Genomic DNA, 288,358 nt, shown 5'->3' with positions numbered 1-288,358 from the left:
GCTTGATTTTAGATGAATCTCCAAGGTCTTATGGTTGTCACCGCAAGTACCTGTTTTTGGAACTTGGTCAACACAAACAACTATAACTTTGGAAATTAAATTTTTTTTTTGAAATTTTCGTGACTTCAAGTCAACACATTCTATAATAATGCCATATTACTACTTTTGTAAAATAACACGATTTAATAGCAAAAAACAAATACTGAAAATTCTCATTTTTTCGTGCCTCTGACTACCCCTAACTCCTTAAGTAGCGCACCTGGTGTGAAATTTAACAAAAAAACAATATTTTTTCATATTTCGATACTTTAAAAATTATACACAATTTTAAATCGATATATGAAAATATTTTTGAGTCCAAAGGGCAGTCGCTCAGTTCAAGCAGTTTACTTTTAAGCACGTTTTTTTCAACATTTTTTAAATTCGCATGAGTGATTACGCTGGCAACATATACGATCATTATCACATTTTTTTCTGAAAGTTCTTCATACAGTAGCATGGTAATCGATCTAATCGTAAATCGAATTTTGACAAACCAAAAATTATGAAAACTTTGTGTAAAATTCAACTTCTATTATAAACACCCGAGAGGTGTCACTCAGGGTAAAGTCGATTATTTTAATAAAATAATGAAATTTAATGAATATATTTGGTAACTTAAAAAAATTTAAATAAAGATACTAGCAGCAATGGTTGACTCTATTATAGTAGAATATCTTACCAAGAAAATACGCTGTAGTGAAACGGCGAACCAGCAGGACACTACAGAAAATCAGAATTCGGAAGCATGAACAACGGAGGACTCTACTAAATACAATGATTCAGTAAACACAACACTAAAACTATGTGAGAGAGAAATCCAGGGTACAATTTAAAGTTCAATAATAAATTTAGTAACATTAAGATTCGTTCTGTACAACTCCTGGTCGCAAAATAAATATAAATGTTTATGTTATACAAAACAAATTCGCAATCTCTATTAGAAACTGTAAACAACCCGCTCTACGCACGAACTAACCTCAAAATATGCCAACATGTGTGCACACATAACTACCCAACTGTTAATACTACCGCACTAAATATTATACAACCCATAACAACACCAAAAAACACATACCACACACAAATACATACATGCAGAGCATTGGGCGCAGTATTGCAAAAATGTTTGCATTTGCCACTTAGTTAATTTCGCCAAAAAAGCTGTGCATTATGTCTATCATTAACACTAAGTGCCGATAATTTTGTTGTTTATTTTTATTGATGTTGTTATTTTAGTTTTTGTTGTAATTTTTGCTGCGCTTGCTTACTTTTATTATGTTTGGTGTTTGAAATTTTAGTAACTTTTAATTTAATATATATTTCTTTTTAAAAATTTTATTAGCAAATTTTCAAGTTTCGCTTTTTAAAAACATTAAGCAATGTCATTTGGGCAAAATTAAAAAATACTTACTATTTAACACACGAGTGCGCTTTAATGCAATTAACACTTGTCGGACGAAATCCAGCATTTAATCACAAAAATTAAAAACATTTGAAATTTAAAGTATTTTTTAGCCCAGAACAGCTTTTAGCGCACCGGTTTTGAGTGTACTTATTTTTATGCTTGACGCGAGTTTCTTGTGAATCCCATGCTGTCAAACCGCACTCACACCGGCACTTCCCGTTTCTCACCTCAATTAAAAACGGATAGCCGCAAGCCTCTTCCACTCCTCATAGAAGTTGACTGACTCCATCTTCGCTACTGCGATCTTTCTCCTACTGCTCTATTGAGCCAGCCCGTTTAGTGATTTCTTACCGAGGAAGGGCTCTCCCTCATACGACCTCTCTCGCTTAACCGTAGGTCGGGACTCATTGAATATTCCGCCACCGTAACGAGCTATTATTTTATGTGCTATGCTGCCATGCGACTTCAACTTCCTAGCTGCCGTCGCCTGCTTTCTACCGGGCCTTTAACATTGCCTATGGCTCCCAAACTGAGAATGAACCTAGCAGAGGTTCCTTTGCAGGAACTGGCGATTCTTACTCACACCTTCGCCATACCTACGTGTCCAGCCGCCAAGCTTCTGCTGAGTGATTTACCATCCCTAATCGGTATTCGACCTTTCAAAAGCGAGTTTTCTTGCAGCCTTTCGTAGAGAACAATTCCGTCACCCCAAGCAGTGACACAGCCATGACGCTATCCAATTTTGAGGTCAGCTCTTACTTTAACTACATCTGTTTCTGTATTTTTATAACATTGCTCATGTCTGTTGGGCAGAGCAGCTATCCAACTCCCGGAAGAGAGACGCCTTTAATGGATCTAAGGTTATATCTATTTAGAGGCCAAGGGCAGGGTTGACGCACGTCCATGGGAGACAATATGTTCTGAGCCGTCCAGGGCAAAAAAGAAGTCCTCTACAACCCCATCAACTTAATAATGATGAATGAGGGAGAGGAACGTACTACGAAGCTTGGCAGCCTTTCAACAGGGCGAGGTAGTCTAGGCATTAATCCACCCGCCATTTCTTTAAGGTGCCCTCTCACATATTCAGGTGCCCTCTCACAGCAGCCAAAAGTTTAACCAAATCCAAGAGCTTCAATCCTAAAAACATAGTGCGAATCGAACCCGAGGTCAAGTGCGTTGGCAGTTCTCACAGGCCGTGAAGGCCGCAGGCCATTAAGCATTGCCTAGGATGCACCGAGCGGAGACGACCTACCTAACATCCCTAAAAATCGAAATTATTTGCAAACATAGTACTCCTTTGATCATAAGTGGTCATATATATAATTTTAAAATATCAAAATGACCGGTCCAGCCATTTCGGAGAAATTTTCCTCACCGACTTCACTAAATTGAAATTGTTAATACGCCGAAAATATTTGCCGAGTCAACTTCAAATTTTTGAAAATAATCTCAAATATATGTTGGTACATTCATACATAGATTCGATATTTACGTAAGAAAATATTTTTTTTTTAATTAGATACAACCTCTTAAATAAAATTATTTATGTATTTATGTAAGAACATTTGATTGTAGTATCATTTAAATCTCAAAAAACCAAAAACATTGCCAAAAATGCAGTATTAAATCAGTAAAGGAGATGGAAACAAAAAGTTAACAAAACATACAAATTATATTTAATAGTCTCAAAAACAAGCTAAAAACCGAGACGTAACTCTCCGAAAAAGATTTGCAATCAGAAAAAAAACTTAAAATTAAACAAACAAAATTTAATAGCAGCGTATAATTTAATTAAAAATAATATGATCGATAAGCAAACAAACCATGCAAGTTCATTAGGAAATTACGTGCAACAACGTATTTAAAATGTTTATTTAATTAATTAGAATAAATAAAAGTAATGTGCAAACCGGAAGCACATCTACAAGCAATTAGCTAATATATACACAATATATATAAATACATATGTGTAAATGATGTATTTATACACATAAATAGCTTAGCAAATATATGAAAGAAAAGTTGTTGTATTACTCATAATCACACCATTTGATCGAACCACTTGATTCTAGGCTCGGACCGTAAGGTGAACATGTTAACTAGCGGAAACTTAGCTTCTGATAAAAATCCTCTCTAATTACCAAAAGTTGATCGCTTCTGAACGGCTACTACCTTCATACAGTCCAATTGTTGACAGTATGTGTGGTTATCAGTAAAATTGTGATCTTATGCGAAATAAGCCGTGGCTTTTTGCTTTTAGGCACTATACTTGTAGTATAAAACTCCATAAGGCAATCTCAACCGGTGACATTTATGTTCCGATTACCTAGAAGTGTTATCTTAGCTGACAAAGATGCAGGTAGCCTAAACCTTAATAGCAAATCATAATTCATCTGAACAACAATGCAGTTTTTTTCTTCACCATTAGTTGCTCTCAATATATTTGAGATCTTCTGAATCTCTGCTATCACCTACAGCGATCTCCCAACTTTTTGAAAACATTGTCATTATACAATATTTCTTTTGTTTCAAAATAAATCTTGGTCTCATTGCCTTATTGGTACTAAATTAATTTCCACCGATTATTCGTTTGAGCTCTGTTAATCAAGAAAAAGGTGCTGGGTTCACATTCCGCACATACATATAGTGAATGCGTCAGCAATTTTGACATCATTTATTATCATCATCTATTACTGATTTGTATTATGTGGATTTGATTTAATGAAACACTATATTATTCTTATTCCAAACATTTTTCTACGATTTCGTCCTTTAAAGCACCGTTAACATAATTATCGCTAGGTTTTTCTTATCCAAAACAGCTGTGAATGTGCTGTCTAACATATAGTCGACTTAACATAGTTTTATCAGGGCAATTTTTTTTTATTAAAACGTAGTAAAATTAGGGTAAACTAACAAGCAATTTTTTCTCATTTTTTTTTTTTTTTTGACAATAAAAGTAAATAAATTAAAAACTTTTTCCAAAAAACTACCTTTGTTTTAAAAACTAAATATTATTTTACTTATTTGTTATTTTCTTAGAAGGTCATGAAATGTGGGTTTTTTTAGTTTAGTTTAATTAGTTGTCGGGCTTACCGTTTACATGATTTTGAGACTTTGTCGCATGTTTCGATGCCGTTTCACGAATCACTTCCCGAACCACTTTGCATCCAGCATCATCCCAAGATATTTCGTCGAGATGGAGTACAGAATTACTTCTTAAGGAGATATACGTAGCAGTTTTCTTAGTGAAGTTTATATGGATAGACTTTAACTCGTAGAAAGTATTGTATCATTGCTGTGTCCATTCTTCAATTTGATTGATTGAAGCTTCGACGACTCTGCTTCACTTTTGCCGGTCGTAATGATGCAGTTATCATCTGCGATGTGGCGATTGTGCAGTTTGGCGGCGTAGGTATGTCGCTGGTAAACAAAATGTAGAGAACTCTTCCTTGGGGTACATTAGTTTTTATTGGCTGTAACCTAGTATTTGATTGTCCCTCTTTCATTCTGAAGTGGCGGTTGCTCAAGTAAGAGGCAACTAACTAAGTCAGTTAGATACTGTGAAAAGAGAAGTCTTAATTTATTAAGTAAGCTTTGGTCTCATACTCTATCGAACGCCTGGAATACGTCAAGAAAAACAGCTGTACAATTGTGCTTTTTTCCATCGCATCTTTTATTATGCTTGTTATTCCATGAACTTGTTCGATTGTGGAATGTTGAGATCTAAATTCAAATTGATGATTTTGCATAAGACCCTTTTCTTCAATTATGTTCTGAAGTCTTCTTATAATTGCAGCTTCAAGTAGCTGGGACAAAATAGGCAACAGTGAGATTGGACGATATGACGAGGCCTCATGTGCGATTTTGTCAGCTTTTAGTACCATTATGGTTTCAAATACCTTCCATGACTTTATCGATGTGCATAAGCTTAGCTTATGCTTTTCGCGTTAGGTTTTTAGTACATCAGCAGTCACCAAGTCAAGGCGTGGAGCCTTTTGTTTAAATCTAGTTTTAATGATATTTTTCACTTCTTTATTTGCTGCTGGTTAAATTTCAGCTACGTATTGTGATCCTTTCAGCTATGGTAAAGTAACCATACTCAGGTGACTGTTGCATCTGCATCCTATTCGGATAGATTATGTATCTTTTGAAGGTTAATAATATATTACATTAGGATTAAATTTTAGTGTCAGGTTCCCATAGAAATAATATGGCTTTATCTAGTTATAATATCTAAGGTTATAATAGGAGACATACGAAGCTTTACTAGTTCACTGAGACAGAACTTCACTTCTCTAAGCTTGTTTGTCCAGGCTCATTTCTACACAAAACATTTTCAGAGCCCGCATAGAGCTACATGACAATATAATTTGTTCTGTTTACACTCTAACCTAGGAAATACCTGCTAGATAAAATCTCCAATTAATTAAAATGAAGTTAACTCAAATTTTTCTTCTCAGCTATTACCATTTTTCTGCACAACTTGAGAACTTGCAAGAAATATCAGCATTCGCCGCCAATAAATCGAGCCTCAGCTATTTTTGCCAATTTCGTGCGCCACTGTCACTGCTGCTTTCGTTGTTCACTTTCCACCCATTTCTTCTAAAGCCGTTTGTTGCTATTGTTATTATTAATTATGCGCGCCAGCCAACTTTGACAGCTTTCTAACTCGTTACTGTCATCGGAGATTACCGCCTCTGCCGGCCATACAAGACTGCGGGCCAAAGACTTTGACCTTCAAAAAATGCGCTTAGAACACAAAATGTTGGAGTTACCGTTATTTGCGATGAATTAATAATAACTTGAATTCATCATTTCTACTCACACACTTTTGCAGACAGACAAATAAAGGGTGTTTGCTAACGTCAGATTGTAGAAAATATCATGTTGTCAACAGCAGGAAGCAAATGGTTTTTGAGATTTTTATTCAACTCAAATAACACTGCATAAGTTTTGTCTGCTTTGTTAATGTTTTTGTTGCTAATAATGCTTTGTTATAAATCAGAGATGATGGAAATATTAAGTCGGCCAACATGTTTCACACAAACACGCCGGACACTTTATTGACAAGCTACATTTGTGCTACACACGTGTGTTTGTGTGTGTGTATGCGTATGCATATGTAAATGTTAACCAGTCGTAGTGGACCAGCGTTAACACGCATGCGTCAATGTCAGCCACTGTTATTAAGCTGAAAGAATTGTGATTTCTTATTTCATTTTTTTGTGATAATTCCATTGTGCATCTGTTTCATGCGTGATGCGATTTGATTTAATGATCAATCAGCTGCTGTTTTGATTGAGTTGCAATGAAGATGTCATTGAATTTCGGTGGCTTATTCAAAATGGGCAAACAAAAACCTAAAAAAGCGGCATTAAATGACATTATACGCTTATAAATATGTGATAAGCATTGATATGCCTGCTTATGCACGCACATATATGTATGTATATTCACATGGCTTTTTCCAAAATTCGAGCATAACTATTTACTAATCTGAAGCTATAACATTTTCCCATTTTTCTGGCAATTTTCTGAGATGGAGTCAAAAGAAATGTGCCGTCTTAGAAGACAAAAACGAATCAAGTCATCTTACAATACGACGGGAACCAATAGTAATCACAAAGAGCAAGGTTTTGTCTATAAAGTTGGGTGTTGCAAAACTTCCAAGCCGCTGTTTTCCAATAACTTTTAACCGGACCTGCAACGTGAGGCCGAGCCGAATTCTTGTCGGTAACGTTCCCATCACTTTCACTCCAAAACTAGTAAGGCCGTCCCATCAGATGTTGTCATCGTACATGCCTCTGCACCATCTACCATGGCGGGGATGATGAGTGACATGTAGAATTTGGTCTTTGTCCGTCGAGAGAGGACTTTACCTCACAAATGCCTCTTAGTCCGAAGTAGCACCTTTTGGCAAGAGTTATTCTGCGTTGGATTTCGACCCTGACGTTGTTGTTGTTGTTAATACTGGTTCCAAGATAGACGACATTATTTACGACTTCGAAGTTATAACTGTCAACAGTGATCTCGGAGCCAAGTCGCGAGTGCGATGACTGTTTTTCGATGACAGGAGATATTTCATCTTGCTCTCGTTCACTACCAAACCCATTTGCTTCGCTTCATTGCCCAACCTGGAGAAATCAGTACTAACGGCGCGATTGTTGAGACCAATTATGTATATCAATAAGGACAGTAGCTTTCCAACGCTTCTTCGGAATATTGGAACAATGAACAAGTTATTGCCAAATCGCAGGAATATACACAATTATAGACCCAGTATTTATATGTATATGTAGACGTAGGCATTACTAGGCAACAACCCATGAACGTCGCCTGAAAAAAAGAGATATCTTCTTAAACTTCTAATATCAAGCTGCGAAGAAAGCATTTTTTCCTCAACAGCAATAATTAATTATGCTTTATTTTAAATTTTATTATATTTCTACGCCAATTCCATGTAGGCGAATTGCAAATCAGTAGAAATTTCTTCGCTAAGAACGAAACGAAAAACAGTTTTTAATCATTAGTCAATTAGCAAGAACGCTAATTTGTCTGCCCACCAGCCCTACCTCCATTTCTAAAGCCTCTTAAATTATCTTGGCAATATTTTGATCCAACCGCCTTTTTTAATAATTTTATTTTGCTTTCTTTCGGCAATAATTTCTTAATTTCTCCGTGTGCCTTCATTAGCTGCGCTGTTATGAAATTTTGTCATAAAAAATGCTTAAATCAAAATCTTAAATTAATGCGCCAGCTTTTAGTAGGTTTAATAGAGTTCAATGCTGCGGTTATCTTTCGTCTTTTTTTTCTTTTGTTAATATTAATTTTTCATATTTTGTTTTTAATTTTTTTTGTTAATGTTGTGACTGGCGCCGCTTAATGAATTTCATGTTTGTTTACGGTAAATTTTGGGCCTACGCTTATTTGGTTACAATATTTTACTTTTATGCTGACATATATTAATAATAAAGTGATTTTGATTTTGCTGACGGAGTTCAATGGACTGTGGCTAACTATGCTTAAATTTTATTGAAAAAAAAGAGTTTTCGAAAAAAATATCAAAGACTTTTCAAAATACTGTATATTTTTATAAAAAATGCTAAAGCACTAATAAAAATGAATATATGTCCAAGGTCTGAATCGAAATGAACCAGAAATTGCCCTCATTGCTGAACAAAATTTGTTTCGAAAACGTTGGATCTTCTTGGAACTCTTCAAGAGTCCATAAAGCGAATCGATTTCGCAATAAATGAATATTAAGGTTGGAGTTAATTGATAAATCAAGTTCAGAATAAACTTTCATCTCGAATATCCAATAATGCTTCTTAACCACGGCAATTTTTTCTTAGACTATGTTCTTCAGCTGCGGATTTGAAAATAATATTACTCAAGATCAGTACAAATCCCTAAACAAGACGATATTTTTTATTTGAATTACCTTTGGTCTAGATCCCCATTACAGGAAAGAGCCCAGAGCTAAATATGAGTATATATGTACATATGTATGTATAAAAGCTATCTGAGAAATCTACTGAAAGTGTTTTTAAATTAAAACCCATGAAAAAATTTGAATTTTAGTTATCAGTTTGTTAGGCAGTTAAAGTAGTCCAAAAACGACGTTTCCGACAAATGAGCAGCTTTTTGGAAAAAAACAGAAGTGTGCAAAATTTCGCATATATACAGACAGACAGGTGAACAGACTTAGGCATATATACAGACAGACTGGCGGACAGACTGACGAACATGGTTAAATCGACTCACTTCGTCATGCTCTCCAACGTTTCCGGTTATCTGTTATAAACTTCGTGGCAAACTTTTTACACTTCATTCAGGGTATAAATATGCTTTATTACCAACTTAAAGATAGTTTAACTTTTTTACCACTGTGCCGCCCCAAAAATTTGAGTGGGCGTTTCTACAAGCATTGTACTAAAAATTACATCGAATCAATCACCATTTATTAGACACCTGCGTACATAGGTAAGCTCTCGTTGAAGACACTCTGACAAATATTTATGACAAGTGCGGCGCTAGGCATTAGTAATGTGTGGGAATATTTAGGAAAGTGTTCAAGCGGTAATTAATTACACAAAACAATTGAACAAGGAATGGTAATGGATAGTTTCGCAACAAATTTGTTTTTGGAAATATGAAAATACGTATCGTTACCTACCAATAAAAAACAGCATATTATAAAAAATTCGAAATTGAGTTTTTCATTAATTCCGACTGACTACATCATGTTACACAATATATAGTACGTATATGTACAAAATTTATGATTTTGTTATCAGATATAAACAAAATTTAATATGAAAAATTTCTGTTTGTAAACTTAGGAGAAGTGATCTTAGCTGAGGATGTGTAGCTGTTAAATCAACCAATCTCTTGTTTTTATAATACTGTAAAGTGCTGCTTCAACAATTTTCCGGACTTAGAGGTACATATGTACACTCAATAAAATTTTTTGGACGTACAAGTCGCATGCATATAAATTTATCATTCCCACCAAAACGTCAATTTTTAGTACTAACGTGTTTTTCAATAAGAGAAAAACAGTCATATCAATGAAGTTCTTTATTCCTCTCAAAGTACATTCGATGCCATTATGTATGGAACTATGGACACGATTGCAGAAGCCCAAATATTGAACCCATAACTTTCGCTGTGTGGCTTGTGGCGCCAGCCTGTTAGAACCACATATTGTCCAAGTCCACATCATCCAATTCGGGCCGAAAATATTCGATTATCATTGAGCGGTAGCGATTTCCATTCACAGTAACGTGCCGGTCTTGATCATCACGGCAGATGTACGGCCCTTATACCGCACCAAACTGTAATTTTTTCGGAATGCAATGGTGACTCTTGGAGTGCGTGAGAGTTGTTGCCTGACCAATAACGCATATTTTGCTTATTGATGAAGCCATTCAGCCAGAAGTGAGCTTCATCGCTGAAGATAAGTTTTTTGATGAAAATCCAGATAATTTTCAAATTGTTGCTCAGCCCAAATCACGAGCATACGACGCTTCTGATGGTCAAGCGGCTTCAGTTCTTAGATCACTTTGATCTTGTTAGGATGTAGGCAACGATATTTTCGAAAATTTTCTACGCTGACGTCACAGAGATGCCCAAAGCTGGAGAACAACGTGTGTGAGACTTCTTGTACTATCCATCCTCAAATTGACATGCCATACCTTGCTTTTTCCAATGACCCATAGATGTCTATTAAGTTTTTGAAAGTTTTTCATGCGTTAATATATTTTTATTCTTAAAATTTCTAACTCAGTAAAAATTAACAATTTCTCTGATGGAACTATAAAAACGTTAAAGCGGCATATAAGGTTAACAACTCTATTGCAAAATGTATATAATGAAAATTGTTTGTTGATTTTTTTCTTCTTAAGTTGGCGTATTATTTATAATATTTTTTCTTTTGAATAAAAAAATACTCGATATGAGGTTAGTCCAATATGACTCAGTATGACTCAATTCAATCCCGCAAATTCAGTTCTAGCAAATTTTTAGAACAGAAAATCGACAGAATATTGTAATAATATTCTAGAAATTCTCTAACGCTTTGTGCCTTAATATATTTTTGCATAAGCAGTAGGCAACTTTCTCATTTGTGTTGAGTGATATCTATGTGAAACTATTCGAAATAACATTTACCACAAATGAGTATTACTTCAACAGAATAAAATGCGTTTTAAAATGAAAAATAATTTCAAAGAATTAACAGCAGACACATCTCTAAGCGCCGGTATGAAAATTATCATATTATATATGTACGTCTGTATATATATTCACGAGTAACACAAAGCCAAAGCACAGAATTAGAAACTATGAGACATTTCAGCCATTTCGCGAATCATAAAAATGCGACATTATTGCCAGTAAGTGCTGAAAGCCATAAAAAATATATTAACTGTTAATTAGAACGACTTTTAGTTGCTATAATCTGCCAAAATAATTTGCATTTAGCACAGACTTCATAAACACATATGTATTTTTTGAGTTTGCTAATAAAACCATTTAAACATTAATAAAATCGCAGTCGCACATATACATATATTTATATGCATTTCTTTGCAAAAAGAATAATACCTGTTTTTATTAATAATAAACTTAAAGATGTTTTCATAAATTTTTGTGAATTTTGAAAGAATTCTAGGTTTATTTAAAGGAAACTAGAAAGTGTTAAGTTTGAAATCGAAGTTTAAGGTAAGAGTAAATAATATTTTATGTTCTAAATTACCGCAATTTGGTCTCAATTACCACAGCCATTATTGGAAAATGCTTGAGACTAGAGCTAAAATTAAAATTAAATTATTTATCAGGGTAATAAATACGTTAGGTTATGCAAACAGGCAACTACTACACTCTCAGCAGGTAACTCTCTTAACATCATCTGAGTACCATGTCATGTGGAAATAGAAGGAAATGAAGGAGACATACTACTTTTTGTACTGTTAAGGTTTAATTTTATTAGCCTTTTCATTAATAATAATAATATTAATTCACTTAAGCTGCCCCAGGCTCTATTCAGCTCCTTCAAAGGTTGTTTAAAGCAATGAGCCCTATAGCCGGATGAGAAGGGACATATTCCACGGCTCCCAATGCCACTGCTTAAGAAATATTGGCAGCTCTGATCGAAAAGAATCATTTTTTTTACCAACTCCACTGAGTTGCTGAATAAGGATTAATTTGGTTACTACCAATATACGCAGATAAGTATAAATTATTTTGTGTACAAAAATTCTATAAATCCCTACAGGTATTGTAATTAGTTTTAATTTAATTTTAATGAATTTTAATGTAAAACGTAAAACCATTACCATTTTTCTCTATAATTTTCAACTAGGTAAACTTTTTGATTCTCTTTTATTTTTTTTATTCCGAACTAAATGGTGTCCTTTGTCATGCGCTACTTTTCTTACGGCGCCATATGTAACTAAATATAATATATATAAAATCATTTAAATCTTGTTCTCGTTTTCTGTGTTTGTTTTCCCGACTTAAACCCTTCTCTGTCATTTTGGATTTGCAAAGATATTGCTTTTAAGAAACTTTAAACAGATCTTTGCAATATTTATAAGTTTTGCAAGTACTTTGTAATATTGCCAGGCTATTAACGTTCCCCGAAGAATATTTCCTAACGCCGTTTAAAATTTTTGAGCCCTTGGTACCAAAAAACATTTACCGCTAATCCTTCTATTTAACCTTCGCAATTTTAGCAATTTTCAGGGGCTTTGTGGTTTTACGTACTTATGTATTAAATACTCTATCAAACTTCTAATTTTAACCAAAGTTTATTGCATATTTTTGCCATTTTCAGATTAATTAATTCATACATAATATATTGCCATTTAGAGTTAGGTCAAATATAGCTTATTTTTTAGCAGAGTTGACAAATATTTTAAATCGAAATCGTTCACCAAAAATTCTAAATTGTAATAAAATAAAATATTAAATTTTTTTTTCATGAAATATATTGTGGAGTGTATGCATTAAGGGGTTGAATGGGTTTACGGGTTTCAAAAAATCGATTTTTTTATTGTCTTATTAAATTTTACAATACCTCCAGAATACTGTTCTAAATTTTCAAACTGATACGAGTAATGGTTTCGGAGAGTTTTGCGTTTTTCTCGAAACTGTCGAAGTCGGTTGGCAAGATTTCTCGAGAATAACTCTACCGATATTCTTAAAATTTTAGACAGGTCTTTGTATACAATTCTTGAAGACTTGGACGGAGGATTTTCTAAGGTTATAAGTTAAGGTTTTGACTAAAACACGTATTTTTTCACTTTAGATTTTCCCGTCAGGAGTTATTCTGCCAACACGGGCGCATCTTTTTTCTGAGCGGTCTCCGGAAATGCGCGATGGCCGAGTTTCAAAGATTTTTTTTCCAAAAATTTCAGAATTTCTTTGCCAATAGTGTATTTTTGTAGCAATAAAAAATTCTAATAAAATATTTCGTGTTTTATGTGGGAAAGAAATTGTTGAAAAAACTGTTTTTACCCGAGGAAACCTATATAACACCTTAGCAAATTTTTAGAAAATAGTATAGTTGTCATAATTTCGTTCAAAAATCTTACATCATATATCATCAGTCTAAACTGACAATTTTAAACAACTATTTATATGTCTAATCATAAAAACATTCTATACTTGCCAAAAACTTATTTAAAATTTTATTAAAAATTTATTTAGTAAACATTTAAAAATAAAAAAAATGTTTAACTATTTCTATATCCACTGCGATATTTAATTTTTTATTTCTTTTGCATCAAACCGTATTAATTTTGTGTGACTAAAATCGTCCCAGAATTTAATTTTTCCTCACACTTATGTCTTTGCATTTACTAACTTACTATTTCCCTTTATTTATTATGTTTATTCATACTTACTTACATATTTGTCTAGTTTACACGCGTTAATGGCATTTGCACGGTGACGTTTATATTTGCGCTGCGCGTGCACAAACAAAAGGCTTGAGCAACGAACGTGCAAGGCGTGTGAACGGCAGACACCGGTGGCAGCCACGCTGACACAGCACACGGGCACACAAACAGACAGACTTGTGCCGAATTGACGCAATATGTATGAGCAGCGCTGATATTGTTGTTGTTTTTGCTATTTTTAAGATTTTTTATTATTTTTCAGTTACATTTGCATTTGCTTCCTTTCAAACAAATGCTCAGGTTTGCATTACTTTTGTTAGGTGCTTTTTTTTAATTGTTTTAATTTTTTTTTATACCCTCAACAGGGTATATTAAGTTAGTAAAAACCAAAAGATATCGTCGCTGATATTATAAAAAATATATGAATATCTTGGATAGTCGAATAAGTCTTTCGTATTTTGCCAATAGATGTCTTTGCAGTCGTATATCTCCAGTGCTACCAATCACATTGTATCCTAACATATAGTGTTGGTAAGGTGAGATTTTAAGCTACATTTAACCAAAAAAAAACTTAAATTCGAGGAAGTTGAAAAAAGTTACAGCTATAAAACAAATAAGTTGAAGTTTGATTAGAAATACGAAAAAACTTTTTCGACTACCAATATTTATATATAATGATCAGCATGACGAGCTGCGCCGACGTAATTATGCCCGTCTGTCTGTATGTCTATATATATGCGAAGTACTCTCTCAAGTTATTGCGCGTTTAAGCTTTAAGAAATGCAATTATGTAGGGTATTAAAGCTTCACTTTACATTTACGTGTTTCCTTTTATTACTATTAATATTTTTTATTTTTATTTTTTTTGCTTTGTTTCCGAAGTGCGCAATGTCTGGCGAATTCTTGCTGATTTGCTAAATTTGAAATGTTAATTTTCTGCTCTTTTGATTTTCATTACAAAGTGCACATATTCTCAAGCCATTGTGGCGGTGCAAATAAGTTTTTTTTATTTTCAAATATGTTGTTATTATTTTTGCTATTTGACTGCGCGGTTTGTGTGTTGCGGAAATCTCAATTTCGTTTGCATTTCCATTTTGATTTTCATCATTACGCAGTCGCGCGTATTTTATTCTCAGTCGTCAGCCGTCAGCTGAGTTACCAACTAAATAACAACTAACTAGCAGGCCCACCCGAGACCCAAAGGTGTGTGTGTTTGAGAGTGTGTATGTGTGTGCGTGTTTGTGTGATTTTCATTTTCGTTTGCCATGCGATCGTTTTCATTTTCATTACAAAATTCATTTCCACATCGTCGGCATTGTGAGGCGGCTGCTGTGAATTTGCCACAGTTTATTTTGTTTTTGCAATTTTTGCGCGTTTTTATTTTTATTTATTTTTTTTTTACTCCTTCTTGCATTAGTTGGCATTAAATTTTTTTCTAATCAAATTGTATATGGCAAGCGGCTGCTCCACTGACACAAACCACATGTTGGCTTGTGTTTATAATTGTTGTTATTATTGCTTTTGCTGTTGTTGTTGTTGGTAGGGGTGCTTGTAGCCGCAACAGCTTGCCACATGTTGCGAATTCAAAACAGCACAGCAGTCGCAGGCGATGTGACGGCATGACATTCGCTTGCTACAGCGCCAGCCTATCCAACAACCACCTTCCTACCCGCCATGGCCAAGTTGACTGGTGGCAGGGCAGCTGTCAAAGCCAGCTGCGTCTGTTTGACTGACTGACTGACTAACCGAGTGGATGCGTGAAAGACTACTGTCTGCCGCTGCTACTGCCTCTGCGTAATATGCTCATCAGTTCGCATTTATTTGGTCGCTTGGCTTGTGCGAATTCAATTACTTGCATTCTATTTTTAAACGCGTCAGGGAGTAACATAAAAAATATAGAGATTTTTTTATTTATTTTTATTTTCTATTTTATTTTGGAAGCACAATTTTTTTACGTTTTATTTGCTAGCTGTTTTTTGAATTTTTTCTAACAACGTAAACTTATATTCTGAATACAAAAATGCGGCAGGAAAGTGAGACTTTCGATAAAAAAAAGTTGGATTAAATAAAATATAGAATACATAAAATAGTGATAACGTTCATTTTAAGAAATTAGTCTATGACTTATGAGCCTCATTTCTTCAAAGCATATACGCCAATTTATGGCTCTTCTATTAAAGTAATTCTCAATAAGGGGCTCGCTGTACTTATCATAACTGCTCTCGATAATACTCGTAATATACATATAAGTTATTTAACTAACAATTATATCCAAATATTAATTAAATATTTATAGGCATACTTTGAATAAAAAATATTTTTAAAAGTTTTCAAATTTGAAGGATTTTCATTTAAAAAGTTCAAATACCGCGAAATCAAAAGGAAGTGCAAATTTTCATCTTTGCTTCATATAACTAATAATAAAGGGTGTTGAAGGAGTACCAAAGTTAAATCAACTGCATCTTTTCATTTACTCATTCATACGACACTTAACAAAAAGGCAATAACTCTTTGAATGGAATCGTAGAAAGAGAAACATCACATCCCATAGACAATGTGTTGGCTCAAATGATGAATAAATCTTTCAATACCATATATTAAAAAATAGATGGTAATAAAATTGTAACCTTATTATCGATTTTGAGATTTTTTAATGAATCGACTCCCAAAACTTTATAATCGTTTTTATCAAAACGCTATTTTCATAGTCGGCGAGGAAATTTTCTGGGCGGATCAACTTGAAATTTTCACACGACCTTCATAGATATGTTTTCCACGTAATGATCGAAGGAATAAAATTTGTGATTATAATTTCTACACCTTTAAGGATTCTTTAGCTATCTGTTCCGATTCCATTACGCTCTTAGTCCGTATTGTCCCACGTGTACAGAGTGCATAGAAGACCTAACTTTTATCATTACTATTAAAAACTTCACTTGCCGGTTGCTTTTCGGTGGAAAAGCACTCATGTGTCGGTGCTCTGGTAAATGGAGAGCTGTCAACGAAGCGTCAGTTCTAAGTATGACAAAACTAATCATAAGTCAGTCAGTTTGTACCACAGATGAGACTTTAAGTCTTTCTCTCCCGTGAAGTACGTTAGGTTTAGCGGATTAAAGTTCGGCCTCCGGCTTTGGATGCTTCTTCCTACCATATAAAAAACAAAAAAAAAAGATTTAAGCAATGCTTTTGGATTTTTAATTCAGTTTCACCCGAAGAGGCGCTATCAAAAAACTGATACCGAATATTGACCCGGTAGCTTCAAAGAATGTCATCCCATTATTTTCTCCTTATTTCTAGAAAAAAACAGTCAAAATTTTACCTTTATTGACAGTTCTAGATTAGCACAGATGGAGAGACGACAGTAGAACTTGTATCGGAACTTAGCGAATACATTAACTAAAGACTTACGTAACGAACCCATTGGGAGAATATGAAAACCGTACCAAAAGACTTAAGCGACGAACTTGAATCCGAATTTATAGAGCAAATGAAGAGTTGAAGTCATGCCAATAGATAGAAGTTGATATTATGAAAATTTTTATAACCTTTCATTGAACAAATAAATCAAATTCATGTTGCCCTATATTATAAAACTGGCTGTGATATACATATAAATGGAAAGTCTGTAAATTCTTGGTCGTAGCTGAGTGAATTTTACACACCAAATATACTGCTTGGTGAGTCGTAAGCTCATCACCCCACAAATAAAACTGTTATAAGCCAACAGCAATTCATTGCGCGCTCATCACAACAGAAAAGCCCATAAAGTGTACAGTGCGCAGGTGCGCAAGTACTTGAAATTCCACGCATGCCATGTAATTCTGCGCGTTATAGCATTCGCTCGTTCCACCGCTCAGCAATGGTTCATTGATTCATTGCTACATATGTATGCACGCACACACACATATATACACATGCACATCATGTAAATGCCAGCCAAGCCGTGGTTATGTGGCTGCGAACGACGAAAATTTTCCACATAAATATGCAATCGAAGCGGTGGTTAAAAATGCGTTAAGTTGCGGTCTTCTGGCATGCTAAGAGTTACTTAAATGCGCAAAAATGTTGTTGCGGCGCGCTGAGCCCATGCGAGTCGATTGGCGCACGCGCAAAGCTATATTTTAGTTCATTTGGTAATCAATGAGCGAGCGAATTGCTTGTAATGTGCATACATGTGTGTGTGCGCATTGTATTAGTTAATTTTTGGAAATTGCATGCAAGCGATTATATAATGAAGAGAAAAGTGTTGGATGCTCACGAATGGCAAATTATAGTGATTTGCTATTATTTCTTGGCAGTAAAATATGTTAATAATTTTGAGCAGATTTCAAAATTTGCAAGCTCTAGTATTTTTGAACAGGAAATTAAGTTTACTTTAACTCCCATTTAATGACTTTTTTATTTGTTTATTAATATTTTATTAAGTTTTTTAAAGTTTTTTATCTTTAATTATTTTATCTATTTTTTTTTTAATTCGCTTAATTTTTTTCTTTAAAAAATATCAAAAATATTGAATTTTCTTATTTGTTTTTTGTTGGAGAGAACGAAGAAATTTAATTGCAACCCTGTGAAGAATCCATAGCACTGTAACTTAAGTTAAGCTGTCATACAATATCTGTAACTAAACTCACTCACTTCCGTTAAACTGATTGAAATAAACGCATGTAAAACAACATTTTTTTATTATTATTATTTTTTAGTTTTTTATCTTTAATAATTTTATTTATATATTTTTTTAATTTCTTTTAATTTTTTATTTATAAAATATCAGCAATATTTTTTTTATTTCGTTTTATTTTTTTATTATTAATTTTTTTAAGTTTTTTTGTCCTTAAAAATATCAGCATATTGATTTTTTTATTTGTTTTTTATTTTTTAGTTTTATAATTTTATTTACATATTTTTTAATTTCTTTTAATTTTTTATTTTAAATATATATATATATATATATATATTTAATATATAGTTTTATTTTTTCTTATATTTATTATATTATAAATTTTTTTTATTAAAAATTTTTTTAAAGTTTTTGTCTTTAATTATTCAAATTTTTTTAATTTCTTTTCAGTTTTTTCTTTAAAAACTATCAACAATATTGAGTTTTTCTATTTTGTTTAGTTTTTTTATTATTATTAATTTTTTTATTTTTATTTTTCTTATTAATATTTTATTATATTTTAGATTTTTTATCTTTAATTATTTTATTTATTTTTTTTAAATCGTTTAATTGTTTTCCTTAGAAAATATCAGCGATTTTCAATTTTTTTAATTGTTTTTTTTATTTTTATTATTTTTTCAGTTTCTTATCTTTAATAATCGTCATTTATATATCCTTTTAATTTCTTTTATTTTTTTATTTATAAAACATCAGCAATATTTTTTTATTTTGTCTTATTTTTTTACTACAAAACTTTTTTTAAGTTTTTTTGTCTTTAATTATTTAATTTATCTTTTTTTAATTCCTTCTAAGTTTCTTCTTTAAAAACTATCCACAATATTTATTTTTTTTATTTTATTTTTTTTTTTATTAATCTTTTTTTTAGTTTTTGATTTTTAATTATTTTATTTATTAAATTTTTTTTAATTTCTTTAAAAAATATCAACAATATTGACTTTTTATTTGTTTTTTTTTTTATTATTATTAATTTTCTGTTAAGTTTTTTATCTTTAATTTTTTTATTTATTATTTTTGTTTTTTAATGTCTTTCATCTTTTCTTTAAAAAAGATCAGCAATATTTATAAACCCTTATATATACATAAAGTATATTAAAACTTAATATTGTTTAACCTTTATTTTTGGGTAATTAAATATATTAATAATTTCTAGCGAGTTTCGAAATTACCAAGCCGTGATTTTTTTTAACTGAAAATGATAACTTTTTTAAATAAAACGCATAACGCTGGTGGAATCATTGGACCGTATTTTTTCAAAGATGCTGTTGGACGCAACGTTACGGTGAATGGCGATCGCTATCGTTCGATGCTAACAAACTTTTTGTTGCCAAAAATGGAAGAACTGAACTTGGTTGACATGTGGTTTCAACAAGATGGCGCTGCATGCCACACAGCTCGCGATTCTATGGCCATTTTGAGGGAAAACTTCGGAGAACAATTCATCTCAAGAAATGGACCCGTAAGTTGGCCACCAAGATCATGCGATTTAACGCCTTTAGACTATTTTTTGTGGGGCTACGTCAAGTCTAAAGTCTACAGAAATAAGCCAGCAACTATTCCAGCTTTGGAAGACAACATTTCCGAAGAAATTCGGGCTATTCCGGCCGAAATGCTCGAAAAAGTTGCCCAAAATTGGACTTTCCGAATGGACCACCTAAGACGCAGCCGCGGTCAACATTTAAATGAAATTATCTTCAAAAAGTAAATGTCATGAACCAATCTAACGTTTCAAATAAAGAACCGATGAGATTTTGCAAATTTATGCGTTTTTTTTTAAAAAAAAGTTATCAATGTAAAAAATCACCCGATATATGCTTACCTGTTTATTAAGCTTTTTATTTAATTTAAATATATTTCCATTTTTATTTTTTGTCTTAGCTTTCTTAACACTTTTTAAATTTTTTTTTTGTACTTTTATTTAATTTTTTTTTTAAATAAATTTTTTTTTAAGAAGTATCAAGCACAGTTTTATTTTCTTTCAAATGTTGTGTTTTTTTTGTTCCTTAGTTTATTTTTTATTTCATTGTTTTTTAACTTTTTTAATAAATTATCATTTATTCGCCTTTATGCCAAATAGCACTTTAAAGCATATTAAAACTCACTTAATCACTACCTTTGCATGCATAAATAATTTTTCAAACCGAATTGGTAGAGATATACAATATCAACAACACCCACACAAAGCGCCGAACTCCACTTAAGCCGCCTGAAGCTATTGTCCACACGGCAAAGCTGTTGTCACCAAATATTAATGGCTAACGCACCGCCAACATCGAATTTAACCATTTATCAGCGCTTAACTTCATTCGTACAAAACATATGTACACCAAACATAGTTGAAGAAAATATTATAAATTAATAAAAAGTAAATAATTATACAAAAAAATTACAAAAACTAAAAAAAATATTTCCCCAAACTACATACACTTGTCAAAGACAAAACCAGGCACAATTTGTAAATAATGAAGCAACAATGGACAAATGTCGTCATTTAGCTGCTACACATCAGCACAAAAAAGCGCACACACTCACAAATAAATATTTTAAATACAATTCTAGTAAAAAATATCAGACAATGATGCTGTGAAAATTTGCTCCAATTCTTTTTTCGCTTACTCAGAAACATTTTACACATTTGATTCACACTTCTCATTTGAAAGATATACATTTTTTGTTGTATTTGTCTTGACCTTGCGCATATTTAATGCGTTGGTTAATACGTTTGTGTGTGTTGGCAAGCTCACCAAGGTATACCAAAATGGGTAAGTCATTAAGTGGAAATGAAAATTATATGCCTTGCTGAGATATTTGTCGCTGTAATGCGCTTATTTTAGCTGGAATTGACCCAAAACTAATTTCGGCTTGTAATTGCTTATTAACACTCATTTATGGTGAATTGGTAGAGGTTAAATGTCAGAAATATTTTATAACCGGAAGACAGAAAAATAACACAATATAAAGTATGCATTAAACAAGAAAAAACTTAAAAACAAACTTAATATGGGATTTGTGAAGCGGATTACGAAGATCTTAGCGAAATTTCTAAACCAAAATATGTAACATACACAAAGGAAAGACTTAAGTAACGAACTTCACGCTGAATTGAAAATAACGGTTAATACATAGTAAAAAAAAAAAAATTAGCAAAAAAAAACGATCCCGAATTTATAAAGTACATGGCTGATGTCTCTGCCTAAATAAGGGTAATGATTCAGAGTGGCTTAGAAAATCAAAATTATTATCAAAAATTTTATTTCTTCCACCATTACCTGAAAAATATAGTTAAGAGCGTCGCGTGAAAATTTTAAGACAATCAGTCCTTTTCAGAGAACTTTCCTGACCGACTCTGAAACATTTACAGTTTTGAAACCCAATTACACTAAGTTAGAGATTTTTTTACAAATATGCTCACATCTTCGAAACTATTATGATAATAATAACTTCAAAATTTCAAAAAATATCACGTTGTTTGTCCGCGTTGGACTCCTAAACTACTGAACCAATTTTATTAAATTTAACACACTGTCCAGTTCGAACCAACTTAACAGATAGGATAGTATAAACAATTCATAAATAAAAAAATTCAGTTAAAATGATATTATATGGTCGCTCCATTAAGCGAACCACTCTATTAACTGGACAGAAAGGCTGGTAACCAGACATTGAGAAAGCAACCTTAAATTCGCTATTTTTTCCAATGAAATTTATTTGTATGAACACATTCAAAACTAAACCTCAAATACAATCCTTTGGATTCATATACCGACAAAAACCTGTTCGCCTTTATTCGTAAATAAAATTTTCACTGTATTGAATAGTTTATTATATGAATAATGGTATAAAATTTAAACCACAACAACGCGTGGCCGAATCCATTAGTATACATATATATATTCGTTATATGTATATATGTGCACAAAAAATATTTTTTTTTTTAATTCAAAAGTGTATACAATCTTTTGGGCAAAGAATTTGATTGCAAAAATCTTTAGCGAATAATCTTTACTGCAATTTATAGCAGATATGTGCATAACACTTAAGCAACGAACCTGATGTTGGCGAACCTAACTCTAAAAGACTTAAGCAACGAACTTGAACAAAAATATAAAATATAAACGAGTTGTCGTCTTTAGGTGCTATTTGCAGCTAGTACCCTGACGTATTAACATAAACTTATATAAAAATATTAGCTTTATATTGCTGTTGTATTGAGTCTTTTAGATAAAATTTTTATGTCTCCAAAAGCCAATCGATTAACTAAATGTGTTATTTGTATTTAACTTGTCATTGAAAGACCATTTCATGTTCTTTTGTATTATATTGGTATGTGAACTCAAAAACCGTAAAAAATTTTAAATATGATGATGTTTAAAGTAATTTACCTTAAATTGTGGTATTTTCTTCATGCCAAAAAGCTGAAAGCTTCTAATGTCTACTCCCTCAATTCAATCATCTTCGTAAATTTTGAAAGGTGAATTTAGGGGAGAGCCTGCTTTAGAAGCATCTAAAAATCGATTTTTTTTGCTTAAATCTCATTGAAAATTATCTAAGAATATGTCCCCAAAGTTATAGATGGGAAAAATAGCGAAAACTTTGACGCGAGATTTCTCGGTTTGTCATTTTTCAGATTTTTCTTAATTGGCGGGCAACAATTGGGAAAAAGTTTATTAACTTTGGCATTAAATAATCTTCTATTTAAACTAATAATTAAGAAAAGTCAAGTTTTAGACAAAAACCACGATTTTAAATTTTATAAAAATTGTAGAATTTTACACTGTTTTTGGAAGTTTTTTAGTTTAACTAGAAGGCAAATTATTAAAAAATATGAATCTCTTTGAGTTTTTGTTTGAGATAGAAATTGCGACCTGCATCTTGCATATAAAAGATTTCCTATCCAAAAATTTGCGGATGAAGCTTAAATATATAACTATAAACCCTGAAAATTTCGCTTTAATCAATTATTTTTTCCCCTCAAAAAAATCAAATTTTTGAAGCATCTATAAGTAAGCTCCCTTAAAGACTAGACCTTAGAAGACTTTTACTTGCAAAATATATAAAATATTCATTAAAAATTTCAGTATGTTATGGTGTTTTTAAAATTATAGGTTATCGAAATATGAAAAATAATTTCCAAAATTTTTTACTATACCCGCCCCTTGACAGGCAAATGAAGTGACCGACAATTTTTGCCAACTACCAGCTATTAATTGATAATACAAAAACAATTCTCATAAAAAAAGTGAAAAGCTATGTTATTAACGGAACTGAAATCAAGACTTACTTGTTGTTGTTATACCAGAAATACCAAAAAATATTTAACAATTGATATTAAAGAATTCTGCAGAGTTTATAGTGCTTGGCCGAATAGAAATTAAGGACGTTGCCGGTATCGTAGACTCAACGGTTTTGTGAGCGCACCGAACTCCTCTCCTACAAAGTGATAGTAGACAACTTTATCAACACACTTAGGTAGTAGCGTCCAAACTGGCTTTACTTTGAAAATATCTGCATTTTATCGTCGGCGGTAATGGCAGCTGGGAGTAGTTATCATGTGCTAAATTATTTAATTTATTAAGTCACTGCGGGTAACTAAATTTAATAACATTTATTGAACATTTAGTGCCAATACAAGTCCATAGACTTGCTTACAAAACACAGCTTATACTATGTACATATGTATGTGTGTTAAAGTAAAAATGTAAACCACAATAGCTCAATCGTCTTTTTCTTTTGAAAAAAACGCAAATAACATAAAGTATTAACACAAATATATACAGCTGACATCTGGCTGTAGGTCAAAATGCAACATTTCTTGATTTTGTTTATTTTCGTATTTTAGTTTTAACTAGTTTTTGTGACGAAGAAAAAATCAACAAACTCAAAAAATGCTAATATCTTTCAAACATCGAGCGAAAATGGCTTAAGTTCACATGCCAAACAAACCTGCTGCGTTTCGATTAGGTGCAAGCGGCGTTATTATTGTTGTTTTGTCTTCGTCAAACGTCGTCAATTATGTGTTTGCTGTTGTTTTCCCATTTTATTGATGTTAATATATTTACGAGTGCATATTGGCTTATGATTATTGAATGTTTGGACGGCGCGCGTTCGCATGAGGAGTGTCTCAGCTGCGCTTCGTGCATATGTGTATATGTGTGTGTGTACAAACATTCATATGCAACATACTTGTTTATTGTGTGACTTTGTTTTTCGTTAACGCAGTTTTTGTGTCAGCAAAGTTGTCTTCTCTTTAAGGTCAATGATGCGCATAACTTTTGCTTTTTGCCGAAATCAATTAAAAGACTTTCGTTTTTATTTTATTTGAAATTTATCTTAACTGTATGAAAGTATGCTTCGTCTATAGTTAGTTGTGTGAATGCCTTCGGCGTGTTTGTCACTTATCATGAACTTGCTAATTACAGAGGAGCTAACAGACAGCTAATTAAGTTTGATTTTGTGAGTGGAAGGCTGGAAGGCGGTGGCAACTGAATTTGATGTCTGTCGGCACAAATGCATATATCTTTATACTTTTATGTATAATAATGATTGAAAATTAAGGAAAAACTAATTTTTAATTTTAGTTTTTTTTTGTTGTGTTGAGCAAATTTATTTTGGGTTTAAGAATTCGGTTAGCAAACTCGTCTCGAAGTACATAAATGAAAATCCAGCTATTGCAGATCTCTTTGGCGTAGTTTAGTAGTAAAACTCTTTGGTAAACCTCGGTTATGTAAAGGTTTTTCTAAACTTCATTAACAGTCAAGTGAAGTCGGTGCATCGATATGGACGGTATTATAAAGAAGTAAGTTTATTAATTATGAAATTAGCTCCTATTCATAACGACATCTGTCAATAGTAAGTCAGAGAAATATACAGGGGGTTTTGCAAGGTTCAAATACTAAATTTTCTTCTCAAAAGATATAAACAAACATACCATTGGTAATCGGCAACATAAGGACGCGTGGAGATTACTATTTTATACTATGATGTTTCACTGCTTGAAATGTTGACAAAACAACATATCTGCCGAATCAGCAAGTTTTGATATACAATGGTTCTGAGAACGAATGCGTCATAAATACATTAATGTTATATATTTATAGAGGAACTAATGTTCATAGACTTAAGTAAATAAGAAGATCTGATGAGTTCAGAACAAAATCCGAACGGGAAACTACTCAGGTGATATGATCAAATATGACCCAGACTAATCCATTTAAGCTGCACAGGAACCACATCGATAAAAAATGAGGCAGTATTTGGCAGATGTTGGTTTCTCGTCGCAAAAAGTTAGTCAAGCGATTTTTGCCATGGAAATAATTCTAATGGAATCGAGCCTACGAAATCATGATAAATATTAAAGACATGTTTGAAGACTAAGCTGTATCGAAAAAGTTTAAGAAACAGTGCTTAAAGCGCATTTTAATGCCAGCAAAGCGATAGCAGAGGATCCCAACATATCTCATGGAACGACTCAACCATTTTGGCTAGTATTTTTCGTTCCCGTTCATACTTGTATCTTTTGCAAAAGTGACGTTGAGTAGAGGTCGCAAAAGAGACGATTGATAATAGCATTCAACATTCGCCAAACACATCATTATTGGTGAGGAGTCATGATTTTATGAATATGTTGTCACAAGTGTCCAATATTCTAGCGGGTGGTGCGCCAAAAACTAACCGAAACCGAAAAACTAAACATTCGTTGAGGGCATGCCCTTAATTTGGGTTCCCGGCCACAGGAACATTTTAGATGAATCTAAAGCGGAGTTAATACCATATCCGCTGGGAACGATCAAAAGAGAGCTTTATACTCACTATGAATACAAAATTGATATCAATAATCAACTGCAAAATATCGATGCAGGTATGGTTCAAAGATGATTAGACTAGAACCAAGGAAAGTATTCACCTCTTTACAGCAACTGTAACGGTGCACTGGCCGTTTGAAGAAAACGCGCTAAAAATGGGTCTGACCTACAACAAAATCTGTCGCAACTGCATGTTAGAAGGAATAAGAAAACAAGCTTCCACTTTCTCTATAAATGTCCAGCTCTAACACAAACCACACACAGAATACTTGAAACGTATCAGCCATCAAACCTTGAATGGGTTTCCACAAAAAGCATAACGGACATAAGTAGCATCATGGAAAGCACAAAATGTTTTGAGCGCAAAGATAAAACGAGATTGCAAGTTTATAGAGGTCCGACGTTTGTACATCTAAATCTAATTGCCCCAAGTAACAGCACCCCTAACGTCATCTCAGCCGAGATATTAAAAAAGTGTAAAGAAATTTGGATTAAAGGTTTATATTGGCTAAGAAGGAGCTAAGAGGTTGGGGTCATGTTTAGAGGAGGATGAGTCATATGTTGAAGTAATGAGGTTTTTGAGCGCCATTCAATGAGAGTGGCCAGAAACGATTATTAAACATATGGCTCACGACTTCCGGTCTAAACCGGCTCAAGATCCCTCTCCAGGGTTGTGCTCTGGGCTTGGGACCCTTCTCGTAAAAAACACCACCAATGAAAGGAACGGTGTATATGTCAATAAAGAAGGACAGGATTGGCTCATGAACCTATTTTGAGCGCATTAATAAGGGTTTGAATCATAATACTTGAAAATGCAGATTTTTTGTCAGTCCGAGTCAAATTTGATCCCATTTGCTGAATTTATAGACATATAAAGGTAGAAATTCTATTGGGCACAAACCTTTATCTAAGTGAGAGGCTTTGTGAACCTTCCCTCATGTAACAAAGTACTCCAATAAACTCTTACTGAAAGCTCCTACAATCCAAAAACTCCTATCTATAAGATATTCTCAAACATTTGCGGGTATACATACCAGTGAATGTAGCAAGTATATTTCGAAATCTCAACTGTCCGTTGCCAATTTGTGCTACACTTGCAACACCCAGCAACAACAATCCAAAGCAACACCCCCAAGCGAATCATATGAAACTCGAGCATTCACGGCATTTCGAAAGCCGCCAAGTAAACAATCACTTAAAATAATACACGAGCGCCAGTTGCACAACCACTAAACAATCAACAATCGCGGTTCACTGGTCAGAGGGTAGCGCTTCAAGGTGGCGGTGGCGGTGGCGGTGTCGTTCGGCCGCCATTATTGGCGCTGCACTAATTCGGTTAATAAATTCATAAATCTGCGGCAGATTAAAGCCATTCGATACGGCGCGCGCAGATAAGCTCCGTGAATGAAAAGGAAGTGAGCGCGCACAAAGCGCCAACACATACATACACACACACACTTGCATAGTAGACAATTTGATTAAGTCATATCAAATGTATATATGTATGTGTGTGTGTATTTGTATGAACCCAAAACGCGCTCAATAAGCTCACAATTAATGCAAAGTAATCATTTTCGAACGCTACTAACTTCAAAACTCCATATGTGTGTATATGTGTTTATGTGCTATATGTGGCTCATTGTCTTCGATTTTTCAACAACGTCATTGCGCGCCCAGCGATTTAGTTTGTGTAGGTTTTCTTTGCCCGACCTTTCTGAACTTTCATTTTTGCCCTTTTGTAAGCTGATCATTCTTTTTCATTATTATTTAATACTGGCTGCTGCTGCTTTTCGTGGCTGTGTTGGGTAAGCGTGTGCGCGTGCGCATGCTCAACGTGAAGCGTTTCCATTACCTAAAATTTAACAAATGTTTGGCCTTTGACCAAAATTGCTGGCGCATGCAATTAACTAGTGAGGCAAATTTTTTGATACTGTTTATGTTATGTGGAAATATGTATACGAGTATACATGTATATATACACTTATATATTTAGTAAATACATATGTACTTATATATTTAGTAAATTAAGTGTGGGTGGTGCTACCACGTGGAGTGCGTGACCACCATCGCGATTATTATGGGTTCAAATGTCGGCTAAGGCAAGTTGCAGGTTTGTGGCAAGGAATTTTTGCAAGAGTGGACGCCTTTCTAAACACTTATTTCCCTTTATCTTATATATCTCAAAGAAACTCCACGACAGCTCCTCCTCTTTCCATCGTCACCCTAATACTTTCATTGAATAGTCACCCGCAGGTTGTCCACTATATTATATTTTGGATATTCAGGATCCAAACTTCAATTCCATCCAAATATGCAAGTATTTATACACTTTGGAAGGCAACTCTTGACATTATTATCATTCACAATGGAACGTAAATTGATTATTAGTTCATTGTTGAAAATGAGGAACTAGAAGAATTACTCGATGAAGATTGTTGCGAACCACAAAAAAGCTCGCAGATTCTTTGCAAGTCACATAATTATCTATTCAAATTGAAGCCAAGATACGCTGACAGACTACTTTCTTCTTCTTTTCATTGGGAGTGTTTTTTACGTGGCGCGTACCAAACTCAGCGCACAATGGGATGTTTCGCCGTCTATTACATATTAGCTCACTCTCAAACGGATGTCTTTTTTAGCTACCCAGAGTATACTGGATTTAAGACCGGAAGTCGTGAGTCATATTTAAACGAATCGCTTCTGGCCACTCCCAATTGAATGGTGCTCAGAAAACGTTCCTAACTTGCGAGAACTTACATACATATGTATGTATATAATGGAGATCATAGAACAAGAAGAAAATCCAACTCAGAAAGACTATTTTGCAAACCAGAAATACTGCTTGAAAGCTACAAAATGAAGTCCTTTTTGCATTTGCCATTTCTGTCCATTTTTTGTTCCGGTCAATTGAGAAAACTCTTACTAGAATACGGTTTACATGAAAACATCGGCTAGGAAGTTTTGCAGCACCTAGTTTATAGCCTAAAAATTGATTTAATTTCAATTTACTCTTGGTCCACAAGTTGCCAAAGAAATTAAAGTATAAATGAAGAAGATTTCAAGGCGTCAATAAGACGTTTTTCCATCCTAGTCGATCAGTGATCTCATTATTCAATCCGACGATAATTAAGCCAACTATTTGTTATGCTAAATTATACTGTTCCCGAAGCCAGGCTACAAGCGACTCGATGAGTAGTGAGATTGTAATATATCGATAACGATCAGATGACCCCTGACCGTAAGTTGGACACTAGAACTTCTCAGAAAGGTTAAGATCCAATGCCGCTAGTACTAAAAGGGGGTTAGTAACAGAACTAGTCACACTTCTCTCTGGATTACTTAATGACTTAGTATGACTCGATTACAGAGCCATTCTGGGAATCATCGACTGTACTGAGTTTTTAATTTTTTATCAATCTTTAAACACATCAGTGACATACCATGAGGGTCAAGTGATAATAATAAAGAAGCATATTTTTACACTTGTTTGTTTTGTTTTCTTCTAGTCTAACTGCATAAGTTCGTAATATATATGCTAATATATACATATATACAAGTATATAGGTACGAGGATATATAGTACTTTGTTAAATACTTCACATTATCATGACGCAATTTGTCACATAAATTCCTTACATACTTCAGCTGGAAGTGAAGCAGTTTTGCATGAATCGCTCAACACAAATCATTTTCAAGTTTAGTGGTCAGCTATTTGCCGCTGCTTTGCATTGCCACTGGTCCACTCAAGCGGGGTGGCTGACAGCTTGCCGACAGTTGTCAACAGGTACTCCTATGGTATGTGTATATGTCGAAGAAAATTGTAACGAAGTCAAGTGGGTGACATGTGACAAAGAAAAATCTAAGCTGGTTTGTTGCTAGATGATAAAGAATGAAGTACAAGCACAATTAAGAGCTTCAAGCATTGCTAGCATCAATTTCTAGTTAAGCATTTTATTTACTACCATAAGCTTAATTATAATTTATAACAAGTTATTTGCGATAGGAGCTTAGTGCACTATTTGCTGTCGGATTATATAATATGTTATAGGGTTTAGTCCCGAAATGAAGCTAATAATACTTCGGGATTACGAATTCAGAATGAATGTGCTTGCCTCGGAGAGCAATCTTCAAATACCGATATTTCGGCATTCAAAACGTGATTTCGGTACAATTGCTCTCCAAGCACATCAAAGCATAAATGTCAAAACACCGAATTTCCCAATATCTCGAATACTCAGTGATTTCGGTTTAATACTTATTCTTATTAAAGTTATTCAAAACTCTTTTATTTTAATCCAAATCCTTACTTTTCGTGAATCAAAAAGATATTTCGGGATTGTTTATTTAAGCGCTGGTATCAATAATCTACAGCACCCTTGTATCGTATTGTCAATTCGTTATTAAACATTTTTTCGGGAATCAAAAATATTTCGGAATTTCGAAAGTGTTTTAGGGATATGTACATATGTATGTACATAAGTATAAAAATCAAAATACCGAATTTTCCAAAATCTCGAATAATTAGTGATTTCGGGATCGAATGTTTAATACAAGCTCTTGATAATTATTCTTGTTAAAGTTATTCAAAAGTTTTTTTCAATCCAAATCCCGAATTCGCGGGATTAAAAAAGAGATTTTGGATTGAGTATTTAAGCGCAGATTATCAATAATCTACACCATCCGAGTATCGAATTGTCATTTCGGGATTAAATAAAAATTTCGGGATTAAAAAATATTTCGGGATTCCAAAAGCGATTTCAGGATTGAGTAATTAAATTCAAACTGTTATTTGAGGAGCTACGAATCCCGAAATGTCGGGATTCAAAATTTGTTTCGTGATTAAAAAATATTTCGGGACTCCAAAAGCGATTTCTGGATCGAGTGTTTAAATTCAAACTGTTATTAGAGGAGTTACAAATCCCGAAATTTCGGTATTCAATAAGTAATATCGGGATTGAGTGTTTAAATGCAGACTATGAATGTGTATGCTAATTAAATTTACTACAAGAAACATTTTTTTTTAACTTTACCTTTTGAACAGAAATCCCGCATACTTTTATAGTTTATATTATTAAATCTAAGTCTAAGTATCTCAGCATACTACTCAATATACAGTACAATAACTGCATAGTAAATAGCTTAATTTAAAACCTGCTACTTGCATACCTTGGCTGCTTTTAGTATTACTTGCGCTTCTACACACAAATCAAGCGCTATTGTGCTGTGGATTATTTTTTCCGATATTTTTCCATCGTCAGTGTTTAATGTGCTCACGCTGCTCAGTGATGTCGTATGCAATTTATGCCAATATTACATGCTATAAATTATCGTAATAAATTAATAAGCATTGAGGGTAGCTATTTTAATTGCTATGTTGCATTTTCGAAAGTGGAGCAACCATAACTGAACAACTGGTTTTGCATAATTTTGCTAAAATGGAAATTATACGGTTTTACTATGAAGTAGTAGTTGTTGTTGTTACTTTTCGAAGCATAACTGGCAAGAATGAATTCAGTTTGATTAGCTTGCGAGCGCAGCGCAAGGGTGTGTGATGTTTATCCACCCACAAAAGCGTCAATCAATTGCATGTCTATGTGTGTCTTTGTGTATGTGTGTGCATGTCAACAATTGCGAGCAAAGGAATAAGATTTATGTCTGTTGTTGGTGCAATGTGTTTGTACCGTAATAGAATTTCAAGGTTGTGCTGGCAAATCTAATATTGCACAAACGCGAGCAAGCACACTTTCACACAAACATGGGTACAGTTATGGCTTAAAGCTGACACAACTTAAAACTAGTGTAACCTTCACTCGCTTTGTTGTATGTAAAATTTACCTACAAAAACTATCAAAATAATTTCCAAATAAAATCAAAGGATTGCTCTTAAGGTCGTTCAGGTTTGTGTCTTAAGTCTTTCGTATCAATGCAGTAAATCAATAAAAAGGTTTGCGCGCTTTTAAAGCGCAGTTAGCCAGCGTGTAATCATAAAAAGTAATCGGAAACAGTGTAAAATAACATGAACGCAATTAAATTGTTGAGCAAATAATTTTTATTAGCCAAACATGCAAAGGCGCCGCCTTCACAGTCACCAACAGCGCACCACCATCGCCGCCACCAATCGCTTAGGCAAGTTGCGCTGCTTACGTACTCGTACAGCTCGCTAACAGCTTAGCAGTTCGGCATGGCGCGTTTAGCGCATATTCCGAACGACCTTTGCAGGTGTGGTCGTCGCTTTAACAACAACAATGGTCAGCTGTAATGTCATTAATCAGCAATAATCGGCACAACTAATTCAAAACAAAATCTTGAGGGCATGAAAGTAGTGCAGTTGGCGAAGTGAGAGCTGCGAGACAGATTTCGAACACATGTAGTGTTACGCAATAAGTTGCTGGCGAGTGATGTTGTTGATGTAATATTAACGTTTCTTCGTTTTCGCTGTTAAAATTTGAATAAAAAGTGAAACAAGCAGAGCAACACTTTTTTTTAATTGCAATGAAGTCAGCAAAACGTTTTACTCTCAAACAATTATTTGACAATAGTTCGCATTTAAAATACTCAATACTGAAATTGAAGATATAGGAAGGCATCGCATATAACATTTCAAGTAAGACAGTCCCTCTTTGTTTGTAAATAGCATCAAGCGAAAGCTTGTTAAAAAGGACTTATTTTCCATTTCTTCAGATGTCGTGAAAGCGCCAACGAGAAATTTGTTTCAAGAAACTTTTTCCAAGGTTCATTGTCTTCTCAAACTAGTCTAATATAACTTTGAAAGTAATTAGAACTTTCAAAATTGCTATTTTCATATATAGGAAAAAAAATTAGTTTTCGAGCTTTTTTAATTTTTAGGTTAGAAATACTCTTACTTAAAATTCTTAAATACTTAAAAAAATAAAAAGTCTTTGAAAATAAAAATTCAAACTAAATACTCGAAGAAACATTTCTTTAAAATATTTTTGCACAGCAAAGCACCGATTCGATTACTTTTCTTCCACTTGATTTCAAGCAAGTAACCGCTACGGCTGGCTCGAATTAGTTCCAACTGAATGGCCCAATTTCGGTTCACTTCTTGCAGCAACTGTGGCTCTATATCAGCGATAACGCACCGAATATTATATTCCAAGGCATCAATCGTCTCGAGCTTATCTGCATAGTCAAGCAGTTTGACATAACCCCACAAATTGAAGACATGCCTCGTTCTGGACGACCTTCGCCCTCTAAACTTGTTGAAAATATTAAAAAGTGCAGAATATGGTGCCTGAAAGTCAAGCAAGTGTTAGAGAGATGCCAAGAGAGCTCGGCGTCATTCGCGAGTCCGTTCGAATGATTTTGGTGGATATTTTGAGTATGAAATGCATTCTTGCTCGACTCTCCCTATAAAGCTGAATTTTTTGCATAAAGAGTGCCCTAAACAGGCCTCTTCAAACTTGCCTGATCATACGAATTTCGATCTCACATTCACGTAGAGCATTGTAACTGCCGTTGAGACATGGGTTTATGAGTTTGACATGCAAGCAAGGTGGGAAAAAAACAAAACAAATTACGGCAGAGCCACTCAAAAATCAAGGTGATGCTCTTTATTTTTTTCGATAATCGTGGTTTGGTACATTTGGTGAATTTATTGTGGAGGGACAGACGGTCAAGGAGAAATTCTATTTGGCCGTATCGAGGCGTTTTCGTTAAAACATCCGATTATAATGCACAATCGCACCGAGCCACGATCATGACCGAATTTAAAGACAAAAACGCAGTGAATACCATCGTTCAACCGCCGTATTCACCAGATTTGGCTCTGTGTGATTTCTTCATGTTCTCCAAACTGAACTGCAGCTCCCTGGAACTCGTTTTCAGTTGATCGAAGAGATAAAACAAAATTCGCCCAAGTAGCTGAAGGCTATTCCAAAAAGTGCTTATGAAAAGCGTTTCGAGGGCTGCAAAAATCGTTGGCATAAGTGTATTACATTTGGTGGGGACTATTAATGAATAATTAAATATTTTGTTTTCATTTACAATTTATTAATTAATAAATTATTTAATTAACAAAAATACTTCCTTCATAAAAAGGATATCGTTTATGCCACAAATTCAAGCATTTAACAGATTATATTCATTCATTAGTTAGATGTTCCTACAAAGTGTGCAAACATATTTTTTTTACCTTAAAGTTGGAAGCCATCGGGTTTTCTTCCAACGTTTTTGTTAACTTTTTTGTTAACATTCTGTTTTGTACCTCAAAGCATCAGTCCTTGTAAGATTGTTTTGTCATCTTCAAGTCTGTTTTCTTCCAACACTTTTTTATAGGAAATTTTAGATTTCAAAGCAATTCGATTCGTTCGTAACATGTCTTTTTACGTTCGGCTTTAAAAATAGTGACACTGTTGAGATTGAGACGTGTTGATTTTGATTTTCTTTGTTTGAACTTGTGTTTGTTGAAGAGGAGTCATCTGAGCTGTAACTGACGATGAAGGAAAATCTGCCTCTTTAAACAAATTATCGACGAAAGATTATACTTCACTTACTTTAAAGTCAGATTTCGGGTTTCGCAAAGTCTTGATACAACAACTTAATGGTTTCCATACTTGAAACGACGTGCTCTTTCACTCACTTATCCTTTAAGGATTTGTTCGTAACTTTTGCAAATTTTATATCGAAAACCAATAACACTTATTGCACTCGAACTAAACCAAATAAATTTAATAAATACTAAAAAAACTAACTCTTATCATAAACATAATGTTGATGCAAGAATGTTGATATTCTTAGATACCACAAGCGATTGCTTTAACTAATATTTCTTTACATTCCTTTTCACAAATCTTGGAAATACATATTTTTCTAATTTTCATATCCAAACCTACCAATCACATAACACAACAACAAAACTACACTATCAACGCATAACTGTAATACCATTGTTACTTTGTAGGCGTTGAATAGCTGCGTACCATATGACTCAATAAAAGCGTTGCATGCCGCATGCTTAAGCCTGAACTTTACTCAGGTTACCACAGTTCATAAGCCAGCACGCATGAAAGAAATACTCACACCGAGGTAAAAAGAAATTAAAAGCTACAACGGTCGAATTGTGACGCGGGCTCAGCAGGTGGCAACTGGATGACTGACCCATTGATTGCCACTTCAGCGGCGCACAAAATCAAAGATCAGCTGAACCTTTGTGCGCGGGTAATTGATCCGCGAGAGTGAGTAGTAACTCAGTGCCTATAATTGAGTACACGGCGGAAAGCTGGCTATTATAACGGATTATTTGGTTTACCTATTGATAGCTGTGCTTTAAAGGCACCGTAATAAATAGAAAATAATGGGTGTACAGTGCGTGTTTATTAGGGGTAGGACTGTGAAATTATATGTTAAAATATATTTTAAATTTTTTTTAAGAAATTTTAAAAATTTTGCAAAGTTTATTTTTATTGAGAAACTACAATCAATTAACGACTATTTTCATTCAAAAATATTTTCAAAAAGTTTATGTGGAAATTTATCGATAAACTGTTATCGATGTAATTTTTTATTTAATTTAAATATGTAATAAGTATTAAAGTATCCAATGGAACTCTTTGGATGGTAAACAGTACTAAAAGAGACGTTTCAATGGAAATAAATATTAAATTGTAAAAAAACAAATTTTGTCCTAAAATTGGAGTGTGAAACTTGCAATCGATTATTTTTTAAATATTGCAAAATACCTAAAATTTGTGAGAAAAAATTATTGGTATTAAGGTGTATCGATAAAAATATTTTTAAATTTCCATAATCGTTTGGAAATTATCGATATAATTTAAATTTTTAATTTTTTTAATATTTTTCTATATTACCGTTGGACTACCATGGGTGAAAAAAACTTGTAAAATTTTGATAGAGTTTTAAAAATAACATTTACTATCACATAAAAAATGCCACACAAGAAAAAGCTACACATTTTAGTCAGCAAAGTTATAAAATTTTAGTTGTAATCACAAAATTAACTTCTGAAATGTGTCGAAAAGTATTGATGGAAACTAGGTGTTTATAGAAAATATAATTGATTTTTATATATAAGATGTCAGAAAAGATATCTAAAAAATATATCGATAAATGTACCGATAAACTTTGAAAAATCGATAAAAAATTTTGAAAATTTTTGAGAACTAGTCTTATTAGAAATTTTGTTTACGATGTATTAAAACAAAACTCACTTAAACCATTAACTCCTAAAAATTATCGAAAAACTTATTTATTTATGTATCGATAAATTTTAAAAATTAGATCGTTCCAAATTTTGTATGTGTTGTTCAGTTTTAATATGTCGATATTTTATCTTAAATTTCAGGCTTTAATATCGATAAGACTTATAAATAAACTTTGAGAAATCGATAATTTTTTGAAGTTAAATATTGGATAAACTTTGTTAACGATGTACTCAAACAAAAAACTTTCTCAAACAATTAACTACTAAAACTATCGATAAACATATGTATGTATAATATGTATCGATAAACTTAAAAAAATAATCGGTTCGTGTTTTTCGTTAAAATTTCTAAACATTTGGTATTCTGGGGGGCTCAATTCTAGTTTTTCGACACAAAATTCCACAACATTTAAGCAACATACATACATACTTTTTCGGATTTTCTCTATAAATTTCTCTTTTTATATTTTTTACATTTTCCATTTTCATTTTACATTCGGTTTTTCGGTATTTTTCTTAGTCAATCACCGTAAATGCTCTGATTAGCAATTGATTGCGAGTTTGACTGCGCATGCGCAACGGAATTTCGAATAATTTCAATACAACACGAAATATGGAAAAGGTGCAAGCCGCAAACTTATTCAATGATTTGGAAAAGGTGGTGACTGCCACCAACGAAAAAAAAAACCTTAAAACTCACTATGGTTTGGTCAGCACTGTTTATGGTGTGGATTGATTATATTGGAAATCGCTCAAGGTTAAGCGTAAAATTCATAAAATCCGAAATGCATTAGATCGCAGTGGCGCTGCCGCTGGTGCTACCATAACCGCTCATATTCTTCGCGTGCGGAAGGCGCTGCCTTGCTGACTATACATATATGCACTAGTCATTGCTACAACAACACTTATTGTTGCCCAACAGCAATGGGTTTGGCTGCGCATGCGCAAATGGTATTTTCCGTCAAGGAACGAATGTGTGGTCTACGGAACGAATCAATGAGTGAATTACTCACATAGCGCGTTCGAACAAAACAAAACAACGCTGACAATTGCATTAGTACCATAGCTTTTAGCAAAGACAGTGCTCTTATTTTTATCACCCGATCGCTATTTGTTATTGCTATTGTGGCTGTGATTATTGGCTAGATTTGTTGGCGATAATGCGCTGTGACGTTGGCTAATGCGAAAAGGCCACTGGTGGCGCAAAGCGGCCGTTGTTGTTGCCGCTTAAGTAGTGACTATGCCGATGACGTTGATCACCCTGACGGTCGGAGGTGGTGTCAACTCTGCGTTTATTTATTTGCGTTACTGGTACGGTTATGCTACGTGGGTGTGTGTGTGTGTGTGCGCGTATTTCTCTCGCCTTTGCAAGTGTCAATACGCTAAGTGCGCTGGAGCTGTGTCCGCTGATTGACACGCGGCAAGCGTTGGATATTTATTGCTTTTGCAACCGATTGCAGGTCAAAATGTACAGTTTTGATTATTATTTTGAATGAAAAAGTGAAGGGAAATATTGCGGATAGATAGGCAAACCTCATGCCAAAAAAGTTGACAAATTGTTGAATGTGGGTGAATAATGTTTGAGTAACGGCTTTAATGGAGTACTAGAGCATAAGAAGGGATAAAATTTAAGAAAATGTAAAAAAAAAATAAAAATAATTTTGACGAAAATTAAAAATTTTTTTTTCTGAAAATCTTAAAATTTATATCCAATATTTTTTACTGCTTCAATATTTTTCATGAATTTATTTCCTTAGCAAATATTTTGTATATCAGATTTTGGAGCCAAAACTGTAGTAAATGCATTTTATTGACACTAAATTACAAATACGTGGCAACAATATTAAAAAATAATTTATTTTTATTAAGACAACAACAACTCTCTTCTGTTACCAACAGTTACATTTTTTATTTAACTTATTTGTTTTTATATCCAGAACGGAGAGGATATTTCAAAATTTCCACTAAGCTTGTAACACCCAGTAGGAAACGTCGGAAACCCCTATAAAATATAAAGGTATATACATGTTCAGCGTGTCTAGCTATCTTTCTGCTTGTCTGACTTTCGATATATATGCGAACTAGTCATCTATACCATATAACTGTCCTACAAGCTGAACGATCGGAATCACGTGCTTGTATAGAAAATGTATTCATTTGTCCAGATGACTTCACGAAATTTGGGAGACCTATAACAATAATGCAATCTCCGAAGAAATTGTTCACTTCGGACGATTATAGCAATAGCTGTCATACCAATTGAGCGATTTCATGTTAATAAATTATCAAAAAGACACATTTTCATTAAATTAAATTTTAAAATATGTCAGAACCCGTTTTTTTAATAATAGAAAATGTTTTTGTGCAATATTTAAACAGATGGCAACCTTTTTTTTTTTGAAAAAAACACATTAAAACAAGCTTTCATTTGATTTTAGTTTTCAACATTTAATTTTATAAAGCTTACATGTTTGAAATTTTTCATGTTCGTGATAGGTGGCAACCCTGCTTTAGGATATTTAAATATTAGTATCGTTCTCTTCATCACCTAAACTAATATAGTATAATTTTTTATGTTTTTAGCATTTTTTTTGTAATATGTCTTGCATAAATCTTTCTTAAAGGTTAGGTGGCAACACCGTTCGGTGAAACTAAGAGACATATTTTCTATTTATATATTTTGAACCAATGTTTTAATGCTATTTTAATAAAAATATTTATCCAAATTGAAAATAATAAAGTTTAAATAAGTGGCAACCCTATTAAATTATATGAAATACTTCATAAGGCATAATAAATTCATTTTCTTCTACCAAATGAATAGTAATAATAGCTCCAAGCTATCAAATATTTACTTGCAATTTTATAAATATAGAAATTAAGGTTGCCACTAGTGTGAAAACTATGTAAAAATTTTTTTGAATGAATTTTGTCACTTAATTTACCAAATATAGTGTCAAAATTCTTTTTTCAAAAGGGTCCGTTGTTTTATACATACAATTAACTAGAGGTGTGGCAACTCCATTGCGAAATAATTATAATCCACTGATATGAAAATAATGTATATTACTTGAATTTATAGTATGAAGACTTTTAAATTTAATAGGTGGCAACCCTACTTCAGATTTTTATTCATACACCTTTTTAAAATTCTTTTTTGTCTTTATTAGAGATTATTTACGAAGAAATTAAGTTTTTAGTCCATTATAGGTCTTTCTTAACTTTAAATATCGCTCACTTGGCTTTGAAAACAGAATAATTTAAGTGAACTTAAATATGGAAATAAGCATGCTCACTATGAAAATTAAAAAAATAATATTATAAAAAAATCAGTAAAAATTTCTCTAATGAAATTCAGATTTTAATTGATTTCTTTGAGATGGCGGCACATACTATATATCTACATACATATGTTATTGCTAAAAGTATTTTATATCACGCAATTAAAATATCAATTGTGACAATTAAAAGACTTAAGCGACGAACTCGGTCACTAGCAATTAACCCGTCTGCCTACACACACAGCCACTTTCACAGCATTCCCACCAATATAAAATATTCACAACTGACCCATATACGCACATACAAATATATTTACAAACATACTAGTATACGCCTATGCAAATATACACACATACAAAACTACACTCATCCATAAATACGACTATAAGCAGCAATTACAGAATAATATGTTGAGCCCCAAAGTTCGTTATTGTATTATACGCAGCAAAACAATTTGCATTAGTTGATCGCGAACGAACCGCAAAATGGTTTACGCAACACAAGTGAAAGGTCCACGAATGTTGCATAATGACAACAATAAAAAGTCACCAGCAGAAATCGCCAACAGCTGCGGTGGTGGTAGCAGCCTGCAGCCTTCTTACACATTAAGTTATCCATCACAAATATTTGGCGGAAAATGTGTAGAAGCATACAAACATACAAACAAAGGAATATAAACAAAACGAAAACAAAATTTATAACAGAAACCGCAAAAAATCGCAACTGAATTAGATTGCGGCACTTTCTGGCATCGAAATATAGGTGAGCTGCGCTGCCATGTCAGCCACCGGCCACATTTAATTGCTTAACGCCCTTTGTGGCAACTTCTGCACATATGTTTGTGCTGCCATATACGCATGTGCACATGTGTATGGTTTAGATAGTCAATTTAAATTTGAAAATTTGCTGCCGAAATTTTGACGTTGTCCGTTCGAAACGGCACATTGTGGGTGGGCAACTGTTCGCTCAGCGTGTGGCAAAGCAAATAAATTCGCGCAACACACACACACACATACAAATTTATTACGGTTTATTGTTATACCTATAATTTTTGAGTGTTTTCCGTGCCTAACGGCGTGCAGCTCCCGTCATATCCGCCTACAGTTCATATACATATGTATTATTATGAAAAGTATATGCTTACATAAACTGCCATAAAATAGTTCGAAATTTGATTTCAAAAACTTTTTTGAGCTAGAAATAATTTTAAATATGAGTAAACGCTACAACGATATCGAACCTTAGCACAGCAAGAAATCACTTGACTTATAATTATGTCATTTAGCAAACGTGCCACAGTCGTTAGTTTAAATTTTTACTCTTTGCTCCAATTTCGATTTCATAACTGATCTTTAGTATGTTTTTATGTGCAGAGCTACATAACCACATACATATGTAGATATGGATATAAAAAATAAGTGGATGGTATAACTGTATTATTCTCCTTCAGAGCATACCACACAATCGGGCACGAAACTATTAAATTCTCTTTTAGTATAGATTTGTACTTATTTTGATTTTTCAGTCGAAAGATATTTAGATTGGAAATTGTAACATCCAAAAAAAAAATAAATATACAATGTGATGTCATTGAGGTTACAAAAAAATTCTTCTAACAAAAGTTTACTTACCAGTTTTAATGTACAACTTATGTTATAAAAATATGTCGTACCTAACATGTGCCAGCCAGCTCTACACTAACGAAGCCGATGAGCACATAGTAAATGTTCAACCAGGGACTCTCACTTAAACACATTGTGAATAAATATGGTTGTTGACTTGGCTAAAAGAACAAAAGGGCCATTGACCTCATAAAATGTAAACAAAGTTTTCACAGTCCTCGCAAAAGGTGAATAAAAAGATCAATGACTCATAATGTAATCAAAGGTGTCATTGACCCCATATGTAAACAGACGGTGTGGACTTGGCCAAATCTAAGCAAAGGTTGTAGACTTGACTAAATGCAAAGAAACGGGTTTTTGACCTCACGATATATAAACAAAGGGATCATTAAACTCATAGTGTAAACAAAGAGGTCATTGACCATATAAAATGTAAACAAATGGGTTTTTGACATCAAATATAAAAAAGGGTTGTTGAATCGGCTAAGTGTAAACAAAGGGTTATTGATCTCAAATGTAAACAAAGGTTGTTAAAAAGGCCAAATATAAACAGAAGTTGTGGACTTGGCTAAATGTAAGCAAAGGTTGAGGACATGTCTAAATGTAAACAAAAGGGTCATTAACCTCATAAAATGTAAACAAACGGGTAATTGACCTCGGCAAAATGTAAACAAATGGTCAGGGGGACATCATAATGTGAACAAAAGGAGCATTGACCTCATAATTTAAACAAGGCGGTCATTGACAACAAATGGTTGTGGACTTGGCTAAATGTAAATGAAAATATCCTTGAACTCATAAAATTTAAATAAAGGCTGTTGACTAGGCTAATGCAAAAAAAGGTTGTGGGTTTGACTAAATGTAAACAAAAAAGTCATTGATCTCTTAAAATATAAACAAAGGGGTCTTTGACCTCGGCAAAGGGTAAATAAAAAAGTCAGTGACCACATAATGTAAACAAATGCATCATTGTCCCTATGAAGTGTAAATAAAAGCGTCACTGAGCCCAAGTATTAAGAGAGGTTGTGGACTTGGTTAAATGAAAACTAAAGGCCCATTTAGGCCAAATGTGGAATGTACAAAGATATAGCGATACAAAGTGATCGGTCAAAATCAAGTCCTTGTATGTGCTTTTTTATTTGACAAGACATCTTTGTGAAATTTGGCATGAATTATTATTCAAGCGTTAACGCATACTAAAAAGTCACGTCAACCGTATTTGGCAACGTCAACATAAAATATTATGAAAAAAATATTTTCTTAGGTCTCCCGCTTACCCAAAAATACTAAATTATATATGTAATAAAACCTGTAGAATTAGACCTGTAGAATTAAACCTGTAGAATTGTTCATCGTAATATTTTTAATGCCTGAAATTATTTTTATTCTTTGTTATGTATTGCTTAAATAACAATTTGGCATCCTTGCTACACAGTCCATTTTTGAAAGCTACCATTACAGATCCATACAAATTTATACACTCATAAATATAATAAGCGTCCGCACCCAAATAAACCCGCCTTCGAAGCAAACGCTAAGAATTACTCGCCCGTCTTGAATTGTTGCTAGTTGCTAGCGGAGTGAGCGATGTTGTCATTCGCATTGTGCATGCAATTACAATTGTACCAATTAATTTGCTGCCAATTTTCATTTTACCAAAAGACTTTCTGTTTGAAAACTGCAATTGTTGATGTTATTTTAGAAATCCTTTTGCAACCTGACGGTTTTATAACCGCCTTTATTGCTTTACATTTTCATATGTATTTGTATGTGTGTTTGTTTGTACGGCTGCTTTATTAGACGTCACCCAAAACATGCTATAATTCTGTTAATTGCAACTTTTGTTTGTTACACATATGGTGGCAGATATACATTTGTTTATATGTATGTGTATAGATATGCGAGTTAGTGAGTTGCATGTTAGCAAATCGCTATTGCCAACAAACTAATTTGAATTTTATTGGACTCTTATGGAAAAGTAAGCTTTTAAGTGGACTCAAAATGTTACTTAATTGTTGGTGAATAGGAGTAAAATTTCGACTGCTTTTTATTTTGGTTAAGTAGTGCAATGAGATTTGTAATAACTATAAGTGAGCGTTTCGTTTTGTTTTTACACCTGTTACAAGTCATGAAAATGAAGTTGCCACATATTCTACTATAACTGGTGCCTTTAAATAAAAACAAAAAATATTTTTGAAATAACAAGTTATGTATTTTAGTGATATTTACGTCGACACTGACCTACTGAGGCAAGAAATATTTTCTATGGAACCTCTATTTCAAGATAGGTACTAAAACACGTGAGAACCTCTAGAAAATTCCAGTTAACATATAAAAGCTTTTTTTCTTCTAGAAAACACTTTTAATGATTCAAATTACTATTAAAACCATTTAGACTATAGAAATTAATTTACATTATTATTTATCTATTATTTTATTTTTCCTTTTACTTAAGTCAATCTCACGTCATTGATCGATCACTGTACTCTTCGATCGTAATGGCTTTTGTGAGCCAAAAAAATTGCAATAAGAGTTTATAATTAGGTTAGATTGTCACAACAACTACAAATATGTGATAAAATCGGAAATGTAACAGCAACGAAAATTTGGGCAATAAATCGATTGCGATAAAATCGAATGCATCGAAAGTTGCCTAAGCGCTTATTGCTTTAGATTACACAACCAATCCATATACTTGTACATACAAGTACATGTTATAGACATATGTACATATGTATACAGCAATACTTGGTAATATTACATCACAAAACTATATGGATTTTTATTGGAATTAAAAATCTGAGAAAGACAATTGAAATACATCAGTAAAGGAACAAACTCTACATAGACTCACTGTACATAAAACTTCTCAAATGCTGATCAGCTGCCAGATTATTGGAACTAACCAGCGCCTTCTTTGTCCTTTCATTTATCTACAAAAGCCATTTGATAAGATACTAAGTTTGGATAAGTTCGGTGGCTGATCCTCAAGATCGGTATCGTACTTGGAGTGCTATAACAGGTCAATTGGCCTGATCATATGCATATATGGCGCTACTAAAAATAAATCCATATGATCTTTAGTTAGCCCTAACCTTCAGAAGACACGTGTATAAATATGGCAGCAGTCGGAACACTAGTTTGGGAACTAAATCCTTTTGAGTGAAGCAACTTTTTTTATTGTGGAAAAAATTAATGAAAATTTCGACTGTCGGTAAAAAATCGCTTTTTGAAGGGAATAATACAGTTTAAGCAAAATTTACTTGATAACTTGCTTGATCCAGACACTACCACAGGAAAATCAACCAATGAGCACCGAAGACGATGAACACGCTGGATGCCCAAAAGAGACCGACGAAACATCAAAAAAGTCCACAAAATAATTTTGCATAATGGTAAAGTAAAGTGGTTAGAGATAGTAGACACTCCAAAGTTATCAACTGAATGTATAAATGATATTATTCACGAATATTTAAATATGAGAAAGTTCAGTGCAAAATGGGTGTTGCGAGTGCTCACTTTTGAATAAAAACTACGACAAGTTGATGATTCGGAGCAGTGTTTGAAGGTTTTAAACGTAATAAACCCTAGCTTTTGCATCAATATGTGTATATGGATAAAACAGGGTTTCATCATTTCATCCGAAGACCAATCAATAGTCATTCGAGTGCACTGCACTTGAAAAACCCACCCAAAAGCCTTGAAAATCAATCGGCTGGCAAGGTTAGGTCGTCTGTATTTTGGGATGCATATGGAATAATTTTTATAGAAAACCTTGAAAAAGGAATAACCATCAACAACGCCCAATATATAGTGTTATTGGATCATTTAAAGAACGAAATCGACGAAAAACGGCCACATTTGAAGAAAAACAAAGTGCTGTTTCACCAAACCATGCACTGCGTCACAAGTCAGTAAAAACGATTGCCTTCGCATCGTCCGTATTCTCCAAATCTGGCCTCCGGCGAATATTTCTTGTTCTCAGATCTCAAAATAAAGCGCGCTGGGAGGAAATCTTCAGTGTATACAGAGATGATCGCCGACACTGAGACAATGACAAATCATATTACAAAAATGGTATCGAAAAGTTGAAGGGTCGCTATAATCAGTGTATCATCCTTGAAGGTAGCTATGTTGAATAAAAAAAAGGATTTTTGCCCAAAAAATGTCTTTTTCTAATGACTTTTAATTATATTCCTCCCAACTCAGTGAGATGTCTGTAAGTATTTAAGCCTTGAAAAGGCGGGACAATCAACAAGGAATTGTTGTGAAATTTCTACCTCGCTTTCCTTCAAACAGCTGCTAGAACCGGCATCCAGTAGAATTCTCAACCTAACAGCGTGAACACCGATAGAACAGTGACTTCTTAAAACTTTCATAACTTGGGAGAAGCTAGCCATACTGAGTCACTGAATCTGTTGCGTTCGACCTTAAAACGATATTAAGACAGCGAAGTCCAGCTGTCGCGTAGTAGAATGCACCCAGAGCAGAACGTCGACCTGTTTCCATTGTACTAATAGCGAGTCTAAGGTGTCTTTTCTTTCCGATTGAGTTAAGCATATACATACATCCTAGATGTTAGTCGATTTCCGCAACCTTCTCTGGAGGCGCATTTTTCACCAGCAAATGATTCGTCGCAGTCATAAACAGGTCACCAGTAACCACATGCTTTAATAATGGATCGATTTGGATTTGGATGGGACGTTCCTAAAATCAATTTGTGATCGGAACTTAACACTCACAATCTGAAAACAAAGACAAATTATTTTTACTTCTTGTAATGACATTGCAGACACAACTATATAATAACATACACACTTCCAATATATACCTACATATAGGTGCAACAATTGATGAAGAAATACCAATGACACTTTTGCAACAGCTGCTTCCTTTCCAATAACTTGCCTCACATTCTGTAATATACATATATACATATTTATATATACCAAACTCTTGCATTTATTCAGGCAACATTTTTTGCAATTCCCGCGTATTTCATTTCTCTACATCCCCGTCCACAGTGTACATTTACAATCGCACACCATTTTGTCGCTTCCTTTGTGCTCCATTCTTACATTTATTCACGGGAGCTTATCGCTTGCCACCACAGCGCGGCTGCAGCTTTGTCATTGCTCTTGGCGCAACAATTTTTTCCTGGCACTGTTGCATGGCACTTGGCGAATAACCGACTGGCTGGCGCACACACAAGCACATGTGCCAGTATTGCGTCAGTTTCCTCCTGCCAACGACACTCGACGACCGATGACTGCCTGCCTTCGCGGTGCTTTATTTAATCCATGTGATATCGCAGAGTTTATTATGTTTCGTTTGCAACAGCTTCCTGCCTCATTGCTGCTGCGCTGACTAATGTTGCTGCCGTTGTTGCTATCTTGTTGTTATCTGCCGCTGAGTGCTGCTCCCGTTGCCAACATGACACAGTCGCTCGTAAATCAAATCGCTTTAAGGCGTTTACCATTTAACGGCATTAGTGATGTGCAATCGTCTGGTATGTCCGTCCGTCTGTCTATGCGTCTGCAGTGTTGGGGATTTTCCAAGCAATGTCTGCTCTGCTCATCGACCGATCTACGACAGCACAGGAACGGAAAGAGCAAAAGCAATAAGAGTAGTTGACCTACTTTAATGGGTTTGCGTGCAAAATCTTACCTTTGAGTTTGCAATAAAAGTGGTGAGTGCGCTTGAGAAGGGTCATCGCATGTTGTTTGGCTCCACCAAAGCACCATCTGCCATCTGCAATTTGCCAGTTATGTAATATGCCAGCGAAGAGACTGAAAGCGAAAAGGCGAAATACTGGTAGGCAGCCAGTGACAGCAACTTGGTCGCGTTTTTAGGTCAGAGAACAGGATTTTATATGTCTTCACTGGTGACTCTCGACTACAGTTTCACTTTCGTTTGGCTTTTTCGATGAATGAAAGTGAAAACGAAATGAGTGCAAGGTAGGAAATTGTTTGCAAATGCATACAAACAAAAATTTATACTTGCAAATGTGCAGAGAAGGAAGAGAGAGTTTCTTTTTGAATAAATCTTCAAGGTCTTAGCAAAAGGCTTAATATTTTTATTTTTAGATAATATAAAGAATAAACTAATAAAATTATATTACTGTTCTATAAATATCTCCAATCCTAACCTACACCTTAATATTATGTAGATATTAACGCTAATAAAAAATTTGTTTGTAAATACTCAAAGTTTACATTTTCGAACTCAATTACGATTAGTGTATGAGTACAACATTATATATGTATTATTTATTTTTATAACCGAAATACGATAAAGATAATAATAATAGCTTTCGTAGAAACCTGTTCGGCATTAAAAGCTTCAAAATAGCTTACTTTAAAAAAAGCTCTTCGTACGCTACTTGTGTCCTTATAAATACTTTTAAAAAGAAATTCAGCACCAAACAAATGACAAAATTCATAGAAAACGGTTCTTTTTTTAAAGCTTTTAAAAAGCACATCTTGAAAAAAAGCTCTTGAAACTACAAAATTCTGTCCTCATAATTAAAATTTTATAATAGTCAAGAAGAGTATTAGCAAATGGACCTATTATAACTCCAAAGAATTTTCGAAACTATAAAAGCTCTACAAAAGCTCGAGAACGAACAGAGTCTAATGTTTACAATTTGTAAAGCTAGAAGGTAGGTTTTGCATTAAAAACTAGCGTCACAAAATTTTTAGTTTTTCTTTCAAAGCTTTTAAAATGCAAATCTTGAAAAAAGTTCTTCAAACTACAAAATGTGCCTTCATAACTAATTGTATATAGTACCCAAGAAAAGGGTATTAGCAAATGGACCTATTATAACTCCCAAGAAACCTCGAAACTGTAAAAGCTCTACAAAAGCTCAAGAATGAAGAGGTTTCAATGTTGGTAATTTGTAAAGCTGGAAGATACGGGATGACTGACAGAACTAAGTGTTTAACATAATTATTTTTATCCTTCTATATTCATGTATTGTGCTGACTGCTAGGTGTTGGCCCACAAATAAAACTTTAGAAGCGCTATAAATAGCTTTTATAATCAGTAATATACTCGGAGGACTTTCTCATCTAATCATTAAAAGTGAAAAATGTGTTCAATCTAATTGCAGTAAATATGTATGAGATGTATGTACCGATTGTGGTCCAGCGCTGGCCAAACTTCCGTGAGGCCCAACTATCTAGTAGTAGAACGCAAGAGGATACAGGAGCTTTGACCCGCTAACGATAGCGGGGTTCGGCACTTCTTGAACAACCCTGAAGGCAATATTATTGAGTTCCACTCTGCTCACTGCTCCCTCCTCCAACGGCTTCTTCCCACCCACAACTCCCTCGTCGGTATATTGACAGATAAGGAGCCGTCAGAGTTCGATTTGGCGACTCCATGATCCAAGTGATCCGGCACGAAGTCAAAGTGTGTGTGTGAGGACATCCGAGTGTTCAGATACGTGTTCTTTTAAAAACTCAGATTCTCTGAGTCTGATAGCAACTTTCGCAGCTATACAACTTAAGCCGATGTTTACGGGACTTACATATGTATGTGCTTAGATGGCGTTAAGTGTCGTGGTGGGGGCCGACCTTACTGCACCACACATGCTGATGAACGCCGCCCCTTTAACGCTTTGATAAAAAAAATATATGCATTCAAAACCTTACGGTAATTGCATTTTTAAAATATCCAAATATGGATTTTCGATTTATAAATAACACACTACAAAAGTTTCGTGACCACTATCGAATATTTCACACTCGCCAAATGACATACCATAGCTTTTTGGCATAACAGCACATATTGGCATGACTCAATTACTTTTTGAGGGTTTACGGTTGAGCTGGCGGGGAATGATTTTCCATTTCGAAAATTCAATTAAGCCGAATTTCAGCTGATTGTTGCAATGAAATATGAATGCGCCGAACAGAAAGTAATAACTTTAAGCAATTCGGCACAGCTGGTTCAGGACGACTTGCACATCTGCGTGTCCACACATGTGCTTGCGCGTATGCATACGCTTTTTATTTGATTAATGAAAAAATGTAAGAAATGTTTCTGGTGTATAAATAGCTATGCATATGAGAGGCCAACCAATCACATTTCTACTCTGCAGTCCAGTTTGCACTACAGTTACATTTACAAAAATATAAAAAAAATATATTTCTTTTGATGTGCGTGTTGTTATACATATATACAATATTTTACATACAAGTTTGAACCCTTTCAGCACATCGAACATTTCAATATGACTTCGGCAGTAAATGCATACCTAAGCTACAGTATTAAGTAGCCCTGTGGGAAATATGTATTTGGGTATAAACAAATATAAGTAAACAAATTTCACTAATTGAATTTTATAAGTATTTAAGAGCAATCACTCTCATTTAAAGAGCATTGTTATTATATAATTTAAGTGGCAATACAATAACTTTAAACAAGTTTTAGTTATAAGTTTTAGATGTCATTATAATTTTTCTCGCTTTATCCAATTAAACATGCTAATTTGCTTCTTATTAATAATCATAGTGCAAGCATTAATGAGGTGGAACTTAATATACTATTTATATTCCAACTGGTTTTTATGTAGCATGCATTTAGCTAAAAGTTAAGCGAATTTTAACTTGTTAAATAAGCGATTATTATTTGATTTACGATGTATAAGTTATGACACTTTAATTTTGTTCCTTCCAATTTGAATTGTTAATTTCTTGGATTTAGTGGAAGTTAGTGGAACCTGTGTGTTGCTAGTGCGGTAACCAAAGCTATCATACTCAGCTGTTATTGTACTTCCGTTTTATTTACTTCTGGTGGTGGTGGTAATTCAAATAGTTAAGGGGGTATACTGGTCTAGAAGCATGAATTTCAAGTAATTTTTAAGGTGTCGTAAAAAAAAGGCAATTCATATTTTTACTATATATTTTTTTATTAGTTATTTGTTAATTTTAGAATAGTAAAAAAAAATTAAAAACTAAAATATTTCAAAAATTATGAGCTGACGAAGTGGGGGGTCTCTAAAAATTTCCACGTGACCATACCCATGATTTCAACCCTCTTAGTTATCTGAAACCAAAAAAAAAGATTATTAATCTAAAATAATGTCGCAATGGCCGGAACTACGGAAAAGTGGGAAAAATTTTTTTCTCAAAATGGCAACTGCCTGAAAACAAAAGTTTTATGGATCACTTTTTATGACTATTTCGAATTTTTTAAAAACAATAAATAACATTCAAAATCTGCTTAAGCCGGTGTACCTCAGTATTTTACAATAAATAACACTCATTGAACAAAGAATTTGCCTCAAATTTTCAATTTCTAACATTCAAAATCTGCTTAAGCCGGTGTACCTCAGCCGTGCGTTGCGAATTTTACAATAAATAATACTCATTGAACAAAGAATTTGCCTCACATTTTGTATTTCTAAACAAATTTCGTGTACGGAGTCCTCGCGAATGTTGGAAAAGGCTTAAGATGATTCAGCTTTATCAAAAACATAAGCCCTATAAAGCCTTCAAAGACTAGAGATCGCTGAAGACATGCCTCGTTCTAGACGAACTTCGACCTCTTCAAATGATTAAAATATTAAAAAAGTGAAAGATATGATATTTACAAATCGTGAGGCAAGTTTTAGAGAGATGGTAAAAGAGCTCGACATCTCTCGGCAGTCCGTTCGAATGATTTTTTTTAATATTTTGGTTATGCAACACTTTAATAAGTCTCTTTGGACATGCCTGATCGTGCGAATTCTAACCTCACATTCATGGAGAGCATTATAACTGCCGATGAGACATGGGTTTATGAGTTTGATATGCAAACAAGTGAACAAGTATCGGAATGGAGGGAAAAAATTAGCCGAAACCAAAATAACCACGACAAAGCTGCTCAAATATCAAGGTGAAGCTCATTGTTTCTTTCGGTATTCGTGGTTTGGTGCATCATGAATTTTTTCCGGAGGGACATGCGGTGAATAAGGAGTTCTATTTTTTCATATTGAGGCATTTGCGTGAGAACATCCGTCGAATGTGGCAGAAATGTGCAAGGAAAATTTATGGATTTTACACGATGATAATAACACCATCTCATCAAACCACGATTGTGATCAAATTTAAAGTCAAAAACGCAATTAAAACCATCGATCAACTAGCGTATTCACCACGATTGGCTTCGTGTGATTATTTCTTCCTTTCCAAATTGAAATTACGGCACTGTGGAACCCGTTTTCAGACGATCGAAGAGATAAAACAAAATTCACTAAAGGAGCTGAAAGCCATCCTAAAAATTGCTTATTTTGTCACAATGTATAGCTATATAACTCTCTATACAATTTCCTACCAGTTTTTTGACTTGACGAAACTAAATTTGGGTAAATTTCAACTTTTTTTAAATACCTTTTAGTAGATTTTTTTTTTCAAATTTTATTCACGGAAAATACCAAAGTCACTGCTAACTCAAACTTTTTTATATAAAATATTTATAATTAAAATTTTTAAACAATTGGTAAAATAGTATTTTTTTTAATTCCCAAAAGTCGTCTTGATACCCTAATATGAATACCTTGCTGAAAAAGATATTTAATTTATTGCATAGAAAATAATCTGATAATCAAATAGCGAGAAGAAAGGTCTTGTAATGAATGCAGCACAATCGGAAGTTGGACGTCTCATTAAAAGTGATAGTTCACGAGATAGAGATAGTGAAGCCTTTAATACAACGAAAATCTCTCAACGGTATACCCACTTCTCATTTTGAAAATACCAGCCTTTTACATAATTTCAAGCTTAGATATCTTTAGATTTTCTGAGTCTCTGGAAATGTTAGAAACTTCCACTCTATTCTTGGTTTGCCTCAATAAGCCAGCTTTTAATGCTTAAATCTCTACGCTCATAACTGGCTGAGACTTTTGGGTCACTGTAAAGGTTAGAAAGATTTTTTATGATCGTTCGAAGCTCAGAAAATCTCCTTTCATAAACTCTGCTTCAATTCTAGTTTAAGACTTCTTCGATGTCTTATTATTTACGAACTTAAATGGAAGGAATTCCATAGTCCTCTTGCAATTTATTCATGAACAGTTGAACCTTACGTGTGCTTAACTTGTTCTTACTGATGATTTAATGATTGGCCCTCATATCGTAAAGTTAATAGTTTTGCCAAATATGAATTTTTAAGTTGTCTGGAAGACGAAGAAATGGAATTACCTCAGCACTTTATTTTTAAATGTTCCGCTTTTACCAGACTGTGCTTGTCTTTACCTTTTTACTTTCCTCTCACTCCTTTCGATCTAATATTGTATGTACATCATCTTATCAGATTTATGCCAGACTAGTTCATTTCCTAAATTAGAACATCTTTCTTTTATGTTCGTTTGAAGTTTGATCTCTAAATGTCAATTAGTGTGTGTTTGGCAACAGTTCGTTACCTATGCAAAAAATAGCCTTCAGTGAAGTTTGTGAAATCGTCAAAAACCTCATCTAGCCTCATGTAAATCGTTTGCCTTTCCCTGTTAGTAACGACAATATCGAAACAGTTAACGAAATAGCGTTTAAAAATCATCGTGCTGACATAACAGAGATAGCATCGTATTCAACATATCTTATGGATCGACTTAAGTCAATTTGGTTAATGTTTTGGCTATCTATAACTGGTGACGAAATGTGGGCTTATGAATAAGACGACGAAGCTGTCCAACAATCTAACGAATAACGAATAAAAGCCAAAATTCGCTGAAAAAACCGAAGGTCATCCCAGCCAAGATTATAGCAAATGTACATATAAAGGCTCAGAAGCCTATGCTGAAGGCGATAATAACAACTTATATTAAGATATGTGAAAATTGTACTTTTTTTAGTCCATGCCAAATTTGATCAGATACCATAACAGAGTTGTGAAGAGGTCGAACAATTTCTTGTTTGTATAGACCACTATTGAGCTTCAACTGTCAACTCCTTGCCAGAGCTTCCCATTGGTAATTAGCTTAAATTTGATGATTTTCACCATAATAATTTTAATTTCCTAAAGGGTACAATTGAAATTTTTACCATTCTTCTCACACATTTGGACATAGACTGTTCACTGTTTGAGTGCGTTATGGTTTAATTATTTTAATTATCGAAACTGTGCAATTTATTACGATTTTGCTTAAAATAGTTTTATTGTTGTTGGACTACACATTTACCTAAACACATATAATATCCGCTTGGATTTTTGTTTGTGTTTCGGTATATCTGCCATTTGCAGATTACAATTAAAATAGCCGCGGGCACGATTTGAGCGAAAATATTATTCATAAATCAATCCAAACACCATTACAAAGACGAAAGTCTTTTATAAATGGTTTTCGAACCAAAAATGGCACAATTATATCAGCGCCGGTTTCATTCACATATTTTCATTAAATAATCAGAAAAATAAGCAAACTAAACACAATAAGAAAAAAACAAAGAAAAAAGTTTTTAATTACAGCAATAAACGCTTATACAATTACCAGCTTTTTGCAAAACACTTAATACCCCAAAATATTATAAAAATAACATTGAACTTGTCGGGGATTGGCGAATTGACTTCGATTGGCAGCGTGACAGATTAGCTACTTATTATTTTCAGAGATTATATTTTTGCGTTTTCAGTTTTTTTCTATTTTTTATTCAATTTATTGCTGAAAACTATTATCATTGTTGGATTTGTTGTTACCTTTTTGTAATTTTGGGCATTAAATCCCAATTTAATTGAGTGTGCAAATTGTGCCATTGAAAGAAGCACAACAGGAACCCTATCGAAGGAAATGGGAGTGATCGAGATAACAAAAAAAAACAAAAAAGAGTTTATTTTTACTCATAGTTGTCTGTTTAGAAGATAATACGTTTTTGTGAATTACAGTGGTTAAAATTTTGAGCTAGCCAATATGAGTTGAGCTATAATATTATTAATGGAATACTAAAAACCAAAGTTGTAAAGAATTAAAAAAAATTGTTACTATTGCTGTAAAGTGCTTAAGTATAAAAAAATTTCAAAATTTTACAAATACTTAAAAACCTTCTAAAAAGAAAATAAAATATTCAAAAAATTTATAGAAAATTAAAAAAAAATTAAGAAATTAAAAAGAAATATAAATAAAAAAAGGATTAAAACAAAATTTAAATTTAAAAAGTTAAAGAAATTATATACAATACAATATCCATATAACTTGAGCAAACTAAAAAAGAGAATAGAAATGAAATTATACTTAAAAAATAAATAAAAAATTCAAAAAACGAAAATCAAAGATAATAAATTAAAAAGTTAATTTCAAAAGAGATACAAAACATAAAAAACTATAACAGAAAATAAAAACAAAATTTATAAAAATTAAAAAATTATAGAGATAAATTTTTTTTAATAAAAAAGTTTCACGTAACCTCAATTTGACAAGAAAAGAGAATAAAAAAAAATTGGAATTAAAAAAAAAATTGTTTTGGAAATTCAAAAATCTAAAGCGGTTAGTTTAATCATTATCTTTTCAAAAATAAAAAAAAAACTTTAACAGTAAATAAAAAAGTCAAAAAAATATAAGAAACAATTCTATTTAATAAAATATGTTTTTTGCGCTGAATGGATTAAATGATTAAAATTTAATAAAAAAATTAATATTAAAAATTTATTGATATTGAAGGCGCAGTTCATGTATGGGCTCGATAGAGCCCGATAAATAGAGATTTGTTCAAGAACGAATTTAACTCATCAAAAATATATTTATCGAAATGCATTTGTTGTTGTTGTATATATAGACTATACTTTTTATTCATGAGCAAGGTATACTAAGTTTGCCAAGAAAATTGTAATACTCAGAAGGACTCGGGGAGCATATAAAGTATATAAAATCGAGTACTATGTACCCGAAGACCAAGCCCTCAGTGTTTTAGATATCGATCTGAAATTTTGCACCTCTCCTTTTCTCTTCAAGAAGCTACTAATTTGCCAAAACCGCCGTTATCGGATCACTATTGCATATAGCTGCCATACAAACTGATCGACCAAAATCAAGTCCTTGTAGGAAAAACTTTGTTATTTGACGTCGTATCTTCACAAGATTATTACCTGAGATAGCACTACAATCTCTGAAGATGTTGTTCAGATCGAACTATTATAGCGTATAGCTGCCATAAAACTGATCGATCAAAATCACGGTACTGTATAGAAAACTTTTTTATTTGGCGAGATATATTCACGAAATTTGGCATGGATTATTTTCGAAGGCAGCGGTACAATCTCCGAACATGTTGTTAAGATCGGACAACTTTATCTTATAGCTACTACATAAACTAACCGATCAAATTATACCCATTTATAGTACATATAAGAAATGGACCTTTGAAGAGTACATATTTGCAGCAAACTAAAATTTTTTCTTGCTTAAGTAAGATTTAATAGTGGCCATAGCTTTCATTTAGTGGTGCATCCACTAAAAAAGGTTATTTTGCATTAATCCTGCTTCATACCGACAAATTGGTTGAAGTCCTTTGTGCCTATATTTCAAAATATGACCAAAAATAAAGACGGATATAAGAACAGGACCTGAAACTATGAGTAAATTCTAAATATTCAGGCTGGAATTAAGGACAGCAAATTGCAAGTAACCGAAAATAAAGATTTAATTAATTTAACAAAAATTATTCCACTCAAAAAGTTGCTAAAAGAAAATGGCATTTTTCATGAAAAGAATAAACTTTTGTTAAAAATATTACAATCTTCGTGGTAATAAAATGCAAAAATTATACATAATAAAAGCACAAATTTAAATTTTAGAAAATTTTCCTTAAATAGCTAGAAGGATCTTTTTTAAAAAACACAGAAATTTTTTTTTTAAATATTTATATGAACTAACTTTTTTCCCAAATTCTAGGCAAGATATATGCAAATTGTGAGCACTTTTCTAAGCAAATAATATTATGAAAATAAAGTTTTTCTTTTTATTTTAAATTCATCTCCATCTAAATAACAAATTATAGTTTTAAAAGCCAATAAAAAAAACACATTTTCCCAAAATTCATTTGTAGAAGTTTTTTCTTAAATTTTATAAAATTTAATATTTGACGCACCTTTTATTATTTTCCTCTAATTTTTCTTTAAATGTAACCGAGTTCTATTCAAACAGCTTATGCATGTATTTATTACCTTTATATGTACTTGTACATACCAATGGATACATTTCAGGGCATTTGTTTCCACCATTAACAGTTTGTTTTTTCGGCTCATTAACTTCATTTGTTTTGATCTGCATACAATCTACTTTACTTTACTTCCAAATCGCCTTTTGTGTCGCGCCAGCAGTCAAACACACACAGGTACAACGGATCAGAACAAAAGACTTTGGCGACAAACTCGATTTGCCTAATTTCCAATCTGCACCGCAATCAATTAAGCAGCGCCATTGTCAACATTACGTTCTCGGGCAGTTGTCGCATAAAGCTAATCTCCGGTGGTGACATTATCGTATACACGAAACGGAACTGAAGTGCGAGTTCAATGAATTCTAAGCGCAGTTAGCAAATAAAATTCAGCACAAACAATCACACACCCCTTTATACGCCTGTGAGGCGGGGAAAATGTGAGCAATAAAATGCGGTTTGGCCGCATAGCGGTAATGAGAAGCATAGAATTTGCTCACTAAATTAGTATAGTTGGTTGTTGTATAACACTAGCGTATAAAATAGCACGTGTGCTGCCTCATTAAAGCAAGCTAATCTCCGATAGTGTACATTTGTACCATTTGTATAGACAAATGTATTCGTTTGTGTGTGTCTGTGTACGTTTAACGTTGAAAATAATTAAATATCAAATAAAGTGATCGAATGAATTGAATAAAAAGATAAATTGAAAGTAAACGGCGTATGCTAAATGTATGTGCATACATATGCGTATGTGCATATATATATATGTATGTGCATATATAAGTATTGTCAACTACCGCTTAATCTGTCGCACAACGACATCAATCAAATAGCGGTGCAGGTTTCTGCGTTCAAATGGCAATGACGCTACGTTCAACTTATACACTTACATACTGAATGTATGTATGTAGTATATAAGTACATATGTACGTACGTATATTACTTTTGTATTTGTTCATTGGCGTTTATTGTTAATTTTCAATATATTTTTTTCAAATACTTAGGTATATTTGAATTATTTTTCAATTGAAATCGTGCCTGTGTTCGCCTGAGGTGTGAACTTGATACCGATATGTCACAGATGTTTGATTAGAAACGGATTTGCAGCAAACGTGTATTGAAATATAACAACTGTAAAGAGTTCAGGTATGAAACCAATAACTTAGGTATGAAAATATTTAAAAAATTTTGAAAAATCCGTTCAGTACTAAAAGATTTATTTCATAAAACCAAACATTTTTTTGTTGTTTTAAACAATATTACAATTTATTAAAAAAAAGTTCGAACAAAATAAAATAAAAAATAATAATATTAAAAGAATGAAATACTAAAGAATAAAGTATTAAAAAAAAACAAACTTTGAACAAATTCAACAGATATTTAAAAAATAATGTATAAAAATAAAAAAGAGAGTTAAAAAATATTTAAATATAAAAATGGAAAAAATTAAAAAATAAAAATAAAATATAAAATTTCAAAATAATTTGAGAAAATAGAAAAGAGGATAGCAAAAAAATTATAATTAAAAAAATAATTTTTTGAAATTCAAAAAAATTAAAAAATTAATTAAAAAAAAGATGTAAACAATAAAAAAACACTTTACCAGAAAATAAAAACATAATTTAACAAAATACTTATACAAAAATTAAAAAATATAGATGTTTAAATTTTTTTAATAAAACAGTTTCACATAATCTCAATTTGAGAAACAGAGAAAAGAGAATAAAATTAAAATAAAAAGTGAAAATAAAAAATTTTAGAAAATCATAAACCTAAAACTGTTAAGTATAAGATTATATTTCAAAAATATATGCTAAAAAATAAAAAACAACACATAAATAGAAAATAAAAAACAGAATAATAAAGAAAAAACTTTCCAATTAAGAACAAAACTTTTGCGCTGAACGAATTAAGAACTTAAAATTTAATGAATTTTAATGTTAAAAATAAAAAAATTATAAAAATAAGAGAATAAATTAAAAATAATCTTGAAATATATAAACAGAGAAGGTAGTAAAAAATGTAAGGAAACATTACCAAACAAAAAACAAAAAAGTTTTAAGATTTCTTGTTTTAAACAATACTAAAAATTAACAAAAAACTATAAGCTAAAACAATTTTTATTTAAAAATACCCAAAACAAATTATATAAAGAAAGTAAAAACAAAAATATTAGAAAAAAATATTAAAATAGAATAAAAAAAATGAATTAATTGAAAAAAGAAATAATTGAAAATTTGGAAAATAAAATTAATTTATTTTAAATGTAACTCAAACTATAAAAAAAATTATTTTATTTCCTTTCAACTTATACAAAACTTAAGAATATTATATTTTTTTATTTAAAACATTTTACTTGCTACCAAGACATTAAAAATCTATTTTTGATCACACTATGTGAAAATATTAAAAATAAAATACAAATTTGTATTAGCTTAAAGAAATTTAAAGATTAAAAGCAAATTAAAATTCAAAATAAAAACGAATTAAAAAAATTTAAGCAAAAGTTTCGATATGTTAAATACAATAAAAACTCAAAAAACTAAGAATTATTTTTAAAAAATTTATATTCCTCCAAAGCCTAAAAAATACTTTTTTGTGCGCCAAAATTTTCAAAAATAAAAAAAACAAGTTCAGAGTTAAAAAAATTTTTAGTTTCAAATTTAAAACAAAAATTTCGAAATAAAGTTTAAAAAATTAACAAAATAATTATATATTTAAAATCTTAAATCTTGATAATTTTATTTTACAATGAAAGATTATGTAACCGCTGAATCAATAGAGAAGTTTTTTTTGAATTAAAATATCAAAAAGTTGTATTGTCCAAAAAAACGTTGTAATTAAAAAAAAGCTCAAAAATAATGACCAAAATTAAAATTGTTATTATAACTTTCGTAATAATATTTAAAAACTCTAAAAATAAATTAAACAAAAAATTTATATTTTTAAATGTTTAATTTTTATTAAAGATCGGAAGAGCAAAAATTTTTTTATAACCACAAAATCATTTTGTATATTTTTAATACAGTTTGAATTAAAATATCGAACAGTTGAATAGTTCAAAAAAAAACCTTTAATTAAAAAACAAGTTCAAAAATAATAACCAAAATTAAAAAAAAAAAATAAAAAATTTTTAACGAAACTTTCGAAATAAAGTTTTAAAATTGACAAAAAAAATTATACAAAAAGTTTATACTTTTAAAACTTTGAATTATTATTAATTTTTTAAACAATCAATTTTTTCATAATTATTTTGAATTAGTTTACCAAAAAATTTAATAGTACAAAAAAATTTTAAAATAAAAGACAAGGTCAAACACAACACCCAAAATTTAAAAACATTTTCCCGATAAAATTTAAAAATTCAAAAAAAAAAAATAAACTCAGAATTTTTATTACAAAAATTAATTTTTATTAACTTTTTGTAACAAATTCTTTTCATAGTCACTTAATCAATAAAAAATATATTTTTTGCGCAATTTCATTTAAAATAATTATTGCATGCATTACATGCAAATACGGATTTATGCGCTGAAGTTCAAATGCGTTCAAAGTCAAAGTGCCAAAAACAGAGTAAAAAGTCTTACGAAAATTTTCAATGCGTCAATGCGCCATTTCAACAAATGCAAGTGTGTTTGCCAAAAATAACAAAGAAACAAGCAAAAAAATGAGCAAAGGAAACGCAGAAATATGCCTTCATATGCTGTTAGATAATAGGCAATAATTCAAGGTTAACACTTTGCGGCATAATACCTGCCACTTCTACGCACCGCTGCCAAGTATTGCACATATGGTAGCACCAAAACAGGAAAAAGTGCAAAAGAAGTCGACAAAAATTACCACAAAAATATTTCGGCAGCCAACACAGGCACCTGTAGATAATATTATACATGTAAATATGTATGCATGTGTGTGCATGAATGTTTATACTTGTATATATGTATGTACGAAGTATTTTTCAGCGCACCAAAGCCAAAAGCTGTAAAACAAAAATAAAAAGCGTTGACAAAAGCAGCGCATTGCTATTCAGCTTGCCGAAAATTGCCACACATACATACACAAACACATGTGAACATATATTTATTAGTGTTTGCAGAATATGCTATTACTTACCGACTTTGCTTATGTTCACATGAGTCAAAAGCTTTTATTTACCCATGTAGCCATGTCTGAGCGTCATATTAAACAATGCACGAACGGCACTTGTCGTATAAACATACGCATGTATGTGTGTGTGTGTGCGTGTTTTGTTAATAAAAAGGAAATTATTTTGCCAATAAACCGAAAATACGCTTACGGCGTCTCTTGAGCGTCTCAACCACAAGCGACTCAATTCAGCCGCAGTGGCCGTGATTAGATTTTTTGATATTCAAACTCACTGCCTCGATTATACACACACATACACACAAGTGCGCAGTGCCTTTGTTTTGCTTTTGCGCGATAAATGAAACACTTAACCGTTAAATGATAGCGTTTTAAAGCGAGCGATAACATTTGCCGCGTTTGGTTTAACTAAAAACGTCGGTTGCCGAGCGCCAAACAGAAGACTTAAGCAACGAACGTTAGAAGGTTACGCCGCAATTATAAAATTTTGCCTTCTTTTTTTCAATTTTTTTTTTGTTGGTTACTTCTTTGTAGGATTTCTGCCAGCCTTGCGCAGCGGTAGAGTACAAATATTTTGATTGTGTTGAATGGGCTCGTGTTGGCCAAACATTTTGATTAATGCATAACAATCGACGTTTCCATTAAGTAATTTCCTCAATTTTTTCGAAAGTGCTATTGTTACAATATTTTGATGTTTGTATAGATTTCCATTGATATTTTGTTAGCCGCAGCAACGGTAACGGCAATTACACATACGCAGCGTGTGAACGCAAAAGATATTGAAAGGCAATATTTAATTTAATATTATTTAGGCCGAAATCCATTTATCATTTCGAATATTTTGCATTTTCTTGTTGTATTTACTAACCTATATATATATCTATGGTAGTATGCATTGTTGTTGGTGCAAATTCCGCAAAAAACAGTTTAATTTATATGAGAAGAAAGTCCATAATAAACTTCGCGCCAATCATGCTTCCTAGCGTCTACGAGAAAGCGTTGTGGGATAAAAATAACTCCATTTCTATTTGACTTTGAATGGAGCATTACTAGCTGTTCTACAAACTGTTCAAATGAAATCCGACTTCATAACGGTAATATAGAATAAAGGTATTATTAACAGCCAAGGGATACCGTTACCAATCGGCAACTATAATTTTATCAGCAGGAAAGACATTAAGTAATCGTTACTGCTGACCTTCAGTGTGAACGCCTTAACTTCACTAATCATTAAGAAGGCTTCTATAAAGTACACCATTATTATCACAGATATTGTAACGTTGAACCACAGACCAACTGAAAGCTAAAAAAACCACAGTTTAATTTTCAATTCTTCGTTGCTATATATCAAAATATATAGCCGATATATGTACATATCAAGTCTAGTGAAAAGTAATGCATTATTTCTTCAATATATGGCTTTAGTAATCTATATATCCTTTTGTATAAATGTGATCGGGTTAGTGTCTATGATATTAGAATGTTAAGATTTTGAACTAAAAAATACTCTCAGACAGTTTTGTGCTGGCTTGGCCTAGTATTGTTTGTGCACGAGTAATCAGCAAAGAGAAAATATGTTATATTTTAAAGTTTTTCTTTAATAAAGTTGAAAACGAAAACGGCAAGCCAAGATTGACCGTCAAAAATGTTTTGATATGTATTTTGTAGAATTGGCACTCCTATAAGCTGCTCCCCTACGACCAAACTCTTAATTCGGAACTATGCAAACCTTCCTTTGGAAAGTAGCAATTGACGAGAAGCAACCAATAGAAAAGGAATTGTGTTCCTTTAGGACAACGCTAGGCCACACACATGGATAATTACGCCCAAGAAGCTCCGGAAGCTTTGTTGGGATGTCCTCATGCATTCACTTTATAGTTAAGGAGCTGGGTGAAAAACTGCAAAAGTTATGTGCAAAACGGTAGTACACAAAATTCTAACGAGTGCCATAGAAGAGACTTTAGGAGTATGTTGGAAAACTAACTGGTCAATGTCTGGTGGTGGCACACACCCTCAGGATGGCGCTGACAGATCGAGAAAATAGCTGGAAATGTCTAGAGCAGAGCACCAGCGAAGCAATGGATCATTTCCTGTGCACTTGTCCCGCATTGGCAAGACTACGCGGTAAGCATCTGAGGTCCCCACGGTATGATACACTGGAGGTGGTATCGATAGTGAGGCCGTAGAGCCTGCTAAAACTCGCGTCAAGCGCAGGCATCCTAAAGGATAACTACTCCTCTTGGACCTAGCAACAGAAATCCATCTGGTATCACAAAGGATCAAAACTGGTCTATGCCTGGCTTATTATCAATTCCATTTCCATGAATTTTAATGATGATTTTCGCTGATTTTTATTGAATTCGCGCACACTTTCGATGGAATTTCCGGTGATCACGGATTTTGATTGGCCCACATGTTGATCGTCATGTATGTCCTCACGACCACATTGAAAACGTTGAAACCACTCGCACACTCTACTACGGGATAAGCAATCATCGCCATAAACTTGTTTCATAAATTTAAGCGTTTCGGTAAAAGTTTTACCAATTTTAAAACAAAATTTAATGTTGGCTCTTTGTTCGAAGCTCATTTTCGCAGCGATAACACAAACATACTGACACTTAAAACACAATAACTTCACTTCCAATCAATAAAATGTCAGGAAATACGCACTGGACAATCGATAAAGATAGCAAATTCTAACGCACCAGTCAACATATAGATAGCGCCACCAGGGGGTGCTAGCTTCAAAAAGTCCTGTTTACTTTGGAACGTACTTTGTATTTATTTTTTGTTTTACCATTTATGCATAGTAAAAGAGAAATAAAGTCCTCCACTACAGCGAACATAAAATTAATTTAATCTGCAACGCATGAAATGCAAATTAAAACCAACCTTCCACTCCCCAAAAATTGACTTTGCGCACATAAATCTTGACTTGCTCCAATTTAGAGTGTGCCTAATTAACTTAAAAAATAAACTGCCAAAACACAAAAACAAAACAAAACACGAAATGAAAATAAACGTAAACAAAATCAAAACATTTGCATAAAATCAACGAACAAATCTAATCGATAGGCGAGCTCGCGCGCTCTCGGCCAACTCACTCGGCTCATTAGTGTAAATATCGGCTGAAATATTGCTGGAGCGCTTGGTGCAAGGCGTTGCTGCGCCTAAAAGTGACCCACTTTCAAATGAAAATACATCAAAGTGTTGTAACCGCAAAAAATATTACCTTTTTTGGGGTTTTTCGCCTTTGCAAGGGCGGCTAACGTAAGTACGCTACACAATTTAGATGGACAAATGATAATTTGATAGTGAAAAAGAAGAATAATTGTGGCAAACCGGAGCATTGAAACGAAATTTCTCTGATTCATGCAAACTTGACGCGCCCTTTTGACCTCCACTGGCGCTGAATTAAACAACAAAGGGAATTTATAAACAAAGTTAATTGGCAATAAACAACGGTAAATAAGTGTGTATGTGTTTATATATAAATATGTATTACAGTCAGCTTGTTTGCGAATTTCGAACATTGCAATTGATTTACTTTTGCTTTCCAATAAACGCGCGCACACACATCCAAACTCATGCCTGGCGCTTACAAATACGGCAGGATAGCATTGTACATAATTGCTGTTGTTGTTATTTTTTGGCGCATTTACGCAACAAAGCGCGCACAAAAATTAACCGGTTGAAGCCAACTCGCTCCACCATTCGATTACAGCGCTTATGCGCGCATATTAACCATGTATGTATGTATGTAGGTGTGTGTTTATACAATATTTAGCTTTTTTGCTTGGCGCTCATGTTGCATGCATTGCACTGTAAGCGCGGCAAAGTGAAAAGCAAAAACTTCGCCAAAAACTTAAGAAACTCACCGAAATCGCTTCAAAATCGCCAGCTGCCTCAGCTCCATGCTGCTTGAAAACCGGGCGTTCGGGCGTTCGGCTGGTTGGGCGGCTTGTTTGGCTACTTTTGCATTTGAACCGCATTCAACGTGCGCGCATAATGGCCGCCTTAATCAAGCGTAGTAAATTGGAGCAGCCTGAATGTGTGTTTGTGTGTATGTGTGAGCATATGTGTAATAATGGCTAATAATGCCACAACACGAAGCATAAAGACAATAGACAAAGGAAAAAATATTGAGTTAAGTAGCTACTAGCTGCCAAATGGCTTTGATAAAAAATGTTAGCAAAAATTCCAGCTAGCAATATACAATAATACTTAGCAGTAAAAAGAAGTAAGGTGGTACCAGTTTCTGGCGGTACTTATATTAAGTAGTTATGACGCTTCATGGGTTATTCGAAAACAATTCGTTACAGAAAATAAAAATATGAATATATAAATATAAAGGGTGATCCATTCCGAGTTTCTCCACCTTTTTAAAGAAAAACACAGAAACTTCAAATTTAATAAGGAATGTTTATTGTCATTCGAAAGAACATTCTTGAGCATTATTTTTTTGTTGATTATATGTATCTCTCAAATGTTGTCCGTGGCTATGTCTCAGATGGTCCATCCGTTGTGTCCAATTTTCGGTGACTCGTTCGATGATTTCGACTGGTAACTGGCGAATGACATGTGTCATGAGATCGTCAGCATAGACTTTCGACTTTACATATCCCCACAGAAAAAATTGTAACGGTGTGATATCACGCAATCTTGGTGGTCAATCGACCGGCCAAAAACGTGAAATTATCTGCTCACCGAAGTGTTGTCCCAATAAATCCATTAATTGACGCGTTGAATGGGTAGTGGCGTCGTCTTGTTAAAACCAAAAGTCGTCGATATCACGAGCTTAAATTTCATTGACGGTTACGTTCTCACCGGCATTTTTTTGAAGAAATATGGATCGGTGATGCCACCGACCCATAAACCATACCAAACCCTTGTTTTTCCTAGATGAAATGGCAGCTCTTGAAACTCTTCAGGTTGTTCTTCGTTCCAAATGCGTTCTTTCTGATTAAATATCATAGAGCAGACGATAAAGAACGATCTATCAGAAAGCAAAACTGCAAAGATCATGTGCAAAGTGCTGGATCAAAAATACACACAGTTCTTGCTCACTGAAACATGTTTGGAATAATCCAATAAACCAGGGGAGACAACGCTTCAAATATTTGGTAAAGCACGATTTGAGACACAGGAAGAAGTAACGATAATGAGGCCGCAAAACCTGTAGAAATACGCGTCGAGCGCTCGCATCCTGAAAGATAACTATTTCTCATGAACTACCTAACAACACTCCATCTGGCATTACTAAGGACCAAATCAAATTAGTCTATGCGTGGGTCACGAGCCTACAAAACTAACCTAACCTAAATACCATATGGCATTTTACTTTGATCCCTTAAGGTCCAATGTTCATTTGAACATGCGAGAAAAAAGTGCGATATTACCAATACCATTAACCATAAGTTCCTCGAGTTAATTAAAGTCTTAAGATGGCACATAGCACATTTCGAACCAAATGATAGTCATCTCTATTCTTATAGCACATTTTGCAATTGCAGTGGTCATTTTATCTCTCACTCAGATACTTGAAAGAATGCTCTCCTTAGCAGAAACCAAATCTAGGGAGATTTTGGAACGCTGCTTGAGTGATGAAGAAAATTAATAACAATACTGCTGTCAGTGTTCAGCGGTAGTACTTCCCCTTATAAGAAACTATCAACTTATCACTTTAAACCAAGAAAATTAAAACGTTAAGAATTTCAAGCTTTAGGTTGGGTTATACTGGCCATCTGACACACCATACACCTGATCCGTCAGATGCGGCCAGCAGTTATCATATCCAAACTTTGTAGAGCTGAAGCTCATATAAAGATTTGAAAGGCAGAACCCATTAACAACACTGTAAAGCTCTTCTTAGTATCTTCTGCAATTAGACAATAAAATTAGATTCCTTATTTTCGCGAGCTGGGTTAAACAGTATGCAAAACTGCCTCAGATACCAGCAACACCGTTAGGCAATTATGCTCATATATTTCTATATTTTTATTTACTTTGAATACTTATTCAATTATGCATAGTTTACGCTTGCTTTTCGGTATACGTTCGCAGCCTTCCAAGTCTGCTGCTCTCCCTCAAATAATTATTGACTTTTGTGACTAGAAACTGCTCCACACCAGCCGACCAACACTGTCTATTGATTGTGAAGTGGAAAAAAATTGCTAACAAGCAACTATGCATGATTTTAAAGTAATATAGACATACACATAAAAATATACACATATGTATGCTTATTGAAAAGGCAGGCATAGTTGTTTTTGTTTACTTGTGTATTGAAGTATGCGATTTTATGCAACTAAATTTGCAGGAAATCAAATTAATAGAAACAAGTCCAAAGCAAGCATAAATGCACACATACATAGTTACATGCATTGATGTATAAAAATTACACTCACACTCAAACATAATGTTACCATTTTATTTAATATTCGCCCCACTCTTTTGCATGCAAATAATTCGACTCACTCTGGATTTAGTATGTATGCTGGCGATAAGACTGTCAGCAGACTAACAGTAATTTAGAGCAATAACAATTTATGACAAACAGGAAAATATTTACATATAAATATCGAATAAATATAAACATGCAGCAGTATAACGGTGTGAATGTGGCATTTATTGAGTATAAATCAGAAATATGTTTGGGGTGAGTAATTTACTGCTACTTTTCTATACTACTATTTTACTATTGTACCATTTTCAAAACAAAAAAAAGCAATAACAACAACTATTTTATTAGATACGCATAAATATATTTCTTTATCATTTTAATGCAACTTTTAAAAATACATATCTAAAAAAAAAATTTACAATCGGAAAGACTATCACCTTCCCATAACTAATTAGTGCATGTTTATGCTCCTAGGACTATATTAACAGAAACAACAAATTTTTCGTCTGAAGACACCACAGCGACGCTTAGTTCACTGCTAATGTAAATAAATTCATTAAGACTTAGAGTTAAAGACACTCGAAAAAACTATATTATCCGATCAAAATTAAACCGGATTTGAAAAAAATGCATTAAGGTTTAGAGTTAAAGACACGCGAAGAAAACTATATCATGTGATCAAATTTAACCCGGATTTCAAAAAAAAATGCATTAAGACTTAGTGTTAAAGACTCTCGAAAAAATATGTCATCTGATCAAATTTGACCCGGAATGGAAAAATGTTTTAATACTTAGTGTTAAAGACACTCGAAAATCGATATCATCTGATCAAATTTAAACCGGATTTGGAAAAGTACATTAATACTTAGTGTTAAAGACACGCAAAGAAAACTATATCATCTGATCAGATTTGACCCGGATTAAAAAAATGCCGAAACTTAATCCAATTTACCATGCATACACGGTTTGGTTTCCTTTTTGGAATGCATTTATCACATTATTGGACAGTTTCAACGTCATATTTTCAAACCCACTTCTCGTCGCCAGTAATCAAGCATTTGATGAATGTAGGGTCCTACGACCTCTGCTCAACTTCGGTTTTGCGAAAGATTCAGATCTTTTAGTAAGAATCTAGCTTTGACATGATTCATACCCAAACCGTCTATCAAAATATGTTGAGTCAATCCATAAGAGATATTGAGATCTTTTATAATATCTCTGATGCCAACGCGAGTGTTTTAAATCACGGTTTCTTAAATTTTTTCGTCATCGTCATTAACAAAGTTTGAAATAAACTTTCGATAGCTTTGCGACCTTCACTGTATGTTTTGTTCCACTAAATACTTGTGTTCGTGATAAAGTAGGCTTCCCAAAACACTTCTGCAACAACGACTCTGTAGCCGTGATTTCAATGGAAACACAAAATTTCAAGCCAACTCGTCCGGTCCAAATTTGATCGATTGATGTCTTCTAAATAAAGTCACATCTATATCTTTAGAACATTTCCGTTTAGCTAAGTTTTCCTTGCCACCAAAACTTTTATTCTTTTTATTCAAACTTTTGCCACTTATTTTTTTATTTTTCTTTTTATTTTATTTTTTAATCTCTTTCAACATCATTCTGCATCTGAAAAGAGCTAATTCGAACCAATTTTGTTGTGTACCATTTTTCTGCGAAATCTGCATTCTAAATTGAATGCAAAGTCATAAAACTGCTTCCGAGTAATTAATCTCGGGTTTACTGCCCACTTCATTTGCTCGCTTCGAAGCTTTTGTCAATGCACGAAAACAAGTTACCAAAAATCGGTAAGCGCACAAATATTTGTGCACTCAGCTTATGGCCACATAACATTGATGCTTGAAATGTTCGCATGTTTTTTTCTTCTTGCTTTTTTTTTAGTTAGAACGTAACTGTCTTTTCATTTTTGGGCGTCCAACGCAGTTTCCAAATTCGGCAGTATTAATTGCGTATAACTGTACCGATCAGCGCAGAATCGGAATTTTCAAATTAATTAATTACCACGGTTGAGCAATTGTATTAGAAGCATATTGCTACAGTGGTGGTGAAATAAAATGAAATACTAAATTTTTAAAGAATAACATAAAATAAAAAATTTCCAAAGTTTGAAAAGTGAACTTTCTGAATATATGATGGTTATTTTTGAGAAACGAAAATTAGTTGGTGAAATTTTAGTTTGAATGAAAAAACGAAAATTCCAATGTAAAATGTATGGGAACCTAAAACAAAAATAGCGACCCCTTAGAGTTAAGCTACAGCGCCTGGCTTGAGGGAGGATTTTTTGTTTGTCAATCACTAACATTTGAGGGGGTAAGAGTTGAAAAAAAAATTAAAAATTTTTTTTTGAAGCACCCTAATATACATATATCACAAATTTATAAATATTTCAGTAAAAAGTTCAGTCATAGACACTGAGGACCTCATATTCAGTATATGGGAAGATCTAAGTCAATGACAAAATTGTTGAGCTGAGTAGTGAACTATATTAGAGGCACTATTTTTTTTAATATCTTCTTGTTTGAGCGTCATATGGGGTTCAATAATATCAGCCGAAAAAAAACCAAAATGTGGTCAAATTTTACCCGGACTGACAAAAAGCTCATTGACATTCACACGAACACAATAAGCTTGCACCAACCATTCTAGGAACAAATTTTTATTGATTCGACTTTCGCGCCCAATTTAGTGGGAATAGTCCGTGTCAATTTTGATCAGTTGGAAAGATAAAAAAATTTTAAATCTTGATTATATTTTATTTACTAATAATTGATTTATTTTTATCCTAAAATTTTTATAAAAAAAAATAAGTTTTCCTTAATATAGATAAACCAGAAATATTCTTGCTAATTCTGGCTTCCAGATCCATCTGTATATGAAACTTCGTGCTGTTTTTCCCCGTATTCATGTTTCCTTTCGCTGCTATGCTTATGTTAATTTATTTCTTTCTCTTTCAGCAATTAAATATTGAAATTTATTTAGCTTTTGCGTCATAAATTTGACTTTATTTATAACTTTATTTAATTTATGTATTTTTTGTATTTTTCTAATACGAAATATAAATCAAAGCAAGAAATGGTGCTGATTAATGCAGATAAGCCATAAAGAAACATGCAAATGAAAATAAATAAATAAAGTTTAAAAATTAGAGTTCAGTTTTCTCGAATAATTTCATTTTTAGTTTTTTCTTTATATTCAAAATGTTTTTTTTTTCATTTAGTCTCTCTTCAATTGTACGCTCATTTTTTGCCTTATTATTTTTCCAAAATATTTTCCATTTCACGCTTCTGCCAGCATGCGTTCAGTGGGTGTTTTTGGTGTCAGTAAGGGTCAGTAAGGCAGCACCTATTGATTCTGTGGCCCAATAAGGCCAGATTGAGCGAATTCGCTAAAATTCATACACACACATTTTTTTTGTATTTTTCGTGTAGAAAAGTTTGTTCTAATTACTTGTTAAACAAACTTAATGACTTCAATTCACTCTAATGAATTATCTCAAATGTGTCCGAATTATGCGTTTTTTGGTGAACTATAAAGGAATTGAAGAGTTACACGCGCTAAGGTAGTTGCCTCCAGCCGATCACGGGTTAGTATGTGTGCTTTGTGGCTGCTCAATTGTTTAATTTATTTGTTTTTTGCTTTTTCCAATTGCCTGTGTTCTCAGTTGCAGTTCTCACATTTGTTGATTTGCGCATCATAAATCATTCTTTTGCTGATATGCTGGCATATTCCAAAAACAGCATTGCTTTCGTGTCTTCTTTTCTTCACCTCATGCGCTTGTTCAGCGCTGCTGTCCATCCACTTACTTGTGGGGACCTTGAAAGCTTCGAAACATTTGTATTTTCGTTTTTTCGCATCTTTCGTTTTTAGCGATTTTGTTGATCTTTCGCTATAAGATCAAAAGCAGCAAAGCTGCTTTATGCAGAATTAATCAAAGTTCTAGTTTTGCGGTGCATAAAGCAAGATTTTTAATAAATTGACACTCATTGGCTGTTGCTACTGCTTGGATTCATGAATAGATACTCCATTGTAGTATGGCTGACGATGCAGGTTCGTCACTTCAGTCTTTTGTTTGCGCTCACCTTTGACTCGCAGCCGTCGCAAAGAGTGTCAGGCATACCGTGAACTCATTGTAAGATTAGCTGCCTTTCGATTTCAATAAGCCGATATGGTGTATATGTATGTAGTACTGGTTTGTTTGTATGCACATTTAATGTTAATTTAATTTCGCGCTTTCAATTATGGTTCTTCAGCTTTGTGGCAAATGCAAAAACTAAACTCAAATAGTAATACAGTGTGGCAAGAAATCAATGTAAGTAAGCTTTGGTATTTAATAAGACGAGAATTACAAAAGTATAGCAATGTTTGACTATATTCGAAGAGTAGTCATGTTCTCAAGGTATATCTAACTTATGACAGGAATGACAGTCAGAAAGGTTTGGTTATGTGTTTTGTGGGATTGGTAGGTTAGATTAATTTAATCTGGTAGGCCAATAAGCCACGTATAGACCAGTTTTGAACCTTTGCGATACCAGATGGAGTTCAGCTACTGGTCCTTGTGGTGGAATCATCCGTTAGGATGCCTGCGCTTGATGTAAATTTCAACAAAGTCTATGGCCTCGCTATCGATACCACCTCCAGTGTATCATACCGTGAGGACCCCAGACGTTTACAGCGTAGACTTGCCATTGTGAGACAAGTGCACAAGAGATGCTCCACTCTATCACTGGTGCCCTGCTCTGGACATTTCCTGCAGTCTTCTTGATCTGTCAGTTCCATTCTGCGGCTGGGTGTCGCCACCAGGCAGTGACCAGTTAGTATTCCGATCATGTTCCTACGGTTTTTCTAAAGAATACCAATAATAATTTTATGTACTTCCGACCTACTTTTTCTCCAGGTAGATTGTTTCATCCCGCTTTGATTTTCTTTATCATGCTTCTGTCCAGAGCGTCGTATAGACAATGCAAGGGTTTCCCAATGTTGATCATGTTTTCGGATGTTAACGGTAGAGCATTTTTGGCAATCTCGTTCACTATTTCATTGTCCTCGATGACTTTGTGGTTTGGCACTTTCTACTGCTACCCTGCTTTCCAAGACACTTCTGGCCTTGATTGCTGCTTGGGTGTCTACGCAGATGTTGACTCTGGAATTCTATGCAGGTGCATTAGAGGTCAGCTTCACGGCTTTAATAGCAAGGACCTCAGCTTGACTGCAGTGTTCGCAACTTAAAAGGCTGCATAAAGATTTAGAAAGTTACTCGTAGCTAAGGCATTTTTTTCTATGTTTACTTTGAATCTTCTTTCCCAGTTGAAAAGTGGGATCATGTAGTCGGTGTTTTCCAAAATGTCATTAATCACCGAGCTTTGAGCAAAGGTTCTATATATAAATTTTTCTGCAGCCAGTAGTCTTTCTGCCGATTCTAATATTAATTATTATAAAACCTACTATGAGCTACTCCCCTTTGATCAAACTCTTAATTCAAATGTGAACTTTCAAAAATTGGACCGTCGGATAGATGCCATCGCCCAGCAATGGACAACTTTGAACAATAAGAGAACAACTCTATTTGACTAGGACAACTCTGGGACACACACATGGATAGTGACTCGGTAAAAGATATTGGAGCTTGCTTGGAAAAGCTTTGATCTTCGACCTTACAGTCCGAATCTGACAGCAAGTGATTACCACCTGCCTCCGGCTATCAAAATTCAAACAGGATCTGAAAAAGAGCGTAATCGCTCGAATATTCGACTCTTATTTTTGAAAGGGACATCAAAGAACTCTTGGATGTTGTCTTCTCCTTCGACAGGTACGTAGTGTGAAAAATTGGTTCAAGTAGTTTCAACGTGTTCGCAGGACAGTTTTTGATGAGGCTCTCCAAAGTGGATCGAAAACGGCAACCACGGAGGATAACGCGAGTCAGTAGGCAACTCAAAATACGGTGCGGGTCATACCCTGCATGAAATATTGGGCACGAGAAAGCTGTTAGCGCGATGGGTGCCACGTTTGCGCACTTCAGTTCAGTCGCTGTGAAACCCAATAAGAATGAGTCTATGGGTCATTTGCCAATCGTAGATGAAACATGGATCCACTTGTATAGACCAGAAACCAAGAAACAGTTGAAATAGTGGACTTCACCCGGTGAACTTGCTCCAAAGAAGGCGAAACTCGTTTTCTGGGTTACGAAGATGTAGTTTACATCAACCATCTAAACAAGGCAAAACGATCACGCGGCTCCAAATACTTGCACCGACTCAATTAAACTACTACTACTTAAAAACCACCCTATTTCACTTACAGAAACGTTTATTTTGATCACACTGTAAAGCGAGATTAAAATTTCGGCACTACAATCAATTGAAATTATATAATTGTTGTTGTTTTATATATGCATAATCCATTTTCACGAATGCCTACTCGCACTGCATGAAGGTCAATATTATTGGTATTTAATTTGCCGCTGCAACAAGCTGCTCGGTTGTTCGCTGTCTTCGAAAACCTTTCAATTATTCGTGGCACTGCTGCCAATCTACTAGCAAGACTGCTGCAACTAAATATTAATTTATCAACACAACTGCAGTTACATAAATATGCGCACTCACACAAGTGCATTTTTGGCCGTGCAACTGTGTGCGCACAGGTCGTCAATATGCAACTTGTGGCAGGTGATAAATCAAGTGCCTGACAGTTGCCGCTGCGTTCCGTCGCAGCCAATTTCCAAGAGCGAACTTTGCAAGCGCAACCACTGCTTATACAAGCCAGCAGACGAGTTATGGGACTACTGTAGACACACATACATATGGTACATACTTGTAAGCGTTCAGTCGCTGGAGTGACCGTTTACATGAGCACAAAGTACCGTATTTTAACGCGTTTTTAGAGGATCATGCATCATGTCTATAACAGGAAATACCCAAGGTCGTCCGCAATGCGAGGAGGCTTCTTCACTCGCATAGCATTATATATGAAGCAGAGAATCTTGCCTGTGACCGCTGGCATTTTTTCGAGTTTCTGGTTTTTTTGGAGAATTCATATTTTAATCGGCATTTCGGTTTCATATCAAACTTGTTTTCGGCAAAGAGATTAAATGAAATAAGAGTGCTCTTTTTATACTCTCGCAACAATGTTGCTAAGGAGAGTATTATAGTTTTGTTCACATAACGGTTGTTTGTAAGTCCTAAAACTAAAAGAGTCAGATATAGGGTTATATATACCAAAGTGATCAGGGTGACGAGTAGAGTCGAAATCCGGATGTCTGTCTGTCCGTCCGTCTGTCCGTCCGTCCGTCCGTCTGTCCGTCCGTCCGTGCAAGCTGTAACTTGAGTAAAAATTGAGATATCATCATGAAACTTGGTACACGTATCCCTTGGCTCCATAAGAAGGTTAAGTTCGAAGATGGGCAAAATCGGCCAACTGCCACGCCCACAAAATGGCGGAAACCGAAAACCTATAAAGTGTCATAACTAAGCCATAAATAGAGATATTAAAGTGGAATTTGGCACATAGGATCGCATTAGGGAGGGGCATATTTGGACGTAATTTTTTGGAAAAGTGGGCGTGGCCCCGCCCCTACTAAGTTTTTTGTATATATCTCGGAAACTACTATAGCTATATCAACCAAACTCTAAAGAGTCGTTTTCTTTAGGCATTTCTATATACAGTTCAAAAATGGAAGAAATCGGATAATAACCACGCCCACCTCCCATACAAAGGTTATGTTGAAAATCACTAAAAGTGCGTTAACGGACTAACAAAAAACGACAGAAACACTAAATTTTACGGAAGAAATTGCAGAAGGAAGCTGCACCCAGACTTTTTTGAAAAATTGAAAATGGGCGTGGCCTCGCCCACTTATGGACCAAAAACCTCAGGAACTACTAGACCGATTTCAATGAAATTCGGTATATAATATTTTCTTAACACCCTGATGACATGTACGAAATATAGGTGAAATCGGTTCACAACCACGCCTTCTTCCAATATAACGCTATTTTGAATTCCATCCGATGCCTTCTCTGTATAATATATACATTATGAACCAATGATGATAGCGGAATAAAACTTTACACAAATACGGTATTTGAAAAATATGTAAATAACGGATAATGAAATCTCGATTATCACTTTATCATGCGAGAGTATAAAATGTTCGGTGACACCCGAACTTAGCCCTTCCTTACTTGTTTTATCTATTTTTATACTCTCGCAACAATGTTGCTAAGGAGAGTATTATAGTTTTGTTCACATAACGGTTGTTTGTAAGTCCTAAAACTAAAAGAGTCAGATATAGGGTTATATATACCAAAGTGATCAGGGTGACGAGTAGAGTCGAAATCCGGATGTCTGTCTGTCCGTCCGTCTGTCCGTCCGTCCGTCCGTCCGTCCGTGCAAGCTGTAACTTGAGTAAAAATTGAGATATCATGATTAAACTCGGTACACGTATTCCTTGGCTCCATAAGAAGGTTAAGTTCGACGATGGGCAAAATCGGCCCACTGCCACGCCCACAAAATGGCGGAAACCGAAAACCTATAAAGAGTCATAACTAAGCCATAAATAAAGATATTAAAGTGAAATTTGGCACAAAGGATCGCATTAGAGAGGGCCATATTTGGACGTAATTTTTTTGTAAAAGTGGGCGTGACCCCGCCCCTACTAAGTTTTTTGTATATATCTCGGAAACTACTACAGCTATATCTACCAAACTCTATAGAGTCATTTCCTTTAGGCATTTCCATATACAGTTAAAAAATGGAAGAATTCGGATAATAACCACGCCCACCTCCCATACAAAGGTTATGTTGAAAATCACTAAAAGTACGTTAACCGACTAACAAAAAACGTCAGAAACACTAAATTTTACGGAAAAAATGGCAGAAGAAAGCTGCACCCAGTCCTTTTTTAAAAATTGAAAATGGGCGTGGCCTCGCCCACTTATGGACCAAAAACCATATCTCAGGAACTACTAGACCGATTTCAATGAAATTCGGTATATAATATTTTCTTAACACCCTGATGACACGTACGAAATATGGGTGAAATCGGTTCACAACCACGGCTTCTTCCAATATTACGCTATTTCGAATTCCATCTGATGCCTTCTCTGTATACATAATATATACATTAGGAACCAATGATGATAGCGGAATAAAACTTTACAAAAATACGGTATTTGAAAAATATATAAATGACGTATAATGAAATCTCGATTATCACTTTATCATGCGAGAGTATAAAATGTTCGGTGACACCCGAACTTAGCCCTTCCTTACTTGTTATTCTTATTTTTGTTTACATTGTGTCCTCTGCTTTATAGCAGATATACATATACTCTAGTCTGCTCAGCCGAGCCCACATGTAAGCGTGCATCTTCTTCCTCTGTTTTGAATAGCCTTCCATTTGTAATGTCGGTTGTTTAACCGAATAAAGCTGGCTTCTATGGCTTGCACAGGCGTTTAATTTCCTTTCCCGCCAGTTCGGTGGGATGTCTGAAGATGTGCGCTTCCAAGTGTATAAGCCTTGAACCTCCTAAACACCGGACACGGGACAGTCAAGTAGGAAATGTTGACTTGTTTCCACCTCAGATAGAGATGGCGTCTGGTAAGATTGACAGCCAATAGGACAAAAACCCTCAAAACCCCCACAACTAGGGAGAGGTTAGCCTTACTGAGGGGCAAAGAGATCACTATATATCTTGCGATCGATCTTGGGCCAAACGGATTTTGTGACAGGGCATGTACCGATTGTGGCCCAGCGCTTGCTAAGCTCCCGTGAAGCCCATATATCTAGTAGTAAGACACAAGAGATTATGGTAGCACCGATCCGCTCCCTTCCTACTTATAGCGGTTCTTGGCATCCTAGAATCCTTGCTTTCTCATCAGCTTTACATGCTGCGATTCCGCTGTGGCCTGACGCTCATTCAAAGCATTCTTCCCACCCACAACTACCTCATCGGTATATGGACAGAGAAGGAGGCGCCAAAGTTCGCTTTCGCGTCATCATGATCCAAATGTGTGAGTATTTCCGAGTGTTTAAACACGTGTTCATTTAGGAACCCATATTCTCTGAATCTGATAGCAACTTCGCACCGCATAAAGACTCCATAGAACAAAATGGGCTTGACTATGGTGTCGTAAAATCAGAAGTGAGAGACCCCACCTTTTTCCTCTCTCTTCGATATTCGGCTTCATGAAAGCTTCCTATCGATGATGAGCTCTATATATTTCCCTGTAACCGCCGGTTGCTGAAGGATATCTCCAAGTTACGTCAGCGGTGCAACCGAGATCTATTGTCTTCTAGTAAATAAAACCATTTCGGTTTGGGTTAATAGCGAAATCATTTCCCACTGCCCCATTTGTTACAACGCTGTGATAACCTTGCGTAAACTCGTACACGGTACTCAGGAACTTTTCTTCGACCATAAGTGCTACATCATCTGCATAGTCAATCACCCGGCAGTCTGGCCTACCAGTATAATAAACATGTTGCGCTCCCAATAAATGGTCCCTCGGAATGCGTTTCCAGTCCTTCGGTCTCTCCAGAGTTTTTAGTAAGGTGATTGGCCTGAAGTGCTTAGCCGTAACGTGGGAGAATTTACCAGTCTTCAGGATGAACATAACTCTGACTAGTCTCCGGGGTCCCAGGATGTATCCGAGTCTTATGCAGTTCGCATAGATAGGTGCCAACCAGTCGCATGACACCTTAACAGCCTCCTTCGGCTGCGCTGGTATGATGCCTCCGCGACTTCTTCCTACAAAATAACCCGAAAAGCCACTGTTGATGAGGTTTTAAATTCCAATATCGGCGCTGAATTTTATTCTACGCGATACCCAATAAACCACCTGATCAAATTTGTCACGGACTGACGTATTTTATTTGACTTTTTTTTATCGCCTTCAAAATAAGCTCATTTTGAACGATAATAAGTATGTCAACGCTCCATAAAATTTTTCATTAAGTGGTTATAAGCCTCAGCTAGAATGGCTTCCAATGCCTTCAGTGAATTTCGGGGTTTTCTTTTCGAATCATGTTTGAAACGCTTTTGCCTATATAATACTGAACTCCCATCTGGTCAACAATCATGATGCTTTTGATGAACGTGGGGTTTTTTCTTTTGCAACCTCTACTCGACGTCGCTTTTGCAAATGTCTTTTGGTCTAACACAAGATGTCAAATCTGACAAAGTAATAACCACAAACATTCTATAAATTCCAAAGGCGACTTTTTATAGGAACAATAGAAACTCCTCTTTATAAATTTCCTCCTTTCAGTTGACCAACATTTGCCTCTATTGTAGTTTCATGCTTCTAATGCCAATGCCATAGAAAGTGGTGTATCGTACCAACAACTGGTATAAATCATTTAGAATTTTTGACAAGAGAACAGAGCTCAAACATGATCGAATACAGCTGAATCGGCGACTAATGCTACTTTAAACTAACTAAATTACTTAGACGTATATTAATTTAAACTGTTTATTAAATTCAAATTAAAAAGTTAGTTGAGTGTCAAAAAACATATGGAACTTGTTTCAAAAAAAAATAAATATGTCTGTAAAAACACTAATTCACTAATTAATCTTCATTTTGTACACAAATCTTAAATAAGTCTTTGAAATCACATGACAAAATATTTATACTTAAGCAGATTTTAAAACGAACTTTTTGTTGCTACCCCCACCTGGCTATGCATACTAATCATATATTTACTTCACTCTTAATTTTTTTTTTTTTGGTTTTCTTTTTTACTTTTTATGAATACTCATTTATGCACATTGCAAACCAGTTCGTCCTCTTTGATTTGGTATTCTTTGCATTTAAATCTCGATTTCATTTCAATAGTGTTGCTTTTGTTGTACCATAAAAAGCTGACTTAAGTTACTAAGTAAACAAAAGCGGGGTGGGAGCCGGAATATATTGCTCGAAGCTGGAACTCAAACAAACCTTCACGCTTCCGAAATACTACAATTTCTTCCAGGCAGTACTCCTTGCGGTCGGGAAGGTGGCTCAGAAAGCTAGCAACGCAGGAAACAACAAATAAAAGCAATATATATAACGGGTGATTCAAGTAGAGGTACTTTTTTCATTAGCCTTTTTTCACAGATCATTCGTGAGTCGTGTCAAGCTGTCATGATATTTTTGTTCGGCGTTGTTTGGCATTTCATCATGGAAAGACTTAAGCTTGGGCTTTTAAAAAGTTCCAAGAAGATCCGAAGTTTTCGAACCAAATTCTGTTCACCGATTAGGCTCATTTCGTGCTCAATGGGTATGTTAACAAGCAAAATTGCCGCATTTGAGACGAAGAAAAACCTGAAGAGATTCAAGAGCTGACATTTCATTCAGAAAAAACAATGGTTTGGTGTGGTTCGTGGGCCAGTGGAATCGTCGGTTCATATTTCTTTAAAAATGAAGCCGGTGAGAATGCCGCCGATCGATTGGCAGCCAAGATCGTGTGATATCACACCGCTGGACATTTTCCTGTGGGAATATGTGAAGTTTAATGTCTATGCGGCCAATCCCGCTTCGATTCAGGCCTTGGAGCAAAACATCATCCATGTCATGTGCCAGTTATTAATCGAAAATATAGAAAACTTAGAAAAGGATAACCTTTAGTACGTCGATAACCAGGCGGCATTTAAGACAATAATTTCAAATCGCATTACGTCAGAATGTCCAAAGAAGCAGGGAGGCAGTGGATGTAATGGCTGCCGGAAAGCCGCCTCCTATACACTGGCTCCCAGGCCGAAATAGGTGATGAGATTGCCAAAAGTGCCATCTCTCTGACTATCGAAAATGTACAGAAAAATGGAAGTCACTAAAAACGATATACAATGAAACTTCCACAAGGGCTGACAGACGGATGAGGGCGAGTTGGAATGCCTTAAGGACATGCAGGATCGCGAAAATAATTTACAAGAGCGCCAAAGAATAACATGCATGCTTTTTACCAACACGGTCTTAGAAGGACTGCAGATCGCTGGCTTAATGACAAGTCGCAACCTCCTGGCCTCACATGTGAGCCAGATAGACATAAGTAAGTAACGACGATACTTGCAGAAAGTGCAAAGAAGTAGGCATGGCAGAGGCGCTGGAACAACTCCTATGCTTTTGTCCAGCATTATCTAAAACTCTTCCCAAATACATAACTAAGCACTTCGTAGTTCAAGAGATTAGATGAAATATAAAAATTAGATATCAAATCGCTCTTAAAGTTCGCAAAAAGCGTTCTGTGTTGGTAATATTTCAGCATCTGGCAGCACCATCTGGGATTACTAAAGAGCAGTAAGTCTATGTATGGCGTGACAGCCGGCCAGCATAACCTTACCTAACCAATAAAGTAAACAAACATATTTAATCAAAGCCTCCAATACAAACAGTTCAACACAGATCTCTGAAAAAAATCAGAGATCGCGATTACTGACTTGCCTGTTGGACCTCATCCCAGTAACATTAAGATATATACTACACATCGCCGAACATCTCATGATTTATAGAACCTACTGAACTTGTCTTTAGTCCAATACTATTTAGACGCTCATTATTACAACTAATTAAATTTTATTCCAAATACCAATATAAAAACGTCTTGCAATTAGTTTTAGGTATTTTATCGCAAACTATTTTTGATGTTATTTAAACAAAATATTAAGTTATAATTTCGAATTACTCACAGAACTTCATACTATATATAAGCAATAATAAATCAGTACCTGACTTGACAACAAAGGGTTAAAATTATATTGGACGAAATTGTTGATAGCTGGTAACATCTAAAAAATATTCAGCATCTGGCATCACTAATAAATTGGTTATTTCGCTCAAACGCAGTGTATTGTTTTTCGTTTGCAAAAAAAACTAGTTAAACTATTAGAAAACTTTAATAATTTGGAAGCAATTCTCTTTGACAAAACCTAAACTTTGCTTAATATACCATAAACAATGTCTTTGGTCTGCGCAAGTATGTATAAAACAAATCAATCAAAAATGCATTTTTAGGTTATGTTAGAAAGCGCTAATGCTGCCGCTCTTAATAATCACAAACAGCATTTATGTTTTTTAACAAATTTGAAATATTATTATTTAACTAATTCGCTAATTTCGCAGTTACAAATGAAGTGCCAGACATACCTGTCATCTCGCCACACTCGGGCGCAATATTTGAAAAGCGAATCATAGAAAAGTACATACTCGAGAATGGTTGCGATCCAATCACCGGCAAAGAGATGAAAGTTGAAGAATTAATTGATATAAAAACGCCACCAATAGTGAAACCGAAACCGCCGAGTGCTACTAGTATACCAGCCACATTGAAGACTATGCAAGACGAATGGGACGCACTTATGTTGCATTCGTTCACACAACGACAACAGTTGCAGACGGCGCGACAGGAGCTCTCGCATGCGTTATATCAGCACGATGCCGCTTGCCGTGTTATTTCTCGTTTAAATAAGGAAGTGGCGGCTGCACGTGAAGCTTTGGCCACACTCAAACCACAAGCTGGTATTGGCACCTCAACTGCGCCAACCTCGATACCACAACCAGCTATTGCTGCCGAAGCGGCAGGTAATGCTACGCAACCCATTGAGCAGGCTGGCATGAGTGCCGAAGTTATACAAAAGTTGCAAGACAAAGCTACTGTTTTGACACAAGAACGCAAGAAGCGTGGACGCACTGTGCCAGATGAACTGGTTACCCAAGAACAAATTAAAACATTTATGACTGTTGCTTCACATCCTGGTCTACATTCGGCTTCGATACCTGGTATTTTAGCTTTGGATATTAATAGCGCGGATCATAGTAAAATTTTAACGGGTGGTAATGATAAAAATGCAACGGTATTTAATAAGGATACCGAACAGGTCGTAGCCATACTTAAAGGGCATACAAAGAAGATTACCAAAGTCATCTATCATCCGGATGAAGATACTGTTATTACGGGTTCACCAGATATGTCTATACGCATTTGGCATGTGCCCACTTCACAGACACAACTGCTGCTACGTTGCCACGATGGACCTGTTACCGGTTTGTCATTGCATCCGACAGGCGACTATATACTCTCAACATCATCGGACAAACATTGGGCATTTTCAGATATTCGAACAGGGCGTCTGTTGACAAAGGTTAGAATTTAATTGTTATATTTGGCTACCCTTCACATATGAGTATAATTTCGTGCTTTTCCCTTCTATAGGTAATTGATACTGCAGAGGTGGGTTTAACAACCGCGCAATTCCATCCTGACGGTTTGATTTTCGGCACTGGTACTGATGATTCACAAGTGAAAATTTGGGATTTGAAAGAACAAAGTAATGTAGCTAATTTCCCTGGACACACTGGTCCGATATCAGCGATTAGTTTTTCGGAAAACGGTTATTATTTGGCTACTGCTGCAGACGATGCCTGCGTAAAATTGTGGGATCTGCGTAAATTGAAGAATTTCAAGACAATACAATTGGATGATGGTTATGAAGTTAAGGATCTTTGCTTTGACCAGAGTGGCACATATTTGGCTATAGCGGGCACGGATGTGAGGTAAGCATAATAGTATACGTTTTTTGTAGTTTGTATATTTGTAAGTTTATTGTTTCTGTAAGTGTAGTGGTTTTCGGCGCACACAAAGAGCTGTGTCTCTTTGACGCTGCAATTCATGTTTTTTAAAATGTGCCAACCAATTCTGCAAACGTGTTTGCTCAACCAAAGCTCGGCGTGACTTCTCTTTCGCCAATTTAAAGCGTCGACGCACACGTTTCTCAACTTCCTTGCAAAGTTCTGGTGGCATGTCATCCAATTCGTTAAGTAGCCACTGCAAGTAATGTGTTAAAATATATGGTTAAAAAATCGATTGTTAAGCAACAAATGCTTCCCACCAAGAGATGCGCTTGGATTAGCTCTATTTTAGCTAACGTCGTATCTGGTTCATCACGACAAGAACTTAAAGCCGATTCTGGTCGCGATTGTAAAGATTTTATACTTTGATGCTCATCTTCCACTCCCTTCTCCATGTCATTCAAGTGCGCTTGTGCCTTCTCTGGTTCCGTAGTTTTCATTGCAGTTCGTTGTAAGGTCTTCAAAATTATTGGTACTATGGCGTTGAGTTTCAAGGACAATTTGCTGAGAAAAAGTAAATTAATTCATACGTTTTATGTACAAGTCAATAATCAGCTTACTCCCGGCTTTGTCTGTGCTCGTATTTTACCAAAGTCTTCTCTGCTTGCAATTTTAAGACTGCAACGCGTTCCGTCATAAAGTGTGGGTCTTTGAGCATTGGCGGAATTTTGCAACGTGCTTGTGTCTTTTGCTGCAAAAGTTGGCGGCGTTAAATATGTAGTCCACTTTTATTATAATTACTTTCACTTACGAATTTTTCATATACCAATGCAACAATGTGATTTAAAAGCGCCAAATTTGTGTAGCGCTTATAATAATTTGTAAGTTTGCTTCGGGTCAGCTCAAACCCCTAAAAACAAATACTGAGATAGTTAAAAATTATTAATCATATTACGTAAGGCATACCCTCAACCAAACATCAGCATTCAAATTATTCCTTTTAGCCAAATATGGGCGCACAACAGCAGCCATAAATTTTTTAACAACTTCAATTTGCTGCATGCCGGTGTCGCTTTCGTTTTGTGGTTTCAGTTCAGCTATCTCCTTAGGTAAAATTAGTCTGTCACCTTCAGCACCAACCGCTTCATCATCGATTTCATCAAAGTAACCCTATAAAATAAAACCTTTGAAGTTATACACAATTTGATGTTATTTAATAGATTACAATTAGTTTAAGTAGGTATAAAAATCGTTGATAAACTTCATGCGCCTCGACTAAAGCGCGCCTGTGTTCCTCCATCACCGCTTTTAGCTCATCTGCTAAAGTGCATTTTTGTAATTCCTGATATTTCTCAAGCGAAGCTGTCATATCCTTAAAAGCGTTTGCTTCGATTGTCTCCAATGAATTTTCTGTAGACTAAATTTATTTCTTTTATTCATATAACTGTGTATTTAAATTTTTTTTTTGCTTATCATACTTCATAAAATTCCAGCAGTCCCTCATATTCGTCATCTTGTTGTTTTTTCTCGCGTTCTTTGTCCAAATACATTTGTTGTGTTGAGTAGATCATAAATTTTTTACGTGTTATTTCACGTAACAATAATATATCGCTGCATAGATTTAAAAAATATATATATGAAATTAATTTTGGTTAAATTTCTATGCACATATATAGTATAATACGGTACGTTTTCATGCGAAATTTCCTAGCCAAACGTTGTGTACGTGCGTCCTTCACGAAGCTTGGATCGATAGTAGTTACAAGACAAGGTGCACGTGGATTGACCACACCGCCTCGCTAAAGCAGAAAATCCATATAATTTAATTTTTTTTAAATATCTACTTGTTCCTCTCGGCTTAGTGTAATGTTAAAGTTTACATATTTTACCCAAACTTACCGCATCAAAATCGTTAATAGTTAAGTTTATGTGTGGAAAAGTGTCTGGATCATGTAAATCTTTCGCATCGTAAAAATCTAATAAGAAAATTTTCAATAATTCTCTTAATGTTTGTAAGAAAACTTTGCAATATATTTGCTCTTTTTAATAATTTACCTTCATATTTTCGGTAGATTTTCTTTTTAACTTTTTTCATCTTTGCAAAACTTTTGCATTCGGCAAAAATGTTCTATTTTTCTGCCTACAAAACAGTTATTTAATACGTTGCCAAGTTAGTTGGCAGATAAACATATTTGTTACTCACGCTAAACAAAATTAATATAAATAAAATAATCGTTTCTATGGTATTTATCAGCTTCATATGTATATCAGCTCCTGACTAAAAGTTGTACATAGTGTAGCTAAATAGACGTAGCACAGTGTACAGAGGTTAATGTCGCAATTAATAATTTAGTACCAATTCACAACTTTCTTTTATATAATAATTTTCTCTTTACTTTACAGGATTCACCTTTGCAAGCAATGGCAGGATTTGAAAGTCTTTAATGATCATACAGCATTGGCCACAGGTGTGCGTTTCGGCAAACATGCACAATATCTAGCTTCAACAAGCATGGATCGTACATTAAAACTATATGCCATTGAATAAAATAAAATGAATGTAAAACTTGTGGCGTAGGAAAAGAGACATACAATTTCAGTTATTTACCATATAAAGTTTTGAATTCAAAAGTATCAATAAAATTTACTCAGTGAATTGATTCAGTAGAAAGCTGTATGCATAATGGCCAACATATACATAAGAGTAATTTAAACTGTATTTATCGTTTGTAATATTAAACGGCTTACAAAAATGTATGTAATTAATTTGTAATACGCCAATTCCATTTCATCTAATTATATCTACGTACATAAAAATAATACATAAACATTTCTAGATTTTTCGTTACTAATTTACTTTTATTTAAAGGCTTAATATATTATTATTCCACTATTTTGGCTTGATCAACACACACATATACTGTAGATAAACGTTTATGTGTGTTTTATGTAGCTGCAATCTGTTTTAATGGTCCCTCTAGATAATTTGCCAATGCCATCGCCTTCTGTTTAAGTAAACCCAAACCAACCGTTTCCTTTGCATACAAACAAAGCAATATGCTCGCCACCTGAAATTATACCATTAATTAATTGATTAAACACAATACGCTCACTTACCTGAGTTATAGCCACATGCCCACATTCACAGTCCAATAATACAAATGTTAGTCGATCTTCACGAAATGCATTGCGCCCATGTTTTTCGTACGCCGCCCAGATACTACTTGCGATTGCCGCAGTGACACGAGCATCCTTGTCTCCATAACCAGCGTAGGCAAGCAAAGCGCCTTCTTGACTAAGTAATCTAAAATTGTAAAAAATTTAAGTTGTAATTTCTAAATCTTGTGTCAAACCACAAAATTATGGCGATAATGCGTTTATCAACTTACAATGTATTCTCCACACCACCAGTATTTGCCTGTGCAAGCACTTGGGTTAGGGCTTTTGGTTTTAACATATTTTTCGAAATTTGCACTTATAAATATATGAATGTTGATAAAACTTGAAAATATTATATCTGCTATAAATAATATACCTAATAAAACACAACTAAAAACAAAACGGCCGATAACAGCAATACCATCCACATTGGAACTTAGCTTAAACAGTGTTGCATATCCAATTGGATTTTTTGTTAAATATTTAATTTTCAAATAAAATTATTATTACATGATTTAATTTTGAAGTGAATAATTAATATTCCGTGCATAAAAATAAAACACTAAATGTGTATTATAACAATCATGATTAAATTGTAATTGAAAAAAAACTAGGAGCAATTTGCAATTAGAAATGAACATAACCTTTCACATATGTATATGTGTTTGTTTACATATGCATATATTTATACATATATATCTGTATATTTTATTTACATAAGTACATTCAATGCATTTTGCCTAAATTGGTGACGTCATTCACCCTATTATATGTGCTTGTTTATTAAATGCATAATAGGTATTCATAAAATAGATCACTTCAAATACAATCAAACAAACACATGTATGCACATATGTACTTTGATACGTCGCATAGCCAACAACAAAAGCAACATAGCAATGTAACAATGTGCCACCACCAAAAATCAGCTGCTTATCGCGTTATTGTTTACGATTCCACGTAAAGCGCATTGCCTTCCCCTCTGACTTTTGGAAAGCAAATTATCACGCAGTACTTGCTGCTCGCATAAATTACGCATTGGTATTTTTGTTCTAACTTTGAACTCCAGCTTGTTTTTGTTCTAAAAGCGATCATTGCAGTTGATCAACTTCATTCACATCCAGTGGGGAGGTTAATGAACTCTGAGAAAGGTCAATTTCATGTTGGACACCCCAAATGATAGTGTACATGCAACAGGCAGTGCAGACTTCAATTTGAATTAGTTACAGGGATAACAAATGTAATGTATGTAGATACATGCAAACAATCTCCCACGATGACAACTTACATACGTACATATGTATGTTTGCGCATAAATACAAGGCATTTGTTTTATTTCGTACTTACCTGCTGCTATAAATAAACTCAATAGACTTAGCAGCGAAAAACGTTAAAAATACAATAAACGTTGTTCTGAAAGTTTTTTTTATTGCATTCATATATTTACAATTAAAAATTAACTTTAGCTAAATATGTTTCATACATATGTACTAAGACTAAATTTCTAGCATAGCCTTGGCAATAAGCACGTATGTATGTACATATGCATGTACCACAAAATGTATATATATGTAGATACATATGTACATATGCATATGCGCTTCATTACTTTTTTCGTACATGTACATATATTTAAATATGTACAATTGTAACTGCTCGGTGTTCATTGTTTTCAAATTCTTTATCATTGATCTCATTATTCATAATTATTTGCAATGCTTTGTTGGCTCGAATTATTTGGCTGAAGCAAAAATTACATAAATATTGCAGACATGATGAGTTCAAAACCAAATTTTGCGAAACATTAGTTCGCAAAGTGTAGCTCAAAAACGCTGTTATACTTATAAATTACATTACTTATTTTTTGGAAAATCTAATTGCATACATACGCACATACACGTGTAGGTTAATTTTTAGCAAAAGCTATCAGACTCTACTCGACCATTTATGAAATTGGGTGTTACTAACTTATTTTAATTTACACTTATGTATATAATACATATGTATGCTCATGTGCGTATGCATATGGAGCTGTGGCCCAATCTAAACGTGAGTATTGATGTTAAAGTTGTGAAGTTCTCTGATATCCGATATATGTATGTATGACTAGCATTGAAAGTGTGTTTCTTACTTTTCACAAAAAGAAAAAATAACATATCTATAGTGGTTCTTGTATCTTTGATCAAACTCGTATACATTGCATTAGAGCACCGGAAATATATTAACTTTTATAAGATATTCTTGAAAACTTGAAAAATGGCGCACAGTAAGCTATGTTCATTGTTATTTTCGATGTATTTTCTTAAACGAACATATTTCAAATAATTATCATCACACGATACGTAAGCATTAGGTTTTCCATTTATAAATATAATTATTTTGTTTATATATTATTTTCTTTGCTTGTTTCACCACTACTGTTAATTGTTTATTCAATACTAATGCGTTAATGGCCAAATGTTCCTATGGAGTAAAAAATAATAGTTATTATCACTGTTAATTAAACGTCGCGTTTTATTACTTCCATTCAATTCTTTAATAATCATTTGGTTTTGGTAGAATACCACAAACGATGAGCGAAGCGTAGTGGTATACCCATTTTAAGTAACTGTGTGTGACCATACGCTTTAAGGTTTGGCCTATAATGCAGCACAGCCTCCCAGCAAATTTCGCTTAACTTTGGTATGGTCATCCACATTTTGTAGAGATCATTGCACCGACGTATTCGCTTAATATCATATTCAATACCGCCGAATATGTACATACAACCGTTTTGGCTATGAGCTGCTGCATGGAAGTACAATGGTTTTGGCAGCGCCGCTGTTTGTATTAATGTCCATTGTTTAGTTGTAAAATTTAATTTCCATATATCAGCAAAATATACTTGATCAGACTGAAAAAATTAAAAATAATCAGAAAACATACAACATGTATTCAATATATTCACTATAACTTCTTACCTGTAAGCCACCTGTTATGAAAGCTTCGACATCGCCATTAGATGTTGTGTGCTGGACGCAGGAAAAGCACTTTCTTGGTTTTGGGTACCCAGAACTTGGTCGCGAACCTTGTTGGTTTGGTTGTGATGATCTATCGGGTAGCGTGTCGAAATATTCCCAGCGATTCGTTTTCAAATTAAATGCAGGAATCCGTTCCAAATCGTATACTAAATTTGAAGTGCCACCACCGAGCACATAGATGTATTGACCATCGTAGACCACTTCATGTCGGTAACGACCCTCGGGATCTTCGCGAATATATGGTCGGCATATATAAACGCATTCCCACACGCGTGTGCGCAAATTTAGACGATGCACATCACAAGAGTAATCATAGCCAGTTGTTCCACCGATTGTATATAAATAATGTTCGTGTAAGACAATACCCGGACCATACTGTGGTGTTGGCGCATCACCAGTAGCCTCAATACGCATAACACTGGGTTTATCAACTTGTGTTTGATAAATATAGCAGTCATTTGAGCAAGATTCACCGAAGGGATATCCAGTCCCACCGTAAGACTTAAGGAAAATATAGAATAGTAATATTATTATAAGATATTAGAAAATAATATGAAAACAATTATTGTTATATAAATAATTTTAAAGATTAAAAAGAAATGTATTATGTTTGCATGCAAATAATTCTATGTCCGTAAGTTTTTATATATTTCAGACATGTACATGTGTATAAACGTGATATCTGATAGAGATAATTTAGTTCTTAACCTTGTCTAATATTTACTTACGATTAATAAATTATTACTAATGATAAGCGCATTTGATGCCAATTCTCCTGGCATATTTCGATTCGTTGAAGGATTGTGCAATAGCACCCAACGTTTAGTTGCCAAATTAAAACGCCATAGCTCTTGAAAAAGCATGCCACTGCCATGTATGGCTGCATTGCTGTTGCTTGGATTGTAACCTCCTAATGTATAGAGATGCGATTCGGAAGCGACTACACGATGACCACTTCGCGCGAAGGGATAGTCTCTTGGTGCACAATGCTTTTTATAATTACACTTCATTAAACGTTGAGGTTTAAAAGTATATATGGGCTTAGCAGGCATGCGAATTCTTTGATTAGAAAATGTACTGCTGCCAACTTCACTTTCGCTTTCCGAATTGGTTGAAGAATCGCCACCATAACCAGGTATATAATTATCAGATGCGTCGTCGCTATCCATTTCAACAAAATAGTCGGAATCTGTGTCGCTAGACATGTCCGACGCATCTTCATCGTCATTCTCCTCATCAACATCTTCGTCGTCTTCGTCATCAACATCATATCCCAAACCCATCACGGGTTCCTCATCATCCTCATCCATAGGTTCTCCTGGTACGTGTTCTATATGATCACGTTGTTCGCCACCTTCGCCGTCCATTGCAACGAAAAAGAGTGTTGAAAAAGGTATGCTCCGTAAAATAGAAATAAAATTCCTTTCAAGGACAGCTATCAAATTCCAGGCGTGTAGCAAATTATTCAATAAATTTAACAAAGCTAGCGCAGCAAATCTTCTTATTCTCATTACAGTTCCGAAGTTTGATTTTTTTTAATTTTTTTATTACTTAAATTTCACATACACAGGTTTTCCATCACAATTACAATATTATAGTTTAGAAGTGCACTTGAACAATTGATGGTGAAACCACATTGAATTTTCAACAATTGGATTTTGGTTTGTTGCCGCGCACAGCTGGTGGTGAAGGTCGAAACAATGTTGCTATCAAAACACAATTTCTATCGGAGGATATTATATTTAATTTGTCAAATTTACAGTGTTTAATCGGCTCAAAATTTTCAATTGTCTGCATTGACCTTGTTAGGCACTTGATTTTTTCTTAATTATATGTTAATTTTTACACGTTTGATTCTACGTTCAATATTTTTTTGGGATTTATGCAAGAGTGCAACAACATTGCTGCCTCACCAATCAGCTGACAATTAGCGTCCACTGCTCTACATACAATCATTCGCAACAGCTGTCAAATGAAATTCAAACGATACTTTGTATACACTCCGTATCATTTTGATTACGCAGTTTTAAATCTACACTGCTTTTATTACGTTTGCACTGAATTTTTGCTTGACTTAGATGATATTTTATAAAATACATTTAATTTCGGTATTTAACTTTCGCATATAGATTGTTGCACCTCAATATTTAATTATGTGCTTACACGTCACACACTTTCAAATTCCTCACACCAAATGACAATTTCGAATAATTGCCAGAGAACGTATAATATTATACGTTCTCTGGTTCATCGTAAGTAATTCTGTAATGAAACAACGGGTGACACAAAAATTAATTGTGAACTCTTTATCGGATTGAAATATTTCTTTGATGTCCGTATCATATACAAAACTTTGGATTTTTATATATTAGTAAGTAATTCAAACACACAAATCTATAAGATAGCATAGATTAAAAAAATATTTAGTAATCTACAATTAATATATACAAATTTTTTTTGATCCGACAACACAGTGTTTCGTTTCGCTTAATTTTGCCCATTTTGCCGCGTTCTTTAATAATCTATCTTTAATAATTTGACAAATTCAATTTGAAAAAATAATATAATTTTCGTAATTTTAATGAACATACAATATAAAGTTAAGTTCTTAATTTATTTCTCTGCTGGTTACTTGTTGGCGCAATTATTTTGTCGTTTTCCTGAAAATTTCGCAGTTGTTACCATCTGGCATCTTTGCATCGAATTACATAAAAAGGGGAGCTTTTCGACCATGTTCTCTCAGTCATTTTAGTGATTTGGCTCCAGCAAATTTACATTTCGTGATTAACCGTGAATAAATCTTTCGGTCTTTCCATGTGTCTGCGAATGTGAAATTAAACAATTTTTTTATTACGCAAATACCGTGTAAACTTTCCGAAGATGTTCAAACACAAACAGGATAGACGTAAACTCTGATATTCGGCCCATATCTGGTCGTTGCTTCATTGTACATTGAAGGCGAACGTACCCCGCGTGTGAACTGATATTTCAGTTTTTCACTTTGGCGGAAGCGGAAAAATCCCCACTGCACACAGTTCAATGCTAGAATTCATCAAGTTCAACTCAGAATTGACACAACAACACCTTGCCAAAGTAAACGGTTTCGATTATAAATATAAAAACTCTTTTGACGGCAAGAAAGTCCAGTTTAAGAAAATTGACAAGACATAATATATGCCAAAGGAAATATCGTATAAAGAACACCAACATAGCTCGGAATTCATAAGCGTCAATCAACAAATCTATATCTGCGCTCTGCCTGTACGCGTATTACATATATCAGACGGGGTGAATTAATCAGCTGTGAAAAACAAGTAAAAGTGCAACGAGAATTATTGAGTGAGTCAATCTTCTGTAAGTTGGTCAAAATGGAGTGCAAGGACGAAACAACGGGAAATGACAATGGCAATCAAACAAAGGAACAGTCCAAACAACAGGACATTGAAAAGAAAATGGAAGAACAAAAACAACAACCCGAAAAGACATCGCCAAAGTTAAATCCACGAGCTGGCTTGAAGCTGGCCAAAACAAATGGTGCCTCCAAAAAACGTGTTTATAAAGTAGTGCTAACAGGCGGTAAGTACGCTCAATATACCTAATTATATATTTTTGAAATAAATCTGTCTTTAAGCTAGAAATATTTGAACGACGAGCTTGCAAGTAATAATTTGGAGTCAGTGTATAAAGAAATGTGTAAAATACTAAACTTTGGTTGAATTGTGGATAAACCTTATCATTTGTTATGATTCTCTTGATTATCCTCGCTTTTGTGGCCAAAATGTGACTTATAACTTTATGTCAACCGGCGTTGCTGGGTTTTTTGGTTATCAAATGTATCTACACGTGTTCATATTCCAAAACATCTACTAGGAACCTGCTATTTCTTCAATTCATTAAAACCAGTTTTATGAAATTTCAGGGAGCTATCAGTTTTCAGTTACATATATAATAGATACCACACTTGACATTTTATTTTTATTTTTTGTATTTCATGGCTGAGATAATATACTATACTTGAAAATTTGTAGAAATCTCAGAGTGTGCATGCACGAAAGTACAACGGACTATATACAACATTTGCCAAAAGTCATTTTCGTGATATGTATATGTAAGTGCCCCACTAACACATTCATTGTTCAGCAAGCTGCTTGCTTCTGCGTCAAATCTATTTAAAAATCGTCTTCTACGATCAGCTTTATACTTACATATATATTAGCATACATGTGTACGTGTAGACAGTGATATGAAAGAATGAAAGAAATTAGTTAAAACACCGGCAAATATTCCAATATACTTGTGCAAATGTTGAATTAAAAATGTATGCGTTTCAAATATTTTGTTTTTTAGTTGTTTTGTATTGAGTGCAGTTATTTTAAAAGAAATACAAGTATATGTGTGTATGACTTTCTAGTATCTACTTTATAATTTAATTCATAATTTATGTATTTATTTATTTATTTGCAACTATTTATGTATATACCAATATCTAAGCAATTTCATCTTGATAACCGTCAAGAATGTGTATTTTGTAGTTCATATAGCTAATTAAATTAATTATTGCAATAATTGGTGTAACATTAACACCGGTTTAAATACGACACGCCCAGCTCTTATTTTGTTATTGTTGCTCTTATCACTAAAAGCTTCTATCTCCATACGAAAACCATAGTGCGCTTTAGTAGCCGGCTAACTTTGTCCCATATCAATGATGGAAATCTCGCTAAGCTAAGTTAAAAGAAAAAACATTAATCAAAGTAAAAAAATACAAAAAAATGAAATCACCAATTGCATTGATTAAAATTAATTTTTGTGACGATTTAACGATTACTAGTTGTTTCAAGGAACGAAAAAAATATTAACTAAGCTGCCACTATTTTTACAGGTGGTTTTGGAAGCCTGTTGGTTAAAGCATGCCCTATTTTTTACAGTAAAGTTTGCGTTTAAATTAATTTTAAATCTCTTTCACTTTGAAAACTTAATTTGTGAATGATTTTAAATTACTTTAAGTTTACGTGTTGTTTGGTGTTCTTTCATTATTTATTTCAAAGCACTTTTTATGAATGACATTAGTTAATGGAAATCGTAGATTAATTTTATTATCTTATCAAACCAAACAAGTATTTGCAAGCCATATGATATGGCATTAATACGTTCACGCTTTTTTTTATTACAAAACAATCGCATTGTAATCACATTTGTCCAAATAATAACATACTATGGTTATGTTTTTTACAACTTCTGATAGTTTTTATTTTATACCAATGACAGAAGTAATTTTCTTTGTTTGCAGGGTGTTCATAAATTACATACTGCTTCGTTTATTTTGCCTTGAATGTATTTCGCCTTTATTATATAATAAATTTAGTTAAATTCAATTCCAACTAGCTCACTACTACATAGTAGTTTACAATGTGCATGTGTATGTATATACCTAACCATTTTATTTGTTTATGCCACTATCTGGTTTACGCCACTTGGCCAGTTGTTGAAAGTGGTTCTGTCGAAAGCCATTAACTGCTTAACAATTGTTATTGACCGTTAGTTATAGTTCTTTGCAAATATGCCCATTGACCGTTATGTAGTTCATTCAATTGAAAAACAATTGCAATGTTTGCTACATATTCTATCTACTAGACATTATCATATTGACAAGCATGCGTTCTTGCAATCACATTTACAAATGCATATTTGTTGTGCATATGGGAGCAATTTCCATTTCAATCAAATTCAATTTAAAGCCAATCGCTTAGTCACAATCACGACAGTTCTCAAGTGTATAGGTAGAAAAGTGTATTTTATAAATGCATAAACATACATATATGTATATATACTTAATATGTGCATATGCGCATTCGACTTCCTACTGCGATGCTTTGCAAATTTTCAATCAATTTCTATTTTTATTGATTAATATTTTATTTATTTGTTTCTCACATTCTAAATAAAACAACCCTTAGCGTCATTACACTTAGTTTTTATTTTTCATATTTATAGAATAATACAGAGAATCTACACGTAAATTTTTTTTATGCTCCAGTGGGCCTGTCCGTATCGATAACTGTCGAAGTCATAGCATATAATGGGCGTGTAGTCAAGCAGGAGCTGTCTGTTGATTGTGATCTGTTGTTGTTTTTGTTATTTTCTCAAGGTCAGCAAGATGCTGTACGTTTTCTTATTTGTCTCTATGTATGTACTTGCTATACAATCTGAATTACTTCTACGTAGATAGGTGAGAGTATTGTGGTGCTGATGTTGCATGGAGGCAAGACCTTCATTTGCTCGAAAATTCCCTCATTGCACATTTGAACTTGAATATTGAAGATAGGGTAGTATTTTTAGCAGTTATCGTATAAGCCAAGCATTTACAGTTTGTTTACTTATTCACCTGCCATACAGCAGTCGGTCATTTGTGTGAGCATCACTGAGTAGGTGGGGGGTGTTGAGTTGTGTAATTGCATTTGAACAGCAGGAGATTTCTATTTTTAAATGCGTATTGCATACAACCACAAAATTATAATACGTATGTAGATATATAGATATTGTTTGTGTATTTCGCTAAATCATATGCTTTTATAAATATTTAAAATACTATACATCCATTTATGTATTTATTTTTCTTTCTTTGCAGGTCCATGTGGTGGCAAAACAACTGGCCAATCACGTCTGTGCACGTTCTTTGAAAATTTAGGATGGAAGGTATGTTGAATATTAGATGAATTAAGGGAATTACTACAAGGTGTATTCGTTTCTTTTTTGTTTCTCACTAAGTCCCCACTACTTACCAACTGAAATTAATTCTACTTTCTGTATATATTCTAATGTCTAATGTATACTAAACAATATAGTCGGTCCTTACTTACTAAAGTTATTATTGGAGAAAGTTTCATACGAATTAAAGCAAATTCAGCATTTTAATTAATTTTGTTTGTGGAAATATGATATTTCATTCGAAAATAGTTTGCGCATATTCATAGCTGCATACAGTCGTTTGTAGTATAAATACTAGCCTTCTTCATCACGAAGATTACGTACATCGTTCTGATTAGTTCACATTTGCCTTTTTTACTTCATTGAGACACTCATTCGAATCTCAACAAGTACATTTCCTACTTGAGAAAAGTGCTCTTAAATACAAAAGCACCATTCACTGCTAAAAATGACAGCGTTTTTTTGTAAATATCTATGAATATGCGCCAATAAAACAATAGACATACATATTTGTGCAATGTAATATTTTCAGTATCTTTCGCATAAAATGGCGTTTTACAATGATGCAACTATGACACATATTTATCATGGAAAATAAAATAAACGAAATATTTCTAATTTCTTTATTAATTTAGTTAATTTTAGAATCAAATACTTTACGTATAAAAGTAGAGATTTGCATAATATGGTTAAAAACCTGCTAAGAAATATTTTTGCAAGTAAATAAAATATTAATAAGTACCTTAAACGTTGTACTCGACGTTTGAAAAATATGTTCCTTTTTATTTATTTATTTTTTTTTTTATTAAAAACAACTAAACATTTATTTATGTGATTGACAATCAGGGTTGCAAATAATAAAATAAAAAATAATTTAATTAACATTTGATTTTTTTTTGTGATTACAAAACTTTTAATTAAAAATAATTATGAAGTTATTGATCCAATGAAAAAAATTTATTCCAAATACAGGAAAAAATAAAAAAGTCTAATCTCAAATACGGGATTGAAAAACAAAAATTAATAAAATAATAAATTAAAAAAATAATTCCAGGTTTATAATTAAAAATTAAAAAAAAAATGTTTTAAAGTGTATTAAAAATTCAATTTTAAATATTTTACTCAGAATTTGGGAATTAAAAAAAAATAAAAAATCGCAACCCTGTTGACAATAAATATCTATAAAATGACATACCTGGTTTTAAATTTCTACACCCTTGACATTCATAATTAATATTTCAATGAGTGTCAAGAGTTATTGTTATTACATGATATTTGTACATATGTATATATTATTGTATATTTCCATCATTGTAAAAATGTCATAGTTCCACGACTAACGGGTTATAGAATATCATGTTTTTATTTTATAGCAACTACTTTAACCTAGTATTGGTTGTTAGAGGCAGGGTTTTTTTGAGGAATTATTGGTGAAGTTTAAAAGAAACAAAACTAACAAATACAGAGCACATAACTGCCTTAGACAATAAGTTTATTCAACAAGGAAACGTCATAATATGTTAATTGTAAAATGAAAATATATGGTTAATATTTCAATGCATAAACAAGGACCAAAGTGAGAAAAAATTATTGATTTAGAAACGTCAAAAATTGTTAAGAAAAAATTTATAAGAATAACAGCTTTTGTGAATAATTATGTAGACTTTCAATATTTTGATGAGGGTATATACAGAATAAGCTGCTTAAAACATCCAATTCTGAGAAAAATTAAATGATCAACAAATACAGTGCAAAATTTTCTGCAACTCAGCACGTTTTATACACAAAACCCGTTAGTAAAAAAATTTATTTAAATCATTAGTGAATAATTTTGTAGGAAATTAAAAAGATAAACAATACAATCTACTAGTTGTTACACGACCATGACAAACGAAATGAGCTTTTAATAATTTTTTCAGGTATTCCGTGTGCCTGAAACGGCTACCGTGCTCCTCAGGTAAATGCCTAAAAATTCAAATTAATTGAATGCAAAAAAAGAAAATAATTAAAAAAAAATTAAAAAATTTCACTTCATAAAACTGTATTGAAGATTTGTTGGCATTAAAATAAATCTTTAAATAGTTAAATTGTAAACAACCTTTTAGCAATACTAACATTAAAAACAACAACAAATTAATGTTTACAAATACATTCTTTACTTTTACTTAAATCAAATACTGCCAGCAAATATACAAATTATACATTTTGTGCTTTATATACATATATAATCTGTTCAAGCTATGAGACGTAAAGTACTATAGAATACAATGACACATACAATAATCTAGTATACAATAACTTTTTTAAACATTTTTTGCACTAATTAAATTAAAAAAAAGTAATTTTTCAAATTTGCGTATTTCCGCAATTGAGAATTGTTCACGAATTTTTTTTTTTGAGTTCCATCAATATAAATGTTGACTGATTTAATTTTTAATCTCTTCTTCTTTTGTGAAAAATATAGTGGTGGCGTTAAATTCTCGGATCTCACAGATAAAGAAGGTAATTACTTGCATTTTTATACATATATGTTTATTTATTTAAAAGAAAATACTTTATGTAATACTATATAAAACGATAGGAAAACTTTGATGCAGACATGAAAGAAATATTTGCAAGCAATAAAAATGCAAAAAACATGAATATTCCCAAAAAATTATAAAAATTAATTAAAAAGTGAAGCGTGCGGTTTTATTGAGTTATCAAATCTAAGATAATTTTAAAATGCTCAAATTGCAAGCCTATACATATGTACATATGTATGTACATAGGGTTTGCTTTGATTTTTTGATTACAAATTACATGTTGCTGTTTACACAAATTTTTTTGTTGAAAATATTTAAAAAGAAAGTTTATTTATTTATTTCATTTATAAGATTAAGAAATACCAGAAAAATATTTAAAATGTATATTTTGTTTACTTTCAACCATATTATTATTTCCATATACATTTATACCCTTTCCATATACATTATAACTGACCACAGTGAGTAGCTGAGTCAATTTAGTCTCTCAGGTTTTGAGACATCGATCTGAAATTTTGCACATGTTTCTCTCCCCGAGAAGCTTTCTTTTGTTGGAAACGCCGATATCGGACCACCATAGCATATACATACATATGTACATACATACATATGTAGCAGCCATACAAACTGAACGTTCTCAATGAAGTCCTTTGTGAACAACTTTGACAAGATATCTTCAAGAAATTTTATTTATTTAATTTTATAGAGACTATTGTGTAAGGCAACAGTACAATCACCGACTTAATCTTTCAGATCTGATCACTATAGCATATAGCTGCCGTATAACTCAATAATCAAAATTAAATCCTTGTATGGAAAGCTGTTTTCTTTGACAAGATTTCAAAAAATTTGGCATGGTTTATTGACCAAGGTATCACTACAATCTCCGAGCAAATTGTTCCGTTCCGATTACCATATCATGTACATACTTATGTGCCATACAAACTGACCTATCAAAATCAAGTTTTTTATATGCAACGCTTTTTTGCTTGTAAAGGGTATTATAGCTTCGGTGCAGTATTTTTTATTTTAAACGCGTAATAAAGGCGTTGTATTAACGTATGCAATCGCTGGATAGAAAGTTATCTTTCTACCAACAAAGAAATAACCCTGATTCGCTCAATGTGAAGGCATCTTCAGAGTATAGTATTTCGTTTGCCTTCTCAAAGGTCATGTTCGCCGTTTTCCGTCACTCGCAAATATTTGCCAAATATTTCTGACTAGCGGTTTTTCATTCTGCTTGGTTCGTACTCAACGTGCAAATAGTTGTACTATGTCGTACCAACAAATTGAAAACAACTGCACAAATATGTATATGTGGTATATACATTTAAACATACATATGCACGTATATAGAGTTGTAAGTACATATTTCTTTGTAGAAATGCATTATTGCGTAGGTGCAACCGCTACTGCACTTGGCTAGGTACACTTTCTTGCACTTAGCTGTGTCAACTCGGATGGCACAAAGTCCCATCGTCGTCAGTTGGACATTTGTCAGTTATCCAACAAATGGTGCGCTGATATACATACTTATGTACATGCACAAATGTATATAAATATACATATGTTTTGTGCTGCATATGAATATGTACTTTAGTTTGCAGTTTATTTTGATTCGCGTTTAAAGAAAATAATAGTGTTTGTTATTGTAGCGGGTTATTGAAATCGTGCCAAAGCGCCTGCTACACTTTTCTCGAAAATTCACGTTGCCAGGCGTCACATTTCTTTCATGCTCACGTTCACGTTATTTGGCTTTAGTCCCGCGTAACAGCGGGCCCCCCTATTTGTGGTCATCTCAGAGCCTAATAATGACTGCATTAGTCAATTTATCACCAACCCCCAAAGCTGCAAAAAAAAGCTGACAAATAAGAATACCTTTGTGTCTTTTCGCCCCACCTCCATTATACTGAGCTCTTCTTTTTTATTACATTTTGCTTTGTGCTGATCACTTTCAAATGTTTATTATACAATAAATAATGCCATTGCATGTTCATGTCTAATTAGATTTAATTGTTCTTGTGCGTTTTTTTTTAGTTTTTTTTATTGTTTGTTTATACAACAACAATAATAACAATCAGAAAGGTATAGGCACGCAAAAGACAATTTCCATACAATTTTGTCAACTCGTGCCGTGAACTAATTTGGCCTATTGGGTTTTGTGATACAAGTTGTTTCCCTAATTGGAAGCACTTCATTTTTATAACCTCAAAGTAAAAAGATTTCCATAACTCTCATGCATTAATTTCGCGTATCATCGTGTATTTAGTTGATTGTTTAATAGCTTGCGAATTATAATTTGTCTGAGTTCAAATAAAATTGTAAACAAACGCACACACATGCATGTGTAAATATTTTACCAAACAAAATGTCGCGTGACTTCTTTAAATTCAGAAAATTATGGGTGCATATACTTACATTTCGTAAAGTTCTTTTCAACAATTACAAAATTTCAAAAAATATTCCTTAATGTTAAGGTCGAGGTTATTCGGAAGAAATATAAGCAATTCCAACAAAATGGGAGATGCCCCTAATTAACTGATAACATACATATGAATGTATGTATGTACAAAGTTACTCTGTAATATATGTATGTATATTTGTATGTAATACATACATACGTATGTACTGATTTAAATTATTAAATATAAAATCAAAGTCCACCAAAAGTTAACTTTGCGATATGCATTCGAGTTTTTTGTAATAAGATTTTTTCTTCAAGATTTATGTTTTTTATAATTTATTTATTTATTTTATTTTTTTACCCTGAACAATGTATATTTATTTTGCCACTCTGTTTGTAACGCTCAAAAGAAAACGTCGGAGACTATAAAATATACAATAAAGGATCAGCATGGCGAGCTGAGGGATTTAGCCATGTGCGTGTCCGTATATAATCATTCGGTTTTTGAGATATCAATCTGAAATTTTGGACAACTTCTTTTCTTCCCAAGAAGCCGATCACTGGCCGGAATCACCGATTTCCCACCACTCTGGCATATAACTGCCATACAAGCTGATCGATCTCAACCAAGTTCTTGTATGGAAAACTAAACAAGATACCTTACCTCTTTGTATGCCCAGCAAACCCTATTTTCCATATGGTCAACCATTAGATGACTTCGATGACAACCAACCTAAACTTTGCCACTCAAGCGAGGATTAGATAACTCTTACAACAACAACAATCAAAATCAAATCCTTGTACGACAATTTTTATCATTTGACAATATATCCACACGATATTTGGCATAGATTATTGTTAAGTCAACGCTATATTCTTCGAACAAATTGTTCAGATCGGACCAATATAGCATTTAGGCTAAGTGAGCGCTTAGCAAGTGAACTTCATCTGGTATCGCAAAGGACCAAACTGGTCTATGCGTGGCTTATTAGCCTACCAGATTAACCTAACCTAACTATAGCATTTAGCTGTCATACAAACTGATCGATCAAAATAAAGATAAAGTTGTTTTTATACCCTTTTATGTAATTAGAATGCATTAGGGTATTATAGCTTCGCTACAATCGACGTTAACGTTTTTTCTTGTTTTTTTCGGAGTGTTTATTATTATTTTTTATTTCATAATTATTATTTTGTTTTTAATTTTTGTATGAATTTTCTTTTAATGTAAATTTAGTATTTATCACACATTTTTATAAATTTTTCTTAATTAGTAATTAATTATATTTATTATCAAGCGTTTTAACCAACAAACCTGCTTAAGTTATACGCTCGTTTAAAATTGTTTGCACATACATACATATTTGCTTATTAAAATTACACCATTTCTATTTTTTGAAGTGCTCAGCAATTACTTGTAGAAAACCATACTCAGCAGTTAATATAGAATATCTGTAAACAGAAACCGCATGACCAACTGTGTAAATTCTTCCTTTGGCTTTGAAGCTCGCATATTGACTACTTTAATCCATTTTAATCGATCGAATTTGTCTTATTCAACAAGAACTATCTACTCACCGTTTCCGCACACGTCTAAACCTTTGGGCATTAAAAGAAATTAGCACAAAAAAGCTATACATACATAAGTATGCACATAAAACGTTTTGCCTCAAGTGTAATTGGCAGGCGGGCATTTTTTCATAATGATAAAATTGATTGATTCAATCGTCAATAATAAGCGTTGTCTCATTCGAATGAGCGAATGTTTGTTGATTATTAATTGTACACGCAAAGGGGATTGAACGCAGTGTGCGGCCGATTACACTCCCTCCCGCGCTCTTTAATTATTGGGCATTAAAAAGTTATATTTCAGAGTTATGGTTGTGGTCTTGATTTCTTTTATTGAACGAAAAAAGTTGTAAATTAATAAATGAAATGTCACATGCGCGCTTCACTTTTTAAAAATAAACAATATACATACATATATAAAATAGATATAAATATTTTATTATTATTTTTTTTTTAGCAAATTGCAAATGTTTATAGTTGTGAAATGCATTAAAATAGTAGAAAAAATTCCTTCTTAAAACCTTCTTACATGAAAAGTTGTTTAGTCTCGTCGCCTTAAATGTGCCAATAGATTGCCATTTCTCTCGTTTTTTATTTAATTAAGCTTTCTCTACTTTATCTACCATGTATGTATATGCTAAGTAATGTAAATGCATATGTATATACCACTAATTACAAACATATATACACATATTTACTTAGGTTGAGTTTTTTTATTTTACAATTGCAAGCTGCATACATATGTATATAATACACTTAAGTGTATATATAAACATATTAGATATACTTATAAATATGTATGTACATATGTAGCATTAGCGATATGTATGTATGTAGAATATATACTGTATTATGTATGTATGTATGTACATTTGATAGCGCCACCAACGCCAAGCACATTCAAATACAAAAATCTACCATTCGCTGCACCGGAACACAGTCTCATTGACTTGACCGCATCCTGTCCACGCTGCTTGGCCGATGCTGCCTCCAAACCCAATGGCAGCGAAGGTGAGTTCACACCACGCGTTTTGCATATGACTGTGTGGTTGTGTGTGTGTGTCTGTGTGTCGTCTATGTGCGTGTGTGCTCGTTTTTTATATTTTGGTATGAAAACAAAACAAAATAAAAGAAAAAGGACAAAATTTAAATATGAATTGATAATGATTTAATCATATTTTGTTACAAATTTGTATGTGCATATGTATATGCATATGTAAGTACGTGTGTATGCAACAGGAATATTGTTGACTTTGACAATTTAAAATATTTTACATTTGCTAAAAAGTAATGTAATTTAAGGTCAACAATATTTGCCCACGAAAGCATAGATACTTCATACTTCAGGGTTGCAAATAAAGCATAAAAAATAATTGCATTCATATTTGAATTATTTTTTTTTTTAAGCCAAATGCCGGATTGAAAAATAATAAAATAAATAATCGGCAATAGTAATTGCAAAATCAGAGTCAAAAATTGAAAATACAAATTTTAATTCACTTTTTGTGATTAGAAATTCAAAATATTATTTTTGATTTTACAATAAAAATTTAAAAAATTATAATTTAAAATCCGCAACCCTGTTACTAATACATATGTACATATGTTTGTATGTATGTGAAAATTACATGCAATTTTTTTAATTATACTGTAAATTAATTTGGTGGTTGAAATTTTCGAAATCAAAAAAAAACTTAAACGAGTACACCACACTTGCACTAGTTCGGCGACGTAAAGCAACAGTTGTTTTAACATAAAAATCTCTGATCACCTGCTAGACTTGCGTATCTTTTTCAATGAATTTGCTTGGCAAAAATTATTTTATTATTTTTTTTTGTTTTGCTATTTTTGCTGCTTACAATTTTCGTTTTCACATGGCCAATTGTTTTTTTGGTTTAGTAATATCTATTTAAATTTGTATCCTTCTTCTGTTTAGGTTTGCTGATTTTGTTTAATTTATAATGCATGTGTGTGTTTTTTTGTTGGTTTCTTTTTTTTTTAATTTTCTTATTTGCAATTTTTTTTTGTATTTTTATCGTTTTTTTTTTGTTTTTGGTTTCTTTCCTTCTTTTTTGTTTATATTATGTATGTTTAAATTGTGTTTTGTCTTTTATTCAATTTTATTTTGCAGTGATAGTAAATTTTGTGTGTTTGTTTTATACTAAAAATTTCATCTATATATCTTTCAAACATTCATATACACCAAAGCACTTACATATACAAAAATACCTACGCATAAACTGAATATGTCGACGCTAAAACGATTTAGTTAAAATATATATGTACATATGTATATACTTATGCACATTCTTATATACATACTATGTATGTACTTATGTATGTCTGTAGATCCTAACTCGTGGTTTCCTGACATCGACAATGTGGGAGTACTGTGTAGTTTATTTTTACGCTAGAAAAGCTTATTTGCTGTACTTATGGACCAGTGCTATCTTTACTATATAGTATTGTACTTAGTATATTATTTTGCAAATGTTGCTACGTGCTAGTTGACGCAGCTTACTTTCTGCCAGGCCCCTTTATATAATGTTTAATATCTGTTTTGTTTTGACAAGTTGTTTAAGAGTTTTTTAAGAATTTTATTAATGTATGCGTTTCTTTCTATAATGTATAATGTCTTTACAAAGGTGTCTGACGTCGTTTCCTGTCATTTGTCGTAGCTTTCTAATAACACGTGCAAAAAAGGTACACACACACACATCCACACCGCTTTCGTCTTTATTCTTAAAGTCTCTAAATACATAATATATAATTAATGTTAAGGGTTAGACTTGTTCATATTTGGAAAAACTTATCAATAGGTTATTTATCAATTGATACTATAATTAATAAAAATAAATAATTCACGAATTTTTGGTTTGAGTTTGACAGGTGTCAGCTGGTGTGCTGGTCTATTGTGCCGATAGCTGGCATATAAATTGAATGATCAAATTCAAAAGAAATATATTTTACTTATTAAGTAACCTTAATCAACTTGAATGTTTTTTGTTATTAAGCAAGAATTAAGAATTAGCAAAACGTTTTCCTTTGAATGCAAACCATTGGTTACGGTTTCAGATTTAGTTATACATACATACATATATACATACATACATACATATGTACACACATACAAATGTATAGTTGCTAGAAGAAATGCACCTGTGAAGCTTATTAGGCCACACCGAAGTTAACGTTTTTATTTTCTTTGTTTTTTGTTTTAGAAGATAATCAAAAATAAAATAAATGTCATCATGACAGTATCAGCTATTTGGCTGGCGTGAAGTGAAAAAATGTCTATAAAAAATTACTTTTCGACGGAGAACCAATCTCTCAGTGACTAGAAACTTTTTTGAAAATGTACATAAGTTTAATCTCCTTACCCTTTTAATCTACTATTTGGTCAGAATTTAGAGAAAAAATTCAAAAATAACTCGTTCAATAGAAAGGGAGGCGGCAAAAATTTTCGTGATCATGAACACATCAGTATGTTCTAGCTCAAATGCTGATGTGTAATAAATAACATTTAATTCCTTAAAACCGAAAGTATAATGGAGACTATTCACATACAATTTGTAGACATTTGTATATTGTATATTTATACTATATACTGTATTTCGAGACATTTCATACTACCTCCGCATCAGTGATGCCCAATTACCTTCGAAGATTTTGAAATTTACATAGTATTGTTTGAAATTCTTTCTATATTATTATTTCGTATAATTTATAAATTTCTATATGTACACAAGTACTCGTTTGTATATGTATGTATGTAAGTGTGTGGTTTCTGCTTTCACCCCCACAAATGTTCATTTAAATGTGTAGTAGAAATCCGCGTCATCTGCTGACCTCAGAACTGGGTTAAATTAATGCAAAAAAAAACTTTCTCACACATTCTGTCAAAAGAAATTAAAAATGATTAAATTTACACAGAAAATATTCAATATTAATTCACTTGATACTAGTGTGAACCAAATTCAATTTACCAACCAGGAGATAGAAACAAGCGACCAAAGATAGGCGCTGTTGTGCGGTGAGCGATTAAGTGCGTCTCGAGGTTGCTGTTTTTCAAAATATACATATAGCATTTATCACAGTGTATACTACAGTATACACATGAATATTGTCATATAATAGTATGTGCAGTTAAATAAATGTTCCACTGCGGAAATAGTTTACGTAGAAGAATTTCTTCACGCAGTCAACTGTATACATACATATATTGTATATACACATGTACATAAGTATATACGCTGCATTTGCCATGTGCCATTGAAAAAGGTATGTTTTATATTTTGGACACTCGTAGTAAAAACAGCAGCTGCGCTATTTCTGAAACGACAATACCAAAAACGCAATTTTTCGCGGCATTGGCGGGAATTGCTTGATGGCTTTCACGTGCCTTAAAGAGGTCAAAAATGTTATTGACTTCACTGAGGTGACGGACAGTAGTTATTATTTGTATAAAAATAGTAATATTTATTGTATATGCATATACATACATATGTATGTTTTGTAATGCTTGTGTAATGTATTTACGTATACCATAAAAGAGTAAATAAAGTTGTAGCGTTAGGTGCCTATAATGATAAGGAAGAAGTGCCTGGATTGCCTTGCGAAATTCGCGAAAAATACGTTGTGTTTTAGATAATAGATAAAATTTGATATTAATAAGTACATTGTCAAAAAAAATTAATAAACTCTTCCGTAAGAACTCTTTTATACGCAAGTACATACATATGTTTGTGTTTGTAAGGGGGAAAAGCACGCGTTATCGCGTTTATAAAATAACCGCCATAACTGTTTATGTTTATATTTGTTGTTGTGTTTACTTATTATTTCTTCGCAAAAAATACATGTCTATAAACACATGTATATTGAAGCATCACGTGCTGACCGCATCATTCAGTCATAATGAATTCTGTGACACACCGCTGGCACTTATTTGCATACGTATATGTATGTACATACATACTCGTATGTATGGACATATTTACATGTCATGTGCAAGCGGATCACAATAATAAAGCCTTTGCACATGAGCAATTTTTCACACTTAATTCTGCATACAAGTGTATGTATGTATGTATGTACATACAATATGTATACTTAAGTAATATAAATTCAGACGTGGGTCTTTACCTATATTCATATACAACCACACAGGTTAATACATACATACATATGTATATTTGTTAACTAAATTTTTACTAACAATTCGCTAGCACACAGGCAAAATAGCACCTATTACTTACTTATTCACATATACATATGTATATACGTATACATATCTACATAAATCTATGTACATATGTATGTAAGACATCTTTTCGCCTTTATATTTCCGATACGGGAAAGTGCACGATTGAGCAATTTATGTATGTACATAAGTACATATGTATGTACATTAATATAGAATTAGTTACAGTTTGAAATTCTAAAAATAATTTATTATTATTAATATCCATTCTGTGATCATAAGTGTATTTACATTATCCGTAAATAGACACCTATGGACATGCATGTGTAGGAAATAGTAAAAAAACTTTAATGGTTACTCGATATTGATCGAACACACGTTTGGTGTGATTTCTATACCCTTCGTGTTTTAAGGCTTCCAAAATGTCTTCCCCTCAAGTCCCTTATATGCAGCTGTCATTAAGTTTAGACTCCCTTATGATAATGTGTTAAGCACATTTTTTTGTAATTTTCCACGTTTTAGCGCTAATTTTTGTAGTCACTTGTTCCTGTCAGATTTTTAAAAACGCTGCTTTTCTACTTTGTTACATTTTTCAACGCTTGGTTGCCTTTTTCGTTTCGGTTTTGTTTCTTTTTTTGTTTATACATACATATGTACATACATACATATACATATGTATGCCTTTCATACAATTTGTTTGCATTTAGTCGTGTTGGTGTGCAGTAAATTAATATCAAACTAATTTTTTTTTTGCATTAATACATTTTTTTCGACAAATGGGAAAATAATCACTAATTAAGCAGAGAATGAATATCTGACATAAAGAGAAGCACTATGTCAACAACAATTTTACTTATGAAAGTGAAAATACTTTACAATTAAAAAAATGAATAATATAAAGAAAAATAATTAAGGTTGAAATTACAGACTGAAAAACATCTACTGACAAGAAGTTGTTATTATGACGTTAGTGTAACAGCTGATATTGCCAAAACCACATAGAGGCATTTAACGGTACAATAATAAAAAAATAAGAAACTAAAGTACAAAAAATTGTAAACAGTAATTATTTTTAACCAGTTAAGGTAATTTGAGAACAGATATACATTTATACATATGTACATGTGTATATGGTAATTGTATATGTACATACATATGTAAGTCAGTAATAAAGATGGCACTATCTTTAGTATATACTATTAAAAACGTTGGTGGTAAAAAACGTGGTTCGTAAAATAAATAGTTTTAGATAACAATTTTTATATTGATACTGTTAATCTAAATTGCTTAAATTAAACGTAATACATAGGTAATGAAACGCAAATTTGAATTAGTTCAATAGAGATCTCTCATCTTTTCTATTAATTCACTCTAATCAATTGATAAAATTTGAATTTTTGACAGTACACACTCACGAGTACCTGGCTTTCCGTTCATTTCGACTTGACTGAAATAAAGAAAGCATACTTACTTATACCTGTATGTATGTATTCATATACAGCCTTCACAATTAATTAGTCATTCATAGATTCATGTACATAGCTAATTCTTGTTGAAACGAAATCCCCACAGTAATCTTCTAACTTTAGAAGCAAACAAGAAAAAACGTTCACAGCGGTTACACCGAGGCTATAAAAAAGGACTTCACTTTGATCGTTCTGCTTGTTTGGAAGCTATATATAAGTACATACATACATACATATGTATATGCTATGGTGGTCCGATCTGAATAATATGTTCGGAGCTTGAGCGTTACCATGGATTATAATTATGCCAAATTTGTGAAGCCGTGAAGATAGCGTGTCAAATAAAAAAATTTTCCACACAAGGACTTGATATTGATAGATCATTTTGTAGGACAGCACTTGTATGTATTAGTGATTCGATGGACCCAATTGTGAAAAATAAACAGCATATTGGGCGAAAAAGACGTTACCACACGTCAGATCGATATCTCAAAAACTGAGGTGTATACTGACAGACAGATAGTCGGACATGACTCAATCGATTCATCGCGTCAGGTTGTTCATTTGTATTAATTGTATTAATGTACATACATACGTATATACATACATACATACATACATATGTATATACTTTAGAATGTCTCCGACGTTTTCTTCTAGGTGTTACAAACTTCATGGCAAAGTTGAGCTGTTTTTTCTTGAAACCACGTATTATTGTATACAGACATTGGTTTCATAAAATCTATTTCGAAAGTATTGTTTAGTATGTAGTTTCGGGTAGTCACAATTCTTGGAGAGGCCATGTAACTTCGATTTAATAAAAAAATTTTATTTTAATCATTAAAACAGCTATAAACATAAAACGCGAAACGGCTTGAATGTTCTTATTTATAGTTTTCAATTGTATGTCGAAAATGGAAATACATACATCCATAAAATTGGATTCCAATTCTAATAATATTAAATTGTTTATTTCAATATGCTTTGAATAATCGCCGACGGTAATTGAATAGAAACACAAATGCGCCGCAAATATAAACGAATTTTCAGTTGCGCAATTGTTTACATCAGCGTTGACCAAACCTCAAGCTTTTTTCTTGTTATTCCCTTTTTAGTTTTTGCAAATTGTGTTATTTTGCACTAATTAAATTATCGCAGTGGAAAACAATTCGCACATGCCCTTAGCTGTGGGTGGCTTGTTGATCGGATCCACATATCTACGTCCATATGTATAGGTAGTGTGCGCAGCGTAAGGGAAGCGACAAAAGCTCCACAACAGCTGATTGATTTTGCGGCAAATTAGTTGTGAGAATGTTCCACCACAAAAGACGGCATACTTGTGAAATGTCAATACTACAAAAAAAAGAGAATGAAAGCCTATCTTGTTGCTAATATGAAATCGAATTGTCGTGACATTCAAAATACCACATAACTGTGCTTTTGTAATAAAATTTATTTGTGTATACACATACACGTGTCTTTATGACTGCTTTCAGCGTTGGAAACAAAAATATTTCTATGTTTATTTATTTGTGTCTACATTGATCACTTGTCGCGTAAACAAAGTGAAGAAAGCGAGTAGTGTCGCACAATCTTTTGCCGAATGATTATTGCTGGCTTTGTTCTTATAAAAACCACAGCAACAATCAAAACTATTTATTATTTATTGTAATGAATATCTCTGGTCGTTCAATGAGTAATGCATTCCAATCAATAACAGATTTGTATAATCTTATAAATTTACCAGAAATCATGAAATTAAAGACCCAATAAATATGTTAGAGTTTATTACGGAAAGTAATTTTATTAGTTGCGGCGTTTCTAACAAATGTTCTCAAATCAGTCAATGAAGTTTTTCATATGTTTTCAGCTTATCTCTATTGCTACTACAACCGTGTTGATTTCCGGATTACCAATTTTCGCTAGCGCCAGCCAAAGCCATACAAATTATCAGTCGGCTGTAATCATACGACCTTTCGAGGTCAAATGATAGATACAATCGCAAAAGAATTTGTCGCATAATGTTATTCGCTTAACCTATATTTTTCTTGGTTTAGATTTTAAATATAGACAGCCAAATCTACATACATACTACATATGTATGTTTAACACGCATTTAGATACATACATACATATGTATGTATATATATTCGCCTAATGTATGGCTCTTTTCTCCCATCTTTAGGTGCATCTGAAAGCTTTAAGCGCCCGTAACCATATTTTGTATCAGAAAGCTTAAACTTTGACATTAAGGCATTAAGAAATTTTTTTTTAATAATTTTCGATTTTTAAGTCCTGTCCACACCACTTGTTGATATCATTTGCATAACATATTAGATCAAATTTGACCAGGACTGATAAAAAAACAATATTTCCAAGTGTTTTAATAAAGACCTTTATATTATCGCCTTCACAATAGATATTTTGAGCTAATACAGCATGCCAACAGTTAATAAAAATTTCCATACACTTACTTGTATAAGTCTCGGTTGAGATGGCCTTCAGTGTATTTTGGGATTTTTGTCATATTTATAAATCCATGCCATGTAACCTGTAATGTGTTTGATGAATATAGGGTGCTCAACCGCGTTATTAACATTTCATTTGCGACATCCACTCGATGTCGTTTTGGCGAAAGATTCAGATATTTTTGGTTCGAGTCATTGACAATACACATACCCTAAATTTTAACCAAAATGTATTGAGTCCATCCATAAGAGATTTTGAGAACCTCTCCTAATATCTGATGCCAACACGTCGATTTTCAAGCATTTCTCGACAATAACCATTTAATTACTTTTTTGCTAAGCTTGTCATTTTATAAAAAATTCCAATTTCATTATCGTCGAATTACTTGCGAACTTAATGCATTCCCCTGCAACAGAAAGCATTTGTTGTAAATTCGTAATTCCATATAAATTGCATAATTTGATCACAACAATAAATAATGTGAAATACACTTACATAACATATGTATATACTTGTATTTATAGCGTTGTTGATATTCAAAATAATATGTTAATTTCACTGTTTATTGTTTAAATAAATAACAAAATTCCCATGGATGACACGCGGTACGCTTTTGACTCATTTCAAAAATGTATGCTTGTGCATAGGTAGGTCCCTACTGTTCGAAGTTACTGGAATGAGGATGATTAGGAATTTTAAGGTTCTGATATTCATAAAAATTATTCATAACTATTATCATTCATTATTCCTTTATTATTAATAGTATAATTTATTATTATTATGCAAATATTTGCTATATTATATAAATATTTGTCAGTGAGGTTTCATTTATTACAACAAGCAATGCGAAAATTCAGATGGTTCCATTCAGAGGCAAGTTTCGATTGCTTCGTATTTTTTTTTCTTCTTCCAAATAGAATTTCGTTCTGATAGTTTTAACTGTATAAAGAGGTCTCTATCATGATTTTCATTGCTCAATTTGTATAGCAGCTACTATATGCTATAGCCATCTGATATGTTCGGAGATTGTAGCGTTGTCTTCGGCAATAACATGTGCCAAATTTCGTGAAGATATCTTGTCAATTAAAAAAGTTGTCCATACAAGGACTGGGTTTTGAAAGGTCAGTTTGTATGGCAGCTATAAGCTACAGTGGTACTGAAAAATAAGCATCTTCATCGAGTGCAAGATAAGACAACTCAGCTCGTCACACTGATCATATTAATAATTTATAAGGTCTCCGACATTTTAGGTGGCTTTTTAGCAAACTTAATATACCCTGTCAAAGATATAAAAAGTGTTTGTTGAAGATCATAAAATATATGTATTTACACTCTGTTCTTGGCCTGACTTTTATGTAAATGTATAAATTGTTTTAGATTTATTTTTAGACCATGCACTAAAAAAATGTGCAGATTCTCAGATTTTTAGCTTTGAAAGTAATGTAAATTGTTACATACTGTTAGAAATAAGCATATATGATGTATGTATACATATATTTTGTAATAAAAAGTCGCATGTTAAATATTATCCGGCGGTAATATATTATAAGAAAATATATGTATTTGTGTACAAGACCGGTGTATGATAAATATTTGTCTGGAAAATCATAAATAAAATCATAGCACAAATACATAAACGCATATCAGCATAATCACTTAAATACTCCATTAGAATGTAATTAAGAATGCGCCACCACCACCACATCATGGTATCCGAATATGCAGCAATCATCACACAGCTGTTTGCGCAATCGATCAATCAATCATTGTTCATTGTTTAGCACAATTTCTATGTTTTTTGTACGTTTTTGCTTGCAAGTTTTTTCTTCTAAAATGCAAATTTATATTTTGCAAAAAAAAAATAATAAAAATATTGGTTAAATATGCAGTTGCAAAGAGTTTACACATTAACATTTTAAGTTCATAATCAATTAACTAATTTCACTGTTAACATTACAGCTTTCAAGTTTCAAGAGAATCTAATACGTACAATGATACAAATCGAGAACACCTACTTTGAGCTGGGGCAATCGAGTCTGCGTGATTGTTTGATTATCTGTGATCGTGGCGTCATGGATGCCAGTGCTTGTAAGTATTATCAGCTCTTATCAAATTTATTTTATTTAATAGTATGTGCTCGACATTACGTCTACTTACATATACATCCATATATTATATATGCAGATATCTCGAAAGAAAAATGGGAAAAAATGATGTCAGCGAATAACTGGAATCCTATAGAATTGCGTGATAATCGTTATCATCAGATTTTGCATTTGGTTTCCGCAGCAAATGGTGCTGAAGATTTCTACACAACTGAGGTAATGCAAATGTGTTTTTTTACGTAGAACAGATAGTAATAAGTATAGAGTGTGTAATTAAGTAAAAAGTGTCATGTCATGTAGTTTGCATAATTTCGTATAGTTATACAGTAGTAAAAAATCAAGAAACCCCTCTTTGTAACATATTGTAAATCATTACAAGTGAGATAGGTGAGGCAAGGTAATGGAAATTATGTACCATTTAATCAAATTTGACGCGGATTGGCTCATTTAAACTGCGCGCGCAATGAGTCCATGACACTAACCTCCTCATTTATTTAAGTGTTGGCGTAATTGTATTAGGTCAAAAGGAACCTATGTTGAAGGCGATAAAAAAATGTATACTAAAATAATTCAAAAATCTTTGGTATAACGTTTACATTACTTCAAAATGTTACTTTTGTTTCTGCCGTTTAAAATAAATAACTATCATAATTACTTCCAAAGGCTTCATATCATAGAAATACTTTATTAACCATCCATCATACTCGATTTCAATTGACTAATGTTTGCTAGTTATTATACATACAATTTTATACATATACATACTTTATATATGTATATGTTAAACTTTGCCCAAGAACTCATAGCTAATTCTAACGTATACAAAATTCTGAAAGACTTACTTCGCCACTTACTAAAAATATCTTTTATTACACAATTTTTATTCAAAAGATTTTAAAGAAGCCTTCTCAGGTAAAGTTTTTCAACATTTTCAAGCTTAAAACGGTTGGAGAGCTATTGTAACAAAATATAAATGCTAGGAGACGTATCGAAAATATGTAACTGCAATATTACAGTTAGAAACTCATGCAAATTAATAATTATAAATTAAATTTTTGAAAAATAAAAATACGTTTTCTATTTTAGGATCATGCCTGCCGCTCTGAAGGTGTTGATATGGCACGTGATTTAGATTACAAGTCTGCAGCCGCATGGGTCGGTCATCCATATTTCGATGTCATTGATAATTCAACAAATTTTGAAACCAAAATGAATCGCCTAATCGAGGCAGTGTGTCAGAAAGTCGGCATCGATATTGGTGATCGTCTGCTTGCCACCTCAAGAAAACTGAAATTTCTCGGTATGTTAAGCAATTTTATATTTATAGTATATTTTTAATTTTAATTGTACATCTTTTATATTTATCTTCAACTCACAGTCGCAACACTACCAGCCGACTCCGAATTTCCACCGTTTCAAGACTTCGATGTTGTACATCACTACTTGCAATCCTCAGGACCAAAAGTACAAGCGCGTTTGCGCAAACGTGGCCAAAAGAATCACTGGAGCTACATACACACAATACGCCGTCCCAATGTGCACGGACAGTCGCGCATCGAGGTAAAAACACAGCTAACGCATCGCGATTACATGAACCTGTTGGCGCAACGCGACGATGCACATTTCACCATCTACAAGCGACGTCGCTGTTTCCTCATCAACAACCAATATTTCCAATTGGACATCTACAGAGAACCCAGCCATCCACGGTATGTTGCAAATGTTTATGTCATTTAATTGTATTACTAAAAAATATTTTGCCAAACATGCAGTTGCAAGGGGCTGATCCTATTGGAAACGTACTCATCACACTCGGGCGATGCGCTGAAAAATTATATGCCCAAATTTTTGAATATCGTCAAAGAGGTCACTGGTGATCCAGCATATTCGATGTTCAACTTGTCATTGCGCGAAGATTGGAGCACGACAAAGAAATTCTGGCACCCAATGCCCGGTAAGGAAGGCAGCAAAACTAGTGAAACCAAAACTGGAGACATTGTCGTCGATAGTGATTAATGCACTAGATGATGATGATGCCTGCTTGCTTGCTTGTTTACCCGCCTAAACTACCTAAATATTAGTATAGTATAAGTAAATTAGCAGTAATCATAAAAAATTTCACATTTCACAACGCTGTAGTATACCTTTCGCTAATTGCTTGCCAATTATTACATTTTTAGGCATATACAGGCATATTTTATATGTGCGTATGTGTGTTTAGAAAATGCGTATATAAAGTTCATTTAGATTGTTGTATATTTGAGTAAAAAATGTTCTACTAACAAAAAATTTCAGTACTGAATATTCGTAAAACCTAACCTAAAACTAATAAGATGTAGAACGGAGTTTTGAAAATTTTATTTATATACTGTTAGTCAATAACAATAACGCAATATAAAAACACTATTTATTTGTATTAGCTGCCATATTTAGTATGTATTTATTACGTATTGTTCAATACAATTATTAGCAAAATTGGAAAAAAAAAATCCAGTAGTATATTTAAAATGTTTAGCAAAATCCTTTGATATTACAATGGTGACGGAATGTACTTACTATATTTATGTTGCAGCAATGTATTTTTGAAATTGTTATTCAAACATATAACGGGGTTTTTAGTTAAAACTTGCTAAAATTAGCACCGCCAAAGTTGCTGGATTTTCTGTAAAAAGAATATATTTTTTTTTAACATATTCCTCATGTTTTGTTATCTACAGGTTTGCTTATAATATACCAGAAATATTTGGACTAATGTTTTTTTTTATTTTGGAATTCGAAAGTCTTAGTTAAAAATTGTGTTGAAATTTTAATACAAAATTCCGGATTGAAAAATGGAAAAAATTGAATCCCAAATATGGGATTGAAAAAAATTGCAATCCCAAAAACCAGCCTATAATTAAAAATTAAAAAAAAAAGTTTTTTTAGAATTTGCATTTTTTCGTGTTTGTGTACTTCGTGTTCTACTATTTTTTTCAATACTTTAGAACACTGGCCTCAAAAAAGAATAAAAAAAAATAAAAATTATTTTATTTTTTTCTAATCTTAATTCTTCTAATTTTTTTGTTTTTAAATAATTTTTCGGAATTAAAAATTGAAATTTTAATTATAATAAAATTTTTAAATTTAATTACAATGAAAATTTAAATTTACTTACCACTTAAATTAAAATTTTATAAACAATTTTTAATTAGGTTAAATTTTCAGTCATCTAAGATTTTTTGGAGAACTCTGAATTAAAAATAAAAATATAATTTCTTTTTCAAAATTTTTAAATTAAAAAAATTTGCAACCATGGTTATCTACATACATCTTTATAATTAAATAACGACTTTAAATTTGTTTTTATATTAAAAATTTGTTAATTTCAGCAACGCGAATTTTCATAATCCTACAAATATGTATACATATGTATTTCTAAAATTCGAAAAATTCAATGTCGTAGATTTGTTGTCTAATTTTAATATTTTATGGTACCTAATTTATTTCAAAAACATATTTGTGCGTTTTTAAAACTCTTCTTCTACTTACAAATTAAAAAAAAAAATAATAATAATTTTCAAACGTAGAATTGCGAATTTTATATTTTTTTTAATATTTGTGTAATACTATTATACACAATATATATTGTGTAATATTTGTTTGCTTTCGGCTTACTTTTTATAAATATCATTAGTCATTTGTCCCTTACCTTCTCTCCCTTTGCCTCGCTTTCTCTCTTTAAACGCTTAACAAATAATATTTTTATTGGATTTTAGCAAAATCGCTTCTTATATATTTGCTTAATACTTTAATGAAATTGCTTCTTAAATTTCGCAATTTTTGCAAGCATGTTTCATAATTTTAATGCGAACTCTGTACTCAATACATACTTATACGCACTTACTGTTGTATGTCAGCAAAAACACGCACAATTGCACATTATTTACATGTCTCTATTTTTCTGTTTATTTATTTAATTTTAGAGGAAGTCACAACAGCTAATGGCAGTAAAATAAAGCAATCGAACGGAGTATCGAATATGCAATTGGTACTTAATGGTCATGCCAAGGGTTAATTAATTAAATAGACAATATACTTTAAGAGTCATTATGAACGCCTTCAAATGATTTTGTAAGCAAAACAGATACATATATACTTACTTAAATTTATACAAACAAAATTTTAATATCATCAACCAATTCACTCATATAGATAATATAGTAGATGTATTTTAAAAATATTCTCATAATGTTTTTCCCTACTTTTTTTTGGAAATTTTTAATAACAACGCTTTAATGATATATGTATGTATAACTGTTTTACACAGAACTTAATTGTTAAAGTAATCACGTGAAATGCGAAACTTTTGTTTTATTTTTACTTAAAAGCGCTTGACTTAAAATATATATACATATATACGCTATACACTCATTTATAATTATGTAATAATACCCGTGACGATTGAAGGCTATGCAAAGTGATTATTTCTTGATCATTATATAATAGTTATGGAGAGTATGCAGCAAGTTGCTGGCAATTTTGTGCTTGCAGTCATCCTACTATTTTGGATGACTGATTGTGACTTTGAAAGCATGCACGGACTGGGAATGAAGTAAAATTCAAAAAAAAGCAAGAGTTAACCTCAAATTATATTTAAAATACTTAAAAAAATAATTATACATATGACATTTCGTTTTATTTGTCTGACACATTTTGTGCGTGCATACTAATATTAATTTATATTCTCATGTAATTGTTGCACATATTGTACTTTATCATAAACAAACAAAAACAAAAGCAGAAAATTACGACTGCAAAGCAATAAAAAGCTTAAATTGTTAAAAAGCAAGGGAAATATCGGCAAAGTATTTATTATGTATGCTTTTGCTTATACAAATTTGTAAGAAAAATTATAAAATTGTGAATAACATGTATGTATGTAAAATTTGTTAGCTTGCCAATTTGTGATTTTCGACCAAATGAAACACAAATGTGGTTAGACATAAATTCTTTGTAATTTTTCATTTTTAGTAAAGTTTTCAAATTCATAATTTATAGATTGAGAGCTGACCATCATTTACAATAAAAAAAACAACTTTTTAAACTATTTTTAATATAAGCAAAAATAAAAAAATTAAATTAAAATTAGCTCTTGTATTTGTAAATGATGATGAAATATTGTTATTAGTGAGTAAAAAAAAATATTAGGAAAAAAGAAAAAACAAATATTAAGAGAACCTATTTAAAAATCATCAAGACCAACAAAAAAATAAATAAAGTCACTAGAACAGCAAACTGAAAGAATTTTTCGGCGTTTTCATTTGCAAAGCGTTTTCATTTGCAAGTGCAGAAGCCTGCAAAAATGGTACAAACTGGAGAGAATCGTAGTAGAAATAACAAAATTTAAAAGAAAGACAATGTGCCAGTGATCTGTGGTCGTGAAGAGGACGGGGAGGGAGTAATTGAATTTTTAAGGGTCGAAAACGGTTTATGTCATGTAGGTAATACAAAGATCTTTCGAATTACACGTTTTTTACGTAACCTCAAAATTTAAGTAAAATATTAAAATAATTATTTTTTTTATGTTTAATTAAAGCCAACAACTCTAATAAGTGAGATCTAATATAATCTAATATAAGAGATTAAATGAGCACACAGTTTGAGTTGTTTGTATACATACATACTTCCACAAAAAAGCCAATTTGAGAATTTTTAAAAACATTCTACGACAGTCGCTTCGACATAACGGGAAAGCATCTAATTTGCTTCCAGTCAAAGATGATCAATTCAACTTCTTTCAAAAATATTTGAATATTTTTCTGAACTATAACGTTTGAAAAATCCAAGCAACTAAATAAGCCTCTTCTTAAGTCAGCACCAATAAAACCCGGATGTGTACATGCATATATGTATGTATGTACATCTAAAGACTAACCAAAGTATTGGATTTATTCGTAGGGAATTATGTGTTAGATCTGTAGCTTTTTAATCTCCGTCATATTGTTTCCCAGCGGCACTCTGAGTACCCGTATTTTTCCAACAACTTTTCTTTGCTTTTTCTAAAGCTACCGGCCGCCATTTTTGATAACTTTATTGCAGCGCCGTTTGTACTATTGCCAAAATCGTGAACTGGGGGGAATAAAGTAGTGTTGGTTGTCAAAATAACAATTCACGACAAATGATTTTAAATAGCGAGGTTAATCAATAACGTTAAACAAGTCCACACAAGTTTTGATAGACTACCAATTACCACTAAGCGCTCCAAGACGGCTTTATAGATATTTCAACATCTGATTAACGAAATCTAAATTTATCACAAACATATTGCACTTAGTGGTGAGAAATAATCGTCAGCGAAACTTAATCTTCTGTTGCGGGTAAGTAAAACATATTGCTGAAATGTTTTTGAGATTGATTATAACCTGAACGGGGTGTATTAAGTTTACCACGAAGTTTGTAAAACCCAGAAGAAAATTAACGTTTTCCTTGTTTTAAGCTTTTACTATTACTTACTATTACTAACATATACATTCCACTTAAAGCAATTTGATTTCTATTTAAATAAATAAACATGCAAACGTATAATTTTTTTTTTTTTCAAATGTATCATTTATTATATGTATTTTTCAATAAATCCGTTTATCATTACAAAATAATTGTATTCACACGATAACTCTTAATTGAAAGTTAATATAACTAGGAAAAAATGCTTATTTGTTAGAATTTCACATTTTATATTATATACTCCATATTATTATTATAATTTATTTCCTTTCTAACCTGTGTTATTCTGCTCTACAAAATTATCGCTATTTACAAGCAAAAATAAAAAAAAAACATACTTACAGACTTAACGATTAATCTAAGCATATCTATGATATTAACCGCATCTAAAGCAAATAAAATTAACTCCGTTACACGCGCCAAAATAAATAGCTTAATGCATTGATTTGTGGACTACGACTATTGCCTTACATATACAAGTATATACTATATTTACATATTATTAACCCTTAGCAAATTTTGTTTTTGTTTCTCTTGATTTTTTAGTGATATATTTAGATTGCTATAAATTAAATTAAACTTATAGTTGCATAACAAACTAATACGTATACACGTTAATAAGCTGCTCTTCCATTCATTTTTTGTCTACATCTAATGCAGAGTGTTAGTTAGACCTGCAAACGGAAGTTGTAATTAAGAAGCACAGCTTAGATGTTATCTATGTATGTTTATGTAGTTATTACGCTCAGTTGTACCGAGTAGAGTAAGTCTAAAAATGAATTACAGCTATTCACGATCCTAACAACTACTTTCTACTTTTCAAAATAAATTAGTAAACACAAAAAAACGTAATTTTATAGTTAAATATGGAAAATATGTATTTCTTAATGCCTAAAATTTGAGTTAAATAGCAAAATTCAAAACTTATAACAAATAATCTTAAGAACAAAGGAAAAAAATTTATACACATAACTGGGCATCAAATCAAATAGCCTTGCATTATGAAAGCGCCAATTTCAATATTTCCTCGTTAGTGGCTCTTTATTTAGCTGCTATCGTTACATAATTGGTGTGTTTTTGTTGTGCTGTTGATTTAGTATTACTTGCTGTAAATCACACCTGTGCGCGTTCGCTTAAACGTCGACGTTTGGCGCTCACCGCATTTTTCGGTCAGATTCAGCTTTCCAATTGTCGATTGTTGTTATTGCTGGTGTTATTATTGCCACTACCTGTTGCCAATTTATACGCTTCTGTTGTGGATGTTAGAGCCGACGACGTCGTCACCGCCGCAACGCTTGCAGTCGCCTGCACTCCACCACCACCACCAACATTGCTTGGACCGACATTTGCTAGTGTGGCCGTATTAGATGACGTCTGCGACTGTGCCGTGCTATTGCAATGCGTCGTATTCGTTGATGTCGTTGTGGCATGAGTATCCGCTACCGGCGCATTACCACCACTACTACTACCACTGCCACCTGATACACGGCCACCGCCAGCGACGCCACTATTGTTGCCACTAGCAACGTCTGCACAACTGTTCGCATTGCCGCTGAATGTCACTTTATAACGATTGTAAACACGGTATGGCGTACGTTTCACATCATTTTGCGGTATCACCTTGGTTTTCAGCGCCCAGTTGCCACTACTACTACTGCCGCTGTTTGGCACCGTCTTGCCGAGCAGCCAGTCCGTGCATTGCTGTTGCGCCTGTTCGCTAACGTGCTCCGCCAGCCACTTTTGTGTGAAACGTTGAAATAGTTTGTGTTTGCGTTGCGTTACATAAGTGTGTGACTATAAGGTAAAAGTGAAAAGTAAATAAAATGTACACAAACAAAATTATTTAAAATGTGCTCGTAGATTTTGCTTTTTAGCAGCACTCACCAATTTCGCACGCCGCACCGAGTCCCATTTGAACAGTTGTAGATTCTTGTTGATTGCTATTACTTGGCGGCCGAATGCGTTGAATTTGATTTCGTCGCGATCGTTGACGAAGTACTTCTCCGCACCGCTGCCCACCACAATGCTGCCAACACGTTCTGGAGGTCGCTTATTCCAACTCCAGTGTGGTTCGCTGCCAGCTGTCGCCGGGTTATTGCTGCTGCTGGTGCTTTTCACATTGCTGTCTGTGGAGCCACTGGCGCTACCAGTGTCCGACGCTACATTCCCCACTACTGCAACGGAAGCTTTATTTAATGCATTTGTGGTGCCGGTGTTCGTTGTGGCGTTCGCCGATTTTAATTGCTGCAAACGTGTCTGCTGATCAGCGCGCATGCAGGCCAGCCGCTTGTTGCGTTTGAGGAAGCGAGCTTTACATGTCACATGCGCATCCTGTGGATAAAGAGATGGAGGAGTTGAAGAAAATTTGTTTATTTGTCAAATTTTTTGTAATTGATGTATTTGTTGCTTTCATACTATAGTATGCATGCAAATAACTAAAATTGAAGCGATAATGCTTAAAATATATTAAAAGCTAATTGAAAATAAACGAATGCTACAACAAGAATAAATATATAAATGTAAAAATGTATATATTTCGCAAAGTTATAAGAAAAATTAATGAACGCATAATGTTCGCTTCGGACAGTGCCGAATATGGAAATATATATGTAAGTACCAGGTCAAACGAGCTTATTTTTTGCGTTTTTGTTTTTTAACTAACATTCGCAACGGATTTTTAAGAAATTACAGCTATTCACATATAAATATATATTTACATAAAATATAACTGACCCTCAAAAACAAATATGCATACATAGATATAATAAAATTGCCTGGTGAAGTAGAACTAAAACATCATTTAACACATCGATAAATTAAGCTAAAAAAGAGCGATCGTACAAAATTTTTAAAAATTTAAAATTTCGGTTTTCAACTACACACCACACTCTCTAATTAGCTTTTAATAAAAATATGGAATATGGACATTTCTAAAAAAAAAACAACAACAAATCAAAGGGATGCATTTTGAGTTATCCACACAATTGAAAGAAATGTTATAACCAAAAAAATTAAAAAAGCAACAACAAAAGGAGCACACATACACACACTGTATAAAAGAGTTACGGGCATAACAAAAACGTAAACAAAAAATATTTTTTAATGGTGGCAGCCCTCTCCATTTTAAATTACCACCAACATATAATAAAGTATTTGTCAGCTGATTTAATATTGCTGTCGCACATTTTGAACTTACCTTATTGTGGGTCTTTTACTGCCATTGGGTAAAAGAATTAGCAGAGCAGTTGTATAATTTGTGTTTGTTAGTTGGAATTTTATGCGCAGCAAATACCCGCCCGGCAAAAATTTATTGTGAATTGTGGCACAGACCCATACATCGATTAATTAAAGTTTATAGTACCATCACTTTGCGCCACAAATTTTAGTTCATCGGACATTTTTGGCGTTTGCAACGAGTTTACCGCGCCAAATACACACATTAAGTCAAACTCGAGTTTGTGGTGCAACGTAAATGTACTAGTAGAGATTTTTTCTTATAAAAAACAATCGCATATATTTATTATTTATTTGCCAAAAGTTATTTGCTGTTTGGCCTTAGCCACTCACTAACTTTAAAATTACCTACATTTCAAAGCTATTCAACTAGTTTCAGATTGCTTTTGCGTAGTATATTAATCTTTTATACATGTACAGTTATATTTAGTTTGACTTTACAATTAAGTTAACTTAGCATTTATTTATTGATGTATTGATTTGTTTCTTAATTAGATTGTATGCAAAACCGAAATCAAAATTTCTATTTAAAGGATAACAAGTGCCTATTAAAGGAACGCTTGGATCAATTAACTGTTTATTAGTAAGTGATCTAAAATTTGATTTTATGTACATAATTGTGAAAGTATTTACAAGAATTTGTCGTCATGTCAACATAATGAGCACGCACAATTGAATGTACAATGGAGAGGGAATAATTAAATCTTAACGAAATTAAAGCTTGTACAAAACAACAAATCACAACCAAGTGCAAGTCTGCTCAACAAACATGAATTAAAGAAAAAAATAAAATATATTAAAGAAAAAATCGTTGGGTGCTTCGATGTTTCAAAAATTGCAAACAGATAAATTGCAGTCATACAAAATATAAAGAAGCAATGTGAGCATTTCTTATAATATATGTAAAAGTGAATGGAAAGGTCCGTCTTTAGCTTTATGTTAATAGAGTACGTTTACAAAAAAAAAATAAATAAAAATCTATAAACAGAAATCTGTAAGGGAATTTGGACATCAAATTTGAAGAAGAGACTAGTCTTCCACAAAAGCTAGGTTTGGTTTTGTGCGATAGAAAAAAATTAAAGTGGAAAAAATAAAAAAAGTTTCTTGTTTCCGTTTTAGACAGCATTTGTGTTGTCTTTTTTGGTAAATTTACTGCAAATTTACAAATGTGCATTTATGTTCCACGTGTTTGTGAAAAATGTGTAGGATTATAAATATATGCTCATATCTAGGTATGCATCACTTCGTTAGTCATTTATATTTTGCAGTGAATTTTCCTTTTACTTTTTTTTTGCTGATTTTTTGTTTATGCTTTCTCTGCCTTAATGTATTAGTTAAGAAAATGTTAAAATCATTTAATTTACATTATTTATTAGTAATCGTTCATTTTGATCTTTTTTGTTTTTGTATTTGATTTTTTTAAGCCTTGTTGGGGGGTTTGACCTGGTACGAAAAATTGAAAAAAATGAGAAGAAATGCAAAAAAGCATTAATTAGTGATTTTAGGCGACTTATTCGTTTGCATAAGTGAAGAGTGGTGAGTGAAAGTTGTACTTTTAAGGACGAACCATTGCTGAACTAAATTATACCACAAAAAAATAAATAAAACAACCAAAATAACAAACACACAACAGAAGTTTTTACAGCAAAACATTCAAGCAACGCAGCAAAAAAATCAAATTAAATCAAATCAATATTATATATCGTTTATGTACATGTATACAACTGAGCTAACACATAAATAAAAATGTTGCATCGGTGTTAATATTCTATGGTATGGTGATTTCGATGAGGTAAATTCAAGCTTTTTTGTTAAAATCGGACTTGGAAAATCGAAGAGGGCCGTTTATATTAATTTAACGCTATATGGTACTAATAATATTCCTAGATTGTGATAATTTTTCTAATATACTATACTATATGTAGTAACTTACGTAAGTACGACTATCTTGTTATATGTATAAGTTTGTTTACCAAGTGTATGTGCCGATTAAAATTTTAATTTTATTCGTAAATAATTGAAAAAATTTATATTTTTTTCATTTTTTCTTTGCGCTAAGTTCATCAAAACAAACAATTTGTGTACTTTAGGGAGATTGCAAACAAAGGACAGGGCTAAAATAAATTACAATCTCCAATACTTCATTTTATTAAAATTGTAAATTAAAACAAAGACGGAAACATAAAAATAATTCCAATATTTTTTTATATAGCCTTAATGGCAGCAAATAGAGGACGTGATTATGACAATTGGGTCTGTGAAACCCAAACGATCTTAAGTTTTATATGAGGCCGAGAGGTCTCTGCCATAATTTTTAATATAGAACATTTGAGAATACAAAAAGTTGTTACAGTAACAATAAGGGACAATTTGAATTATCGACATATTTTAGTTCTAACAAGTTTCTATCAATATGTTATGCCGTATAACGGAATTTTTTAAGATCATTTTTTTTATTACTACACATACATTCTTGTAAAACGCACTGCATTCTGTAAATATAGTTAAATAGCATTTCATCTCTTTCTTTCTTTCTTTCTCTCTCTGTCTCTTACGTTCATTCAGTGCTCTCCTTCTCACCTCTTCTCAATTTGTTTTACACACAACAAAAAAAAATAAGTTTACACATACATATGTATACAGTTCAGATCTCAAAAATAAGTTTGTATTAACGGTTTGATTTTCTCAAATTATTTGCACTAGCTTCCATAAGGACAGTGTAAGTTTTAATGGAATTCGCATGCTTTACCCTTAGCAACAATTGCTCCCACACAATAATGCAACCAAATACTTATCGAGAAAACTAAACGACAATTGAAGAAATTAAACTTAAAAAACATAATAAAATATAATTTAAATACTAAACGAAAATACTATCTAAAAGTATAAGAGTAGTAAAACACAAATAGTTAACTACTCACCAGTGCGTCATCATCCATGCGCTCAAGCTTAATTTCACCGCCGTTTGCACCTGCTAGACTGCTTGACATGGTCGGCATGCTCATCGCATTAGAGTTACTTGTGTTGCTAACGGCATTAGTATTACTCGCGGTGCCACCCATATTTGTGTTGGACAAATTTGCTGCATTTTGACCGCTAATGCTGTTCGCGGCGGGATTTGCTAAACGATCTACGTATTTACTCCAAGATTTCACTTTATTTAAAGGCTTCTCCGCCTCTTCAACTTCAGTGTCGAGCAGTTCGATCGTTACACGGCAGTCAATTTTGTACTATTGCAAAAATATAGCAAAAAAAATATTTATTAATATATATCAATTGCGCACAACAAATAAAAAAATATATGAAAAGTAATAAGGAAAACTTACAATATATACTTTGAAGCAGTTCTCCTCGTGTAAACTAGCCTCAGCTTTACGCTGGTATGCCAATTCGTTGGCGTAATTCTTTTGCGCATCGCGGCAATAATTGCCTGCACCACCACGTCGTTGCTCATGATGAAACAGTTCAACACACTCAAGTGCACCGCGTTCAGTAACACAATTTTGCAGCTGGCGGACAGCGTTCGAAACCACCTAAAAAACAGAAATCCATTATATATTTCATGGAGAACATGAAGATGAGTATTACAAACCTTGTCGAGCGTAAAGGAGATGTAGGCATGTATGCCAAACATTTCACGCATAGAATCCTCGAATGAATTCGAATCCATATTACCATCAAGTACATTCTTCAGCATTTCCAGAAAAACTGGATAATACTCATCCACATGTGGTTCAGGTTTCGGTTTCAGTCTTAAAGCTGTCGCTGTGCTTTCACGACGATTTGAACGGTGACGTTCTTCTTCGATAGCCAACATTTGCGCTCGTTCGTACATAGTGCACAACCGCTCACATAAAATAGCATGTAGTCGCAAAAATAAATACCAATTGTTGTTGGCAAAGAAAAGTGTGTACGCCTCCTCCTATTGTAATACGTTAATGAAATTATCAGATTATTATCAGACCACAAATTATAAAAAACAAAATATTTAAAATAATGTTGAGAACAAGTTTCTAAAGAGAGAGTGCGTAGAGAATGTGTAAAATGAAAACGATTTTTACCACCAAATATTTGTTAAAGTGAAGAATTAATCGTATAATGCAACGAAAAAATATGGTAATATGTATATTGAATGTGTACTTTTAAATGCATTTGTCTTAGACAAATTACACAAATAACTTTATTTTTATGTTGGCAATACCAATAAACAACGAGTCGAAAAATCGCTATTTGTTACTAGTTAAAAATTTTAATGTTTCATTCTCACTCTATTTTAAGCACATTTTGTTTAAATTTTTATGATGTTCAGAATTCAAGACATTAAACACTTACCAAATGTTTACTGACAGCATGAGGTGGCAGCTGTATGTCCACATCCATATCAGGTGTTTCCTCCTTAATTTCCATCTTTATTGCATCCACAGAATTACAATCGCTAGCATGAGTTGAGGTGGCAGTTGTTGCATTTGTACCCATACTAGTGTCGGCAGCATTGCTATTATTTTTCTCATTTGCATCTTTCATTACACCAGCTTTTAACCCAGTTGGTGTTATTGTGTTAGATGATGATGTGATGCCGGTTGTATCCTTGTGTCCAGATGTATTATCGACCGTAGCAGCGCCGGTCACATTACTATTTCCTTGTGTCTTATTTTCAGACAACACCGTAACTGTTGTGGATATTGTAGAAGATGCTACAGTGCTGTTGGATTTGGTCATTGCTTCGGCTGACGAACGACCTGCACTATTCACATCGTCGACAGCATTAATATTGTTGACTTGGCCCTTAGCCAGCGACGAAGAGTTGGAATCTTTATTGGAGGTGGCTTTTTCACCCGCGCTCAGTGTATTGGACGCAGATGTAGTCCCAGTGTTGTGCTCCGCAACGGCTATTTGACCAGTACTGTTATTACTATTTACAGCTGATGCACTCGATTCACCATTCTTGTGATTTTCCAACAAAATGCTATTATCTGTCGATGAATTTAAAGAATTTTTGTCATGTGAACCAGTGCCATCGGACTTGGAATTGCCTATTACACCACAATTTGTATCGGTGTTCGATGTACTACCACTTGATGTTCTACTCCCTTTGCAGCCACCGCTGCTGGCATGTAACTCACGTTCGCTCCGATTACCTGTTGTATTGCAATCGACATCCATCTTTTCGTTGTCATCTATTAAAAATGGGAATACTTTACAGATAAAAATATGAAGCATGGCAAAGCGTGAAACGAAATTGTGCGTGTCGAGGATGATTTTAGAGCGAGAGGTTGATTAATAGGTGCATATAGCGCGCAAATAGTTAATTTTGTGTGTTACAGGAATATGTAAAAAATGCGATAGGATGAAAAGTTGGTAGTAAGTAAAAAATTCAAAGGTTCAATAACAAAGAAAGTGCAAAAATTTAATTATACATTTAATGTAATTATTAGTGCATGAGAATGTAGAGGTAGATGATAATGGATTGATTGTTAAGAAAAAAGAAAAGAAGAAAAAAAAAAAAACATTTACTAAATTATTTATATCAGGCACAGAAAAAACAAATTCAAATTCAAACTAATTAAAATAAATTAATTAAATGCATAGAATCGTAAGATATTTAATAAGTGTAACATATGTAAATAAATAATTTGTTAGTTAAAAAATTTGAAGGTTATGTATAAAGAAGTTTAATTTAGAAATAAAACAAATTTGTAATTAAATAATATCTAACATTTGAATGAATTTATGTAAAATAAATATATACTAATTTGCATTTGCTAAGCAACTGACTCACCGTCCTCACGTTCATCGTCACTTAATGGTTGACGGGCCGAGAAAAACAGATCGGGCACGAATTGCCGCAATATATGTTTAATTTTAGTCTTTTCCTGCTTTTGTATACCAGTCTGACGCTTTACATGGTGAATTAACAAATTCGCTGCATCATCCAATATTGTCTTATCTTTATATGGCAGCACGAGATGTGGTCCAGTAATAGGTTCACCATTTTCATCATCTTGGTCATGGCGCTAATCGAAACAAGAGAGAACAATTATTTTTATTACTTGAAAATTTTTGTCAAAAAAAAAAGAGTAATTAATGTTAACTCTTTTTTTTTGATTCGCTACATACCTCATCATATAATGTTTCAATTTCATTGAAGAGATTTTTGGAACGCAACGCCTTCATGTCGTTTGGTTTAAAATTGATTGCCTGATGGTCGAGTGATTTTAAGTAATACTTTTCGTTTTGCTCACGCCACAACTTATTGAAGCCCTAATAAAACGTGAAAGTAAAAAAATAAATTAATAATTTGAAATTGAGAGATTCAATAGAATATTTTAGAAGTATCAACCAGAAGATATCAAAACTTACTTTTTGTGCGTCGCGCCACTCCTCTTCCTTTACTTTCAATCGTTTGAGCACTATTGGCACCGCAACCGAGGGATTCTTCTTCAGACCTTGTATTATTTCGCCTGCCTTATCACCATATATCCGGTGTATAGCCCTTTGGTGAATCGTCTGTGAGGTGCCACCTAAGTAATCGTCCAAATAAAATCGGCTCAGATCCTCCGGTGACATGCGTGACATTTTCTTCTGCACACCCTCGAGTACACGAATTGTTGCACTATTAGTCTCGATTACCACATCCAATTCGAAACGTTCATCTTCCGTCCTGTGAATATTCCTTTGATTAGAATTTTGTGGTTTAGATATTTATTTAGTGTTTTTTTGTTTGTTTGTATACAAAAAGTGAATTTTAAATAAATAATTTACGTGTTATGTGTTTTACACGAGGATGAAGAAATGCACTCAAAGACAAACAAAAATGATAAAATGCATTGAAATTTTCAATCTCCCACCTGTAAATGGTTTCCTCGAACTGTGTTTTACGTGAAGTTACAAAAGTTGAATCCTCACTGGCCCAAGTTGGAAATGACACCCATTTGTCATTTAGAACTTCACGACATAACGTTGTACGGCCAGAACATTTCTTCGGTACGATGGACTGTGGCAAGGCGCAATAGGATGCACCTAGTCGTTTGCACGAGGTCAAATCGATATCCTGTGCCAATTCACCGCCTTGATGATTGCCTTGACGATCGTTTATTGCACCTGAATTACTTAGGCTGCCGCTTTGCCGATGTGCGGATTGCATTGGTATTTCTTCCAAGCCGAATATGCCGGTGCCAGTACCGCCGCTACCGCTCGAAGACATTTGCGACACGGGTTGTCCCAAAAATTTAGTAAATCCGCTAAGTAGGTCTGGGAATTTACTTAAGAATGGCGTTACCAAATTCAACAATTCAGTCTTTGACACAATCTCCTGGTTGAATAGCGTTAGACAACGCAAAAAGTTGTCGTATACATCAGGATTTCGTAATGCTTTGCGCACTTTATCGAAGAATGCCGCGTCGGATATGGTGCACTTTCGCGATGCCTCCGAAAACGTGATGTCCTTACAAATCGGCTTGTGCTTTTTAGGCGGCGGTGGTCCACCACCCATACCGCCACTGCCACTACCGCCATCATCGATTGCTGGACGGCGCGTTGCCGATAAATGACCGAGTACTTGGTGCGAATAATTCATATTAATCGACGTGCGATCAATGCCGCTACTACTACTCATTGATGCATTGCCACTGCCGCTTATCGCACCAAATCCGGAATTGTAGCTTGGCGACTTCTTGGAAGAGTGACTGGTAACTCCAGTAACATTGGAGCCTGCTCCGTGTGAATATTTCAGACCCGTAATAGCGTGGTGATTGCTGCGGTGCGTGTCCTTCTCATAGTTGCGCATATTTGAGCCGACATTTAAATCGTGGTGAACACCATCGTGTATTACCTTCAAATGAACGCCGCTACTAGAATGAAGCGTTACGTGATGTGCATAATCTACGTCTCCACCACGGCCTCCAACTGCATTCGCACTGATCACATGATTTTGAGGCTGCTGTTGGGTGTTGTTGTACGATTTGATGCTCACACTCGTATTCACAGCAGATAAGTTTCCTAATACCGTTGCATGCGTACCACCACCAATTTGTGACAAAGTCGCACCACTATTGAGATGTAGCGGCGAGCTAGAAGCTGATGGCATAGCCATATGGTGGCCACTTCCGCCTCCAACGCTTATAGCGCCACTAACACTGTTAGCCATTGGACCCACAGCTATGTTAGAGCTGCAACGCTTGTGGTCGTTATGCGATTTGGACATATATTGTGCACCTTGATGATTCGTGGCGTCCGGAAGAAATTGACCAAATTCCCGCAAGAGGTCCTCATCCTGACCGAATAACTTTGCAACCTGTGTATACACCTCTTGTTCGGTCAATGTCTTCCCTTGATTGGGACTACCTTCTTTAATCACTTTTTGCTCTTTTTGATAAGTGTGAAGAATTTCGAGGAATTTTTTATATTTTTCCGGCTTATTCTGGAAACGATTCTGAAAAGTAAAGAGGAAAAACATTAAATTTTTTCGGTTTTAATTAATATTGTTGTTAATAACTCACTTTAATTTTATTGACATACGATATCGCATGATTGAACTCGACCGGCTGATTCTGTTGGCCTACAGTTTCCCCCATTAGTAATGACTGATGCGCCTGTTGAATGTGATGGAGATTATGGTGTGCATTGCCTCCAGCATTACCGATATTGCCACTACTGACAGTGTTGTTTATTTGTGGATTTAATTCGCCAAGCGCATTAAGTGTGGGTGGACCGCCACCTATACTACTAGTGACTATGGCCGGAGCTATAGGAGGACGCTCGCGGTCTCGTGAAAAATTTTGTGGTAAATGTGCCGCCGCAACTGGTGCCACTGTCACACTCTGAATTTGGGCAACGGAGGACGGCGCAGGCGATACAGAAACTTGAGCATGTTGTTGAACTATTCCCGGTCCACTTGGCGAAGATTGTGAAGCCGGTGACTGTAGTGCATGTATTGTTGTTTGTGACAACGATGCGCCACCGTGTGTCATCAGATTGACAGCCACACTTGCGTTACTGCTGCTGGTACCATGTATTTGTTGTAGTTCTATAGTATTCGAAGTATTACTTGAATTACTCTGATTTGATTTAAGTATTAGAGGTGTTTGGATATTGCCAACACTTCCGGGTATATTAGACATACTACCGTGCAAGCTGTTTGGCGACGCTGATGGCATTGATACAACGGGTACTGAAACGCCTAATTCATCTGAGTGTATTTCGATTTTATAACCGGCTGGCAGGAACATATTAAAGCCGTAAATCAGTTCTGGGTGCCCTTTAAAAAGAGTTGACACCCGTTGAATTACACCAGGTGTATCAATGCAGTGGGATTTGAATTCTTTCATTATATCCAAAAAGTTGTTATAAATTTGTGGCTGATCAGCATATTGGAACTTTACTTGATCCAAGTAATTAAGAGCATCCTCCACTTTAAGTCGTGGAGGACCACCTTGTGGCTGACCAGCTTGTGGAGGGCCTTGCTGTTGGCCCGATGTTGTGGGTAACGGTGGTACCACTGCCAAAGGTTGTGGTGCATTCAGTGCAGTTCCACTGCCTACTGCAATATTTTGAGAAGAGCTGATTGTACGTGTTCGCAGAGAATTTGGCTGCGATGCAGAGTTCTGTACATTAGTACCTGCCCCACCACCACCGGTTACATGAATTTGCACGGGTCCATCTGTAGTTGTTTTTATATTACCACCAACACTGGAAGATACTGATGAAACATTGTAGGCTGAATAAATAAATTAAATAAAAAAAATCACACTTTTTTTAATACCTAATTAAAAAGAATATACAAAATTATACTTATATTTTTAATCTACTTACAAGTTGAAGAATACTGCACAGCTTGTGTGTGGACAGTTCCTGCATTGACAGTCCCCGCGGCTCCGCCACCTGAAGTAACAACTGTTCCTCCAGGTAACTGCGCAGCATTACCACTGGATCCTCCACTATTATCATGACTCGAGGAATTGCCGCTACCGGTACTATTTTCCACCATTCCACCAGAACCTTTCATGTTTGTCGCTGCTGGTGTTGTTGATGGCAAATAAGCAATTGTCTGCGCTCCACCATGTGGCGGTATTAAAATGCGATGATGTGGGATTGAACCACTTGCATTACTTCCAGACAAACCGACACTTAAACTGGTGTTACCATGGCTACCGGGAACAACAGTGCCGATATTAACTGTATTACCGGGATTAGAGGTCCCCACTATGGTCCCGCCAGTTCCTCCACCGCCACTACCACCCACACCTCCAGGACCTGGGCGCGTTCCGTATTGGACTTCATCCACACGCGTACGTTTCATCATTTTGGTTGCAATTGCTGCTTTTTATTTTTATTGTAGTCTATACGATCTTAATGTATTATTTCAATTGTTGTCAACTTTTGAGATATCACTTGAGATGATGATTTCTGTCGAAAACTACCGACGTTTTTTTCTTTTTTAATTATTAATTCCAATAATACTTTGCTTTCTCATCAACTCCAATGGAAATGAATACGATTTTTTTATAATTTAAACGATATTTATATGTTTGCTGCGGCTTTAATTCTATTGGCATACGATGACTGTGTTGCCTTTTCATTGCGCTGTGATCGACCGTCAACTCACAGAAGGCAATTTTGAAATCTGTTTGACAAAACAAGCAGCTTTCTAAATCCTAAATCTGTAAAGGAAACGAAAATAACTTTTTATTAGTTTTACCATTAATATAATATTAAAATAAGTTAAAAATTATGTATACAAAGGTAGAAATGAAGAAAATTTTGTAATTTCCATGGAACTTGGTTTACCCCATAAACATTTTTAACTTTAAATTTCATTAACTCACATTTACTGGGTATTATTATTCTAAAAATCGGGGAAACTTTAGTATACCATCCCACGATTTCAGGGTTAAAAGTGGTATGGTTGGATAGTGCTGATGCTCCAGATTAAGAATATATATAATTATTGCCGCCGCAAAGTTATAGTTTTTGAGATATTTGCATTTAAAGTTGAAAATTTTGCAAATTTAATTTTGCAATTTCTCGACTTATGGTTAGTTTTTCTTCCGTATTATGCACTTTTTATACACTTACAATTCACTACAATATTTCTACATATTTATTTTTTATTAATATTTTAGATATTTGCTTAAAATAAGCATTTTATATTTTACATAAATATTACTACACGCACAATAACAATAAGTGTTCCGTGTGTCAAATAATAAGTATTGCCATATCTACACATTTATCAAACGAATAAAAAATAGGTTTAAATGCAAATATCTCGAAAACTATAAGTTTGCGGCGGCAATAATTATATATATTCTTAATCTGGAGCATCAGCACTATCCAACCATACCACTTATAACCCTGAAATCGTGGGATGGTATACTAAAGCCGACCCTAAAAATCTTCTTTGAAATACTTTGGTGTTGTTGTTTAAGCGACAGAAATAATTTTGAGAAATGTTGCCGAACTTACATTACTTAGTCGTATATAAAAAAATATTGATATACAATTTTACAGCATATCGAAAGTTAAATATTTTTTTTCACATTTTTAGTAATGAAAAATATTTCATAACACTAAATAATATGAAATATCTTTTACATTTTTGCATATTTGTAGGTATACATTGCAATTCTATATAAAAGAAAATCAACCACTCTCGCAAGTTGGCACAAAATAGTTCAAAATGCACACTACGTTATATGCATACATATAACACAAAATGTACTCGTAAAGAGCGTCACTATGGAGGGAGTAGAAAAAAAAGGTAGGCAAAATAGCAAACCATTGGAGCTCAACGAGAAAATACCAGGCCCATTCCCCACACACACAAACTTCACCTTGTTCACCATAATATCGTTCGCCCAAATCCATCGTCATCAGTCTGACCTGCTCGTATGCGTGCACTTGCTTGCGAATAATATAGGTATGTGCATATGGCATTCAAAACAAAAAAAAAATCAAATATATATAAATATAAATGTACATAAATATACGAACTTGTGTGACGTGCAATAATATGAGATAGTAAACGTTTTTATATACATATAGTATATTAATATTTATACACATTTACAATATATAGTTTGGAAAATCCAGAATTGAAATGTATTTAAATGATTTAAGAGTTCAGTCAATTGCAATATTGACATGAGAACCCAATTCCGTATAACATAGTTCATAAGCAATACTGTTTTGATTGATGATTTTCAAAATTATATACAAACAAAAAAGCATGTCAAATTTATATCCCCCAATCTCTTTAGAAAAATCGAAGGCAACCAGACACAAATTTTCAGTAATATGTACATACATATTTCAGTGTCAGAACGTTCTTCTCTTTGATTCTTGGTAATCAAAATTGTATCCTCACAGCTGCATATTGTAAAAAAACATCTTGACATTAAACTTTTGTAATATTTAACATTTTTCTTAAATTCTATCATAGATAATGATTTAAATGCATATTTCACTCCGATTATTTTAGTTATTTATTCAAATTATAATATTTGCGGCCCGGTAATATTTTTTATTATATTAGTAGGCATGTCAACTTTTATTTACATTGACGCCTGTATCAACATACTATATGTATGTATATTGTATATTGCATCGCTGGCGAAATTTTCGTTTGTACAATTGGTAAGAAAGATGTGCCCAAATATCATGGTGAGAAGTAAACACATCAATTCAGATATTTGCATACTCAAGAAAAACTATCAAAAGTGCATCACAAGCATTAAATAATTTTTGAAAAATAAAAATATCACACTTTTAATCGATTAAACATTGTCTGAGTATTCGAATATTTTATTATTGTAAACTGTACTAGCAAAGATAAGGAAAATACAAACACTTCGTCGCTTTTGCTGATTATGCGCTCGTATATAACAAGAGAAAGCGACGAACCGAGCCATACAAACGCAACAAACACGTTTGTTAAAGTGAAACAACTTCAGTGAGCGATACTAGTTTTGACATCATCATACGAATGAGTGTAAAAGAGAAATAAAATGACACAATCCTTGAAAATGAGATTGCTTGTGTGCAAGTAGTTTGAGTACCTTGTTTTTGTTATTGTTTTGAATGGGTCAGCAGCAGTGACGACGACGACAACGGTGGCTGTCTGACTGGCTGATTACCGACGGTAGTCAAAGTGGAATATTTGAATGCGATTTCAAGACTTGCTTGGAGAAGAAAGGAAATTGGTGGCGAATGGGGTGGTGAAGCTGCATACAAATATGAGGTATGCGCCCGCGAATACCGCGTCATTGTACTATACTGGGTGAAGCATACTAGATATATACACTGCACATCCAAACAAAAGCTCCTCATATAGCAGTACCTAAATGAACTGAAAATGGCCACTAGTCGTATCTCTTGAGGCGGGATAAAGTGGGCATGCATAGGGTTTCCCTCCATTTTTGCGGGTATCTTATCTTCGATATGTAAGTATAATATAATTTGCATTCCTAGCTACAATTAATTATAAAGGTACATAGTATACCTATAAGTTGTAAGAAAGCTATATATGTCGAGTGAACATATACATAATACTGAATGTGCACATTAATTAACATGTAATTTTATTGTGATCTTGTTTTTTGTTACCCTAAGGAGGTTTAGGTTAATAAAGATTATTTGCGTTTTTCGTACTTTTATTGAATATTTTCATCAATTCAATTTTCCCGTCTCTATTAATAAATTTGCAAATAACCATAAATAAACAACAATGGGAAACGGAATTACAATAAAAGCAAAGGAGTAAAATAAAAGTAAACTTTCAAGTCGTTCTCAGCATTCTCGTTGTCTATATTTTATTTCTATTTTGTTTTTTTTTATTTTTAATTTTCACTAAAAGGCGTACGACTACTGAACACCCGAATATGTCCGAACACAACAAAACGATTTGCTATTGTTGCCACTTACAGTTTTCCGTTGAACCCCAACATTCTTTTAAACCTACAAACGTTATTCAAATCATTTCGAACATCATATTTGTTCTTAAGTGCATTTTAACTGTATATGTAAAATACTTTTTTTTTTTATAATTAAAGGAAATTTAACTTTCAAAATTCTTCCTAGTTTTGTAATATGGCAACGGCCCTGTCCGTCCTGTTTATATACGTTTGAGTGTATATGTATCTACACGAAAAAATTAAGCCCCAACACAGCAATTCGCCGTTGACTTTATCGTCGTTGCCAGTCATACGTTTTTGTCAGAAAGGCAAATGTTCATATATATATATCTATATATGTATATATATATATATATATAACCACTCACTCACTCACTCACTGTATACATATTTATGTATGAATTTGAACTCTATACACATATATTGTAGAATGTGTATGTGTATGCTGAATATTCACGAGCGCGCGTGTATACATATATGAACGACGACAGCGGAGGTGAAATAGAGGAACAAAACGACGTATATAAACCAATTGAATTGACCTAACCTAAAAATTTATGTATTTTTTCTTTCAACTTTGCAGCTAATAAACTTTAGAAAATATTACTTCTCTCAGGTTATTCCAACACAATTAATATTTTTTAGTTCTTCATATGCAATGAAGTACCTAGAACTGAACCAAATCTCGTTTATATGAAAAATTACACTTACATCAGCACCGTCACCAAACCCAAAGCAACCAATTTTATGTTGGCCTTTGTTTTATATCTCCGTTCAATTATTGAATACAGATTTTTTCTTATAAAATTCAATTTCTTTACAGTTTTACATTTCACTTGCTTTCTTTATAATATAATTACTCGCGCCTCAATTTTACTCCGCTATTTTATTTAATGTTTCACTTGGCAAATAAATCACTTTCAACACTTTCTCAATTTTTAGCACATCATTTTAATGCTTTCAACACCATTATTTACTAATTTTTAATTTTGGATATTTTTCACAATTGAATTCCCTTTTTAATAATTTCTTTCTCAATGAATTTCTACAGATATTCACAAAAATTTGACGAGTAAATGTTTTGCTACATCTTACCGCCGCCGCAAACATTTTCGATTAAATACCACGGCAAATACAAAGTGTTCGAAAGACTGCCTGCGAAGCAAGACGAGGCTCGTCGTGTTTGACGAACGGGCTTTCAAGTGTTACCACACAAAAATATTTGTATCGTAAATATATATAATTGTTAGCATTGCTATTACTAAACATTGATATTATTACTTTCATATTTATTACTTTTTTACGGCCTTAATCTTGTTATAATTAATTTTCAATAAAATTAAAAATATTTATTATCTTCTATAAGTAGCCCATGTACAAAAAAAATACACTTTTCCGTTTTCTGCTCTATTTTATCAACCGGTTATATATTCTTTACTGTCATCCCTGATTTTAAAAAGCAGCAAATAACTGTCAAAAATGGTCATAGATTTTTTACGGCGTATACCTAAATAAAAGCGGCGTCAACGCTGAGATTTCAAAAATTAATAAATTTATGTAATTTTTCTTAAAAATTTCTTGACACGCAATGCTTAATGCTTGTACAAATGAATGAGAAATTAATTATTTTTGCATTTTAAATCTTTTGTACTAATTTTAGAATTTAAGTCAGAATTTGAAGTAAAGTTGCTGCTCTATTTAGGGATGCCGGGCACTTTTATTTAGGTATGCCAGGGACAGCATAAAAATTATATCCATCATACAATTTTGCATTCGTCAATAAACTTTATTTTTTTTTAATTATATAGTCTGAATTATATTTAAACGGAACAAGGTGTATTCGCAATTATATGACAATTTAACCTACAAAAAATTTTATTTAGCTCATCAACAATAACAATAAACTTAAAGTATTTAAAAAAGTTTTTTAATAAATAATAACATGCCAAAAGATAGTTGAAGGCATGAAATAATACTGAAAAAAATAAAATATAGTTTATATAATTAGACATACCAAAAATTATATGAGAAATCTTCTGGTTGTGTATAACAATATTTTGAACAAATTAAAATCCGGCAACACTGAATATGATTCCCTAAACATAGCATATTTGTGCATAAATTTTGTAACATCCAATTGTGTTAACGAAGTGCTGGAGGGAATACTTACATCGTTCAGGTAAAAAAGTGCAAACTTTAGATTTTAATATTAGTAATAACCAAAAAATTTTAAAAAAGTTACACGGAAGTTGACAAATTTCAGAATATTTAGTCACATGTGGACGAGACTTGCGAGGAGATTGTGCATAACTCGTGGCATGTCATCGTTTGTGCCGTTTTCAGTCAACAGATTCCACATACACAAAACCTTTTAATTTCACAGTCGAATATTTCAGAAGTAACCACCATTGGTTTTACGTTCTCTTCCCTTTAATTTTACTCATATTCAACATATGTGCATATAAATGATTTGGTGGAGTCACAAACCTAGTAGTGCTTTGAATACTCGATATGTGACTAGTATAGTTACAAATAGATTTGGTGTTGCTGGTGTTGAATAGGATGACCACGAAACGACGCGTGAAATTAATAGGAATAATCATTGCCTCCTCAAAGGTTTTCATTGCCCTGGCGGATGTGCCGACTTTTTAACGCTCGTTGTAATAGTCTTCAACAATTTTCTACAAGTTGATCAGTCCGCAGTCATGAACTCAACAATTTTACTAAATTCTTATATGCACGTGAACATATTGGTATGAGTTTTACCGAGAGTATCTGTGTGTATTTCTGGATTTTGTTTGCTAGTCACTCAATTTATACTGTTCGTGCTCATCTGTTAGGTGAGCGCACTAACGTATCACTTACGTAAGGTGAAAGATGGCGATACAATATGCAATATGTCTGAAAGAGTTAACACGATTTTACGAGCGAAAACAAGTAAATGTGAATTATAAATACCACTAAAAATGTATCTTTTAAATAAAAAAAAATGCGGTCGTTGCAAATTTAGTGCTTCTATCAACTGAAAAAGATTACTGGAGAAGCAACACAGTTGAACGATTCAGTTCATATGAATCGTTTATTAACAACTTTTGAAAAGTAGAACAATTTATTTTATCCGCACTTAAGGTTTGTATTATTTTAAAAATTTTGATATTTTTATACAAATAATACAAAATACATTTTCAGCTCACAATCGTCTAATACAAATGTAACTACATTTACCATCGTGGGAGTAAAAAAACTACATATTTCAAAAGAACGTGAAATACTTAAAATTGCTGTTCACATGGTCGGAAAATATATACACAGCATGCTTCAAAAGTTGTAATTTGTGAGACTCTCTATCGCAAACATCTTCTAGGCAGATTAATTGAAACTAATCAATCGAAGATTAACTTGATTACTATCGTTGCGCTGCCTGGAATTACACCATGCTAAGAATACACTTATTCGGTTAAAAACGTTGAGTAAACCCAATTAGGTATTAAATCCACGACAGCCGGTTCTACGCACCGGAATTGACTCGGATTTTATCCGTCCAAGGGCTGTTTTTTCGGCGATCTAACCCCGTTTGGATCGGTAAAAAAAGGTATTAAATCAATAATTATCTGTAAATTAATGACACATTTAAATGTATCTCAAAAACTCTTTTACTTCTAGGGCGAAACTATGGCGACCACACCATAAATAAATCACATAAAATATAAGTAGATATGTTTTATATGAAAAGTCACATATATAAGGCTTCTATTTAAGATTTTGAGAATTAAAAATACATATAATATATATATATTAACTAAAGATTTATGGCAATAAACGTTTGAAATTATAGAATTTTCATATGTAGATCTATGTATATCGAAATTTCGGATAGACATAGCAACATAATGACAAATAATTAACTTCAATTCATATATTTTTGTAGAAGTTTTTTTATAAAATCGGTTGTATTAAATTTTAGGTAGGATTGTACTCCATACAAATTTTTACCGAGTATGTATTATAAATATCTTAATCAAGCTAAATGTGAAATTCACAAATTTCTAGAAACACTAAGTTAAGGATAATAATAAATTTTTGAAATAATGTTCTCGAAGACTGTGGCTTCTTAATGATCTCAGCTGTAGAATCAAAAATAAGCTTTTAATAGGCGCCATATGGTCAAAAGAAAATTACTGTAACAGTAATATTGCTAAACACTCACGAATATATTATCGTTTAATTCGTATATAACTTATTGCACTTTTTAACGTATGTATTTTGGCGTCTTAAAGTAAAATCAAAAAATACCGGTGATAAGACTGAATAATGTAATTCCACATGTTTGCCCTGACTTCGTAGCCAACAACAAATGTGCAAAAACAAAGCAACAAGCAAGGAGGCCATGACGAATTTTTGGTTAGAATTTATTTAGTTGTATTTGTAAAAGCAAAACAAAAATATTAACTTAACCTTAAAACCTGTTAAACTAGTTAATTGGTAGGATGTTCTGCCTACGAGTTGAATCTTGAAGCGCCAATGCCTGAATTCAATAATGGACTAAACATGCACCACTTCACAAAAGTTTATGCACATATATTTGATTAATAATAATTATTTATTGACTTTAGTAAGTATTTTGAAATATATGCATATGCATAAAAATATTTCAAAAGGCATCTAATACTTTGTAAAACTTTAATGTAAAGTCCGACATGCAATATAAAATTTCCATTCTGCTTTTACTCCACAAGAATATCAACTTTTAATATTGAATTTTACAAATATTTATTAAATACCACTTACCCACTAATTAAATGTGCCGTATATGTAGACTAAACTTTATATTAGTTAGATTTTAAACACTTTTTCGTTGCACCTACGTGCTTTCGTAATTAAAATTTTCTTTTGTAGGATCGATAATGTTTTCCTGTGCCGCGTATTCAATTTGTTTTTTGCAACCCATCTCATCACTGATTTCTTGCAGTCTTAAATATACGCACAAAGATACAATAAGATGTTTTAAATGCGTTATATATTTTAATTTTCCCTTAAATAATTTCTTTAGTTATAATGAAGTCGCCTTTCTTTATCACTTTTTTGCTTATTCACTTTTACAATTAGCAGTGAAGAGTAAAGAAAAACTAAGGAAATACATATATATAAATGACTTTCTAGTGTTTTTTCCATTTGGATTTCTTCTTCTACAAACTGTGCGTAAATTTCTGAGAATTTAGCTCCGATATTCAGGATTCATGAATTCCATCTCCTATAAAAATTGTCAAAATCGTCTACTCAACCCTTAAACTCTTTCTACTGCTTACGTATTGCTCTTTTTTTACATAAAAGCAAATTTTTCAATGTTTGGCGTATAATGTTTTTTCTGCACCTCTTATAGCTTTTTCATTATTTAAATGAAATAAATTTGGAATTTTTTTCACTATTTCACAAACTGGCACACATAAATTTTTAGCACCGACCGTTCATGTACGTACGGTTTGCAGCTGAAGAACTTTACAATATGGCGCGCACAGTGTTGTGCGAATGCATGGCCGCCGAGCAATTCGCTAAAAAGTAGCGTGTTAGCCCAGAGTTGCAATTATAGAATATTCCTCAAAATATAAAATTTCAAACAATTATCAAATTTAGAACTTACAATTCTAATAATTATTACACAAAATTCCTTCATATATTCAGATTCTATACTAATTTTGTATAGAAAATAAATTAGCACAACAGATAAGTTATTTACATATTTATTCTGCTGACTAGTTAATGTGTAATTAAAAAAAATGTGTATAATTACCTACGCGTTTAGTATAGGTAACATCTCTTTTAGAAATATTGCGATTGTTCATCCAAATATATATTTCCGAGATTTGTTTTAAATTTGCATTTGATTTTTAATTTTCTCTCAATTTTCCTCTCGTTCTTTTCAAACACAACACCAATAAACCGAAAACACATATTATGTATTTCCATTTGACACTAACTGCAAGACAACTCCAAATGCTGCTTGATGCTAAAACTTTTCAATAAAATTGCGCAAACGCCAAGTAGGGGAGAGGTGATTTTTACAATTAATGAAATTTTGAATAAACCAGAGTACAGAATGAACCTATTTGAATGACTTTTCTTGATCTGACAATTTATTGAAAGTTTAAGTACTTTTATGTCCCAGCCAACTTTATTGCTAAACATAATTCCACCGGAAACAAAGTGGAACTTCAAGTACTTACAAAATATTAAGATTTTTAAAGCAGAAAAGAATCTTCTAGAGCTTAAGGTTGAGAATTGGCCAACGACGTTGATGCTTTTTAACTTTCACAATGCCGTCTTATCAGTATTTCACTGAACGTACCGAGTAGGTAGTGCTATGAAAAAGCGATAACTAGCCAATAAAAAGGGCAGACGTGGAATATTTTGAACCTGTTGTTGATATGCGGCTTTTTGAGAAAATTTAGTAATACTTTTCGCTAGTTTTCTTTCTATTGGCATATTATTTTTATAAGTCCTCGAAACGGACGGAGAAGATTTCGGCATAATAAAAGCAAGTGTGATAAAATTTTAACAAAATGATTGCTAAGACACTAATAAAAGTAGTATGTTTGTTGGTACTATTGTCAATAGCAGAAGGATTCACTTCGCAGGAGGTGAAATGTCATGGTATTTTTTTGCTATAAAATAATTAAATTTCGAAATAATAATAATTTTTATTTAAAAGTTTGCAAGGCGACGGTACAAGAATTGGAGAATGCTATTTCTAAGGAAGATCCAAATAAGACAGTTGACGTCAGTGGATTTCGACTTGATGCCAGAGGAAATTCTATAAGTAAATCCGTTAAACTAGTTAAATCAGAGATGTATCTGACCGAGTTGATGGAAAAGATTTGTAAGTGATGTTGCGTTTTTTCGATATTAATAAACTTATTTAGAGAAATGAAATATTAACAAGATTTATCAAATCTGATTGCAGGTGATAAGATGGAGGACTATGTTAAAGCTACATACAAAAGCAATGGCAAGTTCACACTTCTTAAGATGATTGTCGATGGGAAGATGAATCCGGAATCATCACTTGTGGACTTTGTCCAAGACGGTGATTTAAATAAAAGTCTTGGCCACTATGTAAATTTTTGTCGTTGAATTACAGAACATTTAATTATTTCAATTTTATTTAGTGTTTGGAGATACTCGACGATCATGAAGAAATCATCATAAAAGCCTTGCAAGCTCCAACACTTAGCGACGAACTGGACACTCAAATTTGCGGAGCTCAGGCGAAATACTGCCCTTACAGTCCCATTCAAGAAGAGTATGACTTTGATGAAAAGGATGAATTATGATAACGATGAATTAAGTTGAATTTACTAGTTAAATTTTGTTTTTTTAATACAACATATTTATTTTATAAAAACACGTTGTGTTCTTCAATCATAAACTATAATTAACATTATGTTAATATTATTTCAACATTATTTGCCTTTCACCATTGACCACATTACTACAAGCCAAGGAGCGCCCAAGCCAATGCCAAAAAATAGTGTCATAATCATAGTTATTTTGAATTTTCCTGCATTCAAGTTTATTGGAAGATTCTTTGAAAAAATGTGAAGAATTAATTTTGTAGTTTTCAGTCAAAGTTTATACATACTTCGCCCGGACAACCAGGTCTGCCATGTCCACCTTGACGTGCCATTGTGGTTGAAAACTGACGTATTCTATTTGTAAGCATAACCAATCGACCAGTCATCTTTGTATATTTGATTATGTTCAATCAAAAGTTTATCCAATTTACTCTGCAATGTTTGTAATATTTATATAGGTTCATGAAAGTTTTTTTGTCGATGACAGTTTTTAACAATTATGTCAATGTATACTTTCTTTTAACTTTGAAACTTTTTCTTTGAAGCTAGGTGGCATTAATACAATTTTATTCAAATATCTACAGTCCCCCATAAGATTTATTCCTACAAAATTTTTATGGATTAAAGTGAACAAGTACACTACTCATAGGGGAAAAATATCTAACACTTACAAATTAACACTTACCGATCCAAACGGGGTTAGATCGCCGAAAGAACAGCCCTTGGTCGGATGAAATCCGAGTCAATTCCGGTGCGTAGAACCGGCTGTCGTGGGAATTGGGAAAAATATCTCTTACCTATCGCCTAAAAAACAGTTATTTTTTTCTGTTCTATCTACCGACTCATATTCACCATCCGTTTATTGTATTTTTACTTTAAATTCAACAGTTTTAATATTGTTCCGTTTATTTAGAGCAGTACGTGTTACGAGCATTTGCTTGCAAAATAATAATTAAAAAATTGAAGGCTTTTGGGTATGACATTTGTTTTATTGGTGAAAATTGTTTCACTTTTATCTTAATCATACATAACACACTTTTAAATAGTTGGTCATAGCCTTTAAAAGTTTTCCATCAAATTTGCTTATAAAGTTGGAACTATAAGAGAAAAATATCATTAAAATCAGCACTGTTTAAAAAATATGGCAAACGTAATTTTATCGTAATATCACTAACCTTAAATTTTACTTCTTTAGCAGCTGGTGTCTGACGACTAAGAACGGAGCAGCCAATCCGGAACCAAAGAAAAGTATAAAATAAGCAGTCAACTTGTAGCGATTATTCAGACCGAAAGGCAAGTTCTGCGAAGCAAAATATCAATATAAAAATTAGATATTATGTTAACTTATGTAACAATGTGGCTATTGAAAGGGTTGTTATTTCCTCAAAGAATTACTGTACCTCGCCGGGAATACCGCCATGGCTGTGGTGTCTGACCAAACTCTGGGTGATATTACGAGCCAAAAGACCTGTGCGACCCAACATTTTAATTTTAATTTGGAATAAAATTGAATTTCTTCAAATAATGGATATGACTGCTGATCCCAACTTGACGTTAAGAACTTCACAAATACAGAAACGAATCTGACAAAAAGAAACGTCAAAATTCTCCAGAGTTGCAATTGATGAGTATGGCGAATTCAGTAAATTTCCATTTTCAAAAAAAAAAATTTTTATTAATTGATAATGTTTACAAAGTATTTTATTGGAATTAAGAAACTCTTTATAAATACAAATATAATATAAGTTTAGAAAAACATGTTAAATATTAATGGAGTGAATCTCCATGCTTGCAATTATATATCGATCTACGATCGAGAAATTAACAGCTGTTTTGTTATCAATTCTATAGCGTGTGATGTAACTTTATCTGTACAATTCCATATTGTTGGTCATTAGATTTTGATAGTCTAGTGATCGTTTTATTTTTGTATTGTTATTAGCTTAAATTATTTTTTTTAATTAGCGTTCAATCATGTTTAAGTTAGTGAAATTTTGTAGAAGTCCCTTAACACTACAAATACCTCGTTACACAGCCCGACTTTTGCATGTTGGCGATGCTGATGTTTTGTCAAGCTCAATTGATAAGAATTCTGCTGAGTTTAAGGTTTAATAAAACGCGAATAATATATATATTATGTACTCAACAATAAACAATTGCAGGAAAATGTTGTGGAAATGACTACTTTGATAAACCAGCTAAATGACATCACTCAGCAGGTTCTGACTGGTGGTGGAACTACAGCAATCGAACGCCACACTTCTCGAGGCAAACTTTTGCCCAGAGAACGCATCAATTTGTTACTAGACAAAGGTTCATCGTTCCTTGAATTAAGCACTTTGGCGGGATATGAATTGTATGGGAAAGATATTGTAAATTCAGGCGGTATTGTTACTGGCGTAGGTAGAATATGTGGGTACGTATTAGTAAAAGAGCATACTAATTCAATGAATACTTAAAAAATGTACAATTATTACAGAACTGAGTGCGTTGTTGTTGCTAATGATGCTACGGTTAAAGGAGGTACATACTATCCAATTACTGTGAAGAAGCATTTACGTGCCCAGGAGGTTGCTCAAGAAAATCGTCTGCCATGTGTCTACTTAGTGGATTCTGGTGGGGCTAACTTACCACGTCAGGCAGAAGTTTTTCCAGACAAGCTACATTTTGGACGCATTTTTTATAACCAAGCTAATATGTCGGCATTAGGTATACCTCAGATTGCAGTCGTGATGGGAAGTTGTACGGCCGGAGGCGCTTACGTACCGGCCATGGCCGATGAAAGCATTATTGTTAAAAGACAAGGTACCATATTTTTAGCTGGCCCTCCTTTAGTGAAAGCTGCTACAGGTGAAGAAGTATCAGCTGAAGACTTGGGTGGCGCTGATTTGCACTGTAAAACTTCTGGTGTAACCGATCACTATGCAGTGGATGATGAACATGCACTTTATTTAGCTAGGCAGGTTGTTCGAAATTTAAACTTGCCCTCAACAAATAGCTACAACGAAAAATTGTTTTATTCAAGCCAAATGGCGAATCGAACAGTTAATGCTAAAGACCTAGAAGTGATCGAAGAGCCAAAATATGACCAAAATGAATTATATGGAATTGTGGGCACAACATTGACCAAAAGTTTTGATGTACGTGAGGTCATAGCGCGAATAGTGGATGGCAGTCGTTTTACAGAATTCAAAAAATTGTATGGCGAGACATTAGTCTGTGGTTTTGCGAAACTTTACGGTCATACAGTTGGAATAATTGGAAACAATGGTGTACTATTTTCGGAAAGTGCTCTAAAAGGCGCACATTTTATTCAGTTATGCGCTCAGCGGAACATACCGTTAGTGTTTTTACAGAATATTACTGGTAAGATAAATTCCAAAAAGTGATAACTTTTATATCAATGTATTTTTATGGACAATTTTTGGAAAGGTTTTATGGTTGGTCGCGATGCTGAGGCCAATGGAATTGCAAAGAATGGTGCCAAAATGGTGACGGCTGTAGCTTGTGCAAATGTGCCTAAATTAACAGTTATTATCGGAGGATCTTATGGTGCTGGAAACTACGGAATGTGTGGTCGGGCGTATTCACCACGTTTTCTCTACATGTGGCCAAATTCCCGAATTTCTGTAATGGGTGGCACTCAGGCAGCCAATGTTCTGGCACAAATAACGGCAGATCAACGTAAACGTGCTGGTAAAGACTTTACCGAGGAAGAGGCCAACAAGTTGAAGGCACCTATCATCGAGACATTTGAAAAGGAGGGTTCACCTTATTATAGTACTGCACGTTTATGGGATGACGGCATCATTGATCCAGCGAATACACGCCAAGTGCTAGGCTTAAGTTTAAAAGCATCTTTGAATAACGCTGGCCAATCTACTCGGTTTGGTGTATTCCGCATGTAAAATATGAAGTGGATATGTGGACGCTTCTTGCATTTATTTTTAGATACAACTGTGAAATTGTTGCATTTATTAGAGTTAAGATAAATTTTTTTAAACAATTTTTGTGAGTTTACAGGTAACTTAATGTAAAATCATTATATCGATTGAATATACATACATATTTGCAAATAATATACATGACAAATAGTACTTAAAATTTGTTTAAAATATTTCTTTAAAGCACGTTGAATATTTTGCTTTACAAATTTTACCTTTTTTTGAATTATCAATTCAATTTAATTAGAATATGTTTAGGCTCAAAAATGTTTATAATTGTATCATTTTAAATCTGATTAGACATAAGCGATGTGGTTTTGTGCAATGAACAGAAGAGATGTAATACAAATAAATGGTTTAAAAATTATGTATATGTTTAAATAATTATAAAAATTTCGACAATAAGATGGCAACACAGTGTTTGTAGCGGCACACAACTTTTTGGTTTTTCTGGTACATCTTCTAGTCGTTACAATTAAATATTCACCATACCTATTCGTTGTGTTTGTCCAATTCGAAAAAATCCGCTCGTTGTTCGAGATTGAACGATTTTGAGTAGTTTGTTCGCATTTTCTGTGTTGATAGCACGCGTTAGTTGATTCGCGTTTTGGCGTTTTAGCAGTATAAACCGCTCACATACTTATATATTAAATCAATTGATATTTCCTGCGTAAAAGAAGCTATCAAAGCACAGACGCTGCAGAATTATAAATCGGCAAGTGTAAAAGGTAGAACGCCAAACTTGAACAATTGAAAAATTTCCAAACGTTGCGTTTTAAATCAAATTTATGTCGAAAATACAGTCATTGAAATTATTGTGGAAGATTGTGTTGAAGAAGAATTAGAGAGAGAAAAGGTATTTCAGGTTGTGAGTAAAAGTTAAGAATTTTAAAGGGGAAAAACAAGAAATAAGCAGGAGTGGTGTGGTAGTCTGTTGCGTGAAGTTGGAAAACGCAAGTAAGATAGAAAAGAATACGAAAAACTGCTAAAATCCGCTTGTAGAAGAAGGTGAGTGTGTGTGTGTTTTAAATGTTGCGCTCGTCGAACCCATGGATGCGTTTTGGATGAACGAATGTATTTCGGTAGATGAGCGAATGCGAAAATATAATGTGGTTTGTTGGCTGAAGGAGTGTCAAATGTGAGTGTAAAAGAGAGCGCAAATGTATGGCAATTTTTCGAAGTGCAAATTTTTAAATGAAAGGAATCGGTAAAAAGTAACAAGAGAAAATAAAGGATGAAGATGATGATTAATGCGTTGCACGAAGATAATGGTGATGACGATTGCAGTAAAGATATAATGCAACTTGCAAGAATACTGAATTTGAAACAAATGAATAAAATTCTTGTAGAATAGTGTGTGTGTCGATTTATTGAGTTGTGATTTTAACACTATTTAGAGTTCTTTTTTATAATGAGTGTTATAAAAGTACTACGAAATATGGAACAATTCTGGCATTCTTTGAAGTTTCACTTTTGCAGATAAATTAGACCACAAACGTCACAAAGTTGTTTTATTAACGTATAAATGATTGTGTTGGATCCTTCATGAATTAATCGGTTTTTTTAATTTTTTATTTTTCAATCATAATTCTTATTATTTTAAGTTAAGTCCATGACATAAGTAAATTTGAATATTAAAACTGGCCATTTACTTCAAATCAGAAGTTGATAATGCTTGCGGGCTGCTATCAACACCTGCTTGTCCAAATAGCCACTCCCATGCCTAAAGAATTGCTGAGTATGTAAAATGGGTAATGCAATGATTAATTTTAAATTATTGGGAATCTAATCAAATAATTATTGAGTCAGCAAGATTACTTTTCAGTTATTTCGTAAGCTTGATCATTTGGAATATATATTTGCATAATTTTCAATATAGGTATATTACGTCATCAGTTCATGGACTAAATTCCATTCGTACATTTTATGAATATCTAGTTTGTAACTATGTATGTACATATATACATCAAAGTTGTTCGGCATGCTGGTAGCCGGTCTTGAGTATTAATGCAGCCGCCTACTTAAGTATTTTAATGTAGCCACAGACTTTTGCCGTTCATGTAGGTTTACATAAATATTTAATAGTTGATTTTTCGCATTATCTGAAGACTGATTTTAAAAGCACAAAGGAGTAGATATATACATCTTAGGGTTATAGTGGTCAATGCCGAAAGTAATTTGCTTACAGACCTTCCTTTGGAACTATGAGTAACGATTAGCCGGTTTATTCATATTTTTTATTCCGGGAAATTTTTAATACATTCATATGGCATACATTTTAATGTTGGCTTTATACATGGCTTTTAGAAGGATGTATAAAATAAGTTTTGTACAAGTTGAGTGGTAAGGAAATTCAGTATAAAATGTTATCGCCATCTACGTTATGCTGTTCGTAGTTTTGTGTGTACCTTTTAAATTTTAAGAGTATTATTTGACATATTTTTGACGTTTAGTAGTTACCCACGCATTTGTAAAACCAGTTACACATTTAAAAGATTTGCATTCTGTTGGATTAGTGTGTGTATGTGAAGATTTGATGCTGCCAAATGAATGTTCGTTTCAAAATTTTGATATGGTACGTACGTTGATCACATACATTATACCCTCTTATATAGGGTTCATAAACGAATAAAAATAGTTTTTGTGTGGTAATAAGCAGTATTTTAATGACCCTTTCTTTGAGTTATTGACAGGAAAAATAATCAAAAATTTTACTTATTCGTCTGACAAGCCTATAGCCACCATGGCCACTTGCTTTAATTTGACAACAACGTAATCTACGAATGTCTCTGCTAATACATTGTATAAGCAAATCCATATGTATGTATGTACATGACAAGAAGGAAGGTGATGGGCAACAGATTCTTGACCACCAGTAATGTCAACAGACGACCTAGTAGTGGAGTTAAGTTCGTTACACTAATTTTCAAAGCGAGTAAATTACTATTATTTTCAAATTTTAATATGATTTAATAGCACAGCAATACATAATGAGTCAGGAACGCAAACCCGGATTGTCACTACAGAAGCAATAACATTTTATGACTTTCAGAAAGTTAAGGAAGAAGCGAAATTTATTTTATACTATAAGTATATGTCAGAATGATAGAGCTTATATGGTGGACAAAGATAAAAAAAATTTCGTGTCATTGAATTGTCTTTGGAAATTGCGTTGAACTGTACATATAACAATCAAAGTATTGATTAATTATTTGACATTGGCACACACTTTGTATTTATCCGCTTTCTCCGCTTCGGCTTAATGCTAACCTGTTTTATAATATTCCAGCATTGATGTAGCTTATTCTATGCGTACTTTTCCAGAAGTATTTGCTGCTCAACATATGGTTTGATTAACAAAGCGCCTGCCGAATTATTTTACATGCACAACGAACATAGAAATGTGGTTTATTTTTATACCCTAAACAGGGTATATTAAGTTTGTAACACCCAGAAGAAAATGCTATAAAATATATACATATGTAGATAAATCATCAGTGTGACGAGTAGGGTCGATTTAGCCATTTTCGTTTGTCTGTCTATCGATCTGAAATTTTGCACGCGTGCTTTTCTCTCCAAGAATCTGCTCATTTGTCGAAACCGTTGATATCGGACTACTATAGCAGATATCTAGCTGGCATATAAATTGAAGAAATAAAATCATGTCTTTGTATATATGTATGTAAAACTTTTTTATGCACCTTTTTTAAAAAATGCACCAGAGAAGGCTATTTTTTCTTTGGTGCAGCCGAAGTAAAATTTTTTTCGTGTTTTTATATTAAATTCATCAAAGGCATTTAATAGCATGCAGTTATTTCGCTTTGTTGTGTTTTCAAAAATATGCTATTGATTTTATGAATATTTGTATGTTTATTGTCTTCATTCAGCATTATACACATAGTAGCAACACAAAAATATGAATATATGTACATACATAAGTAAACACAAAACAATTTTATTCATTAAAAAGATGTGGCCTTTGTATTTACGAGGAACTTACTCTGAATCGCCACACTTTAACGGTAGTGGTACCTGCTAATTGTAAGCTGCTACCAGCTATTATTTCGCATTTTTAAGAATGCACTTTTCAAGCTTCTGAATTCATGTCAATTGTCTCTCTATTAACCAATGTTTGCCAAGCTCGGAGTTATTTTTATTGTTATTTTCAGTCTATTAATTAGGCACAAAGCAATGCAATTGCTTTATTTTTTATATGCTTTTTTCAATTTGTTAACTTTAAATACCTACCACCGTGCACTTCCTATTTGCCCATTCAGGTTCTTCCTCATTCCAAAATGTCAGCATGCAGTCGCTTTGTTTTGCGTAGGTTTTGCCGGTGGCTCGGCCTAGCCTCGAGTTGGCTGACGGACGGTAAAGTTCATTGTTCGCTTGATATTGCTCGTGAAAGTGCTGACGCATACTTCGGCTGTTGGTGATGTGCTCATTTTGTTTTTGTATCTATTTATGTTTGTTAGATTTTTGTTTTTAGAAAAAACGCCGAACGTTGGCCACTGCTGCATTCGACTGTAGTAGGGAACTTTGGGAGAATTCAGTTTGCATGCGACATGTGTTGCTGTGCTGTGATACGTATGCTGTAAGCAACATTAAGCAGCTCGCCCAATCGTACACGTACAGCAGTTGTATGAACCTCTGCATTTCTAAATCTTAAAATTAAATATTTTACCATTTGTCTAGTTTTGTTTTGCGTCTTCGGTGCGTTTAAAATAGACCGGTGCAACTAAGTCCGCGTAGCATGTCAATGCAGCAATCATTTTATTGTCATTCAAGAACAGAAGTTTGTGAGTCGGAAAGCAATTTTGTAACTGTTTCACTCAAATATAGTTTCGAATTTTTTCTATTGATTTTTCATGGGTGGAAATAAATATAAATAATAATAAATAATTAAAAGCAGCAGTGTTTGCTTGATATAAATCTTATGATTTGTATTCATGGCTATAAATATATATAATTTTAATATGCGGGTACATATACATATCTTGTGCAAGCCTGCATCCAAATATAGTTAAATTGATTTTTTAACATTAAGTTTCAGTTTCGATGAACATCTGTTGCTTGTTTCTACTGTGCGCCAAAATAACATGAGTTCATAATACGCACGCGCGAGTTATGCTTCACTTATTATCTTAACAATTAAGTTTAATGTGGGAGCAATTAGTGGCGTTAGTAAAAATAATTACATAAATACATATATACATACTTATATCGTGGCGCCATCACCGTCTCCACTCATAATCCAAAAACAAATTGTAAAATGAAATATAAAATCATATAAATTACAAATCGTTTACAAATATCGCTGTTGAAGATCTCTAACATGGCGATAATATAAATTAGTTCAACTATTCGCTCTGCTTCGCTTCATCCAAAAAAGTCAACTGCAACTTTAACCAAAATCTTGCCTTCGGTTGCGGTTTTGGGTCTGGCTTCTTTTTTTTACAACATTCCACAATATATATATTATACAATATATACATATGTACATACAATCATACTTTTTACAATGCTTATGTTTTATTTTTGTTTCATACGTTTTAAGGCAGTGATTGGTAGGGAGTGAGAGCAAGACGTCAACGGAAAGTAGATTAAGTGAAAGAACACCATATCAACCAGTTGGTCTATACATCAGTCAAGTCATAAGGACAGAGAAGAGCGGACAAGACAATTAGTTGCAGCCGGCTGTTGTGTGTGCAGTAAAGCAGAAATAAATAAATAAGGAAAATAATAATTGTACCAATACAAAAATGGCAGTCAACGTGTACTCCACAAATGTGACTACTGAAAATTTATCCAGACATGATATGCTCGCTTGGGTAAATGATTGCCTGCAAGCGCAATTTGGTAAAATTGAAGAGCTCTGCACTGGTGAGTTAGTTGTTGTTGTTGTTTTGTATGAAATTATTAATCGAACTATTTGTTTTTCTTCTAATTCAGGCGCTGCTTATTGCCAGTTCATGGATATGTTGTTCCCCGGCTCGGTGCCAATGAAAAGGGTCAAGTTCCGTACAAATTTGGAACACGAATATATTCAGAATTTTAAAATCTTGCAAGCATCTTTTAAAAAGATGGCAGTTGATAAGGTAATAATACTTCCGATTGTTATTTTACTGATATGGCATTTATTTATATTCGTTTCTCAATATATTATTGGTATTATTAATATTTTAATCTCTTATTATAATTTTTTTTTTATGTTTATGAGATATTTTATTCTTTGAGCGTTTAACAAAGTAGTGTAGCAGTGTGTTGAAAACTTTTTTATTTTATTTTTTTACATGCGAATATGATAAGCGAATGAGATTTGGAAAAGAAAGTATGTTAAAGAAATGATTTTATTTATACAGTAAAAAATGAAAAAATTTAAAGAAAACAGAATTTTGCAGAACTTCATTTTGGCGTGGAAGAAACGTTAATAAACGTGAAAAATATAAAAATAAGAAAATTTGATAAGAGAAAATAATATATATTACCCTTATTCACGATGTGTTGTATTTGGTTTTTATGTTTATTCATTATACGTTGAAAGAAGAAAACGTAGGAGAACCTAAAAAATATATGTATACTTATAGAAATGGTCAGCGTGATGAGCCGAGTCGTTTTAGCGACGTGCGTCCGCTTGTCTGTCCGTCTGTATATACGTGATCGATTACGTTATTGATTTGAAATTTTACACACGTCCTTTTCTTTTCAAGAAACTGATCATCTGTTACACAAATTGTCCGATCATAATCAAGTCCTTGTATGTACTTTTATATTTGGCAAGATATCTTCACGAAATTTTGCATGGATTATTGTCCAAAGCGGTCAATATCCGAACATATTGTTCAGATCGGACCACTACAGCATATACATATGTAGCTGTCATACTGACCGATCGAAATCAAAACTTGAGCTTGTTAAGGGTATTATACCTTGGGTGCAGCTGAAGTTATCATTTTTCCTGTTATATTTTGTTTTTAATTTTGTAATTAAAATAAACTGCATTTATTATCAAACACTCCACATATGAAATCTGGTATGCGATAGGCCTTCATCGCACATTTATAATCTTGTGAAATGTAAATAAGATCAGCTGTTTTATAAATAGAAATTAAAAAAGTCATCGTTAATTTGACAACTGATTTATTCGCAAATAGCGGCTATCCTTTAGGTTATATGTGGGCAAAAATAAATTGATTGAATTTAGAGGGAAATGACACATTAAATATCAATTATTTATTCTGGAACAGCTTAATGCTGGATAAATTTCTTGAACGATAATTTTATGCCTAATATTCTAAAAAATATCACAAACCAGTATATAAATTGTGTCAATAATTTAATAATTTGTAGATAATACCAGTCGATAAGTTGATAAAAGGTCGTTTCCAAGATAATTTTGAATTTTTACAATGGTTTAAAAAGTTCTTCGATGCAAATTATGATGGGCGCGAATATGAGCCGCTTATAGCTCGTAGCGGCGTCAAGCTGGGCAATGGCATTGGTGGTGGCGGCGGCGGCAGTAGTGGTCGAGGCAGTAGCAACGATTTACTCGAGAAGCGACCCATACAGATGCCAAATCGAACGCATGCGTTACCGGCTGTAACACAACGTACCGCCGTTAGGTCGGAACGCGTTGGAGGTGGGCAAGAAAAAATTGAAATCTTTTATTAGATAGAAGTAAAGTGAGAGAAGAAGAGGCGAGACACAGGAAAAATGTTTTAACCAGCACTCGCCTCCAAATTCTTTGCACAAAATTACAACAAACAATAATTTTTAAGAATTATAAAACGTGAAGCACGAATATTTTTTGCGTATTGAAAATATGAAATGCTGCTATAACGAATGGAATATTTCAAATTTCAATTTCAATTGTAACCAAATTCAGCGCGCTCATCTATTTAAACGAAATCGACACCACTTTTTCATCTTACAAAGCCACTTTATGCGAAACGCAAAGCATTGCACTGTATACTCATGCACGAACATACATATATACGTTGGCACATTAATGGAGGGCAGAGGTCGCCTTGAACTTTGCGAAGAATACGCGCGTGTTGAAATTACTCTGAGACAAAGCTTAACGCGACCTAGTGTAACTCAAGTCGACCTCTCGCATTCATTCAGCTAACACCCAGGGGGCTTGTTTTATACATATGTTGTACATATTTAATTGTAACATTCTTTTTTAGCTTGTTTGTCAGTTACATATGTTACCATATATTTTATTATACGAAAAAGGCGGCGTGACACTCGTTTTGTTTATTTTTACTTATGTTCAAGTGAATTTTGTTGCTATTTAACTATCACCACATACATACATATCAATAATACACATGTAAAATCACAGTGCGCACTACTCACCTTAAGTATACATGTAGTATATATGCGCCCGTCCTCACGCCGGCAGGTTTACCTGGTGACCCTCAACTACATGCTTCAAATTTCGGCACTAGTTTAACTGGCGCATTTGTATATTTAAGCACCTAAATAATAACATACGTACTTAGTGTATTTTTACGTCTAGTGTGGTGTGTTCGTATGTCTACTGTTGAGAATTTAAACTTGTATTTGTGATTTTTCCCCATAAGCGGGCTATTTCAGCTACTTTCTTTGTATTATTATTATGTTAGACTTATGTTTATGTTTCACTTGTTATGAAATTTTTATAGTACTACATACCTTTAATTTTACTTTTTAACTTTCAATTTTATCTTAATTATACACTAAATATATGCACTTGGAGTTGTGAGCGCAAAAGTAGCAGCATCTCATACAATAATGAGTTGCCATGAGTTTAGGAAAAGAAAGAAAGTGGTCTATTACATATGGAATAAAAATAATAATAGTAATTGAGTTGAATTTAATTAATGCTTTAAGCGGAAATTTATTTTTTATTACCAAAATTTAAATTTTTTACTACATCTAAAAGTAAATGCAGATTTTGGCATTTCTGTTTTGTTTGACGTTTGTATTTCTGCGTTTGTTTTATGAGTACCATAGTCCCACTATCATACAACTTGCCGGCAAATGAGTTGGAAACGCAGGCCTACTCCCAATTTGCTTACAGTAGTAGGTGGCGTGAATTTTCGTACAAAATAATTTGTTGTAAATATTTACTTTGCACATTCTCCGTTTACTTTATTTATTTATTATTATTACTACAGGCTGATATGTAAAAATGCTATCGTACACATTTCAATTGATTAAAAGTAAACTTTCATTCAACAAGTTTATTACTCTTTATACCCGGAACCCGATATTAATTTTACCACGAAGTTTGTAACACACAGAAGGAAACGTCCGAGGCCCTATGAAATAATATCAATGATCAGCGTGACGTGCTGTGTTGGTTTAGTTATGTCTGTCTGTCCATCTGTTTTTGAGATATCGATTCGATCTGAAATTTTGCGCACGTTCTTTTCTCTCCAAGAAGCTGCTTATTTATTAGAACCGCCGATTTAAGATCCCTAAAGCATTTAGCTGACATGGAAACTGAATGATCCAAGTCATGTTATTGTATAAAAACTTTTTTATTTAAAAAATATCTTCTCGAAATTTGCCAGATCGGATCACTATAGCATATGGCTGCTATACAAGCTGACCGATCAAAATCAAGTTCTTGTATGAAAAATTGTTTATTTGTGAAGGGTATTACATATAGCTTCGGTGCTAACGAAGTTAACGTTTTTTCTTTTTTTGGTATCAGCAAAGAATTATAGGAAACACAAATATTTCCCAGCAAAAGACGGCAGTCAATAGCAGTTGCTGCTCCAATTACGCGACTTAACTCCTTGTGCTTATTTACTTTATTGTATAAGAAAAATTTGATTACAACTATTCCAATAAATAATATATTATAAATATTTACGAATTATAATTGACTTTTATTTTACAATTTCTTTCACAATTTCCTTTTAATTTTTTCGTAATTTTATTTTATGGCTTTGTTATGTCTTCTTTTGCTCTTCTATTTGGTTATTTGTGTTTTTTTTTGTATATTCCATGTATTTTTTTTAGATAATCCCAATTGACAAACTGATCAAGGGCCGTTTTCAAGATAATTTCGAATTTTTACAATGGTTTAAAAAATTCTTCGATGCCAATTATGATGGCCGAGATTACGATGCCAGTGCTGCTAGAGACGGTGCTCCAATGGGTTTTGGTTCGGGTGTGGTGAAGGCTTTGCCTGGCACCGGTGGCGGTTCGTTATCCTCTCGTAAGCCAGTGGCCATAGCACCGCCGGCGCGTTCATCAACAACATCGACGACACGGCCCAGTATGTGGTGTTGCATTTTTAAATTGTATACAAAATTATGTCTTTTTAAAAACGCTTAGTTATACCCAAAGAAATTCGCTCCAATCTCTATGTAGTCTCATGTATTTTTATATTTGCACATAATTTGTATTTAATTTATTATCTCTGTATTATTATTTTGTAAAAAAAATGAATTCGCTGATTTTAAGTATTTATCTCTGTGTGTATAAAACTTTCTATTTATTAATTGTTTGTCCTAATGACTACTGTTTTTACTAATTTTTCTATTCTCGCCATTAATTTTGTAATTTTGTTTTGAATTAGTTAACCAAGTGCTCATCAAAAAATCCATTGTTCATTGCTTCGTAGATTTAGTTATGTTTCATTTAACAAAATTGAAAGCACAACTTTTTCAAAAAACATTTTCACAAACAAAATCCATAATGTTAAAATACAATTTTCAAATATTTCTCTAAAAATAGATGTGTACGTGCTTCACGTTTGTTGAATTTACCCTTGTAAATTATGAATTTTAACCTAACTTATCATATATATATTGGTATATGTTTGCTGATATTGCTATTTTTTACTTTGCGCCATTTCAAACAACGCGCATGCGCAGTTTCCAAAGTACCACCTCGCGCAGCAGCACCAGTCGTAACTAAGTCAGCTGCCGTGAACAATACCACCGGTGCAGTTAAAAAGTCCGGCGACTCATCCAATGCGGTGTCGAACCAACAGATCGAGGAGTTGTCCAATCAGGCAAGATTTTTAACACACATAGGAAATTTGAAAATAAAATATATAATATTTTTGTTTTATTTTTCGCAGGTCATGGATATGCGTTTGAATTTGGAAGGTTTGGAGAAAGAGCGAGATTTCTATTTCTCAAAATTGCGTGACATAGAAATACTGTAAGTGTACTGAAATTGTGGTGTATTGAGGTAATGAGATAAGCTTTTCGTGTTTTCCACACTCCAAGTGAAAATTTACATTTTTAAATTTTTGTTGATTTGATTTTTAATATAAAATTGAAAATCTCTTGGCTTAAAAGTATAAAAAATATTTTTTTCAAATTAAAAGCGTAACTGAAAAGGCACAAGAAAGGAAATATTAACATTTTTCTAACTGTAACGCTATAATAAAAAACTATACACTCAAAGAAAGATAATTATGAATTTAATATTTTTTTTTTGGAAAAAAAGTATATAAATACAACTAACGCTTATCTCTTGTCTCAAATGCATATATGTATTTACAAATGAATTTTTGATATTTTAAAATATTTTTTTTGTTTTCATGAATTTCTTCAACAGCTGCCAAGAAGCAGCAGAAGGTGACCCGCATCCTTTAATACAAAAGATTTTGGATATTATGTATGCGACCGAGGTAAAGCGCAACACTTCTGTATGTGTAATTTCATTTGTATATTTCTTTTTTCACCCCGAACAAAATTCCCCACAGCAAAATTTTTATGTTTTTGTATAAACTAAAAATGCCAATTTGAAAAGTAAAACAAAGTTAAATAATAACTAACTTAAATCAAGTTTAATGATAGGTTTTAGCAAAAATTGCTAATTTTTATATTTTCATTAAACTTCTTTCGGTGGAAGTTATTTATAATACTACTAAAAACCATTAACAGTTTTAATTTTTTTTTAATATTAATTTAATTTTTTTAATTCTCAATTTTAGATATTACTAATGCAAATGCTTATTTTAGCGTGAACGCATTTGAAAAAGATATTATATTTACATATTAGCTAAATTATTGTTGTTATTGTATTTGTTTACACTATTATATTTTACGCGGTGAATTGGCATTTTCTTATTGTTAAATATTTTCTAATACTAACACCATTTGGCAAATCGTCTTAACCGCCAATGACTCACTTTTACTCAATATAATTTCATAACGCTCTTTTTTCTTTTTTTCTTTCTTTATTATCCTCAATACACTCAAAACAACAACAATCACATCACTGTTCGCTGTTAATTGGCCATAAAAACGGTGTATTTGAATTGAAAATATCAAATATCATCATGCACACCACCACCTGACGCCCGCATTATTCGTCAACCTTTAATAATTGAAAACAAAAATTAATATATACCCGTCATTTCACACCGCGCGCATATATTTTTGTGTGTTTGCACCGCTCCACGACGCTGCATCATCAATGTGTATAAATTTGTGTATATGTGTGTGTGCGTGCATTGACATTCTCTTCTGTTTGTTCAACCATACATGATTTACATAATGCTCCGTAAATTCGAAAACACTACACAATCGAACACTGCTACACCTTGACAGGATGGTTTTGCGCCTCCGGATGAAATTCCGCCCGAGGATGAGGAGTATTAAAAGCAACAACTCGCAAGGAGGATTGATTACAGAACTGCAAATAAACAGAAACTGAGAAAAAAATGTTTATATTACACAAAAAAGAAAAAAAAAACAAGATTTAAAAAATACAAGAATTTAAGCATAATAAACTATGTTAAACATGATGGATAAATGTTGAAAATATTGCTGTACTCAATGACAATTTAGAATGGAAAGTTTCGGCTACTACAGCTATAACACTCGAAACTGATGAAGAAGCAAACAGATAAGGCGAAGTATCTTTAATTAATAAATACATGAACAAACTGCTTAAATTACGATAATCTATAATATAAATACGAACAAAATCTAACGAAAATAAACGATATTAATATTTGAACATAAAACGTTCATAAAAATAAAACATTAAAATTATGTGAGTGTACGCCTGTAGGTAGTGGTTTAGGCGACAACATACGACGGACTGATTTTTTATAGTTTGTACGAGTCTGGAACTCCGGGGAGACACAATATATGTAGTTGATACAAAGTAATTTCTGACTTTTCTCTTAATGGGGGAGTAAAGGGTATTTCGTGTAAAACAAGTCAAATTTTTATGTTTTTTTGATGAAATAGTTAAATTCTATTTTTAAAAACCAATGTATATTATAGTATGACATATGAAGTAAATTCTGTTAAATTTTTATGGAGCAATATTAAAAAATACGACATTGCCAGCAATAATTCGGGAGCGTCTCGGAAAAAAGTTTAATTGCGCTGTCCCTGATTACTCGGCATTGGATCATTTGAAATAAAAAAGCAACAAATTATAACGTTAGATAATCGCAGTGCCCAGGTAACGCAAAGGAAGGTTTTCGAAATTTCGATTTTCACTTTTTTTTTTACTACTCGTACGACGTTAATTTGCTAGGATCGACTGCAAATTTCGATACAACCTTCTAATTTTAGGCATTTTTTTAAAAAGTCGAAAGAAAAAAATCTAAAAAGCCTACTCCCTCTTAAGCTAGTTTCAGCAATCCTCACTGTAGACGCACAGCGAAAGACTTCACAACTTTTGGATCAATAATTTGGATTTGGAAAATGTTTATATACTCGTATAGAGTAGATGTAGATTTTATCATATATTATATCTCACTGTAGCCGAACATTTTCTTGCGAGCAATTGTTGGCTAGATTTAAAAGACATAATTCTCTATAAATAATCGATTGCTTCAATATTTAATTATTTTTTGTATTCGTATTTTTTATTGCTGATTATAAAATAAACTGCCTTTTACTGCTCATCATTTACTTTTCGGCCAAGCTTAATAATTTCAAACTCATTAGACAAAATTTGTATTTGTTGGATAAACGAAAACCTACAAGATAATAAATTTCGTACACACAATTGCATTCTTTGAATTTGGCGCCTAGAATTTTTGTTAGTTTAAAGAAATCTCTTTTTCGTATTTTCTTTTAAATCGTCTAATTCACTAGTGCATGTTTGCTACACTCTCATGTTTGCTATCTCACATAAACATTACATAATTATTTTTAATTTGTGCCGTTATGTTATTTTTGAAATAAAACAAACCGTCTTGAAGTTGTTTATGCTTTTTATGATTTTAGTTCTGTAAAATTAAATTGCAATAATTCCAAAACTCGGTAGATTTAGAGGATCTAAAATATCCATTTGCATTTATTATACGTACTCTTGCAACATGTTGTCACAGAGTATAATAGTTTCGTTTATCTAACGGTTGATACCTACATCTAAAACTAAGCGAGGTAGTCATGGGGTTATACGTATATACATATGTATATGTATATATATATATTAAGCTGTAACTTGAGTAAAAATTAAGATATTTTTGACGAAACTTGGTAGGCGCGTTCTATGGTGAAAGAAATACGACATCGTAGATGGGCGTGATCAGACTACTGCCACGCCCACAAGACCGCATTAGCCGAAAACCTATAACTAAGCACTAAATTAAGATATAGAACTATAATTTGGGACAGGAGATCGCAGTAGCAAGGGCACTTGTGGGTAAAAAATATAGGTTATATACTAATTTAAAACAAGAAAGGAAAAACGTTAACTTTGGTTGACCCGAAACTATAATACCCTCATAAATAAGAAAGATTTCATACAATAATTTGATTTTGATCGGGCGGTTTATATGGAAGCTATATGCTGAAGTAATTCGATCTGAATAATTGCTTTGAGCATTGTACCGTTGCCTTGGACATTAATTCATACCAAGTATCTTGAAGATAACTTGTCAAATAAAGAGTTTCGGCGGTTTCCATAAATCAGCAGCTTCTTGGGGAAGAAAGGACGTGTTCAAAATTGCAGATCGATATCTCATATGCTTAGGGACTAGTTCGAATGCATATACATAGATAGGCAAAAACAGACGATGGCTATGTCGGCACAGCTCGTCATTCTGATCATTTATTTATAAATTTTATAGGGTCTCCGACGTTTGCTTCTGGGTTTTACAAACTTTGTGGCGAACTTAATATCCTTTTCAGCACATAATTAGTTTTTTGGCATTATTAGTTAGAAGTTAGGATCATGATACTGAATTCTTAAACAAATATTTAATTAATTCGAGTTTACTTTCCTTTGCTATTGTTCGCTTTTCAACTCTTGTTTATTTTCGTACTTTCAATAAATTTTATTTATGCCAGTGTCATTAATTAGTTGGATGTGTTTGAAAACACATTCACCTCACGCCCATTTATAAAGGATTTATTAAAGAAAGAGTTTTGGTTTTATTCTTTTGCTTCAGGTTTGAGCTTTTGGCAAAGCAAACGACGCTAATAAATAGCAATAGCCACAACAATACGCAAATGGACCACCACATTGTGTTAGAATTTTGTGTAAACAAATTTTCGTTTGCTGATAATCGGTTCAAAGAAAAATTCAACGGTTACAGCAATTCAAATGAAATAAATAGTTAATAAATTGCTGGTAAAATGAATTAGTGTGAAATTAGATCAACATAATTTAGCAAATGTAACTTAGAGAATTATGAAGTGCTTGATACAAATATTTATTATGGGTTCACAATGCTGCGATGAGTTGGCATTTATATAATTTATTAAGCTGTTAAACACATATACAATATAGTTGTTGCTCATATACTTTTATGGCCCAGTTGTAATTACATTTATTAGCCTGCGAAAGTTGTAAAACTAAAGCGATTGCTACAACTAAGTTTTTCGGTGTTGAAATTGTTTAGGGAAATACATGTATCCTTTAATGACGTTAAAACGTTAACGTACGGTCGGGTTTACATATCACTATATCCAAATAAAACGTTGTTTCCAATCTGCTGAAAATGATTACTAATGAAACGAACTCCAATCTATTTTATATAAATATTTACACACATTTACGTATTGTAAAACGCTTTATAACGTCGATATGTATGCGAATTTATACATGTAAACATTTCAAAGTATCCACAGGAACTACATAACCACAAAAAGCTTCAGAATTGTTTGATGTTAAAATTTTCGCATTCTTGTTATTAGCTGTGGTGAATATCACAAAACAAATTTTGTAAATATTACGTTAAACATTTGCTAAAGTAAAGAGACTTTAATAAAACAGACATATTAAAGTTCGCATATCAGATTTTTTACTGACACAACATTATACACTATTTAAGCGTTGGTAACATACAATCATTTAACATGTATTGTGTATATTTCTTAATATGTGTAATAATATTGGACTGCAGCATATGCATAAATACGTAGATACCTACATAAGAATATATATAACGGCATATAAAAAATATAAAAGAGAAATATATATATCAATCTGTTGCTTGTATTAAAAACGAATTTCAATAATATTTTTTATTGACTTGGAACATTAGCAGTTATTTAAACAATAAACATCTGAAATGCATACACTTTATCAAATGTAGATATTTCTTAAACTACAGAGATGGTTTGTGCTATTTTTTCCCCCAGTTTAACGTACAGCAGCTTGAATATCAGGTTGCTTGTGTGTGCCATCGCAGAAGGGACGATGCTTCGTTTGCTTACAATTGCATAGCCAGTAATCGCCCGTTTTTTCCACTTGAAATCTTACAGGTCTGCGGAATATATATTTAATATTATTTCTAAACCTCAGGAAACATGTAAAAACGTGCACTAACCTTAATTTTATTTTTAAAAATTCATTTTTGTGCATACCGTCACAAATAGGTTGGCTCTTCGATTTTCCACACAAACACCAGCTGTAAGTTTTATCTGTAAATTTGAGAAGCGTTAAAATATTAATAAAGCAGACTTGTTTTAAAGGAAGTAGGGATTTGAATTTGTTTATCTTAAATAAAAGTATTGTTTTCTACTTCCCTTTAAGTTATTCATTTATGAACTTACTTGCTTCTAGGTGTATTTTAAATGGTTTCTTATCGAAAATTGCACCATTTTCAGGTTGTAGATGAGAAGTTTGACTACCTTCGAGTAAGTTTTTAGGAATTGTTTTAACTTCCGTAGTGCTTGCTGGATCTGACGACTTTGAAGAAGAGTACATCCGGTGCTGTTAAAATATACGTACATGTTTATAAGCGTATTCAGAAAATAATGAAATAAAAAATAATAGAAACAAACACTTGGTATATCAAATGGCAATTACTGGTGTATATTTTCTTCAGGAATTGTTGTTTTTGTATAAGCAACAATAGGTTAGTTACCCAAAGAAAAGTGAAAGGGAATATATTTGTTACTTTTGAAACAAATTTTATCCTTTACTATACCTCTGCAGTTTAATACCACCTTAAATCATATATTTACTTACCATTAAAACTCTTTGAGTACGCACACCTCTTATAAACATCGACATTTTGCTAATTTAAGTAAATCTAAAAAAATATCCCTTTCACTAAATCAACTTCAAATTGTTTTATAACTCATTCCGTTTTGACTTTTGACAGTTTAGTGATTTTACAGCTGATTGTTCTAATTGCCACTTAGTTACCCAAAATACATTTTATATTTCCTATTTTTCGTAGTTTTCGGACTAATGTGATTTGTTGCAAAACTATGGATATAAATATACTACTATAACTAATTATTGCTTAAAATGTACATATGATAGCTCATATTTTTTAATAACGAAATTTAATATGCGGTGGTGTGGCATTCTGTGTGAAATTATCTTGATATTTAGCGCAAATTTTTTATAAATTTTATGAAACTACGAATTCAAAAAAAAAAATAAACTTTTATTACGACTAAAGAAGTAAAAATCTCGAATATTGTTTAATATTATTCGGTAGCTCCCCATTCCTTTTCCAAATATGGTACCTTTCTGAACCTACAAAACCAGCTGTCTTTTGACATTTTAGCGCCAAAACAAATCACAAACCGCCTTTGGCGCCGGATGCGGCGAATTGGCAAAGAGAGTCGTATTGTATTTGAGAGGTAGTGAGCTTTTATTTTTAAACAAAAATTATGTGCCTAATAACGATCACCGTTTGCTCCAACGCATAGGGAGCACTACCGGTCCAGTAGATCGTTAGCCGTGGTATTGTGCCGTTGGATTAAAAACGCGGCGGTTTCGGCGCTAATATATAAATATAACTTTATACGACGTTAGAGCAAAAATTCACCTGAAGCATACATATTATGCTAATATATAGTCACAATAAGTTAGGCATATTTTTTTACTAGTTCATATAACTTAACTGCCTAATTTTATTTAAAAATATAAAAAGAATAATAATAATTAGTGCAAAAAAGTGAGTGAGAATTGATAGAACAGGTGCGGTTAACAGAAAGGAAAAGGGTGCGGTGAAAAATGTCCGGTGACGTGCAGCCGCGTAAGCGAAAGGATAAGAAAAAGAAACGTGGTGAGTTCACACAGCTGATCAGCAACGAACATTTAAACGGCTATAAAATTATCATAAAAGAATAAATATTTATAATTATTTTAATATGCATTCAACTTTTTGAAAAAAGGGCCAATGTACTATATGTAATTTTGTGGGTGACATATTTTTTGCTTTTTGTGTGGGCATACCGAAAATCTGCGACCATATTATATAAAAATAAATATGTATGTTTGTAGATGGGCATACTTACATACATATGTATGTGCCTACCGTTAAGAACGTATGTATATACATAATATGTATATAATAAATGTGTACCTTCTATCTATTGTATAAGAATTTTATATACGCTTATGAATTTAAAAAGTCCACGCAAGTTAATGTCGTTTTAGTTTATTAATAGGTATGTACATGTATATACATATATATGTTAATGTACATTATCCGTGGTAGTTATGGCTTTTATTGTAATATTAAATGTAAACGTCTGGATGTATTTCTATGCACGTGATTTATTATTTATCTGATGATCTTAAATATTATTCATATGTAGGGACATAAATAAATGAAAAATAATATAAAAATAAGTTTGTAACACCCAGAAAGAAACGTCGGAGACCCTACAAAATTGATACTTACATATGTATGTATGTACGTATGTATGTAGGTAAATGACCTGTGTGACAAGATGAGTTGATTTACCCATGTCCGTCTGTCTTTATATACGCGAATTATGACCATAGTTTTTGAGATATCTGCATAAAATTTGACATACATACTATATTATTGTCCAACTCAACAGAACAATTTCCAAATGGACCACGGTGTAATCGAAGTTAACGTTTTTTTTTATTTTAAACAAGATATGTAAATACCTATGTACAAGTCTCTCTTAAGTTTACGATGCAGTAAATCTACCAAATTACGCAGACTCTACTGCAACTTGAGAGTGACTTACTATGACTTAATGTGCATTTTAATTTTAATCTAATTTATCTATGAACAAACAAACATGTGCCAATTTAACACTCATAAGCGAATTTCATCGAGTTTAGAAAATTTCCTTCATCTTTGTTGAATTAGTGCCTCTTTTCTTTATCTAAAGCAAACATTTCATTTTCATGAGGACGGCGAACTATAATACATACATATACATATACATATGTATATACATATATACTATGTACATATGTATGATTGTAAGTGTATTTTGTTTTTCAGAATCTTGCGCTAAAATTTATTTTAAGGAAACCAACAAATATTTTAGATGAAATGAAAGTCATATGGTTAGAGAAAGCACATTCTCACGCCTAGATACCATACAAATGCATACATACATACATATGTATGTATGTAGAACCGAATATATTTTTACGCTGTCCTACAAGTGACAAAATTTGTTGATCTTCGCAAAGGTATGCATGTAGACATACATACATACATATGTATGTACATTCATGCAAGCAGCTTTTTAATATAAATCAAATATATGTATATGTACATGAGCACACATACATACATACATATGTTTATATGTATGTATTTTTATATAACTAGGTGTATATAGAAAATATATAGAGTGCATGTTTGTGTTTTTATTTTTTTTATTTTCCTACAAGCAACTTTCTACTTATCTTATCGCGTGCGTAACCGCCCTCTATTCTCAAGCGTGTTTTCATATTTTGCATTTGAGTTCATTGAATATATACATATTTACATGATTATATGCTTTCACTTGTGTAATAAATAATGATTATATATGCATAACATAAAGCATAATATTATAACTCTAATAAATTATTTAAAATGTTAGTTAATTAAAACAGTCAGGTAATTTCTTCTTTTTTCGTATTCAATACGTAAAATAAATATTTAGTATTTATGGTTCTAAAGGAGGTTTAGGAACTGAATCCGAATTGGTTTTGCTACTTTCTGCAGAAAAGAAATATAATTGATGAGCGGCAAACGCCAAGATAATTGAAGTATAAAAGACTTATTTGATTTAAAGTACATTCTTAGGCTTAGTAAAACAAATGTATCATTTTTGAATCAGATTTTCAGAAATGACGAATTCTGAATATTATTTAGTGTTGTAATTCCAATTTAAATTAATTTACTTCTTCTAATTTTTTATATATTTAATTTTTCGTGCTGTTAAGGTCTAACATGGGTTTATATGTATGTATGTAAAAAAAGAAAAGATCTCAATGTTTTGTGAAAACTATGTCGTGTAGAGCTCGCAAAAGAGAAGTCGCTGAGGACCTTACATTCATCATACGCATCATCTTTGGTGACAAGATGTTGGTTTATCCAAAATATGGCCTGAACCGAAAAACCCAAAATTCATTGATGACATGACCTCCTATCTCATGCTTATATTCTACAAACATACATATATACATATGTATGTACATGTGTATGTACTATGTAAGTTTGCGAATATGCACTTTTCAAGTTTTGTTGACTTAATATATGGACATACATACATACTTATGTATATACATATGTATATATACACATATAATTAGGAACATGGAAGCCCCAATAGAAGAAAATAGATTTTGTAGCTCAGCTACCTAAGTATGTATTTGTTAGAAGTTCTGCTAACTTAATGTATTTATGTGCATGTAGGTCTGTATTTTCGTAATTTGTACAGAAAATTACTATTTAACTATATTTTTATTGCAACTAAAAACTGCATTAAAATGTAAACCAGTTAAAACACTCATATTTGCCTTCAGCGTGACCTTCTCGCATGCTTTTCCTTGTCGGTAAAAATTTATTTGTTGCTATCCATGTGTCGTATGTGCTTTCAGCTTATGTATGTGTGTATGTATGTAGATTTCTTTCGCAATAATATTTCTTAATTCTATTTATAATTTCCTTTCGGGTTTGTTTTTGTTTTTCTTGCGATCAGTCAAGAGAAAGAACTGAATCAAGAACAAAGAATACGAAATAACGGAATAAATATTTATGTTCGCCTTGGTCTGGGTAGACTCTTTTAAGAGTTGCCAAATAAATTTGAAATGGGAAAATATAAGGTCTAGTAAAAAGAAATCCATTATTTTTCTAATATATGGCTTTAGCAAGCTCTATCTCGCGTCGATTAATTGTGATCAGATTACGCTATATGGCGCTAGAAAGATAAGATTTTTTACTAAAATAACTTCTGAGATAATATTGGTAATGCAAGTGGGTTACCTATGACAACGTAAAGTGAAATCGGTCGTGTCGAATCTTGATGAGTTGCTTTAAGCGGTGCCATGTCAAGAATTGAAGGTCATGAAGGTTTGGCTATGAGCTTGGTTGGTGGAGCTGCCCCACCTACGGCCGAACTCTCAATAAGGACCTGTTCTGTACGTCTGTACGAAGCCCAAAAGAAGTATTTGTTTCATCAGAACACCGTCAAGTTTTACTCGTCAATGGTGTCTCGCTAGAAGCCCTAAAAGCTAGGTTAGGAGGTTCTATTGCTTTCATCTTATAGTTTGGACCTAGCACCAAGTACCTGTTTCTGTCTATGACGAATGATATTGAGTGTGAAAAATTGGCCTCAAGAAAAGCTTCATTTTTTGAAAATAAGGATGAGGATTTCTATGAAAGTCGCATTATGAAATTACCTTCAAATTACCACTTATTTGGTAGGCATTTTGTTAGAACTTTGTCTTCACTTTACGGTGTGCCTATCGTTACTATAGATATAGTACCTACTTTTTACAAGACTGACGTTATTCTGGATTAACTATTTTGAGAAAACTACTTCAGCAGTAGTTCTGAAGAGCTGTAAAGTTCTATAACCCTGCATTTGTTAGATAACATCAAGACACTCACCACAATCGCCGCAAAAAGAAAAAGCAACTCCAATCAATGAGATTACTATAGAGCCTATGATATCCATAATAGGATCGGAGTAAAATTTTATTAAATATGTTTTACTGAGAAGAGTATAATTGGTAGAAGATAAGTAGTACGTTAAAGAATGTGATAAATCAAACTTTAATCATAATACTTCAGTAAGCTATTTCAATAAAGCCTTAAAATATTTTGTTTACCTTTAAATTTATTAGAACTCAGAAAATTTACATATAACCAACATATAATTACATACAATATATTTTTATATTTCTACGATTTCATCACACGTCACGAATCCACTTATGCACTATTTATTAATTAACTATTTTTTTGTATTTTTCGATTCGAATGTGATTACTTAAATCATTAATTGCGTTGGCAACTTGGCTACACATAAACAAATGAGATCTTACATCTACCTATTCCCGTGCTTATAATTACATACACGTACATATGTATGTATATGTATATATTCACGTTACATATTTGTAGAAAGGTAAATTGTAGCGCTGTGGATCGCCGCTATTATTGTAGCCGGGTACGCCACCCGGTAGTAGAAATTTGTATGGATATCCGCATGAAGTAGACTTGTATGCATGCATGTACTTGTACATATGTTTGTGCTGAGGCAGATATGCATATGATTGTGCCATATGAAGCTATAGGTCATTCACAGTGATTTTGTGGGTGAAGCCATTTGCATATGAATATACATATGAACATATACATATGTATGTATGTATATGTACACACGTAAGTACATATTTTGCTTTGTGAAAGTTCTTTTTTATGTTTTCTAGTGTTCTTAGTGAACTCTCTTGGCTATATGTATGTATGTACAAATGTATGTATGGTGCCCATATGTATGAATATATGCAAATTTTGTGTGTGTGTTCACATACACAAATTCCTGTCAGTCAACAATATTTTAAGTCTTGATGTTTGTAACTCAGACTGCGCGTGCAAATATCCAAACATAAGTACATACTTATGTATGTACATATGTACGTCCATAAACTCATAATGAGTCGACACAAATAACGGCGTAGACAATAAATTATGATCGCGTTTGCTATGTGAGAATAATGAGCAATGGAATTAGTCGTGAAGTTATTATCTTTTAAGATATAAAAAAAAATATTACAATATAATTATGAAATACAAAATAAGACATAACACTATTGTTTATGTTCTATATTGTATGGATGTACTTACATAGTATGTACATAAGTATGTACATATACTTAAACCTGTACTATACATACTTACAACAAAAAGTAAAAAAATATCCATAATTTTTGCATTGAATTGAAGGTTTTATTTAGCATAGTTGGAATAATCCGATTTATGTCGAATATGCACCGATTTGTTGTTATTTAAGTTGTTGCTATTTTTAAGGTAATTTCATAATGTAGCTTTCATAAAAACTATCATCGATGTTGGCAACAAACAGGGAGTCGATTACCAGAAGTTTTTGTCGCCTTAGACCGGAACAAACAACAATCACTTGGTGCCAGGTCGGCACTATAGTGATGAGGGTGCATAAGACCCTCTAAATCAAGCTGCCGCAGATTTTAACATGTCCCTGTTGATGTATGCGATTTGACGCTGTCCTGATGGGACACATTTCCTCTACTATTGACCAAAACTGGCCGCTTCTGGCCTTGCTTTTTTTAGACGCTCCCATTGTTGACAATACAGGTCCGAATTAAGCGCTGTAACTGTAGGGAGCAGCTCATGTTAGATGATTCCCTGCCAAACTCACTAAATACAAAAACTTCATACATCAATTTTGGCTTGGATATCTTTTTCGGCGGCTCATTATGATTCGTACATGATTGTTTTCAGTTGACGTTGTTGAAAAAGACCCACTTTTCATCACCAGTATGCTTCACTTCAGAAATGGATTGGATTTTATGCGATTCAGTAGCGGTGCGTAGATGGAAATTCGGTCCATTTTTTACGTTGACGCATGTGGCACCCATTCATCAAACTTCTTTTAGTATACCGTCGTATTGATTGGTTTCGAGACCGTGCTTACACGATAATTGGACCTGACGATTTCCATTAATTTAACGACAATTGGTCTTCAAAGCGGGGTTCATCGCTTTGATATCAAAATTACCGAAAAAGAGTTGACGTACCCGAAATTGGCCATGATTGGTTGTTGCAGTAGTGGGACATTTTCAGTCGCCAGGCTTTCGTTTTAGCCTTTGTCGAAAAATACTGTAAATTTGACGTATTTTCTTTTTGCTGGTGTCCATCAATGATCCAAAACTGAGTCAAGCAATCAAATAACTGTCTAAATAATTTTTTTTAATACGGAATAGAGAATACTACAGCCATTTATTGGAAAAATAATGGAATACTTTTTATTACACCTAATATATGTATTTATAATTACATCGATTTCTACTTTTAAAATTTTAAGTAAAAATTTAATTTTTAATTTTTAGCTTTTTTTTATCTCTTTTTTAAAAATTTTTTATAACAATTTCCAGCTATTTGTTTAAATTCTAACCTTTTCTTATTTTTTTACATTTTATTTTTCTTATATGTCATAGTCTATACATATGTACATGTATAAATGTACTTAAATATATAAAAGAAAACTGATTTCTGTACATACATATGTACATATGTGTTCAACATAAATGCACTCACATGTAAGTATGTACATACATATGTACTCTACATCAATAAGTATGTATTTAAGTACATTCCTCCTTTATCAGTTGGCATCTGTCCATTAAAACTGACATTATGATTTGCACTTTGTATTTTTGGCATTGCTTTTAAATTCTTTTACTTTTATTTTATTTAAATATTCTTTTTGCTGTTGTTTATTTTATTTGACTATTTTTATTTTTTTACTTTTATTTATTTTATTCTATTTTTTATTTTTATTTTTAATTACATTTACTCATTGTCTTCTTTGCTGGTCTGCCGATTTTCTTTGTTTATTTTGCTTTTATGCAGCCATTTAGTTTACTCGTATTTAGCGGTCACATTTGCTTTGTTACGCATTTCTCACGCTTCCTCAATTATAAATCTATGTATGTATGTACATATGTACATTTGTATGTAGTATTAATCAAAATTTGTGTAACATACTACACACATATGGACTTACATACATGCAAACATACAATTTCGTTGTTATTATCACAGCTTTTATTTCTATTCTTTTCTTTGATTTAGACAAAAGCGTCAAAAGTTTGCAATAACAAATAAAATTCACAAGAAAAATCATTTAGCAAATACATAAGTATGTATGCAAATTTGTATGATTGACACACCCACAAAAACTTGTTATCAAAAAAACACATAAAATGCCCCGATTATGATTAAAATCGGCGTTGCAACAAAAAGGCCAATCAGTAATTATATTATTGTATTATAATGCATATGTACATACATACATAAGTTATGGAACACCGTTGCTATATTCACAAAAATTGTTATAATTGATCCAAACCTTTTCTAATGCATTATATACGGATTGAGAGGTAGAAGAACATTAGACATTTTCAACTCATTTCGATGGTCCCTTTTGTAACTGTTCCTGTTCGATATATGTATGTATGTACATACTTACATATGTACCAATAATTCTATAAAGACAAATAAGAAAACTAGTTCTAACGAGTTCTATTAACATCCTTACATGTCACTGGCCTCTTCGAAAAATTTTGAGGAAGAAGAGATCAGTAATGGTGTGAGAGTAGACAACGTAAATTAATGCATCGTTCATCATCACACTTCTCTAATGCACCGAAGCTATATTCGTTATAGCCTTCATTATTAATAATTAATTCCATACAAGAGCTTGGGCTTAATCGGTCGGTAAATTCGAGAAGATATGTGGTAAAAAAAGGTTTTCCGGACAAGAACTTTAATTTGACCGATCTCTTTGTATGTCAACTACATATAGCATATGCTATAGTGATCTGCGTATATCGGCGCTTGGTATACCGGAATGAAATTTGCATTTTGCAGCATTTTTTGTCCAATATTAATTCTGAATGGGAAAGCAAAATAAAACTATTCAAAGTTGATTATTGCTTTTTTCCGTATTTTGACCAAAATTGTATAATTTGGCAATTTGGCCAACCAAATCGGAGAGGAAGGGGTCAAGTCTGGTGAATACGGTGGTGGAGAAGCAATTCAAAGCCAAGAACTTTCATTGATTTTGCTTTGTGTGCAGGAGCATTGTCGTGTAGCAAAATTACTTTGCCGTGTTTTCTTTCGATCAAATGTTGTTTGTAACGATTAGCCTTCTGATCCCCCCAAACACAGAGCATTGCCTACTTACCGAATCCATATGTTTTTGATGTGGATGTTGATGGCTGTCTCGGATTGTCCTATGATTGTCTCTGTTTAGGATTCTTGAATTGAACAAATTTATTTTTCATCCAGCCGGTGACAATTGGATGCAAAACTGATTGTCTTTCGTGTCCTTGAAGCAAAATTTCAGGTTTTTTGGTTTTCCATTTATCTTTCCCTCTTTTCCCTTTGTCTTGTGGGTGGGAAGAAGCTGTTAGAGGAGAGGGGCAGTCGGCTTCTTTATGTATGGGTCTAAGCTTGGTGGAGAGATTTACTGCCAGGAGCTCTCCATCAACTTCAGCTTCAGAGTTCCAGACTACTTGTATTTAGTGCCTTCCATTCCGAGGTTGCAGCCATTAAGGTAGCAGTAGATTTACTTCTCCGTAGTGCAGCCTCCTTCAGAAAGGTGACGATCCACTCATTAGCAGTGCGTACAGGGCCGGGTCAAAGAGTACCTAATCTAGCTATTAATAGCATCGAGTGTCTTTGTGATAAGCGAAATCGCAGGACACTGTACAGCTGATGAGCTAGGCAAGAAAAGGCACCCTAGAATCGTTATTGGTAAAATGGGAGCGTGTCGGTCTTCCCTTACTTTCTTCTGTTTTACTACTAGATAGCTGGGCTTCGCGGAAGCTTAGCCAGTACATGCGCTGTCACAAAGCCTTTTGGCCCAAGGTCGATCGCAATACTGATCTAATCATCTCTTTGCCTCTCCCTAGATGATCGCTTTTAACGGGCCGTTGCCCTATTGGCGTCAACGCAGTAAAGCTTGGAATCCGACCAGACGCCATCTACAGAAGCTGTTATGGAAGAAGATGAGGTGGAAACAACTTCCTTCTTGACTGTCCCGTATTTGGGAGGTCAAGTCTTAAACACAGGAGTTCTTCTTTTTCATGGCTTCACAAATGACTACATATAGCAGTCCACGTGCGATCTTTGATCAGCCATCTAACCTAACCTCCATCAATTTACGAGACATCCTTTCCCCACACTTTTAGATCTTTCCTATGGCTTTCAAACGGTCTGAAATTGTTTGTTGTGCTGCATTTAACATGACTTCTATTTACTTTTGACTCAAAGTATCATCTTCATCCAATATTGCTTGTATTCCTACTTGTTTAGTGGTCTTCCACGTTCTTCATTCTCACATCAAAATCATTATCTCTGAACCGTCGAAACCATCTTTGGCATTTGTTTCTGATAGAGCATGATCACAATATGCCTCAATTAGCATTCGATGCGACGCTGCAGCCATCTCCTTCAAACGGAAAGAAAAAATTAATGTTTTTCGCAAATCATCACTTTTCGGTACAAAATTTGACATTTCCAACACAATGTAATGAGTTGTTTGTTCAATGATTGTAAGGGACTCCGACGTTTCCTTTCGGGAGTTACATACTTTATGACAAATCTAAAATACCCTAGGTGCGGGGATTTGAATCTTCTCGCTGTATCCGCCTTAGATACATGCATCTTTTCAGTACTTGGGTATATTCTTGCAACATGTTGCTACTGAGTATAATACTCGTACTTTTGTTCAGTGAGATATATACGAGTATATAAATCTTCTGGATGACAATACAACTTAAAATCCGCGTGACTGTCTGTTCGTCCGTCCGTGGAAGCTGTTTCTTGCGTAGATATACGTGGTATGATCGGACCACGGCCACGCCATTAACCGAAAACGTATAAAGTACCAAAACGAAACACTATATTAAGATATAAAACTCTAATTTGTCACAGGACAATGTTCATACGAACTCTTACCGGCAGTGTGAAAATGGGTGAAATCGGAAGATAACACCGTTCACTCCCCATATAACGGTACTATTAAAAGCTACTAATAGCGCTATAATTTAATAACTAAGCACGCCAAAAACATTAAATTTTACCTCCAAGATGGCATGAGAGGGCTATGGGAGCCGGCGTGAAAATTGGAGAGAGAATCGTTTTCTGATTGTAGTATGCCTGTGTGCTAAAAATGGGTTGAATCGGGCAATACTTCCCTTAGTCCCCATATACCTAATATAAACATCATCAAACTGCCGGGTGACTGTATATAGCATATATCGGCCAATATGTAAGTTATGTTAATAAAATTGAGGGAGTGTATTTTCTTATAACGGTGCACTTTTGTGTTTAGAATAAATAAAATCGTGTGAAAGCTCGTCCTAGACCCCTTATAATTCATTGGCTTTAATCGTTGCAAGTGGCAATAGTATGAAATGTTCGGTTATATCCGAACTTGACTCTTTCTAATTTGCTTTTTCATTAAAATCTTTCATGTTACTCTTCCGTAGGGTCGATTTTTTATTGACGAGAACGAAATTTAATAGTTTAGTTCTCTCAGTCGAATTCATTACACTTGTAATTTTTAAGTATTATTAAGGTTATATTAACTTTGTTGTTTTTAAGATATTTTAATTGCATATTTATATTATTTAGATGGCTTCGATCGTAAATCGGAGGGTGAATTATCTTTTTCGCGTCATTCAAGCTTTGAAGGTAGTTGCAGAACCTTTTGCATTTTGTTGAACTGTTCTCCCTTTACATCAAAACATATAATTCATAAAGACATTAAAAAAGCAATAAGAAAATAACTGGGTAATCACCCTTTATTTTGAAATGCGATACAATGTTGAATTTTGCAAAAGAAAACGCTGGTTTCACATGAAATTTGAATTTAAAAACCTATAAAAATTAATGCACCCACAACACTCGAACATCTTCCCTTGCACTCGCCCAAAAATATCTATTCAAATGTTCGACTCTTTCCACCACACTGCACCGTCCTCGTTGAAATCCTTTTTTTAATTTATATATTTGGTATCATTATCAATTTTCTTGCATGAATTGTCTATACTCATGTTCGCTCATTATGCACATTATTTCGCGCAGAGGATGAGTCTTCGCATGGCGTCCACATCACCAAGATGGGCAGCGAAGATGTCCACTTTCATGTGCAGCACGAACACGGCACTGGCGGCCATTGGTGCGCGAAGATATTCTTCTTTTCACTATTGGCCATACTATTTGGTCTTGTTGGCTTGATTATACTGGAGAATCGCGGCATATCCGATTGTAAGTACTCAATGAACTTTTTTATGGAATAAAATACAAAAACAACTAAATTACTTTTCAGTGGACACGCCGTTATCAGAGTCACGTTTCTCGAATTATTTCGACGGTTGGGTGGATGAGAGTCGGCAAGAGCATGACGATCACGATCCCGTGCAGGCGTCAATAGAAGAACATGACGAGCATGACGAACCATTCGAAGAGGAGGAAGATCACTCTGAATTGGATGAAGATGCCGATGAAGAGCATGATGATGAAGATGATGATGAGCATGATGCGGAAGAAGAAGATGCCACCACGGAACAAACGAAAGAGGAAGAAGAGGATGAGGATAATGATGAAAAAGATGAAGATAACGATAATGATGATGAAGACGATGAAGAAGATGCAACCGCAGAGGCTACTGTAGAACAAAGTATTGAAGAAGAAGATAATGATGATGATAATGATGTCGGTAATGACAATAAGGATGATGAGGAGGAAGATGATGACGATGAAGATGAGAATGTAACACAAGAAGCAACGAAGGAAGAAGAAGAGGATGATGCAGCTGATGATAATGATGAGGAGAATGAAGATGAGAAAACCGCCGAAGTTAGTCAAGAAGCAAATGACGATGATAAGGATGATAATGATAATGAAGACGAAGAAAATGATAGCAAAGCTAATGTGGCTGATGAAGATAATGATGACGACGCTGATAATGATGATGACGATAATAGCGTCGAACCCATCTATGAGCGCTCCACGCAACAAACCAGTCAACGTTCCACCGGCAGTAGCGCCGCTGCCGTTGACGATGATGATGATGCTTTTGATGAGGTACTTTTATTTAATTTATTCTATTTTTTGGCTTGTTATACAATAATGTAATGATAACTTTGCAGGAAGATGATGACGATGAGACCAACGACTCCGTAGAGAATGTTGTCGATAATGACGCAGAGGAGCTTTTGTTGTTACAACAAAAAGCGCGACAACAAGCAGCGGAGGCAGCAAAGAATGCACCGAACTCTGCAGAAAAAGACGACAAAGACGACTCAGCTGAAGCGGTGCCATCTTGGGCCTCATCTCGTAAGTAAAAAAAATACTGTGGGGATCAAATTAGAGTGAGAGTGGGGTGAAGTATGTAATTAGGCTGCAGAGTTAGAAACAAAGTGTTTGCATATTTGGAAATCAGTGAATATTTGATATTGTGCTTGATCTGAAAACTTTCCTTAATTGAAGAAGTGCCAGTCACAAGTGTATTTTCGTGCAATCGATTAAAAGAAAAAAAGGAAAATTACTATAAAATTTACAATACTCACAATTTATGTATATATTTGTTTATGAATTTGTATTCCTACTGTATACACACATGTATATGTGAATGTACTGTTGTTTTTATATATATAAAATGTATTTTAATATTTTGTTTTTGTTTTCGACAATGTACAAGAAAGTGCAAATACCTTCATATACAAATCATCCACTTCTGTTGTTGCACTCATTTGTTTTCTATACTTTAACCACCTTACTTTTCGTTTATATAACATATAATACTTTTTTTTTAATAATCGCAAGCGAAATAAATTGGTTTTTAACTTTAAATTTGGTCAAAAGTACTGATTTGATGTTGAAAACTGCTTTATTTAGCCTATGATTAGTGCAAGTATATTTGAAATATGTATTTCAGAATATCGTATATCGAAATAATTCGTCTAAATCATTTCCTATATAACATATATACATATATATAATTTTGCAGTTGCGGTTAAAATTGGCGTCGGTGTGGCACTCGCGCTAGTTGCACGCCTTGTATTGATTAGGAATAATCCAAATACAAGTGAGTTGAACAATTTCAAAACAAAAGTGTTGAATTTTGAAGTTAACAAAGTAAAATTAGTTAATTCAAGCTTACTAGTGCTGCTTTTACGTTTTACGTTAATCCAAATTTGGTGCCAAATAAACCTCAAGCCAAAAAACAAAAAAAAAAAACATAAACTCTTACTTTGTTCTTCTAATTATCTGTTGTGAGTTTTAACTACAAACAATTTTTTTTTCGAAAATTGTTGTCAGCATGGCTTAACACATTTTTAACCCTCCAAGTATTGATCGAAATTTTCTCTTAACAAACAACGTTATTTGCACTTTCTTTTAGGATTCTTTATTCATTATTTATATTTGTAAAAAATAATTTCAGCTGTACTCACTTGAATTATAATTGATTGTCATTGTAAATGTGTTTTTTTCTTTTATTTTATATTTTAGTCATTGAAATGTTTAAGATTTTATACGCATATTATATTTTGCGCCATTGTATGTATGCTGCAATATTGGCATTTTATTGTGATTTTTAACTATAAGTTTGTGGTTTAATATTTCTTTATATTTTAACTAAATATTTTTTTGCAAAAAAAAAATGAAAATTTAACGCCGTCATAGTTGAGGAACCTGCACCAGAGGTGATAATGAAACGCCGTCTAACAATTGCAAGCGAGGAGGACACATACGACAACGATGGGGAGGAGCCACCACTGCTAGATGATGGTTAAACTCATTATTTATAAATACTTGAATAAATATGCATAGCTTTGTTGAAATGAGTAGAGGTTTTGGTCGTGAGGCTGAGTCTAATGTTTAAAGTAATACAAAGTTTAAACAAAGAGCAGATCTAGAATATATAGATACTTAGTTGCCTTAATTTGTTTAATACTTTTAATTTTTTTTTAATATATATTTTTTTTTGAAGTTGACTGCACTATAAGTTGTATAATATTGACATATTTTTTCGAGATGCTGTTGGAATTTTAAACATTTTTTTTGATTTAGATTTTGGCATTATTAATTGCTTGATTCTTCATTTTCCAATCAAAAATTGTAATTATGTCTCACTTAATAAAATTCAAGATTTTGGGGAGTCCAAAAATATTTAATTTTTTTGGAGATTTTGCCTTAAGTTTTTTCAAATATTTTTAGTTTTTTTAAATTTTATTTTTTTTTGAAGTTGACTGCACCATAAGTTGTATTATATTGCCGTATTTTTTTCGAGGTGCTGTTCGAATTTTAAAAAAAGTTTTTGAGATTAGAATGAATATATTTTTCAAAAAATATTGATTTTGGCGTTATTAAATGCTTGATTCTTTATTTTCCTATAAAAACTTTTAATTATGTCTCATTTAAGAAATTTTAGATTTTGCGGAGTCCAAAATATTTAATTATTTCGAGATTGTGTCTATATTTTTTTTATTTTTAATCAAATTTTTTTTTTCTAATTTATTAATTTTTTTTTAATTTTTTTTTGTTTAATTTGCTTTCCTACGTTGATTAATATTGTAACTGCCCTATAAGAGCGGCATCTTTTCGATTTGTTTCTTTTAATTTTTGAGGTTAGAATGAATATTTTTTTATTAAAATTAAAATTTTTGTAATTCATTCGTATATAGATCTCTTTGGAACCCGTGATTATTTGTATTTTTTATAATTTACTTATTTATGGCTCTTTGGATACAAACTTAATAATCGAAAATATATCGTTGCGTAACGGGAAATAATTGGTGAAAAAAAAAATTTTCATATTAAAATTTCGTGGTTCACCTTTATATTTTTCGACTTATTATGATTACCTCAATCGCTCCAATTGCGACCTCAGCTCATTTCGAAAGCTTAACATATTTGTTTGATAATTTCCTTACACATGGATTTCTATTTACACCAAAAGGAGAGTACTCTGAAGAGGAAATCGAAATCGAAGAGGAATACGAATATGAAGAAGATGAAGAAATCGAATTACCTGAAGATCCCGACGACAATCTATCAGCCTTGGCTGGCGAATATATACCCGAAACGTTCGAGCAATTAAATAACCTTTATCGTTCGCGGCTAAGCGAGGCCGAGTCGGCTCATACGAGCGCAACACCAGCGCGTGTGGAAGAAGTGCGAGATCAACGTTTTGTTGCGAAGAAATCACCAGCAGTATTCACCGCACCACCACCACCGCCAGCCACTACTACTGATAAAACATTTAAGAAGGTATCACCATTTACAACGACAGCGACAGCGACAACAACAAGAACAGCACAAACATTTACGCCAAGTTTAGGTCAAACACAATCACCAACAACAACAACAAGTACGAAAGACGAAATCATAAAACCAAAGCAAAACTTCAATACCACAACAACAAAAACAACAACGGCAGCTGATCTATACTCGCCGAAAAGCAACACCAAACAATACATACCGGATTCACCAAAAACGACAAAACACGATGTTACACACGATTTGGATTATCAACCCGACGAAGAAGATATTGATTATGATGATGATGATGGTGTGGGTGTTGGTGGCGCATATAGGCGCGAGATATTGGACGATACGGATGAAGAGGATGAGGAGGAGGAAGAGGATGAAGAAGATATTGACGATGATTTATTAGATGACGATGATATTTCAGATGTCGATGACACTGAACTCATGAATAGACTGGAGGCCAAGTATGGCCGCTTGCCGGCAAAAGAATACGAGAGTGATGAAGATCCCGACGACCCAACATGGACACGTAATTTCTAATACAAATTACTGCTTAATTGGCATTACTGTCGTCGAATTTAATACATATGGAAAATTTAAATGCATACTTAATACATACTCACATACATATCCAACCGTCCACTGATTGGCAATTATGTAATTGCATACGTTTTTATATTCTCATGATTTCTTAATTATCTATAAAATGCATAGTTCACTATTGAAAATTATCCAAACCGCAAACACCTACATACACACGCTTTAAAAAGCAACAACATCATTAACACCATCATCATCATCATCAAAGCTGACTACAATCGGTTGGCAAGCAAAGCAAATACTTTTGATACGAATTACATACTTACATAGTAACATAAGGTTTTGCTAATGTAATAATGACTCAATAATTAGCGGATAGTAAGTGTTCACAAATTAGTTATTAAGAAAATTAAATTTTAAACATTTTCGAAAATATGAAATATCAGTATATGGGTGGAGCGCAGTGACGCTTCTTTATTATCGAATTGCCGTTAAATTAAACTCTCAAGTCATACGAAATTTGAAACTTTTGTTTTACATACTCATTTAAAAAACATTTTTGCACTTCCTAAACATAACCTAACTTTTTGAAATCCTAATTTTCTTTTTTTTCTTTTTAATAACAAGAAATCAAGCCAAAGGAAGAATTAGGTGGTGGACCCCAAGCTCAGAACGATGATTTTGACTCGTTTGAACACGAGTTGCGCCGTGCAAACGAAGATCTAATGCGAGAGGTAAGTGAAATACAAGTGAGAATAAAAGCGGAATTGGTAATTTGGGATTTTAATTGGGTCTATAATTATATTGGTGCGGTTCTTTTATAATATGAACGATTATTTAAGCAAAAATTGTATTATTCAATGTATTGCTCATCTGAAGCTACAACATTTTCCCCATCTTCCTAAAAATTTGTGGATTACAGGACAAAAGAATTATGACAAGAATAAATTAAGCGAGTTTTTTTATATCTTGTGGTGATGTGAACTAAAAATCCAGTGAGAGCGTTCTTAATCGATCGGAAAAAATGGTAGTCAGTAGCGGCAAGATCTTGGCTATAAGGCGGATCAGACAAAACATCACAGCTGCAGTTTTCCAAATAGTTTCCAAATAGTCTGGCAACATGAGGTCCAGCATTGTTATGATGGAAAATGATTACCTCGTGTCTAGTCGCAAATTTCAGTCTTTTTCGACAAACGCTCACTTCAATTTCATGAGCTGTTGTCAGCAGCGTTCCTCATTAATGGTTTCATCCAGTTTTATCCTGCACCACTAAATAAAGAGTGTCATGGATATCGGCATTGTCGTTGTTTTGGTTTGTTTTCCAGGTTTCATATTTGATTTTTTACGTTTAGAGTTATACTAGGATATTTATTTTGGATCACCAGTCATATTCCGACGCAAAATCTGGTACTGATTACTTAGAATTTCTGACATGCAGATTTGTTGTTGTTTTAGCGGTACAGTTCTGCCGAGTTAACAGTCCTTGGCTGAATAAAAATCAGCGTCCGTTCCGGTTACGTAGACCCGACTGTCGTGAGAACTTCATACAGAATCGAATCAACGTCTCGTGGCTTCAATTCATATGTGACCCAATTTCCTTGGTTTTTAATATATCCGGCTGCTTTTAAATGGCTGTTGGAGTGACACACAAAAGTTTCGCGATATCTTCTTTTGTTTGGCAACAATCTTCCTGAGTAATCCTTTTAGTTCCTCATCTTTCTTTAAAAATTATTGTTTTTTACGCTTCAAATGAATGACATATGATGGTAGGTAGAGTCGATGTGTGACATGCACTTAGACACCTGGGAGGCTCATTGTGAAACCAATCTGTGAACCACTCTGTGGGCCTGATGAAGTTCATCACTACAAAAAGTTTTATTTGTGCAACCTGTGAGACATCGAGAAATTTCCGACCTATGATTGGGATTTTTCTTATACAAACTTATAGATACATATATGTTAGATGACTTATAGTCTCTTCTTCATCTACTTCTTTACAGTTTATAACGGGTGATCCAAATAGAGGTTCTTTTCTCAATAGCCCTTTTTATGACAGATCACGCGTGAGTCATGTCAAGCTGTCATGTTATTTTTGTTCAGTATTGTTTGGCATTTCATCATGGAAAGGCTTACGCCTGCACAGAGTTTACAAATCGCTCAAATTGATTACGAAAATTCAAGTTTTGTAAAGAATGTGTTTCGCGCGCTCCGCTTAACTTATGTTTAACATAATGGGCCTACTGAGCGTACTATTCGCAGCGCCATCACCTATCTTAAGACCCAGCATTATTTATTGGATGCCGCAACTGAGAGTGTACGCGAAGACCATGGATAGTTGATTCGGCGCCGACCTTCCCAAGCGACATCGTTTCGCTCTATAGGCTTGAAAAGTTCCAAGAAGATCCGACGTTTTCGAGCTAAATTTTGTTTAGCAATGAGGCTCATTTCTGACTCAATCGGTATGCAAACAAGCAAAATTGTCTCATTTGAGACGAAAAAATTTTATTCAAAAGCTGCCATTTCATCCAGAAAAAATATGGGTTTGGTGTCGCTTGTGAACCGGCGGGTATTTCTTCAAAAATAATGCGGAGAGACAGACCGTCAATGGCGAACATTATCGCGCTATGATAACCGGACTACTTGAAGTCTGAAATTGAAGGTGGTGATCTCGTCGGCATTTGGTTTCAAAAGGACGGCTCTACTTCCCCCAGATCGCATCAATAAATGTAATTATTGAGAGAACACTTCGGTGAGCAGATAATATCACGTTTTGGGCCGGTCGATTGGCCACCAAGATCGTATGATATCACACCGTTAGACTTTTTCCTGTGGAAATATGTAAAGTCTAAAGTCTATTCGGCAAATCCCGCTTCGATTCAGGCCTTGGAGCAAACATCATGCTTGTCATTCGGCAGTTACCAGTCGGAATGTTCGAACGAAAATCGAAAATTGGACTCAACGGACGGACCATCAGAGACGTAGCCGCGACCAACATTTGAAAGAGATAATCTTCAAAAAATAGATGCCAAAGAATGTTCTTTCGAAAGATAATAAACATTCCCCATTAGTTTTGAAGTCGGGAACCTCGATATTGATCACCATTTACAGTAGTCAAGGCATAGCTTTCCAACGAATGTTCGTGTTATATTAACAATGTAATAATAATCAAGTTACGTACAAATATAGTTATAGACTCAGTATTATCAAAATATTTTTAATTTTAGTTAAAATTGAAAAAAATATCATTTCTTTCGACTAATGATTTTCAAAAACAAAAAAAAAAAATTAGAAAGCTTAAAAATTTAAAAACTTTACGAGTTAGTCTTGGGTATATTTTTTTAAGTACAATAATTAAAAAATATATTTTTTATAACATTCTTCCACATTTAACTTTCTATTCCCACAGTTCTCATATCAATAAAAGTAAATGATTGCATAAAATTACATACAAACAACGTCCCCACCTTCCTGCGCATAGCTTTTAATGCGTTCGCTTTAATTAAAAAATGCTAGTCTGTAGGTTTTAAGAAAAAAATGTAACTTTTCTATTAATTCAATAAAAAATACACAAAAGAAAATATGAATTCATAAATAATTTGAAGTAAATGTTTACATTAATATACTAAAAGCTTGATAAACGATACAAAAACAATATTTTAATTTAAAAAAATGTTTTCTTTAGCATTTATTAAAAAAAAATTAAATGGTAAAGACTATTAAATGCATCGGTTATACTAATTGGCTGTTTTATTAATAGGAAATTAAAAAAATAATAATACATAATATGTTAAATATTTACGCATTTCTGCTGACTCACAGCGCCAAACAATCAGAGCGCATCAATTTAATTTGCCAGAATTGCATTACTCAATTACAATTAACTTATTGCTTAACTGCGCCGGCGACGCCAGGGGACGCGCTCATCACCCACTTAAAGCGCGGCCGCCTGGGTCACGGCTGACCAATTAAGCGATGACTTTAATTGCAATCGAAGCCACGCCACACACACACATACTGATTTACTAACACACACACACATACGTATTTTGCGAATGCACACGCGCTAACTGTGTATTTGTTTTTGCTTTTGTAATTGCATGTCATGTTCTTACTAAAATTGCGTTTTCTTGTTATTGTTGTAATTATTTATTTCCCAATGCTGCTGCTAACTGCACTTGCTGTTGTCGAACCCGCTGTTGACACAACACACACACCCATGTACACATACGCACGCTCATGCTGATGGCGCACGCAAAAGAATTACGCGCTCGCCGATAAACGTTTCGCCGAACTCGTGCAGCGATTTCCCGATCGACCAGCAGCATTTCTCGGGCAAGCGCGGTTGCTCGATAAGATGTCGGAGCAGCAGCGTAGCAACAACCTGCTGAATCAAGCTATACAGGTGTACAAGCGTTACTTTGCGCTGGGCGACGGCATCACCGATCATGCGCAGTTTCGGAGGGCTGCAGAGCGCTGTATCGAGCGTATGCGCTTCATGGGTAAACTCGATTGGCTGTAGGAGCTAAACTGTTGCACGGCTCACTGTCTCTGTTGCTAATCAACTCTGCTGCTTGCAGGTCACCACATGCAGGCGGTGCCCATACATCAGCAATTGATTGCGCGCTTTACGAATAAACCGGATGTGCGGAATGAATTGGCCATCACTTACCTGCTGCAGAATCGGTGAGTGTTTCCCACCAACTTTTGGGTATATTTAGTCTCCCCACAGTTGTTGTAAACTCGCGTTTTCTTGCAGCTTATCCGATGCCAAACTAGTGCTACAGGAAGTGCTGCGTCGTTGGCCCAAAGATGGATTTGCGCAGGTGCACTATGGTTTTGTTTTGCGTCAGCTGGATAAAGATTATGAGAATGCCGTTATTTACTTGCGTGCGGGCATCAATTCGAAAGCGCCGGGCACTCAGGATGGCCGCTTCTATTTTAATCTGGGCGATTCGTTGCAACGTCTGGGTCGGCAAGCGGAAGCTGTTAAAGTGTATAAACGCGCCGCTGCTCTGCAACTGTTTCCCTCCGTCTATCAGCGTTCACTGTACAATGAACCCGATTTGCGTGCACAACCCTACTGGACCAAAGCTGAGACTACTTATGCTGAATACCTCAACAAATTGGAACTCAATTGGCAGGCGATACGTGATGAAGCGTTGAGCTTGTTGAGTAGGCGTGGCAATTATCTCGACGAAGCTGAAAGCTTGCGTGACACCGGTAATTGGCAGCAATACGAGTTGTATTCACGCGGTCAGCGGCGTGTTAAGAATTGTCAGAAAGCGCCCATAACGTGTGGGCTTATTGAAAAATTTACAGCGGCAGCTGGCTGTCGACGCGGTCAGGTGAAATTCAGTATCATGCAACCGGGCACGCATGTTCATGCTCATTGCGGCCCGACGAATTGTCGTTTGCGTGCACATCTGGGTCTCGTTGTGCCGAAAGGTCCAAGATTGCGTGTGGCTGAGAAGGAAAGGTGAGTGCGTTTGTTTTTTGCTTACTGAAGCATAGTAGTAGGAATAATATTGGAATAAATCGTATTATTAGTATACCCTGAACAGGGTAAAATAAGTTTGTAACGTTGTTTGTAGTACCCAGAAAAAAATGTTGGAGAACCCATGAAATACTTGTATATATACATATAAATAATCAATTTGGCGAGCTGAGTCGATTTAGGCATGCCCTGTCTGTCTGCTGCATATACACGAAATAGTCCCTCAGTTTTTGAGATATCGATCTGAAATGTTATATACTTCTTTTTGCCCTAAGAAGTTGCTCATTTGTCGGAACCGATATCGGATAAATACACCAGCAGCTATTAATGTAACAGTAGATTTAATACCCCGGAGTACAGCCTTCTTTAGAAAAGTGACCATCCACTCAGATAACAGAGCGGCGATATTAGCTTTGAACTCGTTAACAGTGCGTTCAGGGCTGGTCAGGTCGGTGCTCCTGTATTGATCCCACGTTTGGGAGGTGCAGACTTAAACATTTGGTAGCGCATACCTCCAGACATCCCACCGAGTTGGCTGGAATGGAAATTTAACGCCTGCCGAAATTTGTATTGGTTACTAAGTTTTTTGCTAACTTATACGTTCGAACACAGGAGTTCTTCTTTTCTATGTACTCACAAAGGAATACATATGGTAGTCCACGTAAGATCTTTGATCAGCCATCTAACCTAACCTAACATATTGTTCAAGGCATCGCCACAATCTGTGCAAATATTGTTTAGATCGACCGTCTTTAACGTACAGTTGCCATACGAACTGACCGATCAAATTCTAGTTCTTGTATGCAAAGTTTTTTTATTTACGAATTATTGTCCAAGGCGTGATTCTTTTTATATCCTTCTATGTCATACAAATTGCACCTATGAAGGGTTTTATCGCTTCGGTGTAGCTGAAGTTTACGTTTTTTCCTGTTATTTATTTTTTTTCGTTTAATATTTGCTTACAGGACTTGGAAGGAGGGTGAATTTTTGATATTCGACGATAGTTTCGAACACGAGGTTTGGCATAACGGTACTAGTTTACGCCTTGTTCTGATCGTTGACGTCTGGCATCCCGATTTGAGCGCGATGAAACGACGAACGCTCTCAGCGATTTGATTGAGAAATGTAGCTACATATGTTACACACACACATATGCAGTTGTTGTCGTTAAAAGTTCCTGTTCGCACCACACCAAATACATTGCAACGTTAAATTAATTATTACAACAAGAATATATTTTGCTTTTTAAGGCGGCTTTTATAAATAGCTTATTAGAATCTAAGCTTACACGCTTGCTAACAAGCTAACTAGTTTGCTAATTGCTGTTAAAATTTCGTTACGAAAATTGTGAATTAAAATAGTTTATGAAAAAAAAGTAGAAAAATGTAACTCAAAGGTATATTTTTAAGATCACTTAGAAGTCATTATATGCGGTTTAATCTGGATAAGAGAGAGTTTCTATGCCACTGCTGATATTTATGTTACTTAATATGTAGGTCCAGGTTTTTTCTATTTTTTTCTATAATTTTTTGATTTTGAAAAACAAAAAAAAAAATATTAAGATAATTAAAAAAATAGTGTTGTTGAACGTATTTGCGCATCGAAGTCATAATTAAGCATAAAATGTAACAAAAAAAATAATTTGAAATGAATATTTTTTTCCGCTTATCTTCAATTAATTTCATAAAAAAAAAAATATTTAAAATTAAAAATTGTTCTCAAGTTATTAAATAAATAAATCATTCTTGGCTTGCATCACCCTGTGTTTTGTTACATTTGGTTAGGGCGTTACAAATTCTCTTGAATGAACAATAAGAATGTATTCATTTTTTTTTTTATAAAAAAATCTTTTAGTCTCTATTAAATTAGCATTAGTACACAGCCCTATAATTACTATAAGTTTTGATATTTATTTATTCATGTATAAAGACAGTTGTGTAAACTTATTATTAACCGAACGAAAGCAATTTAATATTATACAATTACGTTTAATACAAAAGCCACTGTGAACATAATTTAAAACCAAACAAATGTGTTGTACTCGTAAATATGAATTTTTAATAAATTTGCTTTCCTTTTCTACACCGACCTGAATTGTGTTTCGAATTTTTATCAAATAATATGCTCACTTAATTCTCATGTGAAGCAGGTAAATTTTTTTCTAGGTTGGTAAGACTGTCCATAAGTGGTACATCGAGTTCAAAGTAGGCCGAGAATGCGTTAAACAGGAATAATGGGATGCCCAACTCTCCTGTCACTGGAAATGTGAGAGCCGCTCACCTACCGAACTTTGACAGTTGACTGGATTGGGTAGGTTTTGACGTTTTGCAATTGGAATGACTGGAACGGCCAGATTGAAATTATACCAAAAATATATGTGAACGGAGAAATTTGTTGCCGCCGTTCAAGATCGTTAATAAAAATTTAAAACAATAAAAATCAAAGAAAATGCGAAATTTAAACATATTTCATGAAACGTTTTGTAATTTGATGCATAATAGAAATCATTTTCTATTACAAATGATTAAAAACATTCATTAATTGACAACTAACAGGCTTAATTCACCTTATTAAGTATTGAAAGATCGAAAGTCAGTTGTTTTAATATATCATAAAATCATAAAAAAGGATTTAAGTGGTTTCGCCATATATTAAAAGTCCAATATATAATAATTTGCAATCGTAATAAACGTTGGGCGTTTTAATTTAAATGCCCAAAAATTCTTATTTTGTTCGATGTGGCCACAATGGAAAATGTTATAAAAAACGCTTATTTTGAGGAGCTCTCACACTGGAATAAGTTGGGCATCCCATTATTCCTGGCGTTAAAGACGAACACCATCAACTTCAATCCTGAAAGGGCCACGACCAAAAATTTGGTGATGAAAATACCAGATCGACAATTAGAGACCTTGCTAATAGTGTTGGAATATCATTTGGCTCAGCCCAAAGCAATTTGAAGGATTTTTTGTGCACCATATCATCCTGTATTGCTTCTTCGCGACTCTTTTGCCCACAATTTGACTCATATGCTTCCTTCGCTACCGTTTTCGACTAATTTGTCTCCACGCGTTCAGTGAACTCAAAAAGCCAATACGGGGAACGTCGTTTTGTTACGATTGAGGAGATAAAAACTGCGTCGAAATTGATTTGAAATTTCAAATTGGCCTAACTTTTTGATAACTTGGTATACACCTCGAAAACAACCAGACGGAAGGTCTTTATCCATCCTTGTATATACGAATGTATGGGACCAAAGACAAGATATGGATCGATAACTACATCAGCTAATACCAGGCCAAAGGAATTTCAAAGTAATATTGATATAACATACAATACATTTCTTGTAACAGTCCTTCAATAAGTAAATGAGCAATCCTTGAGGTAGTGCCTTAAAAATGGGCGTTTATTTCCCTCTTATTTGAGAAAAGTGGAAATACTATATAATTGATCAGCATGACGCTCTGAGTCGATTTTAGCTATATCCGTCTTGTACGTCTGATTGTCTATATTTACGCGACTATTTCGTCAGAGCTCCTCATTTAGCGGAACCTCCGATATCGTAGCACAATAGAATATACAAACTGTACGCTCAAAATTAAATACTTGTCTGGGAAACTGTTTCATTTGACTTGACATTTTCACGAAATTTGACGTGAAATATTGTCAAGGGTAGCGTTACAATCTCCTAATTACTGTTCAGCACGAATCCCTAGAGCATATAGCTGTCATACAAACTGATCTATCAAAATCAAGATAAAGATCTTCATAACAGATCTTTTTTCTGTATTAAAAAGTATAACTACATGCTTGAATGGTGTTTATATCAAACCGTATGACTAGAAAGAATGCTTCCCGTTGAATGTAAGCGTTTTTAGATTTAATTATACATAGAGTTGCTTTAAAAAATTAACCTCTAAAGTGCACCTTTGGCGCAACAGAAGTTAAGGTTTCTCTTTTTTCTCCATCAAGAAGAAGAAGCGTTATTATGGGACTTAGATTATGAGAACGTTTGATGTAATGTCATGAGATTTTGACCATATTTTCAATACCATATTTAAGTTCTTTTGATCAACTACATTTGCAGTATCGAACTATTATTCAGCGATTATTCATTATAATATAAATATATAGTATGAATAGTTCACAAATAAGTTAAGTAAACTGTTAAGCAATTTGTGTTATTAAATGTTTTCAGCACCCCAAAACACGCAAATCACGCACGCATCCGGAGTAGCGGTGTGAATAAACCCATATTTGATACGATGCAACCTCGATGTGAGGTTCAAACGTTTGCCTTATCGATTTCAATTGAATGCAGGAAAGGTGTAGATACTTTTTTTAAGTATGTTTTTAAGTACTTATTATGATTTTTGAAAGTATTCTTCTTTGACTTATAGATTTTGACATGGATTGTCTAGCTCTTGACATTTCATCTTAAAATCTGTAAGTCAAAGGGAAATACTCTCACAAATTAAATCAGGTTGAATAAACCAATTCTTGCTAAAACTATCCTTTATTTGAACAGATTTAGAACTTTTCTTTATTTTACAAATTGATCTTAGATATACGGTTTTTTTCCAAGTGAAGTAATATCTCAAAAAATACAGTTATTCAAAAAGATTTCTAACTTCCAGTTCACTAACAATTTTAGTGCGAAATTAAAACAAAACTTGAAATTTAAAAAATTGGAACTTCGAAATTACTTAAATTTCATATATTCATCTAATTGTAAAATAATAGTATTTATAGTATATTACATATAAAAAGGAACATCCTTAATATATTGACGTAGAACAACATTATTTAATTCCCTTTTTAAAATACAGTAGAGGCTCGAAAAAGTTAAGTAGTTTGTTATTGGGGTGCTTAACCTTTTCGAATCCTTAACTTTTCCGTGGAAACATGCAAGTTGTTCTTAAGGAGTCTTTTCTGTGAAGAGGATTTTACGACGTCCGATCGTAGTTCGAGAAGTTGTGAAATACATATGCTTGTTGCAGAACTTTGTATTGCATTGTCATTCCATTGAATAACCGTATTCACAGAGTATATAGCTTCATTGTAAGATACAAACTCTGGAGCTTGGGAACATTATCTTCATTCTTGTCTGATTCCTTTTCATTCTCATCAACGAAGTCGGCATTCCATGCAGTAATATCTTCAACTGGGAGAATGCAATCAGGAACTGGTCTTGTCACAACTTTTGTGTCTCTTCGAATATGCGATTATAAAAAGCGTCCGGTGGAAGCAGCACCGATAGAGAGATATTGTCTTCGTCATCACACTGATGATTTCCCCAATTTAGTAAGTTATGCTACGCTTTTCTAAAACGCTTTGAGGGCACTCATTCCATGAAAGCTTTAATAGCAAAATTGCATGACGAAGATCGTGTTTCTGCAATGATTCATGAATCAACAGGTCTACTAGAACCACAATGGATGCCAACAACTGAAGTTTTGTCAGTTTTATTTGTTTCTGGTCCATCGGTTGAATAGCTGCTGTGACGTTTGATGGAAGAAGCATACAAAAAATGTTCTCGTGGTCAATTATCCAATAGAAGAATGACCTTTGCAGGCAAGTTATTTTGAATATTAATCGAAATTTATTCTAATTTCAAATCACTTAATAAATAAAATCATATCTTACTTCAGTTTTAAAAAATTTGGATTTACATATGCATAAATTTATTCAAAAAGATGCTTTGCCTTAGCTTTCAAAATGGGACCACTTATTCGATAGTGCCTTTCTCGTTGATTTAAAAACCACTTGTATAGTTGATTTCCCAAATCCACGTATTCTGCCATATGTAAAGTTTTTCACTTAATTTCGCCACATGTACCCTCCGTGTGGCCACTGAAAGCTACTTAACTTTTCCGTATATTTAACTTTTCTGAGCCCCTACTGTAGATATACAATATATTGTATTATAATAGTATTATAATAATTTGTGTAAATGTTTATTTATACTTCGAAACACGCAATCCGTCGCCGACTTTCAAAGCTGGCGGAAACCTATAAAACTGATGAAAATATCACTCGGATCAATCATTTTATCTGTGCTTTAACAATTGATTAACAAAATGTATGCGCTCCTCTTTGTGCTTGTTGCAAATTATTTCAACTTTTCCGTTACGAAAGCCGGTGGTCCCGAAGTCTGTATCGATCAATTGGGTTGTATCGAAGGTGTTTATGCAACAGGCAGTGAGGGTCAAGAATATGAAGCCTTTTATGGCATACCGTTTGCTAAACCACCGATCGGTGAATTGCGATTTAAGGTAAGAAAGTTTGGGAGAATATCGAGCATATAAAATTTTATAGCAAATATTCTATTTTATTTATATAATAGAATCCCTTACCAGTTGAACCATGGAACGACAAACGTATGGCCATAGAACCACGAACTGAATGCATTCAATATAACCAAATTCCACGCATACCTACGATTAGTGGTGAAGAGGACTGCCTTTACTTGAATTTGTACCGTCCCAAAGTAAAAGGACGCTGAAACGTGCTTGCTACAATCAATTTACCTCACCTTTTTTTGTAAATTTTAGAAATGGTCCACTGAGAAACTACCCATTTTATTCTACATACACGGCGGAGGCTTTTTTTCGGGCACTCCAAGTCCCGCAGTGCATGGTCCTGAGTATTTTATGGAAACTAATGAGGTTATATTGGTATTAGCCGCGTATCGCTTGGGTCAGTTTGGTGGGTACTTCTCCAACTTTTAAGCTTCCTTGAAAGGATTCTATGTGATAATCGTAATTCTTGATGTCTGTAGGTTTTCTTAGTACCGGTGATGAGCATATGACTGGTAATTTTGGACTTAAGGACCAGAACATCGCGCTTAAATGGGTACAAAAATATATTGCTGACTTCAATGGTGATCCTTCGCGTGTTACTATTTTTGGCCATAGTGCTGGCAGTTTTTCTGTGCATTTCCACATGTTAAGCCCGGCTTCAAAAGGTACTTATGAGGATCTCGTACTCAAACCACTCTGCTCGGCAAATTTAATGTAAAATTCTACAGTGTCTAAAGCTTCAGCTCCGCTTCCATTATTATTCACAACTTACAACATAAAAGAGTGTTGAGTAAATATTATTAATCAAAAACACAACCCTTTCTAGGTTTGTTTCGCAATGCTGTATTAATGGCCGGTCATGCAAATTGCCCTCTCTTACGACAAATCGATCAAAAGTCTCAGGTCATTCACTTAGCTAAGGGTGTTGGAATTACAAATGCTAACGAAATGTCCTCAAATGAACTAGCTGACGCTCTACGCAATGTGCCAGCAACAGACCTGTTAAAGGCAGGTGTTGATCTCAAAGTATGGAGTGTGTACCCTTTTGGTACTTTTCGTACCACCATTGAACAAGAATCATGGCCGGAACCTTTCATAACGGAAGATATGTTCAAATTAATCGGAAGTCCAAAAATGCCGAAAACTGTGCCATGGATTGGTGGTTATACCTCGTCAATTGGTGAAGGCACGGTCTTGGCGCTAAGATTATCTACGGATGCGGATTTACAAGCTCACTTCAATAAGAACTTTAATGATTTATTCAAATTAGTGATGGAACTGAATGGCACAGCATATCTGGAAAGAGTTGATGAAGTAATAGAGCGATTAGTTGTGGAATATATGGGTGGTGTTCGCGAGTTGAATAAAGACACAATTGATGGCTTTCTCGAGGTAATTGTGGAACATAGTAAACATACATATGTACATTAATATCAATGGATACATTTTTGTTTTCCATTAGCTTTTAGGTGATTACTTTTTTACTTATCCGCTATACAAAACTATTGCCAGCAATGTTTATTCTGATGGTCGCGCAAATAGCCTTACGGGAATAATTAAATTTGGTTATCGTGGGCCAAATACATTTACTGAGATTTTTACGGGCAGCTCGAGAAACGTGGGCGCTGTACATGTTGATGATTTGCTATATCTATATCGCATGCCGTTCTTAGTGCCAAATGGATATGAAAAATCAACGCCTGAGAGGGAGTTGGTTAAGAAATACGTGGAACTACATGTTGAGTATGCTAAAACGGGGTAAGTACATATGGTTCCGTTACCTGCTGTAAAGAAACCTCATATGTAACGTAACAATTCTGACTTTAGCACACCAACTATAAAATAATGAGTTATAAAGTTTGTTATAGTTATTTTGACAGAAATATTTTATTCCAGCATTGTCGAAGCCTTTAATAAAATGAGCCCTTGTTCGAAGGATAAGTTTGACCGACCCGACGGAGCAGCCATTTGCGATTATTTGTCGATTGTCAATGATACGGAATTATTTCAGGTTGAAAATAAGTGGAATGTGAAACGCATGAAACTGTGGGAGTACTTAGATAAAACTCTCTTTGATATTTAAAACAACTGTGTTAAAACTACATTTACAAGAAAAAAAAAATAAAATAGAAAGTAATTGTGAGCATTCAAAAAAATTTAGTTAGTAAGAAGGTTTTTGACAGAGATACAGTTGTCCCAAATTTAACGCAAGATTTAAGTTTGCAGGCATTTCAATTAATCTTCAAAGTTGATAAGTTAAAACACTATTCCGAACATATTTTTTATGAAATTTTTTAACTAAATATTTTTCAATACTGAAGACACGTTGTTCTATCGTGTAACGCTCCATTTTTACTAAGCTTAAACTGTTGGCTGTCGATTTGTTTTTTGGGTTTGTCAACACTTTATTGAGGATACATGGGCTTATGGGTTTCGAAAAATTTAATTTTTTTATTACCTTATTAACATCATCTCTGGAATATTGTCCTTAAATTACAAGTTGTTTCGAGTAACACTTTCTGAGATTCAACCTTGAGAACTTGTGTGCTCGAGACAAGCTAGCCTAAGTGCGCCGTCTTTAAACGCATTTTCCCTGTTTTTGAAGTCGGCAATAAAGAAGGAGAAGAGAGCAGATTTCTACAATATCGAAACGCTTAACTTTAAACCGGATGTTTAATATTGCAAGTAGTTTAAAAAGAGTGTCTCTATGAAGATAAAAGTTCCACTACGCTAGCTTTATAGTTTCTGAGTTATATATGTACATATATAATTTTCTAATGAAATAATCTGCTTTGTTTTAGAACCGGTCTAATACCTCTTCACTTTCCGAATGGACCCAAACGATATGCGGGCACTATTAGAATTACATCACTCGTTTCCATAAAATATTGCGGTCCTTCATCGCTAGGGCTTAGTGTGCCGGCGAAAAATCCACCACTGTATATACAAAACATTACTGGCAATTCTCCACCGGTATTGTGCTGTAGCCAAAAATAAAAATAGATTTGTTGTGAAACACCCATTTCGGTAATCATATAATTATATACATATTAGGTACAGGCAATCTTCTAAACCGCTAATCGATTTTGATACTGCTATATAATCAATTTGTGTACAACCAGGCGTAGAATTTATTGCTGCTAACGTGCCACTCCATATTTCAACTTCTTCAGGATTCTTTAAATAGATTGCAAATATACTGTAACACCGATGGCGTTTGATACATTACATAAAAACGCTGGCAGATAATTTATTAGTAAACAAAAAACTAAGAATCATTGTACAATAGTACCTATTCATAGTAGAACAAGATAAATACTGGCCGCTGATAAGATTTGTCAGCAGCTCATTAGGGTGACTAACCTTAAACGAAAGCTAATTAATGCGAATTTCTAAAAACTTTTCTGGATTTATACTTAGTATTTTTTACCAAATCATGCTCTCCAACAGTTATTTAGATTTTTTGGAAGCAAGAACTCGTATAATGACCAACAGACGCATCCAAAGAGGCCTAAAAACCCTAATTATTAAATATTTCTTCGAATAATTCATCAAACTGTTATATATGTATGTCTATCTCTTGCTAATTATTGGTTACTAATAAAATCTCGCTACTTACATGTGAAAGTGGCTTTGTTGGTGAGTATCGCATTCGACGGAACGATGAGCTGTACGAGATATACGACGGCATTGATATAGTTTAGCGAATTAAGAGACAGTCGCTGCGCTGGTCATGTCATCCAAATGGACGAAAACATTTCAGCTTTGAAAGTATTCGACACTGTACACGCCGGGGGAAGCAGGGAAAGACCTTTACCAAGGACCAGTAATACTTTTGGAATCACCAATTTTATATATACTACATGTATGTATAACCGTATATCTAACTCGCTTAGTTATATGTGATACATCCAATTGGTAGGTGAACAAACTATTATACTCTGTAGCAACAAAACAAACGGTCTATATAAATTTATAAAACATCGATCTGCTGCAACAATAACAGAAAAAAATGTAAAATATATATATTTTAATTTTATCTAAACGATTGTAGAAAAATACTTTTTAGGGCATGCACCCTAATTTACAAAATATAACTATTTTATTTGAAATAGTTCCGAAAATATCATAAAACACGACAAAATAATTTATGGCTAAATCACTTCTGGTTTAGTATAAAAGATTTGCGTTGTTTACAAAATAAAACTAATTTATTTGAAATAGTTCCGAAAATATCATAAAACATGACAAAATAATTTATGGCTAAATCAATTCTGGTTTAGTATAAAAGTTTTGCGTAAGTTCCGATTCTCAACCAATTGCTAGAGTCTATTGAACTGCAGCAGTAATGAAAAGAATCAGTTTGTTGTTAACGTGTTTGGTGTATTGTGCGAATATCGGTGCGATACGCGCTAACTCGCCGAAGGTATGCTTAGACGGTTCATCCTGTGTGCTCGGCAGATATATGAGTGGCAATGAGAGCGATTCATTTGAGGCCTTCTTGGGCATACCATACGCCAAACCACCCATCGGTGATTTGAGATTCAGTGTAAGTAAGAAGTATACGTCTCGAGCAAGTAATGTTTCATTGAAACAGTATATTTATAATCTAATTAAAGAATCCTCAAGAAGTGGAACTATGGAATGGCACCTTATCAGCACTATATCCTATGCCTGATTGTATACAACGTAATTATCTCTTCGTAACAGATCCTATTAGCGGTTCAGAGGATTGCCTGTACTTGAATATACAGTGGTGGCCATAACATATGCAACTAATACATTATTTTAGAAAAAGTATATTTATCTCACTATTAAACTTTGCAGACTGTTGATTGAACATGAAATTATTATAATTTGTTATTTTTACTTTTAATTAACGTTTTCAAACTAAAAAATTTCATTCATAAAAAAATAATAAAAATTCTATTTCGATTTCAACTCTAAAATAACGTGGACAAAACATATGCAACTTTTTGTAAAAAATGGTAAAAAGTAAGATTTACTAGTATTTTGTTGCTAATCCATTGTTTTTATTACTTCGGCACACTTTCTCTGCATTAATGCAATTAAATTATCTATGGTTTTTATCGGAATCGATTGCCAAACTTCTTGGAGTGTATTAAAAAGTTCATGGCCATTTTATGGTTATTCCTGTGTATTCGCCTGTTATCCAGCTTCCACAAGTTCTCAATGGGATTGAGATCTGGGGTCTGTGGTGGTCATTCCCTAACATCAATGTTATTTGCTTCAAACTAAGACTTGACATATTTAGCCGTGTGCTTTGGGTCATTGTCTTGTAGGAAGACCCAACGCAATGGCATTTCCCACTCAGCATATGGCAACATGACACTCTCCAAAATACATTTGTAGTCGTATTGATTCATAATTCCATTAATCCTATATAATGGTCCAACTCCGTTAGCAGAAAAGCAGCTCCAGACCATTACATGGCATCCACCATGCATAACTATTTTCTTGCAATAACGAGGCTCATATCTTTTATTTACTGGCCTTCGCACATAAGACGTTCCATCACCGCATGTTAAGTAAAAATTTGACTCATCACTGAATATAACGGTTTTCCGTTTACTAATGGGCCTTAGATGCTATTTAGGGAATTTCAAACACTTGGCTTTGAGTCTTACCGAAATCATCGGTTTGTATACAGGACGACAACCTCTTAGTGTGGCTTTTAAGAGGCGCCTACGCACATTTTTTGTGGATAATTGCAAATCTAAACCTTTAATGATTTGTGATGAGACTATTTCAGAACTTTTTTGGGTAGTTATACTATTAAATTGTCTGCCCTTTGGGTCGTTTTGCTTGCGCTACCGCCTTGGTGAATAGCAGATACCTCTTTTGTTGTAACAAATTTTTTTATTATTCGCGAAATTGAGCTTTTGTGCTCATCTAATTCTGTAGCAATGCTTGTTTGCGCCATTCCTTTCCCAAAATCGGAAATAATTCTCTTCCGAAGTTCAAATCCAAAATCGCCTCTTGCCATTTTCAATAAAACTAAAACAATGTTGATTTGCCCGAATTAACGCAAGAATTTATTTACAAAAACTGATGATACTGCGTAATTTTTAAGATGAAAGCTCAAGAGTAACGGAAAAATTCCGATATAATGGTTTTACTTGAACTCAAACTCTGAGTTGCATTTGTTTTGTCCACGTAATTTAAGAGTTGAAATCGGAAAGCAATTTTTATTATTTTTTTATGAATGAAATTTTTTAGTTTGAAAACGTTAATTAAAAGTAAAAATAACAAATTATAATAATTTCATGTTCAATCAACAGTCTGCAATGTTTAATAGTGAGATAAATATACTTTTTCTAAAATAATGTATTAGTTGCATATGTTATGGCCACCACTGTATATCGCCCCTTGGTAACTAATATATAATTATATGATTACCGGAATGTTTGTTCCACAGTAATTACATAACCTATTTTTATTTTTTTCTGCAGAACAATACCGGTAGAGAATTGCCAGTAATGTTTTACATACACGGTGGTGGATTTTTCGCCGGCTCACCAAGTCCTAGCGAGGAAGGACCGCAATATTTTATGGAAACGAGTGATGTAATTCTAGTAGTGACCGCCTATCGCTTGGGTCCATTTGGTAAGTAATATTGGAATTGGTTGAGGACCGGAGCCGATTATATTTCATTATGGGTATATACTGTTCAGAGTTAGACATTAGCAACCTTCTAAGTTGCCGTAATACTGTAATATATTTCAAACTGAGGTTCTTTGCTGTGAAATAGTGGGTGAGATTGCCAAGAATAATGTGCGGCCATCATCCGAAAACGTGATCAATATTGGGAAACTCATGCATTCTCTATACGACGATTTCGACAGAAGCATGGGGAAGAAAATCAAAACCCGATGAAACGAGCTACCAGGGTGCAAAACTGCAAAAGTCATGTGCAAAACGGTGAATTCGGCAGATGCCTATTGGCACTCGTTAGAAGAGACTGAAGGAGCATGATGGGAATACTAACTGGTCACTGTCTAGTGGCGACACACGCTCCCAGGATGGGGCTGACAAATCGAGAAGACTGCAGAAAATGCCTAGAGCAGGGCACCAGAGAATCAATGAAGCGTCTCTTGTGCACTTGTCCCGCAAGATTACGCTGTAAGCATCTGGCGTTCCCACAGTGTGATGCACTGGAGGAGGTGTCGACAGTGAGGCCGACTACTCATCTTGGACTTAGTGAGTGAACTCCATCTGGTATCGCAAAGGATGCGTGGCTTTTTGGCTTACCAGATTAACCTAACCGAACCTAACCTAACCTATATTCATTATAAAATTGTATGTATAACTCAGAAACTATAAAGCTAATCTTTTATCTTTATAGTGACACCCTCTTAAAACTATTAGTAATATTAAACATCCGATATAAAATTTTCGTGATCGACTGAAATAATTTTAAAGCAATAGTCATCATTTCAAGATATTTCGACATATTCAAAAGAATCTTATTCTTAATGTCAATATTATTTGCATTGTTGTATTATTTTCAACAGGTTTCCTATCTACTAACGATGAACAGATGACGGGAAATTATGGACTTAAAGATCAGAAATTAGCACTACAATGGGTTCAAAAGTACATTTCGGCTTTTGGCGGTGATCCCGACCGTGTGACTATTTTCGGCCATAGTGCTGGCGGTGCATCAGTCCATTTACACTTAATGAATAACAATAAAGAGGGTAATTTATAAAGCCGTAAAGACGATTGTGGTATTTGGAAGAACTGTTATCTAAACACATTTTCAGGTCTATTCAGTAAAGCTATTATGATGAGTGGCGTCGGGAACTCACCATTCTCTTTGCCATTAAACGACCCTAGAGGCCAAGTCGTTGAATTGGCTAAAGCTGCTGGTGTAACAGAAGCTGAGAGTCTAAGTTCCGCTGAGTTAGTTCAAGCGTTGCGATCAATCAAACCGGAAGACTTGCTACTAGCCGCCGATGATCTTAAAATTTGGGCTGAGCAACCACTTGTAATATTCCGCCCGAATGTTGAAAATGACACCTGGCCTGGTGCATTCTTAACAAAAGATCCATTGGACCCATTCATAACGTTTGGAACGAACACTGATATACCTTGGTTCATTGGTAATGCACCTGCCAAGGGTGAGGGCACGGTTATAGCCCTTCGATTAGCGAGCAATAAGAATCTACAGGTCGAATTAAATGAAAACTTTAGCCAGAGGCTAAGCATTACATTGAGCTTGTCTGGTACATGTGACACAGAAGCTGTGATAGATGCATTGGTAACGGAGTATATGGATGGTAAACACGAATTGAATAATGATACGTTAAATGGCTTTTTGGAGGTAAATAAGTATGACATATCTCTGCATATGAAAGTAATTACATTTAATCTTTGTTTCCTTTTTAGCTTTTGGGATACCGCTATTTCATACACCCAACTTACAGACTTTTAAAATATAATGTAAATTCTAGTCGCAGTGATTTTAGAGGAATACTACGTTTTGACTATCGCGGGCCCTATTCATATTCGACAATATTTGCAAATAGCTCACAAGATTTCGGTACTGTACACTACGATGATAGGCTGTTTCTATTTAATGGGCTAAGCGGATTATCTCAAGGTTATTCACAGCAGTCTCCTGAGGCAGCGTTGGTTAAACGCTATGTGAGGCTATATCAGTCTTTTGCCGAAAATGGGTGAGTGGGTCTAAAAATATGTACATATATGAATTAGTGTAATGTTTCCTTTTTTAGTTACTCAGATGAATTTGCTGTCAGCGGAGAATGTAATGATTTAAATTTTCCGAATTGTGAAAATTTGTTGATCGTAAAAGATGAGGAGCCGTTCCAAACTGACGAGTCTTGGAATAGTGAACGAATGGCATTGTGGGACCAAATATATGATTCTTGCTAAATTGCATACACATACTTATGCAATAAAGCAGAAATTAAAGTCATTCTTATATTTGACTGTGTTAAATCTGAATTGTTTAATTTTTTAAAATACTAAAATTTTCTTTGTTCGAGTTCATAAGAGCTCGGTTTGGGTCCCTTACCCTTTCATGTCAGAATATTAGTGGCCGTGGTTAAAAATATTTTGAGGGTACAAGGTTATTAGTTGAGCTTTGAATATGAACTGATATCAATTTTACCTTTTTAAAAATTGGTTAATATTGATTTTATATATAATCTTTAATAATTTCCAAAATATTTCATGAGTGATATAAAACAAAACAGGTTTTTTGAGAATTGCAACATAAGTGTCCCTTACATTTGGAGCATTTGGATTTCGTAATGGCGGTTTGACAAAGTCTGCACCTTCCTTTAATTTCCCACTCTACCCAATGATCGTTTCGAACGAGACGTATGGACTTTTGCAGTTCAGAAATGTACTATAGCTTTGATAATGTCGTTGATGAAACGACTGTCACTAAATATGGTGCTGGTGAGTAAATTTATTTCCAGGTTTTCTCCCTCTTCTTAAAGAAATCAATGGATTCCTCAATGAATGTTTCCAAATTAGCCTCTTCTTCTTCCTCAGCATCTGCAAAATCATGCCTTTATTCTCTCTTCTACGCTTCTCTGAGATATTTTGGTTCCATTGTCAAAGAAAAAAAGATTACTACAATGGACAATTGTTGCTTATAAGCAGCATTGTGTTTACGATATTGCTGACACAAAACTAAAAATTATTTTTATTTTTTAAAAATCTTTCTTCATTTTACTACCTTTTGTTTATAATAAAATTCACTTTTTATAAAAAAAATTACTATGTGTTTACTTTTTGGTTGAATTTTAAGGTTTAAAAACTGTTTATCTCAATATCCAGCGAAAGTACGGGTTCTGTGGAAAAAAATAAATTGGCAGTGTTGTAGGTAATGAAAAGATATACATATAACTTGTGTATACAGACTAATGTAACATACAACCTCAAAATTTATGTGAAAAGATCAAATAACCAAATTTTTGGGTTTTTTATGTTTTTCTTGAACAAAAATTGTTTATCGAATCTTCAAATTTTTTCGCAATAATTCGGTTGTGGCACGTGCTGTGGGACACGTAGCTAACTGTTGTTGAAACCAGATTTTGTCAAGATCAACTTCTTCTAATTCCGGTCATAAAAAGTTGGTTATCAACGATTTATACCGCTTTCCTTTAACAGTAATGGTGTAACCTGTGTGCTCTTCCCAATCCACAAGTAGGAAGATCACATACATCGAGGTTCTATCGAGCGTATTGCATGAAATATTAAAGCCCACCGTCAACAAACTGATTGAGCCGTATCAGTGTGGCTTTAGACCTGAAAAATCGCCAACTGACCAGATATTCACGATGGACCAAATCTTGGAAAATACCCTTGAAAAGAAGATTGACACACACCACTTGTTCGTCGATTTCGAAGCTGCTTTTGGTAGCATGAAAAGGAGCTGCTTTTATGCCACTATGTCTGAATTTAGTATTCTCGCAAAACTCGGCGAATATCGAATATCGAATTCGATGGAACGATGAGCTGTATGAGTTATGCGACGACATTGACATAGTTCAGCGAATTAAAAGACAGCGACTGGGGCACTGTTGTAAACTCGGCTATAACCGCGTAAGCGGTGTCTGTATCAATAAAAAAAGAGAAGAGAGCAGATTTCTAAAATTCCGAAACTTCTTCTTCTTTATTGGCGTAGACACCGCTTACGCGATTATAGCCAAGTTAACAACAGCGCGCCAGTGGTTTCTTCTTCTTTTCTTGTTTTCGCTACGTGGCACCAATTGGACATTCCAGCGAAGCCAGATCTTTCTCCACTTGGTCCTTCCAACGGAGTGGAGGTCTTCCTCTGCATTGATATAATCACGTTATATACAATCAGGCTTAGGATATTGTACTGATAAGGTGCCATCCCATAGTTCAGCTTCTTCAGGATTCTTTAATTAGATTATAAATATACTGTTGCAATCAAACATTACTTGCTCGAGACGTACACTTCTTACTTACGCTGAATCTCAAATCACCGATGGGTGGTTTGGTGTATGGTATGCCCAAGAAGGCTTCAAATGAATAGCCGTTCATAGCCGCTCATAAATCTACCGAGCACACAAGATGAACCCGCAAAGCATACCTTCGGCGAATTGCCACGTATCGGACCAATATTCGAACAATACACCAGAAACGTTAAAAACAAAGTAATACCTTTCATTACTCAACATAAAACTACCATGTATGTATATTACACAAATGTTATTCAAATGTATGTATTTTTATCATCTTGAGCGCCCAAAAGCCACACAAGTTTTTATTTATTTTCAAGATGTATTTTTAAAAATGTCATTGTGGTGGAATTGATATATTGCATAACAACTTTGGCAGATAATTTATTAGTTAAAAACTAAGAATCATTGTATAATAGTACCTATTCATAGTAGAACGAGATAAATCTGGCTGCTGATGAGATTTGCCAGCAGCTCATTAGGGTGACTAACCTTTAACGAAAGCTAATTAATGCTAGAAATTCGCACTTTGCTGGATATATAGTATACTAAGTATTTTTGACCAAATCATGCTCCATAACAGTTAATAAATAATCCTATAAAAAATATTACCATGGATTAGGATTTTTTGGAACGAAAAACTTATATAATGACCAACAGACCCAAAGGGGCTTAAAAATCTGAATTATTACTACTACTTTTACTTCTTGCTAATCGCTGATTACTAGATGAGCTGTACGTGTTATACGACGACTTTGACATATTGTATGTAGTTCAGTGAATTAATAGACTGCGGCTACGCAAGCTGTGGCATACCGTCTGAATGGACGATAACACTTCAGCTCTTAATGTATTCGACGCAGTACACGACCAGGTACCAGGAATACTCTTGAAATCTTCAATTGGCGCCAAATAGCTAAACGGAATGAAGACTGATTTTAAACGGGGTTTCAATTCAGCTTGTCATCCTAGCCATTCCTATATATAAGTAACAGGTGGCGCAAAAATTACCTCATTTTTTTGGAAAATGAAAAACTTTTTAAAAAAATGAAAAACTTTGATTCTGCTTGTGGATTATTTTTATTTGGTCTTTTAAACTTTTTTACATCAAGTCGAGACAGTGGCGTAGCTAGGGGGGGTTAGGGGTGCCGAAGGGGGCCGGCGCCCCGGGTGCAATGTTTTGCGGGCGGCAAAATGGTATTTAAAAACTCTAGGTTGGGCAAAAATTCCTGCAAATTGTGTCAAAAGTGTACTAGATATAGGGCGAAAATGAGTTTTTTCTATGGCTTTTAATAAGATGTCTTATAAATCGACTATCAATTTGCTCAAAACCCGTATTGTGAGAATTTTGTTCGAACCACCTTATGAAACTTGTAGGTAGGTATATATAGGGGGGGTTGCAGAACATCCTTGGCCCCGGGCGCACGAAGTTGTAGCTACGCCACTGAGTCGAGAATATGATATCATGTTAATGGCCGCCGCCACAGTTGATTGTTATTTGAGCCCTTTTCATGGCATTTTCCATCACTTTGGCCAGAACTTCCGGCGATAGATCCTCACATTCTTCACGGATGTTGTCTTTAAGAGCGGCAAGAGTCTGAGGCTTGTTGACATAAACCCGCGACTTCAAAAAGCCCCACAAAAGATGTCTGGAGCGGTCAAATCAGGCGATCTTGCTGATCAGTGCAAATTGCCAAAATGGGAGATTAGGCGCCCGGGAAATGCATCCTTCAGCCTATCGGATCCAAGGGATTGTTCTTCACGTTTAATTTTGAATATATTCATATAAGTTTCCTCGCAGACATATAAAGATTTAACCCTATATCTAACTCGCTTAGTTTTATGTTATATGTACAATTGGTAGGTGAGCAAACTATTATACTTTCTAAAACATCGATCTGATTCAAAAATAATAGAAAATATGTAAAATATATACATATAATTTTATAATATTTAAACGATTGCAGAAAATACTTTTCAGGGCATGCACCTTAATGTACAAAATATAGCTTATAAATTTAAAATCGTGCCGAAAAGATCGTAAAAATATAACAACATTTTTTCGAAGAGTCACGTGTTTGGTAAAGTTCACGCTTAAATTTATGACTAAATCACTTCTGGTTTAGTATAAAAGATTTGCGTAAGGTCCGATTCTCAACCAATTGCTAGAGTCTATCGAACTGTCGCAGTAATGAAAGGAATTATTTTGTTGTTAACGTGTTTGGTGTATTGTGCGAATATCGGTCCGATACGCGCTAATTCGCCGAAGGTATGCTTGGACGGTTCATCCTGTGTGCTCGGCAGATATATGAGTGGCATAGTGAGCGATTCATTTGAAGCCTTCTTGGGCATACCATACGCCAAACCACCCGTCGGTGATTTGAGATTCAGCGTAAGTAAAAAGTATACGTCTCGAGCAAGTAATGTTCGATTGAAACAGCATATTTATAATCTAATTAAAGAATCCTCAAGAAGTGGAACTATGGAATGGCACCTTATCAGCACTATATCCTATGCCTGATTGTATACAACGTAATTATCTCTTCGTAACAGATCCTATTAGCGGTTCAGAGGATTGCCTGTACTTGAATATATATCGCCCCTTGGTAACTAATATATAATTATATGATTACCGGAATGTTTGTTCCACAGTAATTACATAACCTATTTTTATTTTTTTTTGCAGAACAATACCGGTAGAGAATTGCCAGTAATGTTTTACATACACGGTGGTGGATTTTTCGCCGGCTCACCAAGTCCTAGCGAGGAAGGACCGCAATATTTTATGGAAACGAGTGATGTAATTCTAGTAGTGACCGCCTATCGTTTGGGTCCATTTGGTAAGTGATATTAGCATTGTTTGTAGACTGGTTCAAAATCAAAGCAGATTATATTTCATTATGGGAATATATTGTTCAGAGTTAGACATAAGGCAATCTTCTAAGTTGCCTGACATAATTTCAAACTGAAGTTCTTTGCTGTTGCGAAAGACTCGCAACAAAGGCATCGAGGGCAATGAAATAGTGGACGAGATTGCCAAGAATGGTGTACCAGATTAACCTAACCTAACCTATGTTCATTATAAAATTATATCTATAACTCAGCAACTATAAAGCTAATCTTTTATCTTTATAGTGACACCCTCTTAAAATTATTAGTAATATTAAACATCCGATATAAATTTAACTGCTTCGAAATTTTAGAAATCTGCTCACTTCTGAAGTACTACACATTTTCGTGATCGACTGAAATAATTTTAAAGCAATAGTCATTAATTCAAGATATTTCGACATATCCAAGGGAATCTTATTACTAAAGCCAATATTATTTGTATTATTGTGTTTTTCTCAACAGGTTTCCTATCTACTAACGATGAACAGATGACGGGAAATTATGGACTTAAAGATCAGAAATTAGCACTACAATGGGTTCAAAAGTACATTTCAGCTTTTGGCGGTGATCCCGATCGTGTGACTATTTTCGGCCATAGTGCTGGCGGTGCATCAGTCCATTTACACTTAATGAATAACAATAAAGAGGGTAATTTATAAAGCCATAAAGACGATTGTGGTATTTGGAAGAACTGTTATCTCAACACATTTTCAGGTCTATTCAGTAAAGCTATTATGATGAGTGGCGTCGGAAACTCACCATTCGCATTGCCAGTAAACAATCCTAGAGACCAAGTCGTTCAACTGGCTAAAGCTGCTGGTGTAACAGAAGCTGAGAATCTAAGTTCCGCTGACCTGGTTCAAGCATTGCGATCAATCAAACCGGAAGACTTGCTACTAGCCGCCGATGATCTTAAAATTTGGGCTGAGCAACCACTTGCAATTTTCCGACCGAATGTTGAAAATGACGCCTGGACTGGTGCATTCTTAACAAAAGATCCATTGGACCCATTCATACCGTTTGGAACGAATACTGATATACCTTGGTTCATTGGTAATGCACCTGCCAAGGGTGAGGGCACGGTTGTAGCACTTCGATTAGCAAGCAATAAGAGTCTACAGGACGAATTAAATGAAGACTTTATCCAGAGGCTAAGCATTACATTGAGCTTGTCTGGTACATGTGACACAGAAGCTGTGATAGATGCATTGGTAACGGAGTATATGGATGGTAAACACGAATTGAATAATGATACGTTAAATGGCTTTTTAGAGGTACATAAGTATGATATATCCATGCATATGAAAGTAATTACATTTAATCTTTTTTTCCTTTTTAGCTTTGTGGAGACCGCTATTTCATACATCCAACTTACAGAGTTTTGAAATATAATGTAAATTCTAGTCGCACTGATTTTAGAGGAATACTACGTTTTGACTATCGCGGACCCTACTCATATTCGACAATATTTGCAAATAGCTCACAAGATTTCGGTACTGTACACTACGATGATAGGCTGTTTCTGTTTAATGGGCTAAGCGGATTATCTAAAGGTTATTCACAGCAGTCTCCTGAGGCAGCGTTGGTTAAACGCTATGTGAGGCTATATCAGTCTTTTGCCGAAAATGGGTGAGTCGGTCTAAAAATATGTACATATATGAATTAGTGTAATGTTTCCTTTTTTAGTTACTCAGAAGAATTTGCTGTCAGCGGAGAATGTAATGATTTAAATTTTCCGAATTGTGAATATTTGTCGATCGTAAAAGATGAGGAGCCGTTCCAAACTGGCGATTCTTGGAATAGTGAACGAATGGCATTGTGGGACCAAATATATGATTCTTGCTAAATTGCTTTTTCGAATACGCATACCTACACATACTTATGCAATAAAGCAGAAATTAAAGTCATTCTTATATTTGACTGTGTTAAATCTGAATTGTTTAATTTTTTAAAATACTTAAATTTTCTTTGTTCGAGTTCATAAGAGCTGGGTTTGGGTCCCTTACCCTTTCATATCAGAATATTAGTGGCCGTGGTTAAAAATATTTTGAGGGAACTAGGTTATTAGTTGAGCTTTGAATATGAACTGATATCAATTTTACCTTTTTAAAAATTGGTTAATATTGGTTTAATATATTATCTCTATTAATTTTCAATATATTTCATGAGTGATATGAAACAAAACAGGTTTTTTGAGAATTGCAACATAACTGTCCCTTACATTTTGAGCATTTGGATTTCGCAACGGCGGTTTGACAAAGCCTGCACCTCTCTTTTAATCCCCATTTTGGATTTTGGCGGTTCAGAATTACACGATCGCTTTGTGTTGGCAACCCTTGCCCATATACATACATATAAATATATAATATGCGATTTCTATGTTTATTTTACAGTTGAATGTTTCATTTTCATTTTTCTTTAAATTGTCGAGAACTTCATATTATATACATAATTCCAACTGTAAAGCTTCTGCCTACTTGTTTGTGCAATTTGTATATTTGTCATTTCCCCTTCTTCGCATAAGCATTAGCAGATAGGCGCAAGCTCTAATTAGTTATTTGGGCTTATATACTTGGTGTTTGTAAGCTGCAGTTTGTTTTTCTCCTATCCTAGCTGTGCTGATCTGCACGGTAAATGCTAGTGCCTTTGTGCATACATATATGCCACTGCATATCGTGTTTGAGCTTATTCATCGATCAGCCAGGAAAGTGGAAGGACATACTGCGGTAAGTAATAATCACTAATGTAATTATTTATAAATACCTATTCTTAAACATTGTTATTTAGAAATAAACCATTTGGAACCATTTGAACATTGTTTCATTTGAAGCCATTCGGAAAGCAAACCAAATGCGTTAAACTCGCCCCACTTGATCGATGACACTTTGATAATGTCGTACATGAAATGTTTGTCACTAAAGATGAGATGGAGACACTGACTGAATTGTCGAAGCACTTGCTGATGGACGGCCTCTTTTCCGTAGATTTATTTGTGCAATGTTAGACGAGGGTAGGAGCTCATTTGCAATACTCAGATGGACATCGAGCAATGATGCTTTGTATTTTAACCTTTGAGGTGTCTTCTATGCAGCAACCAACTATTCATTGTTTGTTTGTTGAGGCACCAGTATACGATTCGTTTAGACTTTTGCGCTCTTTATAAGTATATAATTATTTGCTCATCAATGCTTTGACATTCCTCCTGGTCTATTTTGTTACATTTCTCCTTCATTTTATTCAATAATGGACATATTTAATAAAGTTTGTCGTAGTTACTTGATACACGTCATTTCAACTTTCTCATTTTCAACTCTATTACGTCCAATTAATTTTTCAATTAAATTTGCATCTGCAAAATCATGCCAATCGAATTCAAATATATGCTTTATTCTCTCTTCTACGCTTCTCTGAGACCCCAGAAAACCACATGACCAAAATATATAGCTACAAGTTGCTTTAATAAGTGAACAGGACTTTTTGAATATAGCGCCCCTTGGTTGCGCTATCTAAACGTCTACTGGTGCGTTAGAATCTGCTATCTTTATCGTCTTATTGTCCAGTGAGAATTTCATGACATTTCATCGATTGGAAGTGAAGTTATTGCGTTTTAAGTGTCAGTATGTTTGTGTTCTCGGTGCGAAAATGAGCTTCGAATAAAGAGCCAACACCTTGTACAATATATTGTACGAGTATTATAATAATATTATAATAATTTGTGTAAATATTTGTTTGTACTTCGAAACACGCAATCCGTTGCCCACTTTCAAAGCTGGCGGAAACCTATAAAACTGATGTAAATATCACTCGGATCAATCATTTTATCTGTGCTTTAACAATTGATTAACAAAATGTTTGCGCTGCTCTTTGTGCTTGTTGCAAATTATTTCAACTTTTCCGTTACGAAAGCCGGTCGTCCCGAAGTCGGTATCGATCAATTGGGTTGAATCGAAGGTGTTTATGCAACGGGCAGTGAGGGTCAAGAATATGAAGCCTTTTATGGCATACCGTTTGCTAAACCACCGATCGGTGAATTGCGATTTAAGGTAAGAAAGTTTGGGAGAATATCGAGCATATAAAATTTTATAGCAAATATTCTATTTTATTTATATAATAGAATCCCTTACCAGTTGAACCATGGAACGACAAACGTATGGCCAAAGAACCACGAACTGAATGCATTCAATATAACCAAATTCCACGCATACCTACGATTAGTGGTGAAGAGGACTGCCTTTACTTGAATTTGTATCGTCCCAAAGTAAAAGGACGCTGAAACGTGCTTGCTACAATCAATTTACCTCACCTTTTTTTCTAAATTTTAGAAATGGTCCACTGAGAAACTACCCATTTTATTCTACATACACGGCGGAGGCTTTTTTTCAGGCACTCCAAGTCCCGCAGTGTATGGTCCTGAATATTTTATGGAAACTAATGAGGTTATATTGGTATTAGCCGCGTATCGCTTGGGTCAGTTTGGTGGGTACTTCTCCAATTTTTAAGCTTCCTTGAAAGGATTCTATGTGATAATCATAATTCTTGATGTCTGTAGGTTTTCTTAGTACCGGTGATGAGCATATGACTGGTAATTTTGGACTTAAGGACCAGAACATCGCGCTTAAATGGGTACAAAAATATATTGCTGCCTTCAATGGTGATCCTTCGCGTGTTACTATTTTTGGCCATAGTGCTGGCAGTTTTTCTGTGCATTTCCACATGTTAAGCCCGGCTTCAAAAGGTACTTATAAGTTTCTCTACAGTGTCTAAAGCTTCAGCTCCGCTTCCATTATTATTCACAACTTACAACATAAAAGAGTGTTGAATAACTATTATTAATGAAAAACACAACCCTTTCTAGGTTTGTTTCGCAATGCTGTATTAATGAGCGGCCATGCAAATTGCCCTTTCTTACGACAAATCGACCAAAAGTCTCAGGTCATTCAATTAGCTAAGGGTGTTGGAATTACAAATGCTAACGAAATGTCTTCAAGAGAACTAGCTGACGCTCTGCGCAATGTGCCAGCAACAGACCTGTTAAAGGCAGGTGTTGATCTCAAAGTATGGAGTGTGTACCCTTTTGGTACTTTTCGTACCACCATTGAACAAGAATCATGGCCGGAACCTTTCATAACGGAAGATATGTTCAAATTAATCGGAAGTCCAAAAATGCCGAAAACTGTGCCATGGATTGGTGGTTATACCTCGTCAATTGGTGAAGGCACGGTCTTGGCGCTAAGATTATCTACGGATCCGGATTTACAAGCTCACTTCAATAAGAACTTTAATGATTTATTCAAATTAGTGATGGAACTAAATGGCACAACATATCTGGAAGGAGTTGATGAAGTAATCGAGCGATTAGTTGTGGAATATATGGATGGTGTTCGCGAGTTGAATAAAGACACAATTGATGGCTTTCTCGAGGTAATTGTGGAACATAGTAAACATACATATGTACATTAATATCAATGGATACATTTTTGTTTTCCATTAGCTTTTAGGTGATTACTTTTTTACTTATCCACTATACAAAACTATTGCCAGCAATGTTTATTCTGATGGTCGCGCAAATAGCCTTACGGGAATAATTAAATTTGGTTATCGTGGGCCAAATACATTTACTGAGATTTTTACGGGCAGCTCGAGAAACGTGGGGGCTGTACATGTTGATGATTTGCTATATCTATATCGCATGCCGTTCTTAGTGCCAAATGGATATGAAAAATCAACACCTGAGAGGGAGTTGGTTAAGAAATACGTGGAACTACATGTTGAGTATGCTAAAACGGGGTAAGTACATATGGTTCCGTTGCCTGCTGTAAATAAACCTCATATGTAACGTAACAGTTCTGATTTTAGCACACCAGCTATAAATGCATTATAAAGTTTGTTATAGTTATTTTGACAGAAATATTTTATTTCCAGCATTGTCGAAGCCTTTAATAAAATGAGCCCTTGTTCGAAGGATAAGTTTGACCGACCCGACGGAGCAGCCATTTGCGATTATTTGTCGATTGTCAATGATACGGAATTATTTCAGGTTGAAAATAAGTGGAATGTGAAACGCATGAAACTGTGGGAGTACTTAGATAAAACTCTCTTTGATATTTAAAACAACTGTGTTAAAACTACATTTACAAGAAAAAAAAATAAAATAGAAAGTAATTGTGAGCATTCAAAAAAATTTAGTTAGTAAGAAGGTTTTTGACAGAGATACAGTGTGTGCCAAAATGAGCGCAAAATTTAAATTTGCAGGCATTTCAATTAATCTTCAAAGTTGACGAAGTTAAAACACCATTCCGAACATATTTTTTATGAAATTTTTTAAATAAATATTTTTCAATAATGAAGACACGTTGTCCTATGTATCGTGTGACGCTTCATTTTTACTTAGCTTAAACTGTTGGCTGACGATTTGTTTTTTTGGTTGGTCAACACTTTATTGGGGATACATGGGTTTATGGGTTTTGCAAAAATTTAATTTTTTATTAAGTTTTACAACACCTCAGGAATATTGTCCTTAATTTTCAAGTTGTTTCGAGTAACGGTTTCTGAGATACAACCTTGAGAACTTGTGTGCTCAAGGCTAGCTAGGCTAAGTGCGCGGTTTTTAAATTTTTCCCGAAACTGTGTTTTTAAAGTCTGTCGGCAAGATTTCTCGAGAACTACTCAACCGATTTTCACGAAATTTAACACTTGTCTTTGAGATACATCTCTTAAAGACTTGGACGAAGGATTTTCTTTCGATTTCAACTATTTGAAAAAAAATGTCGCGAAATTTTTACTGAAATTTGAATTTTTTTGTAAAAATGCCTGCCAAAAATCCAATTTTCAGTTTCTTTCTCTTCGTCCAAGTTCTAAGTTAAGGTTTCAACTAGAACACGTATTGTTTTACTTTAGATGATTTAGTAGTTTGATGGGTGACTAGTTGGAATTGTGACTCATTCCAGTTGAAAAATGGTTTCATTATATATACTAAGTTTCTAACGAATGTCAAACTAAGCCAATCAAATCCTGGAAATATAAATTAAATTGTTCTATCCGAGCCAGAATTGATTGATTGATGACTACTATAAAATTAAAAATCGAATAATAATTATTTTTTTATAAACATGTAATAAATGACCTAAGTATAATAATATTAATGTGTGAATCAAAAACGAAACTATAAATAATAAGTACGGAAAAGCTAAGTTCGGGAGCAACCGAACATTTTATACTCTCGCAACTTACAAGAATCAAAGCAAGGGAAATACCTTGAGGTGCAACCAGAGGATCGGAATCCAAACAGTTTCATATGTATGTATATATGTACATCTGCTGAGATCAAGTTGAAGGGTGAATTTTTAATTTATACTTCGCGTGTTTGTCGAATCAGTAAATTTTTTTACTGTAAGTTGGTAGTGCTGTTAGTGACATCTATGCGAAATTTCACGTCAAATGATTTATTAGTATTTGAGATAAGCGTCGTTTTGTGAGGCTCTAAAAGTGAAATCTTCAATGTTTACTATGTCTTTATTTATTGAACAAAGAAGTGCGATACTGCACCATCTCATACTGAATTGGTTATTTGTGATTATTTCGCCATATTTTCAACTAATATCGTGCCGCAATCACCGCATTCGCCTGATTTACCTTCGTGTAACTTCTGGCTATTCAGCAAATTCACATGACCACTCCGAGTACACCGTTTTGACTCAATTGAGGATATAAAAGCTGAATCGAAGAAGGCTCTGATGGCCATCACGACGGAGGATTTTCCCAAGTGCTATGATGACTGGAAAAATCTTTGGCATAAGTGTATAGCAGCTGGAGGGGATTACTTTGAAGGAGATGAGATAAAATCAATTTCATCACATTAGTATATATATTATACATTCTGTCAAGAAAGTGTCGGGAATTCTTTATTTCCCGCTCTCATCTCTCGCTTATATGGAAGACAGGTAAATTTTTTTTCTGGGTGGGTATAACTATCCTTAATTATGATGCCAAAAATTAGCGCGATCTGTCAACCCGTGTGTTTACAGCAGCAGTTTATGTCAGTCGAACTCAGTGTTTGTCGAATTTTAAAAATTTTTTTAACGTATTTGTGTTAAATTTTGGCCAAACACTCAACAAATATCATTGAACAATTACCGAATCTCCTTGATTTAGCTCCATGTCACTTTTACCTTTCTTCACACTTAAATATCCACTTCGGGGAACACGCTTCGACTCAATTGAAGACATCAAAACAAATTCGACGCGAGAGTTGAAGGCCATCCCGGAAAGCGTCTATAACAAAATGTTGTGACGAATAGGAGAAGCGTTGGCACATGTGCATCGCTTCAAAGGGATGCTACTTTGAAGGCGATAAAATAAATTTGGATGAAGATTGAAACATTTTCGTTTTATTTATAAATTCCGGATACTTTCTTGACAGAATGTAATATAACCATACCTTAACCTTCATATTCGGTATAAAACTTGCTGGAATAATGGAAATCATTATAAGTAGTAAATGGGATTGGGAGTAGTATTGAACAGATTTTATCTATTTCTTCCAATACTACATACTCTTAACATGCCACATACTAAACATAAAATGTTTCCAAGGCTTCATTATGGTGCCTCACATACAATCACCAATCATATGGAGTAAAGTCAGCCGAATGTTATGAGTAAAACACGCTCTGTAATTTTCATTAAGATAACTCACATATTGGCCGTTACATGCGGTGACTTTATATCGGAAGTTCGAGAACCTTTATGTTAAGTATATGGGGGCTAAGGGAAGGACACCATTCAACCCACTTTTGACACACAGGCATACTATTATCAGGAAAGGATTCTCTCACTGCAGCTTTATAGTTTCTGAGTTATGTATAAATATAAAATTTTCTAATGAAATAATCTGCTTTGTTTCAGAACCGGTCTAATAATACTTCACTTTCCGAATGGACCCAAACGATATGCGGGCACTACTAGAATTGCATCACTCGTTTCCACAAAATATTGCGGTCCTTGATCGCTAGGACTTAGTGAGCCGGTGAAAAAGCCACCACTGTGTATGCAAAACATTACTGGCAGTTTTCCACCGGTATTGTGCTGTAGCCAAAAATTAAAATAGATTTGTTGCGAAACACACATTGCGGAAATCATATAATTATATACATATTAGGTACCAAATATATGTATTTTCAAGTACAGGCAATCTTCTGAACAGCTAATCGATTTTGATACTATTATATAATCATATTGTATACAACCAGACGTAGAATTTATTGCTGATAACGTGCCAATCAATAGTTCAGCTTCTTCAGGATTCTTTAAATAGATTGCAAATATGCTGTTGCACCGATGGAGATTGATACATTGCATAAAAACGCGTGCAGATAATTTATTAGTGAACAATAAACTAAGAATCTAGGTACAATTGTACCTATTCAAACTAGAACAAGATAAATATTGGCTGCTGATAAGATTTGTTAGCAGCTCATTAGGGTACTAACCTTTAACGAATGCTAATTAATGCGAATTTCTAAAAACTTTTATGGTATACTAAGTACTTTTGACCAAATCATGCTCTCTAATAGCTAATAAATAAACCTCTAAAAAATATTACCATGGATTAGGATTTTTTTTGGAAGGAAGAACACATATAATGACCAACAGACGCACCCAAAGAGGCCTAAAACCGTAATTATTAAATAATTCCTCGAATAAGTGATTCAAACCGTCACATTTAAGTCTATCTCTGGCTAATCGCCGGTTACTAATAAAATCTTGCAACTTACCGATCTCTACTTGACTTATCTGACATGTGGAAGTGTCTTTGTTGACAGATGAAATTTTCAAAATGTACTAATAAATTAACCACATTTCCCCAAAGGGGAACCGACACCATGAATGCATATTGTGACAACGTTTCAACCGCTTGTCACCCTGGTCATTTATATTAGTCCAGTCATTTAAGCTTAAATTAGGTAAGAATCTCGGTATTCGATATACCCATTTATATGTCTGTAAATACTTGTATATTGACACCCTAAAGTAGTCTCAAAACCTACATATGGAAGGGTATACTATATTCCGCGGTGAACTTACTATAATGGCTGGACTATATATGTTTAACCCTATATCTAACTCGATTATTTATATATATTATATATATAGATAAAACTTTTTAGAGCATGTACCCTAATGTACCAAATAAAACTAATTTATTTGAAATTGTTCCGAGAAGATCGTAAAAATACAACAACATTTTTGCGAAGAAGCGCGTGTTTGGTAAAGTTCACGATTAAATTTATGGCTGAATCACTTCTGGTTTAGTATAAAAGATTTGCGTAAGGTCCAATTCTCAACCAATTACTAGAGCCTATCGAACTGCCGCAGTAATGAAAGGAATTACTTTGTTGTTAACGTTTTTAGTGTATTGTGCGAATATCGGTCCGATTCGCGCCAATTTACCGAAGGTATGTTTAGACGGTTCATCCTGTGTGCTCGGCAGATATATGAGTGGCAATGAGAGCGATTCATTTGAGGCCTTCTTGGGCATACCATACGCCAAACCACCCGTCGGTGATTTGAGATTCAGCGTAAGTAAAAAGTATACGTCTCGAGCAAGTAATGTTCGATTGAAACAGCATATTTATAATCTAATTAAAGAATCCTCAAGAAGTGGAACTATGGAATGGCACCTTAACAGCACTATATCCGATGTCTGATTGTATACAACGTAATTATCTTTTCGTAACAGACCCTATTAGCGGTTCAGAGGATTGCCTGTACTTGAATATATATCGCCCCTTGGTACGTAACATATAATTATATGATTTCTGGAATGTTTGCTCCACAGTAATTACATAATCTATTGTTATATTTTCTCTGCAGAACAGTACCGGTAGAGAATTGCCAGTAATGTTTTATATACACGGTGGTGGATTTTTCGCCGGCACACCAAGTCCTAACGATGAAGGACCGCAATATTTTATGGAAACGAGTGATTTAATTCTGGTAGTGACCGCCTATCGCTTGGGTCCATTTGGTAAGTGATATTAGCATTGGTTGTAGACCGGTTCAAAATCAAAGCAGATGACATTTCATTACGGGTATATACTGTTCAGCGTTAGACATAAGGCAGCCTTTTACTTAAGTTGCCGGACAGAATTTCAGACTGCAGTTCTTTGCTGTTGCGAAAGACTCGCAACAAAGGCATCCAGGGCAATGAAATAGTGGACGAGATTGCCAAGAATGGTGTACCAGATTAACCTAACCTATGTTCATTATAAAATTATATCTATAACTCAGCAACTATAAAGCTAATCTTGTATCTTTATAGAGACACCCTTTGAAAATTATTAGTAATATTAAACATCCGATATAAATTTAACTGCTTCGAAATTTTAGAAATCTGCTCACTTCTGAAGTACTACACATTTTCGTGATCGACTGAAATAATTTTAAAGCAATAGTCATTAATTCAAGATATTTCGACATATCCAAGGGAATTTTATTACTAAAGCCAATATTATTTGTATTATTGTGTTTTTTCAACAGGTTTCCTATCTACTAACGATGAACAGATGACGGGAAATTATGGACTTAAAGATCAGAAATTAGCACTACAATGGGTTAATAAGTACATTTCGGCTTTTGGCGGTGATCCCGATCGTGTGACTATTTTCGGTCATAGTGCTGGTGGTTCATCAGTCCATTTACACTTAATGAATAACAATAACGAGGGTAATTTATAAAGCCATAAAGACGATTGTGGTATTTGGAAGTACTGTTATCTCAACACATTTTCAGGTCTATTTAGTAAAGCTATTATGATGAGTGGCGTCGGAAACTCACCATTCGCTTTGCCAGTAAACGATCCTAGAGACCAAGTCGTTCAACTGGCTAAAGCTGCTGGTGTAACAGAAGCTGAGAGTCTAAGTTCCGCTGGCCTAGTTCAAGCATTGCGATCAATCAAACCGGAAGACTTGCTACTAGCCGCCGATGATCTTAAATCTTGGGTTGAGGAACCACTTGTAGTATTCCGCCCGAATGTTGAAAATGACACCTGGCCTGGTGCATTCTTAACAAAAGATCCATTGGACCCATTCATACCGTTTGGAACGAACACTGATATACCTTGGTTCATTGGTAATGTACCTGCTAAGGGTGAGGGCACGGTTATAGCACTTCGATTAGCAAGCAATAAGAGTCTGCAGGATGAATTAAATGAAGACTTTAGCCAGAGACTAAGCATTACATTGGGATTGTCTGGTACATGTGACACAGAAGCTGTGATAGATTCATTGGTAACAGAGTATATGGATGGTAAACACGAATTGAATAATGATACATTAAATGGCTTTTTAGAGGTATATAAGTATGATATATCCATGCATATAAAAGTAATTACATTTAATCTTTTTTTCCTTTTTAGCTTTGTGGAGACCGCTATTTCATACATCCAACTTACAGAGTTTTGAAATATAATGTAAATTCTAGTCGCACTGATTTTAGAGGAATACTACGTTTTGACTATCGCGGACCCTATTCATATTCGACAATATTTGCAAATAGCTCACAAGATTTCGGTACTGTACACTACGATGATAGGCTGTTTCTGTTTAATGGGCTAAGCGGATTATCTAAAGGTTATTCACAGCAGTCTCCTGAGGCAGCGTTGGTTAAACGCTATGTGAGGCTATATCAGTCTTTTGCCGAAAATGGGTGAGTCGGTCTAAAAATAAATATATGATTTATTGTCATGTTTCCTTTTTTAGTTACTCAGATGAATTTGCTGTCAGCGGAGAATGTAATGATTTAAATTTTCCGAATTGTGAATATTTGTCGATCGTAAAAGATGAGGAGCCGTTCCAAACTGGTGATTCTTGGGATAGTGAACGAATGGCATTGTGGGACCAAATATATGATTCTTGCTAAATTGCTTTTTCGAATACGCATACACATACTTATGCAATAAAGCAGAAATTAAAGTCATTCTTATATTTGACTGTGTTAAATCTGAATTGTTTAATTTTTTAAAATACTAAAATTATCTTTGTTCGAGTTCATAAGAGCTCGGTTTGGGTCCCTTACCCTTTCATGTCAGAATATTAGTGGCCGTGGTTAAAAATATTTTGAGGGTACAAGGTTATTAGTTGAACTTTGAATATGAACTGATATCAATTTTACCTTTTTAAAAATTGGTTAATATTGATTTTATATATAATCTCTAATAATTTCCAAAATATTTCATGAGTGATATGAAACAAAACAGGGTTTTTGAGAATTGCAACATAAGTGCCCTTACATTTTGAGCATTTGGATTTCGCAACGGCGGTTTGACAAAGCCTCTCTCTTTTAATCCCCATTTTGGATTTTGGCGGTTCAGAAATACACGATCGCTTTGATAATGTCGTACATGAAACGTCTGTCACTAAAGATGAGATGGAGACACTGACTGAATTGTCGAATAAATTGCTGATGGACGGCCTCTTTTCCGTAGATTTATTTGTGCAATGTTAGACGAGGGTAGGAGCTCATTTGCAATACTCAGATGGAAATCCAGCAATGATGCTTTGTATTTCCGTTTTAGCCCTTGAGGTGTCTTCTATACAGCAACCAATTACTCACTGCTTCTGTGTTGAGGTATACGATGCTCATATACCATTTTTTTGAGCTGTGGTTGATTTTATATAACTCTGACAGCATATCAGCCAGGTATATGCCTCCCATGTGCTTGTTATAGCACTCAACAATAGCTGGTCCAGGTATGTTTGAATACTTCTTTTCTTTTCGACACCAGCGTTTGCAGTTAGAAATCGGACTCTCGCCTATATACAAGTAGTACGAAATGAGTTGAACGCTCTTGTTGTAGGTAATGAAAAGATCTATAATTTGTGTGAATAGACTTTTTTACATAACCTCAAAATATATGTGAAATGTTCAAATAACCAAATTTTTGGGTTTTTTATATTTATCTTGAACAAAAATTGTTTTTTCTATCACGAAATTTGGTGTAAACTTACTTTCTTATGTCCCAAGCTTACAGTTTTTTTTTTAAATAAAACATTTACTTTTTCTCTTTCAAAATCAAAGTAGGCGCTAAATCTAAGGGGAAGCCGTGCCTGAATTGGAGGATGTCTATCCGAACCATCTTTGGTTGTAACAAGAAGAATTTTGAAAAGCGCATTACCGCGTATCGTGGGCCTGTGGCATGGTCTTCAAGATCGAGCAATTGAACACCGATGGACTATTTTTTGGGGGCCGTAGCTGTCACTTGTCGAAATCATTTTTAAAACACAATAAGTGCTTATAAGAGTATGTATGTATGTATCTTTAAAATAAATATAATTTCTTAGCCATAATATTAAATTATTTACTAATTATATTAAAGTTATATAATGGTATGGAAGTAAATTAAAATATTTTTTTGATAAGGATTATTTTCAAAGTATAAATAAACAAGAAAAAACGTTAACTTCGGCTGCACCGAAGCTAATATACCCTTCACAGGTACATTTCTTTTAGTAACTACATATGTGTTCAGTTTGTATGGAAGCTATATGCTACAGTAATCCGATCTGAACGATTTCTTCCGATATTACATTATTTCTATAAACAAGAACTCATACCAAATTTCGTGAAATGAACAAGTTTTCCATGCACGCATTTGATTTCGATCATTCAGTTTGTATCTATACCGAATTTCGTGAATATATCTTGTCAAATGCAAAAGTTTTTTATACCAGCACTAGATTCCGATCGTTCACTCCACATACACTTACATATACTTTGGTTCCAATTGGTAGGGTGGGACTCCCTATCCACCTTGGTCGGGTTCGAGGCCCATCTAAAATCTTTGCCGTACTCTGAGTCCGACACCCGGCCGTAGTGCGACTCCACATTGGACAAATGCCCTTCCTGCATTTAGGTTTAAACCACAGCCACCACGAATCTCCCCAAAGGGCCAAACCCAATGAGCAGATTGGAGTTTCCTCCTAGGGCTAACTGCTCCCCGTGGTACCATGTTAAAGTCTTTGGTATGACTTTTGTAACTTTTGGCTACTACCACTTTGAGCTCATACGAGTAGTAATCCCAACTCATGACTGGTGACATTTGTCGCTTGAACAACAAATGTTTGTTATATAAATGTAAACTTATATAAAAACTATAATATCATTTTAAACTAATATTAAGCACTTTTCTGACTTTTGGCCATGCTGACATTCGAGACAAGATCAGATGAATGTCATACACAGTGCATGTGGCTTTTCGTCGCCTCTTACGACAGGTATGCCTTGCCGCGGGCATATTCGGTTTCCCCCTCAACCCAAAGGGGGAAGACAGACGGGCAGACAGACAGACTGATGGACATGGCTAAATCGACTCAGCTCAACATACTGATCATTTATATATATACTTTAAGGGTCTCCGACGCTGCCTTCTGGGTGTTACAAACTTCGTGGAAAACTGAATATACCCTGTTCAGGGTATAAATATCTACACAATTGCCAACAATTCTCATTAAAATATTAACTATAATAATATTATTCTGCAGATGGCGTCTGGTAAGACTCTTCTTGCTAGCTCATGGCACTCGATGCTATTGATAGCGAGGTTAGGTCTTCGATCAGCTCTGAATTCTCTCATTGTTAATGAGTTCAAGGCTGGAATCGCCGCTCTGCTATCTGAGTCGATGGTCACTCCTCTGAAGCAGGGTGCACTCCGGAGTAGTAAATCTACTGCTACCTTAATGGCTCCAATCTCGGCCTGGAAGACACTGTAATACTTAGGAAGTTGGAGAAACTGGAGTTGATAGAGAGCTCCTGACAGTAGACCCCTCCACCTTTGACCCATCCATGAAGAAGCTCACTGTAACTTTTCTCCAACGGCTTCTTCCCACCCACAACTCCCTCGGAATATGGGTAGAGAAGGAGCCGCCAGAGTTCGTTTTAGCGACTCCATGATCCAAGTAATCAGACCCGTGCTTTTTTAGGAATTCAGCAGCCTATTCTATTGCAAAGTTTAACAATAACTAAGAAGAAATGGCAACATCTGCAGGACCTAGAAGCTTTAATTCCAGTAGACTGTTATTACTTTTATGATAATATACCTTTTGAATAATTAGTTATTTAATAAGTAATAATTAAACATTATCCACATTTTTTAGCTTGAAATATTAAAATTTTTTCTGGTACTTATGTACATATTAATAATAAAAATAACATGAAATATAAAAAACTTGCAACTGTTTTTATTTAAAATTAAAAAAAAAAGTATTAATATTCAAATTTTTAATTTTTATACAAATTTACATTGATCATACGTTATTTTGTTTCAGAAATGAAAATTCAAAATAACGTAAGACACCTACTATAAAATTTGCTTAATTTTTTCATTATTTTTTTCTAAAATATACTTATAGGTTCATGTTAATTCAGATTTGAAAATTTTGTTTCAATATCTCAAGTGGTTTTCTTTTTATACGGTTTTTTGCTTCTCCTGTAAACCTACGAAAAGTGATGTTACGTTATCTTGCATTTCAGGTGACGATATGTAGTAGTATATGGCAGTTGGAGTAGTATCGACACGATTTTATTTATTTTTCCCAATCCCACATAGCATTGACATACATCACACTAAAAAGGCAATAATATAGAGTAAAGTCAGCCGGATGTACGAAAATCCTGATATTAGTTATATACGGGCTAGGTCAAGTTTTCGCTCAAATTTTTCACAAAGATACAAGGGGATACACTGTTATGAGTAAAATACTCTCTCTTATTTTCATTGAGATAATTCAAATATTGGCCGATATGTGCGGTACAAAGAAATCCGCAGAAATATAGGGACTAAGGGAAGAATTGGCCCGATTCAAACCATTTTTGACCCGTAAACATACCTTTGTCGGAGAAGGATTATCACAGAATTTCATTATACATACATACATATATCTCACACATTGACCGATATTTTCGATCAAAAGTCAACTATAGGTACTGAGGTCCACATATTCGGTACCAAGGGGCTTGAACAGTTTTTCTTGAATTTGAACAATTTTTGGTCATAAGGTGGCATACACTAAAGGCATTATTCGTGCATAGTTTAATACCGTTATTGGTTACCTTCTTGGTTTGTATACTGGAAAGTAAAAGAATCAAGTGGAATTTAAAATTGTGCTATATGCGAAGTAGGTGTGGTTGTTGTCTGATGTTACATACTTTCGTAACGTGACATTAAAGAATGTCACGTACTAAATTTAGTCAAAATCGGTCTGACGGGTCCCGCGATATGTGGTTTCACCAAAAAGTGGATGATGCCACGCCCATCGTCCAAATTTTAACCCCAACTCTCATAAATCTCTCTAATACCATTTCGGAGAAAAAATTAAATGTCTCTAGCGTATTTACTTATTAATTTATTGCGTAGTTATCATCCGACTTCATTCATTTAAATTCATTGAAACATCGATCTGCTCCAACAATAATAGAAAAAAATTTAAAAAAAATATTTTTAAAGATATTTCAATTTTATATAAACTATTGTGGAAAACACTTTTCATGCACCATAATGTACAAAATATAGCTAATTATTTAATGGCTAATTTGCCGAAAAGATCGTAAAAACATAACGACATACTCGTACTATACATACATATGTTCGAAGAGGCACATGCTTGGGCACGTTTCAATTTATGGCTGAATCACTTCTGGTTTAGTATAAAAGTTTTGCACAAAGTCCGATTCTCAAACAAATTTTTAAAGTCTATCGAATTGGCGCAGTAATGAAAGGAATTACTTTGTTGTTAACGTGTTTGGTGCATTGTTCGAATATCGGTCCGATACGCGCCAATTCGCCGAAGGTATGCTTAGACGGTTCATCTTGTGTGCTCGGCAGATATATGAGTGGCAATGAGAGCGATTCATTTGAGGCCCTCTTGGGCATACCATACGCCAAACCACCCATCGGTGATTTGAGATTCAGTGTAAGTAAGAAGCATACGTCTCGAGCAAGTAATGTTTGATTGTAACAGTATATTTGCAATCTATTTAAAGAATCCTGAAGAAGCTGAGCTATGGAATGGCACCTTATCAGCAATAAATTCTACGCCTGATTGTATACAACGTGATTATATCAATGTCACAAAACGGATCGGAGGTTCAGAGGATTGCTTGTACTTGAATATACATATATCGCCCTTTGGTAACTAATATATAATTACAAAAATGTTCCAAAATTATTACAAATGCTCTTTTTATTTTTGGCTGCAGCACGGTGCCGGTGAAGAATTGCCAGTAATGTTCTTTATACACGGTGGTGGATTTTTCACCGGCTCTCCGAGTCCCAGCAGTGTAGGACCGCAATATTTTATGGAAACGAGTGATGTAATTCTAGTAGTGCCCGCCTATCGCTTGGGTCCATTCGGTGAGTGATAAAAGTTTTTTTTTTTGAAAACCGGTATAGAAACAAAGTATGTATATTATATTTCATTATAAAATTATATATTTCTTAAACTATTAAGCTACTTCAGTAAAATTGCTATTTTTTTTAGAGACATCTGATGAAAAATATATTAATACGAGTAATATTAAATATTCGATATAAAGTTAAGTGCTTTGAAATTTTGGAAATCGGCTCACTTCTTAAATATACATGTAACATATTTTCGTGTTAATGTCAATATTATTTGCATTATTGTGTTATTTTCAACAGGTTTCCTATCTACTAACGATGAAGAGATGACGGGAAATTATGGACTTAAAGATCAGAAATTAGCACTACAATGGGTTAATAAGTACATTTCGGCTTTTGGCGGTGATCCCGATCGTGTGACTATTTTCGGCCATAGTGCTGGCGGTGCATCAGTCCATTTACACCTAATGAATAACAATAACGAGGGTAATTTATAAAGCCATAAAGACGATTGTGGTATTTGGAAGAACTGTTATCTCAACACATTTTCAGGTTCTATTCAGTAAAGCTATTATGATGAGTGGCGTCGGGAACTCACCATTCGCTTTGCCATTAAACGACCCTAGAGACCAAGTCGTTCAATTGGCTAAAGCTGCTGGTGTAACAGAAGCTGAGAGTCTAAGTTCCGCTGAGCTAGTTCAAGCGTTGCGATCAATAAAACCGGAAGACCTGCTACTAGCCGCCGATGATTTTAAAATTTGAGCTGAGCAACCACTTGCAATTTTCCGTCCGAATGTTGAAAATGACGCCTGGACTGGTGCATTCTTGAAAAATGACCCAAGATATCCCTTTATACCGTTTGGAACGAGCAATGATATATCCTGGATCTTTGGTAATGCACCTGTCAAGGGTGAGGGTTTTGTTATAGCAAAATTAGCAAGCAATAAGAATCTGCAGAAAGAATTAAATGAAAAGTTTAGAAAGAGACTAAGTATTATTACATTGGGCTTACCTGCTACATGTGACACAGAAGCTGTGATAGATTCATTGGTGGCAGAGTATATGGATGGTAAACATGAATTGAATAATGGTTCGTTAAATGGCTTTTGGAGGTAAATAAGTATGACATATCCATGCATATAAAAGAAATTACATTTAATCTTTTTTTCCTTTTTAGCTTTTGGGAGACCGCTATTTCATACATCCAACTTACAGACTTTTAAAATATAATGTAAATTCTAGTCGCAGTGATTTTAGAGGAATACTACGTTTTGACTATCGTGGACCCTATTCATATACGCCATATTATACAAATAGCTCAAAAGATTTTGGCACTGCACACGTTGATGATTCGCTGTTTCTGTTTAATGGGCCACCCGGATTATCAAATGGTTATGCAAAACAGTCTCCTGAGGCAGCGCTGGTTAAACGCTATGTTAGGCTATATCAGCCTTTGGCCGAAAATGGGTGAGTAGGTCTAAAAATATGTGTATGAGTTAGTGTCATGTTTCTTTTTAGTTATTCTGATGAATTTTCTGACATCGATGAATGTAATGATTTAAATTTTCCAAATTGTGAATATTTATCGATCGTGACAGATGAGGAGCCGTTCCAAACTGGCAATTCATGGAATATTGAGCGAATGGCATTGTGGAACCAAATATATGATTCTTGCTAAATTCCTTTTTCGAATACGCATACACATACTTATGCAATAAGGCAGAAAATAAAGGCAATCTTGTAAATACATGTGCTTAGTAAATTTTAGGAAAGGTACGCTGATGAACTACCCCTTTTGTTTTTTATGCATAATGGAGGCTTGTTTTCGGGCACTTCAAGTATTGGTATTAATTCTCAAGCTTGGCAGGGCCCTTAAAGAGTTCAGAAACATGTACATAGGCGCCTTTGGTGAACATTACATTTCCACATTTTAAGCTTCAAAAGGGATAGGCTTGTACAAGTGATATGATTTCTTAAAAAAAACACACTAATTGCTAAGGATATTCACATGTGTTCATTTAATGTGAAGTATCGAAAATGCAATTAATTTCTTAATATAACATCATTCTAATCACCTACAAGACTTCAATATCAGGAACGAATTAGATGAACTCACTAAATCAAGTCGTATATCATGAATTACACGCACGTTCAATACAGACTTCTTAAGCTTGAAGAGAGTAAAGGCCAATGGCTTCAAATAGTTCCACAATAAGTAGTCTAATGGTATTAAATCACAACATCTCTGAGGCCATTCAGTTGTCACAATTTCTTGAAATAATAGAATCTCCAAACCTTTCTCGCAATAATATGGTTGTTGCTCGTGCTGTGGGGCACGTAGCTAACTGTTGTTGGAACCAGATTTTGTTAAGATCAACTTCTTCTAATTTCGGCCATAAAGAGTTGGCTATCAACGATTTATACCGCTTTCCTTTAACAGTAACGGTGTAACCAGCTTTATTTCGGAAAAAGTACGGACCGATGATGCCACCAGACCAAAAACTATACCAAACTGTCAATTTAGGTGAATGTAATGGTTGCTCATAAATAATTAATGGATTTTCTCGACTCTGTTGGAAAGACCAGGTGGAGAAGGGCGTGCCGACTGGCGCGCAGTTGTCAACTCGACTATAGCCGCGTAAGCGGTTTCTACGCTAGTAAAGAAGAATTTGTAAAGGTTTGGGTATAGTATCTTTCCATAATGAAATTGTAAACATTCCCGAATATTACAAATGGCCGAAACGGCACTTAGAAATCATACCATCCCTTTTGGGAATTATTATTATAATATAATTATATTATTTTATATTTAATATATATTATTTTATATTCAACTAACTTTTAAGGATCGGAGGATGGAGTCATGTGTAGAAGTTCACGCAAGTGAGGAAAGTTATTGATCGCCATTCACTTGGGAGTGGCCAGAAACGATTCTTTTACATACAGTTCAAGCAGTTCGCGACTTCTGGTCTTTGACCAAGTATCCTCTGGGTAGCCTAAAAACATCCGTTTGAAGGCGAGCTAAAGTGAGAAGGCGAAACATCCCCTACATAGGGTTGTGCGCTGGGTTTGGGACCCGCCACGTAAAAAAACACTCCCAATGAAAATTAGCATTCAGCCTCGGATGAGAGTCGGCTATAATCGCGTAAGCGCTGTCTACGCCAGTAAAGAAGAAGAACTTTTAAGGATCCCTTACACAAACTACTCGCTAACTGTGAAATTCTGCACTCTCTTAAACTCAAAGTTCACTCCAATCATTATTCTTAACAGAACGATTATTCGTAAGTGGAATAAAGACAACAATGATGGCCTCATAGAGGGAACATAATACTTGTAATGGTTGCCCTGAGTAACGAAACCCCTCACGTGACAATCTCGACTTTATCCCCCCCAGCCATAAAATAATTCGAACATATATAAAATGCTTATTATTATTATTTTGACAAAATTTTTCATTATCAACAGAATGAGTAAAATGTGTCCTTAAGTTTCAGCGACCCGACGGACCTCTATAACATTTTGAAGATTCGAAAGAGATATCATCCTCTGTTGTCGGGTCCTTCGTTGTTTGAATATTCCGGTGACTAATTAGAGGTGTGGCTCGTACTAGTTGAATAATAGTTTCAAACTAGTTGATTTCACTGTAGGAATACTGTGTTTACTTATGAACCTGACCATCTATAATAAAAACATTATTTTGAAACCTTCCTGTACACGTGCTTTTTCAACTTGCTTCAGCTTCAACTAAGCAATTAATCATTCACACAAGCTTTACTTGCGTCTCAAACAAATATTAATGACATTTACAGTTAGCAACCTAACAAAGTAGTTTTTTTATAAGATAAATACCAGCTTCCTGTGATTTTAAAATTATTTGTCCTAAAATCTCGGAAATATAATTGGAAGTAATAATTAGATTTCTCCACGCCAAACTTGATTGAAAATCAAAACAGATATTTTCTTTTTTAAATGAACTAAAGATTTTATATTAATTTATAGATTAAAATTACTAAAAATAAAGATTTATATAAAAACTACATATGAGTTAAGAAATATGTATTTAAAAACTTATAAAATATGGATCAGCTATCGGTAGGGGTGCTAAAAGGATTTGTCTTGAGTGTATTTGGCTATTGTAAAAATGGCAACCTCGTCCAAAGGCAAAAACTACTAAAAGGACAATAAATCAAAAAACAAAATATCACATATATATATTATGTACAAAACTTGCTCGTATAGCTAATTTATTCGAAATCATTACGAATTTCTGCATAAATTTGCTTATCTATAACGACGACTTTGTATGTTCGAGGAGGCAGATGTTTGGAAAATAACTCATTTAGAATCATGGCCTAATTACTTCTGGTTTAGTATAAAAGTTTTGCACAAAGTCAGATTCTCAAACAATTACTAGAGTTTATCGTACTGTCGCAGTAATGAAAGGAATTACTTTGTTGTTAACGTGTTTGGTGCATTGTTCGAATATCGGTCCGATATGCGCCAATTTGCCGAAGGTATGCTTTGCGGGTTCATCTTGTGTGCTCGGCAGATTTATGAGCGGCTATGAAAGCTATTCATTTCAAGCTTTCTTGGGCATACCATACGCCAAACCACCCATCGGTGATTTGAGATTTAGCGTAAGTAAGAAGCGTACGTCTCGAACAAGCAATGTCTGATTGCAACAGTATATTTATAATCTAATTATAAATAATATTATAATAGAATCCTGAAGAAGCGGAACTATGGGATGGCACCTTATCAGCACTATATTCTAAGCCTGATTGTATACAACGTGATTATATTAATGTATTAAAACCGATTAGCGGTTCAGAGGATTGCCTGTACTTGAACATATATCGCCCCTTGGTAACTAATATACAATTATAAAATTACCAAAATTTTGCTCAAAAATATTTTTATGTTTGGCTGCAGCACGGTGCCGGTGGAAAATTGCCAGTAATGTTTTACATAGATGGTGGTGGATTTTTCATCGGCTCACCGAGTCCCAGCAGTGTAGGACCGCAATATTTTATGGATACGAGTGATGTAATTCTAGTAGTGCCCGCCTATCGCTTGGGTCCATTTGGTGAGTGATATTAGCATTGGTTGTAGACCGGTTCAAAATCAAAGCAGATGACATTTCATTACGGGTATATACTGTTCAGCGTTAGACATAAGGCAGCCTTTTACTTAAGTTGCCGGACAGAATTTCAAACTGAAGTTCTTTGCTGTTGCGAAAGACTCGCAACAAAGGCATCTAGGGCAATGAAATAGTGGACGAGATTGCCAAGAATGGTGTACCAGATTAAGCTAACCTAACCTATGTTCATTATAAAATTATATCTATAACTCAGCAACTATAAAGCTAATCTTTTATCTTTATAGAGACACCCTTTGAAAATTATTAGTAATATTAAACATCCGATATAAATTTAACTGCTTCGAAATTTTAGAAATCTGCTCACTTCTGAAATATTATACATTTTCGTGATCGACTGAAATAATTTTAAAGCAATAGTCATTAATTCAAGATATTTCGACATATTCAAGGGAATTTTATTACTAAAGCCTATATTATTTGTATTATTGTGTTACTTTCAACAGGTTTCCTATCTACTAACGATGAACAGATGACGGGAAATTATGGACTTAAAGATCAGAAATTAGCACTACAATGGGTTAAGAAGTACATTTCGGCTTTTGGCGGTGATCCCGATCGTGTGACTATTTTCGGTCATAGTGCTGGCGCTGCAGCTGTTCACTTACACTTAATGAATAACAATGAAGAGGGTAATTTATAAAGCCATAAAGAGATATCTATCATTGGAAGCACTGTTATCTCAACACATTTTCAGGTCTATTCAGTAACGCTATTATGATGAGTGGCGCCGCAAACTCACCATTCGCTTTGCCATTAAACAATCCTAGAGACCAAGTCGTTCAACTGGCTAAAGCTGCTGGTATAATAGAAGCGGAGAGTCTAAGTTCCGCTGACCTAGTTCAAGCATTGCGATCAATCAAACCGAAAACCTTGCTACGAGCTGCCGATGATCTTAAAATTTGGGCTGAGCAACCACTTGCAATTTTCCGTCCGAATGTTGAAAATGACGCCTGGACTGGTGCATTCTTGAAAAATGACCCAAGAAAACCATATATAGCGTTTGGAACGGGCAATGACATACCTTGGATCGTTGGTAATGTACCTGCCAAGGGTGAGGGTTTGGTTATTGCACTTCGATTGACAACCAATAAGAAATTGCAGAAAGAGTTCAATGAAGAGTTTAGCAAAAGTTTGAGCATTACATTGGACTTACCTCTTGCATGTGACACAGAAGATGTGATAGAATCATTGGTAACAGAGTATATGGATGGTAAACGAGAATTGAATAATGAAACGATGAATGGCTTTTTGGAGGTAAATAAGTATGAAATATAGATGCACGACAGTAATTATAATTAATTATTGTTTTTTGTTTTAGCTTTTGGGAGACGCATATTTCGTATACCCAACTTACAGGCTTTTAAATTATAATGTCGATTCTAACCGCACTGATTTTAGAGGAATAATACATTTTGACTATCGCGGACCCTATTCATTTACGGAATATTTTTCAAATAGCATGAAAGATTTTGGCACTGCACACGTTGATGATTCGCTGTTTCTGTTTCAAGGGCCACAAGGAGTGTCGTATGGTTATTTAAAGAAGTCTCGTGAGGCAGCTTTGGTTAGACGCTATGTGAGGCTGTTTCAGTCTTTTGCCGAAAATGGGTGAGTGGGTCTAAAAATAAGTGAAAAAAGTGAAATTAGTGTGATGCTTCCTTTTGTCAGTTATTCAGATGAATTTGCTATCAGCGAAGAATGTAATGATATAAATTTTCCGAAATGTGAATCTTTGTCGATTGTAAAGAAGGATGAACCTTTCGAATCTGGTATACCTTGGAATATTGAACGAATGACATTTTGGGAAAACCTATATGAAATTTGTCAGTTTTGAATGTATATATATACATATGTCCATATATATACTTTCTTTTTCCAATAAATCCGAAAATAATTCAAATCATTCATATTTTAATTTTCAAATCAGATGAAGTCCCAGTCGTTCTCTTCTACCGCCGCATTATAAATTAGGGTTCGTTGCTATATTAGCTTCTAACCTTTCTAAACTCCCCGACTAACCTAACCAAAAAAAATAGCATTTACTTCTTATAAACGCAACGAAATTCGTCGAACAAAGAAATATTATGAAACGGAACAATAGAGTTTTAAGCAAGATACACAGGTGTTACAATAATTATTTATCAAAAAACAAAAATCCATCTCATAGTCTCTATCTAGTTAGATCGATCATGTTGCTATAGACGGAAGACACGTCTCCAGACCTCTCCGAGGTCATAGTATTGACTCGGATCACTATTTTTTGTAGTCAAGATACACACTCGTGCAGCAAAAAACGCATGTCAACAAACAGAAGGAAGGTTTGACCTCGAGAAGCTGTAATCACAACAAACAGCTGCTCGATTATCTGCTAGACTTATAGATCACATATAATGTTCTATCGAGCGTATGTATGTAAGATTAAAAGATTCCTTTCATTACCGCTGCAGTTCGATAGACTTTAACAACTTGTCTAAGAATCTGACTCTATGAAAAACTTTTATACCAAACCAGAAGTAATTAGGCCATAAAATCTGGATAAATATATGTACAAGTAAAATGTGGAAGTTTCTTATCGAAGTCCCTTTTAGAAATAAATAACAATCAAAATAATGCTCTAGTCGCTGTTTGCTGTGGCTCAACTTGTCTACTTTTTGCTTCTGTTATTATACTATAGAAAATTTCAAAATAAAACAAATTAATACATTTTTCTAAAAGGATGTGGCATAATTAAAATACAAAAAAAAATTGTCGAAGCAAAAATCACTCGTTTTCAAATAGCATATTTTGTCGCTTCAGCTTGTAGAAGCATTTTGTAAGCATTTTTAAAAATGTAATTGTGGTGGCAAATACATATATATTGCATAAAAACTTTGGCAGATAATTTATTAGTTAACAAAAAACTAAGAATCATTGTAGTACAATAGTACCTATTCATAGTAGAGCAAGATAAATACTGGCTGCTGATAAGACTTGTCAGCAGCTCATTAGGGTGACGAAGCTTTAACGAAAGCTAATTAATGCGAATTTCTAAAAACTTTTATGGTATACTAAGTACTTTTGACCAAATCATGCTCTCTAATAGCTAATAAATAAACCTCTAAAAAATATTACCATGGATTAGGATTTTTTTGGAAGGAAGAACACATATAATGACCAACAGACGCACCCAAAGGTGCCTAAAAACCCTAATTATTAAATATTTCCTCGAATAATTCATCAAACTGTCATATATGTATGCAAGTCCGAGCCGGCGCCCCGGGCGCAACGTCTTGGGGCAAACTGATATTTAAAAACTCCAGTTCGGGCAAAAATTCCGGCGAATTGTGTCAAAAGTGTACTAGATATGGGTTTTTTCTATGGCTTTTGATAAGATGTCTTGTAAATTGACTATCAATTTGCTCAAAACCAATATTGTGAGAATTTTGGAACTTCAGAATTTGCGAAGGCATTTTGTAAAAATTCACTTTTGTTCGAACCACCTTATGAAACTTGTAGGTTGGTAGATAAGGGGGGGGGGGGGCGGCAGAACATTCTTGGCCCCGGGCGCCTGAAGTTGTAGCTACGCCACTGAGTCGAGAATATGATATCATGTAAATGGCCGCCGCCACAGTTGATTGTTATTTGAGCCCTTTTCATGGCATTTTCCATCACTTTGGCCAGAACTTCCGGCGATAGATCCTCACATTCTTGACGGATGTTGTCTTTAAGAGCGGCAAGAGTCTGAGGCTTGCTGACATAAACCCGCGACTTCAAAAAGCCCCACAAAAAGAAGTCTGGAGCGGTCAAATCAGGCGATCTTGCTGGTAAGTGCAAATCGCCAAAACGGGAGATTAGGCGCTCGGGAATCCTTCATCATATCGGTTGTGGCACGCAGTGTAGTGTACCACTGTTTATTTAAGTGTATTTCGCATGTGTTTATTACACAAATGTCAAAACAGAACTGACATTAGAGGTCAATTGCAAACTTTATAGCATCTTCTGATCATCTTCTGTCCTTGGCACCACTCTGTACAAACTAGGGGATTCGCATACGCGTTGCTATGGTATATATTTTATATTATTATTCATATAATAAACTATTCAACACAGTGAAAATTTCATTTACGATTAAAGTGAAAACTTTTTTGTCGGTATAAGGATCCAAGGGATTGTTATTGAGTTTTAATTTTGAATATGTTTATATAAATTTGATCGCAGACATACAACGTGACACGTACTTTTTATATATAAAGATATAACGCTATATCTAACTCGCTTAGTTATATGTTATATAGTACATACAATTGGTAGGTCAATAAACTGTTACATTCTGTAGCAACATGTTGCAAAAGTATAAAAAAATGTATATAAATTCTGAAAAAACGGTCTATACAAATTTATAAAACATCGATCTGATTCAACAATAATAGAAAAAAATTTTAAATATTTTTATTTTTATAATATTTAAACGATTGCAGAAACTACTTTTCAGGGCTTGCACCCTAATGTACAAAATATAGCTTATAAATTTAAAATCGTGCCGAAAAGATCGTAAAAATATAACAACATTTTTTCGAAGAGTCACGTGTTTGGTAAAGTTCACGCTTAAATTTATGATTAAATCACTTCTGGTTTAGTATAAAAGATTTGCGTAAGGTCCGATTCTCAACCAATTGCTAGAGTCTATCGAACTGTCGCAGTAATGAAAGGAATTACTTTGTTGTTAACGTGTTTGGTGTATTGTGCGAATATCGGTCCGATTCGCGCTAATTCGCCGAAAGTATGCTTGGACGGTTCATCCTGTGTGCTTGGCAGATTTATGAGTGGCAATGTGAGCGGTTCATTTGAGGCCTTCTTGGGCATACCATACGCCAAACCACCCATCGGTGATTTGAGATTCAGTGTAAGTAAGAAGCATACGTCTCGAGCAAGTAATGTTTGATTGAAACAGTATATTTATAATTTAATTAAAGAATCCTGAAGAAGCTGAGCTATGGAATGGCACCTTATCAGCAATAAATACTACGCCTGATTGTATACAACGTGATTATATCAATGTTACAAAACGGATCGGCGGATCAGAAGATTGCTTGTACTTGAATATATATCGCCCCTTGGTACGTAACATATAATTATATGATTTCTGGAATGTTTGCTCCATAGTAATTACGTAATCTATTTTTTATCTTTTTCTGCAGAACAATACCGGTAGAGAATTGCCAGTAATGTTCTTTATACACGGTGGTGGGTTTTTCACCGGATCACCGAGTCCAAACAATGTAGGACCGCAATATTTTATGGATACGGGTGATGTAATTCTAGTAGTGGCCGCCTATCGTTTGGGTCCATTTGGTAAGTGATAAAAGTTGTTTTTTTTTGAAAACCGGCTTAAAAAGAAAATAGATTATATTTCAGTATAATATTATATGTATAACTCAGAAACTATAAAGCTACCGTAGTGAAATTTGTATCATTATAGAAACACATTTTTAAATTTATTAGTAATATTGAACATCCATATAAAGTTAAGTGCTTCGAAATTTTGGAAATCGGCTCACTTCTCAAATATAACACATTTTCGTGTTCGACTGGAATATCTTTTAAGGAATAGCCATGTTTTCAAGATATTTCGACATATCCAAGATAATACTGTTATTAATGTCAATATTATTTGCATTATGGTGTTTTTTTTCAACAGGTTTTCTATCTACTAACGATGAAGAGATGACGGGAAATTTTGGACTTAAGGATCAGAAATTAGCTCTAAAATGGGTTAAAAACTACATTTCGGCTTTTGGCGGTGATCCCGATCGTGTGACTATTTTCGGTCATAGTGCTGGCGGTGCATCAGTCCATTTACACTTAATGAATAACAATAAAGAGGGTAATTTTTAAAGCAATAAAGACGATTGTGGTATTTGGAAGTACTGTTATCTCAACATATTTTCAGATCTATTCAGTAAAGCTATTATGATGAGTGGCGTCGGAAACTCACCATTCGCTTTGCCAGTAAACGATCCTAGAGACCAAGTCGTTCAACTGGCTAAAGCTGCTGGTGTAACAGAGGCTGAGAATCTAAGTTCCGCTGACCTAGTTCAAGCATTGCGATCAATCAAACCGGAAGACTTGCTAATAGCCGCCGATGATCTTAAAATTTGGGCTGAGCAACCACTTGTAATATTCCGCCCGAATATTGAAAATGACACCTGGCCTGGTGCGTTCTTAACAAAAGACCCAATGGACCCATTCATACCGTTGGGAACGAACACTGATATACCTTGGTTTATTGGTAATGCACCTGCCAAGGGTGAGGGTTTGGTTATAGCACTTCGATTAGCAAGCAATAAGAGTCTACAGGACGAATTAAATGAAGACTTTATCCAGAGGCTAAGCATTACATTGAGCTTGTCTGGTACATGTGACACAGAAGCTGTGATAGATGCATTGGTAACGGAGTATATGGATGGTAAACACGAATTGAATAATGATACGTTAAATGGCTTTTTGGAGGTAAATAAGTATGACATATCCATGCATATAAAAGAAATTACATTTAATCTTTGTTTCCTTTTTAGCTTTTGGGAGACCGCTATTTCATACACCCAACTTACAGAGTTTTAAAATCTAATGTCAATTCTAGTCGCAGTGATTTTAGAGGAATACTACGTTTTGACTATCGTGGACCCTATTCATATAGTCCATATTATACAAATAGCTCAATAGATTTCGGTACTGCACACTACGATGATACGCTGTTTCTGTTTGATGGTCCAGTTGGATTATCAAATGGTTATTCACAGCAGTCTCCTGAGGCAGCGTTGGTTAAACGCTATGTGAGGCTATATCAGTCTTTTGCCGAAAATGGGTTAGTAGGTCTAAAAATAAATATATATTTTATTGTCATGTTTCCGTTTTCAGTTATTCAGATGAATTTGCTGTCAGCGGAGAATGTAATGATTTAAATTTTCCGAATTGTGAAAATTTGTTGATCGTAAAAGATGAGGAGCCGTTCCAAACTGGCGATTCTTGGAATAGTGAACGAATGGGATTGTGGGACCAAATATATGATTCTTGCTAAATTGATTTTTCGAATACGTATACACATACTTAACCAATAAAGCAGAAAATAAAGTCATTCTTATAAATACTTGACTGTGTTAAATCTAAATTAAATATTTTTTGGTTCCAGTTCATAAACCTTACCAGGTCAAGTCAAACCATTTACTTTTTCATTTTTAGTGGGAAGTGCGACGACTGTTTGTTTGATGACAGGAAATATTTCCTCTTGTCCTCGTTCATTACCAAACCCATTTGCTTCGCTTCCTTACCCATTCTGGAGAAAGCAGAACTAACGGAGCGGTTGTAGCGGCCAATGATACCGTATAAAAGAAAGTACTTTCTCGATTCAGCTCTGCAGTCCGAATTATTTTCTCCAAGAGTAGATTGAAGAATGCGCATGAAAGGGAGTTGAGAGTTTGGTATCGGTATTTTATCCCAATTTACGCCGATACTACGGATACTGTGATCTATAACTTGTGTATACAGACTAATCAAAATTTATGTGAAAAATTCAAATAGCCCAGCTTTAGTTTTTTTTATTTTTATCTTGAACAAATATTGTGTTTTCTGACACGAATTTTTGCGTAAACCTACTTTCTTTTGTCCCATTTTTTGAATTTCAAAAATTAAATTTTTCTCCTTATATTCTAATATCGGAAAACGCCTAATTTTCAATCAAGAAAAATCTGATTTTCATAAAATGTAAGTAATCTGTATGATTGCTGAGATCTCTTCTTTCTGATGTTATTAAAAATCCATTCATTACTTGGGTAAAATTGCTCAGAAAACGCCAAAAAGTGCCCCATTGTTAGAGGGGAACGCCACAGAGCCATGATTAAAGACTTTGACTTTTTCGTGCCTAAATTGGAGGATGCCTATATGGACCACTTTTGGTTGCAGCAAGATGGCGCTACATGTCATACAGCCAACAAAACAATCAATATTTTAAAGTTAAATTCTTGAGCTTAATATTATATTATTAAATGCTCAAAAAAAGCAAACACATTTTACTTCGAAAAATGCAATTCACTGCCGACTCTCAATATCGGAGAGTAAGGCTGGAAATATGACTGACCGTGCTTAGTAAATTTTAAGAAAGGTACGCTGATAGACTATCTCTTTTGTTTTTTATAGATGATGGCGGGTTGTGTTCGACCACTCCAAGTCCTGTGAATAGTCCTGAATATACATTATTAGGAAAGTTGGCGGGTATTTTTTTTTAATCTTCAGGCTTCGCTTAGCTCTTAAAGTTTTCAAAAACATGTAATTGGTGCCTCTGGTGATCCTTCGAGTTACTATTTTTCGCTATAAGAAAATTATTAATTTCTTATACCATGTTCAGACCGAAAATTTGAAAGGGTTAGATTACATTAAGCCCTTCACTAATCAGCCCGTTCTCACTGCCGTTGAAAAGATAATAAAACAGCTGTTTTTGCCATTCAAGAATTCACATCGCTTAATATTTATTAAAAGAAAACATTGTCATTGTTTTTTTGTAATAAAAACGTATGCTTTTAAATATTTTCCACAAAATGGAAATAATGAACGCATTTTTTCATTTGGGAAGTCGATTTTCAGGTGAAATTAGATTCATTGCTGTAAAAAAAGTTTGTTTGTTCACATTTTTTCCCTTTGTATGTCTAAATCATGTGTGATAATGTAATAGATTTTCAATGCTGACAAGTAGATGGCGCAAACTCAGAGTCGCACAGAGAGATTTAGCGTGGATCAGTTTCAAATCATTCCGATGAAGTGATTTCGAACTGTCATTTTTGTATGGCGAAATCTTGATAAATTTATAAGATTAGTGGGATAAACCACTCAACAGCCGAAATCGTGTGATTAAGTCTCGGTCTGAACATGGTATTAATATGACATCATTCAATCGCTTCCAAGACTTCTTTTTCAGGAACGAATTAGATGAACCCACTAAGTCAAGTCGTATGTCGTAATATCACGTTCGATATTGACTTCTTAAGCAAGAAGAGAGTTTGGTTTATTGCTACAGACCAACGACTTCAAATAACTCCACCATAAGTAGTATAATGGTGTTCAATCACAACAGCTTGGAGGCCATTCAATTGTCACATTTTCTTGAAATAATCGAAACTCCAAAATTTCCTCGGAATAGTTCGGTTGTTGCACGTGCTGTAGGACTCGTAGCCCCGTATTGTTCGAACCAGATGTTGCCAATATCAGAGTGAGCGAGGTTACCGATTGCATTCTTTTTCACATTGTCGGTAGAGGTTTTTACAATATTTGTGCAAATTTGGTTGCTGTAGCTTTAGTGATTTAGGAAATATGTACATTAAACTTATTAGAGGGTGGGGCAATGCCCACTTTTCAAAATTGTTTGCCCACAGGTGGGTTTTATCCAGGTATCTCAATTTTTACTCATGTTACAGCATGCACGGTCGGACGGACAGATAGACAGTCACCCGGATTTCAACTCGTTTCTTCATCCTGATCATTTATATACATATATGTAACCTTATATCTATCTCGATTAGTTTTAGGGTCTTATTTACTTTTAAGGGCCACGTACTCAAACCGCAAAACTCGGCAAATTTAATGTAAAATTCTGCACTCTCTTAAGCCAAGGGTTTACTACGATCATTATCCTTAACAGAGCGAATATTCGTAAGTGCAATAAAGACAACATTGATGGCTTTATAGAGGGAATTATGGAGCACAATAATTAAGTATATGGTACATTAACTTCATGGAATATACTTTGCGGTCAATTAGCTATTAGGTGATTGGTTCTCCTGGGTAAAGAAACCCCACACGTGATAATCTCGACGTTATCCCCCCAGCGATAAAATAGTTCTAACAAATATAAAATGTTTATTATTATTGTTTTGACAAAAATATTTCATTAGCAATAGTGTTTAGTAAAATGAGCCCTTGTTCGAAAGATAAGTTTCAGCGACCCGACGGATTCCTTTTTGCTCAAATATCATTGAACATGCTTACTTATCAGCAAAGCCGGAATACAATTAAAAATAAATATCTATTTTCAAATGTACATGCAAACATATGTATGTATGTACATAAACAACCACATGCATTTAAATGCAATGTACATCTAATAATAATAAAAATGCATGGGACACAAGTCATAAATTTACCGAAGAGATAACATTAATGAAAATAATTCTCAGCTCAGTGAAAGTCTTTTCATTTTTCCCCACCAGTGTTAAGGAATGACAAATCTTCATTGAGTTTTTTAAACACTTTTAACACTTCGAAGATTCGACAGAGATATAATATCATCCCCCGTGGTCGGGTTCTTAGTTGTTTGAATATTCCGGTGTGAGCCACAGTTCCAGGCTCATAGTAGTTGAAAAATAGTTTCAAACTAGTTGATTTCACTGCAGGAGTACTGTGTTCACTTATGAACCTGATCATCTAAAATGAAAATATTATTTTGAAAACTTCCTGTACACGTGCTTTTTCAACTTGCTTCAGCTTCAACTAAGCAACAAATCATTCCCACATGCTTTACTCAAACAAATGCCATTAGCTTACAGTTAGCAACATAAAAAGGTAAGTTTTCTATAACATAAATACCAACTCCCTGTGAATGTAAAATTATGCTCCTAAAATCTCGGAAATATTAATCAAATTTTTCCGCGCCAAACTTGAATATCAAAAAATATTATTTTTCTATTTTGAAAAATGAACTATAGTTTTAATATTAATTTATAGATTAAAAATACTAAAAATAGAAATTTATATAAAAACTGTAAGTTAAAAAATATGTATTTGAAAACTTATAAAATTTGAAAACTTATAAAATTTGAATCGGCTATCGGTAGGAGTGCTAAATGGATTTAGTGAATTTGTCTATTGTAAAAATGGCTGAAAATAGATGGCAACCCCGTCCACACTAACGGTACTGTTAAAAACTATTAAAAGGGCAATAAATCAGTAACTAGATAACACATATACATATAATTTTACACCCGTGTTGGTATTAAAGGGCTTTATAGGAGCCGGGGAAGATATTTTAAGATTGAATTGGTAAAATCAGATATCACGGGGCCCGTTCCACTGATTTTGGCATTCTACTCACATAATGGGATACATCTTTGCAATAATAATTCCTTTAAAATATGCCACTTTATGACTAAAAACTGTCCAAATCCAACCAACACTGCTCAAGCCCCCAAATACCGGAAATACGCACTTCAGTATCTAAAGTTGTCTTTTGACCGAAAATATCGGTTAATGTATGGAACGTTACAATTAAAATTCTGAGATAAACCTCTCCTGATTATAGTATCTCTGTGTATTAAAAATGGATTGAATCGGGTCAATACTTTACTAAGCCTCCGTATACCTAATTTCTAATTTTCGGCTCACTTCATACCCGGAATTTTCGAACATCTGGCTGACTTTATCCATATGATTTGTGATAGTATGTGAGGTACCTTAATGAAATCCAGATAACTTTTTTTAGTACTTGACATGTTAATAGTATGTATGTGTTTCGTTTGCCATGGTCGTCATCAAAAGGGGGGTCTCTCATCCGAGGCTGGCTATAGCTTTTCACTGGGGGTGTTTTTTTACGTGGCGGGTCCCAAACCCAGCGCACAACCCTTGTAGGGAGTATGTATGTGTTACTGGTAAAAATAGATCAAATCGGGTCATTACCACCCCCGACTCCCATATTTTCCGCAGTTAATTTCTTGGACTTTGATTCTTGTAAGTTGCAAGAGTATAAAATGTTAGGTTACACCCGAACCTGGCCCGTCGTTACTTGTATTTATTATTTTAGAAAATAAATGTTTAGGGCATATACCCTAATGTGCAAAATTTGCTCGTTTAGCTAATTTATTTGAAAACATTACGAATATCTGCATACATTTGCTTATCTAAAACGACGACTCATTTGTAATTATGGCCTAATTACTTCTGGTTTGGTATAAAAGTTTTGCATAAAGTCAGATTCTCAAACAAGATTGTCGCAGTAATGAAAGGAACTATTTTGTTGTTGACGTGTTTGGTGTATTGTTCGAATATCGGTCCGATACGTGCCAATTTACCGAAGGTATGCTTTGCGGGTTCATCTTGTGTGGTCGGCCGATTTATGAGCGGCTTTGAGAGCTATTCATTTGAAGCTTTCTTGGGCATACCATACGCCAAACCACCCATCGACGATTTGAGATTTAGCGTAAGTAAGAAGCGTACGTCTCGAACAAGCAATGTCTGATTGCAACAGTATATTTATAATCTAATTAAAGAATCCTGAAGAAGCTGAACTATGGGATGGCACATTATCAGTACAATATCCTAAGCCTGATTGTATACAACGTGATTATACCCATGTATTAAAACCGATTAGCGGTTCAGAGGATTGCCTGTACTTGAACATATATCGCCCCTTGGTAACTAATATACAATTATAAAATTACCAAAATTTTGCTCAAAAAATTACCAAAATTTTTTTGCTGCAGCACAAAGCCGGTGGAGAATTGCCAGTAATGTTTTACATACACGGTGGTGGCTTTTTTAGCGGTTCACCAAGTCCTAGCAATATAGGACCCCAATATTTTATGGATACGAGTGATGTTATTCTAGTAGTGCCCGCCTATCGCTTGGGTCCATTTGGTAAGTAAAGTGTTAATAATTTGGTTGTAGACCGGTTCTAAAACAAAGCAGATTATTTGATTATAAAATTATATGTATAAATCAGGAGCTATCAAGCTATTGTAGGGAAACTTTTATCTTTGTAAAAACACCCTTTTAAAACTATTAGTAATATTAAACATCCATATAAAGTTAAGTGTTTCGAAATTTTGGAAATCTCCTCACTTCTAAAATATTACACATTGTCGTGTTCGACTGGAATATTTTTTAAGCCATTATATCAAGATATTTCGTCATATCCAAGGGAATCTTATTATTAATGCCAATATTATTTGCATTATTGCGTTACTTTCAACAGGTTTCCTATCTACTAACGATGAAGACATGACGGGAAATTATGGACTTAAAGATCAGAAATTAGCTCTACAATGGGTTCAAAAGTACATTTCGGCTTTTGGAGGTGATCCCGATCGTGTGACTATTTTCGGTCATAGTGCTGGCGCTGCAGCAGTCCATTTACACTTAATGAATAACAATTATGAGGGTAATTTATGAGACCATAAAGATGATACCAAGTATTGGAAATTCTGTAATCTCAACACATTTTCAGGTCTATTCAGTAAAGCTATTATGATGAGTGGCGCCGCAAACTCACCATTCGCTTTACCATTAAACGATCCTAGAGATCAAGTCGTTCAATTGGCTAAAGCTGCTGGTGTAACAGAAGCTGAATATCTAAGTTCCGCTGGCCTAGTTCACGCATTGCGATCAATCAAACCGAAAATCTTGCTACGAGCTGCCGATGATCTTAAAATTTGGGCTGAGCAACCTGTTACAATTTTCCGCCCGAATGTTGAAAATTACGCCTGGACTGGTGCATTCTTGATACGTGATCCAAGATTTCCATACATAACCTTTGGAACGGGCAATGACATACCTTGGATCGTTGGTAATGTACCTGCCAAGGGTGAGGGTTTGGTTATTGCACTTCGATTGACAACCAATAAGAAATTGCAGAAAGAGTTCAATGAAGAGTTTAGCAAAAGATTGAGCATTACATTGGACTTACCTCTTGCATGTGACACAGAAGATGTGATAGAATCATTGGTAACAGAGTATATGGATGGTAAACGAGAATTGAATAATGAAACGATGGATGGCTTTTTGGAGGTAAATAAGTATGAAATCTCTGTGCATATGAAATTAATTACATTTAATCTTTGTTTCCTTTATAGCTTTTAGGAGATGCCTATTTCGTATATCCAACTTTCAATCTTTTATTTTATAATATCGATTCTAATCGCACTGATTTTAGGGGAATAATAAATTTTGACTATCGCGGACCCTATTCAAATTCGAAATTATTTACGAATAGCTTAAAAGATTTTGGCACCGCACACGTTGATGATTCGCTGTTCCTGTTTGAAGGGCCACAAGGAGTGTCATATGGTTATTTAAAGAAGTCTCGTGAGGCAGCTTTGGTTAGACGCTATGTGAGGCTATATCAGTCTTTTGCCGAAAATGGGTGAGTGGGTCTAAAAATAAGTGAATGACTTAGTGTGATGTTTCCTTTTTTAGTTATTCTGATGAATTTGCTGATATCGAAGAATGTAATGAAATAAATTTTCCGTATTGTGAATATTTGTCGATCGTAAAAGATGAGGAGCCGTTCCAAACTAGCAAATCTTGGAATATTAAACGAATGGCATTGTGGGACAAGATATATTATTATTATTGCTAATTGCTTTTTCGAATACGCATACACACATTTATTGCAATAAAGCCGAAAATAAAGTCTTACTAATACTTGAATGTGCTAAATCTGATAAGTTAGAACAAAAATAATTTTCTTTGTTCCAGTTCATAAGGGTTATGGTATGCGTTTATTAAGTACCAGGTCAAGTCAAACCATTGATATTGAAATAAAATGAAGCCACAATCATTTATTAGACCACTAAAATTAATTTTTTTGGGACTGTAAATCTTTCGTCGGCATGCCCTAGCCAGCACAAGAGTGGAGTTCTTTGTAAAAATAATGTCTACCTTAATAATTTTAAGATTATCATTATTATAGGTTGGTGAATATAAGAAATTATGACAAAAAGTAAGTTTAATAACAACATACGATGTGAAAGATATTTTAAAAAATTAAATTGGCAGTGTTGTAGGTAATGAAAAGATATATATCTTGTTGTGTATCGTAAAGCAGTAAGGCTGGAAATATGACCCAGTTTGCTTAGTAAAATTTAGAGCAGGTCCGCTGAAAATCTATCTATTTTGTTCTTTATACACGATGGAGGTTTGTTTTTTGGAGACTCCAAGTCCATCAGTAAATAGTACTGAGTATTTTAGGTAAATTAATGGGTATTTTTATAATATAATAAAATTTCTTTCAAAAGAACACACTAATTGCTAAGGATTGCTAAGGCGTTTTTATTTAGTGCGATGTATACAACTTTGCTTCCGCCGTTTTTTTTTTGTAAATTTAAGGTTTTATTGTATAAAAACGGCCCAAAAGTGTTTTCCCTTATTCCCTCAAAAAGCAATGCTTAATTAACACACGAAATGCTTTATGATCCATTTTTTTGTAAACTAACACAAGTTGCTTTACAAAAATTCTATATTTTTTAATACCTAATAGAAATCATATAGATGGTAGTAGTAGAGTAATAGTATTATCTATGTATGTGTCAGCCTCAGCCGCACTTTTCTTGGAATTAGAGAAGAAAAGCAAAATTTCCCGAAAATTTCGAGAATTCGGCTCAAAAAGTGACATTTTCAGTTGAGAATAAGTTTGGGATGCAAACAGATCTCTACAAATATTTGCTGTCCAAGATCGATAGAAAACGATTTAATCGATTTAAACGACCAGTGCTTGACCCTAGAGACATCTACTGGAAAACGGCGGAAGCAAAGTTGTAGACCTAATACAATCGATACAATTAAGATCTGAGTATAACATCATTCAAATGTCCTCCACGAAGTCTTTTCCAGGAACGAATTCGATGAACCCAATTTTCTAGCACTTTTTCCCCTAAATGATGTCGTATGTCATGAATATCACGTTCAATATTGACTTCTTAAGCTTGAAGAAAGTGTGGTTTATTGCTATAGACCAATGACTTCATGTAACCTCACAAGAGGTAGTTTAATGGTGTTACATCACAACTTTTTGAAGGCCATTCAATGTCACAATTTCTTGAAATGATCGAAACTCCAAACTTTTCTCACAATAATTCAGTTTTTGCACGTTCTGTGTGGCACATAGCATCGTGTTGTTGGAAAGAGATGTTGTCAAGATCAACTTCTTCCAATTGCCTCCATAAAGAGTTGGTTATCATCGATCTATACCGCTCTCCATTCAGTGAAGCTGCGTAACCAGCTTCATTTCGAAAGAAGTATGGACCGAACCCCACCAAACTGTCAATTTAATGGTTGTTCATGAATAATTTATAGATCTTCTTCGCACAAAAATCGACAGTTTTGTTTATTTGCCGCACCAATCAGATTAAACGTGGATTTTCACTGTATTGAATAGTTTATTATATGAATCATAGTGTAAAACGTATACCACAGCAACGTGTGGCCGGATCCACTAGTATTTATATAATTATTATTTTGACAAAAATATTTCATTATCAACAGCCTTGAGTAAAATGAGCCCTTGTTCGATAGTTAAGTTTCAGCGACCCGACGGATTCCTTTTTAACACTTTGAAGATTCGACAGTGATATCATCCCCTGTGGTCGGGTCCTTCGTTGCATCTGCTGTGCGTACATTGAAAACCTCGTGACGACACTATATGAAAAACACAAACAACTAAAATTTTCAAATTAAATTATTGTTTGGAATATAATTTTTTTTAATATATATTTATTTGCAATCTATCAATTGACTATCAGCAAATTTTTAAAATACATTAATAGTGACAGGATTGATTGTTCTCCATTGAGACTAATCAATATATTCTTAAATTATTTTATTTGCTTAAACTTCTTAAAACTACTTAAAATCTATACGGAAGATTCAAAATGTGAGTTCATTTTAAGCGTCTAACATCCATACTGTTGTCTAGTAAATTTTTTGCCAGTAAGTTTTCATGATTAGACAACCTATCTAAATACTTTCGACAAGATTTGCTGATTTCGTCTTTAACAAAAGGTATATTTAAGTCTTTGTGGAGTTCGAAGTTGCTTACTTACCAAGGAGCACTTAAAATGCTTCTTAAAGCTTTCGATTGATATCTTTGGAGGATTTCAATGTTGGACTTGTAAAGTCGTACTTTATTTTCAAGGCTAAGTTGTATTCGCTGACCTTAAAACCCAGTACGTTTTTTTTTGGAATATAATTGTGGAATTGTTTTCCACTAGTGTGACACTGTTGAATTTTAGGCCGAAATCTGACGATTTACATCTCTTAGGGCCGAATTCACAGTTATTAGTTAACCGTTAGTAAACTTACATGTTCAACTAGTAATTTATATTCGCAGTGTAGAGTTTAATTAATACTTCTCTTAACTGAAATATATGGCAGCATCGTCATATTTCTGGATTTCAATGTAGACACCATTGCCAAAACATATGTTTCCTGTTTTTTGTTTTCTGTTTACATTTTTATGTTTAAATTTAAAAAAACGGAAAGACCAAACGTATGTTCTGCTAATTTTTCACAATAGGATCTACCATAAACCTATTATTAAAACTTGTAGAACAGCATAACAACATAATAAAAAAACCATGCGACTACAAGGGAAAAAGAAGAAACGTGGGAAAATATAGTTGACAAATTTAGTCAGGAAAGTGAAGAATCAAATATTACAATTAAAAAAAAAAATAATAATAATTAAAAAAGAAAAGAGAAGTCCTTACACCACAGGAGGAGGTGCACCAATTGAAGTGTCGCTGTCTCATTATTATATTCGCAAGACATTTCAACAAATTTTCAGTGAAAGCAATTATTGATTATGCTTTCACAACATCAGCTGTTATTTGACTAGTAATTAACCAATAGAGATTGAGGGTTTAACTAATAGTTAACTAAGCATAGTTAAAAAAAAAAATAGTTGGTTGAGCCGTTGGTTTTGGTTAACTAATTACTATGAGTCCGGCCCTTAGGGCATAACGTAAAACATAAGAAGTTTCTTGAGTAGAAAAGCGATAGTTGTTTGAATATTCCAGTGACGAATTAGAACTGTGGCTCGTAGTAGTTGAAAAATAGTTTAACACTATTTGATATCACTGTTGGTATTCTATGTTTACTTATGAACTTGACCATCTATAATGAAAATCTTATTTTGAAAACTTCCTGTTCACGTGCTTCAACTAAGTAATTAATCATTCCCACAAGCTTTACTTGCGTCTCAAACAAATGTCATTAGCTTGCAGTTAGCAACCTAATAAAGTAGATTGTTTACAAGATAAGTTCCAACTTCCTGTGAAAGTCAAATTATGCCCTTAAAATATTAGAAATATTAATTGTATCAAATTTCCGCGCGAAACTTTATTGATTATTAAAAAATAAATTTTTTTTATTTTAAAAAATGAACTATAGATTTAGTATTAATTTATAGATTAAAAATACTAAAAATACAGAAAACTATTAGAACTGTAAGTTAAGAAAATATGTATTTAGAAAAATTTGGATCAGCTATCGGCAAGGGTGCTAAAGGGACTTAGAAAGCAATCTCGTCCACACTAATTGTACTGTTAAAAACGACTAAAAGGTCGATAAATTACTAACTAAATACCACATATCATACAATTTTACACCCGGGTTGGTATGAGGGGGTTTTATAGGAGCCGTGGTAAATATTTGACGATAGAATTGGTAAAATAACATATTTCGGGAAACGACCGACGGTATGCGACTTAACTTGGCTCGTAGCATTCTACTCATATTCATATGTTACAGATCGAAAATGGGCGAAATCAGACTACAATCAAGCCTACTTCTCATATATTACAATTTTAAATGAAACTTTCACTTTCCAGTACACAAAGCAAGAAGAAATTATAAGGGCTTGCAATTTTGCAATAATAATTCCTTTAAAGTATGCCACTTTATGACTAAAAACTGTCCAAATCCAACCAACACTGCTCAAGCCCCCAAATACCGGAAATGTGGACTACAGTATATATAGCTGACTTTGGATCGAAGGTGTCGTTTAGTGTATGGTATATGCAATTAAAATTCATGGTATCTCTGTGTATTAAAAATAGGTTGAATGAGTTTTCGGGTGACTTTATACCGGGAATTTTAGGACATCTGGCTGACTTTACTCCATATGATTTGTGGTAGTATGTGAGGTGTCTTAATGAAACCCAGACAATATTTTTTTAGTATGTGACATATTAATAGTATGTGTTACTGGTAAAAATAGATCAAAGCTCCCCCAGCTCCCATATTTTCTTAGCGCTCCCTTACTTGTATTTATTATACATAATGTACATTATGTACAAAAATTGCTAGTATAGCTAATTTATTCGAAATCATTACGAATATCTGCATAAATTTGTTTATCTATAACGACGACTTTGTATCTTCGAGGAAGCAGATGTTTGGAAAATAACTCATTTATAATTATGGCCTAATTACTTCTGGTTTGGTATAAAAGTTTTGCATAAAGTCAGATTCTCAAACAAATTTTTAAAGTCTATCGAATTGGCGCAGTAATGAAAGGAATTACTTTGTTGTTAACATGTTTGGTGTATTGTTCGAATATCGGTCCGATACGTGCCAATTTACCGAAGGTATGCTTTGCGGGTTCATCTTGTGTGGTCGGTCGATTTATGAGCGGCTATGAGAGCTATTCATTTGAAGCTTTCTTGGGCATACCATACGCCAAACCACCCATCGACGATTTGAGATTTAGCGTAAGTAAGAAGCGTACGTCTCGAACAAGCAATGTGTGATTGCAACAGTATATTTATAATCTAATTAAAGAATCCTGAAAAAGCGGAACTATGGAATGGCACCTTATTAGCACAATATCCTAAGCCTGATTGCATACAACGTGATTATATCAATATATTAAAACCGATTAGCGGTTCAGAGGATTGCCTGTACTTGAACATATATCGCCCCTTGGTAACTAATATATATTCTTAAATTACCAAATTTTGTTCAACAAAATGTGTATTTTTGGCTGCAGCACAAAGCCGGTGGAAAATTGCCAGTAATGTTTTACATACATGGTGGTGGCTTTTTTAGCGGTTCACCAAGTCCTAGCAGTGTAGGACCCCAATATTTTATGGATACGAGTGATGTAATTCTAGTAGTGCCCGCCTACCGCTTGGGTCCATTTGGTAAGTGATAAAAGTTGTTTTGTTTGAAAACCGGCTTAAAAAGAAAATAGATTATACATATTTCAGTATAATATTATATGTATAACTCAGAAACTATAAATAATAAAAACACCCTTTCAAAATTATTAGTAATATTAAACATCCATATAAAGTTAAGTGAATTGAAATTTTGGAAATCTGCTCACTTCTGAGATATTAAAAATTTTCGTGAGTGACTGAAATATTTTAAGCAATTGCCATTTTTTCAAGATATTTGGACATATCCAAGGGAATCTTATTATTAATGCTAATATTATTTGCATTATTCCTTTATTTTCAACAGGTTTCCTATCTACTAACGATGAAGAGATGACGGGAAATTTTGGACTTAAGGATCAGAAATTAGCTCTAAAATGGGTTAAAAACTACATTTCGGCTTTTGGCGGTGATCCCGACCGTGTGACTATTTTCGGTCATAGTGCTGGCGCTGCAGCAGTCCATTTACACTTAATGAATAACAATAAAGAGGGTAATTTATGAGACCATAAAGACGATACCAAGTATTGGAAGCACTGTTACCTCAACACATTTTCAGGTCTATTCAGTAACGCTATTATGATGAGTGGCGCCGCAAACTCACCATTCGCTTTGCCATTAAACGATCCTAGAGACCAAGTGGTTCAATTGGCTAAAGCTGCTGGTGTAATAGAAGCGGAGAGTCTAAGTTCCGCTGACCTAGTTCAAGCATTGCGATCAATCAAACCGAAAACCTTGCTACGAGCTGCCGATGATCTTAAAATTTGGGCTGAGCAACCAATTGTAATTTTTCGTCCGAATGTTGAAGATAAGTGCTGGAATGATGCATTTTTAACAAAGAACCCAAGAGAACCATATATACCGTTTGGAACGGACAATGATATACCTTGGATCGTTGGTAATGCACCTGCCAAGGGTGAGGGTTTGCCTATGGCACTTCGGTTGACAACAAATAAGAAATTGCGGAATGAGTTCAATAAAGAGTTTAGCAAAAGATTGAGCATTACATTGGATTTACCTCTTGTATGTGACACAGAAGATGTGATACAGTCATTGGTAAAAGAGTACATGGATGGTAACCGAGAATTGAATGATGAAACATTGGATGGCTTTTTGGAGGTAAATAAGTATAAAATATGGATGCACAAAAGTAATTATAATTAATTATTGTTTTCTTTTTAGCTTTTGGGAGACGCCTATTTCGTATACCCAACTTACAGGTTTTTAAGTTATAATGTCGATTCTAACCGCACTGATTTTAGAGGAATAATAAATTTTGACTATCGCGGACCCTATTCGTATTCGAAAATATTTACAAAGAGCTTAAAAAATTTTGGCACTGCACACGTTGATGATTCGCTGTTCCTGTTTCAAGGGCCACGCGGAGTGTCGTATGGTTATTTAAAGAAGTCTCGTGAGGCAGCTTTGGTTAGACGCTATGTGAGGCTGTTTCAGTCTTTTGCCGAAAATGGGTGAGGGGGTCTAAAAATAAGTGTATGACTTAGTGTGATGTATCCTTTTTTCAGTTATTCAGATGAATTTGCTGACATCGAAGAATGTAATGATTTAAATTTTCCGAAATGTGAATCTTTGTCGATTGTAAAGAAGGATGAACCTTTCGAATCTGGTATACCGTGGAATATTGAACGAATGGCGTTTTGGGAATACCTATATGAAATTTGCCAGTTTTGAATGTTTATATATACATATTTTGTATTTATATATACATATGTCCATGCATATACTTTCTTTTTGCAATAAAGCCGAAAATGAAGTCATACTAATCCTTGACTGAGTTAAATCGGAATATGTAGAATACTTATTTATTTATTTTGTTCAAATTCATAGGGGCGAGTTATTCGTTTCTTAATTTAGCAAATCACTATTTGAAACTGAACTCAAATCACTCACATTTTCATTTCCAAATCAGATGAAGTCCCAATCGTTCTCTTCTATCAGCGCATCATAAATAAGTGTTCTGTGCTATATTAGCTTCATGACAGCGGAAATGCTTTGTTTCTTCTATATTCTATATTCTTTCTAAATTCCCCGAAAAATATGTGACTCACCTAACCCCTTTACATTGCTGTTAAAATTCTTAAGAAGTCCGAAAAGTTAAGAAGTGCGAGAAATGATCTTTCACTGAACCTTGCAAAAATTGTGCGAGTAGACTTTGAAGAGGGTATACCCGAAATACACCATATAGGTAATAACTAGAAATCAATTAGTTCCTAAATGTCTGAAACTCGAACGCAAGGTTTACGCAGTTAAGCCCTTTTAATTTATGCTTGTAGGAAATTGAGAGAGTTTTAACAATTAGGTAAACCAAGAACACAGGAGGACCTTCGGAAAAATGTGTTTGGCGGTGTTGCTTGGCTGTTCCTAAATTAACGCACACACGAGGACTTGACTTACCCCTACAGCGACTACTTTGTTTGTTTGTTTGACAAAACTATTAAAGGGGCCGCTTCTGAGAAGATCTTTTGCGTGAAGAGCTCTTATGGCAGACACCAGAGAACGTGAATTGAGCAATTTCCACGCGTGATACCAAAGTGAAGCGTGACATGATGAAACGGCAATCTTACCGTTCAAATCACGCTATTCCTATTGGCAAACGCTGTACTTGCAATGCAAAAAAAAAAAGATTTTTTGAAATTTAGAAGTTGAAAAACTTAAGCTACAATAACCTCTAACTTCTTAGGGTTGTGTGCTAGGCTTACTAGTCTGACACGTGGCTGCGAGCTTCACGTTTTCCTCGAAAATAACATTCGAAAATATAATTATCTGACTGTTAGTTAATGCAGTTGTACGCATATACATATACATATGTATGTAAATACAACACTGTGCTTGTGACCCATTTATTTACTAGTATTTGTTCGCATGCTCTTATCAACACCCGGTAGTCAAAAGGTGGGCGGCGTGAATGACGTTTCAATGAAATCGCGAATATGATTTCTTATTTTTACGCATATATGAATATTTATGTATACTATATTATTAAGAGCATATGTATGCATGTATGTGTGTATGCGCTAAGTAGTATTTGCGCTTATATTGAATAAAAATGCGACATTGAAAAATTTTCAAGCTCACACGCGCACGCCCTCGAGTTGATTATGCGTGTAAATATATCTACATATATGTATATGTATGTAAATAAATATGTATGTATGTTTGTAGACTTTAAAGGCATCAGGCGTTGGATTATCTGCTTTGCATTATCTGCAAGCAGGCATTGAAATTTGTATGCCTAAAAAAAGAAAGCCGACAAAGTCGCTGTTGCACAAATGCATACACGACTACTAAGCTGTTTAACAACGCGTTGGTGATCACAGAAGAATCGAAATGAAATAAGTAAAGTGCAGTAAAGTTTATTTAAATGTAAAAGCGGTGCAAGCGCTTGTGCAACGATCATTCCGGTTCATTTTCAAGGACATGCCTTGCTGTTGCACGTGCGTTGCGCTCATATTGATGCAACTTTTCTTTATTTACTCTTATGGGCTCATGCATACATGCATACATAGGTCTGTTTAGTAAGATCTCATCGGTTATATTATGCGTAGGTGCTATTGCAACTCAGCTATCCAATATGAAAGCTAAGTTGGTGCTGATATTGAGGTGTTAGTGTGTTTGGTTGTAACTTATAGTAAGAAGTTGTGTTTTAACATCATTAGACTATTTCTGGTGGGGTTATTTGAAGTTTCATTAGTTTTAATATTCTATTGATCATTTGTCGAATTCGGCAAGATCGGACAATTACTACACATCACATATGTATATCTCACACAAATGATTATTTAGATAATTCAATTTTCCGTTTTTAGATTCGTAGTCTTATAGGCGAAATGCTACATTCAATGATCCGTAAACATTTTACGTACTCGCGATTTTATAGCAAAAAATCGCCGCCCTCGAATGTATACAGGGTTTGTAATAGGACTGAGTCGATTTAAAAAAATTTATTGAACGAATCGTTAGAAAACTTTCAAAATAGTCTCCTTCTGCGTCCATGCAGCGCTGCCAGCGCGATTTCCAAGCATTGAAGGCGTAACGGAAGGCAAATAGCCTTCCCGGAATAGCCGGAATAGCCTTGAGAGCCGAGGTGCATGCTGCTTGGATTCCCTCTGTCGTCTCAAAATGCTCGGACGATTGCTTCTTTGTCTCAGGATCATATTCAAAGAATCATGATTCGTCACCTGTGATTACGTTATTAAAAAATTGGGGGTCACTTTCACACATGTTCAAATTTTCTTGGCACACTTCCACTCGCCGCAATTAAACGAATACTTAGTCGACGGTCTGAGTTCAAAACTTTGCGCACACAAGTCACAGTTTGTCAAAGTCGCAGGTCTCCCATCACGGTCTTTAATCAGCGACCTCTTCCCGGCCCTCCAAAATGGCTTGGTGCCATCGAAACACAACACTTCTTGCTAAAGCAACATCTGGGTAAGCCTGCTTGATCATATCAAACGTCTCTGTCGCAGATTTACACAGTTTCATACAGAATTTAATCGCGTATCTCTGCTCTAACGCTGCATTTTCGGCTTGCACCACTCACGGAAACACGTCAGTTGTATTACTTTCCGCACAAACCCTGTATAATGTAATACATATACTTACATATAGCACCTATATCTGTCTATACTACAAAGTAAAAGGCTGTACTTCTTGAGGTGGAGAATCTTTATTTATACTAAACCATTGCGACGGCGTCTTAAGCAAATTATCTCGTTGCTTCAATTCTGCATCACTTTCTTCAGCTTAGTTCGTTGACTTTCTCCAGCAGTTATAACAATGTAAATAATTACCCATTTTGTCGAAAGGCTCAGTTTGTCATGACATTCGGTCACCAAAAGTTCATCTCAACAATTTGATGACTTCACATGTTGTAAAGCTTATTTGGCCGCCATTCACTAAACATTTAGCCTTGGATGATGGATATTGATGCCGGTGAATTACAAAAGATAGAATAATTTGACCACGGCCCTCATTTTGTCGTCTCCATTTGAGAAAACAATACCTATAATACATTTGAATACAAATCCGACCAGGCAATTGATTTTTGTGTATGGAAGCCTGGTGAACCGTAATAATGTCCGCACTGAAACTATAGCAACTTTGCCTACTTTAGTGCTCTTTAAGACAAAAATGGACAGAAAGCAATGAATTAAAAAAAAACTAAAAAAATGTTACCTCCGAAGCTAATATAAACTTCACAGGTGCATTTCTTTTAGTAAATATGTGTTCAGTTTGTATGGAAGCTATATCGTATAGTAATCCGATCCGAACAATTTTTTCGGAGATTATTTTATTACCTTAAACAGTAATCCATGTCAATTTTCGTGAAGATACCACGTCAAATGCGAGACTTTTCCATACAAGCCCGTGATTCCGATTGTTCGGTTTGTGTGGCAGCTATATGCTATAGTAAGCCGATATGAACAGTCACTCATACCAAATTCGTGAAGATATATCGTCAAATGTGAAAGTTTTCCATACAAGAACTTGATTCCGATCAGTTTGTATGACAGCTATATGTTATAGTAGTTCGATATCGACAGTTCCGACAATTGAGCAGCTTCTTGAAGAGAAAATGATGTTTGCAAAATTTCAAAACGATATCTTAAAAACTGAGGGACTAGTTTGTATATATACAGACGGACAGATAGACAGACAGACGAACAGACAGACAGACAGACAGACAGACAGACAGACGAACAGACAGACGGGCATGGCTAAATCGACTCAGCTCAACATACTGATCATTTAAATATATGTATACCTTATAGGGTCTCCGACGCTTCCTTCTGGGTGTTACAAACTTCGTAGCAACCTTAATATACCTTGCTCAGGGTATAAAAAGAAAGAAAAAACTTAAATTTCTGTTGTACTGAAGCTAGAATACCTACAAGAACTTAATTTTAATTGTTCAGTTTCTATGGCAGCTTTATGATATATGTAGTAGTTCGATTTGGAAAATTTCTACAAATGTTGTAGCGTTATCTTGAACTGATCTGAAAATATGTATATCGAGAAATAGAGAAGTTTTCCAGACAGAACTTGATGTTGATCGTTCAGTTTGTTGTGTGTAGTTTCTGATAATAAAAAAGGACGTCTGCAAAATTTCAGTTTGATATCTTAAAAACTGAGGAACGCTGATCGTTTATGTTGTTTATATATATAAGGTGTTACGAACTTCGTGTCAAACTTATATCAGAACTCCACACTTTCGATAAACGTCAGTTTTAATTGCGCTAGTTATGGAATAATCGTCATTCCGCGACAGCGGAACTCCCTTATACATTGCAATCTAATTCACTCCCTACGAATTTCTTCTATTCTTATAATTTTTTCCCACATTATTATGCGCACTAAAGCTGCATATGCGAAGATAAGACATTTCTTTTAAAATAATAGCGCATTTGATAGATCCATATATGTAAGTAATTAGAGAAACAAAAATACATGTTCATACAACCGCATTACACACTCATTTATCAAATATATTGGATTTATAGCGTGTTAATATCTTTAGTGGACATGTTTGTATCAAATAGGGTGGGTAATTTTGTTAAATTATTAAGTTCTCAGAAGACTCGAAAATCCAAATTTTGTTCAGCGATGAGGCCCCTTTATGGGTCAATTGGTATGTAAACAAGCAAAATTTGCGCATTTGGGAAGAAATGTAACCTGAAGAGATTCAAGAGCCTTTCATCCAGAAAAAACAACGGGTTAGTGTGGTTTGCAGGCCGGTGGAATCATCGTTCCATATTTCTTCAAAAATGTTGTCGATGAGAAGGTAGCCGTCAGTGGCGACCTTATAACGCCATGATAACCGACTATTTGATGTCTGAAATTGAAGCTCGTGATCTCGGCGGCATTTGGTTTCTACAAGACGGTGCCACTTCCCGCACATCGCATCAATCAATGGACTTATTGAGAAAACACTTCAGTCAGCATTAATTTCACGTTTTGGGCTGGTCGATTAGCCACCAAGATTGCGTGATATCACACCGTTAAACTTTTTCCCGCTTAGATTCAGGCCTTGGAGCAAAACTTCACGCGCGTCATTCGCCTCTTATCAGTCAAAATGCTCGAATAAGTCATAAAAAATTGAACTCAACGCATCCGTTGAGATATAACGTAGCCACGGCCAACATTTGAAAGATATAATCTTCAAAAATAAATGCTAAAGTTTGTCTTTCGTACGATAATAAACGGTCCCCATTAAATTTGAAGTTTTTGGATCACCCTTATATGCTTTGATTTTGTGCTTAATACGTCATAAACTTTTCATGAGTCAGCTGTAAGAAGTTCATCATTAAATTTCTCTCTAATCTGATTCTTCAAATTGGTTTATATTAATAACACAACGTAGAAATAAGAACATAAATTTTGGCTAACCACAAATGGGGAGCAATGCCAGAAACACTGAAGTTCTACTGGTATGACAAAATTCTTCTCTGAAATATTTCTTAGCGACTAAAACATGACTTAAACAATGTTGCAGACATTTGTTGAATCATAACACAAAATACTAAGTAAATTTTTCTTTCTCAAAATTGTTATCTTAACGTTCTCACAGCTTTCCGAACACTTATTTTAACAAGCCCACAGTGTTCGTAGGTCTTGCAGTTCACATTCTCGCGATAGCAGCGCATATCTAATTAGAATGGGTTATGCTGAAGACTACAAATGCCCTCACATACCCCACATTCATATCTGTAGGAAATAGTAACATCAGTCATCATATGTATGTAAGAAGACATTAAGACATTTCTAAAGGCTTTACTATCACACTCCTTGTGCCACAGCGCGGCAGCGAGTGCTCACACTTATTGCCCCACTATATGTAACATAGCAGCGCATACTCGGTTATATGTGCCACAAATGGAGTTTAGCGATAATATGCGCTATGAGTTGCTACTGTCTGTAGCCCCAATGCTTCATGCACACGAGCGCACACATATATCGTCGATCATGATTTCTGACCATGCGCTCCAGTGATAAAAGGCTCCAACGAAGCGAACAACTTTTCAGTAGGCAAATTGTGCCCGAATTAACTAGTTTACTTGTTGGAGCAGTTAATGATAACTCAAACTCGTGCAGCTATCGAATGCGCAGTGCTTTACATTTTTCTAATTGATTGGTGAATTGATTTAAGATAAGAGTGTACTGAAGTAATATTAGAAAGTGTTAATTTTAATATTTTTATAATTTTTTTAAAAGTGTAATCTATCTATCTTGTTATCGTACACGAGTTTGTCATTAAGTTTACGTCTTACTTTGGACCAAAATATTGGCAAAATACTCACGAACAACGTTGACTTTGAAGGCACGTTTATTGGTATGGAGATATTTGTGCAATCTTAAACAGTGTTTGGATTCATTTACTCTATAACTTCTAAAATTACTTAAATGTTCGTCCCTTACCATCTGATCAAATGTGACCTAATTTAATACAAATCTTTATTATCGGCTTCAAAATAGGTTCCTGAGCCATTACAAGTATGCCAACGCTCAATTGAATTTTCAACACATTTGTTATAAGTTTCGGTTAAGTTCAGTGCTTTCAGCGAATTATGTTTTTTCCGGCTTCGACTCATTTTTGGAGCATAATGCACTACATTGTCGTTCAGTTTCGAGGTCATGTTCCCAATCATAAACCCGCATCTCGTCACCAGTAAGGTTGGGTGTGATGAATGTAGGGTTCTCAGCTACCTTGTGAAGCATATCTTTTGTGACTTCTATTCGAGTTTGTTTTTGCAAAAGCTTCAGATCTTTTGATACGAGTCTAGTGTTGGCGCGCTTCATATTCAAAACATTAACCAAAATGTGTTGAGTCGATCTAAAAAAGATGTTTCGATACTCTGCTAGCGCTCTGATGCCAACACGACGGCTTTCGAATATTGTTTCTTTAAATGTTTTGACATTATCCTCATTAGCAGAGGTGGCTTGCTTTATGCCACTCAAATACTCGTTTTCTTGATAAAGTAGACTGCCCTAAACACGTCTGCAACATTTTTAATGGATCCGCAGCCAATATTTCAATGGAAAAATAAAATGTTTAGGAAACTTGTTGTTAAACACTTTTTACAAGGTAAAAATCGTAAGACAATCTTTCGCTTTGTAAACCGGCCATAACAGACCCTAATGAAGTAAAAACTTCACACGAACAATCTGATACAATCTTTTTAATCAACCTAGGTAAGAAGTTTTTATAAATTCGACTGAAATGCGCAATTTAAATGGACTTCTCCTTCTTCTGTATTGGCGTAGATCTGTTTGGCGTCAATTGGAGATTCCAAATGTAACCAGGTCCTTCTCCACCTGGTCTTTCTAACGGAGGGAGGTCTTCTCTTTCAGAGCTGGAGCGTTTTTATCCATTCGAACGACATGTTCTAGCCAGCGTAGCCGCTGTCTCTTAATTCGCTGAACTACGTCAATGTCGTCGTATATTTCGCACAGCTCACTGTTCCATCGCCATCGTTCCATCCAAATATGATCAGATGGTATGACTTTTGTGTCGAATCCTAAATGGTTAGAGATATTTTCGATTAACGGAGTTCCTTGGACGTGTTAATGTTCCGATTCTGCCCATCCATACAAGCATATCTATAATTCCAACCTACATAGATCTCTTTTTTTCGTACTTAGAACTATGTATGGTTCGTACTTACTTTCAAATAGCAGCCATATAGTAAAAAATATAAATGTTAATAAACTATTCAACACTTTATCAGACTACTATCATCTACTAGGGTTTTCAGACGTTGGGGTTTTCCACACTTGAATTTCTTGAGGTTAGACACGGATTGTTATGATAGACTTTAATAATGATAATAATGTACCTTTTGTAGAGTTTTCTACAGAATTTTGCAAACTACCCATTGAAAGGTTAAAATGCTTACAAATTGTTCCCCTACGGTATAAAAAATATTACGAAAATTCTCAAGGCAGTACGTTTTAATTACTCGCGCTAATCTAGAGTAAATCGTCTTACTAGGATTTTCATGTTTTTTTTTTGACTTACAGCACTTTATTGAGTAATGTTCTCCAAAACTATAGAGTTTCTAATTAAGAGCTGTTGTGTGTACAGTTTCGGTGAATATTTTAAACTTTTCGCATCGTCAGGAAGATAATGTAACATGTTAAAATTATTATTAGTGGCGGAAGAAATGGGGCGATTCACAACCTAGAAATAAGTATAATTAAGAGATATCGTTTGTTGAAATCGCAAATATGCGGTGTTCCGGCGCTCAGTCCGTCAATGCTTTCTCGAAAATTACCAATATTTATACCCTGAACAGGGTATATTAAGTTTGTCACGAAGTTTGTAACATCCAGAAGGCAGCGTCGGAGACCCTATAAAGTATATATGTAGATATATAAATGATCAGTATGTTGAGCTGAGTCGATTTAGCCATGTCCGTCTGTCTGTCTGTCTGTCTGTCTGTCTGTCTGTATATATACGAACTACTCGCTCAGTTTTTAAGATATCGTTTTGAAATTTTGCAAACGTAATTTTCTCTTCAAGAAGCTGCGCATTTGTCGGATATGCCGATATCGGACCACTATAACATATATAACTGCCATATAAACTGAATGATCGGAATCAAGTTTTTGTATGGAAAACTTTCACATTTGACAAGGTATCTTCACAAAATTTGGTATAGATTATTTTCTAAGGCAACAATGTAATCTCCGAAGAAATTGTTCAGAAAAATTATGTACTAAATATAAATACGTACCTACATATGTATTTAAGAGTGAATTTGTGCACTAATCACATTATATTTATAAAAATGTAATAAAAGTAATTAGTTACATGCAATTTTTCTAATAATCCAGTGTATAATTGTAGGTATGTGCATTCCATGTAAAATATGCCTACATTTATTGCTTTTTCCACACTTATTTACACACTTGCATATCTCCATTGTTAATAGTTAAATTTACAACTCGTGTGCAATATAACTTTAATTGCAAGTACACGTGCATAACAAAGGTATTTCCATGGGGGATGGCAATTGTGATGAGCAAATAGTTTAATGCGGAATATTAGAAAAACTTACAGTTATTGATTATTATTCAAGTTTTCGCTTTCTTTTAAACTATATGTATAAAATTTTTTATAGTAGAGGGAAGCATAGAAAGCCGGAATGCGGAACTTTAATCCGCTAACCTAGCCTACTTCCAACTCAAGATTCTCTCACGGAGCCACCGATTTAGTATTACTACGTGGGAGGAACAGCACATTTATGTCTCCTCTATTGAGCAGACTGACGAACGTCTAATCTGTTGAAAAGTCTTAAAACAAATTTCCATTTCTCAGTCGACTGACACATGAGTGTAGTTAAATTATCCACCATAAAACTACCACCGAGTGTGGTTTTCAGTTTTTCCCTGGTATTTGAAAAGTGAGGGCAATAAAATAATACATGTTGAGAGTCTTCTATATACTCTGTACACGTCGGACACCCTTGTCCACTAATTATTTGGGTCAGATAGAGCTCCAGGTCCCCATGACATCTGTCTATCCACGAGTGGATGTCCGAAATAAGTCTGTGAGTCCAGCGCCCTTTGCATGAGGACTGCCACCGCTGCTGTCACATTTTGATGCTCTTGTTCTTTTCCCCTGTCTTTGCCGATATTATTTTAGGCGTCGATAGCTGATATAATCGAGTTCATCTGACTGGATGTCAATGGGTCCAATATTACTCACAGATACTTCAGCTGCGGGTGTGAGGAAATCTTGCACTCCCCTATGGTGAGCTCTATTTGTTCTTCCACATTCCTGGTGCTTATGGGTAAAACTTCCGTTCTGTGCTCAGCCCGTTCCAGACTCACAGAAGTGAACCATTGGCGTAGACCATTTAAGCACTTATTACATTTCTTTCTTAGGTCAACTAATTCTTTAGCCACTGCTACCACCATGAGATCGTCCGCAAATGCTATTAGTTTCACGTCTTTTGGTTGCTGTCTTCTTAGCACTCCATACATGAGGTTCCACAATAGTGCGTTTAATACTGAGACCTGGGGTACTCCACTCGAGATAGACTAGCTCTTGATGCCTTCGTCCATGTCATAAATCAGTCTTCTATTTTTAAAATAACTCCTTATAATGCCTAAAAGGTATTCAGGGGCGCGTATTTCCTCCAGACCTTTGATTATATGTGTCCATTTTGCCGTGTTGGACGCATTCTTTACATCCAGGGGTAATCAAGTCATAGTACTTTTTGCCACTTACTTCTCGTATTGCGTCAATATTGGATATTTTTTTTATAAAGCCGAATTGTCTCTCTGATAATCCGCCGGCTTCCAGGATTGCTAGCTCCAAGCGTTTTCGTATTACATTTTCGTACACTTTACCCATTGTGTCGAGCATACACAGAGATTGGTACGAGGAAGGTTCTTCAGGCGGTTTCTTTGGTTTTGGGAGTTGAACCAAACACTGTACTTTCCACGAGTCTACGAGTCTGTAAACACCTCTCATAAATATCTTATATATATTTATGTATATATATGTATGTATATATAAGTAAGTAAGTAAACTGACTATGAATACATCTTTCAATAGATGGAAATATACATATTTATTTTCAAATACTATAGGGGATTATAATAAGCAAACAAACTAACCTATCAAAATTATGACAAAGATCTTTATATGACCTTTTGTGCTAAAAGATTGCACCCTTTGAGGCTACTATAGATTCGGTGCAGCCGAAGTTAATGTTTGTTTTTGTTTTATCTAACAACTATGTCAAAAATTGGTGAAAATCGCACAATCAATGATCCTCATTTCAAGATCGATATCTTGTCGTACTAAACGACGTGCAACTCAACTTCGCGGGGAGCTTCTCCCAAACACTTGTAAAATAATGCACGCGCCGACATCCGAATACTTTATTATTATAACATATCACTACTGTTTGAATTAGTAATTCTTATTGCATTTCCGCAATAAATTGCCGTAATAAAAATAATTAATAATATTTCTCAGTCGACATTGCAATTGAAACTTGATCGACTCTGTCGCACAGTGGGTTTAACTCATAAAGCTGACGTTGAAAACTTTTTTGATATCAAATTTACTGAACTATGTATTGATGAAGAATTTGTAGCAATGTTGAAAAAAAAACTACACAATATTTTAAAATATAAACAACTGTTGCCTGTTTAGTCTGGATAGAATATTGTAAAAATTATTAGTCTTGAGCTGCTGTAAGGGATAATTGCATAATATTCCTCTCCTTGTCCTTAGACAGAGGTAATATTTGATGGTGATCAATAGATAATGTCAAATCTATGAGTTAATACTGTTGAATCACGAAAAAGGAAGACTCTTTTAAGATTTTAAATAGAAAAAACTAGATTACCTCTTTAAATGTTGGCCGCGTCTACGTCTCAGGTGGTCCATCCGTTGAGTTCAATTTTCGATGTCTCATTTTTCGACTGCTAACAGGCGAATGACAAGCGTAATGTTTTGACCCAAGGCCTAAATCCAAGCGGGATTGTGCACATATACTTTAGACTTTACATATCAGCACAGAAAAAAATCAAACGGTGTGATATCACACGATCTTGGTGATCAATCGACCGGCCTAAAACATCGAAGTGTTCTCTAAATAAATCCATTGATTGATGCAATGTATGGGAAGGGGAGCCTTGTTGAAACCAAATATCGCCAAGATCACGATCTTCAATTTCAGGCATCAAATAATTGGTTATCGTGGCGTGATAACAGTCGCCATTGGCGGTTACGTTTTTACCGGCATTATATTGGAAGAAATATGGACCGATGATTTCACCGGCTCCCAAACCAAACCAAATCGTTGTTTTTTCTGTACGAAATGGCAGCTCTTGAATTTCTTCAGGTTGCTCTCATCCCAAACTCGGAAATTTTGCTTGTTTACATATTGAGCCAGAAATGGGTCTCATCGCTGTACAGAATTTGGCTCAAAAACGTCGGATTTTCTTGAAACTTTTCAAGAGCCCATAGAGCGAAGCGATGTCACTTGGGAAGGTTGAGCGGGTTCTTAGACAGGCTGTATTTTGTACGCTTACAATTTAAGATATCGGCATAAAATGCACCAAGTCGTTCCATACGTCAGTCCAAGTTGCTGCGATCGGCGTGGATCGACTCTCCACCATTTTTGAGTAATAAACGAGCCAGAAGTGATCACTGTTTAAAGAAAGTGCAGCGCTTCATGTAAGCGCCTAAGTAAATTATTTGAGCGCCTAATGAGAGAAGGAAAAATAAATAATTAATCATAAATCTAACTAATTCTCTATAAACTGTAATTTTATCGCTTGATTATTATAAATACTTTTTTTGTAATACAAATTACATTAATGCCGTATGTAGGCCCGTGGTGCGCTTATGATTATTAAAAAAATTCTAATAAATCCTGGAAAAGTACTTTGTCGACAACACTTCATACTTAATTATACATACAAGTCTATATGTTATATTAGAACTTATAGTACACGTACACTCATATTCGGTATTTGGTCACTAGCTGAAGAGGCTATTCATTGTTGTCGCCGGTATTGTCGATGAAATATTCATTGCTATTATTTCTCTATCGGTCTCACTACTGTTGGCGGCAATTAAAAATTCAGCCAAATCGGCGAGTTCTTAAATCAGAAGTGTTTGGCCCGTCAGAGTAGACGGTTGTTCTATAAGAGCTTCAAGTGTAAAGTTATTCGGTGCAATTGGAGTTAAATCGGTATGAAGGATAACAACATATTTATATGTAAATTCAATTAAAAGCTAAAAACAAGTGCAAAGTGTGCTCTGTGTACTTTTACTAAAAAATGATTGAAACTAGAAAATGGTGCAACAAATTTAACTTTTATACTTTGTATTGGCTCAGCTATAGTTATTAAACTTTCATTATGTGAAAAAAAAAATTTTAAGGATTCTTATGCAATTAACTTAACTTTTTCTGAGGTTAGATTGATAACTAAGTAAGCAAAAAAGAAAATAAAAATGTTATTTGTTAGGTTTGATATTGTGGCTTAATATTTAGAGCCAGTATACTCAAGGAACTCGGGGACCATGGGTATTCACAAAGTGTTAATGTCAAGAGTAGAACGTTAGAAAGTTACACTACGCAGAATCTAGGCTCGAAATCATTACATAACAAGTACAAAACAAGTTTTATCTAAGAGCGGTTTTCCCTCAGCAGTCAATTGTAAATTACTTTGCGTATTTTGGCCTTGCAGAGTCGGCTTGAGATTACTTCTAGAAGAGCAAACAATAGTAAGACTTTGTTGATAATTTTAAAATTCTTCATCTATTCTTCCAAAAATATGTCGTTCTTTTCAAAGTAGTTCTCTTTGGCTCTAGTATACTTGTACCAACGTTAGTTTCCGGGTCATCGGGTCATAGCATATATCCAAGACTCATCGTCAGTAATAATACGTTTCATGACATCCTGGTAATCGGAAAGCATTATTACCCAGACGTTAACTTGACGCCGTTTTCGAAAAAATTTAGTAATTTTGGAACTAATAATGCTTTCACTTTTCTTAGGCCCATATGATCTCTCAAAATGGTTTTTACTGATCCTTCTAATATGCCAACGATGCACCAATCCATTTCTTTTATTGACGTGTTGATCATCAGTTGATGTTGATGACTTCACTGGACGTGATTTGTCGTCAAGAGTTCTTGACCCTCTTTCAATAATTTTCACCGAATTTCTTTTCCAACCTTATGAACGTTTCGGTACCAGAAATTTGATTCAGCTACAAAATTTAATGGAACTTCTTTATGTACTTCAGAAAGACAAGGATATACTAAACACTTTGATTATTTTAATGTAACATTTGGCATGGATGTCACTGACAGTCATATCAACCTAGAAAAAAATATTTCGACAAATCGGTTCTCGGACTAAATATAAATTAAAATTCTTACTATTTTTTGCTCACAGTAGTATTAGTATTATTTATATATTTTATTATTTATATATTGATTTATACCAAGTCGCATACGGCTAATGACGATGAACTCAGTCCATTATCTAACTGAAATGTAAGTGCCAATTGAAGAAAAACCTAATTTTAGTTAAACATATTTCATTCATTCATATTCATATTTATGAATGAGTTTCGTAAATAGATATTTTTCATGAACACCTGTTCACAAATCGTTCCGAGTAATCGCAGACTAATCAATGACGGAAATTTCCGTGTATATCGTGTTACAAATACGGTGAACAATATGTCGAAATAGCATGCTAATAATAACAACTAAGGAAGGGCAGAGTTCGGCTGTGATGGAATATTTTGTACCCTTACAATTTGCAAGGGTCAAAGCCGCGAATATCTCGTGAAACCATGAAAATATGTGAATTTCGGTAGTTAACTAAGGTTAATAGTTAAATAATGTGTTTTCACTTTATTTTGTTAAGAAATCTTAATTATTGAAAGATGTAAATGGTTTAAAGTCAACCTGAAAGTTTGAAATAAAGTTAACTCAGAGCATAGGAAATACGAGTATTGAATATGTAACTCTCTTAATTTTAGATCACACATACAACAGTTGGGTGAATAAAGCCATTATACTCTATAGTAACAGGTTGCAAGAGTATAAAAATTGAAAATGGCACGCAGCGTATTTGCTAATTTCTCAAAAACGTGGGAGGATTTTAAAATATAAATGATTTATGTATATTTCAAAGTATTTCCGCTTATCTGACGTAGAAAACGAGCAACTATTTTCAGATCTAAATCTTAAAATAGCTCTGCGTAAGAAAATAATATGCAACAAGTAAGGAAGGGCTAAGTTCGGGTGTCACCGAACATTTTATACTCTCGCATGATAAAGTGATAATCGAGATTTCATTATACGTCATTTACATATTTTTCAAATACCGTATTTTTGTAAAGTTTTATTCCGCTATCATCATTGGTTCCTAAAGTACATATATACTAGTATTATACAGAAAAGGCATCAGATGGAATTCAAAATAGCGTTATATTCGAAGAGGGCGTGGTTGTTAACCGATTTCACCCATATTTCGTACATGTCATCAGGGTGTTAAGAAAATATTATATACCGAATTTCATTGAAATCGGTCTAGCAGTTCCTGAGATATGGTTTTTGGTCCATAAGTGGGCGAGGCCACGCCCATTTTCAATTTTTCAAAAAAGCCTGGGTGCAGCTTCCTTCTGCAATTTCTTCCGTAAAATTTAGTGTTTCTGACGCTTTTTGTTAGTCGGTTAACGCACTTTTAGTGATTTTCAACATAACCTTTGTATGGGAGGTGGGCGTGGTTATTATCCGATTTCTTCCATTTTTGAACTGTACATGGAAATGCCTGAAGAAAACGACTCTGTAGAGTTTGGTTGACATAACTATAGTAGTTTCCGAGATATGTACAAAAAACTTGGTAGGGGGCGGGGCCACGCCCACTTTTCCAAAAAAATTACGTCCAAATATGCCCCTCCCTAATGCGATCCTTTGTGCTAAATTTCCACTTTAATATCTTTATTTACTGGCTTAGTTATGACACTTTATAGGTTTTCGGTTTCCGCCATTTTGTGGGCGTGGCAGTTGGCTGATTTTGCCCATCTTCGAACTTAACCTTCTTATGGAGCCAAGGAATACGTGTACCAAGTTTCATCATGATATCTCAATTTTTACTCAAGTTACAGCTTGCACGGACGGACGGACGGACAGACGGACGGACGGATAGATAGACATCCGGATTTCAACTCTACTCGTCACCCTGATCACTTTGGTATGTATAACCCTATATCTGACTCTTTTAGTTTTAGGACTTCAAACAATCGTTATGTGAACAAAACTATAATACTCTCCTTAGCAACATTGTTGCGAGAGTATAAAAAAGAAACTATTTGTAGAATGCAAACACAAAAAAAACATGTTGGCTAAAAAATATAAGAATCATGAATGACTTTTTATACTCTCGCAACAATGTTGCTAACGAGAGTATTATAGTTTTGTTCACATAACGGTTGTTTGTAAGTCCTAAAACTAAAAGAGTCAGATATAGGGTTATATATACCAAAGTGATCAGGGCGACGAGTAGAGTCGAAATCCGGATGTCTGTCTGTCCGTCCGTCCATCTGTCCGTCCGTCCGTCCGTCCGTCCGTGCAAGCTGTAATTAAGTAAAAATTGAGATATCATGATGAAACTTGGTACACGTATTCCTTTGGCTCCATAAGAAGGTTAAGTTCGAAGATGGGCAAAATCGGCCCACTGCCACGCCCACAAAATGGCGGAAACCGAAAACCTATAAAGTGTCATAACTAAGCCATAAATAAAGATATTAAAGTGAAATTTTGGCACAAAGGATCGCATTAAGGAGGGACATATTTGGACGTAATTTTTGGAAAAGTGGGCGTGGCCCCACCCCTACTAAGTTTTTTGTATATATCTCGGAAACTATTATAGCTATGTCAACCAAACTCTACACAGTCGTTTTCTTCAGGTATTTCCATATACAGTTCAAAAATGGAAGAAATCGGATAATAACCACGCCCACCTCCCATACAAAGGTTATGTTGAAAATCACTAAAAGTGCGTTAACCGACTAACAAAAAACGTCAGAAACACTAAATTTTATGGAAGAAATTGCAGAATGAAGCTGCACCCAGGCTTTTTCTAAAAATTGAAAATGGGCGTGGCCTCGCCCACTTATGGACCAAAAACCATATCTCAGGAACTACTAGACCGATTTCAATGAAATTCGGTATGTGACTTTTTCTTAACACCTTGATGACATGTACGAAATATGGGTGAAATCGGTTAACAACCACGCCCTCTTCGAATATAACGCTATTTTGAATTCCATCTGATGCCTCTTCTGAATAATACGAGTATATACATTAGGAACCAATGATGATAGCGGAATAAAACTTTACAAAAATACGGTATTTGAAAAATATGTAAATGACGTATAATGAAATCTCGATTATCACTTTATCGTGCGAGAGTATAAAATGTTCGGTGACACCCGAACTTAGCCCTTCCTTACTTGTTACAAAATAGAATTTTGATCAATGAGAGATTTCTCTATAAAAATTTGATAGACAAATGCGCAAACTATTTAGAAATCATTAAAATTAAGAGACTTTGGCTGAATTTATTTTATCGTGTCATTTTCTTATAGCTTAGCGAAAGTGACTTGCCATATATTTGACGGCAAGAGAGCTCTTGAGACAAAAAAAGAGACAAAAACAATAAACAATACCGTTCGGTCTAGACGAACTTGCAGACGCGATCTCGGCGACAATATCGCTTGGGGTGGCGAAGTGAAGTGCGGCTGAGGCTCACAAGTTTCAACAACAAAAATCAAAACAAATCACTCTAAAAGAAAAAAAAAACAAAACATCATGGCTGCTTCATTAGCAAGAACAGAGGTGTCACTGCCACCGAATATCACGCTCTTGCCCACCATACCTCGTCTATCAAAATTATGGCAGACAATCTTCATGATCTCCATACTTATAACAATGATATGTAGTCAAACAACAACAACAGCATTGGCGCACACGCCATCCACCGAAGCACCGTTCTTTATGCCGCATTCGACTTTGCCGAAAGTTTGCCTTTACGAAATGGGTTGCTTGCAGGGCAAACATATGCCTGGTTTAGGTGCGCACAATTTCGAGGCATTTCTGGGCATACCGTACGCTTTGCCGCCAGTGGGCGAGCGTCGCTTTGCGGTGCGTAGAAATAATTTGAAATTTAGTAATAATCATTTTAATGGCGTTACTTGACTTTTGCAGATTCCCAAAGCATTTCCACGTTGGTGGGGTATTTTGGATGCGACCGCGCCGAAGCAGAATTGTGTGCAAAAGAATTACATACTACCGAATCCGGTGGTGGAAGGCGTCGAAGATTGCCTTTACTTGAATATCTACAGACCAATGGTAAGTAAGTACGCTCGAGAAGAGGGAATTTACAGGTTGCGCTGATATTTCATAACAGGTTGTCACATAATTTCGACACATTGTTGGTGAATTGTTTCAAAAACATGATGGAGGGTTAGAGAAAATTTTCGCAAAATAAGAGTTTGATGCGTTAGCTACTAATGTGGTTATGACGGGTATAAATTACGTTTCAGAAAGCATATACTTTAGTTTCGTCAGTGCAACCTTGTATTCCATTACTTTAAGGTTAGCGAAGTTTAATTTGAAGCACAAGTTATTCCATAAAATTAAATGTCTTCCCGATAGACAGACGCCAAACAGTTACTGCCCGTTATGGTTTATATACATGGTGGCGGCTGGTTTAGTGGTAGTGCCAGTCCACTATTACATGGTCCCGAATATATTATGGAAACCAAAGAGGTCATCTTGGTATCCATCGCTTATAGATTAGGACCTTTTGGTGAGTATGAAGCTTTCTTACTTACTAATCTAGAACTTTCTTTTCAATTATTTATGATTTCTGCTGAATTTTTTTTACTTTAGGCTTTCTCTCAACCGACGATGCCAATATGCCCGGCAATCTGGGTCTTAAAGATCAAAATTTGGCGCTGCGTTGGATTAAACTCAATATCCGCGCTTTCGGCGGCGATCCGGAGAAGGTAACCATATTTGGGCAAAGCGCTGGTGCCATTTCTGTGCACCTACACATGCTGAGTCGTCAATCCGAAGGTAAGTACACGAATGCTGCTTACCGGATTCGGTTCATTATATAATAAGAAAAATCATTTTTGTTTAAATTTTCAGGTCTCTTTCGTAGCGCTATCACAATGAGCGGCACCGCAAATGTACCATTTGCCATTAATGACTCACCGCTGCAACAGACACGTGACATCGCTCGGTTTTGTAATATCAGTAATGTGGAAGAGCTGAGCACCGCTAAACTCGCACGCGCTTTACGTGCGTTGAACGCCGAGGACATAATTAATGCGGGAGATAAACTCAAATATTGGAATGTGGATCCCATGACGAATTTCCGTCCAATCGCGGAGAAGCACGGCGACGGACATGCATTTCTTACCCAACACCCTGTGAAAATAATGAAAGAGGGTAAATACACGCCTGTGCCATGGCTGAATGGTGGCGTTCCAGGCGAGGGGGCAGTTCGTGTGTTCTCCATCTTAGCCAATGAAACGCTAAGACAACAATTCAATGCGAACTTTCACGAGTTGTTCGAAAAGTTGCTCGAGTTTCCAACGCACTTTACGCGCCCGCAGTTGACAGCAAAAACGCAGCTGGTCATCGATGAGTACTTTGGTGGTCGTCCAGTAATCGACAATACAACCGCGCAGGGTTTCCTTGACGTGAGTGTTTGAGCTTGTCTATTACTAAGAAGGGATTTGAAAAAGTTATTTGTGTTTTTGGTACAGTGCATCAGCGATCGCGGCTTTCATCATCCCTACTACAATGCCATCCGTGCTTATGTGCATACAGTCGATGTGAAAAAGTATCCGGTCTATTTGTATAAGCTCAGTTACAAAGGTCAACATAGCTTTACCAGCATTTATACGGGTGGCGTACCAATCGGTGAATTTGGTGCCGTACATTGTGATGATCTAATTTATACCTTCCGTTCGCCTGTGATATTTGCCGATTTCAAGCAGAGCTCGGCAGATGCATCTCTAGCCACGTATTTTACCAGGAATCTTGTTCATTTCGCCAAATATGGGTGAGTTGTACTTTGAGAATAATGTAGGTTTTTTTCAAGTGGTGGGGGTGGATCTTATTTTAGATCTTAATTTCGGAGTCGCTTATAACCATAACTTGAAGAGATCAGTTTTCTTATTTTCATGGGGGCTGTTTTTTTACGTGGTTGATCTCGAATCCATTGCACAACCGTGAGGAGCGATTTTTCACCTTTTCACTTAAGCACGCCTTCAAACGGATGTTTTTTGGCTACTCAGGGGTACTTGGTCAACGATCGGAAGTCGTGAGCTCCCTGAGCTATATGTTAAAGAATCGTTTCTGGCCACTCCCAAGTGAATGGAGAACTCTCCTTTCTCGCAGTACTCGCCGGGAGAAGCAGAGGAACAGGAAGGCCTCCACTCCATGGGAAAGACCAGGTGGCGGAGGACCTGGCTGCACTTGAAATCTCAAATTCGCGCCAACCAGCGAAGAGGCAGATCGACTGACGCAATGTTGTCAACTTGACTGTAACCGCGTAAGCAGTGACGCCAATAAAGAAAAAGGGGTAGATGAAGAGATGAGGAAGCTCAAAAGTAAAATGGCTGTATATAGAAACATTTTACCTTAGTTGCACTGCATTTTCACAAATGTTAATAACCCTCATATTTTGGTACAAATTGAACACCATGAGCTTGAATGCTTTACGGTTCTGAGCCCAACGGGTTCCCTAGTTGACTTCCTTGAAAGCGTATTTCTCAAAGACTATGTTATTGTTTTTTTATATACCTATGAATTATTAGATGACAATCTTTTACTTCCAGCAAACCGTTGAATGTAGACGCCTTAAAACCATGTACGGCCGCTACATTTGACCAGAAATCGGATGCAATTTGTGATTATCAAGAATTTTCGAATTCTGGCAATGATTCTTTCAAAACTTCCACAAACAACAAGTTTCACGTGAAGCGTGCAAAACTATGGAATGCGATTTTAGAAATAGATGATTAGACTGAGGTTCGTTAGAGCATTTATTTATGGAATTTACTAAGTTTTAATGTAGTATCTTGAAAAAAGTGAGCACAAAACTCGCACAAACTGAGATTTTAGCATTAGCATTTAGATTTTTTATTGAGCATTTACATTTGGTATATATATTTATATAGTTTTTAATGTCATAGTAGATTTTATAGAAAAATAATAATTATTCTAACTTAATTATATAGCATTAAGTTTAAGATTATACATAATTACTATATATATGGGTATTTATTAGCTCTGATGATTTTTTCGTATAATACTTGTAAGTTCCTCTTTTGTTTTTTAAATATTATAATTTGTACATTCAGTACTCTACAATTACCGATATATTTTATTGTAATAAAGAGTGTCTAATAAAAAAATTGCAAAATAAAGCTGCCAAAGTTCATAAAGTTAAAAATATTGCAAGTTTTAGTGTTACGGAAAAACCTGCGAAATTTGACCCAAGCTGATCCATTTTTTTGTTGGTGTGAAGTTTGATCTTTATGTTTTTGTACGTCATTTAAGGTGTGTTTGGCAGCTCTTTGGTTTTGAAGCGATTTTTATTAAGAAAAAAATGTAACAACAAGTTTCGTTGAACTTTTATTCAATGGAATCACAGCTAAGAAATCGTTGAAAATATTGCAGAAATGTTTTGGGGAGTTTACTTTATCGCGAACATAAGTAGTACATATTTCAGTTGCACAAAGCATTCAGTAAAGTTCGTGAATGTCTCATCCACCTTTGTTAATGACGATACCATCTAAGAAGTTAAAGAAATAGTGCTTGGAAATCTTCTTGTGGAAGATAATGGATCTTCTCGGTCTAATGAATCGACTCAACACATTTTGGCTAACGTTTTGGGTTCTCTACATACCCAAATGCCAGACTTACCAAAATATTTTTGCAGAAATGACGTCTAGTAGAGATCGCAAAAGAAGTTTTTGACAACAGGGCCATACATTCATCAAACGCATAATTACGAGTAGCAGGTTTATGAATATTACGAAACTGTCCAACGATCTGGCGAATGGCGTTTCAAAAATAAGCCGAAACCAAAACTCGTTGAAGGCACGGAAATTCATTTCCGCCGAGGTTTAGTACAAGTATGGAAAACTGAACCAAGCTTTACATTAAAATACGTGAAAATGAAATTTGTATAAGATCGAAACAAATTTTATTAGATGGTATACAAGCAAATAATTCGAGCTTACGCCTTTACCAAATATTTTATTTAGCTTCTTTTCCACTAAGCTCTACTAGAGCATTACAACCGAACTGAAACGGTGAAAAGCTATAGAATATAAAAAAATTCTGTAACTTTTTCTGTAAGCGTTTTGGGTTCCCACAAAGTTTTTGTGTGCTCTAAATCCATTGCTTCGTTATTAATTGAAAAATTGACAGATCGAGGTGCTTCGTCTTAAGTATTAAACCCCAAGCATAGTTGTCTCTTAATATCGAGAGCGTCCATTGTCTGATTTAATCCGTCATGCTTTCTCCAGAATAGATAAGGCAGCGAAGCAAATGGGTCTAGTGGTGAACGAGGGCAACACGAAATATTTCCTGTCATCAAACAAACAGTCGCCACACTCGCGTCTAGGCTCCCACGTCACTGTTGACAGTCATAACTTTGAAGTCGTAGATAACTTCGTATATATTGGAACCAGCAACAACAACAACAACAACGTCAGCTTCGAAATCCAACGCAGAATAACTCTTGCCAACAGGTGCAACTTCGGACTAAGTAGGCAATTGACAAGTAAAGTCGTCTATCGACGAACAAAAACCAAACTGTATGAATCACTCATTGTTCCCATCCTGCTATATGGTGCAGAGGCATGGTCGGTGACAACATCTGATGAGTCGACGTTACGCGTTTTCGAGAGAAAGGTTCTGCGAAAGATTTATGGTCCTTTGCGCGTTGGCCACGGCGAATATCGCAATCGATGGAATCATGTGCTATATGAGATATACGACGACATTGGCATAGTTCAGCGAATTAAAAGACAGCGGCTACCCTGGCTAGGTCATGTCGTCCGGATGGAAGAAAACACTCCAGCTCTGAAAGTATTCGACGAAAGTAACCGCCGGGGGAAGCAGAGGAGACGAAAGACTTCCACTCCGTTGGAGAGATCAGGTGGAGTAGGACCTGGCTGCACTTGGTATCTCGAATTGACGCCAAATAGCGAAAAGAAGAAACGACTGGTGCGCTGTTGTTAACTCGACTCTAACCGCGTAAACGTTGTCTATGCCATTCAAGAAGAACAACCCAGTGTGGATACTACAACTTACCTTTTTTTGCTTATTGCTTCATCATTCATTTGGTTGTTTATTTCAAAATCTTCACGTTCTTAGTTCAAAGAGTTTAAAGAAATAAATTCGCAAAATGTTTTATTTTTATTAATTTCGTTTTATTCATCCGAATATCAATTTTTTGATTTCCGATTATGAACATTTTTGGTATGTAAGAATCACCTGTAGAAAGAAGTATTGCATTTATTTTCTTATACATTTCGGAGAAAAATTTAGCAGGTAATTAATATTCCATTTCATTATTGAAATTTAATGATTACTTTAAAATTTTAACAGCTATTAATAAGAAGCTTATATAAAAAGGTTATGTAAAAAGGTTATTTAAAAGGGTTCATTCAATATCTATTTCATCCACGCGACTGCGTACGCGATTTTTCTTCTTCGACTTTTTCGTGGGCGACACTGGTGGAACCAGAAAAGTTTCTAGAAACTCAATAGTACTGAGGATCGTTTCACGGCTTACATTGCCAATGTGATCTCGATCGAAGTAAACAATCGGTTCGTTGGCGCAAGTACAAGGCGTGGAGCGTAGCGGATCAAGCTGCTCAACATCGCTGGGGCTTGTTGTTGCTGCGAAAAAAATTAAATGCGTAGACAAAAACAAAAAATAACTATAGTTTTGTATATTAAATGTAATTAAGTCATATAATAAATAATTTTATTAATTTAATGTTTTTTTAATAATTATTAAATAATTTCTGGAAAAAAACTATTTTTCATCCATAAATACACTTTTCCAACAAAACATTTAATACCTACCGAAAAGTGGTCTGAAGCACTGCTTTATTTGTATCCACTTTTGGCAAAACTGCTTTATGGCGCTATCGTTTTGTTTGAAGAATGTCCTGGCCGTCGCATCGACACGTCCTTGCATGAAGGTCGGTATAAAGGGCCATTTGCCTTTGGCGGCAAAGAAGCAAACTATATCTGTAGCGATATCGCATTAATAATAATTTAGTGAAAGTGTTTTTTAAACATTTACATGGAATATTGAAGAGATGGAAGAAGCCGCGCCGCTGTTCTAGACCAGATTTCGCTAGTATGCCTCGCTCTTCTGTCTCTATGCTCGGTCCAAATAAGCGGCCTTCCTTTTGAAGCGTTTCGTCGGCGCTATCTGCCAGACTAAATGGTATCTCCTCGATGCGTACGCTGCGCAGATAAGCCTGACTGAGCGCCAGTTGGTTGAAGATCCAAAGGAGGCAGGTGGGCAGCACGCACCAGACAAATTGTTCGCCCAGCGATTTCATTTTTAAATTATTATTATTTTTTATTATTTAAATCACCTTAAATATAATTTCAATTCCGTTTGTCAAGCGTGACTTGTGTTCGCTTTCAGCGAATTATGAAATTCAACTGAAAGCAGTTATTCGCGAAAGTCCTGTATTATCCTGCTATATCCTGAAGGTATCCATTGCATGTTATTCACTTTAATGGCGAATGTACGTTGCACATAACTAAGGAAAATGCATGCTTTGCATGTTAGTGAAACATTTCTATTAATTTCCATATATGTTTGTGCTTGGGTGTGTGTATGTGCAGCGCTTTACACGCTTTTATATGCATATAATTAGCAGGAAAAATCGGGATAAGTTAATGGGACTAAAGAGCAATGAACCGTACGCGGAAATCTGTGTTAAGTAACATGAATAAATTAGTTTCTTTTAACTTTGCTTATGCAACCAGCCACAACTCGCATGTACTGTAGTACACGCTGCAGTACTTTTATACGGTAGAAGCATTTCAAAATTACGAGTACCAAGTCTCATTTCATGCTTGAGCGTATACCAAAAAACTGGCCAAACATCTGAAATATCTTGTAATAACAAACAATTATAATTTTAGCTGATTTTTTAACTTGGTTGTAAAACTCTTATTCATATGCGCCACAATAATTATACTTAGTGCGATTTAATGAAATTTAACTTATGGTATTTAGGTTCTTCAAGTATTGAGCCAACACCTTAGGGCTGGTAGATATTATGAGATGATTTTGTTACAGAAATCCACTTGGATATTCATTATGTTGGCAAGAGTTCATAGCAATGACAGATTTATTTCATTCATAATTGTTCATTTTACCACGATAGGTAGTTCAACAACAATGATACAAAATTTTTCCTACGTTAAATTATCTACCTCAGCATAAAACATTTTTCGTTCTTCATACCTAATAAAACTTGCTTCAATCCGTATGACTAAACTCTTCATTCGGACCGGTATTATCAAAACTTTAAATTTATTTAGCGAGAGCACCATTATTTTAATTTTTGATATTTTTCAAAAATCGTTGGGAAACACATTTAAGTTTAAGGGGGTTTTCTACTCTAGAAGCATGAATTTCAGGTAATTTTTAAAGTGTCGTAAAAAAAAGGCAATTAATATTTTTATCATCCATTTTTTTATGGTGTTTTTTATTGATATCTTAAGAATACAGAAAAAAAATTTTACAAACGAATATCAAAAATTAAAATAATAAAATAATTATAGAGAGTGTTGATAGAGACAGGTGTAAAAAAAATGGTGCATCCTGGTGACACTGATCCTGACTCTCCTGGTGGTCTGGAAAAAAAATGAAAAGAAATTCTTAATCAGTAAGGATGCTGTTATAGTCCCTATTTCAGGGAACACGAAAACAAATTTTCTTGAAAAATGGCGACTGGCTGAAAATAAAAATCATTTTTTACGCTTTTTTTGAAATTCCTGATTTTTCTTTAAGTATTAAAAACAAAAATTTTGACACGATGCTAGTAAGAACGATAAAGGACTATTTATAGAAGGTTCATACAAAATTTCAAGTAAATCGGTTGTATAGAACTTGAGATAATGCCGGTACCGTGTGGAAAAGTAGTTTCGAGAAAAACGCGTTTAAAAAATTCGATACGGCCGAACAGTGCTAGGTACTGCGTCACTAAAGTAACTGTAGCTCTTAAAATAATTTTAATTAAAAAAAAAATCGAATTTTTCAAAATTTTAGAGTAGATCACCCCCTTAACAACCTTTTTGAATTCTTTTGATTCAGCAGCCATTCGGCCGGAATCATGTCAGCAGTTGGGGCACTTTTTTTTGGCACCTCCGAATACAGCACATAGCTCTGGTATTTTTCAACATTTTTGTAAAAAAAAAACAATAATCTTATAATATACCTGAAAATATGCCTTATTATGTCCAAAGAACTTCGAAACATTCTATTGAATACTTTCTTTTAAAAAAATTCACGAAAATCGCCTAACTTTTCAAGGGTTACGCTGGTATAGCCCCTTAAATCATATTTCGAAGCGCTTTTGCCACTCGGATTATGGTATCTCGAAACATGCCTTTTGAATGATGACGCATCAAACCGATGTTTTAATTGCTCAAAATGTAGTAGTTCCAGTGATTCGTTTTCAGCGATTGGTAATCTGTATTTCTTGAAAGACAACTGGCATTCAAACAAATACTCACTCAGAATTTACTGTTGTGCGTTAATCTGGTATGGTATGGTAGCGATATGTCAACTAGTTCCAAAGAAACAGGCAACTATTTGCTTGGAATAGCTTCGTGCGCGATCAACTTTTGTTGGATTCGGCTAATCGTGAAACACCCATGCAGTCGACTACTGTTTACTTTCGGGCTCATATTGTACGTGTAAATCCCTGGCTCATCACCTGTCACGATGTCATAGACGTGTTTTGAAGCACCGCTACTAGCACTATGGTTACCAATTCCCGAAATATAAAAGGCAATCGCATCCGATGTATTGTAGAATCTATTATCAATCCAAGTTTTATATTCATTTGGATAATGAATGTTGAGAAAATATCATAACTTACTTTTGAACACGAAAACTTACGATTAAAATACATATATAGTACATACATAACTGTGAACAAAAAATAGTAAGACTTTGTTTATAATTTTAAAATTCTTAATATATTCTTCAAAATCTATGAAGTAATCCCCCTTGACCGCAATAAACTTGTGCCAACGTTTTTTCCAATCCTGGAAACAGTTGTTAAAGTCAATTTCTGGATTAGCCTTCAGTGCAATTCACGTTTAATGTCTTCAATTGACTCAAAACAGTTGTTGAGTTTGCTGAATAGCCAGAAGATACTCGGAGATAAATCAGGCGAATTCGGTAGCTTCGGCACGATAGCACAAGGAATAAATGCAGTATGCGACGGTGCATTATCGTGAAGCAAAACCCAACAGTTGTCGGTCCATAATACCAGCCTCTTTTTACGAAAAGCTTCGCGCAAACGACGCATAACTCTCAAACAGTATTCCTTGTTGACAGTTTGAACGATCGGAAGGAATTCGGCGTGTACCACACTTCAATAATGGCAGAAAAGTGTCACATAACCGTGATTTTTTGCCTGGTTTTTTGGCTTCGGCTCACTTTTGCCACGATATACGGTCGATTGATCATCTGTTTCCTAGTCGTAATCATAGATTCTAGACTCGTTGCCAATTATAATACGTTTCATGACATCCTGGTAGTCGGAAAACATTGTTCCGCAGACGTTAACGCGGCGCTGCTTTTCGAAAAAATGAAGTGATTTTGGAACCAATCGTGGTTTCACTTTTCTTAGGCCCAAATGATCCCTCAAAATGGTTTTCATTGATACTTCCAATATTCCAACGATGTCAACAATTTCTTTATGTTATTGACGTGATGGTGATGGCAAACAATTGTCATCGAAGGCCTTTTCCAACATTCTGAACGTTTCAGCACCAGATATTTGATTTCGCACACTAAATTTAATGGAACTTTTTTAATGAATAATTTCACACATCGTAAAAATCGCCGAATTCACTTTATGTACCTCAGAAAGACAAGCGTATACTAAACACTAATGATTATCTTGATGTGACACTTGGCACAGATCTCGTTGACAGTCATATCAACCTAGAAATAAAATAATTCGACGAACGGGCTTTCGAAAGAAACTAAAATTAAAAAGTCTTACTATCTTTTGCCCACAGTAGTATATTTAATTTAATAAAAAAACAAATGCTATTTTCTTGAACGCATTTCACATTTATTACAAAAACAGTGAGATAAATTTAATATCATCTATACATACTATATTACATTAGGTACTTAGATCATATGTCTATATATATAACTTATAAATTAGCCATTCAGTAAATAAATATATTTTGCACAGACTGAAATATTATTCAGAAAATAATTAAATTTAACTTATTACTTTTTCAAAAAGTAAAGAATTCTCGTAAAACTAATTAATATTTACATATGTTTTATTGTGTAAGTATATGCTAAGTAAATGCAGTAAAGCAATGAAGGCACCTTTTCGATTGGCATATTTTGCTTCCAGTTGTAGAAAGCGATAGATTTTTTATTTTTATTTTTTGTTTTTTTTTTTTATTATTTATGCATTTATACTTTATATATTTACATACATATGTATGTGTAATTTGCTAAACTAACATTTAATTACATATTAATTTATGTACAAATATTGTCAAATTCACTAAACGAAACTTGTTTCCATATTATTGCATTAAGAAAGACATTTTACACTAAGCGAAGCTAAGGCTACAACTTTTAATACTTTTATGTTTACACGGGGCTCTAAATGTACGATGTTTGTAAAAATAACGGGAAAATTATTCAACTATGTTTACTAGTGTAGGCACTTGTAGTTTTGGCGAAACGATTTCGCCTTCAGTTCGTTGCAATTCGATATCTAAGTTCGTATCTAGTACTTTTTGGCACCAATTTGCTGTATGGCGAATTTAACTAACAACTAAATTTATTCGAAAGTAAAAAAATAACGGAAAAAACTATGCACTACCCGCCCTAGCGACGCAGCCATTAAGTAGTATTTAACATTTTCAGTAATTGTTATAGTTGTTGCTGTAGTTGTAAATAAATTGCAATTTAATTGCAGCTATTTATAGCATTTGTACATCTAAACTACGCGCTTTGTTGTTGTTGTAATTAAGCAATTACGCACAATCACAGTCCTGCAGCATTGTGCGATCGTTGTGACTCTTGAGCGCGAGCGTGGGCGACACTAACGGTTGCTGTTTGGGCGGCAGCGCATTTACTTTGGTTTTGGCCTTCGACTTCTTCTTCTTCTTTTTCGAATTACGACGACAGCAGTACCATGTAAAGACTGTAAATAAAAAGTGGAAGAATTAAATTAATTAAATTGTTTAATAGTTTTTTATCGCTTTTTGATTCGCTTACCAAGCACAGCTAATGCCGCTGCCGCTGCGATCGCCCACCAACGCCAGCTAAGCACTTTGGCAAGTTCAGCCTCTGCTTTACAGCTATGATACGTCGTTGAATTGACAGTTTGGTTATATGGATCCGGACATTTGGTGTTGTCGAGGTCGTCTATAAATAGATTTTGTAAAATTTTTGTAATTAACTAGTTGGTTTTGGTTAAAGGGAGGCAAAATAAATGAATAATATAATAATAAAGTTGTAAAATGTACATCTAAACATAATAATTTTAATTTTATCGATAACTTTATATAATTTAGTTTGTTTACTATTGATTGTTTTCGGCAAAATTGTAGAGAACTAAATTACTATTTTTTATTAATATGTATGTGTGTGTGAGTTTTGATGCATATGTGTGCTTACACTTGCTTTGTTGAGTGCGTATTTTCGAATAATTGTATTATATATGCACATTGCTATATTTACATTTCCTACTTTTCATTTGAAAATCACACAGCCTAAAAGTATGCAACACTTTTTGAGTTGAAAAGGCGTGTGTGATCGTTGCAGAGAATGAAATCTATTACAATTTGTTGTATGGGTGAGTGATTAGTGCTTACCTATGGACACACACACTACATTGCATACACATATTTTTAGTACTACTGTCAAATTTAGAATTTTTTTTATTTTTTATTTTGTTTTGCATGTTTCTATAGTGGATACCGTTAAAAATACCATAGTAAAAGTTGATTTTTTTTCTGTCTGTTCTGTATATAGTTCTCCATATGATTACCTAATAGATTTTGCTGATCAAAAATCGAATTTTAGTAGGCCAAAATTGATAAAATGTATGGCAACTATTCAACTTTTTTTCAAACCGCGTCCTTTGTCCGTTTTTGGTTTATTTTCTCGATCCTTTGTCTCGTTTTCGTTGGAGAGTACGTGTAACTCGCAGAATATTTAATATTTTTCTTCAAAAGTTATACTGTGTGCTTTTAAAATATGTATATTCTTGGTATATTTGCCTAAAACCAACTACTGATTTTTTTAATTCGCAAAAATTAGCCCTTTTTGGGGCGTCACAAATGTTGTGTCTTTTAAGGGGTTAACCCACGTAACAAGGCTTCAAAACCGGAATTTTTTTTATTATCTTTTTTCATTCTATAATACCTCTTATGTCCTAAGCTCTTAAGTTGATCTAAGTAATAGTTTTGGAGGTACAGTCTTGAAAAGTTGCGGGGCTCGAGGTCAGCTATATAAGTAAGTGTTTCCATGATGAAATGCCAAACAATACTGTGAAAAATTCCATTAAAAAAAAGCTGTCATTTACACGATTCACGCGAAATCTGTCCAAAAAATGCTATTGAGAACAGTACCGCTACTTGGATTACTCCTTAGTCACTTTAAATGTATTTTTCTCGAAACTGTGCCAAACTCGGTTGTCCTGATTTTTCGCGAACAATTTAATCGATCTTAATGAAATTTTTCACAGGTCTTTGTGATATAATCTTTCAAGACCTTGTAGAGCGATTTTTTTGTACAATTATAATATAAAGTCGACGAGAAATTGTCACCAAAATTTATATGTTTTGTAAAAACGTCGGCCAAAAACACAATTTTCCCTTTTTTGTTTTTTCTTCATTCAATACCGAGTTTATTGCCTAAATTAAAACATGTAATTTTTTCTTTTTACTTTTGATGATCCTGATACCGCGGAATTACGTTTTTTTCCTATGGACCGCCGAAAATGACGTCGTAATGGTCGAATTTCGATTATTTTCCTTTGAAAATTTCACAAAATCTGTTTTAATTTAGAAAATATTCAAAACTAGGCGATTATGTATCTTTGGTATAATAAAAAGTTTGAATAAAATATTTAATTTTTATATGAAAAAATTAATTAAAAGCTGGCTGGTTTTTGCTCGAGGAACGTAATGTAACCCCTTAAAATATATGTGCTTCATGTTGAGATGATTTATGATTTTATCTGGTTTCCATATGAGGTAATACAGCATAAAAGTTTAGTTTGGACTTCACCGCACTTGCAGTCATAATAATTGATTGATGTAAGTAAATGAGTCACCGGATATAAGTACATATGTATATTAATTACGAAATAAAAACATCTTATATATAGCCTTAGGTTCCAAGATTCAAGCTTATGGAGCATAGAAAAATCACATGATATAATAAAATTTCCTATATAATTTATTGGTCATCATTACGCAAATCGCGAAATTTTTCCGTTATGTTTTCAATTGAAACTTAATGAAGCTATCTGAAATCAAATATTATTTAATAGTCGGACTGACATAAAAACCGGAAATTTGTGAACTTTCACTACCGAGTCGAAGTTCTTATGGTCTCTCATTTAGCGATTATCAGTTAATATTCTTTCAAACCAACGGTTAACGGTGGTGAAATTAATACATCTTTTCAAAAACGAAACAATTTAGTTATTATTTTTTTATTTTGTATCGAATTTTTCAAACTTAATATGACAAATTACCGGAAGTGAAAGATTGGAAAAATTATCAGGTTCAGTTCAGTTCAGTCCAAGCCTCATCAAACTTGGCGATTGTGTTTTCTTTTCAGGATTTTAATATTTTCTCTGGTAAACAACCAATTTTTATAAATATTGGCATGCACTTCTAACAAATCATACTCCTTTTTAAGTATTAAATATTTTTTAACTTACCCAAAGATATCGGAACATATTTAGAACTGGCGCCAATATATCGCAAGTAACGATTCACTTGTTGTAGAGCGCAATCGCTGATTTCTGTTTTTGTCAGGTCCATTGTACGCAAATTGCACATATTGGCTAGTGTGTCCACGGTGAGATCAGTCAGCGGATTGGATGAGGCATTAATTTGCCATAATTCTGAAGAAAAAGTTAAAAAAGGTGTGTTAAAAGTTTCATATCCGTGTAGTATATTTGAGAGATTGATCATATGTTGATTATAGGTATATATTTATAATATTTAATTACTCACTTGGCAGTACACCCAAATCGGGTAGGTTCTCTAAGCCGCAATCGGCTACATTTAAATATTCCAGCGGTGCTTGTATTGGTGTTTCAAGACCCTAAAGGGGAGAATTAGAATTTATTTTACTAAACAGTGGCTAAAATTTATTTAAAATTTCAGTTTAACTAATCAATTTGGTAAATAAAAAAAATGGTAATGATTGGATATGTACAAACCTGCAGATCGCGGTCGAGATTGAAGAGCTCGTTGCTGTCAACATAAAGATTTCGCAGTGAGGGTAATTGAAAGATTTCCAAGGGTATTGAGACGAGCGCATTATTTGATAGATCAATTTCCTATTAGATTCAAGAAAATAAAATAAATAAATATAATTTAATATATCGGAAGAATTTCTAAATAAAAATATATTCCAAATTTTATGTAATAATAAATTAATAAAATGAAATATATATGAGAAAGTGTATTTTAAAGGGTTATTATTTCTTTCTGTAATATATATATCTATAATATACATACATATATACATATGTATCTGTAATTTTCGATTTCAACTCTGAAAGTACTTGAAAACTTTCGAAAAAGATTAATTAATTTTTCATATAATTTTTATATTCTAACATAATTTAAAGATTTATGTCACTATACATATATCAAAATAAAAATATGTATATAAATATATAAGTCTGTAAGTTTATAAATCAATAATATTCATAATATCTATATATAAACATCTATCAATTATAATTTAATTTACTAATTACTTGAATAAAATGTCATCACGCTAATATCACTTATGTAATTAACAACTGCAGCGGTGCTACAGAGCGCATGCAATGTTCTACAATACATATGCGCATGTGTAAGTACACATATATGTAAGTATGTATATGTCCCTACACTTACCTCCAACGATGTTAGTGGCGCAAATGTGCCCGGCTCCACCGATTGTATCTTATTCTCATAGAGCACTAATATTTTAATGCTTGTGTAACGTTCAAATGAGTTGCGTTTGAGCTTTTTAATGCGATTAAATGCGAGATCCAGAATCTGTAATTAGGCGGGAAAGCGAAAATTTAGTTATATAGGTACACTGATAAGAAGCACAAACTAAGTACACTTCCTGTACGGTTTGCGTGAGAGTTGGAATTAAAAAAATTTTAGCTTGCTCCTGTGAATGTGTGGGTATTGTATGTAGCTAAATGTGTATTTTATAGTAGAAACCCTGATGGAAAAATGCGAAGTCTTGTAAATTTATTTGAAATTATAAAAATTTTTACAGCGATGCCAGTAAGATTCTCGTGTTAACTTCAGAGCGATCATTGAAGATCTCAAAATTTTTTGTGGATTGGCTCAACTATTTTGGATAATGCTTGGGGTATGAAGCGTGTCAATGCTAGACTCGTACCAAAAGACTTGAATTTTTGCAATTACGGTCTCTAGTAAAGGTCGCAAAGGAGTTGCTTGACAATGTAACTTAGGACCCTACCTTCATCAAACGCATTCCTACTGTTGACGGAAACGTGGGGTTATGTACATTCAAAAGTGATCAACAATGTAACGAATGACGCTGCAAAAATCAGCAGAAGCCAAAATTCTCTGAAGACAGTCAAAGTCATCACGGTCAAGACTTATAATATAATGGAAAATTTGGTTTAAGTGGCATGGCCCAGGAGATTTTTATGAGAGCAATAATAAAAATTTTAATACATGCAAATGTATTTTTGTCAATCCGGGTCAAATTTGATCAGATGGTATTAAAAGCTACAAGTTTTAAATAAAATAGTCGTTATTTGCAGTATTGTTGGATGTTTTTTTTAATTTTCGAAATTATTATTTTTTAAAATTCTTACCTCTTTTTTAATTTTCCTAACCAAACTATTACATTTTAGTTAAATTAAATATTTAAAATTTTTTTTTACCAAGCTTGAAACTCGAAACTTTTCCTACATTTTTTCTGCAGGGCACGCTTGCAGGAAGCGCTCATCAGTTGATGATCATCAAAAAAGAAAATATATATAGGTGTATAACAGTGTTTGTATACATACACAAATATTTTTTAGGAAATTATCGCGACTTCTTTTGTGCGTTCAATTAAAGTCAATTGAATTTTATTTCGCAGCAGACAGACACCGCTTGCATATGGATACATATGAGCATTGATGGGTGCAAATTCCCATGGAAGAAAATAAAAGTGCACACACAATTATAATAAATCGGATAAACGCTGGCGACTGAGCACTTTATGCGAACCTTATCAAGCTACTTGACACAAATTAACCCTTGCAGATGCACGACGGCGCAACATCACGGTGGAATTTGCATTTAAACAAAAGTCAATGGTTGACATTTAAAGTTAAACTTAAGCAACTCAGAAACGCCAAAGGTCACACGCGCGGTCAATTGATTTCAATCAATAGCTAAGCATTATGAGTTAATTACTATTTTTTATATTTTATAAGTATTTATTTTTTGATGTTTTATCACTTTACTCACCTCAACCGACGATTTCAGGTACTGCGGCACCTCCCTCAGATTCATTTCGAAGCAACGGATTTTGAGCATGCGCGACGGTCTTAAATACTGACACTTCCGTTCGTCCTGCACGACGCCGACATAACCGAATGGCATCATCATCTTGGTGTTGATTGTGATTAGAGCCAAC

General features: G+C 34.1%; 20 protein-coding genes, 1 long non-coding RNA gene and 1 pseudogene across 45 annotated transcripts in view; 14 read left to right on the top strand and 8 right to left on the bottom strand.

The window, feature by feature from the left end:
• The first annotated feature begins 80,888 nt into the window (after positions 1-80,888).
• On the top strand, positions 80,889-85,440 carry LOC120771572 (pre-mRNA-processing factor 19). Its single transcript, XM_040099637.1, has 4 exons — positions 80,889-81,028; positions 81,175-82,193; positions 82,265-82,605; positions 85,024-85,440. Exons 1-4 carry the CDS (start codon positions 81,010-81,012, stop codon positions 85,166-85,168), a joined length of 1,524 nt encoding a protein of 507 aa, XP_039955571.1. The 5' UTR covers positions 80,889-81,009; the 3' UTR covers positions 85,169-85,440.
• LOC120772961 lies at positions 82,652-85,022 on the bottom strand. The gene is made up of 10 exons (XM_040101865.1): positions 84,676-85,022; positions 84,520-84,596; positions 84,310-84,419; positions 84,099-84,231; positions 83,846-84,037; positions 83,587-83,790; positions 83,432-83,530; positions 83,241-83,371; positions 82,941-83,184; positions 82,652-82,876 (listed from the first exon to the last, which is right to left on the bottom strand). Exons 1-10 carry the CDS (start codon positions 84,713-84,715, stop codon positions 82,652-82,654), a joined length of 1,455 nt encoding a protein of 484 aa, XP_039957799.1. The 5' UTR covers positions 84,716-85,022.
• Positions 85,277-86,167, bottom strand: LOC120771573 (ragulator complex protein LAMTOR2 homolog). The gene is made up of 3 exons (XM_040099638.1): positions 86,010-86,167; positions 85,738-85,924; positions 85,277-85,688 (listed from the first exon to the last, which is right to left on the bottom strand). The coding sequence occupies exons 1-3, from the start codon at positions 86,075-86,077 to the stop codon at positions 85,566-85,568; spliced, it is 378 nt and encodes a 125-aa protein (XP_039955572.1). The 5' UTR covers positions 86,078-86,167; the 3' UTR covers positions 85,277-85,565.
• Positions 86,168-88,263: 2,096 nt separating this feature from the next.
• LOC120771476 (kelch domain-containing protein 10 homolog) lies at positions 88,264-90,978 on the bottom strand. Its single transcript, XM_040099511.1, has 3 exons — positions 89,528-90,978; positions 88,740-89,300; positions 88,264-88,672 (listed from the first exon to the last, which is right to left on the bottom strand). The coding sequence occupies exons 1-3, from the start codon at positions 90,308-90,310 to the stop codon at positions 88,322-88,324; spliced, it is 1,695 nt and encodes a 564-aa protein (XP_039955445.1). The 5' UTR covers positions 90,311-90,978; the 3' UTR covers positions 88,264-88,321.
• A 559-nt stretch (positions 90,979-91,537) lies between these two features.
• LOC120770357 (TRPL translocation defect protein 14) lies at positions 91,538-118,279 on the top strand. Of its 2 annotated transcripts, XM_040097765.1 has the most exons (11): positions 91,538-92,375; positions 95,428-95,495; positions 97,427-97,464; positions 97,972-98,009; positions 102,885-103,016; positions 113,100-113,228; positions 113,325-113,461; positions 114,332-114,545; positions 114,624-114,954; positions 115,018-115,199; positions 117,208-118,279. In XM_040097765.1, exons 1-11 carry the CDS (start codon positions 92,168-92,170, stop codon positions 117,297-117,299), a joined length of 1,569 nt encoding a protein of 522 aa, XP_039953699.1. In that variant the 5' UTR covers positions 91,538-92,167; the 3' UTR covers positions 117,300-118,279. The 2 variants fall into 2 exon arrangements, with proteins under 2 accessions (XP_039953699.1, XP_039953700.1); XM_040097766.1 differs by lacking the exon at positions 102,885-103,016 and having other exon boundaries at positions 91,539-92,375.
• A 2,382-nt stretch (positions 118,280-120,661) lies between these two features.
• On the bottom strand, positions 120,662-142,360 carry LOC120771434 (paired amphipathic helix protein Sin3a). 8 transcript variants are annotated; one of them, XM_040099431.1, is made up of 14 exons: positions 142,155-142,360; positions 141,661-141,842; positions 132,773-133,620; positions 131,461-132,677; positions 129,811-131,393; positions 129,323-129,635; positions 129,080-129,223; positions 128,742-128,976; positions 127,295-128,157; positions 126,555-126,884; positions 126,289-126,495; positions 125,884-126,192; positions 121,613-122,059; positions 120,662-121,522 (listed from the first exon to the last, which is right to left on the bottom strand). In XM_040099431.1, exons 3-14 carry the CDS (start codon positions 133,260-133,262, stop codon positions 120,905-120,907), a joined length of 6,756 nt encoding a protein of 2,251 aa, XP_039955365.1. In that variant the 5' UTR covers positions 133,263-133,620; positions 141,661-141,842; positions 142,155-142,360; the 3' UTR covers positions 120,662-120,904. The 8 variants fall into 8 exon arrangements, with proteins under 8 accessions (XP_039955365.1, XP_039955366.1, XP_039955367.1 ...); XM_040099432.1 differs by having other exon boundaries at positions 142,179-142,360; XM_040099433.1 differs by having other exon boundaries at positions 142,244-142,360.
• LOC120771436 lies at positions 138,970-140,715 on the top strand. 2 transcript variants are annotated; one of them, XR_005704967.1, is made up of 4 exons: positions 138,970-139,051; positions 139,136-140,001; positions 140,062-140,464; positions 140,536-140,715. It is a non-coding gene; the product is annotated as an uncharacterized LOC120771436 (long non-coding RNA). The 2 variants fall into 2 exon arrangements; XR_005704966.1 differs by having other exon boundaries at positions 138,994-139,051; positions 139,111-140,001.
• Positions 142,361-143,239: 879 nt separating the features above from the next.
• LOC120770028 (protein seele) lies at positions 143,240-144,273 on the top strand. The gene is made up of 4 exons (XM_040097139.1): positions 143,240-143,520; positions 143,579-143,746; positions 143,831-143,982; positions 144,036-144,273. The coding sequence occupies exons 1-4, from the start codon at positions 143,430-143,432 to the stop codon at positions 144,198-144,200; spliced, it is 576 nt and encodes a 191-aa protein (XP_039953073.1). The 5' UTR covers positions 143,240-143,429; the 3' UTR covers positions 144,201-144,273.
• Positions 144,274-145,189: 916 nt separating this feature from the next.
• LOC120770031 (cytochrome c oxidase subunit 7C, mitochondrial-like) lies at positions 145,190-145,797 on the bottom strand. The gene is made up of 3 exons (XM_040097141.1): positions 145,622-145,797; positions 145,397-145,521; positions 145,190-145,318 (listed from the first exon to the last, which is right to left on the bottom strand). Exons 1-2 carry the CDS (start codon positions 145,703-145,705, stop codon positions 145,405-145,407), a joined length of 201 nt encoding a protein of 66 aa, XP_039953075.1. The 5' UTR covers positions 145,706-145,797; the 3' UTR covers positions 145,190-145,318; positions 145,397-145,404.
• Positions 145,798-146,173: 376 nt separating this feature from the next.
• LOC120770025 (probable methylcrotonoyl-CoA carboxylase beta chain, mitochondrial) lies at positions 146,174-148,322 on the top strand. Its single transcript, XM_040097125.1, has 4 exons — positions 146,174-146,327; positions 146,384-146,637; positions 146,701-147,587; positions 147,654-148,322. Exons 1-4 carry the CDS (start codon positions 146,196-146,198, stop codon positions 148,127-148,129), a joined length of 1,749 nt encoding a protein of 582 aa, XP_039953059.1. The 5' UTR covers positions 146,174-146,195; the 3' UTR covers positions 148,130-148,322.
• Positions 148,323-148,715: 393 nt separating this feature from the next.
• LOC120770026 (microtubule-associated protein RP/EB family member 1) lies at positions 148,716-164,340 on the top strand. Of its 12 annotated transcripts, XM_040097127.1 has the most exons (9): positions 150,401-150,740; positions 150,897-151,069; positions 153,723-154,048; positions 154,118-154,263; positions 155,516-155,804; positions 159,043-159,182; positions 159,252-159,334; positions 159,737-159,827; positions 160,735-161,300. In XM_040097127.1, the coding sequence occupies exons 3-9, from the start codon at positions 153,928-153,930 to the stop codon at positions 160,783-160,785; spliced, it is 921 nt and encodes a 306-aa protein (XP_039953061.1). In that variant the 5' UTR covers positions 150,401-150,740; positions 150,897-151,069; positions 153,723-153,927; the 3' UTR covers positions 160,786-161,300. The 12 variants fall into 12 exon arrangements, with proteins under 12 accessions (XP_039953060.1, XP_039953072.1, XP_039953068.1 ...); XM_040097126.1 differs by lacking the exons at positions 150,401-150,740; positions 150,897-151,069 and adding an exon at positions 148,716-148,893; XM_040097138.1 differs by lacking the exons at positions 150,401-150,740; positions 150,897-151,069; positions 160,735-161,300 and adding exons at positions 148,717-148,893; positions 163,545-164,340 and having other exon boundaries at positions 159,737-159,809.
• Positions 164,341-164,575: 235 nt separating this feature from the next.
• Positions 164,576-165,696, bottom strand: LOC120770029 (CDGSH iron-sulfur domain-containing protein 3, mitochondrial). The gene is made up of 4 exons (XM_040097140.1): positions 165,572-165,696; positions 165,154-165,313; positions 164,928-165,021; positions 164,576-164,864 (listed from the first exon to the last, which is right to left on the bottom strand). Exons 1-4 carry the CDS (start codon positions 165,614-165,616, stop codon positions 164,741-164,743), a joined length of 423 nt encoding a protein of 140 aa, XP_039953074.1. The 5' UTR covers positions 165,617-165,696; the 3' UTR covers positions 164,576-164,740.
• A 512-nt stretch (positions 165,697-166,208) lies between these two features.
• LOC120770024 (aspartyl/asparaginyl beta-hydroxylase) lies at positions 166,209-190,002 on the top strand. Of its 2 annotated transcripts, XM_040097123.1 has the most exons (10): positions 166,209-166,625; positions 177,231-177,290; positions 177,684-177,866; positions 177,928-178,685; positions 178,751-178,937; positions 183,042-183,148; positions 186,673-186,913; positions 186,992-187,097; positions 187,171-187,890; positions 188,874-190,002. In XM_040097123.1, the coding sequence occupies exons 1-10, from the start codon at positions 166,574-166,576 to the stop codon at positions 189,022-189,024; spliced, it is 2,565 nt and encodes an 854-aa protein (XP_039953057.1). In that variant the 5' UTR covers positions 166,209-166,573; the 3' UTR covers positions 189,025-190,002. The 2 variants fall into 2 exon arrangements, with proteins under 2 accessions (XP_039953057.1, XP_039953058.1); XM_040097124.1 differs by lacking the exon at positions 177,231-177,290 and having other exon boundaries at positions 166,210-166,625.
• A 3,944-nt stretch (positions 190,003-193,946) lies between these two features.
• Positions 193,947-203,195, top strand: LOC120773115. The gene is made up of 15 exons (XM_040102107.1): positions 193,947-194,183; positions 194,255-194,398; positions 194,463-194,616; positions 194,690-194,875; positions 195,037-195,602; positions 195,673-195,968; positions 196,107-196,290; positions 198,637-198,759; positions 198,830-198,948; positions 200,513-200,528; positions 200,684-200,837; positions 201,746-201,931; positions 201,998-202,557; positions 202,623-202,912; positions 202,970-203,195. Exons 1-15 carry the CDS (start codon positions 193,989-193,991, stop codon positions 203,127-203,129), a joined length of 3,333 nt encoding a protein of 1,110 aa, XP_039958041.1. The 5' UTR covers positions 193,947-193,988; the 3' UTR covers positions 203,130-203,195.
• A 4,191-nt stretch (positions 203,196-207,386) lies between these two features.
• Positions 207,387-209,945, top strand: LOC120772381 (cholinesterase 1-like). The gene is made up of 7 exons (XM_040100972.1): positions 207,387-207,587; positions 207,658-207,801; positions 207,882-208,035; positions 208,550-208,735; positions 208,802-209,361; positions 209,427-209,716; positions 209,774-209,945. Exons 1-7 carry the CDS (start codon positions 207,387-207,389, stop codon positions 209,931-209,933), a joined length of 1,695 nt encoding a protein of 564 aa, XP_039956906.1. The 3' UTR covers positions 209,934-209,945.
• A 1,957-nt stretch (positions 209,946-211,902) lies between these two features.
• LOC120773112 lies at positions 211,903-233,502 on the top strand. Its single transcript, XM_040102106.1, is given in 15 exon segments — positions 211,903-212,130; positions 212,202-212,345; positions 212,410-212,563; positions 212,637-212,822; positions 212,943-213,508; positions 213,579-213,874; positions 214,010-214,183; positions 218,442-218,664; positions 218,735-218,878; positions 218,960-219,113; positions 219,626-219,766; positions 232,227-232,271; positions 232,337-232,896; positions 232,961-233,250; positions 233,311-233,502. Coding segments are annotated over 15 exon segments (3,438 nt in total). The 5' UTR covers positions 211,903-211,935; the 3' UTR covers positions 233,477-233,502.
• On the top strand, positions 225,853-228,159 carry LOC120772382 (annotated as a pseudogene).
• Positions 233,503-236,319: 2,817 nt separating the features above from the next.
• LOC120772380 (cholinesterase 1-like) lies at positions 236,320-238,768 on the top strand. Its single transcript, XM_040100971.1, has 7 exons — positions 236,320-236,524; positions 236,595-236,738; positions 236,820-236,973; positions 237,320-237,505; positions 237,572-238,131; positions 238,197-238,486; positions 238,540-238,768. Exons 1-7 carry the CDS (start codon positions 236,324-236,326, stop codon positions 238,697-238,699), a joined length of 1,695 nt encoding a protein of 564 aa, XP_039956905.1. The 5' UTR covers positions 236,320-236,323; the 3' UTR covers positions 238,700-238,768.
• Positions 238,769-243,652: 4,884 nt separating this feature from the next.
• On the top strand, positions 243,653-253,346 carry LOC120773111. Its single transcript, XM_040102105.1, is given in 12 exon segments — positions 243,653-243,859; positions 243,930-244,073; positions 244,143-244,296; positions 244,634-245,445; positions 245,511-245,800; positions 245,854-246,011; positions 250,927-251,147; positions 251,218-251,361; positions 251,426-251,579; positions 251,902-252,713; positions 252,777-253,066; positions 253,121-253,346. Coding segments are annotated over 12 exon segments (3,546 nt in total). The 5' UTR covers positions 243,653-243,658; the 3' UTR covers positions 253,287-253,346.
• A 12,916-nt stretch (positions 253,347-266,262) lies between these two features.
• Positions 266,263-274,326, top strand: LOC120772379 (venom carboxylesterase-6-like). The gene is made up of 8 exons (XM_040100969.1): positions 266,263-266,332; positions 270,753-271,308; positions 271,372-271,515; positions 271,822-271,975; positions 272,059-272,244; positions 272,320-272,876; positions 272,943-273,241; positions 274,020-274,326. Exons 2-8 carry the CDS (start codon positions 270,976-270,978, stop codon positions 274,204-274,206), a joined length of 1,860 nt encoding a protein of 619 aa, XP_039956903.1. The 5' UTR covers positions 266,263-266,332; positions 270,753-270,975; the 3' UTR covers positions 274,207-274,326.
• A 2,533-nt stretch (positions 274,327-276,859) lies between these two features.
• On the bottom strand, positions 276,860-277,775 carry LOC120770107. Its single transcript, XM_040097276.1, has 3 exons — positions 277,511-277,775; positions 277,288-277,455; positions 276,860-277,098 (listed from the first exon to the last, which is right to left on the bottom strand). Exons 1-3 carry the CDS (start codon positions 277,773-277,775, stop codon positions 276,860-276,862), a joined length of 672 nt encoding a protein of 223 aa, XP_039953210.1.
• A 4,340-nt stretch (positions 277,776-282,115) lies between these two features.
• Positions 282,116-288,358, bottom strand: part of LOC120771395 (immunoglobulin superfamily containing leucine-rich repeat protein 2) — a 34,722-nt gene continuing 28,479 nt past the window's right edge. For 3 of the 4 annotated variants that reach the window (XM_040099363.1, XM_040099362.1, XM_040099364.1), the window contains 7 exons: positions 288,190-288,358; positions 286,600-286,743; positions 285,912-286,031; positions 285,703-285,793; positions 285,405-285,590; positions 282,725-282,874; positions 282,481-282,650 (listed from right to left, as the gene is read on the bottom strand). The exon at positions 288,190-288,358 is cut by the window's right edge and continues 30 nt beyond it. In XM_040099363.1, the coding sequence (XP_039955297.1) occupies positions 282,481-282,650; positions 282,725-282,874; positions 285,405-285,590; positions 285,703-285,793; positions 285,912-286,031; positions 286,600-286,743; positions 288,190-288,358 (1,030 nt within the window). Of the gene's footprint in view, positions 282,651-282,724; positions 282,875-285,404; positions 285,591-285,702; positions 285,794-285,911; positions 286,032-286,599; positions 286,744-288,189 lie in introns of all 4 variants that reach the window. The other variant, XM_040099361.1, reaches the window with a different exon arrangement.

The sequence above is a fragment of the Bactrocera tryoni genome, chromosome 3 (genome assembly GCF_016617805.1).
Source record: "Bactrocera tryoni isolate S06 chromosome 3, CSIRO_BtryS06_freeze2, whole genome shotgun sequence".
In the NCBI taxonomy this organism is placed as follows: Eukaryota; Metazoa; Arthropoda; class Insecta; order Diptera; family Tephritidae; genus Bactrocera; species Bactrocera tryoni.
Note: the sequence above shows the minus strand (reverse complement) of the source record. Positions and strands in the feature narration are given on the sequence as shown.

Excerpts from the sequence above, each read along its gene's own strand:
- LOC120771572 (XM_040099637.1), top strand. Across the intron at positions 82,194-82,264 it reads CAGGGCGTCTGTTGACAAAG|GTAATTGATACTGCAGAGGT; the intron begins GTTAGAATTTAA and ends TCCCTTCTATAG. Across the intron at positions 82,606-85,023 it reads ATAGCGGGCACGGATGTGAG|GATTCACCTTTGCAAGCAAT; the intron begins GTAAGCATAATA and ends TTTACTTTACAG.
- LOC120772961 (XM_040101865.1), bottom strand. The coding sequence starts at position 84,715 with ATGAAAAAAGTTAAAAAGAAAATCTACCGAAAATATGAAG. Across the intron at positions 83,791-83,845 it reads TATACCTACTTAAACTAATT|GGTTACTTTGATGAAATCGA; the intron begins GTAATCTATTAA and ends TTTATTTTATAG. Across the intron at positions 83,531-83,586 it reads ATGCTGATGTTTGGTTGAGG|GGGTTTGAGCTGACCCGAAG; the intron begins GTATGCCTTACG and ends ATTTGTTTTTAG.
- LOC120771573 (XM_040099638.1), bottom strand. The coding sequence starts at position 86,077 with ATGTTAAAACCAAAAGCCCTAACCCAAGTGCTTGCACAGGCAAATACT. Across the intron at positions 85,925-86,009 it reads GGTGGTGTGGAGAATACATT|ATTACTTAGTCAAGAAGGCG; the intron begins GTAAGTTGATAA and ends TTACAATTTTAG. Across the intron at positions 85,689-85,737 it reads GGCATGTGGCTATAACTCAG|GTGGCGAGCATATTGCTTTG; the intron begins GTAAGTGAGCGT and ends GTATAATTTCAG.
- LOC120771476 (XM_040099511.1), bottom strand. The coding sequence starts at position 90,310 with ATGAGAATAAGAAGATTTGCTGCGCTAGCTTTGTTAAATTTATTGAAT. Across the intron at positions 89,301-89,527 it reads TTAGTAATAATTTATTAATC|TCTTACGGTGGGACTGGATA; the intron begins GTAAGTAAATAT and ends ATTTTCCTTAAG. Across the intron at positions 88,673-88,739 it reads TCATAACAGGTGGCTTACAG|TCTGATCAAGTATATTTTGC; the intron begins GTAAGAAGTTAT and ends TAATTTTTTCAG.
- LOC120770357 (XM_040097765.1), top strand. The coding sequence starts at position 92,168 with ATGGAGTGCAAGGACGAAACAACGGGAAATGACAATGGCAATCAAACA. Across the intron at positions 113,229-113,324 it reads CGTCATGGATGCCAGTGCTT|ATATCTCGAAAGAAAAATGG; the intron begins GTAAGTATTATC and ends TTATATATGCAG. Across the intron at positions 115,200-117,207 it reads ATTCTGGCACCCAATGCCCG|AGGAAGTCACAACAGCTAAT; the intron begins GTAAGGAAGGCA and ends ATTTAATTTTAG.
- LOC120771434 (XM_040099431.1), bottom strand. The coding sequence starts at position 133,262 with ATGATGAAACGTACGCGTGTGGATGAAGTCCAATACGGAACGCGCCCA. Across the intron at positions 126,496-126,554 it reads TCTCCTTTACGCTCGACAAG|GTGGTTTCGAACGCTGTCCG; the intron begins GTTTGTAATACT and ends TCTGTTTTTTAG. Across the intron at positions 121,523-121,612 it reads CGGTGCGGCGTGCGAAATTG|TCACACACTTATGTAACGCA; the intron begins GTGAGTGCTGCT and ends TTTACCTTATAG.
- LOC120770028 (XM_040097139.1), top strand. The coding sequence starts at position 143,430 with ATGATTGCTAAGACACTAATAAAAGTAGTATGTTTGTTGGTACTATTG. Across the intron at positions 143,521-143,578 it reads GCAGGAGGTGAAATGTCATG|TTTGCAAGGCGACGGTACAA; the intron begins GTATTTTTTTGC and ends TTTATTTAAAAG. Across the intron at positions 143,747-143,830 it reads CGAGTTGATGGAAAAGATTT|GTGATAAGATGGAGGACTAT; the intron begins GTAAGTGATGTT and ends ATCTGATTGCAG.
- LOC120770031 (XM_040097141.1), bottom strand. The coding sequence starts at position 145,705 with ATGTTGGGTCGCACAGGTCTTTTGGCTCGTAATATCACCCAGAGTTTG. Across the intron at positions 145,522-145,621 it reads ATGGCGGTATTCCCGGCGAG|AACTTGCCTTTCGGTCTGAA; the intron begins GTACAGTAATTC and ends TTTGCTTCGCAG.
- LOC120770025 (XM_040097125.1), top strand. The coding sequence starts at position 146,196 with ATGTTTAAGTTAGTGAAATTTTGTAGAAGTCCCTTAACACTACAAATA. Across the intron at positions 146,328-146,383 it reads AGAATTCTGCTGAGTTTAAG|GAAAATGTTGTGGAAATGAC; the intron begins GTTTAATAAAAC and ends AAACAATTGCAG. Across the intron at positions 146,638-146,700 it reads GGCGTAGGTAGAATATGTGG|AACTGAGTGCGTTGTTGTTG; the intron begins GTACGTATTAGT and ends CAATTATTACAG.
- LOC120770026 (XM_040097126.1), top strand. The coding sequence starts at position 153,928 with ATGGCAGTCAACGTGTACTCCACAAATGTGACTACTGAAAATTTATCC. Across the intron at positions 154,264-155,515 it reads AAAAGATGGCAGTTGATAAG|ATAATACCAGTCGATAAGTT; the intron begins GTAATAATACTT and ends AATAATTTGTAG. Across the intron at positions 159,183-159,251 it reads TCGAGGAGTTGTCCAATCAG|GTCATGGATATGCGTTTGAA; the intron begins GCAAGATTTTTA and ends TATTTTTCGCAG.
- LOC120770029 (XM_040097140.1), bottom strand. The coding sequence starts at position 165,616 with ATGTCGATGTTTATAAGAGGTGTGCGTACTCAAAGAGTTTTAATG. Across the intron at positions 165,022-165,153 it reads TAAAATACACCTAGAAGCAA|ATAAAACTTACAGCTGGTGT; the intron begins GTAAGTTCATAA and ends TCAAATTTACAG. Across the intron at positions 164,865-164,927 it reads TTTTTAAAAATAAAATTAAG|ACCTGTAAGATTTCAAGTGG; the intron begins GTTAGTGCACGT and ends TATATTCCGCAG.
- LOC120770024 (XM_040097123.1), top strand. The coding sequence starts at position 166,574 with ATGTCCGGTGACGTGCAGCCGCGTAAGCGAAAGGATAAGAAAAAGAAA. Across the intron at positions 183,149-186,672 it reads ACGAAGATCTAATGCGAGAG|AATTACGCGCTCGCCGATAA; the intron begins GTAAGTGAAATA and ends CGCACGCAAAAG. Across the intron at positions 187,891-188,873 it reads CGTGTGGCTGAGAAGGAAAG|GACTTGGAAGGAGGGTGAAT; the intron begins GTGAGTGCGTTT and ends ATTTGCTTACAG.
- LOC120773115 (XM_040102107.1), top strand. The coding sequence starts at position 193,989 with ATGTATGCGCTCCTCTTTGTGCTTGTTGCAAATTATTTCAACTTTTCC. Across the intron at positions 194,617-194,689 it reads GTATCGCTTGGGTCAGTTTG|GTTTTCTTAGTACCGGTGAT; the intron begins GTGGGTACTTCT and ends TGATGTCTGTAG. Across the intron at positions 196,291-198,636 it reads ATAAAACTCTCTTTGATATT|GTATGCTTAGACGGTTCATC; the intron begins TAAAACAACTGT and ends AACTCGCCGAAG.
- LOC120772381 (XM_040100972.1), top strand. The coding sequence starts at position 207,387 with ATGAAAGGAATTATTTTGTTGTTAACGTGTTTGGTGTATTGTGCGAAT. Across the intron at positions 207,802-207,881 it reads TGAATATATATCGCCCCTTG|AACAATACCGGTAGAGAATT; the intron begins GTAACTAATATA and ends TTTTTTTTGCAG. Across the intron at positions 208,036-208,549 it reads CTATCGTTTGGGTCCATTTG|GTTTCCTATCTACTAACGAT; the intron begins GTAAGTGATATT and ends TTTTCTCAACAG.
- LOC120772380 (XM_040100971.1), top strand. The coding sequence starts at position 236,324 with ATGAAAGGAATTACTTTGTTGTTAACGTGTTTGGTGTATTGTGCGAAT. Across the intron at positions 236,525-236,594 it reads TCGGTGATTTGAGATTCAGT|AATCCTGAAGAAGCTGAGCT; the intron begins GTAAGTAAGAAG and ends ATTTAATTAAAG. Across the intron at positions 237,506-237,571 it reads AATGAATAACAATAAAGAGG|ATCTATTCAGTAAAGCTATT; the intron begins GTAATTTTTAAA and ends ACATATTTTCAG.
- LOC120772379 (XM_040100969.1), top strand. The coding sequence starts at position 270,976 with ATGGCTGCTTCATTAGCAAGAACAGAGGTGTCACTGCCACCGAATATC. Across the intron at positions 271,516-271,821 it reads TGAATATCTACAGACCAATG|ACAGACGCCAAACAGTTACT; the intron begins GTAAGTAAGTAC and ends TCTTCCCGATAG. Across the intron at positions 273,242-274,019 it reads GTTCATTTCGCCAAATATGG|CAAACCGTTGAATGTAGACG; the intron begins GTGAGTTGTACT and ends TTTTACTTCCAG.
- LOC120770107 (XM_040097276.1), bottom strand. The coding sequence starts at position 277,775 with ATGAAATCGCTGGGCGAACAATTTGTCTGGTGCGTGCTGCCCACCTGC. Across the intron at positions 277,456-277,510 it reads CCATCTCTTCAATATTCCAT|ATATAGTTTGCTTCTTTGCC; the intron begins GTAAATGTTTAA and ends ATATCGCTACAG. Across the intron at positions 277,099-277,287 it reads GTGCTTCAGACCACTTTTCG|CAACAACAAGCCCCAGCGAT; the intron begins GTAGGTATTAAA and ends TTTTTTTCGCAG.